The sequence below is a fragment of the Phyllobates terribilis genome, unplaced genomic scaffold (genome assembly GCF_046119375.1).
Source record: "Phyllobates terribilis strain yellow unplaced genomic scaffold, ASM4611937v1 Scaffold_217__1_contigs__length_3308461, whole genome shotgun sequence".
Classification (NCBI taxonomy): domain Eukaryota; kingdom Metazoa; phylum Chordata; class Amphibia; order Anura; family Dendrobatidae; genus Phyllobates; species Phyllobates terribilis.
In genome coordinates, this window is record NW_027362977.1 from 1,737,600 (window position 1) to 2,025,957 (window position 288,358).

Below are 288,358 nucleotides of genomic sequence, written 5' to 3' on the forward strand. Positions count from 1 at the left end.
AGTGGGGGGACGATGAGCATCAGGCTGTATGAGAGGGGACTATGGGGAACAGGCTGTATGAGAGAGGAGTATGGGGAAAGTAGGGGGCTATTAGGAGCAGGCTGTATGAGAGGGGAGTATGGGGAAAGTGGGGGGCCATGAGGAGCTGGCTGTATGAGAGGGGAGTATGGGGAAAGTGGGGGGACTATGGGGAACAGGCTGTATGAGAGGGGAGTATGGGGAAAGTGGGGGACTATGGGGAACAGGCTGTATGAGAGGGAGATATGGGGAAAGTGGGGGGACTATGGGGAGCAGGCTGTATGAGAGGGGACTATGGAGAAAGTGGGGGGGACTATGAGGAGCTGGCTGTATGAGAGGGGACTATGGGGAAAGTGGGGGGACTATGGGGAGCAGGCTGTATGAGAGGGGACTATGGAGAAAGTGGGGAACTCTGGAGCAGACTGTATGAGAGGGCACTATGGGGAAAGTGGGAGGGCTATTGGGAACAGGCTGTATGAGAGGGAGCTATGGGGAAAGTGGGGAGATATGAGGAGCTGGCAGTATGAGAGGAACATCAGGCTGTATGAGAGGGGACTATGGGGAAAGTAGGGAGATTATGAAGGAAAGGCTATATGAGAAGGGACTCTGGGGAAAGTGGGGGGACTATGGGGAGCAGGCTGTATGAGAGGGGACTATGGGGAAAGTGGGAGGACTATAAGGAGCAGACTGTATGAGAGGGGACTCTGGGGAAAGTAGGGGGACTGAGGAGCAGGCTGTATGAGTGGAAATTGAGGCAAGTAGGGGGGACTATGAGGAGCAGGTTGTATGAGGTGACTATGGGGAAAGTGGGGGGACTACAAGGAGCAGGCTGAATGAGAGAGGACTACGAGGAAAGTGGTAGGACTATGTAGAGCAGGCTGTATGAGAGGAGACTATGGGGAAAGTGGGGGGACTATAAGGAGGAGGTTGTATGAGGGGACTATGGGGAAAGTGGGGGGACTATGAGGAGCAGGCTGTATGAGAGGGGACTATGAGGAAAGTGGGAGGACTATGAGGAGCAGGCTGTATGAGAGGGGACTATGGGGAAAGTGGGGGGACTATGAAAAGCAGGCTGTATGAGGGAATTATGGAGAAAGTTGGGGACTATGAGGAACAGGCTGTATGAGAGGGGACTATGGGGAAAGTGGGGGGACTATGAGGAGCAGGCTGTATGAGGGAACTGTGGGGGGACTATGGGGAGCATGCTGTATGAGAGGGGACTATGGGGAAAGTGGGAGGACTATGAGGAGCAGGATGTATGAGATGGGACTATGGGGAAAGTGGGGGGACTGAGGAGCAGGCTGTATAAGAGGGGACTAAGGGGAAGGTGAGGGGACTATGAGGAGCAGGATATATGAGAGGGATGTGTGAGGCTCCATTGGGAGTTCTCTGAGAGGAAAGACAAAATGAAAAATGGAGGGTATATGGGGAAGAGGGACTATGGAGCATGTGGGGAACATTAAGGAGTGGTCTGTGAGTAAAAAGCTTTGGGTAAATTGAGGGACCATAGCTGGTGTTCTGTGAGAGACGGGATTATGGAGAAAGTGGGGGGAACTATGAGGAGTGGTCTGATAGAGCGAACTATGGGGAAAGTAGAGGGACCATGTGGAGGGGTTTGTGAGAGACGGTACTATGGGGAAACCATAGGACATGGTCTATGAGACGAGGCCTATAGAGAAGTGGAAGATGAGGGTCTGTAAGAGATCAAAGACTTGGGGGACACTCTGTAAAAGTAGGGGTACCACAAGGAGCCGTCAGTTAATTTGGCCAGTGCGGAATGAGGGAAACCATGGTGAGCGGTCTCTGATGGGGACCGTTGGAAGCAGTTTGTGTTAAATGATAGACAATCGGGATCACAAGATAAGAGGAGTGACTGAGAAGAGCGGTCAGGTGCCCATCATATAGATTAATGGCGGAGTGTACGGCATGTGCTGTGATGAATATAAAGTCTGCACTGTTGCATCATGATGTTGTTTATGGGGGTCTGTCTGATAAGTGACAGTGAGCCCTGGACCCAGAAGTACAAACCCACTGTTCTCCGCCCCTGCCCCCCAGCTCTAAATTATCCTAGGTACAAGCCCCCTGCACACAGCTCCTGCCCCCAGTTCTGCATTACCCAAAGTACAAGCCCCCTACACACAGACCCTGCCCCTCATTTCTGCATTACCCAAGGTGCAAGACCCCTGCACACAGCTTCTGCCCCCATTTCTCCATTACCCAAGTTACAAGCAAGCCCCCTACACACAGTCCCTGCTTGCCAGTTCTCTATTACCGAAGGTACAAGCCCCCTGCACACAGCCCCTGCCCCTCAGTTCTGCATTATCCACTAGTGTAAGTCTCCTGCACACAGCCAATGCCCCCCCCCCCAGTTCTGCATTACCCAAAGTACAAGCCCCCTGCACACAGCCACTGCCCCCAGTTCTGCATTACCCACAGGTACAACCCACTGCACACAGCCCCTGCCCCCAGGTCTGCATTACCTAAGATACAAGGCCCCTGAACACATTCCCTGCCCCCCAGTTCTGCATTACCCAAGATACAAGACCTCTGCACACAGCTCCTGCCCCCCAGATCTGCATTACCTAAGATACAAACCCCCTGCACACAGCCCCTGCCTCCCCCCAGTTCTGCATTACCCACAGGTACAAGGCCCCTGCACACAGCCCCTGCCCCTAGGTCTGAATTACCTAAGATACAAGCCCCCTGCACACAGCCCCTGCCCCCCAATTCTGCATTACCCACGGGTACAAGCTCCGTGCGAAAAGCCCCTTCCCCCCCTTAGGACTGCATTACCTAAGATACAAGTCCCCTGCACACATTCCCTGCCCCCTAGTTCTGCATTACCCAAGGTACAGCACCCTTGCACACAGCTCCTGCACCCCAGTTCTGCATTACCCTAGGTACACACCCCTGCCTCCAGGTCTGCATTATCCACTGGTATAAGCCCCCTTCACACAGCTCCTGCCCCTCAGTTCTGCATTACCCAAGGTACAAGCCCCTGCACAGCCTCTGTTTTTCAGGGCACGGAAAACCCACCAGGAGGCAGTAAACCTCATATGCTATCAAGGGGTGTACATAGAAATCATGGGGCCCCATTACAGAAGTTCTAATTGGGCTCCCCCCCTCCCCCAAAAAAATAATTGTTGGGGTCACAGGGGAGCATATCTCATAACTTTCCAGCCTTTACATAGTAATTTCCTCATGCTAAAGTCCTAGATTCCTTTTGCATTACCCCCATAAAGTATGATGCCAACAAAACAAAAGTACCCCCCCCAAACACAGAATGATACCCCCATGGTGAATTCCTCTACATTAACCTCCACATGCACAGTATAATTACTCTATTGTACCCCACCTCAACTCCCAAGGCAATGTATGGTGACCCCAACACAGTATGATCCCCCAGCTGTGACCCCCCATACAGCCCTTCATGCAGTATAATGGACCTCCATACAGTATGATGGCCCCACACCTCTCCACACTGTATAATGGCCCGCACTAGCCCTCCACACAGCATGATGGTACCCACACAGGGCTGCCACTAGGAATTACAGGGCCCCATACTGGCTAAATTTTTGGGCCCCCTTGAGACTCTGCCCAGTCTCCACATCAGCTCCGCCTCAACCCCTCGAATGTTCCACAGTCCCACCGCCCACTCTTGGAAAAACTCTACTTTCTGCACCACGTCTTCACCAATCACACATTAACAGTACCCATTGAACACCGGCTCACATATACAGTACAGACCAAAAGTTTGGACACACCTCATTTAAAGATTTTTCTGTATTTTCATACCTATGAAAATTGTACATTCACACTGAAGGCATCAAAACTATGAATTAACACATCTGGAATTATATACTTAACAAAAAAGTGTGAAGCAACTGGAAATATGTCTTATATTCTAGGTTCTTCCAAGTAGCCACCTTTTGCTTTGATGACTGCTTTGCACACTCTTGGCATTCTCTTGATGAGCTTCAAGAGGTAGTCACCGGAAATGGTCTTCCAACAATCTTGAAGGAGTTCCCAGAGATGCTTAGCACTTGTTGGCCCTTTTGCCTTCACTTTGCGTTCCAGCTCACCCCAAACCATCTCGATTGGGTTCAGGTCTGGTGACTGTGGAGGCCAGGTCATCTGGCGTAGCACCCCATCACTCTCCTCCTTGGTCAAATAGCCCTTACACAGCCTGGAGGTGTGTTTGGGGTCATTGTCCTGTTGAAAAATAAATGATGGTCCAACTAAAAGCAAACCGGATGGAATAGCATGCCGCTGCAAGATGCTGTGGTAGCCATGCTGGTTCAGTATGCCTTCAATTTTGAATAAATCCCCAACAGTGTCACCAGCAAAGCACCCCCACACCATCACACCTCCTCCTTCATGCTTCACGGTGGGAACCAGACATGTAGAGTCCATCCGTTCACCTTTTCTGCGTCGCACAAAGACACGGTGGTTGGAACCAAAGTTCTCAAATTTGGACTCATCAGACCAAAGCACAGATTTCCACTGGTCTAATGTCCATTCCTTGTGTTCTTTAGCCCAAACAAGTCTCTTCTGCTTGTTGCCTGTCCTTAGCAGTGTTTTCCTAGCAGCTATTTTACCATGAAGGCCTGCTGCACAAAGTCTCCTCTTAACAGTTGTTGTAGAGATGTGTCTGCTGCTAGAACTCTGTGTGGCATTGACCTGGTCCCTAATCTGAGCTGCTGTTAACCTGCGATTTCTGAGGCTGGTGACTCGGATAAACTTATCCTCAGAAGCAGAGGTGACTCTTGGTCTTCCTTTCCTGGGGAGGTCCTCATGTGAGCCAGTTTCTTTGTAGCGCTTGATGGTTTTTGCAACCGCACTTAGGGACATTTTCAAAGTTTTCCCAATTTTTCGCACTGACTGACTTTCATTTCTTAAAGTAATGATGGCCACTCTTTTTTCTTTACTTAGCTGCTTTTTTCTTGCCATAATACAAATTCTAACAGTCTATTCAGTAGGACTATCAGCTGTGTATCCACCTGACTTCTGCACAACACAACTAATGGTCCCAACCCCATTTATAAGGCAAGAAATCCCACTTACTAAACCTGACAGGGCACACCTGTGAAGTGAAAACCATTTCCGGTGACTACCTCTTGAAGCTCATCAAGAGGATGCTAAGAGTGTGCAAAGCAGTCATCAAAGCAAAAGATGGCTACTTTGAAGAACCTAGAATATAAGACATATTTTCAGTTGTTTCACACTTTTTTGTTAACTATATAATTCCACATGTGTTAATTCATAGTTTTGATGCCTTCAGTGTGAATGTACAATTTTCATAGTCATGAAAATACAGAAAAATCTTTAAATGAGAAGGTGTGTCCAAACTTTTGGTCTGTACTGTATAGCCAGCAGCCTTTGTTTTGGCCAGAAGATTTTTTAAGCCACCACCACGACAAGGAAACTCTTCTCTAACATATTAAACATTTCTTATAATACTCAATACTCTTTTAGGTATATTTTATTCATGGGAATGTGTCACACACATTTTTTAAAATGACCAATAATACCACATACAAGGGATAAATACCACCACACTATGACTATATCACATATTACCACTACATAGTGACCGAATAATACCACATACAAGGGACAAATATCGCCACACCATGACCAGACCACATATTACCACCACATAGTGACCGAATAATACCACATACAGTACAGACCAAAAGTTTGGACATACCTTCTCATTTAAAGATTTTTCTGTATTTTCTTGAAGCTCATCAAGAGAATGCCAAGAGTGTGCAAAGCAGTCATCAAAGCAAAAGGTGGCTACTTTGAAGAACCTAGAATATAAGACATATTTTCAGTTGCTTCACACTTTTTGTAAAGTATATAATTCCACATGTGTTAATTCATAGTTTTGATGCCTTCAGTGTGAATGTACAATTTTCATAGTCATGAAAATACAGAAAAATCTTTAAATGAGAAGGTGTGTCCAAACTTTTGGTCTATACTGTATACAGGGTGGTCCAAAAGTAGGTGGACAGAAAGTGTAATAAGGTTATGAAGGGACAGATTTAACAAACATGGTGTAAAGTGAAACTGGCTCATTTGCCCTTAGCAACCAGTCAGATTCCACTTTTCATTCCTCACAGACTCTTTGGAAAATGAAAGGTGGAATCTGATTGGTTGCTAAGGGCAACTGAGCCAGTTTCACAGATCTAGTTTTCAAAGATAGATCTCCCCCCAAATCTGTTTTCTTTTCAGATAACACATAATGGCAAATAATTTAAATACAGATCAAAGAAAATGGATTTTAACAGAGTATTGGAAATCTCAAAATGCTGAAACCGTTACAGCAAATTGGGTTGAAACATTTGGTACTCAAGCCCCAAAGAGACAAACCATTTACCGCATTCGTGACAAATTCAATGCCACTGGCTCAATCCTTAATGCTCCAAAAACTGGTCGACCCAAAACAGTCTGTACAGAAGATAATAAACAACTTGTTGCTGAAACATTTGTTCAGAGTCCAAAAAAGTCCACCAGAAGAGCCTCTTTGGAATTGGGAATTTCACAAGCTTCTATCATGCGAATCCTGAAATCTATTGGGTGGAAAGCTTATCGTCCACGTCTAATTCATGGTTTATTGGAGGATGATCCAGACAGGCGGCTGCAATTTAGTGTTTGATAAATCTCCCCCTTCATAAACTTATTACACTTTCTGTCCACCTACTTTTGGACCACCCTGTGTATATACATACACACATATATATATATATATATATATATATATATATATATATATTTATATATATATATATACACTGCTCAAAAAAATAAAGGGAACACTCAAATAACACATCCTAGATCTGAATGAATGAAATATTCTCATTGAATACTTTGTTCTGTAGAAAGTTGAACGTGCTGACAACAAAAACACAAAAAAATCATCAATGGAAATCAAATTTATTAACCAATGGAGGCCTGGATTTGGAGTCACCCCCAAAATTAAAGTGGAAAAACACACTACAGGCTGATCCAACTTTGATGTAATGTCCTTAAAACAAGTCAAAATGAGGCTCAGTGTTGTGTGTGGCCTCCACATGCCTGTATGACCTCCCTACACCGCCTGGGCATGCTCCTGATGAGGTTGCGGATGGTCTCCTGTGGGATCTCCTCCCAGACCTGGACTAAAGCATCTGCCAACTCCTGGACAGTCTGTGGTGCAACGTGACGTTGGTGGATGGTGCGAGACATGATGTCCCAGATGTGCTCAATCGGATTCAGGTCTGGGGAACGGGCGGGCCAGTCCACAGCTTCAATGCCTTTATCTTGCAAGAACTGCTGACACACTCCAGCCACATGAGCTCTGGCATTGTCCTGCATTAGGAGGAACCCAGGGCCAACCGCCCCAGCATATGGTCTCACAAGGGGTCTGAGGATCTCATCTCGGTACCTAATGGCAGTCAGGCTACCTCTGGCGAGCACATGGAGGGCTGTGCGGCCCTCCAAAGAAATGCCACCCCACACCATTACTGACCCAGTGCCAAACCGATCTTGCTGAAGGATGTTGCAGGCTGCAGATCGCTCTCCACGTCGTCTCCAGACTCTGTCACGTCTGTCACATGTGCTCAGTGTGAACCTGCTTTCAACTGTGAAGAGCACAGGGCGCCAGTGGCGACTTTGCCAATCCTGGTGTTCTGTAGCAAATGCCAAGCATCCTGCACGGTCTTGGGCTGTGAGCACAACCCCTATCTGTGGACGTCGGGCCCTCATACCACCCTCATGGAGTCGGTTTCTAACCGTTTGTGCAGACACATGCACATTTGTGGCCTGCTGGAGGTCATTTTGCAGGGCTCTGGCAGTGCTTCTCCTGTTCCTCCTTGCACAAAAGCGGAGGTAGCGGTCTTGCTGCTGGGTTGTTGCCCTCCTACGGCCCCCTCCACGTCTCCTGGTGTACTGGCCTGTCTCCTGGTAGTGCCTCCAGCCTCTGGACACTACGCTGACAGACAAATCAAACCTTCTTGCCACAGCTCGCATTGATGTGCCATCCTGGATGAGCTGCACTACCTGAGCAACTTCTGTGGGTTGTAGAGTCCGTCTCATGCTGCCATGAGTGTGAAAGCACAACCAACATTCAAAAGTGACCAAAACATCAGTCAGAAAGCATTGCTACTGAGATGTGGTCTGTGGTCCTCACCTGCAGAACCACTCCTTTATTGAGAGTGTCTTGATAATTGCCAATAATTTCCATCTATTGTCTATTCCATTTGCACAACAGCATGTGAAATTGATTGTCAATCCGTGTTTCTTCCTAAGTGGACAGTTTGATTTCACAGAAGTTTGATTTACTTGGAGTTATATTCTGTTGTTTAAGTGTTCCCTTTATTTTTTTGAGCAGTGTGTATGTATATATATACTCGTGTGTATATATATATATATATATATATATATATATATATATATATATATATATATATATATAACCATATAATATAGGATGAGAGATCCTGTAGCCAGGAGCCAATTCAGTCAGTGCATATAACTTTATATATCTGTGGACAGTATAACACATCCAGTGTACATATTGTTATATACCATCTGGTGTCTGTAGCCATGGTATATTATATATTGGTGATCCCGGACCCTGAGGAGGGGAACACATGGCATTACCAGGAATGCTATGTGTTCTGCTTAGTTAAGGGTTAAATGGCGGGAGAATGGCTTTTCCGCCGCTTTCAGATGGTCATGTAGCTAGGAGAAGTTAGGGAATTGATTGGATCTAAGGCCCGGCCATTCAGGGCACCGTAACAGGGGAGATATGTTTTCTGCCCTGGAGATGGACCGTGATTGGAGCGGGTATCAGCTGGGGGATATAAGGGAGCAGTGCCGGAGGTTCATGTCTGTCCTCCGGCACTGTCGTACCTGAAGTGCTGCCCTGCCCTCCCTCCCTGAATTTTTGGCACGGCCTAGCGTTAGTCGTCCAGGTATCTGGATGGACAGGTAGTTGATTAACGGGCTTAAGCCTCATGGCAGAGCTGCGGTGTTGGAAAAATGGTTTGAACCTTTTAAGAAATTATGTTAATATGGTTATATTTATATAATATGTTTTAATATTTTAATAAAGGCTGTGGCCAATCTTTTATCCACCAAGTCAATGTGTCAAGCAGTATTTGTTATGCGCTGTTTAGGTAGAGAGTTAGATTAATGTGTAATGCCTTTGCAATGTATCTGTAAAAATCGAAAGCTATGCTATGGCTCTGTATGGCATCTGATTTTTTTTACGCACCCAGACTTGAATGTGCGAGTCTCATCTGATTTATAGAAGAAACCAGAGCAGGCTGCACTATTTTTCTCACACAAATTCAGTGAAAAAAAAAGTCTCATCTGCACTGTGCCACTGAATAACAATGGTCCGAGTGTGGTCCGTTATTTCAACAGACAGCACCCGGACCAAAAATACGATCATGTGAATGAGCCCCAATCCTGGCTAGAAATCAGACATGAATTGCAGCAGCTGCTTACTGATGGTCTCCTGGCCAATCTCCTGCCAGCTTCCAGGATTTAAACCACAGAGAGGAAGCAGTCAGCAGATTGTGTGCTGTGATGAGGGCCTTTATGAGAGGGTGTAAAGATGGCAGCTGTGATGACCAGGGTAAGTGGAAGGGCTCTGGCGGGTGCAAGGGTTAAGTTACTTGCATGTTGTCTGGTTATAGGTAAATTCCACTTTTACATTGTGCTGCTGTTTTATGAGATTTGCATTGCTGGGTTCTTCATGGTTTATGTGGAGGCATGTCATTGTATGATTTTCCAATTTTCTTTTTTTTGTCTTATTGCTGAAACTAGAACTTGGCTTCTTCACTCTTTTTAGGCCATTTTAAAAAAAAAACAACCTTGTTGCTTACTGAAATTCCTGCTGTGACTTTGCTGCTTACCTACATCACTGAGTACTGGGCTAGCTGAGGCCTAACCCTGACAGCACATGTAACTCCTTTAGTGATATGGGTTAGGATTAGTGATGAGCGAGCACAAAAATGCTCGGGTCGAGCAAATTGGAATACTCAGGTGCTCGACCCGAGCAACGAGCCCAATGTAAGTCTATGGGAAACTCGAGCATTTTTCAGGCGGCTCCCCCCGGCGGTCTGCAGAGGGCCTAAAAATTGCCCAAATCGATGGGAGCAGTGCTCAAATGACATGGGGAAGACCCCTGGAAGCATTTCTGACTCCCAGGTCACTGCTGTCAACAACGTTGTCAGCGTATTACACCACTTTTACGGACTCACAATAAAACATACAAAAACAACACCAAAATGGATTTTCCTGGGAAATATATTAAGAAACATCCTTTTCAAGGTAATGACTTGTATATAAGGCAAAATAAATAACCAAAACCAAAAATACTCCTCCACACCTTGGGCTATGTTCACACGTAGCGTTTTTGCACTTTTGCATTGCTTTCAACAAAGACAAATGCATTCACTGGGAAATGTAATTTTAACATTTTACAACCTTATCTGGCCATGTGGTGTGTGACACATCATCAGACACATGCATACAATGCTGAAAAGACATGGGAACAGCATGGGGAAGACCTCTGGAAGCATTTCTGACTCCCAGGTCACTGCCTAAAAGTGTGCCCATCATAAGTGATCCTTGGCGCATGCGAAGATGCCTCCCGCCATGCACCTGTCGTTGCAGACTTGCAACAATCACTGTCCACGTCTTTGTCCCAGTGCAGCGTTCAGTTGTCCCTACCCCATTCCTTGGAATGCAAGCGCAAGTATGCAGCCAGCCACCCACCCACCCACAGGCTGCAATACTACACTGCCAAATTTTTGACAGCTGCTTGCACTTGAAAATGTGGCCTTTTAGGCTCGTGGAGGCGGAAGCTTTTGATAACCTCATGCAGGAGGCGGCCGGGTGTCCATACTCCTGTCCCCAGCCGCCACTGTTTCTCCCGGTGTCGTCTCCTCCTTCCACAAGCACGGTTCCCACAACATTACCTGTGCCCTCCCCAGTGCACTTACTGGGAAGGACCGCCTAACCACAAACACGTGGACAGGTGAATGTGGCCAGGGAAGGTACGAAGCCAGTCCACAGCTTTTTTATGCTGAGAGTTGTATTTAGATAGGTGAAAGGACTGGCATAGAGGGAAACCATATCTACTCTGAGTGTCATTTCTCCGTCACCAGGTTCCGCCCATTGTCACACACGACCATGCCTGGCTGTATGTTCAGCGGTGAGAGCCACAGATCAGGCTGCTGTGTTACAGCTTTCAGCAACTCTGCAGTGCTGAAGCATGTTATCTTCAGCACAGCCTGTTGCCGCTTGGCCAAAACAGTGCTGCAGTGCTGTCAGCTTGTGACTGGTGTAGTCATTTTGGAGATGGAGGAGGAGGGGCATGAGCTGAACAATGTGATTATATTGAGGTTAAATTGGTGACGCTGTTTTTTTATACTAAAGAAAGATCCTATTGTTTTGTTTTTTTACGTTATTTTTTAAGACAAATGCATTCACCGGGAAATGTCATTTTAACATTTTACAACCTTATCTGGCAATGTGGTGTGTGACACATCATCAGACACATCCTTTTTTATTTATGATGGAGGGACTCTGAAAGTCATGAAGCCTATTTTTATAGGGACATCAGATGGCCCTTACTATTCTTAAAAGGCCAGCAGTCGGCCCTAGCTATTGTTAGAGAGCTATCAGCCAGATATGCTTTGTTGTTCCCATTATTAACAAGTGGGTCTCCTATACTGTTATTGCGTATCCAGTGACTGCAAGGGCTGCCAAAAATTTGGACGCAACCCAATACCCCTTTGAAGAGACATAGAGGAGGGTCTCAGTAAAAAAAATGTTCCCATTAGAAAGGAGCGGGTCTTCTATAGTGGTAATGCCCATGCTGTGACTGCAAGGGCTGCCAAAATTTGGGAAAAACCCAACTAAGAATTTAAAGACACACGGAGCAGGGCCACAGTAACAAGGTACGACATGTTCCCATTAGAAAGGAGAGGGTCTGCTATACAGTTATAGGGTATACAGTGAGTCCAACGGCTAACCAATTTTAGGAAAAACACCACTAAGAATTTAAAGACACACAGAGCAGGGCCACAGTAACAAGGTACGACATGTTCCCATTAGAAAGGAGAGGGTCTGCTATACAGTTATAGGGTATACAGTGAGTCCCAACGGCTGACCAATTTTAGGAAAAACCCCACTAAGAATTTAAAGACACACAGAGCAGGGCCACAGTAACGACAAATTCCCATTAGAAAAGAGAGAGTCTCCCATAGTGTTGGCCTATGCAGTGAATGCAAGGGCTGCCAAAAATTTGGAGGCACTTCAATGCCCCTTGGAAGAGATGTGGAGGAGGGCCTCATAAAAAAAAAAAAAATGTTCCCATTAGAAAGGAGAGGGTCTGCTATACAGTTATAGGGTATAGAGTGAGTCCAACGGCTAACCAATTTTAGGAAAAACACCACTAAGAATTTAAAGACACACAGAGCAGGGCCACAGTAACAAGGTACGACATGTTCCCATTAGAAAGGAGAGGGTCTGCTATACAGTTATAGGGTATACAGTGAGTCCAACGGCTGACCAATTTTAGGAAAAACCCCACTAAGAATTTAAAGACACACAGAGCAGGGCCACAGTAACGACAAATTCCCATTAGAAAGGAGAGAGTCTCCCATAGTGTTGGCCTATGCAGTGAATGCAAGGGCTGCCAAAAATTTGGAGGCACTTCAATGCCCCTTGGAAGAGATGTGGAGGAGGGCCTCATAAAAAAAAAAAAAATGTTCCCATTAGAAAGGAGCGGGCCTCCTATACTTGTAATGCGCATGCACTAAGAGTATGGGCTGACAAACATTTACCCCTGGGGGGTATACATGAACATACTGTATAAAAAAAATTTTTTAACGGGCATCATAAACACCCTTTAAAAAAATTATGTGGGTGTTGCATCACGGACCACGGTCATCATGGTGATATGGTGGTGGAGGATGAGGAGAAGGAGGAGGACAAGAGCAAATAGCCAAAATCAGGAAGCGTATACCCATGTGTGGGTGTGAAAAGGTGCATGGGAATACACCTCCCAAGAAAAGAAACTGGATTTGAGTTTCTCACGCTGCTATCATTCGGTGTTGTTGAGAAGCCTGGCCCAATCCAGCCCTTGTTCATTTTTATAAGAGTCAGCCTGTCAGCATTTTCAGTTGACAGGCAGATAATTGATTTTTGGGCCTTCTGTGTAACTGCCAGGTACCACTGACCTAGATGCTGTACCGAAATCTCGCACATCAATCTCCTCATCTCTAGTGTCTAGCAGTGGCTGTCCCTATTGACTACAAGTAAACCCTCAGTCATACTGATCATTCTATTATAATGGGAAGTCGGAAAAGATTAGTGTTGGTAGGTGTAACATACCTGGCGGCGTCCTTGCATAGTGGTCCATCTCCCACTGTGCAAGAGCGCGCACTTGATTTCCAGTCCAGACTATCACTTTGGCTTCTTTCCATATGGTCTGCTTTGCTCTGCTCTGTCTGCTTAGGGCGACGGCCGCTGAACTTCCTGCTTCTTGTAGCTGCTGCAGACACACCCCTAATGCGTCCTCAGCCTATTGCTGTCTGTCACCTGGTATTTAACCCAGCTCCTCCCTGGAATCCTTGCCTGAGCATCTTGTTCTGTCAGTTGGCTTCTAGACACTGATGTGCCAGGTCCTGTCTATGTTTCCTGCCTTGCGGTATCAGTTCCCGTGTCTGAACTGTGTCCTGTCTGTGCACTCTAGCCAGCTGTCTTTCTGCCTTTCCTGGAGGCTGTATTTCCAGGCCCGTGTGAACACGCTCTTAGCCTGTTCGTCCCGCCCTCTAGGGGCCGCATACCCAGACTCGCTCCTGTATCTCGCTTCAGTAACAGTTCCTGTCTGAACTGTCTCCTAACCTGCATCCTGTTTTTCTCTGTCTGTACCTTCCCTTTCTCCTGCATTGTCTGAACCAGCACTTGGCTTTACCTTGGCTCGTTCCTGTATTTGTTGCAGTAACAGTTCCTGTCTGAACTGTCTCCTAACCTGTCTCCTGTTTTTCTCTACGCCCATATCTTCCCTTTTTCTGCAGAGTCTGAACTCGTACCTAACTCCTGCTCGTTGTCACTGTACTTCCGTTTGTGAGTTTGTGGTCCACTCGCTACTTCACTGCAAGTACCCTGTGGGTATGTGGTTCTGCCTTTCCCTTCCTGTCTGTTCCGTGTGAACAGAGCCCTGTTCCCTCTGCCCTGCCTTGCTCGCCGCTCCGGCGGTTTCTGCCTGCTCTGCCTTGTTCACCGCTCCGGCGGTTCTTGCCTGCTCTGCCTTGCTCACCGCTCCGGCTGTTCTTGCCTGCTCTGACCCTTTGCTCACTGCTGCGGCAGTCTCGCTCTGCTCTGACCCTTTTCTCACTGCTCCGGCAGTCTTGCTCTGCTCTGACCCTTTGCTCGCTGCTCCGGCAGTCTCGCTCTGCTCTGACCATTTGCTCGCTGCTCCGGCAGTCTCGCTCTGCTCTGACCATTTGCTCACCGCTCCAGGCGGTCTCGTCTTGCTCTGCTCTTGCTCGCCGCTCCGGGCGGCCTCACTCTGCTGTGTTTGTCCACCGCATCTGCGGTTCTGTTCCTGAGTCCCAGTCTGTACTGGGTCCTATCCACTCTGTGCGCCAACCTGTCGTACCTGCCAGTACCTCCCTGCCTGCATACCAGTCGTGCTTACCAACATCCACCTGACTGCATACCGGCCGTACCTGCCAGTAACTCCGTTTGCATACCAGTTGTGCTTGCCAGCATCCACCCGTCTGCATACCTGCCGTGTCTGCCTGTACCCACCAGTCTGTGTGCCAGCCTAACCTGCCTGTTCCTGTATTCCCCGGTGTGGGTCAACAGCCGTGTCCAGGGTCTGACCTGGAGTAGCACCTGGTCCCTCTGCTCGGTCCCTCCTTGGTGCACTGGCGTCGTATGCCGTCGTGCGACCTTGGTCGGATCGGGTGGATACTTAGTTACGCCCCTCCAGGCATTCACTCTCCGGTACGGTCCAGTGGAATCACTACATATACACGCACACGCCAGTCAGTTCGGGCGCGTGCATTACAGCAGGACAAGTGTCTTGTCAATAGCCAACTCATGTCTATGGCCACCTTAGCATCCGGAAAGCCATTCTCCAACCTACCATAAAAATGGAGGATAGGTAAAGGCTGTTAGAGCCTCAGCTAAACCTCACGGAAAAGAAGTCATGTAACAGTTATTTTAAAATAATAATGTAAATAAAACACAAGTCCGGATAAATGTAATTTTCCAAAACTTTATTTAGCATTGACTTTTTAATTTAAATCATTAAAGTATAAACTCTATTTTAAATGTAAAAAAAGCTGCAGGGGTAACAGTTTTTCTTCCGGAACTCCTTTGTGGTCAAGTTGTTCTGCTGTCAAAGGCCCTGCTTGTTCTTGGTCTTCCCCATCGTGCAAATTCTGAAGACCAGGATTGCTCCTCGGGGTCAGGCTTTTGTTGACCAGTCATGAGGTCAGAATGCCATGGAGATATATAGCCTTCAGTTTAGGAAAGCAAGAGAGGAATAAGATGAATGTGATGTACTGACAAGACAGAGCTAAAAAAACAATATGTATGAAATAATATGTGACGTTGCAAGTTGCACAAAAACTGGGCCACAATGACCAAAGTGCAGTAGCATTTAAGAGCTTACAAAATGCATGTTTTAAAGAGAAACTGTCATTTGCCATTAATATGATTTTTTTTTTCCAAAACAACTTCAGGGAAACAAAATCATTTAGACCAGGTAAAATATTTCCATATTTATGGCAAGTGACAGATCCTCTTTAAAGAAGAACTCCCGACAAACATATTATCTTGTAAACCCTTCTAGATACAGGGAAGGAAATAATTATTTGATCAATTGCTGTTTTTGTAAGTTTGCCCACTGACAAAGACATGAACAGTCTATAATTTTAAGGGTAGGTTAATTTTAACATTGAGAGATAGAATATCCCCCCAAAAAATCAAGAAAATCACATTGTATAAATTAGATACATTTATTTGCATTTTGCAGTGAGAAATAAGTATTTGATCCCGTACAAACCATTATGAGTTCTGGCTCCTACAGACTAGTTAGACGCTCCTAATCAACTCGTTACCTGCATTAAAGACAGCTGTCTTACATAGTCACATGTATAAAAGACTCCTGTCCACAGACTCAATTAATCCGTCAGAGTCTAACCTCTACAACATGGGCAAGACCAAAGAGCTTTCTAAGGATGTCAGGGACAAGATCATAGACCTGCACAAAGCTGGAATGGGCTAAAAAAACATAAGTAAGATGCTGGGTAAGAAGAAGACAGCTGTTGGTGCAATAGTAAGAAAATGGAAGAAGTACAAAATGACTTCGATCTGGGGCACCATGCAAAATCTCACCTCGTGGGGTAGCCTTGATCACGAGGAAGGTGAGAGATCAGCATAAAACTACAGAGGGGGAACTTGTTAATGATCTCAAGGAAGCTGGGACCACAGTCACCAAGAAAACCATTGGTCGGGCGAATACAGAGTATCTTTAGCGTGCTCGGTGATATGTTTGAATGACTCCCATGTGCATGATTTGCGACTGCTTGACAGCTTTAATACATGTGAAGAATGCTTGTTTCTTAAGCATACCTCACATGTATTAAAACTGTCAAACAAGCACGCTGAAGATTCTTGGTACTCGCCCGAGCATACTCATCGAAAGGGTTAACTGAACATACTCGCTCATCACAAGAGCAGGCCCATCTGAAGTTTGCCAATGAACACCTGGATGATTCTGTGAGTTATTGGGAGAAGGTGCTGTGGTCAGATGAGACAAAAATTGAGCTCTTTGGCATTAACTCAACTCGCTGTGTTTGGAGGAAGAGAAATGCTGCCTATGACCCAAAGAACACCATCCCCACTGTCAAGCATGGAGGTGGAAACATTATGTTTTGGGGGTGTTTCTTTGCTAAGGGCACAGGACTACTTCACCGCATCAGTGGGAGAATGGATGGAGCCATGTACCGTAAAATCCTGAGTGACAACCTCCTTCCCTCCACCAGGACATTAAAAATGGGTCGGGGCAGGGTCTTCCAGCAAGGCAATGACCCAAAACATACAGCCAAGGCAACAAAGGAGTGGAGGGAGTTGAAGCTCCGAGTTGCCAATCGACAGCCTCAAAATCTGAATGATTTAGAGATGATCTGCAAAGAGGAGTGGACCAAAATTCCTCCTGACATGTGCGCAACCCTCATCATCAACTACAAAAAAAGTCTGACTGCTGTGCTTGCCAACAAAGGTTTTGCCACCAAGTATTAAGTGTTGTTTTCCAGAGGAATCAAATACTTATTTCTCACTGCAAAATGCAAATAAATTTATCTAACATATACAATGTGATTTTTTGGGGGGATATTCTATCTCTCAATGTTAAAATTAACCTACCCTTAAAATTATAGACTGTTCATGTCTTTGTCAGTGGGCAAACGTACAAAAACAGCAAGGGATCAAATAATTACTTCCTTCACTGTATGTATGCTATGTAGTATTATCGTGTTACAATACTTACTGATCACCTTCTACCCCAGTTTTCAGTGCCGCCTAGGTTCATTAAAAGCTGTTAGAATTTTTTTGCACACCGCCAAATCTTTGTTCAATTAGTCCATAACCCCGATCTTATGAAACCTTTTCTTCATCCCAATTGAGCTTAATAGCATATGGCTGAAAGAGATCTTCCCCATCAGAATCACCCTACATATAAACTTCAGGGAATCCAAGAATGGCTAAAAATTTCTGACCATCACATCACACCGCATTCACCTTTCCATCTTCCGGTAATCAACTTGACAGCCGGCAGCCTACACTGCCCTTTTAGCGAGTCCACTTGTATTCCTATATAGGACAGTCTTGAAAATGGAAAATATTTTTTTCGTGAATTCCATTAATAATTTCTCCTCTGCTTCCTCACTACCTGTCTAAGTCTGTCTTCGCTGCCAAGACTTAGGTTAAAAAAAACAAAAAACATCCACGTACTCTCCTTCCCTGATGCTCTTACTACAAATGTATAAGTGGATGACAATGAACATACCCTGCGCTGTGACTAGTATCTCACTGTTCTGAGCTTTCAGCCATGTAGTGATCACCTCTTTCTTATAACACTTCACAGCTTTCAAACACTTTATTAACATGTTAAACATATTTCCTTCCTTACTGCATGCATCTTCATCTGACAATACAGCCCCATCCAATGAATTAGAATAAGACTTACTTGGCTACTGCGGTGCTGCTTGGATTGTGTCCTTGCTGTGACTTGCTCTTGTTTGGCCACTGTTTGCTGCGTGAGACCTCCATGTCCCGGCCACCTCTTATCGTCTAGTGTCCACATCTTGTTGCACCTTGTCGCTGCTTTGATCTCTGCAACAACAGACACTGTGCGAGTATGCGTTCACATGTGATTTCACTGAGGACGCAACAAATTCCTGCCCACGCCAATTACTCCCTGTACGTGGCCTGTGCTGTGACTACTCACCTAATCCTGGATGCTGTCCATGCTTCCCAACCTAAATTTGTCCTGGCCTCTGTTCCTCACATCTCCTAGTTCTGAGTCCATGATCTGCTCCTGCTATATACTGGTTATGTCCAAGGCCTATTTCTAGTTATAGCTTGTGGTCATGAACCTGATCCCGGCTGTGTCCCTGGTGCCATGATCCTGGATGCAGCTCTTTGCAGTGTCCTAGTTATCCGTCACTCTGCTTACAGCTCCACATCTGGTACTTAAAGGGGTTTTCCAATGAACAAAAGTTCATTTTAATCAATACATCTTGGAATAATAATAATTTCCACAATTGGATGTGTTTAAATAAAATGTTCCTGTGCTAAGATAATCTTATAATGTGCCCCTGCTGTATATGGTGTAATGACCCGACTTCTGTGTGCCACTGAAGCACATGGCCCGAACAGATGCCACAGAAGCACATGGTCTGATGTCCACATGCTGCTGAAGCATGCGGCCTGGCATCTCTTTGCCACCAAAACACACAGCCTGGCATCTGCGTGCCACCAGAGCACACAGCTCAACTTCCACGTGCCAACAAAGCACGTAGCCCGGTTTCCGCTTGTCATCGAAGCATATGACCCAGCATCCGTATGCCACTGAAGCATATGGCCACGTAATCGAATGTCACTGAAACACACGGCCCCGTCTCCATGTGCCACCAAAGTACACGGACCAACATCCACGTGCCACCCTAACACATTGACCGACATCTGCCTGACACCGAAGCACATGGCTAAATGTTTGCAGCACAGTTAAATCCACTGGTAGAGAATATAATGCCATGCTATGGGTCATCTATGTACGCATATAAGAATATGACAAGCTATCAAAATATGAAATTACAACCAAACTATAGATAATAATACAACCACTAACATACAGCATGTTATCTGAAAATGTATTACTGGAGAGTTTACCCTCCAGGTCACACTCATTGGCAATTTGTCTGCCTCTGTTTTTTTTTTCCACCAAAGCACAAGGCCTGACATCCGGGTACAAACGAAGCACACTGCCCAAAGTCCATGTGCTATTGAAGCACAAAGTCCGACGTCCGCGGGCCACCGAAGCACAAAGAACAGCGTCTACGTGTCACAGAAGCACAAGGTCCTCGAGTTTGAGTCCCACTGAAGCACAGGGCTCGGCATCCGGGTGCCACCGACGCACACGGCCCCACGTCCAGGTGCCACCAAAGCACACAATCCCGTGTACGGGTGCCACCGAAGAACACGGGCCCGGCATCCGGTTGCCACCAAGGCGCACGGCCCTGCGTACATATGCCATTGAAGCACAAGGCACCGCGTACGGGTGCCCCAACACACACGGTCCCGCTTACAGGTGCCATTGAAGCACATATCCCGGCATCTGGGTGTCACTGAAGCACACGGCCCTGCGTATGGGTGCCATTGAAGCACATGGCCTTGCGTCGGGGTGCCACCGAAGCACACGGCCCCTCCTCACGGTGCCAAGAAAGCACACGGCCTCGCGTTTGGGTGCCACTTAAGCACACGGCCTCCCTGTACGGGTGCTACCGAAGCACACAGACCCGTGTCTGTGTACCACCGAAGCATAGAGACCCATGTCTGTGTGCCACCGAAGCACATGGCCCCGCTTCTCAGTGCTATGGAAGCACAAAGACCAGCGTCCGGGTATCACCAAAGAACACGGCTCCACGTACGAGTGCCCCTGAAGCACACGGCCCCGCGTCTAGGTGCCACCTAAGCACACAGACCGAAGTCCGGATGCCACCGAAGCACATGGCCCCTTGTCTAGGTGCCACAGAAGCACACAGATCTGCATTCGGGTGCAACTGAAGCACACGGCCCCACATACGAGTGCCACCGAAACACATGCCCCATGTCTGAGTGCCACCGAAACACACGCCCCATGTCCGTATGCCACCGAAGCACATGGCCCCGCCTCCCGGTGCCACTGAAGCACATGACCCTGCGTCTGGGTGCCACAGAAGCACACAAACCCGTGTCCGGGTGCCACCAAAGCACATGGTCTCCCTGTATGGGTTTCACCGAAGCACACAGCCCGTGTCTGGGTGCCACCGAAGCATACACACCCGCATCAGGATGCCACCGACGCATATGGCCTACCTGTATGGGTGCAACCGAAGCACATGGCCCCACATGCGAAAGCCACCGAAGCACACATACGTGTATCTGGTTGCCACCGAAGCACACAGACCCGCGTCCGGGTGCCACTGAATCACATGGCCCCGCTTTTCAGTGCTACTGAAGCACAAAGCTTGGCGTCCAGGTACCACTGAAGAACACGGCTCCACGTACGAGTGTCCCTGAAGCACACGGCCCCACGTCTAAATGCCATCTAAGCACACAGACCCGCGTCCGTGTGCCCCTGAAGCATACAGACCCGCGTCCGTGTGCCACCGAAGAATACAGACCCGCGTCCGTTTGCCACCGAAGCACTCTGCCCCGCGTCTGGGTGCCACCAAAGCACATGGCCCATGTCTAGGTGCCACCGAAGCCTACAGACAAGCATCTTGGTGCCACCGAAGCACACAGAGCCGCGGTCCATATGCCACCGAAGCACATGGCCCCGCATCCGGGTGCCACCGAAGCACATGGTCCTGCGTCTGGGTGCCACAGAAGCACACAAACCCGTGTCCAGGTGCCACCGAAGCACATGACCTCCCTATATGGTTGTCACCAAAGCACAAAACCCGTGTCTGGGTGCCACCGAAGCATACACACCCACATCAGGGTGCCACCGACGCATACGGCCAACCTGTACGGATACAACAGAAGCACATGGCCCCACATGCGAGTGCCACCGAAGCACACATACCCGTGTCTGGTTGCCACCGAAGCACACAGACCCGCGTCCGGGTGCCACCGAATCACATGGCCCCACTTCTAGGTACTACCGAAGCACAAAGCTTGGCATCCAGGTACCACCGAAGAACACGGCTCCACGTACGAGTGTCCCTGAAGCACACGGCCCCACGTCTAAATGCCATCTAAGCACACAGACCCGCGTCCGTGTGTCACCGAAGCATACAGACCGGCGTCTGTGTACCACAGAAGCACACAGACCCATGTCTGGGTGCCACCGAAGCACACAGACCAGCGTCCGGGTGCCACCGAAGCACATAGCCCCGCTTCTCAGTGCTACCGAAGCACAAAGACCAGTGTCCAGGTACCACCAAAGCACACGGCTCCGTGTACGAGTGCCCCTGAAGCACAAGGCCTTGAGTCTGGGTGCAAACAAAGCACACAGTCCTGCATCCGTGTGCCACCGAAGCACTCTGCCCCGCGTCCGGGTGCCACTGAAGCGCTTGGCCCCATGTCTAGGTACCAGCGAAACACACTTCTCGGTGCTACCGAAGCACAAAGACCGGCGTCCAGGTACCTCCTAAGCTCACGGCTGCACGTACGAGTGCCCCTGAAGCACACGGCCTTGGGTCTGGGTGCCACCGAAGCACACAGACCCGCATTCGTGTGCCACCGTAGCTTTCTGCCCCACGTCTGTGTGCCACCAAAGCACATGACCCCTTGAACGGGTGCCACTGAAGAACACAGCCCTGCATAAGAGTGTGACCGAAGCACATGACCCCATGTCTAGGCGACACCAAAGCACAAACCCGTGTCCAGGTGCCACCGAAGCACATGGCCTCCCTATATGGGTGTCACCGAAGCACAAAACCCGTGTCTGGGTGCCACCGAAGCATACACACCCACATCAGGGTGCCACCGACGCATACGGCCAACCTGTATGGATGCAACAGAAGCACATGGCCCCACATGCGAGCGCCACCGAAGCACACATACCCGTGTCTGGTTGCCACCGAAGCACACAGACCCGCGTCCGGGTGCCACCGAATCACATGGCCCCACTTCTAGCTGCTACCGAAGCACAAAGCTTGGCGTCCAGGTACCACCGAAGAACACGGCTCCATGTACGAGTGTCCCTGAAGCACACGGCCCCACGTCTAAATGCCATCTAAGCACACAGACCCGCGTCCGTGTGCCACCGAAGCATACAGACCGGCGTCTGTGTACCACAGAAGCACACAGACCCGTGTCTGGGTGCCACCGAAGCACACAGACCAGCGTCAGGGTGCCACCGAAGCACATAGCCCCGCTTCTCAGTGCTACCGAAGCACAAAGACCAGTGTCCAGGTACCACCAAAGCACACGGCTCCGTGTACGAGTGCCCCTGAAGCACAAGGCCTTGAGTCTGGGTGCAAACAAAGCACACAGTCCTGCATCCGTGTGCCACCGAAGCACTCTGCCCCGCGTCCGGGTGCCACTGAAGCACTTGGCCCCATGTCTAGGTACCAGCGAAACACACTTCTCGGTGCTACCGAAGCACAAAGACCGGCGTCCAGGTACCTCCTAAGCTCACGGCTGCACGTACGAGTGCCCCTGAAGCACACGGCCTTGGGTCTGGGTGCCACCGAAGCACACAGACCCGCATTCGTGTGCCACCGTAGCTTTCTGCCCCGCGTCTGTGTGCCACCAAAGCACATGACCCCTTGAACGGGTGCCACTGAAGAACACAGCCCTGCATAAGAGTGTGACCGAAGCACATGACCCCATGTCTAGGCGACACCGAAGCACACGGCCCCGCAACCGGGTGCCACCGAAGAACACGGCCCTGTGTCTGGGTGCCACCTAAGCACACAGACCTGCGTCCATGTGCCACTGAAGCACATGGCCCCTCGTCCGGGTGTCACCGAAGCACATGGACCCGTGTCTAGGTGCCACTGAAGCACACAGACTAGCGTCCGGGTGCCACCGGAGCACATGGCCTTGCCTCTCGGTGCTACCGAAGCACAAAGACCAGCGTCCGGGTACCACCAAAGCACACGGCTCCACTTATGAGTGCCCCTGAAGCATGCAGTCTCGTGTCTGGGTGCCACTGAAGCACACAGATCCGTGTCCGTGTGCCACAATAGCACTCTGCCCCGCGTCCGCGTGCCACCGAAGCACACGACCCCCTGAACAGGTGCCACCGATACACAAAGCTCCACATACGAGTGTCACCTAAGCACACGGCCCCGTGTCTGGGTGCCACCAAAGCACACAGACCCGCATCTGGGTGCCACCAAAGCACACGACCCTGCTTCTCGGTGTTACCGAAGCACAAAGACCGGCGTCTCTGTACAATTGAAGAACACGGCTCCACGTACGAGAACCACCGAAGCACATGGCCCCTCGTCCGGGTGCCACCGAACCACATGGACCCGTGTCTAGGTGCCACCGAAGCACACAGACCCGCGTCCGGGTGCCACCGGAGCACATGGCCCTGTCTCTCGGTGCTACCGAAGCACAAAGACCGGCGTCCGGGTACCACCGAAGCACACGGCTCCACGTATGAGTGCCCCTGAAGCACACGGCCTCGTGTCTGGGTGCCACCGAAGCACACAGACCCGTGACCATGTGGCATCGAAGCACTCTGCCATGCGTCCAGGTGCCACCGAAGCACATGGCCCCATCTCTAGGTGCCATCATAGCACACATACCCGTGTCTGGGTGCCACTGAAGCACACAGACTAACGTCCATGTGCTACCGAAGCACATGGCCCCACGTCCGGTTTCCACCGAAGCACATGGCCCTGCTTCTCGGAGCTACCGAAGCACAAAGACCGGCGCCCGGGTACCTCCAAAGTACACGGCTCCACGTACAAGCGCCCCTGAAGCACACGGCCTCGTGTCTGGGTGCCACCGAAGCACACAGACCCGCGTCCATGTGCCACCAAAGCACTCTGCCCCGCGTCCGGGTTCCACCGAAGCACACGGCCCCACATACGAGTGCCACTGAAGCACACGGCCCCGTCTCTGGGTGCCACCGAAGCACACAGACCCGCATCCATGTACCACCGAAGCACATGGCCCTGCGTCCGGGTGGCACCGAAGCACACAGCCCCACTTCTCGGTGTTACCGAAGCACAAAGACCGGTGTCCAGGTAACATTGAAGAACACGGCTCCACGTACGAGTGCACCTGAAGCACACGGACTCGTGTCTGGTTGCCACAGAAGCACACAGACCCATGTCCGTGTGCCACCGAAGCACTCTGCGGCGTGTCAGGGTGCCACCGAAGTACATGGCCAATGTCTAGGTGCCACCGAAGCACACAGACCCGCGTCCGGGTGCCACCGAAGCACACAGCCCCACGTCCGGGTGCCACCAAAGCACACAGCCCACATACGGGTGCAACCGAAGCACACAGACCCGCGTCCGGGTGCCACTGAAGCACAAGGCCCCATGTCCGGGTGCCGCCAAAGCACACGGCCCCGCGTCTAGTTGCCACCGAAGCACTCTGCCCCGCGTCCATGTGGCACCAAAGCACATGGCCCCTTGTCTAGGTGCCACTAAAGCACACAGACCTGCATTTGGGTGCCTCTGAAGCACACGGCCCCGCTTCCGGGTGCCATCGAAGCACACAGCTCACATACGGGTGCCACCGAAGCACACAGACAGGCTTCCAGGTGCCCCCGAAGCACACGGCTCCACGTCCGGGTGCCGACAAAGCACACAGACCCACGTCTAGGTGCAAACGAAGCACACAGACCCGCGTCCATGTGCCACCGAAGCACTATGCCCCACGTCCGGGTGCCACCGAAGCACATGGCCCCTTGTCTAGGTGCCACAAAAGCACACAGACCCGCATTCGGATGCCTCTGAAGCACATGGCCCAGCTTCCTGAACGGGTGCCACTGAAGCACATAGCCCCACATACGAGTATCATTGAAGCACACACCCCTGTGTCTGGGTGCCACCGAAGCACACAGACCCACGTCCATGTGCCAAATAAGCACAGGGCCCTGCGCACGGGTGCCACCGAAGCACATGGCTCCCTCTTTTCGGTGCTACTGAAGCACAAAGACCGGCATCCGGGTACCTCCGAAGCTCACGGCTCCACGTACGAGTGCTCATGAAGAACACGGCTTCGTGTCTGGGTGCCACTGAAGCACACTGCCCCGTTGAATGGGTGCCTCCGAAGCACACAAAGCTGAGTCCAGGTGCCACTGAAGCACACAACCTCCCTGTACAGGTGCCACCGAAGCACATGGCCCCAAGTGTCTGGGTGCCACTGAAGCACACAGACCAGCGTCCATGTGCTACAGAAGCACACGGCCCTGCATCCGGGTGCCACCAAAGCACGCGGCCCCGCTTCTCGGTGATACCGAAGCACAAAGATCAGTGTCCGAGTACCACCGAAGCACACGGCTCCACGTACGAGTGCCCCTGAAGCACACAGCCTAGTGTCTGGGTGCCACCGAAGCACACAGACCCATGTCCGTGTGCCATTGAAGAACTCTGCCCCGCGTCCGGGTGCCACCGAAGCACATGGCCTGGTGTCTAGGTGCCACCGTAGCACACAGACCCGTGTCTAGGTGCCACCGAAGCACACAGACCAACGTTCATGTGCCACCGAAGCACATGGCTCCTCGCCCGCTTTCCACCGAAGCACTTGGCCCCGCTTCTCGGTGCTACCGAAGCACAAAGACCGGCGTCTCTGTACAATTGAAGAACACGGCTCCACGTACAAGAACCACCGAAGCACATGGCCCCTCGTCCGGGTGCCACCGAACCACATGGACCCGTGTCTAGGTGCCACCGAAGCACACAGACCCGCGTCCGGGTGCCACCGGAGCACATGGCCCTGTCTCTCGGTGCTACCGAAGCACAAAGACCGGCGTCCGGGTACCACCGAAGCACACGGCTCCACGTATGAGTGCCCCTGAAGCACACGGCCTCGTGTCTGGGTGCCACCGAAGCACACAGACCCATGACCATGTGCCATCGAAGCACTCTGCCATGCGTCCAGGTGCCACCGAAGCACATGGCCCCATCTCTAGGTGCCATCATAGCACACATACCCGTGTCTGGGTGCCACTGAAGCACACAGACTAACGTCCATGTGCTACCGAAGCACATGGCCCCACGTCCGGTTTCCACCGAAGCACATGGCCCTGCTTCTCGGAGCTACCGAAGCACAAAGACCGGCGCCCGGGTACCTCCAAAGTACACGGCTCCACGTACAAGCGCCCCTGAAGCACACGGCCTCGTGTCTGGGTGCCACCGAAGCACACAGACCCGCGTCCATGTGCCACCAAAGCACTCTGCCCCGCGTCCGGGTTCCACCGAAGCACACGGCCCCACATACTAGTGCCACTGAAGCACACGGCCCCGTCTCTGGGTGCCACCGAAGCACACAGACCCGCATCCATGTACCACCGAAGCACATGGCCCTGCGTCCGGGTGGCACCGAAGCACACAGCCCCACTTCTCGGTGTTACCGAAGCACAAAGACCGGTGTCCAGGTAACATTGAAGAACACGGCTCCACGTACGAGTGCACCTGAAGCACACGGACTCGTGTCTGGTTGCCACAGAAGCACACAGACCCATGTCCGTGTGCCACCGAAGCACTCTGCGGCGTGTCAGGGTGCCACCGAAGTACATGGCCAATGTCTAGGTGCCACCGAAGCACACAGACCCGCGTCCGGGTGCCACCGAAGCACACAGCCCCACGTCCGGGTGCCACCAAAGCACACAGCCCACATACGGGTGCAACCGAAGCACACAGACCCGCGTCCGGGTGCCACTGAAGCACAAGGCCCCATGTCCGGGTGCCGCCAAAGCACACGGCCCCGCGTCTAGTTGCCACCGAAGCACTCTGCCCCGCGTCCATGTGGCACCAAAGCACATGGCCCCTTGTCTAGGTGCCACTAAAGCACACAGACCTGCATTTGGGTGCCTCTGAAGCACACGGCCCCGCTTCCGGGTGCCATCGAAGCACACAGCTCACATACGGGTGCCACCGAAGCACACAGACAGGCTTCCAGGTGCCCCCGAAGCACACGGCTCCACGTCCGGGTGCCGACAAAGCACACAGACCCGCGTCTAGGTGCAAACGAAGCACACAGACCCGCGTCCATGTGCCACCGAAGCACTATGCCCCACGTCCGGGTGCCACCGAAGCACATGGCCCCTTGTCTAGGTGCCACAAAAGCACACAGACCCGCATTCGGATGCCTCTGAAGCACATGGCCCAGCTTCCTGAACGGGTGCCACTGAAGCACATAGCCCCACATACGAGTATCATTGAAGCACACACCCCTGTGTCTGGGTGCCACCGAAGCACACAGACCCACGTCCATGTGCCAAATAAGCACAGGGCCCTGCGCACGGGTGCCACCGAAGCACATGGCTCCCTCTTTTCGGTGCTACTGAAGCACAAAGACCGGCATCCGGGTACCTCCGAAGCTCACGGCTCCACGTACGAGTGCTCATGAAGAACACGGCTTCGTGTCTGGGTGCCACTGAAGCACACTGCCCCGTTGAATGGGTGCCTCCGAAGCACACAAAGCTGAGTCCAGGTGCCACTGAAGCACACAACCTCCCTGTACAGGTGCCACCGAAGCACATGGCCCCAAGTGTCTGGGTGCCACCGAAGCACACAGACCAGCGTCCATGTGCTACAGAAGCACACGGCCCTGCATCCGGGTGCCACCAAAGCACGCGGCCCCGCTTCTCGGTGATACCGAAGCACAAAGATCAGTGTCCGAGTACCACCGAAGCACACGGCTCCACGTACGAGTGCCCCTGAAGCACACAGCCTAGTGTCTGGGTGCCACCGAAGCACACAGACCCATGTCCGTGTGCCATTGAAGAACTCTGCCCCGCGTCCGGGTGCCACCGAAGCACATGGCCTGGTGTCTAGGTGCCACCGTAGCACACAGACCCGTGTCTAGGTGCCACCGAAGCACACAGACCAACGTTCATGTGCCACCGAAGCACATGGCTCCTCGCCCGCTTTCCACCGAAGCACTTGGCCCCGCTTCTCGGTGCTACCGAAGCACAAAGACCGGCGTCTCTGTACAATTGAAGAACACGGCTCCACGTACGAGAACCACCGAAGCACATGGCCCCTCGTCCGGGTGCCACCGAACCACATGGACCCGTGTCTAGGTGCCACCGAAGCACACAGACCCGCGTCCGGGTGCCACCGGAGCACATGGCCCTGTCTCTCGGTGCTACCGAAGCACAAAGACCGGCGTCCGGGTACCACCGAAGCACACGGCTCCACGTATGAGTGCCCCTGAAGCACACGGCCTCGTGTCTGGGTGCCACCGAAGCACACAGACCCATGACCATGTGCCATCGAAGCACTCTGCCATGCGTCCAGGTGCCACCGAAGCACATGGCCCCATCTCTAGGTGCCATCGTAGCACACATACCCGTGTCTGGGTGCCACTGAAGCACACAGACTAACGTCCATGTGCTACCGAAGCACATGGCCCCACGTCCGGTTTCCACCGAAGCACATGGCCCTGCTTCTCGGAGCTACCGAAGCACAAAGACCGGCGCCCGGGTACCTCCAAAGTACACGGCTCCACGTACAAGCGCCCCTGAAGCACACGGCCTCGTGTCTGGGTGCCACCGAAGCACACAGACCCGCGTCCATGTGCCACCAAAGCACTCTGCCCCGCGTCCGGGTTCCACCGAAGCACACGGCCCCACATACGAGTGCCACTGAAGCACACGGCCCCGTCTCTGGGTGCCACCGAAGCACACAGACCCGCATCCGTGTACCACCGAAGCACATGGCCCTGCGTCCGGGTGGCACCGAAGCACACAGCCCCACTTCTCGGTGTTACCGAAGCACAAAGACCGGTGTCCAGGTAACATTGAAGAACACGGCTCCACGTACGAGTGCACCTGAAGCACACGGACTCGTGTCTGGTTGCCACAGAAGCACACAGACCCATGTCCGTGTGCCACCGAAGCACTCTGCGCCGTGTCAGGGTGCCACCGAAGTACATGGCCAATGTCTAGGTGCCACCGAAGCACACAGACCCGCGTCCGGGTGCCACCGAAGCACACAGCCCCACGTCCGGGTGCCACCAAAGCACACAGCCCACATACGGGTGCAACCGAAGCACACAGACCCGCGTCCGGGTGCCACTGAAGCACAAGGCCCCATGTCCGGGTGCCGCCAAAGCACACGGCCTCGCGTCTAGTTGCCACCGAAGCACTCTGCCCCGCGTCCATGTGGCACCAAAGCACATGGCCCCTTGTCTAGGTGCCACTAAAGCACACAGACCTGCATTTGGGTGCCTCTGAAGCACACGGCCCCGCTTCCGGGTGCCATCGAAGCACACAGCTCACATACGGGTGCCACCGAAGCACACAGACAGGCTTCCAGGTGCCCCCGAAGCACACGGCCCCACGTCCGGGTGCCGACAAAGCACACAGACCCGCGTCTAGGTGCAAACGAAGCACACAGACCCGCGTCCATGTGCCACCGAAGCACTATGCCCCACGTCCGGGTGCCACTGAAGCACATGACCCCTTGTCTAGGTGCCACAAAAGCACACAGACCCGCATTCGGATGCCTCTGAAGCACATGGCCCAGCTTCCTGAACGGGTGCCACTGAAGCACATAGCCCCACATACGAGTATCATTGAAGCACACACCCCTGTGTCTGGGTGCCACCGAAGCACACAGACCCACGTCCATGTGCCAAATAAGCACAGGGCCCTGCGCACGGGTGCCACCGAAGCACATGGCTCCCTCTTTTCGGTGCTACTGAAGCACAAAGACCGGCATCCGGGTACCTCCGAAGCTCACGGCTCCACGTACGAGTGCTCATGAAGAACACGGCTTCGTGTCTGGGTGCCACTGAAGCACACTGCCCCGTTGAATGGGTGCCTCCGAAGCACACAAAGCTGAGTCCAGGTGCCACTGAAGCACACAACCTCCCTGTACAGGTGCCACCGAAGCACATGGCCCCAAGTGTCTGGGTGCCACCGAAGCACACAGACCAGCGTCCATGTGCTACAGAAGCACACGGCCCTGCATCCGGGTGCCACCAAAGCACGCGGCCCCGCTTCTCGGTGATACCGAAGCACAAAGATCAGTGTCCGAGTACCACCGAAGCACACGGCTCCACGTACGAGTGCCCCTGAAGCACACAGCCTAGTGTCTGGGTGCCACCGAAGCACACAGACCCATGTCCGTGTGCCATTGAAGAACTCTGCCCCGCGTCCGGGTGCCACCGAAGCACATGGCCTGGTGTCTAGGTGCCACCGTAGCACACAGACCCGTGTCTAGGTGCCACCGAAGCACACAGACCAACGTTCATGTGCCACCGAAGCACATGGCTCCTCGCCCGCTTTCCACCGAAGCACTTGGCCCCGCTTCTCGGTGCTACCGAAGCACAAAGACCGGCGTCTGGGTACCTCCAGAGCACAAGACTCCACGTACGAGTGCCCATGAAGAACACGGCCTCGTGTCTGGGTGCCACCAAAGTACAGGGCCCCGTTGAATGGGTGCCACCGAAGCACACAAACCTGCATCCGGGTGCCCCCGAAGCACACAACCTCCCTGTACAGGTGCCACCGAAGCACACAGATCAGCGTCCAGGTGACACTGTAGCACAAGGCCCTAGTTCTCGGTGCTACTGAAGTACACAGACCGGCGTCTGGGTACAACCGAAGCACACAGCTCCACATACGAGTGCCCCTGAAGCACAAGGCCTTGTGTTTGCATGCCACCGAAACACACAGACAAGCGTTCGTGTGCCACCAACGCACTCTGACCCGCATCTGGGTGCCACCGAAGCACATGGCCCATGTCTAGGTGCGACCGAAGCACATGGCCCCACGTCCGGATGCCGCCAAAGCACACAGCCCACATACGGGTGCCACCGAAGCACACAGACCCGAGTCCGGGTGCAACCAAAGCAGACGGCCCGAAGTCCGGGTGCCGCCAAAGCACACAGCCCCGCATCTAGGTGCCACCGAAGCACACAGACCTTCGTCCATGTGCCACCGAAGCACTCTGCCCCGCGTCCGGGTGCCACCGAAGCACATAGCCCCTTGTCTAGGTGCCACCAAAGCACACAGACCCGCATTCGGGTGCCACTGAAGCACACGGCCCCGCTTCCGGGTGCCATCGAAGCACACAGCCCCACATACGAGTGCCACCGAAACACATGCCCCGTGTCTGGGTGCGACCGATGCACATGGCCCGGCATCTGGGTGCCAACAAATCACACAGACCCGCGTCCATGTGCCACCGATGCACTCTGCACCGCGTCCGGGTGCCACCGAAGCACATGGCACCATCTCTAGGTGCCACCATAGCACACATACCCATGTCTGGGTGCCACCGAAGCACACAGTCCATGTGCCACCGAAGCACATGGCCCCACGTCCGGGTGCCACCGAAGCACATGACCCCGCTTCTCAGTGCTACCGAAGCACAAAGAACGGCGTCCGGGTACCTCCGAAGTACACGGCTCCACGTATGAGGATCCCTGAAACACACGGCCTCGTGTCTGGGTGCCACCGAAGCACACAGACCCGCGTCCATGTGCCACCAAAGCACACGGCCCCACATACGAGTGCCACCGAAGCACACGGCCTCGTGTCTGGGTGCCACCGAAGCACACAGACCCATGTCCGTGTGCCAACGACGCACTCTGCCCCGCGTCCGGTTGCCACCGAAGCACATAGCCTGGTGTCTAGGTGCCACCGTAGCACACAGACCCGTGTCTGGGTTCCACCGAAGCACACAGTCCAACGTCCATGTGCCACCGAAGCACATGGCCCCTCGTCCGGTTTCCACCGAAGCACATGGCCATGCTTCTCGGTGCTACCCGAGCACAAAGGCCGGCATCCGGGTACCTTCGCAACACATGGCTCCACGTACGAGTGCCCTTGATGCACACGGCTTCGTGTGTGGGTGCCACCGAAGCACTCAGACCCATGTCCGTGTGCCACCGAAGCACTCTGCCCCACGTCCGGGTGCCACCGAAGTACATGGTCCGGTGTCTAGGTGCCACTGTAGCACAAATACCTGTGTCTGGGTGCCACCGAAGCACACAGACCAACGTCCATGTGCCACCGAAGCACATGGCTTCACGTCCGGTTTCCACCGAAGCACATCCTCCGCTTCTCGGTGCTACCGACGCACAAAAACGGCGTCCGGGTACCTGCAAGTCACACAGTTCCACGTACGAGTGCCCCTGAAGCACACGGCCTCGTGTCTGGGTGCCACCAAAGCACACAGACCCGCGTCCAGGTGGCATCGAAGCACACGACCCACTGTACGGGTGCCATCGAAGCACACAGCCCAGCATACGAGTGCCACCGAAGCACATGCCCCCATGTCTGGGTGCCATCGAAGCACACAGACTCCCTTCCATGTGCCACCGAAGCACGTGACCCCATGTCCGGGTGCCTCCGAAGCACATGGTCCCGTGTCTAGGTGCCACCGAAGCACACAAACCCGCGTTAGAGTGCCATCAAAGCACACAGCCTACCTGTACGGGTGCCACCGAAGCACATGGCCCCACATGCGAGTGCCATCGAAGTACATGGCCCTGCGTTCGTGTGCCACCATAGCACATGGCCCCGCTTATTGGTGCTACCGAAGCACAAAGACCAGCTTCCAGGTACCACCAAAGTACACGGCTTCACGTATGAGTGCCCCTGAAGCACACGGCCTCGTGTCTTGGTGCCACCGAAGCACACAGACCCACAACCGTGTGCCACCGAAGCAAATGGCCCTATGTCTAGGTGCCACCGAAGCACACAGACCCGTGTCCGGGTGCCACCGAAGCACACAGCCCCGCATCCGGGTGCCACTGAAGCACACGGCTTCACATACGAGTATCACCCAAGCACACGGCCCCGTGTCTGGGTGTCACCGAAGCACACAGACTTGCGTCCGTGTGCCACCGTCGCACTCTGCCCCGCCTCTGGGTGCCACCGAAGCACACGGCGCACATATGAGTGCCACCGAAGCACTCGGCCCCGTGTCTGGGTGCCGGCAAAGCACACAAACCCGCATCCATTTGCCACCGAAGCACATGGCCTTGCATCCGGGTGCCACCGAAGCACATGGCCCTGTGTCTAGGTGCCACCGAAGCACACAGACCCGAATCCGGGTGCCACCAAAGAATACAGCTCCATGTACGAGTGCCCCTGAAGCACACTGCCTCATGTCTGGGTGCCACCGAAGAACACAGACCCACGTCCGTGTATACCACCGAAGCACACAGACCCCAGTCTGGGTGCCACTGAAGCACATGGCCCCGTGTCTAGGTGCCACCGTAGCGCACTGACCTGTGTCTGAGTGCCAGCGAAGCGCACAGACCAACGTCTATGTGCCACCGAAGCATATGGCCCCGCTTCTTGGTGCTACCGAAGCACAAAGACCGGCGTCCCGGTACTTGCGAAGCACACGGCCCTACATACAAGTGCCACAAAAGCACACGGCCCCGAGTCTGGGTGCCACCGAAGCTCACAGACCCGCATCCGTGTGCCACCGAACCACATGGCCTTGTGTCCGAGTGCCACCGAAGCACATGCCCCATGTCTAGGTGCAACCGAAGCACACAGACCCGCATCCGGGTGTCACTGTACGAGTGACCATGAAGCATACGGCCTAATGTCTAGGTGCCACCGAAGCACACAGACCCGTGTCCATGTGCCACTGAAGCACTCTGCCCCGCGTCCGGGTGCCAACGAAGCACATAGCCCCATCTCTAAGTGCCACCATAGCACACAGACCTGTGTCTGGGTGCCACCGAAGCACACAGACTAACGTCCATGTGCCACCAAAGTACATGGCCCCACGTCTGGTTTCCACCGAAGCAGATGGACCCGCTTCTTGGTGCTACCGAAGCACAAAGACCGGCGTCCGGGTACTTCCGAAGTAGACGGCTCTACATACGAGTGCCCCTGAAGCACACGGCCTTGTGTCTGGGTGCCACCGAAGCACACAGACCCACGTCCGTGTGCCACCGTAGCAGTGTGCCACCGTAGCACTCTGCCCCGCATCCGGGTGCCAATGAAGCACACGGCCCCACATACGAGTGCCACGAAAGCACACGGCCCCGTGCCTGGGTGCCACCGAAGCACACAGACCCGCATCCGTTTGCCAACGAAGCCTATGGCCTTCAGTCCGGGTTGCACCGAAGCACATGCCCCCTGTCTAAGTCCCACTGAAGTACAGACCCACATCCGGGTGCCACCAAAGAATACTTCTCCATGTACGAGTGACCAAGAAGCACACGGCCTCATGTCTGGGTGCCACGAAAGCAGACAGACCCGCGCCCATATACCACCAAAGCACACAGACCCCAGTCCGGGTGCAACCGAAGCACATGGCCCCGTGTCTAGGTGCCACCGAATCAAACACACCCGTGTCTGGTTGCCACCGAAGCACAGAGACCAATGTCCATGTGCCATCGAAGCACATGACCCCTGCGTCCGGTTTCCACCGAAGCACATGGCCCAGCTTCTCGGTGCTACCGAAGCACAAAGACCGGCGTCCGGGTACCTCCGAAGTACACGGCTCCATGTACGAGTGCCCCTAAAGCACACGGCCTCGTGTCTGGGTGCTACTGAAGCACACAGACCCGCGTCCGTGTGCCACCGAAGCACTCTGCCCCGCCTCCGGGTGCCATCGTAGCACATGGCCCCGTGACTAGGTGCTACCGAACACAAAGACCCGCGTCCGGGTGCCACCGAATCACACGGCCCCGCTTGTCGGTGCTACCGAAGCACAAAGCTTGGCGTCCAGGTACCACCGAAGAACACGGCTCCATGTACGAGTGCCCCTGAAGCACATGGCCCTGCGTCTAGGTGCCACCTAAGAACACAGACCCGCGTCCGTGTGCCACCGAAGCACATGGCTCCTCGTCCGGGTGCCACCGAAGCACATGGCCCGTGTCTAGGTGCCACCAAGGCACAGAGACCCATGTCCGTGTGCCACCAAAGCACATGGCCCCGCTTCTCGGCGCCACCGAAGCACAAAGACCGGCGTCCGGGTACCTCCCAAGCACACTACTCAATGTACGACTGCCACTTTAGCTCTCTGCCCCGCGTCTGAGTGCCATCGAAGCATACAACCCCCTGAACGGGTGCCACTGAAGCACACAGCCCCACATAAGAGTGCCATTGAAGCACATGCCCCTGTGTCTGGGTACCACCGAAGCACACAGACCCACGTCCATGTGCCAAATAAGCACAGGGCCCTGCGTACTGGTGCCACGGAAGCACATGGCTCCTGCTTCTTGGTGCTACTGAAGCACAAAGACCAGCGTCCGGGTACATCCGAAGAACACAGCTCCACGTACGATTGCTCATGAAGAACACGGTTTCGTGTCTGGGTACCACCGAAGCACACGGCCCCGTTGAATGGGTGCCACCGAAGCACACAAACCTGCGACCGGGTGCCACCGAAGCACACGACCTCCCTGTACAGGTGCCACCGAAGCACACGGCCCCACATGCGAGTGCCACCGAAGCACACAGACCCGTGTCTGGGTGCCACCGAATCACACAGACCAGCATCCGGGTGCCACCGAAGCACATGGCCCTGATTCTCTGTGCTATCGCAGCACAAAGACTGGCGTCCGTGTACCACAGAAGCACACAACTCCACATACGAGTGCCCCTGAAGCACATGGCCTGGTGTCTGGGTGCCACCATAGCACACAGACCCACGTCCGGGTGCCACCGAAGCACATGGCCCGGTGTCTAGGTGCCACCGTAGCACACAGACCCGTGTCTAGGTGCCACTGAAGCACACAGACCAACGTTCATGTGCCACCGAAGCACATGGCTCCTCGCCCGGTTTCCAGCGAAGCACATGGCCCCGTTTCTCGGTGCTACCGAAGCACAAAGACCGGCATCCGGGTACCTCCAAAGCACAAGACTCCACGTACCAGTGCCCATGAAGAACATGGCCTCGTGTCTCGGTGCCACCGAAGTACAGGGCCCCGTTGAATGGGTGCCACCTAAGCACACAAACCTGCATCCGGGTGCCCCCGAAGCAAACAACCTCCCTGTACAGGTGCCACCGAAGCACACAGATCAGCATCCAGGTGCCACCGTAGCACAAGGCCCCGCTTCTCGGTGCTACCGAAGCACACAGACCGGCGTCTGGATACAACCGAAGCACAGGGCTCCGCATACGAGTGCCCCTGAAGCACAAGGCTTTGTGTCTGCTTGCCACCGAAACACACAGACCCACATCCATGTGCCACCGAAGCACATGGCCCATGTCTAGGTGCCAACAAAGCACACAGACCCGCGTCCGGGTGCCACCAAAGCACACGGCCCCACGTCCGGATGCCGCCAAAGCACACAGCCCACATACGGGTGCCACCGAAGCACACAGACCTGAGTCCGGGTGCAACCGAAGCACACGGCCCCACGTCCGGGTGCTGCCAAAGCACATGGCCCCGCATCTAGGTGCCACCGAAGCACACAGACCCGTGTCCATGTGCCAACGAAGCACTCTGCCCATGCGTCCGGGTGCCACCGAAGCACACAGACCTGCAATCGGGTGCCACCGAAGCACACAGACCCGTGTCCATGTGCCACCGAAGCACTCTGCCCCTTGTCTAGGTGCTACCAAAGCACACAGACCTGCAATCGGGTGCCACTGAAGCACACGGCCCCGCTTACGAGTGCCAACGAAACACAAGCCCCGTGTCTGGGTGCCACCGAAGCACATGGCCCCGCATCTGGGTGCCACCAAATCACACAAACCCGCGTCAATGTGCCACCGATGCACTCTGCCCCGCGTCTGGGTGCCACCGAACTACATGGCACCATCTCTAGGTGCCACCAAAGCACACATAGCCATGTCTGGGTGCCACCAAAGCACACAGACTAACGTCCATGTGCCACTGAAGCACATGGCCCCATGTCCGGGTGGCACCAAAGCACATGACCCCGCTTCTCAGTGCTAACGAAGCACAAAGAACTGCGTCCGGGTACCTCTGAAGTACACGGCTACATGTATGAGGGCCCCTGAAGCACACGGGCTCGTGTCTGGGTGCCACTGAAGCACACAGACCCAAGTCCGTGTGCCACCATAGCACTCTGCCCCGCGTCCGGGTGCCACCGAAGCACATGGCCCTGTGTCTAGGTGCCACCGAAGCACACAGATCCGCGTCCGTGCATACCACCGAAGCACACAGACCCCAGTCTGGGTGCCACCGAAGCACATGGCCCCGTGTCTAGGTGCCACCGTAGCGCACACACCCATGTCTGGGTGCCAGCGAAGCACACAGACCAACGTCTACATGCCACCAAAGCATATGGCCCCGCGTCCGGTTTCCACCGAACCACACGGCACTGCTTCTCGGTGTTACGAAGCACAAAGACCGGCGTCCGGGTACCTCCGAAGTACACGGCTCCACATACGAGTGCCCCTGAAGCACACGGTGTCTGGGTGCCACCAAAGCACTCAGCCCCGCGTCCGGGTTCCAACAAAGCACATGGCCCCGTCTCTAGGTGCCTCCATAGCAGACAGACCCGTGTCTGGGTGCCACCGAAGCACACAGACTAACGTACATGTGCCACCGAAGCACATGGCCCGAAGCACAAAGACCGGCGTCCGGGTACTTCCATAGCACAAGGCCCCACATACGAGTGCCACAAAAGCACATGGCCCCACGTCTGGGTGCCACCGAAGCACATGACACCGCTTCTCAGTGCTACCGAAGCACAAACAACGGCGTCCGCGTACCTCCGAAGTACACGGCTCCACGTACGAGGGCCCCTGAAGCACATGGCCTCGTGTCTGGGTGCCACCGAAGCACACAGACCCGCGTCCGTGTGCCACCATAGCACTCTGCCCCGCGTCCGGGTGCCACCGAAGCACACGGCGCCACATATGAGTGCCACCGAAGCACACGGCCTCGTGTCTCGGTGCCACCAAAGCACATGGCCTGGTGTCTAGGTGCCACCGTAACACACAGACCCGTGTCTGGGTGCCACCGCAGCACACAGACCAACGTCCATGTGCCACCGAAGCACATGGCCCCTCGTCCTGTTTCCACCAAAGCACATGGCCACGCTTCTCGGTGCTACCGGAGCACAAAGGCCGGCGTCCGGGTACCTCCGCAACACATGGCTCCACGTACGAGTGCCCCTGAAGCACACGGCTTCGTGTGTGGGTGCCACTGAAGCACTCAGACCCATGTCCGTGTGCCACCGAAGCACATGGCCCCTAGTCCGGCTTCCACCGAAGCACATTGCCCCACTTCTCAGTGCTACCGAAGCACAAAGACCCACTGAACAGGTGCCATCGAAGGACACAGCCCAGCATACGAGTGCCACCGAAGCAGATGCCCTCGTGTCTGGGTGCCACCGAAGCACACAGACTCGCTTCCGTGTGCCACCTAAGCACGTGACCCAGCGTCCGGGTGCCCCCGAAGCACATGGTCACGTGTCTAGGTGCCACCGAAGCACACACACCCGCGTTAGAGTGCCATCACTCGCGTTAGAAGCCTACCTGTACGGGTGCCACCGAAGCACATGGCCCCACATGCGAGTGCCATCGAAGCACACAGACCCGTGTGTGGTTGCCACCGAAGCACACAAACCCACGTCCATGTGCCACAGAAGCACATGGCCCTGCATCCGTGTGCCACCGAAGCACATGGCCCCGCTTATCGGTGCTACCGAAGCACAAAGACCGCCTTCCGGGTACCACCGAAGTACTCGGCTCCACGTATGAGTGCCCCTGAAGCACATGGCCTCGTGTCTTGGTGCCACCGAAGCACACAGACCCACATCCGTGTGCCACCGAAGCAAATGGCCCCATGTCTAGGTGCCACTGAAGCACACAGACCCGCGTCCGGGTGCCACCTAAGCACACGGCCCCGCATCCGGGTGCCACTGAAGCACACGGCTTCACATACGAGTATCACCGAAGCACACGGCCCCGTGTTTGGGTGCCACCGAAGCACACAGACTTGCGTCCGTGTGCCACCGTAGCACTCTGCCCCGCCTCCGGGTGCCACCGAAGCACACGGCGCCACATAGGAGTGACACCGAAGCACACGGCCCCGTGTCTGGGTGCCGACGAAGCACACAGACACGCATCCATTTGCCACCGAAGCACATGGCCTTGCATCCGGGTGCCACCGAAGCACATGGCCCTGTGTCTAGGTGCCACCGAAGCACACAGACTCGCATCTGGGTGCCACCAAAGAATACAGCTCTATGTACGAGTACCCCTGAAGCACACAGCCTCATGTCTGGGTGCCACCGAAGCACACAGACCTGCGTCCGTGTATACCACCGAAGCACACAGACCCCAGTCTGGGTGCCACCGAAGCACATGGCCCCGTGTCTAGGTGTCACCGCAGCGCAAAGACCCGTGTCTGGGTGCCACCGAAGCACACAGACCCAAGTTCCTGTGCCACCGTAGCATTCTGCCCCGTGTCCGTATGCCACCGAAGCACATGACCCCCTGAACAGGTACCACAGAAGCACACAGCCCTGCATAAGAGTGCGACCGTAGCACATGACCCCATGTCTAGGTGACACCGAAGCACACAGACCCGCATTGGGGTGCCACCGAAGCACATAACCCCGTGTCTAGGTGCCACCGAAGCACACGGCTTCACATACGAGTACCACCGAAGCACATGGCCCTCGTCCGGGTGCCACCGAAGCACATGGTCCTGTGTCTAGGTGCCACCGAAGCACACGGACCAGCATCTGGGTGCCACCGAAGCACACGGCTGCACGTACGAGTGCCCCTGAAGCACACGGCCTTGTGTCTAGGTGCCACCGAAGCACACAGACCCACGTTTATGTGCTACTGTAGCTTTCTGCCCCGCGTCCGTGTGCCCCTGAAGCACATGACCCCCTGAACAGGTGCCACCGAAGCACACAGCCCTGCATAAGAGTGAGACTGAAGCACATGACCCCATGTCTAGGTGACACCGAAGCACACAGACCCGCGTCCGGGTGCTACCGAAGCACACGGGCCCGCAACCGGGTGCCACCGAAGCACACGGCTTCACATACGAGTACCACCGAAGCACTCGGCCCCGTGTCTGGATGCCACCGAAGTACACACACCTGCGTCTGTGAGCGACCAAAGCACGTGGCCCCTCGTCTGGGTGCTACCGAAGCACATGACCCCGTGTCTAGGTGCCACCGAAGCACACAGACCCGCGTCCGGGTGCCACCGAAGCACATGGCCCTGCTTCTCGGTGCTACCGAAGTACAAATACCGGCGTCCGGGTACCACCGAAGCACTCGGCTCCACATATGAGTGCCCCTGAAGCACACAGCTTCGAGTCTGGGTGCCACTGAAGCACACAGATCCGCGTCCGTGTACCACCATAGGACTCTGCCACGCATCTGGGTGCCACCAAAGCACACAATCCCCTGAATGGGTGCCACCGAAGCACAAAGCTCCACATACGATTGTCACCGAAGCACACAGCCCCGTGTCTGGGTGCCACCGAAGCACACAGACCCGCGTCCGTGTATACCACCGAAGCACACAGACCCCAGTCTGGGTGCCACCGAAGCACATGGCCCCGTGTCTAGGTGTCACCGCAGCGCAAAGACCCGTGTCTGGGTGCCACCGAAGCACACAGACCCACGTTCCTGTGCCACCGTAGCATTCTGCCCCGTGTCCGTATGCCACCGAAGCACATGACCCCCTGAACAGGTGCCACAGAAGCACACAGTCCTGCATAAGAGTGCGACCGTAGCACATGACCCCATGTCTAGGTGACACCGAAGCACACAGACCCGCGTCGGGGTGCCACCGAAGCACATAACCCCGTGTCTAGGGGCCACCGATGCACACGGCTTCACATACGAGTACCACCGAAGCACATGGCCCTCGTCCGGGTGACACCGAAGCACATGGTCCCGTGTCTAGGTGCCACCGAAGCACACGGACCAGCATCTGGGTGCCACCGAAGCACACGGCTGCACGTACGAGTGCCCCTGAAGCACACGGCCTTGTGTCTAGGTGCCACCGAAGCACCCAGACCCACATTCATGTGCTACCGTAGCTTTTTGCCCCGCGTCCGTGTGCCACCGAAGCACATGACCCCCTGAAAAGGTGCCACTGAAGCACACAGCCCTGCATAAGAGTGCGACTGAAGCACATGACCCCATGTCTAGGTGCCACCGAAGCACACAGACCCGCGTCCGGGTGCTACCGAAGCACACGGGCCCGCATCTGGGTGCCACCGAAGCACATAGCCCATGTCTAGGTGCCACTGAAGCACACAGACCCGCGTCCGGGTGCCACCGAAGCACACGGCCCCACGTCCGGAAGCCGCCAAAGCACACAGCCCACATATGGGTGCCACAGAAGCACACAGACACGACTCCGGGTGCCACCGAAGCACACGGCCCCACGTCCGGGTGCCACCGAAGCACACGGTCCCTCATCCGGGTGCCGCCAAAGCACACGGCCCCGCATCTAGATGCCACCGAAGCACACAGACCCGCGTCCATGTGCCACCGAAGCACACGGCCCGGCTTCCGGGTGCCATCGAAGCACACAGCCCCACATACGAGTGCCACCGAAACCCACGCCCTGTGTCTGAGTGTCATCGAAGCACATGGCCCCAAATCTGGGTGCCACCAAATCACACAGACCCGCGTCCTTGTGCCACCGATGCACTCTGCCCCGCGTCCGGGTGCCACCGAACCACATGGCACCATCTCTAGGTGCCACCATAGCACACATACCCGTGTCTGGGTGCCACCGAAGCACACAGACTAATGTCCATGTGCCACTGAAGCACATGGCCCCACGTCTGGGTGCCATCGAAGCACATGACCCCGCTTCTCAGTGCTACCGAAGCACAAAGAACAGCGTCCGCAAACCTCCGAAGTACACGGCTCCACGTACGAGGGCCCCTGTAGCACACGGCCTCGTGTCTGGGTGCCATCGAAGCACACGGCCCCACATATGAGTGCCACCGAAGCACACGGCCTTGTGTCTGGGTGCCACCGAAGCACACAGCCCAGCATACGAGTGCCACCGAAGCACACGCCCCCGCGTCTGGGTGCCACTGCAGCACAAAGACTCGCTTCCGTGTGCCACTGAAGCAAGTGACCCCGCGTCCGGGTGACCCCGAAGCACATGGTCCCGTGTCTAGGTGCCACCGAAGCACACTAACCCGCGTTAGGGTGCCATCAAAGCACACGGCCTACCTGTACGGGTGCCACAGAAGCACATGGCCCTGCGTCCGTGTGCCACCGAAGCACATGGCCCCGCTATTCGGCGCTACCGAAGCACAAACACCGGTGTCCGGGTACCACCGAAGCACACGGCTCCAAGTATCAATGCCCCTGAAGCACACGGCCTCGTGTCTGGGTGACACCGAAGCACACAGTCCCACATCCATGTGCCATCGAAGCACATGGCCCCATGTCTAGGTGCCACCAAAGCACACAGACTCGCGTCCGGGTGCCACCGAAGCACAAGGCCCCGTGTCTGGATGCCAACGAAGCACACGGCTTCACATGCGAGTTCCACCGAAGCACAAGGCCCCGTGTCTGGGTGCCACCGAAGCACAGACCCACGTCCGTGTGCCACTGTAGCACTCTGCCCCGCCGCCGGGTGCCACCGAATCACACGGCCCCGTGTCTGGGTGCCACCGAAGCACACAGATCCGCATCCTTGTGCCATCGAAGCACATGACCTTGCGTCCGGGTGCCACCGAAGCACATGGCCTCATGTCTAGGTGCCACCGAAGCACACAGACCTGAATCCGGGTGCCGCCAAAGAATACAGTTCCATGCACGAGTGCCCCTGAAGCACACGGCCTCATGTCTGGGTGCCACCAAAGCACACAGACCCAAGTCCGTGTACCACCGAAGCACACAGTCCCTAGTCCAGGTGCCACCGAAGCACAGGGCCCCGTGTCTAGGTGCCACCGTAGTGCTTAGACCCGTGTCTGGGTGCCACCGAAGCACAGAGACTAATGTCCATGTGCCACCGAAGAACATGGCCCCGTGTCCGGTTTCCACTGAAGCACATGGCCCTGCTTCTCGGTGCTACCGAAGCAGAAAGCCGGCGTCCGGGTACCTCCGCAGTACACGGCTCCACGTACGAGTGCCCCTGAAGCACACGGCCTCGTGTCTAGCTGCCACCGAAGCATACAGACCCGTGTCCGTGTGCCACCGAAGCACATGGCCCAACTTCTCGGTGCTACCGAAGCACAAAGATCGGCATCCGGATACCACTGAAGTACACGGCTTCACGTACGAGTGCCCCTGAAGCACACGGCCTTGTGTCTGGGTGCAACCGGAACACACAGACCCGTGTCAGTGTGCCATTGAAGCACTCTGCCCCGCGTCCGGGTGCCACCGAAGCACATGGCCCCGTGTCTAGGTGCTACCGAAGCACACAAACCCGCATCCGGGTGCCACCGAATCACATCGCCCCGCTTCTCGGTGCTACCGAAGCACAAAGCTTGGCGTCCAGGTACCACCAAAGAACACGGCTCCACGTACGAGTGCCCCTGAAGCACAAGGCCGCGCATCTAGGTGCCACCTAAGCACACAGACCCGCGTCCTTGTGCCACCGAAGCACATAGCCCCTCGTCCGGGTGCCACCGAAGCACACGACCCCCTGAATGGGTGTCACCTAAGCACACAGTGCCACATGAGTGCCATTGAAGCACACGCCCCCGTGTTTGGGTGCCACCGAAGCATACAGACCCCCGTTAATGTGCCAATGAAGCACTCTGCCCCGAGTCCAGGTGCCACCGAAGCACATGGCTCCGTGTCTAGGTGCCACTGAAGCACACAGACCCACGTCTGTGTGCCAAATAAGCACAGGGCCCTGTGTATGGGTTCCACCGAAGCACATGGCTACCGCTTCTCGGTGCTACCGAAGCACAAAGACAGGCATCCGGGTACCTCCGAAGCACACGGCTCTACGTACGAGTGCCCATGAAGCACACGGCCCCTTTGAATGGGTGCCACCGAAGCACACAAACCTGCGTCCGGGTGCCACCGAAGCACACGACCTCCCTGTACAGGAGCCACTGAAGCACGCGGCCCCACATACAAGTGCCAACGAAGCACACAGACCCGTGTCTGGGTGGCACCGAAGCACACAGACTCACGTCCGGGTGCCACCGAAGCACAAGGCCCCGCTTCTCAGTGCTACCTAAGCACAAAGACCGGCGTCTGGGTACCACCGAAGCACATGGCTCCGCATACGAGTGCCCCTGAAGCACAAGGCCTTGTATCTGCGTGCCACCGAAACACACAGACCCGCGTCCGTGTGCCACCGAAGCACTCTGACCCGCGTCTGGGCGCCACTGAAGCACATGGCCCGTGTCTAGGTGCCACCGAAGCACACAGACCCGTGTCCGTGTGCCACCGAAGCACATGGCCCAACTTCTCGGTGCTACCGAAGCACAAAGATCGGCATCCGGATACCACCGAAGTACACGGCTTCACGTACGAGTGCCCCTGAAGCACACGGCCTTGTGTCTGGGTGCAACCGAAACACACAGACCCGTGTCCGTGTGCCATCGAAGCACTCTGCCCCGCGTCCGGGTGCCACCGAAGCACATGGCCCCGTGTCTAGGTGCTACCGAAGCACACAGACCCGCGTCCGGGTGCCACCGAATCACATCGCCCCGCTTCTCGTTGCTACCGAAGCGCAAAGCATGGCGTCCAGGTACCACCAAAGAACACGGCTCCACGTACGAGTGCCCCTGAAGCACAAGGCCGCGCATCTAGGTGCCAAATAAGCACACAGACCCGCGTCCTTGTGCCACCGAAGCACATAGCCCCTCGTCCGGGTGCCACCGAAGCACACGACCCCCTGAATGGGTGTCACCGAAGCACACAGTGCCACATGAGTGCCATTGAAGCACACGTCCCCGTGTTTGGGTGCCACCGAAGCATACAGACCCCCGTTAATGTGCCAACGAAGCACTCTGCCCCGTGTCCAGGTGCCACCGAAGCACATGGCTCCGTGTCTAGGTGCCACTGAAGCACACAGACCCACGTCTGTGTGCCAAATAAGCACAGGTCCCTGCGTATGGGTTCCACCGAAGCACATGGCTACCGCTTCTCGGTGCTACCGAAGCACAAAGACAGGCATCCGGGTACCTCCGAAGCACACTGCTCTACGTACGAGTGCCCATGAAGCACACGGCCCCGTTGAATGGGTGCCACCGAAGCACACAAACCTGCGTCCGGGTGCCACCGAAGCACACGACCTCCCTGTACAGGAGCCACTGAAGCACACGGCCCCACATACGAGTGCCAACGAAGCACACAGACCCGTGTCTGGGTGGCACCGAAGCACACAGACTCGCGTCCGGGTGCCACCGAAGCACAAGGGCCCACTTCTCAGTGCTACCGAAGCACAAAGACCGGCGTCTGGGTACCACTGAAGCACATGGCTCCGCGTACGAGTGCCCCTGAAGCACAAGGCCTTGTATCTGCGTGCCACCGAAACACACAGACCCGCGTCCGTGTGCCACCGAAGCACTCTGACCCGCATCTGGGCGCCACTGAAGCACATGGCCCATGTCTAGGTGCCTCAAAAGCACACAGACCTGCATCCGGGTGCCACCGAAGCAAACGGCCCCATGTCCGGGTGCCGCCAAAGCACACGGCCCACATACGACTGCCATCTGGGTGCCACCGAAGCACATGGCCTCCCTGTACAGGTGCCATTGAAGCACACAGACCCGTGTCTGGGTGCCACCGAAGCACACAGACCCGTGCCCATGTGCTACAGAAGCACACAACCCTGCGTCTGGGTGCCACCGAATCACGTGGCTCCGCTTCTCGGTGCTACCGAAGCACAAACATCAGCGTCCGGGAACCACCAAAGAACACAACTCCACGTACGACTGCCCCTGAAGCACACAGCCTCGTGTCTGGGTGCCACCGAAGCACACAGACCTGCGTCCGTGTGCCACCGAAGCACATGGCCCCTCGTTGGGGTGCCACCGAAGCACATGACCCCATGTCTGGGTGCCACCAAAGCACCCAAACCCGCATCCGAGTGCCACCGAAGCACATGGCCCTGCTTCTCGGTGCAACCGAAGCACAAAGACCGGCGTCCGGGTACCAGCGAAGCACACGGGTCCGCGTACAAGTGCCCCTGAAACACACGGCCTCGTGTGTGGGTGCCACCGTAGCATACAGACCCCTGTTCATGTGCCACCGAAGCACTCTGCCCCGTGTCCAGGTGCCACCGAAGCACATGGCTCCGTCTCTAGGTGCCACCGAAGCACACTGCTTCGCGTCCAGGTGCCAACGAAGCACACGACCCCATGTCTGGATGCAACTGAAGCACACAGACCCGTGTTCGGGTGCCACCGAAGCACACGGCCCTGCGTATAGGTACCACCGAAGCACACGGTCCGACGTCCGGTATCCACTGAAGCACATGGCCCTCCTTCTCGGTGCTCCCAAAGCACAAAGCCGGCGTCCGGGTACCTCTGCAGTACACGGCTGCACGTACGAGTGCCCCTGAAGCACACGGCCTCGTGTCTAGGTGCCACCGAAGCACACAGACCCGTGTCCGTGTGCCACCGAAGCACATGGCCCCGCTTCTCGGTGCTACCGAAGCACAAAGATCGGCGTCGGGGTACCTCTGAAGTACACGGCTTCACGTACGAGTGCCTCTGAAGCAAACGGCCTTGTGTCTGGGTGGAACCGAAATACAGACCCGCGTCCGGGTGCCACCGAAGCACATGGCCCCGTGCCTAGGTGCTACCGAAGCACACAGACCCGCGTCCGGGTGCCACCGAATCACATGGCCCCGCTTCTCGGTACTACCGAAGCACAAAGCTTGGCATCCAGGTACCACCGAAGAACACGGCTCCACGTACGAGTGCCCCTGAATCACAAGGCCGCGCATCTAGGTGCCACCTAAGCACACAAACCCGCGTCCTTGTGCCACCGAAGGACACGACCCCCTGAATGGGTGTCACTGAAGCACACAGCCACACATGAATGCCAATGAAGCACACGCTCCCGTGTCTGGGTGCCACCGAAGCACACAGACCCACGTCTGTGTGCCAAATAAGCACAGGGCCCTGCGTACGGGTTCCACCGAAGCACATGGCTACCGATTCTCAGTGCTACCAAAGCACAAAGACCGTCGTCCGGGAACCTCCGAAGCACACGGCTCTAAAGACGAGTGCCCATGAAGAACACGGCCTCGTGTCTGGGTGCCACCGAAGCACACAGCCCCGTTGAATGGGTGCCACCGAAGCACACAAACCTGCCTCCGGGTGCCACCGAAGCACACGACCTCCCTGTACAGGTGCCACCGAAGCACACGGCCCCACGTACGAGTGCCACCGAAGCACACAGATCAGCGTCCGGGTGCCACCGAAGCACAAGGCCCCGCATCTCGGTGCTACCGAAGCACAAAGACTGGCGTCTGGGTACCACTGAACCACACGGCTCAGCGTACGAGTGCCCCTGAAGCACAAGGCCTTGTATCTGCATGCCACCGAAACACACAGACCCGTGTCCGTGTGCCATCGAAGCACACAAACCCGTGTCTGGGTGCCACCGAAGCACACAAACTCGCGTCCGAGTGCCACCGAAGCACATGGCCCCGCTTCTCAGTGCTACCGAAGCACAAAGACCGACGTCCGGGTACCAACGAAGCACACAGGTCCGCGTACAAGTGCCCCTGAAACACACAGCCTCGTGTGTGGGTGCCACCGAAGCATACAGACCCCCGTTAATGTGCCAACGAAGCACTCTGCCCCGCGTCCAGGTGCCACCGAAGCACATGGCTCCGTGTCTAGGTGCCACCGAAGGACACAGCCTCGCGTCCAGGTGCCACAGAAGCACACGGCCCACATACGAGGGCCACAGAAGCACATGGCCCCGTGTCTGGATGCAACTGAATCACACAGACCCGTGTTCCGGTGCCACCGAAGCACATGGCCCTGCATATAGGTACCACCGAAGCACACGGTCCGGAGTCTGGGTGCCACCGAAGCACATGAACCCACGTCTGGGAACCATAGAAGCACAAGGCCCCGCATATGGGTGCCACTGAAGCACGCGTCCGGGTGCCACCGAAGCACACGGCCCCGTGTTTGGGTGCCACTTAAGCACACGGCCCCGGTTACTGATGCCACCGAAGCACACGGTCCTGTATACGGATGCCACCGAAGCATTTGCCCCCAAGTACGGGTGCCACCGAAGCACACAGACCAGCATAAGAGTGCCATCGAAGCACGTGACCCCGCGTCCGGGTGACCCCGAAGCACATGGTCCCGTGTCTAGGTGCCACCGAAGCACACAAACCCGCGTTTGGGTGCCATCAAAGCAGACGGCCTACCTGTACGGGTGCCACCGAAGCACATGGCCCCACATGCGAGTGCCACCGAAGCACAAGGACCCGTGTCTGGTTGACACCGAAGCACACTGACCCACATCCATGTGCCACAGAAGCACATGGCCCTGCGCCCGTGTGCCACCGAAGCACATGGCCCCGCTTATTGGTGCTACCGAAGCACAAACACCGGCGTCCGGGTACCACCGAAGCACACGGCTCCAAGTATGAATGTCCCTCATGTCTGGGTGACACCGAAGCACAGACCCACATCCATGTGCCATCGAAGGACATGGCCCCATGTCTAGGTGCCAACAAAGCACACAGACCCGCATCCGGGTGCCACCGAAGCACACGGCCCCGTGTCTGGGTGCCACCGAAGAACACGGCTTCACATGCTAGTACCACCAAAGCACACGGCCCCGTGTCTGGGTGCCACCGAAGCACACAGACCCGCATCCGTGTGCCACTGTAGCACTCTGCCCCACCTCCGGGTGCCACCGAAGCTCACGACCCCACATACAAGTGCCACCAAAGCACATGGCCCAGTGTCTGGGTGCCACCGAAGCACATGGCCCCATGTCTAGGTGCCACCGAAGCAAACAGACCCGCATCCGGGTGCCACCAAAGAATACAGTTCCATGTACGAGTGCCCTTGAAGCACATGGCCTCACGTCTGTATGCCACCGAAACACACAGACCCATGTCTGTGTACCACCCAAGCACACAGACCACAGTCCGGGTGCCACCAAAGCACATGGCCCCGTGTCTAGGTGCCAACGTAGCGCTTAGACCCGTGTCTGGGTGCCACCGAAGCACACAGACCAATGTCCATGTGCCACCGAAGCACATGGCCCCGCATCCGCTTTCCACTGAAGCACATGGTCTTGCTTCTCAGTGCTACTGAAGCACAAAGCCGGCGTCCGGGTACATCCGCAGTACACGGCTCCACGTACGAGTGCCCCTGAAGCACACGGCCTCGTGTCTAGGTGCCACCGAAGCACACAGACCCGTGTCCGTGTGCTATCGAAGCACATGGCCCCGCTTCTCGGTGCTACCGAAGCACAAAGATCGGCGTCTGGGTACCTCTGAAGTACACGGCTTCACCTATGAGTGCCCCTGAAGCACACGGCCTTGTGTCTGGGTGCAACCGAAACACACAGACCAGTGTCCATGTGCCACCGAATCACACCGCCCCGCTTCTCGGTGCTACCGAAGCACAAAGCTTGGCGTCCAGGTACCACCGAAGAACACGGCTCCATGTACGAGTGCACCTGAAGCACAAGGCCACACATCTAGGTGCCACGTAAGCACGCAGACCCGCGTCCTTGTGCCACCGAAGCACATAGCCGCTCGTCCGGGTGCCACCGAAGTACACGACCCCCTGAATGGGTGTCACCGAAGCACACAGCCCCACATGAGTGCCATTGAAGCACAGAGCCCTGCGTACGGGTTCCACTGAAGCACATGGCTACCGCTTCTCGGTGCTACCGAAGCACAAAGACCGGCGTCCGGGTACCTCCGAAGCACACGGCTCTACGTACGAGTGCCCATGAAGCACACGGCCCCGTTGAATGGGTGTCATCGAAGCACACAAACCTGCGTCCGTGTGCCACCGAAGCACACGACCTCCCTGTACAGCTGCCACCGAAGCACACGGCCCCATGTACGAGTGCCACCGAAGCATACAGACCCGTGTCTGGGTGCCACCGAAGCACACAGACTCGCGTCCGGGTGCCACCGAAGCACAAGGCCCCGCTTCTCGGTGCTACCGAAGCACAAAGACCGGCGTCCGGGTGCCACCGAAGCACACGGCCCCGTGTTTGGGTGCCACTTAAGCGCACGGCCCCGGTTACTGATGCCACTGAAGCACACGGTCCTGCGTACAGATGCCACCGAAGCATTTGCCACCAAGTACAGGTGCCACCGAAGCACATGGCCCTGCGTCTGGGTGCCACCGAAGCACACGGTCCCGCATACGGATGCCACCAAAGCACATAGCCCCGCGTACGGGTGTCACCGAAGCACACAGTCCAGCTTCTCAGCGCCACCGAAACACACGGCCTGGCATCCGGGTGCCACCTAAGCACATGGCCCCACATATGGGTGCCACGAAGCACATGGCCGTGCATCCAGGTGCCACCGAAGCACACGGCCCTGTGTCCGGGTGCCTACAAAGAACAAGCCCCGTGTACCGGTGCCACCGAAGCACAGGGCTCCATATCTGAGTGCCCCAAAGCATACGGTCCTGTGTCCAGGTGCCACTGAAGCACAAGACCCGACGTCCACGTGCCACTGAAGCACAAGGCCCGATGTCTGGATGTCGCTGAAGCACACGGCGCGGCATTTATTTGCCATCAAAGCACATGCATCAGCTTCCGCATTCCAGTGAAGCACCAGGCCCGACATCCACATGCCACCGACGCACATGGACCGATGTCCGTGTGACACGAAAGCATCTACTGGTACAGAATATAATATCATGATATAGGTCATCTACGTATATAAGAATATATATATTCCTCCTATACCCTGTTTACAATGCTTTTGTTGGACAGAAAAAATGCATCAACAATTTGATTAGTAATGTAATAATGGCAATGGAGAACAGATGGGCATGTTAGCATTTATACTGGATTCCTGACAGATGCCACACAGACTAACGATTAGATTTGTTAATCCAAGGGAAATACACTATTGTGTTTCTGTTGACTTGTTATGTATGAGCATTTCTGTTACTGGTCAAGGGCAGACCAGTATTTGTATAACCCTGATTGTTGTCTTCTATTAGTCTGTGGAACAATTAATGTTGATTACGCTTTGTGTGGACACTGTGGCTTGTTGACTCCCAAGACAGGAGGACAAACTATGCAAATTCATTAAATGCTCAAACATTGAGACCTGAGCGCTGCCCTTTCCCCCAAACCTGTGAATGTGTACTTGCATGGAGAACTGTGACTATTTTAAAGGACATGTGCTTCTGTAGGAGAGACATGGGACAGAGATTGAAAGAGACTTGGAACATCAGCTTGGTAGTATGGCTTTACCTAAAGAGACACAGATTTGGATTCTACATGATTCTAGCCTAAGGGTACATAGCCCTGACTGGAAAGATACGGATCTGCTCCACTAACCATCAGAGAGCCCATGGATACATTTGTGGAGACCAGGTTGGGACGATGAAGTCACCTGGCTCCATGGATATGTTGTTTGGGGTTGCCAGGAGGGACCCATTGGTCGCCTGGAACTCATGGAGACATTCATAAAAGCCAGATTGGGACTCACCAGTTATCTGGCCCCATGGAAACTCTCGGAGAGGCCAGGGTGGGACCCTCAGGTCTCTTGACATTGTACCTTGAAGTGCCCATGAAGAACACGGCCTCGTGTCTGGGTGCCACCGAAGCACACGGCCCCGTTGAATGGGTGCCACCGAAGCACACAAACCTGCGTCCGGGTGCCACCGAAGCACACGACCTCCCTGTACAGGTGCCACCGAAGCACACGGCCCCATGTACGAGTGCCACCGAAGCACACAGATCAGCGTCCGGGTGCCACCGAAGCACAAGGCCCCGCATCTCGGTGCTACCGAAGCACAAAGACTGGCGTCTGGGTACCACCGAAGCACACGGCTCCGCGTACAAGTGCCCCTGAAGCACAAGGCCTTGTATCTGCGTGCCACCGAAACACACAGACCCGTGTCCGTGTGCCACCGAAGCACACAGACCCGTGTCTGGGTGCCACCGAAGCACACAAACTCGCGTCCGAGTGCCACCGAAGCACATGGCCCCGCTTCTCAGTGCTACCGAAGCACAAAGACCGACGTCCGGGTACCAACGAAGCACACGGGTCCGCGTACAAGTGCCCCTGAAACACACGGCCTCGTGTGTGGGTGCCACCGAAGCATACAGACCCCCGTTAATGTGCCAACGAAGCACTCTGCCCCGCGTCCAGGTGCCACCGAAGCACATGGCTCCGTGTCTAGGTGCCACCGAAGGACACAGCCTCGCGTCCAGGTGCCACTGAAGCACACGGCCCACATACGAGGGCCACGGAAGCACATGGCCCCGTGTCTGGATGCAACTGAATCACACAGACCCGTGTTCCGGTGCCACCGAAGCACATGGCCCTGCGTATAGGTACCACCGAAGCACACGGTCCGGAGTCTGGGTGCCACCGAAGCACATGAACCCACGTCTGGGAACCATAGAAGCACAAGGCCCCGCATACGGGTGCCACTGAAGCACGCGTCCGGGTGCCACCGAAGCACACGGCCCCGTGTTTGGGTGCCACTTAAGCACACAGACCAGCATAAGAGTGCCACCGAAGCATGTGACCCTGCGTCCGGGTGACCCCAAAGCACATGGTCCCGTGTCTAGGTGCCACCGAAGCACACAAACCCGCGTTAGGGTGCCATCAAAGCAGACGGCCTACCTGTACGGGTGCCACCGAAGCACATGGCCCCACATGCGAGTGCCACCGAAGCACAAGGACCCGTGTCTGGTTGACACCGAAGCACACTGACCCACATCCATGTGCCACAGAAGCACATGGCCCTGCGCCCGTGTGCCACCGAAGCACATGGCCCTGCTTATTGGTGCTACCGAAGCACAAACACCGGCGTCCGGGTACCACCGAAGCACACGGCTCCAAGTATGAATGTCCCTCATGTCTGGGTGACACCGAAGCACAGACCCACATCCATGTGCCATCGAAGCACATGGCCCCATGTCTAGGTGCCACCAAAGCACACAGACCCGCATCCGGGTGCCACCGAAGCACACGGCCCCGTGTCCGGGTGCCACCGAAGAACACGGCTTCACATGCTAGTACCACCAAAGCACACGGCCCCGTGTCTGGGTGCCACCGAAGCACACAGACCCGCATCCGTGTGCCACTGTAGCACTCTGCCCCACCTCCGGGTGCCACCGAAGCTCACGACCCCACATAAAAGTGCCACCGAAGCACACGGCCCAGTGTCTGGGTGCCACCGAAGCACATGGCCCCATGTCTAGGTGCCACCGAAGCAAACAGACCCGCATCCGGGTGCCACCAAAGAATACAGTTCCATGTACGAGTGCCCTTGAAGCACACAACCTCACGTCTGTATGCCACCGAAGCACACAGACCCATGTCTGTGTACCACCCAAGCACACAGACCACAGTCCGGATGCCACCAAAGCACATGGCCCCGTGTCTAGGTGCCACCGTAGCGCTTAGACCCGTGTCTGGGTGCCACCGAAGCACACAGACCAATGTCCATGTGCCACCGAAGCACATGGCCCCGCGTCCGCTTTCCACTGAAGCACATGGTCTTGCTTCTCAGTGCTACTGAAGCACAAAGCCGGACTACTAACTTCCTAAGCTTGCCGCTACCTTCTCTATGTGGGGGTCCGCCAGTAGCCGGGGCCAAATGATTGAGGTAGTTGACCCTGGAAGTCTCAAAGTCGCAGCTGTTCTATCCCAGGAGCGGAAGGGTGAGACTGTGTAATGTTGTACCATCTTGGGTATTTGCTGGGACTGTTTTATGTGTTTATTGTCCTATTTTGTGGTTCAATAAAGTATTGCCACGCTATTTTACCCTCACCCCTGTGTCGTCTGAGTAGCATTACGCCCACTGAAGACCCCGGAACTTCACACCATACATTAAATGTTGGATAACAGTTGCTTAACTCCTTAAATGCCGTGATGAAAAACAAGCATGGTATCTAAGTTGATAGACATAGGGAGGAGCTCCTTTTCTCTCAGTATCTCTAAAATGCGCAATAATGGAGTATTCAGAAGTAGAAAAAAAATAAAGTGAAAACCACAAAAATAACTTTTTTTACATTAAAACGTGTTTTGACAAAAAAATCACAAACAAAAAAATATAAACCTACGGTAATTTATATTGCAGCATCTGTAACTACCCAAACTATAAAGCCATCACATCATTTATCCTGACTGAAAAATGGCATAATAATAATAACACCACAATTGCTATTATTGATCATTTTGGCCTCACCCTAAAAAAAAATCCACCAGAATATATTACCTATACTGCATTATAAACTCTGTACAGTTATATAAATAACCAAATGGAAAAGTTCATACCAGTCATCACCCCCCATGGATGAAGCGGACAATGCTCCGGTGGTCTGCATCAGATCCGGAAGTGATGATTTCGCCATCCGGATGTTACTTGATCTCTGATTCACTGCACAGGTCAGGAAAGATCTAATGACACACTGGTTCAGACGCCTGTCCGGCCAATCTCAGGCTTCAGCATCGGTCACATCTGGGCGGCTTAGTCATCGTTTCTATCTAGAGTGAGTATAGCAGGGGGACGCACATTTGTTTGTTATTTTTAAAAGATCAACGCCAAAGAAAAAATATTGGATAACTCATTTAAAAGTAAAATAATGGTAGCTCTCAGAAAATGTAGACAGAAAAAATATTTTTATTTTTACAAAGTGATTTTATTGAGCAAAGCTTGAAAGCTTCAAAACCTTCTAAATTAGGTAAAGTGCTAAAAATAAAATAAATAACATTTTTTTTTTTACAAAATGCAGCTTTTTTTTGTTCATCTTTCCTACAAATAAATGGAATTAAAAAGTGATCAAAATGTTGTCTGTACCCTAAAATAGTACCACTGAGAGCTATAGATTGTCCTGGAAAATTTAAGCCCTCGTATAGCTTTGTCAACAGAAAAATTAACAAGTTATTGCTCTTAAAATATGGCAATATAAAATCAAATATATTCTTTTTCCCTTTCCAGATTTCTGACGCACTTGTACGACGTACATGGGGTGATTGTGTAAGTGGCCCACTTGTTACAGGGTGGGTGCTGGCTGTGTTATACAGATGGCACCGGCCTCTAAACAGCAGCTGCTGAAAATAGCACCGATTGTTACTGTCAATTTATGATAGCGGCATTTAAATAGTTTTTCACCATGTGGTGAAAAACTATGGGCGACTATTGCTACCAGCCCCCACCACGCACAATAGAATAGTGGGGGCTACTGGATTTGACATTGTTCAATATCTCCAAACAAATTACAAAACATTTGCATGCTGAAATCCCCTAAAGGAAAAATATATAAGTTAAAAAAATAAAGAGATATTGAAAGAATAAAAAAATTAAAAACTCAAATCATAACCTCGTCTCCTCGTTTTCAGCAAAGAAATGTAAAATAAATAAATAAATATATGTATATATACGGTATATATAGGAAACATATACTGGAACAGCACCATTTCACATTCACTCACGGTGGGTGCCAGGCCTCCAAGCAACCTGTCCAAATTGCATCTGAATAGAAACATGTAAGAAGGCAGCACTTCAGATATATTACATTTTTAGAAAAAATGGACTTTATTGAGCCCAAATGGCGACGTTTCGGTTCATAGAACCTTTCTCAAGCCTTGAATTTATCTGTAGTGCTGCCTTATTATATTTTATATATATATATATATATATATATATATATATATATATATATATACATGTATATACATAACAGCACATTTGGTAATGTTGCATTTGTAACACATATGATGAACGCTGTAAATAAAAAAAAAATGTTAAAAGCCCAAAATTTGGAATAGAAAGCAATCAACAAGCCGTAAGCAGCCCCCTTTGGTATTACTAAAACCAATAGCTTACGCTGGAAAAAAACAAGTCCTCATACAGCTCAAAAAAATGCATTGGTCTCTGAAAATGGCGACACAAGGCAATTTATTTTTACAAGATTCCGGCTTTCTTAACCCCCATCTCCCTGTCTTTGATGCAGGCAAGCTGAGCCTATATTTTTGACAGCAGATGATGGCTGTGTTATTCAGCCATCACTTGCCTCTAACAGCTGCGAATGGAGCAGAGCACCGCCCATAGCTATTAACCATCTAAATGCTGCTGTCAATCTGTGACAGCGCCATTAACAGCACGGTCTGGGGAAGAGCTCTTCTTACTGCCCACTGGCGTCACCACGACGTGATCGTGAGGCGCCAGGTTGCCATGACAGCTGGGGGTCTGCTGAAGACCCCAGTTGCTCGCCAGTACTGACAGTACTCCGGTGAACGCCAGATTCTAGTTGGAGTTCATGGGAGATCGGAGACAGTGATTTTTTTCTATATACAGCAATATAGCGGCATTGCTGTATAAAGTACAAGCGATCAGAAGATCAGACTAACAATTACAATGAAAAGAAAAAAATATTAAAAAAAAAATAAAATAAAAAAATAAAAGTTCCAATCACCCTCCTTTTCCCTCATTAAAAATAAATAAAAAAATCAAAATTTACACATAGTGTGGTATCGTGATTTCTGTATTAAAATATAAAATTAATTAATCTGATCAGTAACGGCGTAATGAGAAAAAAATGCAACATGAGGCGATGGAAACATCATATGTACCCCAAAATTGTATCAATAAAAACATCAGCTCAGGGCGCAAAAAGCGAATCCCTCGCACAGCCCCATCCACCAACACTTGGAAACCTATCGCGTCTCAAAAAATGACAACACAAGGGATTTTTTTTATTTTACAAATTTCTGATTTGTTTTCTACACTTAAAGTAAAAACGATGTATGTTTGGTATTGGTGAAATGGTACTGCCCCGGGAATCATATTGTCAGGACATTGTGACCAGATAATGAACGCTGTATATAATAAATACTGAGTTGGGGGATTGCGCTTTTTTCACTGCAGTTGGAATTTATCAGAAGATAAAATGGTGACATTCAATAGCAGAACTCGTCCCCAATAAACAAGTCGTCATACGGCGATATCAGCGGAAACATCAGAAAGTGACGGGAAGAAGGGAGGAGAACAGCGAAAACGCAAGAACTGATAATCGCCGGGAAGTGAAGGGGAAGCAGGAAATTCTACTAATCAGTTTGGTAACAGCCGCCATCATGCCACCGGAGAACCAGCACCGGACATTATTACCGGCCAATAAACCCCCAAACACAACGATCTGTTATTATTCCTTTATTCCTCGGCCCCTGGATGCAGATTATATGGACAAGTGACTGGAGCCATTAATAAGAGGAGATCACTCAGCAGATAACGAGCCGCCGTACGGATCCGCCGACAGAAGAAGGAAAAGTGATGGAGGAGACATAACAGGGCGGAAATCAGAGCTGTCAGGAAGGGGTTAAAGGGCATTTATTCCATTAGTAGGAATATGGTATCTATAGATTTGGTGTCAGCTGAATCCCCCAGAATAACCCAGCAGTGCAGAGACCCCCATCCTCCATGTATGTATGTACACTGCTATCTATAGACACACATACATCCACAATGCCCACAGCTCGTACATCGCACAGCCTCAGCCGGGGGCTCCACCACCCGGCAGCACAGACCCCGCTCACCACCTCAGACCCCCGGGGTGAGCGGTCATATCGCTGCTGGCTCTGCTCCTCCGTCCTCAGCAATTTGGTGACATCCGCGGTGATGGGAACACTGCGCGCAGGGCGTGGCTTCTCACTGTAACAGACACTGACGTGTTGTCATGGAGAACTCAGGGGGCGTGGTCTCTATAATGGGCGGAGTCTCCTGGGAATGGGCGGGGCCTCCGGTTTATAGTGTTCCGCACATAATAGGAAGTAGCAGCAGTGCATGCTGGTCTATACAGTGTAAGATCCGTCCTGCTGCTGCTGCTCGGGGAAGGTGGAGAGGGACAGAGAGCAAAAGGACAGATCTGTGAGAGGAGAGAGAGATGAGAATCTGTGTGAGAGGGGAGATCATGGGGGCAGTCTGTAATAGTGGGGGACTATGAGGAGCATGCTGTATGAGAGGGGACTATGGGGAACAGGCTGTATGAGAGGGGACTATGGGGAAAGTGGGGGGCTATGAGGAGCAGGCTGTATGAGAGGGGACTATGGGGAAAGTGGGGGGCTATGAGGAGCCGGCTGTATGAGAGGGGAGTATGGAGAAAGTGGGGGGCTATGAGGAGCAGGCTGTACGAGAGGGGACTATGGGGAACAGGCTGTATGAGAGGGAGCTATGGGGAAAGTGGGGGGCTATGAGGAGCAGGCTGTATGAGAGGGGAGTATGGGGAAAGTGGGGGGACTATGAGGAACAGGCTGTATGAGAGGGAGCTATGGGGAAAGTGGAGGGACTATGAGGAGCCGGCTGTATGAGAGGGGAGTATGGAGAAAGTGGGGGGCTATGAGGAGCAGGCTGTACGAGAGGGGACTATGGGGAACAGGCTGTATGAGAGGGAGCTATGGGGAAAGTGGGGGGCTATGAGGAGCTGGCTATATGAGAGGGGAGTATGGAGAAAGTGGGGGGCTATGAGGAGCAGGCTGTACGAGAGGGGACTATGGGGAGCAGGCTGTATGAGAGGGAGCTATGGGGAAAGTGGGGGGCTATAAGGAGCTGGCTGTATGAGAGGGGAGTATGGGGAAAGTGGGGGGACTATGAGGAACAGGCTGTATGAGAGGGAGCTATGGGGAACAGGCTGTGTGAGAGGGAGCTATGGGGAAAGTGGGGGGCTATGAGGAGCTGGCTATATGAGAGGGGAGTATGGAGAAAGTGGGGGGCTATGAGGAGCAGGCTGTACGAGAGGGGACTATGCGGAGCAGGCTGTATGAGAGGGAGCTATGGGGAAAGTGGGGGGCTATAAGGAGCTGGCTGTATGAGAGGGGAGTATGGGGAAAGTGGGGGGACTATGAGGAACAGGCTGTATGAGAGGGAGCTATGGGGAACAGGCTGTGTGAGAGGGAGCTATGGGGAAAGTGGGGGGCTATGAGGAGCTGGCTATATGAGAGGGGAGTATGGAGAAAGTGGGGGGCTATGAGGAGCAGGCTATATGAGAGGGGAGTATGGGGAAAGTGGGGGGCTATGAGGAGCAGGCTATATGAGAGGGGAGTATGGGGAAAGTGGGGGGCTGTGAGGAGCAGGCTATATGAGAGGGGAGTATGGGGAAAGTGGGGGCCTATGAGGAGCTGGCTGTATGAGAGGGGACTATGGGGAAAGTGGGGGCCTATGAGGAGCAGGCTGTATGAGAGGGGAGTATGGGGAAAGTGGGGGGCTATGAGTAGCTGGCTGTATGAGAGGGGATTATGGGGAAAGTGGGGGGACTATGAGGAGCAGGCTGTATGAGAGGGGAAAGTGGGGGGACTATTGCGAGTAGGCTGTATGAGAGGGAGCTATGGGGAAAGTGGGGGGCTATGAGGAGCTGGCTGTATGAGAGGGGACTGTGGGGAGACTACGAGGAGCAGGCTGTATAAGGGGACTATGGGGAGCAGGCTGTATGAGAGGGGACTATGGAGAAAGTGGGGGGACTATGAGGAGCAGGCTGTACGAGAGGAAAGTGGGGGGACGATGAGCATCAGGCTGTATGAGAGGGGACTATGGGGAACAGGCTGTATGAGGGGACTATGGGGAACAGGCTGTATGAGAGAGGAGTATGGGGAAAGTAGGGGGCTATGAGGAGCAGGCTGTATGAGAGGGAGCTATGGGGAAAGTGGGGGGCCATGAGGAGCTGGCTGTATGAGAGGGGAGTATGGGGAACGTGGGGGGACAATGGGGAACAGGCTGTATGAGAGGGGAGTATGGGGGGACTATGGGGAACAGGCTGTATTAGAGGGAGATATGGGGAAAGTGGGGGGACTATGGGGAGCAGGCTGTATGAGAGGGGACTATGGAGAAAGTGGGGGGTACTATGAGGAGCTGGCTGTATGAGAGAGGACTATGGGGAAAGTGGGGGGACTATGGGGAGCAGGCTGTATGAGAGGGGACTATGGAGAAAGTGGGGAACTCTGGAGCAGACTGTATGAGAGGGCACTATGGGGAAAGTGGGAGGGCTATTGGGAACAGGCTGTATGAGAGGGAGCTATGGGGAAAGTGGGGGGATATGAGGAGCTGGCAGTATGAGAGGAACATCAGGCTGTATGAGAGGGGACTATGGGGAAAGTAGGGAGATTATGAAGGAAAGGCTATATGAGAAGGGACTCTGGGGAAAGTGGGGGGACTATGGGGAGCAGGCTGTATGAGAGGGGACTATGGGGAAAGTGGGAGGACTATAAGGAGCAGACTGTATGAGAGGGGACTCTGGGGAAAGTAGGGGGACTGAGGAGCAGGCTGTATGAGTGGAAATTGAGGCAAGTAGGGGGGACTATGAGGAGCAGGTTGTATGAGGTGACTATGGGGAAAGTGGGGGGACTACAAGGAGCAGGCTGTATGAGAGAGGACTACGAGGAAAGTGGTAGGACTATGTAGAGCAGGCTGTATGAGAGGAGACTATGGGGAAAGTGGGGGGACTATAAGGAGCAGGTTGTATGAGGGGACTATGGGGAAAGTGGGGGGACTATGAGGAGCAGGCTGTATGAGAGGGGACTATGAGGAAAGTGGGAGGACTATGAGGAGCAGGCTGTATGAGAGGGGACTATGGGGAAAGTGGGGGGACTATGAAAAGCAGGCTGTATGAGGGAATTATGGAGAAAGTTGGGGACTATGAGGAACAGGCTGTATGAGAGGGGACAATGGGGAAAGTGGGGGGACTATGAGGAGCAGGCTGTATGAGGGAACTGTGGGGGGACTATGGGGAGCATGCTGTATGAGAGGGGACTATGGGGAAAGTGGGAGGACTATGAGGAGCAGGATGTATGAGATGGGACTATGGGGAAAGTGGGGGGACTGAGGAGCAGGCTGTATAAGAGGGGACTAAGGGGAAGGTGAGGGGACTATGAGGAGCAGGATATATGAGAGGGATGTGTGAGGCTCCATTGGGAGTTCTCTGAGAGGAAAGACAAAATGAAAAATGGAGGGTATATGGGGAAGAGGGACTATGGAGCATGTGGGGAACATTAGGGAGTGGTCTGTGAGTAAAAAGCTTTGGGTAAATTGAGGGACCATAGCTGGTGTTCTGTGAGAGACGGGATTATGGAGAAAGTGGGGGGAACTATGAGGAGTGGTCTGATAGAGCGAACTATGGGGAAAGTAGAGGGACCATGTGGAGGGGTTTGTGAGAGACGATACTATGGGGAAACCATAGGACATGGTCTATGAGACGAGGCCTATAGAGAAGTGGAAGATGAGGGTTTGTAAGAGATCAAAGACTTGGGGGACACTCTGTAAAAGTAGGGGTACCACAGGGAGCCGTCAGTTAATTTGGCCAGTGCGGAATGAGGGAAACCATGGTGAGCGGTCACTGATGGGGACCGTTGGAAGCAGTTTGTGTTAAATGATAGACAATCGGGATCACAAGATAAGAGGAGTGACTGAGAAGAGCGGTCAGGTGCCCATCATATAGATTAATGGCGGAGTGTACGGCATGTGCTGTGATGAATATAAAGTCTGCACTGTTGCATCATGATGTTGTTTATGGGGGTCTGTCTGATAAGTAACAGTGAGCCCTGGACCCAGAAGTACAAACCCACTGTTCGCCGCCCCTGCCCCCCAGCTCTAAATTATCCTAGGTACAAGCCCCCTGCACACAGCTCCTGCCCCCAGTTCTGCATTACCCAAGGTGCAAGACCCCTGCACACAGCTTCTGCCCTCATTTCTCCATTACCCAAGGTACAAGCAAGCCCCCTACACACAGTCCCTGCTTGCCAGTTCTGTATTACCGAAGGTACAAGCCCCCTGCACACAGCCCCTGCCCCTCAGTTCTGCATTATCTACTAGTGTAAGTCTCCTGCACACAGCCAATGCCCCCCCCCCGCCCAGTTCTGCATTACCCAAAGTACAAGCCCCCTGCACACAGCCACTGCCCCCAGTTCTGCATTACCCACAGGTACAACCCACTGCACACAGCCCCTGCCCCCAGGTCTGCATTACCTAAGATACAAGGCCCCTGAACACATTCCCTGCCCCCCAGTTCTGCATTACCCAAGATACAAGACCTCTGCACACAGCTCCTGCCCCCCAGATCTGCATTACCTAAGATACAAGCCCCCTGCACACAGCCCCTGCCTCCCCCCAGTTCTGCATTACCCACAGGTACAAGGCCCCTGCACACAGCCCCTGCCCCTAGGTCTGAATTACCTAAGATACAAGCCCCCTGCACACAGCCCCTGCCCCCCAATTCTGCATTACCCACGGGTACAAGCTCCGTGCGAAAAGCCCCTTCCCCCCCCTTAGGACTGCATTACCTAAGATACAAGTCCCCTGCACACATTCCCTGCCCCCTAGTTCTGCATTACCCAAGGTACAGCACCCTTGCACACAGCTCCTGCACCCCAGTTCTGCATTACCCTAGGTACACACCCCTGCCTCCAGGTCTGCATTATCCACTGGTATAAGCCCCCTTCACACAGCTCCTGCCCCTCAGTTCTGCATTACCCAAGGTACAAGCCCCTGCACAGCCTCTGTTTGTCAGGGCACGGAAAACCCACCAGGAGGCAGTAAACCTCATATGCTATCAAGGGGTGTACATAGAAATCATGGGGCCCCATTACAGAAGTTCTAATTGGGCTCCCCCCCTCCCCCAAAAAAATAATTGTTGGGGTCACAGGGGAGCATATCTCATAACTTTCCAGCCTTTACATAGTAATTTCCTCATGCTAAAGTCCTAGATTCCTTTTGCATTACCCCCATAAAGTATGATGCCAACAAAACAAAAGTACCCCCCCCCAAACACAGAATGATACCCCCATGGTGAATTCCTCTACATTAACCTCCACATGCACAGTATAATTACTCTATTGTACCCCACCTCAACTCCCAAGGCAATGTATGGTGACCCCAACACAGTATGATCCCCCAGCTGTGACCCCCCATACAGCCCTTCATGCAGTATAATGGACCTACATACAGTATGATGGCCCCACACCTCTCCACACTGTATAATGGCCCGCATTAGCCCTCCACACAGCATGATGGTACCCACACAGGGCTGCCACTAGGAATTACAGGGCCCCATACTGGCTAAATTTTTGGGCCCCCTTGAGACTCTGCCCAGTCTCCACCCCAGCTCCGCCTCAACCCCTCGAATGTTCCACAGTCCCACCGCCCACTCTTGGAAAAACTCTACTTTCTGCACCACGTCTTCACCAATCACACATTAACAGTACCCATTGAACACCGGCTCACATATACAGTACAGACCAAAAGTTTGGACACACCTCATTTAAAGATTTTTCTGTATTTTCATAACTATGAAAATTGTACATTCACACTGAAGGCATCAAAACTATGAATTAACACATCTGGAATGATATACTTAACAAAAAAGTGTGAAGCAACTGGAAATATGTCTTATATTATAGGTTCTTCCAAGTAGCCACCTTTTGCTTTGATGACTGCTTTGCACACTCTTGGCATTCTCTTGATGAGCTTCAAGAGGTAGTCACCGGAAATAGTCTTCCAACAATCTTGAAGGAGTTCCCAGAGATGCTTAGCACTTGTTGGCCCTTTTGCCTTCACTTTGCGTTCCAGCTCACCCCAAACCATCTCGATTGGGTTCAGGTCTGGTGACTGTGGAGGCCAGGTCATCTGGCGTAGCACCCCATCACTCTCCTCCTTGGTCAAATAGCCCTAACACAGCCTGGAGGTGTGTTTGGGGTCATTGTCCTGTTGAAAAATAAATGATGGTCCAACTAAAAGCAAACCGGATGGAATAGCATGCCGCTGCAAGATGCTGTGGTAGCCATGCTGGTTCAGTATGCCTTCAATTTTGAATAAATCCCCAACAGTGTCACCAGCAAAGCACCCCCACACCATCACACCTCCTCCTTCATGCTTCACGGTGGGAACCAGACATGTAGAGTCCATCTGTTCACCTTTTCTGCGTCGCACAAAGACACGGTGGTTGGAACCAAAGATCTCAAATTTGGACTCATCAGACCAAAGCACAGATTTCCACTGGTCTAATGTCCATTCCTTGTGTTCTTTACCCCAAACAAGTCTCTTCTGCTTGTTGCCTGTCCTTAGCAGTGTTTTCCTAGCAGCTATTTTACCATGAAGGCCTGCTGCACAAAGTCTCCTCTTAACAGTTGTTGTAGAGATGTGTCTGCTGCTAGAACTCTGTGTGGCATTGACCTGGTCTCTAATCTGAGCTGCTGTTAACCTGCGATTTCTGAGGCTGGTGACTCGGATAAACTTATCCTCAGAAGCAGAGGTGACTCTTGGTCTTCCTTTCCTGGGGCGGTCCTCATGTGAGCCAATTTCTTTGTAGCGCTTGATGGTTTTTGCAACTGCACTTAGGGACATTTTCAAAGTTTTCCCAATTTTTCGCACTGACTGACTTTCATTTCTTAAAGTAATGATGGCCACTCTTTTTTCTTTACTTAGCTGCTTTTTTCTTGCCATAATACAAATTCTAACAGTCTATTCAGTAGGACTATCAGCTGTGTATCCACCTGACTTCTGCACAACACAACTAATGGTCCCAACCCCATTTATAAGGCAAGAAATCCCACTTACTAAACCTGACAGGGCACACCTGTGAAGTGAAAACCATTTCCGGTGACTACCTCTTGAAGCTCATCAAGAGGATGCTAAGAGTGTGCAAAGCAGTCATCAAAGCAAAAGATGGCTACTTTGAAGAACCTAGAATATAAGACATATTTTCAGTTGTTTCACACTTTTTTGTTAACTATATAATTCCACATGTGTTAATTCATAGTTTTGATGCCTTCAGTGTGAATGTACAATTTTCATAGTCATGAAAATACAGAAAAATCTTTAAATGAGAAGGTGTGTCCAAACTTTTGGTCTGTACTGTATAGCCAGCAGCCTTTGTTTTGGCCAGAAGATTTTTTAAGCCACCACCACGACAAGGAAACTCTTCTCTAACATATTAAACATTTCTTATAATACTCAATACTCTTTTAGGTATATTTTATTCATGGGAATGTGTCACACACATTTTTTAAAATGACCAATAATACCACATACAAGGGATAAATACCACCACACTATGACTATATCACATATTACCACTACATAGTGACCGAATAATACCACATACAAGGGACAAATATCGCCACACCATGACCAGACCACATATTACCACCACATAGTGACCGAATAATACCACATACAGTACAGACCAAAAGTTTGGACATACCTTCTCATTTAAAGATTTTTCTATATTTTCTTGAAGCTCATCAAGAGAATGCCAAGAGTGTGCAAAGCAGTCATCAAAGCAAAAGGTGGCTACTTTGAAGAACCTAGAATATAAGACATATTTTCAGTTGCTTCACACTTTTTGTAAAGTATATAATTCCACATGTGTTAATTCATAGTTTTGATGCCTTCAGTGTGAATGTACAATTTTCATAGTCATGAAAATACAGAAAAATCTTTAAATGAGAAGGTGTGTCCAAACTTTTGGTCTATACTGTATACAGGGTGGTCCAAAAGTAGGTGGACAGAAAGTGTAATAAGGTTATGAAGGGACAGATTTAACAAACATGGTGTAAAGTGAAACTGGCTCATTTGCCCTTAGCAACCAGTCAGATTCCACTTTTCATTCCTCACAGACTCTTTGGAAAATGAAAGGTGGAATCTGATTGGTTGCTAAGGGCAACTGAGCCAGTTTCACAGATCTAGTTTTCAAAGATAGATCTCCCCCCAAATCTGTTTTCTTTTCAGATAACACATAATGGCAAATAATTTAAATACAGATCAAAGAAAATGGATTTTAACAGAGTATTGGAAATCTCAAAATGCTGAAACCGTTACAGCAAATTGGGTTGAAACATTTGGTACTCAAGCCCCAAAGAGACAAACCATTTACCACATTCGTGACAAATTCAATGCCACTGGCTCAATCCTTAATGCTCCAAAAACTGGTCGACCCAAAACAGTCTGTACAGAAGATAATAAACAACTTGTTGCTGAAACATTTGTTCAGAGTCCAAAAAAGTCCACCAGAAGAGCCTCTTTGGAATTGGGAATTTCACAAGCTTCTATCATGCGAATCCTGAAATCTATTGGGTGGAAAGCTTATCGTCCACGTCTAATTCATGGTTTATTGGAGGATGATCCAGACAGGCGGCTGCAATTTAGTGTTTGATAAATCTCCCCCTTCATAACCTTATTACACTTTCTGTCCACCTACTTTTGGACCACCCTGTGTATATACTTACATATATATATATATATATATATATATATATATATATATATATACACTGCTCAAAAAAATAAAGGGAACACTCAAATAACACATCCTAGATCTGAATGAATGAAATATTCTCATTGAATACTTTGTTCTGTAGAAAGTTGAATGTGCTGACAACAAAAACACAAAAAAATCATCAATGGAAATCAAATTTATTAACCAATGGAGGCCTGGATTTGGAGTCACCCCCAAAATTAAAGTGGAAAAACACACTACAGGCTGATCCAACTTTGATGTAATGTCCTTAAAACAAGTCAAAATGAGGCTCAGTGTTGTGTGTGGCCTCCACGTGCCTGTATGACCTCCCTACACCGCCTGGGCATGCTCCTGATGAGGTTGCGGATGGTCTCCTGTGGGATCTCCTCCCAGACCTGGACTAAAGCATCTGCCAACTCCTGGACAGTCTGTGGTGCAACGTGACGTTGGTGGATGGTGCGAGACATGATGTCCCAGATGTGCTCAATCGGATTCAGGTCTCGGGAACGGGCGGGCCAGTCCACAGCTTCAATGCCTTTATCTTGCAAGAACTGCTGACACACTCCAGCCACATGAGGTCTGGCATTGTCCTGCATTAGGAGGAACCCAGGGCCAACCGCCCCAGCATATGGTCTCACAAGGGGTCTGAGGATCTCATCTCGGTACCTAATGGCAGTCAGGCTACCTCTGGCGACCACATGGAGGGCTGTGCGGCCCTCCAAAGAAATGCCACCCCACACCATTACTGACCCAGTGCCAAACCGATCTTGCTGAAGGATGTTGCAGGCTGCAGATCGCTCTCCACGTCGTCTCCAGACTCTGTCACGTCTGTCACATGTGCTCAGTGTGAACCTGCTTTCAACTGTGAAGAGCACAGGGCGCCAGTGGCGACTTTGCCAATCCTGGTGTTCTGTAGCAAATGCCAAGCGTCCTGCACGGTCTTGGGTTGTGAGCACAACCCCTATCTGTGGACGTCGGGCCCTCATACCACCCTCATGGAGTCGGTTTCTAACCGTTTGTGCAGACACATGCACATTTGTGGCCTGCTGGAGGTCATTTTGCAGGGCTCTGGCAGTGCTTCTCCTGTTCCTCCTTGCACAAAAGCGGAGGTAGCGGTCTTGCTGCTGGGTTGTTGCCCTCCTACGGCCCCCTCCACGTCTCCTGGTGTACTGGCCTGTCTCCTGGTAGTGCCTCCAGCCTCTGGACACTACGCTGACAGACAAATCAAACCTTCTTGCCACAGCTCGCATTGATGTGCCATCCTGGATTAGCTGCACTACCTGAGCAACTTCTGTGGGTTGTAGAGTCCGTCTCATGCTACCATGAGTGTGAAAGCACAACCAACATTCAAAAGTGACCAAAACATCAGTCAGAAAGCATTGCTACTGAGATGTGGTCTGTGGTCCTCACCTGCAGAACCACTCCTTTATTGGGGGTGTCTTGATAATTGCCAATACTTTCCATCTATTGTCTATTCCATTTGCACAACAGCATGTGAAATTGATTGTCAATCCGTGTTTCTTCCTAAGTGGACAGTTTGATTTCACAGAAGTTTGATTTACTTGGAGTTATATTCTGTTGTTTAAGTGTTCCCTTTATTTTTTTGAGCAGTGTGTATGTGTATATATATATATATATATATATATATATATATATATATATATAAAACCATATAATATAGGATGAGAGATCCTGTAGCCAGGAGCCAATTCAGTCAGTGCATATAACTTTATATATCTGTGGACAGTATAACACATCCAGTGTACATATTGTTATATACCATCTGGTGTCTGTAGCCATGGTATATTATATATTGGTGATCCCGGACCCTGTGGAGGGGAACACATGGCATTACCAGGAATGCTATGTGTTCTGCTTAGTTAAGGGTTAAATGGCGGGAGAATGGCTTTCCAGCCGCTTTCAGATGGTCATGTAGCTAGGAGAAGTTAGGGAATTGATTGGATCTAAGGCCCGGCCATTCAGGGCACCGTAACAGGGGAGATATGATTTTTGCCCTGGAGATGGACCGTGATTGGAGCGGGTATCAGCTGGGGGATATAAGGGAGCAGTGCCGGAGGTTCATGTCTGTCCTCCGGCACTGTCGTACCTGAAGTGCTGCCCTGCCCTCCCTCCCTGAATTTTTGGCACGGCCTAGCGTTAGTCGTCCAGGTATCTGGATGGACAGGTAGTTGATTAACGGGCTTAAGCCTCATGGCCGAGCTGCGGTGTTGGAAAAATGGTTTGAACCTTTTAAGAAATTATGTTAATATGGTTATATTTATATGATATGTTTTAATATTTTAATAAAGGCTGTGGCCAATCTTTTATCCACCATGTCAATGTGTCAAGCAGTATTTGTTATTCGCTGTTTGGGTAGAGAGTTAGATTAATGTGTAATGCCTTTGCAATGTATCTGTAAAAATCGAAAGCTATACTATGGCTCTGTATGGCATCTGATTTTTTTTACGCACCCAGACTTGAATGTGCGAGTCTCATCTGATTTATAGAAGAAACCAGAACACGCTGCACTATTTTTCTCACACAAATTCAGTGAAAAAAAAATGTCTCATCTGCACTGTGTCACTGAATAACAATGGTCCGAGTGTGGTCCGTTATTTCAACAGACAGCACCCGGACCAAAAATACAATCCTGTGAATGAGCCCCAATCCTGGCTAGAAATCAGACATGAATTGCAGCAGCTGCTTACTGATGGTCTCCTGGCCAATCTCCTGCCAGCTTCCAGGATTTAAACCACAGAGAGGAAGCAGTCAGCAGATTGTGTGCTGTGATGAGGGCCTTTATGAGAGGGTGTAAAGATGGCAGCTGTGATGACCAGGGTAAGTGGAAGGGCTCTGGCGGGTGCAAGGGTTAAGTTACTTGCATGTTGTCTGGTTATAGGTAAATTCCACTTTTACATTGTGCTGCTGTTTTATGAGATTTGCATTGCTGGGTTCTTCATGGTTTATGTGGAGGCATGTCATTGTATGATTTTCCAATTTTCTTTTTTTTGTCTTATTGCTGAAACTAGAACTTGGCTTCTTCACTCTTTTTAGGCCATTTTAAAAAAACAACAACCTTGTTGCTTACTGAAATTCCTGCTGTGACTTTGCTGCTTGCCTACATCACTGAGTACTGGGCTAGCTGAGGCCTAACCCTGACAGCACATGTAACTCCTTTAGTGATATGGGTTAGGATTAGTGATGAGCGAGCACAAAAATGCTCGGGTACTCGTTGCTCGGGTCGAGCAAATTGGAATACTCAGGTGCTCGACCCGAGCAACGAGCCCAATGTAAGTCTATGGGAAACTCGAGCATTTTTCAGGCGGCTCCCCCCGGCGGTCTGCAGAGGGCCTAAAAATTGCCCAAATCGATGGGAACAGTGCTCAAATGACATGGGAAAAGCATGGGGAAGACCCCTGGAAGCATTTCTGACTCCCAGGTCACTGCTGTCAACAACGTTGTCAGCGTATTACACCACTTTTACGGACTCACAATAAAACATACAAAAACAACACCAAAATGGATTTTCCTGGGAAATATATTAAGAAACATCCTTTTCAAGGTAATGACTTGTATATAAGGCAAAATAAATAACCAAAACCAAAAATACTCCTCCACACCTTGGGCTATGTTCACACGTAGCGTTTTTGCACTTTTGCATTGCTTTCAACAAAGACAAATGCATTCACTGGGAAATGTAATTTTAACATTTTACAACCTTATCTGGCCATGTGGTGTGTGACACATCATCAGACACATGCATACAATGCTGAAAAGACATGGGAACAGCATGGGGAAGACCTCTGGAAGCATTTCTGACTCCCAGGTCACTGCCTAAAAGTGTGCCCATCATAAGTGATCCTTGGCGCATGCGAAGATGCCTCCCGCCATGCACCTGTCGTTGCAGACTTGCAACAATCACTGTCCACGTCTTTGTCCCAGTGCAGCGTTCAGTTGTCCCTACCCCATTCCTTGGAATGCAAGCGCAAGTATGCAGCCAGCCACCCACCCACCCACAGGCTGCAATACTACACTGCCAAATTTTTGACAGCTGCTTGCACTTGAAAATGTGGCCTTTTAGGCTCGTGGAGGCGGAAGCTTTTGATAACCTCATGCAGGAGGCGGCCGGGTGTCCATACTCCTGTCCCCAGCCGCCACTGTTTCTCCCGGTGTCGTCTCCTCCTTCCACAAGCACGGTTCCCACAACATTACCTGTGCCCTCCCCAGTGCACTTACTGGGAAGGACCGCCTAACCACAAACACGTGGACAGGTGAATGTGGCCAGGGAAGGTACGAAGCCAGTCCACAGCTTTTTTATGCTGAGAGTTGTATTTAGATAGGTGAAAGGACTGGCATAGAGGGAAACCATATCTACTCTGAGTGTCATTTCTCCGTCACCAGGTTCCGCCCATTGTCACACACGACCATGCCTGGCTGTATGTTCAGCGGTGAGAGCCACAGATCAGGCTGCTGTGTTACAGCTTTCAGCAACTCTGCAGTGCTGAAGCATGTTATCTTCAGCACAGCCTGTTGCCGCTTGGCCAAAACAGTGCTGCAGTGCTGTCAGCTTGTGACTGGTGTGGTCATTTTGGAGATGGAGGAGGAGGGGCATGAGCTGAACAATGTGATTATATTGAGGTTAAATTGGTGACGCTGTTTTTTTATACTAAAGAAAGATCCTATTGTTTTGTTTTTTTACGTTATTTTTTAAGACAAATGCATTCACCGGGAAATGTCATTTTAACATTTTACAACCTTATCTGGCAATGTGGTGTGTGACACATCATCAGACACATCCTTTTTTATTTATGATGGAGGGACTCTGAAAGTCATGAAGCCTATTTTTATAGGGACATCAGATGGCCCTTACTATTCTTAAAAGGCCAGCAGTCGGCCCTAGCTATTGTTAGAGAGCTATCAGCCAGATATGCTTTGTTGTTCCCATTATTAACAAGTGGGTCTCCTATACTGTTATTGCGTATCCAGTGACTGCAAGGGCTGCCAAAAATTTGGACGCAACCCAATACCCCTTTGAAGAGACATAGAGGAGGGTCTCAGTAAAAAAAATGTTCCCATTAGAAAGGAGCGGGTCTCCTATAGTGGTAATGCCCATGCTGTGACTGCAAGGGCTGCCAAAATTTGGGAAAAACCCAACTAAGAATTTAAAGACACACGGAGCAGGGCCACAGTAACAAGGTACGACATGTTCCCATTAGAAAGGAGAGGGTCTGCTATACAGTTATAGGGTATACAGTGAGTCCAACGGCTAACCAATTTTAGGAAAAACCCCACTAAGAATTTAAAGACACACAGAGCAGGGCCACAGTAACAAGGTACGACATGTTCCCATTAGAAAGGAGAGGGTCTGCTATACAGTTATAGGGTATACAGTGAGTCCAACGGCTGACCAATTTTAGGAAAAACCCCACTAAGAATTTAAAGACACACAGAGCAGGGCCACAGTAATGACAAATTCCCATTAGAAAAGAGAGAGTCTCCCATAGTGTTGGCCTATGCAGTGAATGCAAGGGCTGCCAAAAATTTGGAGGCACTTCAATGCCCCTTGGAAGAGATGTGGAGGAGGGCCTCATAAAAAAAAAAAAAATGTTCCCATTAGAAAGGAGCGGGCCTCCTATACTTGTAATGCGCATGCACTAAGAGTATGGGCTGACAAACATTTACCCCTGGGGGGTATACATGAACATACTGTATAAAAAAATTTTTTTAACGGGCATCATAAACACCCTTTAAAAAAATTATGTGGGTGTTGCATCACGGACCACGGTCATCATGGTGATATGGTGGTGGAGGATGAGGAGAAGGAGGAGGACAAGAGCAAATAGCCAAAATCAGGAAGCGTATACCCATGTGTGGGTGTGAAAAGGTGCATGGGAATACACCTCCCAAGAAAAGACACTGGATTTGAGTTTCTCACGCTGCTATCATTCGGTGTTGTTGAGAAGCCTGGCCCAATCCAGCCCTTGTTTATTTTTATAAGAGTCAGCCTGTCAGCATTTTCAGTTGACAGGCAGATAATTGATTTTTGGGCCTTCTGTGTAACTGCCAGGTACCACTGACCTAGATGCTGTACCGAAATCTCGCACATCAATCTCCTCATCTCTAGTGTCTAGCAGTGGCTGTCCCTATTGACTACAAGTAAACCCTCAGTCATACTGATCATTCTATTATAATGGGAAGTCGGAAAAGATTAGTGTTGGCAGGTGTAACATACCTGGCGGCGTCCTTGCATAGTGGTCCATCTCCCACTGTGCAAGAGCGTGCACTTGATTTCCAGTCCAGACTATCACTTTGGCTTCTTTCCATATGGTCTGCTTTGCTCTGCTCTGTCTGCTTAGGGCGACGGCCGCTGAACTTCCTGCTTCTTGTAGCTGCTGCAGACACACCCCTAATGCGTCCTCAGCCTATTGCTGTCTGTCACCTGGTATTTAACCCAGCTCCTCCCTGGAATCCTTGCCTGAGCATCTTGTTCTGTCAGTTGGCTTCTAGTCACTGATGTGCCAGGTCCTGTCTATGTTTCCTGCCTTGCGGTATCAGTTCCCGTGTCTGAACTGTGTCCTGTCTGTGCACTCTAGCCAGCTGTCTTTCTGCCTTTCCTGGAGGCTGTATTTCCAGGCCCGTGTGAACACGCTCTTAGCCTGTTCGTCCCACCCTCTAGGGGCCGCATACCCAGACTCGCTCCTGTATCTCGCTTCAGTAACAGTTCCTGTCTGAACTGTCTCCTAACCTGCTTCCTGTTTTTCTCTGTCCGTACCTTCCCTTTCTCCTGCATTGTCTGAACCAGCACTTGGCTTTACCTTGGCTCGTTCCTGTATTTGTTGCAGTAACAGTTCCTGTCTGAACTGTCTCCTAACCTGTCTCCTGTTTTTCTCTACGCCCATATCTTCCCTTTTTCTGCAGAGTCTGAACTCGTACCTAACTCCTGCTCGTTGTCACTGTACTTCCGTTTGTGAGTTTGTGGTCCACTCGCTACTTCACTGCAAGTACCCTGTGGGTATGTGGCTCTGCCTTTCCCTTCCTGTCTGTTCCGTGTGAACAGAGCCCTGTTCCCTCTGCCCTGCCTTGCTCGCCGCTCCGGCGGTTTCTGCCTGCTCTGCCTTGTTCACCGCTCCGGCGGTTCTTGCCTGCTCTGCCTTGCTCACCGCTCCGGCGGTTCTTGCCTGCTCTGACCCTTTGCTCACTGCTCCGGCAGTCTCGCTCTGCTCTGACCCTTTTCTCACTGCTCCGGCAGTCTTGCTCTGCTCTGACCCTTTGCTCGCTGCTCCGGCAGTCTCGCTCTGCTCTGACCATTTGCTCGCTGCTCCGGCAGTCTCGCTCTGCTCTGACCATTTGCTCACCGCTCCAGGCGGTCTCGTCTTGCTCTGCTCTTGCTCGCCGCTCCGGGCGGCCTCACTCTGCTGTGTTTGTCCACCGCATCTGCGGTTCTGTTCCTGAGTCCCAGTCTGTACTGGGTCCTATCCACTCTGTGCGCCAACCTGTCGTACCTGCCAGTACCTCCCTGCCTGCATACCAGTCGTGCTTACCAACATCCACCTGCCTACATACCGGCCGTACCTGCCAGTAACTCCCTGTTTGCATACCAGTTGTGCTTGCCAGCATCCACCCGTCTGCATACCTGCCGTGTCTGCCTGTACCCACCAGTCTGTGTGCCAGCCTAACCTGCCTGTTCCTGTATTCCCCGGTGTGGGTCAACAGCCGTGTCCAGGGTCTGACCTGGAGTAGCACCTGGTCCCTCTGCTCGGTCCCTCCTTGGTGCACTGGCGTCGTATGCCGTCGTGCGACATTGGTCGGATCGGGTGGATACTTAGTTACGCCCCTCCAGGCATTCACTCTCCGGTACGGTCCAGTGGAATCACTACATATACACGCACACGCCAGTCAGTTCGGGCGCGTGCATTACAGCAGGACAAGTGTCTTGTCAATAGCCAACTCATGTCTATGGCCACCTTAGCATCCGGAAAGCCATTCTCCAACCTACCATAAAAATGGAGGATAGGTAAAGGCTGTTAGAGCCTCAGCTAAACCTCACGTAAAAGAAGTCATGTAACAGTTATTTTAAAATAATAATGTAAATAAAACACAAGTCCGGATAAATGTCATTTTCCAAAACTTTATTTAGCATTGACTTTTTAATTTAAATCATTAAAGTATAAACTCTATTTTAAATGTAAAAATAGCTGCAGGGGCAACAGTTTTTCTTCTGAAACTCCTTTGTGGTCAAGATGTTCTGCTGTCAAAGGCCCTGCTTGTTCTTGGTCTTCCCCATCGTGCAAATTCTGAAGACCAGGATTGCTCCTCGGGGTCAGGCTTTTGTTGACCAGTCATGAGGTCAGAATGCCATGGAGATATATAGCCTTCAGTTTAGGAAAGCAAGAGAGGAATAAGATGAATGTGATGTACTGACAAGACAGAGCTAAAAAAACAATATGTATGAAATAATATGTGACGTTGCAAGTTGCACAAAAACTGGGCCACAATGACCAAAGTGCAGTAGCATTAAAGAGCTTACAAAATGCATGTTTTAAAGAGAAACTGTCATTTGCCATTAATATGATTTTTTTTTTCCAAAACAACTTCAGGGAAACAAAATCATTTAGACCAGGTAAAATATTTCCATATTTATGGCAAGTGACAGATCCTCTTTAAAGAAGAACTCCCAACAAACATATTATCTTGTAAACCCTTCTAGATACAGGGAAGGAAATAATTATTTGATCAATTGCTGTTTTTGTAAGTTTGCCCACTGACAAAGACATGAACAGTCTATAATTTTAAGGGTAGGTTAATTTTAACATTGAGAGATAGAATATCCCCCCAAAAAATCAAGAAAATCACATTGTATAAATTAGATACATGTATTTGCATTTTGCAGTGAGAAATAAGTATTTGATCCCCTACAAACCATTATGAGTTCTGGCTCCTACAGACTAGTTAGACGCTCCTAATCAACTCGTTACCTGCATTAAAGACAGCTGTCTTACATAGTCACCTGTATAAAAGACTCCTGTCCACAGACTCAATTAATCCATCAGAGTCTAACCTCTACAACATGGGCAAGACCAAAGAGCTTTCTAAGGATGTCAGGGACAAGATCATAGACCTGCACAAAGCTGGAATGGGCTAAAAAAACATAAGTAAGATGCTGGGTAAGAAGAAGACAGCTGTTGGTGCAATAGTAAGAAAATGGAAGAAGTACAAAATGACTTCGATCTGGGGCACCATGCAAAATCTCACCTCGTGGGGTAGCCTTGATCACGAGGAAGGTGAGAGATCAGCATAAAACTACAGAGGGGGAACTTGTTAATGATCTCAAGGAAGCTGGGACCACAGTCACCAAGAAAACCATTGGTCGGGTGAATACAGAGTATCTTTAGCGTGCTCGGTGATATGTTTGAATGACTCCCATGTGCATGATTTGCGATTGTTTGACAGCTTTAATACATGTGAAGAATGCTTGTTTCTTAAGCATTCCTTACATGTATTAAAACTGTCAAACAAGCACGCTGAAGATTCTTGGTACTCGCCCGAGCATACTCGTCGAAAGGGTTAACTGAACATACTTGCTCATCACAAGTGCAGGCCCATCTGAAGTTTGCCAATGAACACCTGGATGATCCTGTGAGTTATTGGGAGAAGGTGCTGTGGTCAGATGAGACAAAAATTGAGCTCTTTGGCATTAACTCAACTCGCTGTGTTTGGAGGAAGAGAAATGCTGCCTATGACCCAAAGAACACCATCCCCACTGTCAAGCATGGAGGTGGAAACATTATGTTTTGGGGGTGTTTCTTTGCTAAGGGCACAGGACTACTTCACCGCATCAGTGGGAGAATGGATGGAGCCATGTACCGTAAAATCCTGAGTGACAACCTCCTTCCCTCCACCAGGACATTAAAAATGGGTCGGGGCAGGGTCTTCCAGCAAGACAATGACCCAAAACATACAGCCAAGGCAACAAAGGAGTGGAGGGAGTTGAAGCTCCGAGTTGCCAATCGACAGCCTCAAAATCTGAATGATTTAGAGATGATCTGCAAAGAGGAGTGGACCAAAATTCCTCCTGACATGTGCGCAACCCTCATCATCAACTACAAAAAAAGTCTGACTGCTGTGCTTGCCAACAAAGGTTTTGCCACCAAGTATTAAGTGTTGTTTTCCAGAGGAATCAAATACTTATTTCTCACTGCAAAATGCAAATAAATTTATCTAACATATACAATGTGATTTTTTGGGGGGATATTCTATCTCTCAATGTTAAAATTAACCTACCCTTAAAATTATAGACTGTTCATGTCTTTGTCAGTGGGCAAACGTACAAAAACAGCAAGGGATCAAATAATTACTTCCTTCACTGTATGTATGCTATGTAGTATTATCGTGTTACAATACTTACTGATCACCTTCTACCCCAGTTTTCAGTGCCGCCTAGGTTCATTAAAAGCTGTTAGAATTTTTTTGCACACCGCCAAATCTTTGTTCAATTAGTCCATAACCCCAATCTTATGAAACCTTTTCTTCATCCCAATTGAGCTTAATGGCATATGGCTGAAAGAGATCTTCCCATCAGAATCACCCTACATATAAACTTCAGGGAATCCAACAATGGCTAAAAATTTCTGACCATCACATCACACCGCATTCACCTTTCCATCTTCCGGTAATCAACTTGACAGCCGGCAGCCTACACTGCCCTTTTAGCGAGTCCACTTGTATTCCTATATAGGACAGTCTTGAAAATGGAAAATATTTTTTTCGTGAATTCCATTAATAATTTCTCCTCTGCTTCCTCACTACCTGTCTAAGTCTGTCTTCGCTGCCAAGACTTAGGTTAAAAAAAACAAAAAACATCCACGTACTCTCCTTCCCTGATGCTCTTACTACAAATCTATAAGTGGATGACAATGAACATACCCTGCGCTGTGACTAGTATCTCACTGTTCTGAGCTTTCAGCCATGTAGTGATCACCTCTTTCTTATAACACTTCACAGCTTTCAAACACTTTATTAACATGTTAAACATATTTCCTTCCTTACTGCATGCATCTTCATCTGACAATACAGCCCCATCCAATGAATTAGAATAAGACTTACTTGGCTACCGCGGTGCTGCTTGGATTGTGTCCTTGCTGTGACTTGCTCTTGTTTGGCCACTGTTTGCTGCGTGAGACCTCCATGTCCCGGCCACCTCTTATCGTCTAGTGTCCACATCTTGTTGCACCTTGTCGCTGCTTCGATCTCTGCAACAACAGACACTGTGCGAGTATGCGTTCACATGTGATTTCACTGAGGACGCAACAAATTCCTGCCCACGCCAATTACTCCCTGTACGTGGCCTGTGCTGTGACTACTCACCTAATCCTGGATGCTGTCCATGCTTCCCAACCTAAATTTGTCCTGGCCTCTGTTCCTCACATCTCCTAGTTCTGAGTCCATGATCTGCTCCTGCTATATACTGGTTATGTCCAAGGCCTATTTCTAGTTATAGCTTGTGGTCATGAACCTGATCCCGGCTGTGTCCCTGGTGCCATGATCCTGGATGCAGCTCTTTGCTGTGTCCTAGTTATCCGTCACTCTGCTTACAGCTCCACATCTGGTACTTAAAGGGGTTTTCCAATGAACAAAAGTTCATTTTAATCAATACATCTTGGAATAATAATAATTTCCACAATTGGATGTGTTTAAATAAAATGTTCCTGTGCTAAGATAATCTTATAATGTGCCCCTGCTGTATATGGTGTAATGACCCGACTTCTGTGTGCCACTGAAGCACATGGCCCGAACAGATGCCACAGAAGCACATGGTCTGATGTCCACATGCTGCTGAAGCATGCGGCCTGGCATCTCTTTGCCACCAAAACACACAGCCTGGCATCTGCGTGCCACCAGAGCACACAGCTCAACTTCCACGTGCCAACAAAGCACGTAGCCCGGTTTCCGCTTGTCATCGAAGCATATGACCCAGCATCTGTATGCCACTGAAGCATATGGCCACGTAATCGAATGTCACTGAAACACACGGCCCCGTCTCCATGTGCCACCAAAGTACACGGACCAACATCCACGTGCCACCCTAACACATTGACCGACATCTGCCTGACACCGAAGCACATGGCTAAATGTTTGCAGCACAGTTAAATCCACTGGTAGAGAATATAATGCCATGCTATGGGTCATCTATGTACGCATATAAGAATATGACAAGCTATCAAAATATGAAATTACAACCAAACTATAGATAATAATACAACCACTAACATACAGCATGTTATCTGAAAATGTATTACTGTAGAGTTTACCCTCCAGGTCACACTCATTGGCAATTTGTCTGCCTCTGTTTTTTTTTTCCACCAAAGCACAAGGCCTGACATCCGGGTACAAACGAAGCACACTGCCCAAAGTCCATGTGCTATTGAAGCACAAAGTCCGACGTCCGCGGGCCACCGAAGCACAAAGAACAGCGTCCACGTGCCACAGAAGCACAAGGTCCTCGAGTTTGAGTCCCACTGAAGCACAGGGCTCGGCATCTGGGTGCCACCGACGCACACGGCCCCACGTCCAGGTGCCACCAAAGCACACAATCCCGTGTACGGGTGCCACCGAAGAACACGGGCCCGGCATCCGGTTGCCACCAAGGCGCACGGCCCTGCGTACATATGCCATTGAAGCACAAGGCACCGCGTACGGGTGCCCCGACACACACGGTCCCGCTTACAGGTGCCATTGAAGCACATATCCCGGCATCTGGGTGTCACCGAAGCACACGGCCCTGCGTATGGGTGCCATTGAAGCACATGGCCTTGCGTCGGGGTGCCACCGAAGCACACGGCCCCACCTCACGGTGCCAAGAAAGCACACGGCCTCGCGTCTGGGTGCCACTTAAGCACACGGCCTCCCTGTACGGGTGCTACCGAAGCACACAGACCCGTGTCTGTGTACCACCGAAGCACAGAGACCCATGTCTGTGTGCCACCGAAGCACATGGCCCCGCTTCTCAGTGCTATGGAAGCACAAAGACCAGCGTCCGGGTATCACCAAAGAACACGGCTCCACGTACGAGTGCCCCTGAAGCACACGGCCCCGCGTCTAGGTGCCACCTAAGCACACAGACCGAAGTCCGGATGCCACCGAAGCACATGGCCCCTTGTCTAGGTGCCACAGAAGCACACAGATCTGCATTCGGGTGCAACTGAAGCACACGGCCCCACATACGAGTGCCACCGAAACACATGCCCCATGTCTGAGTGCCACCGAAACACACGCCCCATGTCCGTATGCCACCGAAGCACATGGCTCCGCCTCCGGGTGCCACTGAAGCACATGACCCTGCGTCTGGGTGCCACAGAAGCACACAAACCCGTGTCCGGGTGCCAGCAAAGCACATGGTCTCCCTGTATGGGTTTCACCGAAGCACACAGCCCGTGTCTGGGTGCCACCGAAGCATACACACCCGCATCAGGATGCCACCGACGCATACGGCCTACCTGTATGGGTGCAACCGAAGCACATGGCCCCACATGCGAAAGCCACCGAAGCACACATACGTGTATCTGGTTGCCACCGAAGCACACAGACCCGCGTCCGGGTGCCACTGAATCACATGGCCCCGCTTTTCAGTGCTACTGAAGCACAAAGCTTGGCGTCCAGGTACCACTGAAGAACACGGCTCCACGTACGAGTGTCCCTGAAGCACACGGCCCCACGTCTAAATGCCATCTAAGCACACAGACCCGCGTCCGTGTGCCCCTGAAGCATACAGACCCGCGTCCGTGTGCCCCTGAAGCATACAGACCCGCGTCCGTGTGCCACCGAAGAATACAGACCCGCGTCCGTGTGCCACCGAAGCACTCTGCCCCGCGTCTGGGTGCCACCGAAGCACATGGCCCATGTCTAGGTGCCACCGAAGCCTACAGACAAGCATCTCGGTGCCACCGAAGCACACAGAGCCGCGGTCCATATGCCACCGAAGCACATGGCCCCGCATCCGGGTGCCACCGAAGCACATGGTCCTGCGTCTGGGTGCCACAGAAGCACACAAACCCATGTCCAGGTGCCACCGAAGCACATGGCCTCCCTATATGGTTGTCACCGAAGCACAAAACCCGTGTCTGGGTGCCACCGAAGCATACACACCCACATCAGGGTGCCACCGACGCATACGGCCAACCTGTACGGATACAACAGAAGCACATGGCCCCACATGCGAGTGCCACCGAAGCACACATACCCGTGTCTGGTTGCCACCGAAGCACACAGACCCGCGTCCGGGTGCCACCGAATCACATGGCCCCACTTCTAGGTACTACCGAAGCACAAAGCTTGGCATCCAGGTACCACCGAAGAACACGGCTCCACGTACGAGTGTCCCTGAAGCACACGGCCCCACGTCTAAATGCCATCTAAGCACACAGACCCGCGTCCGTGTGTCACCGAAGCATACAGACCAGCGTTTGTGTACCACAGAAGCACACAGACCCATGTCTGGGTGCCACCGAAGCACACAGACCAGCGTCCGGGTGCCACCGAAGCACATAGCCCCGCTTCTCAGTGCTACCGAAGCACAAAGACCAGTGTCCAGGTACCACCAAAGCACACGGCTCCGTGTACGAGTGCCCCTGAAGCACAAGGCCTTGAGTCTGGGTGCAAACAAAGCACACAGTCCTGCATCCGTGTGCCACCGAAGCACTCTGCCCCGCGTCCGGGTGCCACTGAAGCGCTTGGCCCCATGTCTAGGTACCAGCGAAACACACTTCTCGGTGCTACCGAAGCACAAAGACCGGCGTCCAGGTACCTCCTAAGCTCACGGCTGCACGTACGAGTGCCCCTGAAGCACACGGCCTTGGGTCTGGGTGCCACCGAAGCACACAGACCCGCATTCGTGTGCCACCGTAGCTTTCTGCCCCGCGTCTGTGTGCCACCAAAGCACATGACCCCTTGAACGGGTGCCACTGAAGAACACAGCCCTGCATAAGAGTGTGACCGAAGCACATGACCCCATGTCTAGGCGACACCGAAGCACAAACCCGTGTCCAGGTGCCACCGAAGCACATGGCCTCCCTATATGGGTGTCACCGAAGCACAAAACCCGTGTCTGGGTGCCACCGAAGCATACACACCCACATCAGGGTGCCACCGACGCATACGGCCAACCTGTATGGATGCAACAGAAGCACATGGCCCCACATGCGAGCGCCACCGAAGCACACATACCCGTGTCTGGTTGCCACCGAAGCACACAGACCCGCGTCCGGGTGCCACCGAATCACATGGCCCCACTTCTAGGTGCTACCGAAGCACAAAGCTTGGCGTCCAGGTACCACCGAAGAACACGGCTCCATGTACGAGTGTCCCTGAAGCACACGGCCCCACGTCTAAATGCCATCTAAGCACACAGACCCGCGTCCGTGTGCCACCGAAGCATACAGACCGGCGTCTGTGTACCACAGAAGCACACAGACCCGTGTCTGGGTGCCACCGAAGCACACAGACCAGCGTCCGGGTGCCACCGAAGCACATAGCCCCGCTTCTCAGTGCTACCGAAGCACAAAGACCAGTGTCCAGGTACCACCAAAGCACACGGCTCCGTGTACGAGTGCCCCTGAAGCACAAGGCCTTGAGTCTGGGTGCAAACAAAGCACACAGTCCTGCATCCGTGTGCCACCGAAGCACTCTGCCCCGCGTCCGGGTGCCACTGAAGCACTTGGCCCCATGTTTAGGTACCAGCGAAACACACTTCTCGGTGCTACCGAAGCACAAAGACCGGCGTCCAGGTACCTCCTAAGCTCACGGCTGCACGTACGAGTGCCCCTGAAGCACACGGCCTTGGGTCTGGGTGCCACCGAAGCACACAGACCCGCATTCGTGTGCCACCGTAGCTTTCTGCCCCGCGTCTGTGTGCCACCAAAGCACATGACCCCTTGAACGGGTGCCACTGAAGAACACAGCCCTGCATAAGAGTGTGACCGAAGCACATGACCCCATGTCTAGGCGACACCGAAGCACAGACCCGTGTCTGGGTGCCAACGAAGCACACGGCCCCGCAACCGGGTGCCGCCGAAGAACACGGCCCCGTGTCTGGGTGCCACCTAAGCACACAGACCTGCGTCCATGTGCCACTGAAGCACATGGCCCCTCGTCCGGGTGCCACCGAAGCACATGGACCCGTGTCTAGGTGCCACCGAAGCACACAGACTAGCGTCCGGGTGCCACCGGAGTACATGGCCTTGCCTCTCGGTGCTACCGAAGCACAAAGACCAGAGTCCGGGTACCACCGAAGCACACGGCTCCACTTATGAGTGCCCTTGAAGCATGCAGCCTCGTGTCTGGGTGCCACTGAAGCACACAGATCCGTGTCCGTGTGCCACAATAGCACTCTGCCCCGCGTCCGCGTGCCACCGAAGCACACGACCCCCTGAACAGGTGCCACCGATACACAAAGCTCCACATACGAGTGTCACCTAAGCACACGGCCCCATGTCTGGGTGCCACCAAAGCACACAGACCCGCATCTGGGTGCCACCAAAGCACACGGCCCTGCTTCTCGGTGTTACCGAAGCACAAAGACCGGCGTCTCTGTACCATTGAAGAACACGGCTCCACGTACGAGAACCACCGAAGCACATGGCCCCTCGTCAGGGTGCCACCGAACCACATGGACCCGTGTCTAGGTGCCACCGAAGCACACAGACCCGCATCCGGGTGCCACCGGATCACATGGCCCTGTCTCTCGGTGCTACCGAAGCACAAAGACGGGCGTCCGGGTACCACCGAAGCACACGGCTCCACGTATGAGTGCCCCTGAAGCACACGGCCTCGTGTCTGGGTGCCACCGAAGCACACAGACCCGTGACCATGTGCCATCGAAGCACTCTGCCATGCGTCCAGGTGCCACCGAAGCACATGGCCCCATCTCTAGGTGCCATCATAGCACACATACCCGTGTCTGGGTGCCACTAAAGCACACAGACTAACATCCATGTGCTACCGAAGCACATGGCCCCACGTCCGGTTTCCACCGAAGCACATGGCCCTGCTTCTCGGAGCTACCGAAGCACAAAGACCGGCGTCCGGGTACCTCCAAAGTACACGGCTCCACGTACAAGCGCCCCTGAAGCACACGGCCTCGTGTCTGGGTGCCACCGAAGCACACAGACCCGCGTCCATGTGCCACCAAAGCACTCTGCCCCGCGTACGGGTTCCACCGAAGCACACGGCCCCACATACGAGTGCCACTGAAGCACACGGCCCCGTCTCTGGGTGCCTCCGAAGCACACAGACCCGCATCCGTGTACCACCGAAGCACATGACCCTGCGTCCGGGTGGCACCGAAGCACACAGCCCCACTTCTCGGTGTTACCGAAGCACAAAGACCGGTGTCCAGGTAACATTGAAGAACACGGCTCCACGTACGAGTGCACCTGAAGCACACGGACTCGTGTCTGGTAGCCACAGAAGCACACAGACCCATGTCCGTGTGCCACCGAAGAACTCTGCCCCGTGTCAGGGTGCCACCGAAGTACATGGCCAATGTCTAGGTGCCACCGAAGCACACAGACCTGCGTCCGGGTGCCACCGAAGCACACAGCCCCACGTCCGGGTGCCACCAAAGCACACAGCCCACATACGGGTGCAACCGAAGCACACAGACCCGCGTCCGGGTGCCACTGAAGCACAAGGCCCCACGTCCGGGTGCCGCCAAAGCACACGGCCCCGCGTCTAGTTGCCACCGAAGCACTCTGCCCCGCGTCCATGTGGCACCAAAGCACATGGCCCCTTGTCTAGGTGCCACTAAAGCACACAGACCCGCATTTGGGTGCCTCTGAAGCACACGGCCCCGCTTCCGGGTGCCATCGAAGCACACAGCTCACATATGGGTGCCACCGAAGCACACAGACAGGCTTCCAGGTGCCCCCGAAGCACACGGCCCCACGTCCAGGTGCCGACAAAGCACACAGACTCGCGTCTAGGTGCAAACGAAGCACACAGACCCGCGTCCATGTGCCACCGAAGCACTCTGCCCCACGTCCGGGTGCCACCGAAGCACATGGCCCCTTGTCTAGGTGCCACAAAAGCACACAGACCCGCATTCGGATGCCTCTGAAGCACATGGCCCAGCTTCCTGAACGGGTGCCACTGAAGCACATAGCCCCACATACGAGTATCATTGAAGCACACACCCCTGTGTCTGGGTGCCACCGAAGCACACAGACCCACGTCCATGTGCCAAATAAGCACAGGGCCCTGCGCACGGGTGCCACCGAAGCACATGGCTCCCTCTTTTCGGTGCTACTGAAGCACAAAGACCGGCATCCGGGTACCTCCGAAGCTCACGGCTCCACGTACGAGTGCTCATGAAGAACACGGCTTCGTGTCTGGGTGCCACCGAAGCACACTGCCCCGTTGAATGGGTGCCTCCGAAGCACACAAAGCTGAGTCCAGGTGCCACTGAAGCACACAACCTCCCTGTACAGGTGCCACCGAAGCACACGGCCCCAAGTGTCTGGGTGCCACCGAAGCACACAGACCAGCGTCCATGTGCTACAGAAGCACACGGCCCTGCATCCGGGTGCCACCAAAGCACGCGGCCCCGCTTCTCGGTGATACCAAAGCACAAAGATCAGTGTCCGAGTACCACCGAAGCACACGGCTCCACGTACGAGTGCCCCTGAAGCACACAGCCTAGTGTCTGGGTGCCACCGAAGCACACAGACCCATGTCCGTGTGCCATTGAAGAACTCTGCCCCGCGTCCGGGTGCCACCGAAGCACATGGCCTGGTGTCTAGGTGCCACCGTAGCACACAGACCCGTGTCTAGGTGCCACCGAAGCACACAGACCAACGTTCATGTGCCACCGAAGCACATGGCTCCTCGCCCGCTTTCCACCAAAGCACTTGGCCCCGCTTCTCGGTGCTACCGAAGCACAAAGACCGGCGTCCGGGTACCTCCAGAGCACAAGACTCCACGTACGAGTGCCCATGAAGAACACGGCCTCGTGTCTGGGTGCCACCAAAGTACAGGGCCCCGTTGAATGGGTGCCACCGAAGCACACAAACCTGCATCCGGGTGCCCCCGAAGCACACAACCTCCCTGTACAGGTGCCACCGAAGCACACAGATCAGCGTCCAGGTGACACTGTAGCACAAGGCCCTAGTTCTCGGTGCTACTGAAGCACACAGACCGGTGTCTGGGTACAACCGAAGCACACGGCTCCACATACGAGTGCCCCTGAAGCACAAGGCCTTGTGTTTGCATGCCACCGAAACACACAGACAAGCGTTCGTGTGCCACCAACGCACTCTGCCCCGCATCTGGGTGCCACCGAAGCACATGGCCCATGTCTAGGTGCGACCGAAGCACATGGCCCCACGTCCGGATGCCGCCAAAGCACACAGCCCACATACGGGTGCCACCGAAGCACACAGACCCAAGTCCGGGTGCAACCAAAGCAGACGGCCCGAAGTCCGGGTGCCGCCAAAGCACACAGCCCCGCATCTAGGTGCCACCGAAGCACACAGACCTGCGTCCATGTGCCACCGAAGCACTCTGCCCCGCGTCCGGGTGCCACCGAAGCACATAGCCCATTGTCTATGTGCCACCAAAGCACACAGACCCGCATTCGGGTGCCACTGAAGCACACGGCCCCGCTTCCGGGTGCCATCGAAGCACACAGCCCCACATACGAGTGCCACCGAAACACATGCCCCGTGTCTGGGTGCGACCAATGCACATGGCCCGGTATCTGGGTGCCACCAAATCACACAGACCCGCGTCCATGTGCCACCGATGCACTCTGCACCGCGTCCGGGTGCCACCGAAGCACATGGCACCATCTCTAGGTGCCACCATAGCACACATACCCGTATCTGGGTGCCACCGAAGCACACAGTCCATGTGCCACCGAAGCACATGGCCCCACGTCCGGGTGCCACCGAAGCACATGACCCCGCTTCTCAGTGCTACCGAAGCACAAAGAACGGCGTCCGGGTACCTCCGAAGTACACGGCTCCACGTATGAGGATCCCTGAAACACACGGCCTCGTGTCTGGGTGCCACCGAAGCACACAGACCCGCGTCCATGTGCCACCAAAGCACACGGCCCCACATACGAGTGCCACCGAAGCACACGGCCTCGTGTCTGGGTGCCACCGAAGCACACAGACCCATGTCCGTGTGCCAACGACGCACTCTGCCCCGCGTCCGGTTGCCACCGAAGCACATAGCCTGGTGTCTAGGTGCCACCGTAGCACACAGACCCGTGTCTGGGTTCCACCGAAGCACACAGTCCAACGTCCATGTGCCACCGAAGCACATGGCCCCTCGTCCGGTTTCCACCGAAGCACATGGCCATGCTTCTCGGTGCTACCCGAGCACAAAGGCCGGCATCCGGGTACCTTCGCAACACATGGCTCCACGTACGAGTGCCCTTGATGCACACGGCTTCGTGTGTGGGTGCCACCGAAGCACTCAGACCCATGTCCGTGTGCCACCGAAGCACTCTGCCCCACGTCCGGGTGCCACCGAAGTACATGGTCCGGTGTCTAGGTGCCACTGTAGCACAAATACCTGTGTCTGGGTGCCACCGAAGCACACAGACCAACGTCCATGTGCCACCGAAGCACATGGCTTCACGTCCGGTTTCCACCGAAGCACATCCTCCGCTTCTCGGTGCTACCGACGCACAAAGAACGGCGTCCGGGTACCTGCAAGTCACACAGTTCCACGTACGAGTGCCCCTGAAGCACACGGCCTCGTGTCTGGGTGCCACCAAAGCACACAGACCCGCGTCCAGGTGGCATCGAAGCACACGACCCACTGTACGGGTGCCATTGAAGCACACAGCCCAGCATACGAGTGCCACCGAAGCACATGCCCCCGTGTCTGGGTGCCATCGAAGCACACAGACTCCCTTCCGTGTGCCACCGAAGCACGTGACCCCATGTCCGGGTGCCTCCGAAGTACATGGTCCCGTGTCTAGGTGCCACCGAAGCACACAAACCCGCATTAGAGTGCCATCAAAGCACACAGCCTACCTGTACGGGTGCCACCGAAGCACATGGCCCCACATGCGAGTGCCATCGAAGCACACAGACCCACGTTCATGTGCCACAGAAGCACATGGCCCTGCGTCCGTGTGCCACCGTAGCACATGGCCCCGCTTATTGGTGCTACCGAAGCACAAAGACCAGCTTCCGGGTACCACCAAAGTACACGGCTTCACGTATGAGTGCCCCTGAAGCACACGGCCTTGTGTCTTGGTGCCACCGAAGCACACAGACCCACAACCGTGTGCCACCGAAGCAAATGGCCCTATGTCTAGGTGCCACCGAAGCACACAAACCCGCGTCCGGGTGCCACCGAAGCACACGGCCCCGCATCCGGGTGCCACTGAAGCACACGGCTTCACATACGAGTATCACCCAAGCACACGGCCCCGTGTCTGGGTGTCACCGAAGCACACAGACTTGCGTCCGTGTGCCACCGTAGCACTCTGCCCCGCCTCTGGGTGCCACCGAAGCACACGGCGCACATATGAGTGCCACCGAAGCACTCGGCCCCGTGTCTGGGTGCCGGCAAAGCACACAGACCCGCATCCATTTGCCACCGAAGCACATGGCCTTGCATCCGGGTGCCACCGAAGCACATGGCCCTGTGTCTAGGTGCCACCGAAGCACACAGACCCGAATCCGGGTGCCACCAAAGAATACAGCTCCATGTACGAGTGCCCCTGAAGCACCCTGCCTCATGTCTGGGTGCCACCGAAGAACACAGACCCACGTCCGTGTATACCACCGAAGCACACAGACCCCAGTCTGGGTGCCACTGAAGCACATGGCCCCGTGTCTAGGTGCCACCATAGCGCACTGACCTGTGTCTGAGTGCCAGCGAAGCACACAGACCAACGTCTATGTGCCACCGAAGCATATGGCCCCGCTTCTTGGTGCTACCGAAGCACAAAGACCGGCGTCCCGGTACTTGCGAAGCACACGGCCCTACATACAAGTGCCACAAAAGCACACGGCCCCGAGTCTGGGTGCCACCGAAGCTCACAGACCCGCATCCGTGTGCCACCGAACCACATGGCCTTGTGTCCGGGTGCCACCGAAGCACATGCCCCATGTCTAGGTGCAACCGAAGCACACAGACCCGCATCCGGGTGTCACTGTACGAGTGACCATGAAGCATACGGCCTCATGTCTAGGTGCCACCGAAGCACACAGACCCGTGTCCATGTGCCACTGAAGCACTCTGCCCCGCGTCCGGGTGCCAACGAAGCACATGGCCCCATCTCTAGGTGCCACCATAGCACACAGACCCGTGTCTGGGTGCCACCGAAGCACACAGACTAACGTCCATGTGCCACCAAAGTACATGGCCCCACGTCTGGTTTCCACCGAAGCAGATGGCCCCGCTTCTTGGTGCTACCGAAGCACAAAGACCGGCATCCGGGTACTTCCGAAGTAGACGGCTCTACATACGAGTGCCCCTGAAGCACACGGCCTTGTGTCTGGGTGCCACCGAAGCACACAGACCCACGTCCGTGTGCCACCGTAGCAGTGTGCCACCGTAGCACTCTGCCCCGCATCCGGGTGCCAATGAAGCACACGGCCCCACATACGAGTGCCACGAAAGCACACGGCCCCGTGCCTGGGTGCCACCGAAGCACACAGACCCGCATCCGTTTGCCAACGAAGCCTATGGCCTTCAGTCCGGGTTGCACCGAAGCACATGCCCCCTGTCTAAGTCCCTGTACAGACCCACATCCGGGTGCCACCAAAGAATACTTCTCCATGTACGAGTGACCAAGAAGCACATGGCCTCATGTCTGGGTGCCACGAAAGCAGACAGACCCGTGCCCATATACCACCAAAGCACACAGACCCCAGTCCGGGTGCAACCGAAGCACATGGCCCCGTGTCTAGGTGCCACCGAATCAAACACACCCGTGTCTGGGTGCCACCGAAGCACAGAGACCAATGTCCATGTGCCATCGAAGCACATGACCCCTGCGTCCGGTTTCCACCGAAGCACATGGCCCAGCTTCTCGGTGCTACCGAAGCACAAAGACCGGCGTCCGGGTACCTCCGAAGTACACGGCTCCATGTACGAGTGCCCCTAAAGCACACGGCCTCGTGTCTGGGTGCTACTGAAGCACACAGACCCGCGTCCGTGTGCCACCGAAGCACTCTGCCCCGCCTCCGGGTGCCATCGTAGCACATGGCCCCGTGTCTAGGTGCTACCGAACACAAAGACCCGCGTCCGGGTGCCACCGAATCACACGGCCCCGCTTCTCGGTGCTACCGAAGCACAAAGCTTGGCGTCCAGGTACCACCAAAGAACACGGCTCCATGTACGAGTGCCCCTGAAGTACATGGCCCTGCGTCTAGGTGCCACCTAAGAACACAGACCCGCGTCCGTGTGCCATCGAAGCACATGGCTCCTCGTCCGGGTGCCACCGAAGCACATGGCCCGTGTCTAGGTGCCACCAAGGCACAGAGACCCATGTCCGTGTGCCACCAAAGCACATGGCCCCGCTTCTCGGCGCCACCGAAGCACAAAGACCGGCGTCCGGGTACCTCCCAAGCACGCTGCTCAATGTACGACTGCCACTTTAGCTCTCTGCCCCGCGTCTGAGTGCCATCGAAGCATACAACCCCCTGAACGGGTGCCACTGAAGCACACAGCCCCACATAAGAGTGCCATTGAAGCACATGCCCCTGTGTCTGGGTACCACCGAAGCACACAGACCCACGTCCATGTGCCAAATAAACACAGGGCCCTGCGTACTGGTGCCACGGAAGCACATGGCTCCTGCTTCTTGGTGCTACTGAAGCACAAAGACCAGCGTCCGGGTACCTCCGAAGAACACAGCTCCACGTACGATTGCTCATGAAGAACACGGTTTCGTGTCTGGGTACCACCGAAGCACAAGGCCCCGTTGAATGGGTGCCACCGAAGAACACAAACCTGCGACCGGGTGCCACCGAAGCACATGACCTCCCTGTACAGGTGCCACCGAAGCACACGGCCCCACATGCGAGTGCCACCGAAGCACACAGACCCGTGTCTGGGTGCCACCGAATCACACAGACCAGCATCCGGGTGCCACCGAAGAACATGGCCCTGATTCTCTGTGCTATCGCAGCACAAAGACTGGCGTCCGTATACCACAGAAGCACACAACTCCACATACGAGTGCTCCTGAAGCACATGGCCTGGTGTCTGGGTGCCACCGTAGCACACAGACCCGCGTCCGGGTGCCACCGAAGCACATGGCCCGGTGTCTAGGTGCCACCGTAGCACACAGACCCGTGTCTAGGTGCCACTGAAGCACACAGACCAACGTTCATGTGCCACCGAAGCACATGGCTCCTCGCCCGGTTTCCAGCGAAGCACATGGCCCCGTTTCTCGGTGCTACCGAAGCACAAAGACCGGCGTCCGGGTACCTCCAAAGCACAAGACTCCACGTACCAGTGCCCATGAAGAACATGACCTCGTGTCTCGGTGCCACCGAAGTACAGGGCCCCGTTGAATGGGTGCCACCGAAGCACACAAACCTGCATCCGGGTGCCCCCGAAGCACACAACCTCCATGTACAGGTGCCACCGAAGCACACAGATCAGCATCCAGGTGCCACCGTAGCACAAGGCCCCGCTTCTCGGTGCTACCGAAGCACACAGACCGGCGTCTGGATACAACCGAAGCACAGGGCTCCGCATACGAGTGCCCCTGAAGCACAAGGCTTTGTGTCTGCTTGCCACTGAAACACACAGACCCACATCCATGTGCCACCGAAGCACATGGCCCATGTCTAGGTGCCAACGAAGCACACAGACCCGCGTCCGGGTGCCACCAAAGCACACGGCCCCACGTCCGGATGCCGCCAAAGCACACAGCCGACATACGGGTGCCACCGAAGCACACAGACCTGAGTCCGGGTGCAACCGAAGCACACGGCCCCACGTCTGGGTGCTGCTAAAGCACACGGCCCCGCATCTAGGTGCCACCGAAGCACACAGACCCGTGTCCATGTGCCAACGAAGCACTCTGCCCATGCGTCCGGGTGCCACCGAAGCACACAGACCTGCAATCGGGTGCCACCGAAGCACACAGACCCGTGTCCATGTGCCACCGAAGCACTCTACCCCTTGTCTAGGTGCTACCAAAGCACACAGACCTGCAATCGGGTGCCACCGAAGCACACGGCCCCGCTTGCGAGTGCCAACGAAACACAAGCCCCGTGTCTGGGTGCCACCGAAGCACATGGCCCCGCATCTGGGTGCCACCAAATCACACAAACCCGCGTCCATGTGCCACCGATGCACTCTGCCCCGCGTCTGGGTGCCACCGAACCACATGGCACCATCTCTAGGTGCCACCAAAGCACACATAGCCATGTCTGGGTGCCACCAAAGCACACAGACTAACGTCCATGTGCCACTGAAGCACATGGCCCCATGTCCGGGTGGCACCAAAGCACATGACCCCGCTTCTCAGTGCTACCGAAGCACAAAGAACTGCGTCCGGGTACCTCTGAAGTACACGGCTACATGTATGAGGGCCCCTGAACCACACGGGCTCGTGTCTGGGTGCCACTGAAGCACACAGACCCAAGTCCGTGTGCCACCATAGCACTCTGCCCCGCGTCCGGGTGCCACCGAAGCACATGGCCCTGTGTCTAGGTGCCACCGAGGCACACAGACCCGCGTCCGTGCATACCACCGAAGCACACAGACCCCAGTCTGGGTGCCACCAAAGCACATGGCCCCGTGTCTAGGTGCCACCGTAGCGCACACACCCATGTCTGGGTGCCAGCGAAGCACACAGACCAACGTCTATGTGCCACCAAAGCATATGGCCCCGCGTCCGGTTTCCACCGAACCACACGGCACTGCTTCTCGGTGTTACGAAGCACAAAGACCGGCGTCCGGGTACCTCCGAAGTACACGGCTCCACATACGAGTGCCCCTGAAGCACACGGTGTCTGGGTGCCACCAAAGCACTCAGCCCCGCGTCCGGGTGCCAACAAAGCACATGGCCCCGTCTCTAGGTGCCTCCATAGCAGACAGACCCGTGTCTGGGTGCCACCGAAGCACACAGACTAACGTACATGTGCCACCGAAGCACATGGCCCGAAGCACAAAGACCGGCGTCCGGGTACTTCCATAGCACAAGGCCCCACATACGAGTGCCACAAAAGCACATGGCCCCACGTCTGGGTGCCACCGAAGCACATGACACCGCTTCTCAGTGCTACCGAAGCACAAACAACGGCGTCCGCGTACCTCCGAAGTACACGGCTCCACGTACGAGGGCCCCTGAAGCACATGGCCTCGTGTCTGGGTGCCACCGAAGCACACAGACCCGCGTCCGTGTGCCACCATAGCACTCTGCCCCGCGTCCGGGTGCCACCGAAGCACACGGCGCCACATATGAGTGCCACCGAAGCACACGGCCTCGTGTCTGGGTGCCACCAAAGCACATGGCCTGGTGTCTAGGTGCCACCGTAACACACAGACCCGTGTCTGGGTGCCACCGCAGCACACAGACCAACGTCCATGTGCCACCGAAGCACATGGCCCCTCGTCCTGTTTCCACCAAAGCACATGGCCACACTTCTCGGTGCTACCGGAGCACAAAGGCCGGCATCCGGGTACCTCCGCAACACATGGCTCCACGTACGAGTGCCCCTGAAGCACACGGCTTCGTGTGTGGGTGCCACTGAAGCACTCAGACCCATGTCCGTGTGCCACCGAAGCACATGGCCCCTAGTCCGGCTTCCACCGAAGCACATGGCCCCACTTCTCAGTGCTACCGAAGCACAAAGACCCACTGAACAGGTGCCATCGAAGGACACAGCCCAGCATACGAGTGCCACCGAAGCAGATGCCCTCGTGTCTGGGTGCCACCGAAGCACACAGACTCGCTTCCGTGTGCCACCTAAGCACGTGACCCAGCGTCCGGGTGCCCCCGAAGCACATGGTCACGTGTCTAGGTGCCACCGAAGCACACACACCCGCGTTAGAGTGCCATCACTCGCGTTAGAAGCCTACCTGTACGGGTGCCACCGAAGCACATGGCCCCACATGCGAGTGCCATCGAAGCACACAGACCCGTGTGTGGTTGCCACCGAAGCACACAGACCCACGTCCATGTGCCACAGAAGCACATGGCCCTGCGTCCGTGTGCCACCGAAGCACATGGCCCCGCTTATCGGTGCTACCGAAGCACAAAGACTGCCTTCCGGGTACCACCGAAGTACTCGGCTCCACGTATGAGTGCCCCTGAAGCACATGGCCTCGTGTCTTGGTGCCACCGAAGCACACAGACCCACATCCGTGTGCCACCGAAGCAAATGGCCCCATGTCTAGGTGCCACTGAAGCACACAGACCCGCGTCCGGGTGCCACCTAAGCACACGGCCCCGCATCTGGGTGCCACTGAAGCACACGGCTTCACATACGAGTATCACCGAAGCACACGGCCCCGTGTTTGGGTGCCACCGAAGCACACAGACTTGCGTCCGTGTGCCACCGTAGCACTCTGCCCCGCCTCCGGGTGCCACCGAAGCACACGGTGCCACATAGGAGTGACACCGAAGCACACGGCCCCGTGTCTGGGTGCCGACGAAGCACACAGACACGCATCCATTTGCCACCGAAGCACATGGCCTTGCATCCGGGTGCCACCGAAGCACATGGCCCTGTGTCTAGGTGCCACCGAAGCACACAGACTCGCATCTGGGTGCCACCAAAGAATACAGCTCCATGTACGAGTACCCCTGAAGCACACAGCCTCATGTCTGGGTGCCACCGAAGCACACAGACCCGCGTCCGTGTATACCACCGAAGCACACAGACCCCAGTCTGGGTGCCACCGAAGCACATGGCCCCGTGTCTAGGTGTCACCGCAGCGCAAAGACCCGTGTCTGGGTGCCACCGAAGCACACAGACCCACGTTCCTGTGCCACCGTAGCATTCTGCCCCGTGTCCGTATGCCACCGAAGCACATGACCCCCTGAACAGGTACCACAGAAGCACACAGCCCTGCATAAGAGTGCGACCGTAGCACATGACCCCATGTCTAGGTGACACCGAAGCACACAGACCCGCGTTGGGGTGCCACCGAAGCACATAACCCCGTGTCTAGGTGCCACCGAAGCACACGGCTTCACATACGAGTACCACCGAAGCACATGGCCCTCGTCCGGGTGCCACCGAAGCACATGGTCCCGTGTCTAGGTGCCACCGAAGCACACGGACCAGCATCTGGGTGCCACCGAAGCACACGGCTGCACGTACGAGTGCCCCTGAAGCACACGGCCTTGTGTCTAGGTGCCACCGAAGCACACAGACCCACGTTCATGTGCTACCGTAGCTTTCTGCCCCGCGTCCGTGTGCCCCTGAAGCACATGACCCCCTGAACAGGTGCCACCGAAGCACACAGCCCTGCATAAGAGTGAGACTGAAGCACATGACCCCATGTCTAGGTGACACCGAAGCACACAGACCCGCGTCCGGGTGCTACCGAAGCACACGGGCCCGCAACCGGGTGCCACCGAAGCACACGGCTTCACATACGAGTACCACCGAAGCACTCGGCCCCGTGTCTGGATGCCACTGAAGTACACACACCTGCGTCTGTGAGCGACCAAAGCACGTGGCCCCTCGTCTGGGTGCTACCGAAGCACATGACCCCGTGTCTAGGTGCCACCGAAGCACACAGACCCGTGTCCGGGTGCCACCGAAGCACATGGCCCTGCTTCTCGGTGCTACCGAAGTACAAATACCGGCGTCCGAGTACCACCGAAGCACTCGGCTCCACATATGAGTGCCCCTGAAGCACACAGCTTCGAGTCTGGGTGCCACCGAAGCACACAGATCCGCATCCGTGTACCACCATAGGACTCTGCCACGCATCTGGGTGCCACCAAAGCACACAATCCCCTGAATGGGTGCCACCGAAGCACAAAGCTCCACATACGATTGTCACCGAAGCACACAGCCCCGTGTCTGGGTGCCACCGAAGCACACAGACCCGCGTCCGTGTATACCACCGAAGCACACAGACCCCAGTCTGGGTGCCACCGAAGCACATGGCCCCGTGTCTAGGTGTCACCGCAGCGCAAAGACCCGTGTCTGGGTGCCACCGAAGCACACAGACCCACGTTCCTGTGCCACCGTAGTATTCTGCCCCGTGTCCGTATGCCACCGAAGCACATGACCCCCTGAACAGGTGCCACCGAAGCACACAGTCCTGCATAAGAGTGCGACCGTAGCACATGACCCCATGTCTAGGTGACACCGAAGCACACAGACCCGCGTCGGGGTGCCACCGAAGCACATAACCCCGTGTCTAGGGGCCACCGATGCACACGGCTTCACATACGAGTACCACCGAAGCACATGGCCCTCGTCCGGGTGACACCGAAGCACATGGTCCCGTGTCTAGGTGCCACCGAAGCACACGGACCAGCATCTGGGTGCCACCGAAGCACACGGCTGCACGTACGAGTGCCCCTGAAGCACACGGCCTTGTGTCTAGGTGCCACCGAAGCACCCAGACCCACATTCATGTGCTACCGTAGCTTTCTGCCCCGCGTCCGTGTGCCACCGAAGCACATGACCCCCTGAAAAGGTGCCACTGAAGCACACAGCCCTGCATAAGAGTGCGACTGAAGCACATGACCCCATGTCTAGGTGCCACCGAAGCACACAGACCCGCGTCCGGGTGCTACCGAAGCACACGGGCCCGCGTCTGGGTGCCACCGAAGCACATAGCCCATGTCTAGGTGCCACTGAAGCACACAGACCCGCGTCCGGGTGCCACCGAAGCACACGGCCCCACGTCCGGAAGCCGCCAAAGCACACAGCCCACATACGGGTGCCACAGAAGCACACAGACACGAGTCCGGGTGCCACCGAAGCACACGGCCCCACGTCCGGGTGCCACCGAAGCACACGGTCCCTCATCCGGGTGCCGCCAAAGCACACGGCCCCGCATCTAGATGCCACCGAAGCACACAGACCCGCGTCCATGTGCCACCGAAGCACACGGCCCGGCTTCCGGGTGCCATCGAAGCACACAGCCCCACATACGAGTGCCACCGAAACCCACGCCCTGTGTCTGGGTGTCATCGAAGCACATGGCCCCAAATCTGGGTGCCACCAAATCACACAGACCCGCGTCCTTGTGCCACCGATGCACTCTGCCCCGCGTCCGGGTGCCACCGAAGCACATGGCACCATCTCTAGGTGCTACCATAGCACACATACCCGTGTCTGGGTGCCACCGAAGCACACAGACTAATGTCCATGTGCCACTGAAGCACATGGCCCCATGTCTGGGTGCCATCGATGCACATGACCCCGCTTCTCAGTGCTACCGAAGCACAAAGAACAGCGTCCGCAAACCTCCGAAGTACACGGCTCCACGTACGAGGGCCCCTGTAGCACACGGCCTCGTGTCTGGGTGCCATCGAAGCACACGGCCCCACATATGAGTGCCACCGAAGCACACGGCCTTGTGTCTGGGTGCCACCGAAGCACACAAACTCGCGTCCGAGTGCCACTGAAGCACATGGCCCCGCTTCTCAGTGCTACCGAAGCACAAAGACCGACGTCCGGGTACCAACGAAGCACACGGGTCCGCGTACAAGTGCCCCTGAAACACACGGCCTCGTGTGTGGGTGCCACCGATGCATACAGACCCCCGTTAATGTGCCAACGAAGCACTCTGCCCCGCGTCCAGGTGCCACCGAAGCACATGGCTCCGTGTCTAGGTGCCACCGAAGGACACAACCTCGCGTCCAGGTGCCACTGAAGCACACGGCCCACATACGAGGGCCACGGAAGCACATAGCCCCGTGTCTGGATGCAACTGAATCACACAGACCCGTGTTCCGGTGCCACAAAAGCACATGGCCCTGCGTATAGGTACCACCGAAGCACACGGTCCGGAGTCTGGGTGCCACCGAAGCACATGAACCCACGTCTGGGAACCATAGAAGCACAAGGCCCCGCATACGGGTGCCACTGAAGCACGCGTCCGGGTGCCACCAAAGCACACGGCCCCGTGTTTGGGTGCCACTTAAGCACACGGCCCCGGTTACTGATGCCACCGAAGCACACGGTCCTGTATACGGATGCCACCGAAGCATTTGCCCCCAAGTACGGGTGCCACCGAAGCACACAGACCAGCATAAGAGTGCCACCGAAGCACGTGACCCCGCGTCCGGGTGACCCCAAAGCACATGGTCCCGTGTCTAGGTGCCACCGAAGCACACAAACCCGCGTTAGGGTGCCATCAAAGCAGACGGCCTACCTGTACGGGTGCCACCGAAGCACATGGCCCCACATGCGAGTGCCACCGAAGCACAAGGACCCGTGTCTGGTTGACACCGAAGCACACTGACCCACATCCATGTGCCACAGAAGCACATGGCCCTGCGCCCGTGTGCCACCGAAGCACATGGCCCCGCTTATTGGTGCTACCGAAGCACAAACACCGGCGTCCGGGTACCACCGAAGCACACGGCTCCAAGTATGAATGTCCCTCATGTCTGGGTGACACCGAAGCACAGACCCACATCCATGTGCCATCGAAGCACATGGCCCCATGTCTAGGTGCCACCAAAGCACACAGACCCGCATCCGGGTGCCACCGAAGCACACGGCCCCGTGTCCGGGTGCCACCGAAGAACACGGCTTCACATGCTAGTACCACCAAAGCACACGGCCCCGTGTCTGGGTGCCACCGAAGCACACAGACCCGCATCCGTGTGCCACTGTAGCACTCTGCCCCACCTCCGGGTGCCACCGAAGCTCACGACCCCACATAAAAGTGCCACCGAAGCACACGGCCCAGTGTCTGGGTGCCACCGAAGCACATGGCCCCATGTCTAGGTGCCACCGAAGCAAACAGACCCGCATCCGGGTGCCACCAAAGAATACAGTTCCATGTACGAGTGCCCTTGAAGCACACAACCTCACGTCTGTATGCCACCGAAGCACACAGACCCATGTCTGTGTACCACCCAAGCACACAGACCACAGTCAGGATGCCACCAAAGCACATGGCCCCGTGTCTAGGTGCCACCGTAGCGCTTAGACCCGTGTCTGGGTGCCACCGAAGCACACAGACCAATGTCCATGTGCCACCGAAGCACATGGCCCCGCGTCCGCTTTCCACTGAAGCACATGGTCTTGCTTCTCAGTGCTACTGAAGCACAAAGCCGGACTACTAACTTCCTAACCTTGCCGCTACCTTCTCTATGTGGGGGTCCGCCAGTAGCCGGGGCCAACTGATTGAGGTAGTTGACCCTGGAAGTCTCAAAGTCGCAGCTGTTCTATCCCAGGAGCGGAAGGGTGAGACTGTGTAATGTTGTACCATCTTGGGTATTTGCTGGGACTGTTTTATGTGTTTATTGTCCTATTTTGTGGTTCAATAAAGTATTGCCACGCTATTTTACCCTCACCCCTGTGTTGTCTGAGTAGCATTACGCCCACTGAAGACCCCGGAACTTCACACCATACATTAAATGTTGGATAACAGTTGCTTAACTCCTTAAATGCCGTGATGAAAAACAAGCATGGTATCTAAGTTGATAGACATAGGGAGGAGCTCCTTTTCTCTCAGTATCTCTAAAATGCGCAATAATGGAGTATTCAGAAGTAGAAAAAAAATAAAGTGAAAACCACAAAAATAACTTTTTTTACATTAAAACGTGTTTTGACAAAAAAATCACAAACAAAAAAATATAAACCTACGGTAATTTATATTGCAGCATCTGTAACTACCCAAACTATAAAGCCATCACATTATTTATCCTGACTGAAAAATGGCATAATAATAATAACACCACAATTGCTATTATTGATCATTTTGGCCTCACCCTAAAAAAAAATCCACCAGAATATATTACCTATACTGAATTATAAACTCTGTACAGTTATATAAATAACCAAATGGAAAAGTTCATACCAGTCATCACCCCCCATAGATGAAGCGGAGAACGCTCCGGTGGTCTGCATCAGATCCGGAAGTGATGATTTCGCCATCCGGATGTTACTTGATCTCTGATTCACTGCACAGGTCAGGAAAGATCTAATGACACACTGGTTCAGACGCCTGTCCGGCCAATCTCAGGCTTCAGCATCGGTCACATCTGGGCGGCTTAGTCATCGTTTCTATCTAGAGTGAGTATAGCAGGGGGACGCACATTTGTTTGTTATTTTTAAAAGATCAATGCCAAAGAAAAAATATTGGATAACTCATTTAAAAGTAAAATAATGGTAGCTCTCAGAAAATGTAGACAGAAAAAATATTTTTATTTTTACAAAGTGATTTTATTGAGCAAAGCTTGAAAGCTTCAAAACCTTCTAAATTAGGTAAAGTGCTAAAAATAAAATAAATAACATTTTTTTTTTTACAAAATGCAGCTTTTTTTTGTTCATCTTTCCTACAAATAAATGGAATTAAAAAGTGATCAAAATGTTGTCTGTACCCTAAAATAGTACCACTGAGAGCTATAGATTGTCCTGGAAAATTTAAGCCCTCGTATAGCTTTGTCAACAGAAAAATTAACAAGTTATTGCTCTTAAACTATGGCAATATAAAATCAAATATATTCTTTTTCCCTTTCCAGATTTCTGACGCACTTGTATGACGTACGTGGGGTGATTGTGTACGAGGCCCACTCGTTACAGGGTGGGTGCTGGCTGTGTTATACAGATGGCACCGGCCTCTAAACAGCAGCTGCTGAAAATAGCACCGATTGTTACTGTCAATTTATGATAGCGGCATTTAAATAGTTTTTCACCATGTGGAGAAAAACTATGGACGACTATTGCTACCAGCCCCCACCACGCACAATAGAATAGTGGGGGCTACTGGATTTGACATTGTTCAATATCTCCAAACAAATTACAAAACATTTGTATGCTGAAATCCCCTAAAGGAAAAATATATAAGTTAAAAAAATAAAGAGATATTGAAAGAATAAAAAAATTAAAAACTCAAATCATACCCTCGTCTCCTCGTTTTCAGCAAAGAAATGTAAAATAAATAAATAAATATATGTATATATATATAGGAAACATATACTGGAACAGCACCATTTCACATTCACTCACGGTGGGTGCCAGGCCTCCAAGCAACCTGTCCAAATTGCATCTGAATAGAAACATGTAAGAAGGCAGCACTCCAGATAAATTACATTTTTAGAAAAAATGGACTTTATTGAGCCCAAATGGCGACGTTTCGGTTCATAGAACCTTTCTCAAGCCTTGAATTTATCTGTAGTGCTGCCTTATTATATTTTATATATATATATATATATATATATATATATATATATATATATATATATATATATACATAACAGCACATTTGGTAATGTTGCATTTGTAACACATATGATAAACGCTGTAAATAAAAAAAAATGTTAAAAGCCCAAAATTTGGAATAGAAAGCAATCAACAAGCCGTAAGCAGCCCCCCTTGGTATTACTAAAATCAATAGCTTACGCTGGAAAAAAACAAGTCCTCATACAGCTCAAAAAAATGAATTGGTCTCTGAAAATGGCGACACAAGGCAATTTATTTTTACAAGATTCCGGCTTTCTTAACCCCCATCTCCCTGTCTTTGACGCGGGCAAGCTGAGCCTATATTTTTGACAGCAGATGATGGCTGTGTTATTCAGCCATCACTTGCCTCTAACAGCTGCGAATGGAGCAGAGCTCCGCCCATAGCTATTAACCATCTAAATGCTGCTGTCAATCTGTGACAGCGCCATTAACAGCACGGTCTGGGGAAGAGCTCTTCTTACTGCGCACTGGCATCACCACGACGTGATCGTGAGGCGCCAGGTTGCCATGACAGCTGGGGGTCTGCTGAAGACCCCAGTTGCTCGCCAGTACTGACAGTACTCCGGTGAACGCCAGATTCTAGTTGGCGTTCATAGGAGATCGGAGACAGTGATTTTTTTCTATATACAGCAATATAGCGGCATTGCTGTATAAAGTACAAGCGATCAGAAGATCAGACTAACAATTACAATGAAAAGAAAAAAATATTAAAAAAAAAATAAAATAAAAAAATAAAAGTTCCAATCACCCTCCTTTTCCCTCATTAAAAATAAATAAAAAAATCAAAATTTACACATAGTGTGGTATCGTGATTTCTGTATCAAAATATAAAATTAATTAATCTGATCAGTAACGGCGTAATGAGAAAAAAATGCAACATGAGGCGATGGAAACATCATATGTACCCCAAAATTGTATCAATAAAAACATCAGCTCAGGGCGCAAAAAGCGAATCCCTCGCACAGCCCCATCCACCAACACTTGGAAACCTATCGCGTCTCAAAAAATGACAACACAAGGGATTTTTTTTTTTTTACAAATTTCTGATTTGTTTTCTACACTTAAAGTAAAAACGATGTATGTTTGGTATTGGTGAAATGGTACTGCCCCGGGAATCATATTGTCAGGACATTGTGACCATATAATGAACGCTGTATATAATAAATACTGAGTTGGGGGATTGCGCTTTTTTCACTGCAGTTGGAATTTATCAGAAGATAAAATGGTGACATTCAATAGCAGAACTCGTCCCCAATAAACAAGTCGTCATACGGCGATATCAGCGGAAACATCAGAAAGTGACGGGAAGAAGGGAGGAGAACAGCGAAAACGCAAGAACTGATAATCGCCGGGAAGTGAAGGGGAAGCAGGAAATTCTACTAATCAGTTTGGTAACAGCCGCCATCATGCCACCGGAGAACCAGCACCGGACATTATTACCGGCCAATAAACCCCCAAACACAACGATCTGTTATTATTCCTTTATTCCTCGGCCCCTGGATGCAGATTATATGGACAAGTGACTGGAGCCATTAATAAGAGGAGATCACTCAGCAGATAACGAGCCGCCGTACGGATCCGCCGACAGAAGAAGGAAAAGTGATGGAGGAGACATAACAGGGCGGAAATCAGAGCTGTCAGGAAGGGGTTAAAGGGCATTTATTCCATTAGTAGGAATATGGTATCTATAGATTTGGTGTCAGCTGAATCCCCCAGAATAACCCAGCAGTGCAGAGACCCCCATCCTCCATGTATGTATGTACACTGCTATCTATAGACACACATACATCCACAATGCCCACAGCTCGTACATCGCACAGCCTCAGCCGGGGGCTCCACCACCCGGCAGCACAGACCCCGCTCACCACCTCAGACCCCCGGGGTGAGCGCTCATATCGCTGCTGGCTCTGCTCCTCCGTCCTCAGCAATTTGGTGACATCCGCGGTGATGGGAACACTGCGCGCAGGGCGTGGCTTCTCACTGTAACAGACACTGACGTGTTGTCATGGAGAACTCAGGGGGCGTGGTCTCTATAATGGGCGGAGTCTCCTGGGAATGGGCGGGGCCTCCGGTTTATAGTGTTCTGCACATAATAGGAAGTAGCAGCAGTGCATGCTGGTCTATACAGTGTAAGATCCGTCCTGCTTCTGCTGCTCGGGGAAGGTGGAGAGGGACAGAGAGCAAAAGGACAGATCTGTGAGAGGAGAGAGAGATGAGAATCTGTGTGAGAGGGGGGATCATGGGGGCAGTCTGTAATAGTGGGGGGGCTATGAGGAGCAGGCTGTATGAGAGGGGACTATGTGGAGCAGGCTGTATGAGAGGGAGCTATGGGGAAAGTGGGGGGACTATGAGGAGCTGGCTGTATGAGAGGGGACTATGGGGAAAGTGGGGGGCTATGAGGAGCTGGCTGTATGAGAGGGGAGTATGGGGAAAGTGGGGGGCTATGAGGAGCTGGCTGTATGAGAGGGGACTATGGGGAGCAGGCTGTATGAGAGGGGACTATGGGGAAAGTGGGGGGCTATGAGGAGCTGGCTGTATGAGAGGGGAGTATGGGGAAAGTGGGGGGCTATGAGGAGCTGGCTGTATGAGAGGGGACTATGGGGAGCTGGCTGTATGAGAGGGGACTATGGGGAACAGGCTGTATGAGAGGGGACTATGGGGAGCAGGCTGTATGAGAGGGAGCTATGGGGAAAGTGGGGGGACTATGAGGAGCTGGCTGTATGAGAGGGAGCTATGGGGAAAGTGGGGGACTATGAGGAGCAGGCTGTATGAGAGGGGAGTATGGGGAAAGTGGGGGGCTATGAGGAGCTGGCTGTATGAGAGGGGACTATGGGGAGCAGGCTGTATGAGAGGGGACTATGGGGAAAGTGGGGGGCTATGAGGAGCTGGCTGTATGAGAGGGGAGTATGGGGAAAGTGGGGGGCTATGAGGAGCAGGCTGTATGAGAGGGAGCTATGGGGAAAGTGGGGGCTATGAGGAGCAGGCTGTATGAGAGGGGAGTATGGGGAAAGTGGGGGGCTATGAGGAGCAGGCTATATGAGAGGGGAGTATGGGGAAAGTGGGGGGACTATGAGGAGCAAGCTGTATGAGAGGGGACTATGGGGAGCAGGCTGTATGAGAGGGGACTATGGGGAAAGTGGGGGGACTATGAGGAGCAGGCTGTATGAGAGGGGACTATGGGGAACAGGCTGTGTGAGGGGACTATGGGGAAAGTGGGGGGCTATGAGGAGCTGGCTGTATGAGAGGGGAGTATGGGGAAAGTGGGGGGCTATGAGGAGCAGGCTGTATGAGAGGGAGCTATGGGGAAAGTGGGGGCTATGAGGAGCAGGCTGTATGAGAGGGGAGTATGGGGAACAGGCTGAATGAGAGGGAGCTATGGGGAAAGTGGGGGGCTATGAGGAGCTGACTGTATGAGAGGGGAGTATGGGGAAAGTGGGGGGCTATGAGGAGCAGGCTATATGAGAGGGGAGTATGGGGAAAGTGGGGGGACTATGAGGAGCAAGCTGTATGAGAGGGGACTATGGGGAGCAGGCTGTATGAGAGGGGACTATGGGGAAAGTGGGGGGACTATGAGGAGCAGGCTATATGAGAGGGCACTATGGGGAAAGTGGGGGGACTATGAGGAGCAGGCTGTATGAGAGGGGACTATGGGGAGCAGGCTGTATGAGAGGGGACTATGGGGAAAGTGGGGGGACTATGAGGAGCAGGCTGTATGAGAGGGGACTAAGGGGAAAGTGGGGGGACTATGAGGAGCAGGCTGTATGAGAGGGAGCTATGGGGAAAGTGGGGGCTATGAGGAGCAGGCTGTATGAGAGGGAGCTATGGGGAAAGTGGGGGCTATGAGGAGCAGGCTGTATGAGAGGGAGCTATGGGGAAAGTGGGGGCTATGAGGAGCAGGCTGTATGAGAGGGGAGTATGGGGAAAGTGGGGGGCTATGAGGAGCAGGCTATATGAGAGGGGAGTATGGGGAAAGTGGGGGGACTATGAGGAGCAAGCTGTATGAGAGGGGACTATGGGGAGCAGGCTGTATGAGAGGGGACTATGGGGAAAGTGGGGGGACTATGAGGAGCAGGCTGTATGAGAGGGGACTATGGGGAACAGGCTGTGTGAGGGGACTATGGGGAAAGTGGGGGGCTATGAGGAGCTGGCTGTATGAGAGGGGAGTATGGGGAAAGTGGGGGGCTATGAGGAGCAGGCTGTATGAGAGGGAGCTATGGGGAAAGTGGGGGCTATGAGGAGCAGGCTGTATGAGAGGGGAGTATGGGGAACAGGCTGAATGAGAGGGAGCTATGGGGAAAGTGGGGGGCTATGAGGAGCTGACTGTATGAGAGGGGAGTATGGGGAAAGTGGGGGGCTATGAGGAGCAGGCTATATGAGAGGGGAGTATGGGGAAAGTGGGGGGACTATGAGGAGCAAGCTGTATGAGAGGGGACTATGGGGAGCAGGCTGTATGAGAGGGGACTATGGGGAAAGTGGGGGGACTATGAGGAGCAGGCTATATGAGAGGGCACTATGGGGAAAGTGGGGGGACTATGAGGAGCAGGCTGTATGAGAGGGGACTATGGGGAGCAGGCTGTATGAGAGGGGACTATGGGGAAAGTGGGGGGACTATGAGGAGCAGGCTGTATGAGAGGGGACTAAGGGAAAGTGGGGGGACTATGAGGAGCAGGCTGTATGAGAGGGGACTATGGGGAAAGTGGGGGAACTATTGCGAGTAGGCTGTATGAGAGGGAGCTATGGGGAAAGTGGGGGGCTATGAGGAGCTGGCTGTATGAGAGGGGACTGTGGGGAGACTACGAGGAGCAGGCTGTATGAGGGGACTATGGGGAGCAGGCTGTATGAGAGGGGACTATGGAGAAAGTGGGGGGACTATGAGGAGCAGGCTGTACGAGAGGAAAGTGGTGGGACGATGAGCATCAGGCTGTATGAGAGGGGACTATGGGTAACAGGCTGTATGAGAGGGGACTATGGGGAACAGGCTGTATGAGAGGGGACTATGGGGAACAGGCTGTATGAGAGAGGAGTATGGGGAAAGTAGGGGGCTATGAGGAGCAGGCTGTATGAGAGGGAGCTATGGGGAAAGTGGGGGGCCATGAGGAGCTGGCTGTATGAGAGGGGAGTATGGGGAAAGTGGGGGGACTATGGGGAACAGGCTGTATGAGAGGGGAGTATGGGGAAAGTGGGGGGACTATGGGGAACAGGCTGTATGAGAGGGAGATATGGGGAAAGTGGGGGGACTATGGGGAGCAGGCTGTATGAGAGGGGACTATGGAGAAAGTGGGGGGGACTATGAGGAGCTGGCTGTATGAGAGGGGACTATGGGGAAAGTGGGGGGACTATCAGGAGCAGGCTGTATGAGAGGGGACTATGGGGAGCAGGCTGTATGAGAGGGGACTATGGAGAAAGTGGGGAACTCTGGAGCAGACTGTATGAGAGGGCACTATGGGGAAAGTGGGAGGGCTATTGGGAACAGACTGTATGAGAGGGAGCTATGGGGAAAGTGGGGGGATATGAGGAGCTGGTAGTATGAGAGGAACATCAGGCTGTATGAGAGGGGACTATGGGGAAAGTAGGGAGATTATGAAGGAAATGCTATATGAGAAGGGACTCTGGGGAAAGTGGGGGGACTATGGGGAGCAGGCTGTATGAGAGGGGACTATGGGGAAAGTGGGAGGACTATAAGGAGCAGACTGTATGAGAGGGGACTCTGGGGAAAGTAGGGGGACTGAGGAGCAGGCTGTATGAGTGGAAATTGAGGCAAGTAGGGGGGACTATGAGGAGCAGGTTGTATGAGGTGACTATGGGGAAAGTGGGGGGACTACAAGGAGCAGGCTGTATGAGAGAGGACTACGAGGAAAGTGGTAGGACTATGTAGAGCAGGCTGTATGAGAGGAGACTATGGGGAAAGTGGGGGGACTATAAGGAGCAGGTTGTATGAGGGGACTATGGGGAAAGTGGGGGGACTACAAGGAGCAGGCTGTATGAGAGAGGACTACGAGGAAAGTGGTAGGACTATGTAGAGCAGGCTGTATGAGAGGAGACTATGGGGAAAGTGGGGGGACTATAAGGAGCAGGTTGTATGAGGGGACTAAGGGGAAAGTGGGGGGACTATGAGGAGCAGGCTGTATGAGAGGGGACTATGGGGAAAGTGGGGGGACTATGAGGAGCAGGCTATATGAGAGGGCACTATGGGGAAAGTGGGGGGACTATGAGGAGCAGGCTGTATGAGAGGGGACTATGGGGAGCAGGCTGTATGAGAGGGGACTATGGGGAAAGTGGGGGGACTATGAGGAGCAGGCTGTATGAGAGGGGACTAAGGGGAAAGTGGGGGGACTATGAGGAGCAGGCTGTATGAGAGGGGACTATGGGGAAAGTGGGGGGACTATTGCGAGTAGGCTGTATGAGAGGGAGCTATGGGGAAAGTGGGGGGCTATGAGGAGCTGGCTGTATGAGAGGGGACTGTGGGGAGACTACGAGGAGCAGGCTGTATGAGGGGACTATGGGGAGCAGGCTGTATGAGAGGGGACTATGGAGAAAGTGGGGGGACTATGAGGAGCAGGCTGTACGAGAGGAAAGTGGGGGGACGATGAGCATCAGGCTGTATGAGAGGGGACTTTGGGTAACAGGCTGTATGAGAGGGGACTATGGGGAACAGGCTGTATGAGAGGGGACTATGGGGAACAGGCTGTATGAGAGAGGAGTATGGGGAAAGTAGGGGGCTATGAGGAGCAGGCTGTATGAGAGGGAGCTATGGGGAAAGTGGGCGGCCATGAGGAGCTGGCTGTATGAGAGGGGAGTATGGGGAAAGTGGGGGGACTATGGGGAACAGGCTGTATGAGAGGGGAGTATGGGGAAAGTGGGGGGACTATGGGGAACAGGCTGTATGAGAGGGAGATATGGGGAAAGTGGGGGGACTATGGGGAGCAGGCTGTATGAGAGGGGACTATGGAGAAAGTGGGGGGGACTATGAGGAGCTGGCTGTATGAGAGGGGACTATGGGGAAAGTGGGGGGACTATCAGGAGCAGGCTGTATGAGAGGGGACTATGGGGAGCAGGCTGTATGAGAGGGGACTATGGAGAAAGTGGGGAACTCTGGAGCAGACTGTATGAGAGGGCACTATCGGGAAAGTGGGAGGGCTATTGGGAACAGACTGTATGAGAGGGAGCTATGGGGAAAGTGGGGGGATATGAGGAGCTGGTAGTATGAGAGGAACATCAGGCTGTATGAGAGGGGACTATGGGGAAAGTAGGGAGATTATGAAGGAAAGGCTATATGAGAAGGGACTCTGGGGAAAGTGGGGGGACTATGGGGAGCAGGCTGTATGAGAGGGGACTATGGGGAAAGTGGGAGGACTATAAGGAGCAGACTGTATGAGAGGGGACTCTGGGGAAAGTAGGGGGACTGAGGAGCAGGCTGTATGAGTGGAAATTGAGGCAAGTAGGGGGGACTATGAGGAGCAGGTTGTATGAGGTGACTATGGGGAAAGTGGGGGGACTACAAGGAGCAGGCTGTATGAGAGAGGACTACGAGGAAAGTGGTAGGACTATGTAGAGCAGGCTGTATGAGAGGAGACTATGGGGAAAGTGGGGGGACTATAAGGAGCAGGTTGTATGAGGGGACTATGGGGAAAGTGGGGGGACTATGAGGAGCAGGCTGTATGAGAGGAGACTATGAGGAAAGTGGGAGGACTATGAGGAGCAGGCTGTATGAGAGGGGACTATGGGGAAAGTGGGGGGACTATGAAAAGCAGGCTGTATGAGGGAATTATGGAGAAAGTTGGGGACTATGAGGAACAGGCTGTATGAGAGGGGATTATGGGGAAAGTGGGGGGACTATGAGGAGCAGGCTGTATGAGGGAACTGTGGGGGGACTATGGGGAGCATGCTGTATGAGAGGGGACTATGGGGAAAGTGGGAGGACTATGAGGAGCAGGATGTATGAGATGGTACTGTGGGGGGACTGTGGAGCAGGCTGTATAAGAGGGGACTAAGGGGAAGGTGAGGGGACTATGAGGAGCAGGATCTATGAGAGGGATGTGTGAGGCTCCATTGGGAGTTCTCTGAGAGGAAAGACAAAATGAAAAATGGAGGGTATATGGGGAAGAGGGACTATGGAGCATGTGGGGAACATTAGGGAGTGGTCTGTGAGTAAAAAGCTTTGGGTAAATTGAGGGACCATAGCTGGTGTTCTGTGAGAGACGGGATTATGGAGAAAGTGGGGGGAACTATGAGGAGTGGTCTGATAGAGCGAACTATGGGGAAAGTAGAGGGACCATGTGGAGGGGTTTGTGAGAGACGGTACTATGGGGAAACCATAGGACATGGTCTATGAGACGAGGCCTATAGAGAAGTGGAAGATGAGGGTCTGTAAGAGATCAAAGACTTGGGGGACACTCTGTAAAAGTAGGGGTACCACAGGGAGCCGTCAGTTAATTTGGCCAGTGCGGAATGAGGGAAACCATGGTGAGCGGTCTCTGATGGGGACCGTTGGAAGCAGTTTGTGTTAAATGATAGACAATCGGGATCACAAGATAAGAGGAGTGACTGAGAAGAGCGGTCAGGTGCCCATCATATAGATTAATGGCGGAGTGTACGGCATGTGCTGTGATGAATATAAAGTCTGCACTGTTGCATCATGATGTTGTTTATGGGGGTCTGTCTGATAAGTGACAGTGAGCCCTGGACCCAGAAGTACAAACCCACTGTTCGCCGCCCCTGCCCCCCAGCTCTAAATTATCCTAGGTACAAGCCCCCTGCACACAGCTCCTGCACCCAGTTCTGCATTACCCAAAGTACAAGCCCCCTGCACACAGACCCTGCCCCTCATTTCTGCATTACCCAAGGTGCAAGACCCCTGCACACAGCTTCTGCCCCCATTTCTCCATTACCCAAGGTACAAGCAAGCCCCCTACACACAGTCCCTGCTTGCCAGTTCTGTATTACCGAAGGTACAAGCCCCCTGCACACAGCCCCTGCCCCTCAGTTCTGCATTATCCACTAGTGTAAGTCTCCTGCACACAGCCAATGCCCCCCCCCCAGTTCTGCATTACCCAAAGTACAAGCCCCCTGCACACAGCCACTGCCCCCAGTTCTGCATTACCCACAGGTACAACCCACTGCACACAGCCCCTGCCCCCAGGTCTGCATTACCTAAGATACAAGGCCCCTGAACACATTCCCTGCCCCCCAGTTCTGCATTACCCAAGATACAAGACCTCTGCACACAGCTCCTGCCCCCCAGATCTGCATTACCTAAGATACAAGCCCCCTGCACACAGCCCCTGCCTCCCCCTAGTTCTGCATTACCCACAGGTACAAGGCCCCTGCACACAGCCCCTGCCCCTAGGTCTGAATTACCTAAGATACAAGCCCCCTGCACACAGCCCCTGCCCCCCAATTCTGCATTACCCACGGGTACAAGCTTCGTGCGAAAAGCCCCTTCCCCCCCTTAGGACTGCATTACCTAAGATACAAGTCCCCTGCACACATTCCCTGCCCCCTAGTTCTGCATTACCCAAGGTACAGCACCCTTGCACACAGCTCCTGCACCCCAGTTCTGCATTACCCTAGGTACACACCCCTGCCTCCAGGTCTGCATTATCCACTGGTATAAGCCCCCTTCACACAGCTCCTGCCCCTCAGTTCTGCATTACCCAAGGTACAAGCCCCTGCACAGCCTCTGTTTGTCAGGGCACGGAAAACCCACCAGGAGGCAGTAAACCTCATATGCTATCAAGGGGTGTACATAGAAATCATGGGGCCCCATTACAGAAGTTCTAATTGGGCTCCCCCCTCCCCAAAAAAAATAATTGTTGGGGTCACAGGGGAGCATATCTCATAACTTTCCAGCCTTTACATAGTAATTTCCTCAAGCTAAAGTCCTAGATTCCTTTTGCATTACCCCCATAAAGTATGATGCCAACAAAACAAAAGTACCCCCCCCCAAACACAGAATGATACCCCCATGGTGAATTCCTCTACATTAACCTCCACATGCACAGTATAATTACTCTATTGTACCCCACCTCAACTCCCAAGGCAATGTATGGTGACCCCAACACAGTATGATCCCCCAGCTGTGACCCCCCATACAGCCCTTCATGCAGTATAATGGACCTACATACAGTATGATGGCCCCACACCTCTCCACACTGTATAATGGCCCGCACTAGCCCTCCACACAGCATGATGGTACCCACACAGGGCTGCCACTAGGAATTACAGGGCCCCATACTGGCTAAATTTTTGGGCCCCCTTGAGACTCTGCCCAGTCTCCACCCGAGCTCCGCCTCAACCCCTCGAATGTTCCACAGTCCCACCGCCCACTCTTGGAAAAACTCTACTTTCTGCACCACGTCTTCACCAATCACACATTAACAGTACCCATTGAACACCGGCTCACATATACAGTACAGACCAAAAGTTTGGACACACCTCATTTAAAGATTTTTCTGTATTTTCATAACTATGAAAATTGTACATTCACACTGAAGGCATCACAACTATGAATTAACACATCTGGAATTATATACTTAACAAAAAAGTGTGAAGCAACTGGAAATATGTCTTATATTCTAGGTTCTTCCAAGTAGCCACCTTTTGCTTTGATGACTGCTTTGCACACTCTTGGCATTCTCTTGATGAGCTTCAAGAGGTAGTCACCGGAAATGGTCTTCCAACAATCTTGAAGGAGTTCCCAGAGATGCTTAGCACTTGTTGGCCCTTTTGCCTTCACTTTGCGTTCCAGCTCACCCCAAACCATCTCGATTGGGTTCAGGTCTGGTGACTGTGGAGGCCAGGTCATCTGGCGTAGCACCCCATCACTCTCCTCCTTGGTCAAATATCCCTTACACAGCCTGGAGGTGTGTTTGGGGTCATTGTCCTGTTGAAAAATAAATGATGGTCCAACTAAAAGCAAACCGGATGGAATAGCATGCCGCTGCAAGATGCTGTGGTAGCCATGCTGGTTCAGTATGCCTTCAATTTTGAATAAATCCCCAACAGTGTCACCAGCAAAGCACCCCCACACCATCACACCTCCTCCTTCATGCTTCACGGTGGGAACCAGACATGTAGAGTCCATCCGTTCACCTTTTCTGCGTCGCACAAAGACAAGGTGGTTGGAACCAAAGATCTCAAATTTGGACTCATCAGACCAAAGCACAGATTTCCACTGGTCTAATGTCCATTCCTTGTGTTCTTTAGCCCAAACAAGTCTCTTCTGCTTGTTGCCTGTCCTTAGCAGTGTTTTCCTAGCAGCTATTTTACCATGAAGGCCTGCTGCACAAAGTCTCCTCTTAACAGTTGTTGTAGAGATGTGTCTGCTGCTAGAACTCTGTGTGGCATTGACCTGGTCTCTAATCTGAGCTGCTGTTAACCTGCGATTTCTGAGGCTGGTGACTCGGATAAACTTATCCTCAGAAGCAGAGGTGACTCTTGGTCTTCCTTTCCTGGGGCGGTCCTCATGTGAGCCAGTTTCTTTGTAGCGCTTGATGGTTTTTGCAACTGCACGTAGGGACATTTTCAAAGTTTTCCCAATTTTTCGCACTGACTGACTTTCATTTCTTAAAGTAATGATGGCCACTCTTTTTTCTTTACTTAGCTGCTTTTTTCTTGCCATAATACAAATTCTAACAGTCTATTCAGTAGGACTGTCAGCTGTGTATCCACCTGACTTCTGCACAACACAACTAATGGTCCCAACCCCATTTATAAGGCAAGAAATCCCACTTACTAAACCTGACAGGGCACACCTGTGAAGTGAAAACCATTTCCGGTGACTACCTCTTGAAGCTCATCAAGAGGATGCTAAGAGTGTGCAAAGCAGTCATCAAAGCAAAAGATGGCTACTTTGAAGAACCTAGAATATAAGACATATTTTCAGTTGTTTCACACTTTTTTGTTAAGTATATAATTCCACATGTGTTAATTCATAGTTTTGATGCCTTCAGTGTGAATGTACAATTTTCATAGTCATGAAAATACAGAAAAATCTTTAAATGAGAAGGTGTGTCCAAACTTTTGGTCTGTACTGTATAGCCAGCAGCCTTTGTTTTGGCCAGAAGATTTTTTAAGCCACCACCACGACAAGGAAACTCTTCTCTAACATATTAAACATTTCTTATAATACTCAATACTCTTTTAGGTATATTTTATTCATGGGAATGTGTCACACACATTTTTTAAAATGACCAATAATACCACATACAAGGGATAAATACCACCACACTATGACTATATCACATATTACCACTACATAGTGACCGAATAATACCACATACAAGGGACAAATATCGCCACACCATGACCAGACCACATATTACCACCACATAGTGACCGAATAATACCACATACAGTACAGACCAAAAGTTTGGACACACCTTCTCATTTAAAGATTTTTCTGTATTTTCTTGAAGCTCATCAAGAGAATGCCAAGAGTGTGCAAAGCAGTCATCAAAGCAAAAGGTGGCTACTTTGAAGAACCTAGAATATAAGACATATTTTCAGTTGCTTCACACTTTTTGTAAAGTATATAATTCCACATGTGTTAACCACTTCGCGCCAGAGCCTGTTTTTGCCTTCGTGACCGGGCCAATTTTTTCAATTCTGACCACTGTCACTTTATGAGGTAATTACTCTGGAACGCTTCAACGGATCCCCCTGATTCTGAGATTGTTTTTTTGTGACATATTGTACTTCATGATAGTGGTAAAATTTCTTCGATATCACTTGCGTTTATTTGTGAAAAAATCGGAAATTTGGCGAAAATTTTGAAAATTTTGCAATTTTCAAACTTTGAATTTTCATGCCCTTTAATCAGAGAGATATGTCACACAAAATAGTTAATGAATAACATTTCCCACATGTCTACTTCACATCAGCACAATTTTGGAACCAAAATTTTTTTCTGTTAGGAAGCTATAAGGGTTAAAAGTTGACCAGCGATTTCTCATTTTTACAACAAAATTTACAAAAACATTTTTTTAGGGACCACATCTTATTTGAAGTGACTTTGAGGAGCCTTTATGACAGAAAATACCCAAAAGTGATACCATTCTAAAAACTGCACCCCTCAAGGTGCTCAAAACCACATTCAAGAAGTTTATTAACCCTTCAGGTGCTTCACAGGAATTTTTGGAATGTGGAAGAAAACAATGAACATTTAACTTTTTTTCACAAAACTGCTACTTTAGCCTCAAATTTTTAATTTTCACAAGGGCAGCCAGAAAAAATGGACCCCAAAATGTGTTGTGCAATTTCTCCTGAGCACGCTGATACCCCATATGTGGTGCAAAGCCACTGTTTGGGCGCACGGCATGGCTCGGAAAGTAAGGAGCGCCATTTGACTTTTGGAATGGAAATTTGACTGGAATCGATAGCGGACGCCATGTTGCATTTGGAGAGCCCCTGAGGTGCCTAAACAGAGGAAACCCCCAACAAGTCACCCCATTTTGGAAACTAGACCCCTCAAGGAACTTATCTAGATGTGTGGTGAGCACCTTGAACCCCCAGGGGCTTCACACAATTTTATAAGGTTGAAGGGTGAAAATAAAAAAACACATTTTTATCACAAAACTGCTACTTTAGCCTCAAATTTTTAATTTTCACAAGGGCAGCCAGAAAAAATGGACCCCAAAATGTGTTGTGCAATTTCTCCTGAGCACGCTGATACCCCATATGTGGTGCAAAGCCACTGTTTGGGCGCACGGCATGGCTCGGAAGGTAAGGAGCGCCATTTGACTTTTGGAATGGAAATTTGACTGGAATCGATAGCGGACGCCATGTTGCATTTGGAGAGCCCCTGAGGTGCCTAAACAGAGGAAACCCCCAACAAGTCACCCCATTTTGGAAACTAGACCCCTCAAGGAACTTATCTAGATGTGTGGTGAGCACCTTGAACCCCCAGGGGCTTCACACAATTTTATAATGTTGAAGGGTGAAAATAAAAAAACACATTTTTATCACAAAACTGCTACTTTAGCCTCAAATTTTAAATTTTCACAAGGGCAGCCAGAAAAAATGGACCCCAAAATGTGTTGTGCAATTTCTCCTGAGCACGCTGATACCCCATATGTGGTGCAAAGCCACTGTTTGGGCGCACGGCATGGCTCGGAAGGTAAGGAGCGCCATTTGACTTTTGGAATGGAAATTTGACTGGAATCGATAGCGGACGCCATGTTGCATTTGGAGAGCCCCTGAGGTGCCTAAACAGAGGAAACCCCCAACAAGTCACCCCATTTTGGAAACTAGACCCCTCAAGGAACTTATCTAGATGTGTGGTGAGCACCTTGAACCCCCAGGGGCTTCACATAATTTTATAATGTTGAAGGGTGAAAATAAAAAAACACATTTTTATCACAAAACTGCTACTTTAGCCTCAAATTTTAAATTTTCACAAGGGCAGCCAGAAAAAATGGACCCCAAAATGTGTTGTGCAATTTCTCCTGAGCACGCTGATACCCCATATGTGGTGCAAAGCCACTGTTTGGGCGCACGGCATGGCTCGGAAGGTAAGGAGCGCCATTTGACTTTTGGAATGGAAATTTGACTGGAATGGATAGCGGACGCCATGTTGCATTTGGAGAGCCCCTGACGTGCCTAAACAGAGGAAACCCACAACAAGTGACCAAATTTTACAATCTACTCCTCTGTATAAATTAATCTAGTGGTGGGAAAATAAGTAGGTAAATGGTCACTAAACCCATAGATGAATTCCCACAGAGGTGTCATTTCCATAATGGGGTCACTTCAGGGGGGATTATGCTGTTCTGGCACTTTTCAGAGTACCAGAGCTAAAGAATCCCCCCTGAAGTGACCCCATTTTGGAAATGACACCCCTCTGGGAATTCATCTATGGGTTTAGTGACCATTTTAACTCGATGGATGATTTCCAGAAACAAGCACGCAATGGAAGGTTTAGATTCTGGAGAACCCCCCCTGGAAATTAAGTGAGCTCTACTCGAATATGTCATTCACTAAATGAACCAAATGTTTGAATGACAAATTGGGATACATTTTTACAGTTTAAAAACGTGGTTCTGTGTGGTAGATTTTAAAGCAGTCAGTCACGCATAAGGCTGGCATTGATGGGCATTGTGGGCAATAGTAGCGGGTATCACGCCTCATTCCTCTCTTAGTACATACACGACATCTTTTCTGGGGGTTCCTTCTTGTTTCCGTTGCTGGAATAAGTGCAATAAAATGTCGCTCAGTGAGTCTTTTCACATCCTCAGATTCTAATGGATGAGCGGGGCTAACACTTTGAAAGACAAGATTTTCAATGACCTTTTCTTGATAATCAAGAAAAGGATCTGAATTTCCTGCTTTTTTGTACAACACAAAAGAATTGTATGTGGCCACCTGAAACAAATAGATAACCAACTTTTTATACCAGGTATAGGACTTTCTTGATACCTGGTATGGCTGTAGAACCTGGTCTGCAAGGTCCACACCCCCCATGTGTTTGTTGTAGTCAATGACTGACACAGGTTTTTGCTTCGGAGTGGTGGATCCTAGTTCTACAGTGGCCCTTGTGGCATCTGTGTGGATCGAGCTGAGGACAAAAATATCCCTCTTATCCCTATATTTCAGGGCAAGCAGCTCTCCGTTGCGTACAGCCCCTGACTGCCCCTTTTGGAACTTTTGGTTGACCAATGGTTGTGGAAACCCCTGACGGTTTTTACGGATGGTCCCACAAGCCCCGATGTTGTGTTCAACCAGACTTTTAAATAGGGGTATGCTGGTGTAATAATTGTCCACATATAGATTGTAGCCTTTTTGAAAAAATGGACTTATCAGCTTCCAAACAATTTTTGCAGATGTCCCCAGATAAGTAGGGCATCCTGGTGGGTTTAGTTGGCTGTCTTTCCCCTCATATATGCGGAAAGCGGATGTGTATCCGGTTGAACTTTCGCACATTTTATAGATCTTTATTCCAAACCTTGCCCTTTTAGATGGGATAAATTGCTTGAGGTGCAGTCTTCCTTTGAATTTTACAAGGGACTCATCTATAGAAATATTTTGTGTTGGGGTGTAGAGGCTTAAGAATTTTTCTGACAAATTTTCAATGATGGGTCTAATTTTATATAACCTGTCATGTTCTGGGGCATTTCTGGGCAGGCATTGACTATTGTTGTTAAAATGCCAAAACCGCATGAGCATTTCATAACGAGTCCTAGGCAGAATGACTGAAAACATAGGGGTGGCTTGAACAGGGTGGTTGGACCAGTAGGATCGAATGCTCGTTTTTTTAAGAAGCCCCATGGCAAATGTAAGTCCTAAAAATTTTTTTATTTCCGGGACATTAGTTGGTGTCCATAAATTTGCCCTAGCATAGTAAGATCGGGGATTCTGGCTTATGAATTGGGATGCGTATAAATTTGTTTGCACGACAATATGCTCTAGCAAGCTGTCTGTAAAAAAACAAATTAAAAAAATGAATTGGTCCAAAATCTTCCACCTCCACATTTATACCAGGAGTGGCGTTGAAATCAGGGCTGAATGGAGCAGCCGAATCCGAAGCCTCCCATCTGGGAAATGCTAGATCATGTGGCAAAGCCCCTTGTACACTGGCGTGCGCCAATTCACTAGTAGCAGGGACAGCGCTTGTACTGGGCAGTGTTCCCTGATTTGGAGACGTTTCTCCAGTAGCGCTATTTGCCCCTATTGTTGTACTGGTCCTTGGGCTTGAGGATGGACCAGAATCACTGCTCATTTCTGAGCTCTCAGTGTCGCCGCTACTAAAGCCCTCAAAATCCACATCGCCATCTGAGATTGCGCTGTCATCAGTGTCAGAACACAGCAGGGCATACACCTCCTCTGCGGTATAAGTCTGACGGGCCATTTTATTTTTAGATTTTTTGACTGGACTGAACGGACCGGACTGAACGGACGGGACTGATCTGACAGGACTGACTGACCTGACAGGACTGACTGATCTGACAGGACTGACTGACTGATCTGACAGGACTGACTGACTGACAGATCTGACAGGACTGACTGACTGACAGATCTGACAGGACTGACTGACTGGACTGATCTGACAGGACTGACTGACAGGACTGACTGACTGACAGATCTGACAGGACTGACTGACTGACAGATCTGACAGGACTGACTGATCTGACAGGACTGACTGATCTGACAGGACTGACTGACTGATAGATCTGACAGGACTGACTGACTGATCTGACAGGACTGACTGACTGATCTGACAGGACTGACTGATAGATCTGACTGACTGATCTGACAGGACTGACTGACTGATCTGACAGGACTGACTGATAGATCTGACAGGACTGACTGATAGATCTGACAGGACTGACTGACTGACTGATCTGACAGGACTGACTGATCTGACAGACTCACTAACCCTAACTCTTACTTTCTTTTTTATTTTATTTTTTTTACTTTCACAGTGGCAAGGCTGACACAGCTCTTGTCACACTGTTTCTCCTCTGCTCTCTCACTGAGATCGGAGGAGAAACAGTGTATTTATCAGGCAGATCGCCCGGGAAAGTTTGTTGCTAAAACAAACTTCCCTGGTGATCTCTCTGATTGGCTGGTGTGACGCTGACATCATCGAGACCTGAGCCAATCAGGTCTCAATGATGTCAGAGGTCACAGCACCGGGATCCCCGCCGCTCCTGAGGTATGTGGGGGGTCCCGATCGCCGACCACCAGCTGTTGCTATCTTTTAAATGCCGCGATCGCTATGGATCGCGGCATCTAGAAGATAGGAACAGGTTAACATCATGGGGACCTGATCCATTCAGGTCCCCATGATGCCACATGTCAGAGCTATCGCTCTGAACCGGTACCGCAGCGCTAGCAGGACCCTGGGGGTCCTGAGCGCTGCGGGACCACCCACCGTTTTTAAACGTCGGCGCTGCACAGAGCCCGGGCAGCGCTGACGTTTATGTACAGTGGGCGGTCCTGAACCGGTTAATTCATAGTTTTGATGCCTTCAGTGTGAATGTACAATTTTCATAGTCATGAAAATACAGAAAAATCTTTAAATGAGAAGGTGTGTCCAAACTTTTGGTCTATACTGTATACAGGGTGGTCCAAAAGTAGGTGGACAGAAAGTGTAATAAGGTTATGAAGGGACAGATTTAACAAACATGGTGTAAAGTGAAACTGGCTCATTTGCCCTTAGCAACCAGTCAGATTCCACTTTTCATTCCTCACAGACTCTTTGGAAAATGAAAGGTGGAATCTGATTGGTTGCTAAGGGCAACTGAGCCAGTTTCACAGATCTAGTTTTCAAAGATAGATCTCCCCCCAAATCTGTTTTCTTTTCAGATAACACATAATGGCAAATAATTTAAATACAGATCAAAGAAAATGGATTTTAACAGAGTATTGGAAATCTCAAAATGCTGAAACCGTTACAGCAAATTGGGTTGAAACATTTGGTACTCAAGCCCCAAAGAGACAAACCATTTACCGCATTCGTGACAAATTCAATGCCACTGGCTCAATCCTTAATGCTCCAAAAACTGGTCGACCCAAAACAGTCTGTACAGAAGATAATAAACAACTTGTTGCTGAAACATTTGTTCAGAGTCCAAAAAAGTCCACCAGAAGAGCCTCTTTGGAATTGGGAATTTCACAAGCTTCTATCATGCGAATCCTGAAATCTATTGGGTGGAAAGCTTATCGTCCACGTCTAATTCATGGTTTATTGGAGGATGATCCAGACAGGCGGCTGCAATTTAGTGTTTGATAAATCTCCCCCTTCATAACCTTATTACACTTTCTGTCCACCTACTTTTGGACCACCCTGTGTATATACATAAATATATATATATATATATATATATATATATATATATATATATATATATATATATATATATATATACACTGCTCAAAAAAATAAAGGGAACACTCAAATAACACATCCTAGATCTGAATGAATGAAATATTCTCATTGAATACTTTGTTCTGTAGAAAGTTGAATGTGCTGACAACAAAAACACAAAAAAATCATCAATGGAAATCAAATTTATTAACCAATGGAGGCCTGGATTTGGAGTCACCCCCAAAATTAAAGTGGAAAAACACACTACAGGCTGATCCAACTTTGATGTAATGTCCTTAAAACAAGTCAAAATGAGGCTCAGTGTTGTGTGTGGCCTCCACGTGCCTGTATGACCTCCCTACACCGCCTGGGCATGCTCCTGATGAGGTTGCGGATGGTCTCCTGTGGGATCTCCTCCCAGACCTGGACTAAAGCATCTGCCAACTCCTGGACAGTCTGTGGTGCAACGTGACGTTGGTGGATGGTGCGAGACATGATGTTCCAGATGTGCTCATTCGGATTCAGGTCTGGGGAACGGGCGGGCCAGTCCACAGCTTCAATGCCTTTATCTTGCAAGAACTGCTGACACACTCCAGCCACATGAGGTCTGGCATTGTCCTGCATTAGGAGGAACCCAGGGCCAACCGCACCAGCATATGGTCTCATAAGGGGTCTGAGGATCTCATCTCGGTACCTAATGGCAGTCAGGCTACCTCTGGCGAGCACATGGAGGGCTGTGCGGCCCTCCAAAGAAATGCCACCCCACACCATTACTGACCCAGTGCCAAACCGATCTTGCTGAAGGATGTTGCAGGCTGCAGATCGCTCTCCACGTCGTCTCCAGACTCTGTCACGTCTGTCACATGTGCTCAGTGTGAACCTGCTTTCAACTGTGAAGAGCACAGGGCGCCAGTGGCGACTTTGCCAATCCTGGTGTTCTGTAGCAAATGCCAAGCGTCCTGCACGGTCTTGGGCTGTGAGCACAACCCCTATCTGTGGACGTCGGGCCCTCATACCACCCTCATGGAGTCGGTTTCTAACCGTTTGTGCAGACACATGCACATTTGTGGCCTGCTGGAGGTCATTTTGCAGGGCTCTGGCAGTGCTTCTCCTGTTCCTCCTTGCACAAAAGCGGAGGTAGCGGTCTTGCTGCTGGGTTGTTGCCCTCCTATGGCCCCCTCCACGTCTCCTGGTGTACTGGCCTGTCTCCTGGTAGTGCCTCCAGCCTCTGGACACTACGCTGACAGACAAATCAAACCTTCTTGCCACAGCTCGCATTGATGTGCCATCCTGGATGAGCTGCACTACCTGAGCAACTTCTGTGGGTTGTAGAGTCCGTCTCATGCTACCATGAGTGTGAAAGCACAACCAACATTCAAAAGTGACCAAAACATCAGCCAGAAAGCACTGGTACTGAGATGTGGTCTGTGGTCCCCACCTTCAGAACCACTCCTTTATTGAGGGTGTCTTGATAATTGCCAATAATTTCCATCTATTGTCTATTCCATTTGCACAACAGCATGTGACATTGATTGTCAATCCGTGTTTCTTCCTAAGTGGACAGTTTGATTTCACAGAAGTTTGATTCACTTGGAGTTATATTCTGTTGTTTAAGTGTTCCCTTTATTTTTTTGAGCAGTGTATATATATATATATATATATATATATATATATATATATATATATATATATAAAACCATATAATATAGGATGAGAGATCCTGTAGCCAGGAGCCAATTCAGTCAGTGCATATAACTTTATATATCTGTGGACAGTATAACACATCCAGTGTACATATTGTTATATACCAGCTGGTGTCTGTAGCCATGGTATATTATATATTGGTGATCCCGGACCCTGAGGAGGGGAACACATGGCATTACCAGGAATGCTATGTGTTCTGCTTAGTTAAGGGTTAAATGGCGGGAGAATGGCTTTCCCGCCGCTTTCAGATGGTCATGTAGCTAGGAGAAGTTAGGGAATTGATTGGATCTAAGGCCTGGCCATTCAGGGCACCGTAACAGGGGAGATATGTTTTCTGCCCTGGAGATGGACCGTGATTGGAGCGGGTATCAGCTGGGGGATATAAGGGAGCAGTGCCGGAGGTTCATGTCTGTCCTCCGGCACTGTCGTACCTGAAGTGCTGCCCTGCCCTCCCTCCCTGAATTTTTGGCACGGCCTAGCGTTAGTCGTCCAGGTATCTGGATGGACAGATAGTTGATTAACGGGCTTAAGCCTCATGGCCGAGCTGCGGTGTTGGAAAAATGGTTTGAACCTTTTAAGAAGTCATTATGTTAATATGGTTATATTTATATGATATGTTTTAATATTTTAATAAAGGCTGTGGCCAATCTTTTATCCACCAAGTCAATGTGTCAAGCAGTATTTGTTATGCGCTGTTTGGGTAGAGAGTTAGATTAATGTGTAATGCCTTTGCAATGTATCTGTAAAAATCGAAAGCTATACTATGGCTCTGTATGGCATCTGATTTTTTTTACGCACCCAGACTTGAATGTGCGAGTCTCATCTGATTTATAGAAGAAACCAGAACACGCTGCACTATTTTTCTCACACAAATTCAGTGAAAAAAAAAGTCTCATCTGCACTGTGCCACTGAATAACAATGGTCCGAGTGTGGTCCGTTATTTCAACAGACAGAACCCGGACCAAAAATACAATCCTGTGAATGAGCCCCAATCCTGGCTAGAAATCAGACATGAATTGCAGCAGCTGCTTACTGATGGTCTCCTGGCCAATCTCCTGCCAGCTTCCAGGATTTAAACCACAGAGAGGAAGCAGTCAGCAGATTGTGTGCTGTGATGAGGGCCTTTATGAGAGGGTGTAAAGATGGCAGCTGTGATGACCAGGGTAAGTGGAAGGGCTCTGGCGGGTGCAAGGGTTAAGTTACTTGCATGTTGTCTGGTTATAGGTAAATTCCACTTTTACATTGTGCTGCTGTTTTATGAGATTTGCATTGCTGGGTTCTTCATGGTTGAGGCATGTCATTGTATGATTTTCCAATTTTCTTTTTTTTGTCTTATTGCTGAAACTAGAACTTGGCTTCTTCACTCTTTTTAGGCCATTTTAAAAAAAAAACAACCCTGTTGCTTACTGAAATTCCTGCTGTGACTTTGCTGCTTGCCTACAGGACTGAGTACTGGGCTAGCTGAGGCCTAACCCTGACAGCACATGTAACTCCTTTAGTGATATGGGTTAGGATTAGTGATGAGCGAGCACAAAAATGCTCGGGTCGAGCAAATTGGAATACTCAGGTGCTCGACCCGAGCAACGAGCCCAATGTAAGTCTATGGGAAACTCGAGCATTTTTCAGGCGGCTCCCCCCGGCGGTCTGCAGAGGGCCTAAAAATTGCCCAAATCGATGGGAACAGTGCTCAAATGACATGGGAAAAGCATGGGGAAGACCCCTGGAAGCATTTCTGACTCCCAGGTCACTGCTGTCAACAACGTTGTCAGCGTATTACACCACTTTTACGGACTCACAATAAAACATACAAAAACAACACCAAAATGGATTTTCCTGGGAAATATATTAAGAAACATCCTTTTCAAGGTAATGACTTGTATATAAGGCAAAATAAATAACCAAAACCAAAAATACTCCTCCACACCTTGGGCTATGTTCACACGTAGCGTTTTTGCACTTTTGCATTGCTTTCAACAAAGACAAATGCATTCACTGGGAAATGTAATTTTAACATTTTACAACCTTATCTGGCCATGTGGTGTGTGACACATCATCAGACACATGCATACAATGCTGAAAAGACATGGGAACAGCATGGGGAAGACCTCTGGAAGCATTTCTGACTCCCAGGTCACTGCCTAAAAGTGTGCCCATCATAAGTGATCCTTGGCGCATGCGAAGATGCCTCCCGCCATGCACCTGTCGTTGCAGACTTGCAACAATCACTGTCCACGTCTTTGTCCCAGTGCAGCGTTCAGTTGTCCCTACCCCATTCCTTGGAATGCAAGCGCAAGTATGCAGCCAGCCACCCACCCACCCACAGGCTGCAATACTACACTGCCAAATTTTTGACAGCTGCTTGCACTTGAAAATGTGGCCTTTTAGGCTCGTGGAGGCGCAAGCTTTTGATAACCTCATGCAGGAGGCGGCCGGGTGTCCATACTCCTGTCCCCAGCCGCCACTGTTTCTCCCGGTGTCGTCTCCTCCTTCCACAAGCACGGTTCCCACAACATTACCTGTGCCCTCCCCAGTGCACTTACTGGGAAGGACCGCCTAACCACAAACACGTGGACAGGTGAATGTGGCCAGGGAAGGTACGAAGCCAGTCCACAGCTTTTTTATGCTGAGATTTGTATTTAGATAGGTGAAAGGACTGGCATAGAGGGAAACCATATCTACTCTGAGTGTCATTTCTCCGTCACCAGGTTCCGCCCATTGTCACACACGACCATGCCTGGCTGTATGTTCAGCGGTGAGAGCCACAGATCAGGCTGCTGTGTTACAGCTTTCAGCAACTCTGCAGTGCTGAAGCATGTTATCTTCAGCACAGCCTGTTGCCGCTTGGCCAAAACAGTGCTGCAGTGCTGTCAGCTTGTGACTGGTGTGGTCATTTTGGAGATGGAGGAGGAGGGGCATGAGCTGAACAATGTGATTATATTGAGGTTAAATTGGTGACGCTATTTTTTTATACTAAAGAAAGATCCTATTGTTTTGTTTTTTTACGTTATTTTTTAAGACAAATGCATTCACCGGGAAATGTCATTTTAACATTTTACAACCTTATCTGGCAATGTGGTGTGTGACACATCATCAGACACATCCTTTTTTATTTATGATGGAGGGACTCTGAAAGTCATGAAGCCTATTTTTATAGGGACATCAGATGGCCCTTACTATTCTTAAAAGGCCAGCAGTCGGCCCTAGCTATTGTTAGAGAGCTATCAGCCAGATATGCTTTGTTGTTCCCATTATTAACAAGTGGGTCTCCTATACTGTTATTGCGTATCCAGTGACTGCAAGGGCTGCCAAAAATTTGGACGCAACCCAATACCCCTTTGAAGAGACATAGAGGAGGGTCTCAGTAAAAAAAATGTTCCCATTAGAAAGGAGCGGGTCTCCTATAGTGGTAATGCCCATGCTGTGACTGCAAGGGCTGCCAAAATTTGGGAAAAACCCAACTAAGAATTTAAAGACACACGGAGCAGGGCCACAGTAACAAGGTACGACATGTTCCCATTAGAAAGGAGAGGGTCTGCTATACAGTTATAGGGTATACAGTGAGTCCAACGGCTGACCAATTTTAGGAAAAACCCCACTAAGAATTTAAAGACACACAGAGCAGGGCCACAGTAACGACAAATTCCCATTAGAAAAGAGAGAGTCTCCCATAGTGTTGGCCTATGCAGTGAATGCAAGGGCTGCCAAAAATTTGGAGGCACTTCAATGCCCCTTGAAAGAGATGTGGAGGAGGGCCTCATAAAAAAAAAAAAAAATGTTCCCATTAGAAAGGAGCGGGCCTCTTATACTTGTAATGCGCATGCACTAAGAGTATGGGCTGACAAACATTTACCCCTGGGGGGTATACATGAACATACTGTATAAAAAAATTTTTTTAACGGGCATCATAAACACCCTTTAAAAAAATTATGTGGGTGTTGCATCACGGACCACGGTCATCATGGTGATATGGTGGTGGAGGATGAGGAGAAGGACGAGGACAAGAGCAAATAGCCAAAATCAGGAAGCGTATACCCATGTGTGGGTGTGAAAAGGTGCATGGGAATACACCTCCCAAGAAAAGACACTGGATTTGAGTTTCTTACGCTGCTATCATTCGGTGGTGTTGAGAAGCCTGGCCCAATCCAGCCCTTGTTCATTTTTATAAGAGTCAGCCTGTCAGCATTTTCAGTTGACAGGCAGATCATTGATTTTTGGGCCTTCTGTGTAACTGCCAGGTACCACAGACCTAGATGCTGTACCGAAATCTCGCACATCAATCTCCTCATCTCTAGTGTCTAGCAGTGGCTGTCCCTATTGACTACAAGTAAACCCTCAGTCATACTGATCATTCTATTATAATGGGAAGTCGGAAAAGATTAGTGTTGACAGGTGTAACATACCTGGCGGCGTCCTTGCATAGTGGTCCATCTCCCACTGTGCAAGAGCGCGCACTTGATTTCCAGTCCAGACTATCACTTTGGCTTCTTTCCATATGGTCTGCTTTGCTCTGCTCTGTCTGCTTAGGGCGACGGCCGCTGAACTTCCTGCTTCTTGTAGCTGCTGCAGACACACCCCTAATGCGCCCTCAGCCTATTGCTGTCTGTCACCTGGTATTTAACCCAGCTCCTCCCTGGAATCCTTGCCTGAGCATCTTGTTCTGTCAGTTGGCTTCTAGTCACTGATGTGCCAGGTCCTGTCTATCTTTCCTGCCTTGCGGTATCAGTTCCCGTGTCTGAACTGTGTCCTGTCTGTGCACTCTAGCCAGCTGTCTTTCTGCCTTTCCTGGAGGCTGTATTTCCAGGCCCGTGTGAACACGCTCTTAGCCTGTTCGTCCCGCCCTCTAGGGGCCGCATACCCAGACTCGCTCCTGTATCTCGCTTCAGTAACAGTTCCTGTCTGAACTGTCTCCTAACCTGCTTCCTGTTTTTCTCTGTCCGTACCTTCCCTTTCTCCTGCATTGTCTGAACCAGCACTTGGCTTTACCTTGGCTCGTTCCTGTATTTGTTGCAGTAACAGTTCCTGTCTGAACTGTCTCCTAACCTGTCTCCTGTTTTTCTCTACGCCCATATCTTCCCTTTTTCTGCAGAGTCTGAACTCGTACCTAACTCCTGCTCGTTGTCACTGTACTTCCGTTTGTGAGTTTGTGGTCCACTCGCTACTTCACTGCAAGTACCCTGTGGGTATGTGGTTCTGCCTTTCCCTTCCTGTCTGTTCCGTGTGAACAGAGCCCTGTTCCCTCTGCCCTGCCTTGCTCGCCGCTCCGGCGGTTTCTGCCTGCTCTGCCTTGTTCACCGCTCCGGCGGTTCTTGCCTGCTCTGCCTTGCTCACCGCTCCGGCGGTTCTTGCCTGCTCTGACCCTTTGCTCACTGCTCCGGCAGTCTCGCTCTGCTCTGACCCTTTTCTCACTGCTCCGGCAGTCTTGCTCTGCTCTGACCCTTTGCTCGCTGCTCCGGCAGTCTCGCTCTGCTCTGACCATTTGCTCGCTGCTCCGGCAGTCTCGCTCTGCTCTGACCATTTGCTCACCGCTCCAGGCGGTCTCGTCTTGCTCTGCTCTTGCTCGCCGCTCCGGGCGGCCTCACTCTGCTGTGTTTGTCCACCGCATCTGCGGTTCTGTTCCTGAGTCCCAGTCTGTACTGGGTCCTATCCACTCTGTGCGCCAACCTGTCGTACCTGCCAGTACCTCCCTGCCTGCATACCAGTCGTGCTTACCAACATCCACCTGCCTGCATACCGGCCGTACCTGCCAGTAACTCCCTGTTTGCATACCAGTTGTGCTTGCCAGCATCCACCCGTCTGCATACCTGCCGTGTCTGCCTGTACCCACCAGTCTGTGTGCCAGCCTAACCTGCCTGTTCCTGTATTCCCCGGTGTGGGTCAACAGCCGTGTCCAGGGTCTGACCTGGAGTAGCACCTGGTCCCTCTGCTCGGTCCCTCCTTGGTGCACTGGCGTCGTATGCCGTCGTGCGACCTTGGTCGGATCGGGTGGATACTTAGTTACGCCCCTCCAGGCATTCACTCTCCGGTACGGTCCAGTGGAATCACTACATATACACGCACACGCCAGTCAGTTCGGGCACGTGCATTACAGCAGGACAAGTGTCTTGTCAATAGCCAACTCATGTCTATGGCCACCTTAGCATCCGGAAAGCCATTCTCCAACCTACCAGAAAAATGGAGGATAGGTAAAGGCTGTTAGAGCCTCAGCTAAACCTCACGTAAAAGAAGTCATGTAACAGTTATTTTAAAATAATAATGTAAATAAAATACAAGTCCGGATAAATGTCATTTTCCAAAACTTTATTTAGCATTGACTTTTTAATTTAAATCATTAAAGTATAAACTCTATTTTAAAAGGAAAAAAAGCTGCAGGGGTAACAGTTTTTCTTCCGGAACTCCTTTGTGGTCAAGTTGTTCTGCTGTCAAAGGCCCTGCTTGTTCTTGGTCTTCCCCATCGTGCAAATTCTGAAGACCAGGATTGCTCCTCGGGGTCAGGCTTTTGTTGACCAGTCATGAGGTCAGAATGCCATGGAGATATATAGCCTTCAGTTTAGGAAAGCAAGAGAGGAATAAGATGAATGTGATGTACTGACAAGACAGAGCTAAAAAAACAATATGTATGAAATAATATGTGACGTTGCAAGTTGCACAAAAACTGGGCCACAATGACCAAAGTGCAGTAGCATTTAAGAGCTTACAAAATGCATGTTTTAAAGAGAAACTGTCATTTGCCATTAATATGATTTTTTTTTTCCAAAACAACTTCAGGGAAACAAAATCATTTAGACCAGGTAAAATATTTCCATATTTATGGCAAGTGACAGATCCTCTTTAAAGAAGAACTCCCGACAAACATATTATCTTGTAAACCCTTCTAGATACAGGGAAGGAAATAATTATTTGATCAATTGCTGTTTTTGTAAGTTTGCCCACTGACAAAGACATGAACAGTCTATAGTTTTAAGGGTAGGTTAATTTTAACATTGAGAGATAGAATATCCCCCCAAAAAATCAAGAAAATCACATTGTATAAATTAGATACATTTATTTGCATTTTGCAGTGAGAAATAAGTATTTGATCCCCTACAAACCATTATGAGTTCTGGCTCCTACAGACTAGTTAGACGCTCCTAATCAACTCGTTACCTGCATTAAAGACAGCTGTCTTACATAGTCACATGTATAAAAGACTCCTGTCCACAGACTCAATTAATCCGTCAGAGTCTAACCTCTACAACATGGGCAAGACCAAAGAGCTTTCTAAGGATGTCAGGGACAAGATCATAGACCTGCACAAAGCTGGAATGGGCAAAAAAAACATAAGTAAGATGCTGGGTAAGAAGAAGACAGCTGTTGGTGCAATAGTAAGAAAATGGAAGAAGTACAAAATGACTTCGATCTGGGGCACCATGCAAAATCTCACCTCGTGGGGTAGCCTTGATCACGAGGAAGGTGAGAGATCAGCATAAAACTACAGAGGGGGAACTTGTTAATGATCTCAAGGAAGCTGGGACCACAGTCACCAAGAAAACCATTGGTCGGGCGAATACAGAGTATCTTTAGCGTGCTCGGTGATATGTTTGAATGACTCCCATGTGCATGATTTGCGACTGTTTGACAGCTTTAATACATGTGAAGAATGCTTGTTTCTTAAGCATTCCTCACATGTATTAAAACTGTCAAACAAGCACGCTGAAGATTCTTGGTACTCGCCCGAGCATACTCGTCGAAAGGGTTAACTGAACATACTCGCTCATCACAAGTGCAGGCCCATCTGAAGTTTGCCAATGAACACCTGGATGATTCTGTGAGTTATTGGGAGAAGGTGCTGTGGTCAGATGAGACAAAAATTGAGCTCTTTGGCATTAACTCAACTCGCTGTGTTTGGAGGAAGAGAAATGCTGCCTATGACCCAAAGAACACCATCCCCACTGTCAAGCATGGAGGTGGAAACATTATGTTTTGGGGGTGTTTCTTTGCTAAGGGCACAGGACTACTTCACCGCATCAGTAGGAGAATGGATGGAGCCATGTACCGTAAAATCCTGAGTGACAACCTCCTTCCCTCCACCAGGACATTAAAAATGGGTCGGGGCAGGGTCTTCCAGCAAGACAATGACCCAAAACATACAGCCAAGGCAACAAAGGAGTGGAGGGAGTTGAAGCTCCGAGTTGCCAATCGACAGCCTCAAAATCTGAATGATTTAGAGATGATCTGCAAAGAGGAGTGGACCAAAATTCCTCCTGACATGTGCGCAACCCTCTGTTATGTTCTCCTACCAGAGCTAAGGAAAGAGAGGAGATCTGTCCCTACGATAGAACTCAGCTTTATCCCTACGATGTAACAGGGGACCTGATCCTGTGATCAGACCTGCTAAAGTCCTAAGCTAGTCTGTACGGAGACCTATAGATGTGGGGAAGGAATCCCTACAAGTACTAAGGACTGGGAGGAAAATGGGACACCTCCTAACAGAAATAGTAGCAGACAGACAAACAAACAAAATATATAGAACACTGTCCGTAGACCAAGCAAACTAACAGAGTTAGATACAGAGCACAGGCTAGCTAGAAAGTAGTTATACAATGAAGTCCAGCAAAGCCAGAAGGGCGGAGCAGGATTAAATAGGCCAACAAGGTCATGTGACCAGCAAAGGAAAAAACCTAAGAGCAAGGTTCTAACAGTACCCCCCCTTCTAAGAGGATCTTCCGGATCCCCTAGGACCAGGCTTATCAGGAAATCTCCTGTGAAACGCTCTGCTAAGTCTGGACGCGGAAACATCATCTGACCTCACCCAAGAGTTATCCTCGGGTCCGAAACCTTTCCAGGCCACAAGATACTGCAAACTACCTCTATACCGTCTAGAGTTAAGGATGCGAGAAATTTCATATTCCCCGTCCTCCACCACCGGAGGAACAGAGGCAGAGGCGTCACCATCCGACACAACAGCTTTTTTTAACAGAGAGACATGAAATACCGGATTAATTCTCCAGGAGGTAGGAACCTCCAACCTAACAGCAGATTGGTTGACAACCTGAAGCACCTTAAAGGGCCCTACAAACTTGGGACCCAATTTCTTAGAAGGAATCCTCAACCGCAGATTCCTAGAGGACAACCAAACCATGTCACCAACAGCGAACAAAACCTCCTGTCGTTTCCTATCAAAGTAGTCTTTAGATTTTCTGTTGGCCTCCTGAAGATTACCATGCACATCCGTCCAAACTCTCTCCAAATCACCGGAAAAATTCTCCTCCTCAGGCACGGCAGATCCCAACTTGGAGAACGACCCAAACGACGGATGTCTCCCAGAACAACAAAAAAAGGCGAACAACCAGCAGAAGAAGATGTATGATTGTTCAGAGCAAATTCAGCAAGTGGCAGAAACTCAGACCACCCCTCTTGATTGTCTGCCACAAAACAACGCAAGAACTGCTCAACATCCTGGTTTTTCCTTTCTGTCTGGCCATTAGATTCAGGATGATATCCGGACGAGAACGATAAATGAACTCCCAACCTGTCACAAAAGGCACGCCAAAAACGAGCCACGAACTGAGGACCCCTATCAGAAACAATGTCAGTAGGAACGCCATGAAGTCTGACAATTTCCTTGACAAAGGCCTTAGCGAGAGTTTTAGCGCAGGGCAGTTTGACGAAGGGAACCAAGTGACACATCTTGCTAAAACGGTCCACGACCACCCAGATGACAGTAAAACCCTCAGAGGGGGGAAGGTCAGTTATAAAGTCCATAGCCAAATGTGTCCAAGGAGCACTGGGAACCTCCAAAGGACAAAGCAACCCCGCAGCAGGAGTATGTGAGGACTTAGATCTAGCACATATAGTACATTGACGCACCCACTTAATGACTTCCTTCTGCCATCCAGGCCACCAAAAACTGCGACCCACCAGTCTCTTGGTCTCAGAGATTCCGGGATGACCTGCCAACCGAGATTCGTGACACTCAACAAACAAATCTCTCCTAAAGGTCCCAGGCACAAACAACCTCCCATGAGGAGTGTTAGATGGGGCATTCTCCTGTGCTTTAAGAATCTCATCTTCCAAAACGGAGTCCAAAGCAGCTATCACAACACCTTCTTGTAAAATGTTCTCCTCTTTCTCAGCACCGACTATGGGAGAAAAACTGCGAGACAAGGCATCCGCCTTAACATTCTTAGTACCAGGGATGTAAGTAACGGAGAAATTAAACCGCGAGAAAAACAGTGCCCACCTAGCCTGACGGGCATTCAGGCGCTTGGCAGCATCAAGATATATCAGATTTTTATGATCCGTAAGAACCTGAACGGGAAATTCCGCACCTTCCAAGAAGTGGCGCTAGTGTTCAAATGCGAGTTTAATAGCCAATAATTCCCGATTACCAATATCGTAATTCAGTTCAGTCTCCGAAAATTTTTTTGAAAAAAAGGCACAGGGATGTAATCCATCCCCGTTATCCTGAGACAATACTGCGCCAACCCCCACAGAGGAAGCATCAACCTCAACCAAAAACGGCTTAGTCACATCAGGCTGCATAAGGATGGGAGCAGAGGTGAACCTCTCCTTGAGATACACAAAAGCTTCAATAGCCTCAGAAGACCACTGAACCGCATCAGCACCTTTCCTGGTGAGATCGGTCAGAGGTTTGACAATACTAGAAAAATTTTTTATGAATTTTCTGTAATAATTGGCGAAACCTAAAAACCTCTGTATCGATTTCAAACCAATAGGCCTAGGCCATTCCTGTACAGCTTGAACTTTAACCGGGTCCATCTCAAAACCTTCGCTGGAGATAATGTAACCCAAAAAACTAATTCTCTGTACAGCGAACTCACATTTCTCCAGCTTAGCAAAAAGCGAATTGTCCATTAACAACTGTAATACCTCACGTACGCTCCGCCAATGAGACTCCAGATCCGGCGAATAAATCAAAATGTCATCCAAATACACAACCACATTTTTGCCGATCAAAGGTCTAAGGATGTCATTAATAAGATTCTGAAAAAATGCAGGAGCATTAGTAAGACCAAAAGGCATAACCAGATTCTCAAAATGACCCACAGGAGTGTTAAAAGCAGTCTTCCATTCGTCACCCTCCTTCATGCGCAACAGATTGTATGCCCCCTTAAGGTCAATTTTAGAGAACCACTTGGCCCCCATTAACTGGTTAAATAAATCAGGAATCAATGGCAGTGGGTAAGGATTGCGTACAGTAATTTTGTTAATCTCACGAAAATCCAGACAAGGACGTAAACCGCCGTCCTTTTTTTTTACAAAAAAAAATCCAACCGCCACAGGAGACTTAGAAGGCCTAATGTGACCGGCGGCCAAACTTGTCTGTATGTATTCCTCCAAAGCCTTCCTCTCAGGAATAGTAAGGTTAAATAAACGACTTTTAGGAAGAGTCGCTCCAGGGACAAATTCAATAGAACAATCATAGTCTCTATGGGGAGGCAAAACCTGCGATTCCTTCTCAGAAAAAACTCTCCAAAAATCCTGAATAGGAACAGGCAATTCTCCCCTATCCAAAGCTGCAATACGCCCGTTACAACACTTGTCATAACATTTATGGCTCCAGGATTTAATTTCACTGGTAGACCAATCCAGTACAGGATTGTGAAATTTTAACCAGGGCAAGCCCAATATTACTGGAGAAGGCAAGTTATTCAAAACTACCAAATCCAATTTCTCATGGTGAACACCATTAATAGTGAGAGGAAATTCACAGACCTTGAGAGTAATATTCTTCAAAGGGGAACCATCCACAGAAACCACAGCAATGGGGGATGATAAAGGTTCGGGTTTTAAATTGAGTCTTTCCAAGAATCCCCCATCAATTACATTCAGAGTAGACCCACAATCGACAAACACCCGAAATTCCATTAATTTTTCCTGAGCAATCGTGGAAGCAGCTAAAAATACACCCTTGGAATTTAAACAGGCAATACGGGCATGACTGACCATTTTTTTTTCTTTCTTGATACGAAGCTCACAGCCTTTAATCAAATGACCAGATTTTCCGCAATAGAAACACAAGCCTTCAAAAAATCTACGGTCTTTTTCTTGAGAGCGAGGTGCCACCGATCCAATCTCCATCGGTTCACCACTGTTAGTACACACATTCTCATAACCAGAAACTGACATAGCAGAGGATTTGCTCTCATTAACCCTTGCACGCAGTCTCCTATCCACCCGTATAGCTAATTGCATAGCCTGTTGCAAATCTTCAGGTGTAGGATAAGCAATTAGCAGGTCTTTAACCCTTTCATTGAGCCCAGCAAGAAATAGACTTTTCAGAGCAGAATCGTTCCACCCTGTTTGAGTAGACCATCGACGGAAATGAGTACAATATTTTTCCACATTACCTGATCCCTGTCTCAAACGTCTTAACTCAGTCTCAGCTGATGCAACACGGTCAGGATCATCATATAATAGCCCCAAAGCAGAAAAAAAACTATCCACTGATCTGAAGCATGTATCACTAGGTTGCAAAGAAAAGACCCACTCCTGAGGCTCTTTGCGCAAAAGTGACATTATGAACCCTATGCGCTGGGATTCATCCCCAGAGGACTTGGGTCTCAAACGAAAATACAATAAGCAAGCATTTTTAAATGAAAAAAATTCTCGGTGTTCACCAAAAAATAAATCCGGCAAACATACCTTAGGCTCCAAGAAATGTGCTCCAGGACAGTTACTCACGTGCTGACGGAGCTCGGCCACCTCCAGAGAGAGTCCCTGCAGGCGATGAGCCAAATCCTGAACCGACACCATGATGGAACAGAAAAATCTTTCCTTAGAGAATTTGCAGGCTGGACTTACTGTTATGTTCTGCTACCAGAGCTAAGGAAAGAGAGGAGATCTGTCCCTACGATAGAACTCAGCTGAATCCCTACGATGTAACAGGGGACCTGATCCTGCGATCAGACCTGCTAAAGTCCTAAGCTAGTCTGTACGGAGACCTATAGATGTGGGGAAGGAATCCCTACAAGTACTAAGGACTGGGAGGAAAATGGGACACCTCCTAACAGAAATAGTAGCAGACAGACAAACAAACAAAATATATAGAACACTGAGGTCCGTAGACCAAGCAAACTAACAGAGTTAGATACAGAGCACAGGCTAGCTAGAAAGTAGTTATACAATGAAGTCCAGCAAAGCCAGAAGGGCGGAGCAGGATTAAATAGGCCAACAAGGTCATGTGACCAGCAAAGGAAAAAACCTAAGAGCAAGGTTCTAACACCCTCATTATCAACTACAAAAAAAGTCTGACTGCTGTGCTTGCCAACAAAGGTTTTGCCACCAAGTATTAAGTGTTGTTTTCCAGAGGAATCAAATACTTATTTCTCACTGCAAATGCAAATAAATTTATCTAACATATACAATGTGATTTTTTGGGGGGATATTCTATCTCTCAATGTTAAAATTAACCTACCCTTAAAATTATAGACTGTCCATGTCTTTGTCAGTGGGCAAACGTACAAAAATAGCAAGGGATCAAATAATTACTTCCTTCACTGTATGTATGCTATGTAGTATTATCGTGTTACAATACTTACTGATCACCTTCTACCCCAGTTTCAGTGCCGCCTAGGTTCATTAAAAGCTGTTAGAATTTTTTTGCACACCGCCAAATCTTTGTTCAATTAGTCCATAACCCCAATTTTATGAAACCTTTTCTTCATCCCAATTGAGCTTAATGGCATATGGCTGAAAGAGATCTTCCCCATCAGAATCACCCTACATGTAAACTTCAGGGAATCCAAGAATGGCTAAAAATTTCTGACCATCACATCACACCGCATTCACCTTTCCATCTTCCGGTGATCAACTTGACAGCCGGCAGCCTACACTGCCCTTTTAGCGAGTCCACTTCTATTCCTATATAGGACACTCTTAAAACTGGAATTCCATTAATAATTTCTCCTCTGCTTCCTCACTACCTGTCTAAGTCTGTCTTCGCTGCCAAGACTTAGGTTAAAAAAAACAAAAAACATCCACGTACTCTCCTTCCCTGATGCTCTTACTACAAATGTATAAGTGGATGACAATGAACACACCCTGCGCTGTGACTAGTATCTCACTGTTCTGAGCTTTCAGCCATGTAGTGATCACCTCTTTCTTATAACACTTCTCAGCTTTCAAACACTTTATTAACGTGTTAAACATATTTCCTTCCTTACTGCATGCATCTTCATCTGACAATACAGCCCCATCCAATGAATTAGAATAAGACTTACTTGGCTACTGCGGTGCTGCTTGGATTGTGTCCTTGCTGTGACTTGCTCTTGTTTGGCCACTGTTTGCTGCGTGAGACCTCCATGTCCCGGCCACCTCTTATCGTCTAGTGTCCACATCTTGTTGCACCTTGTCGCTGCTTTGATCTCTGCAACAACAGACACTGTGCGAGTATGCGTTCACATGTGATTTCACTGAGGACGCAACAAATTCCTGCCCACGCCAATTACTCCCTGTACGTGGCCTGTGCTGTGACTACTCACCTAATCCTGGATGCTGTCCATGCTTCCCAACCTAAATTTGTCCTGGCCTCTGTTCCTCACATCTCCTAGTTCTGAGTCCATGATCTGCTCCTGCTATATACTGGTTATGTCCAAGGCCTATTTCTAGTTATAGCTTGTGGTCATGAACCTGATCCCGGCTGTGTCCCTGGTGCCATGATCCTGGATGCAGCTCTTTGCTGTGTCCTAGTTATCCGTCACTCTGCTTACAGCTCCACATCTGGTACTTAAAGGGGTTTTCCAATGAACAAAAGTTCATTTTAATCAATACATCTTGGAATAATAATAATTTCCACAATTGGATGTGTTTAAATAAAATGTTCCTGTGCTAAGATAATCTTATAATGTGCCCCTGCTGTATATGGTATAATGACCCGACTTCTGTGTGCCACTGAAGCACATGGCCCGAACAGATGCCACAGAAGCACATGGTCTGATGTCCACATGCTGCTGAAGCATGCGGCCTGGCATCTCTTTGCCACCAAAACACACAGCCTGGCATCTGCGTGCCACCAGAGCACACGGCTCAACTTCCACGTGCCAACAAAGCACGTAGCCCGGTTTCCGCTTGTCATCGAAGCATATGACCCAGCATCCGTATGCCACTGAAGCATATGGCCATGTAATCGAATGTCACTGAAACACACGGCCCTTTCTCCATGTGCCACCAAAGTACATGGACCAACATCCACGTGCCACCCTAACACATTGACCGACATCTGCCTGACACCGAAGCACATGGCTAAATGTTTGCAGCACAGTTAAATCCACTGGTAGAGAATATAATGCCATGCTATGGGTCATCTATGTACGCATATAAGAATATGACAAGCTATCAAAGTATGAAACTACAACCAAACTGTAGATAATAATACAACCACTAACATACAGCATGTTATCTGAAAATGAATTACTGGAGAGTTTACCCTCCAGGTCACGCTCATTGGCAATTGGTCTGCCTCTGTTTTTTTTTCCCACCAAAGCACAAGGCCTGACATCCGGGTACAAACGAAGCACACTGCCCAAAGTCCATGTGCTATCGAAGCACAAAGTCCGACGTCCGCGGGCCACCGAAGCACAAAGAACAGCGTCCACGTGTCACAGAAGCACAAGGTCCTCGAGTTTGAGTCCCACTGAAGCACAGGGCTCGGCATCCGGGTGCCACCGAAGCACACGGCCCCACGTTCGGGTGCCACCGAAGCTCACAATCCCGTGTACGGGTGCCACCGAAGAACACGGCCCGGCATCCGGTTGCCACCAAGGCGCACGGCCCGGTGTACATGTGCCATTGAAGCACAAGATACCGCGTTCGGCTGCCACCGAAACACACGGTCCCGCTTACAGGTGCCATTGAAGCACATATCCCGGCACCTGGGTGTCACCGAAGCACACGGCCTGCGTATGGGTGCCATTGAAGCACATGGCCTGCCTGTATGGGTGTCACCGAAGCACACAGACCCGTGTCTGGGTGCCACCGAAGCATACACACCCGCATCAGGGTGCCACCGACGCATACGGCCTACCTGTACGGGTGCAACCGAAGCACATGGCCCCACATGCGAGTGCCACCGAATCACACAGACCTGTGTCTGGTTGCCACCGAAGCACACAGACCCGCATCCGTGTACCACTGAAGCACATGGCCCCGCTTCTCGGTGCTACTGAAGCACTAAGATCGGCGTCTGGGTACCATCGAAGCACACGGCTCCATGTACGAGTGACCCTGAAGCACAAGGTCTCGTGTCTGGGTGGCACCGAAGCACTCTGCCCCGCGTCCGGATTCCACCGAAGCACATGGCCCTTTGTCTAGGTGCCACATAAGCACACAGATCTGCATTCAGGTGCAACTGAAGCACACGAGCTCTGCACTGATGTTGAACCAATTCCATAGCTGAATCCTATGTAGGAAGTGATACAGGGACTTGCTGGACTTTCTTCGGAGTCCTGAAGTCTTCACAACAAATTAACCTCCCCCTAAGAAGTTATTATTTGTTATAGTGCCTTTTATTACATGGAGCGTTACATGTGAAAAGGGATATACATAGCAAAAAACAAGTACAATAATCTTGAACAAAAACGAATCACCGACTGGTACAGGAGGAGCGAGGACCTTGCCCGCGAGGGCTTACAGTCTACAATGAATGGGTGAGGATACAGTAGGTGAGGGTAGAGCTGGTCGTGCAGTGGTATGATGGAGCGGTGGTTACTGCAGATTGTAGGCTTGTCAGAAGAGGTGGATCTTCAGCTTCCTTTTGAAGGTTTCCACGGTTGGCAACAGTCTGATATATTGGGGTAGAGAGTTCTAGAGTAGGGGGATGCATGGGAGAAATCTTGCGTGCGATTGTGGGAAGAGGAGATAAGAGGGGAGTAGAGAAGGAGATCTTGTGAGGATTGGAGGTTGCGTGCAGGTAAGTACCGGGACACTAAGTCACAGTTATATGGAGGAGACAGGTTGTGGATGGCTTGGTATGTCATGGTTAGGGTTTTCAACTGGAGTCTCTAGATAATGGGGAGCCAGTGAAGGGATTGACAGAGGGGAGAGGCCAGGGAATAGCGGGGGGGGACAGGTGGATTAGTCGGGCAGCAGAGTACAGTTATCTGACAGGAGAAAACAAACTCCTTTGCCATGCTTGCCGTTGAGGCGAGGGGTGTGGGAAAGGTGGAATCCAACATATGAAAGTGCAGCTGGAGAGGCAGCGTCAGAGGGGGTGAGTCAGGTACCATTGATGCCAAGGAAGGAAAGTTTGTTAATAATGAAAAGGTCATGGATGTAGGAAAGTTTGTTGCAGACGGAGAGAGCGTTCCATAGAGCTCCTGTTAGTGGGATTGGGGAAGCGGGGGACCCCATAGGTCATGTTTTCAGAATCTCCTTAGTATTGCACAGGTGAGAAAATTCCTGATGCCTTGATGATACTTCAATCACCTGTGTAATACTAAGGAGATCCTGAAAATATGACCTGTGGGGTCTGTGAGGATGGGGTTTGGGAAACACTGCGTTATACCTTTTGTGTATCTGTTGTATGGTGGCAGAAGGTGCCAAGCCTCCCCTGCTTTGGGCAGAGGGGGGTGTATGTAAGGTTGCTGCCGGACAGGTCGTGGACGGGAGGTATGTGTCCCCGAAGTGCCAAGCTTTGGTGATGTAGGACATGGAGAAGCAGGCTCCAGCACACATAGTGTAGGGAGTTAGTGGGCCCGGATTAAAAGGCCGAGTTTTACGAGCAGCTGAAAGAGCTGTTATGTTTTGTTTTCCTGGTTGGTTTATGGACATTTAATAAACCACCAGTTTGTTTTGGAACCTGCGGACTGCATTCCTGTGTGAACCTGCACCTACCCAAGAGCTGATCCGTCACAACACGTATATGATGCACCGCAGACTAAATTCTTAATGATCCCATAAATGGTTGATCTAGGGGCAATCTTACAAGCAGCAATGGCCTTGCCTGCAAAGCAATGATGACTGCACATGTTTCCTTGAAGGTAGTCAGAAGACAATGATTTGAAGCACCAGCCTGCTCTTGTAATTCAGTAAGTATGACTGTGGAAATGGGGGTTTTGTGGTTAAGTAATTTCCTTGGGAAAAAATTAATATGCATTTTTTTTTTTTTAACAATTCATCTGATCATTCTTCATAACAATCTGCAGTTAATGCAAATTGACACTATAAAAACTGAAGCAGCAAACTTTATGAAAGCCAGAATGTGTTTCAGTCTCCAAACTTGCCGACTGTGTATTATTGTGTTACCTCTTTTGTATATTATTGTGTCACCTCTTATCTTGTGTATCGCTTCTCTCTTCAGTTTGTTAGCCTCATGCGGCTGGTGATTCTTGATGACTATGCCCGGGCTGCGAATGGGCAGCAAAATACATAAGTAATCGCATCGCCCAGTTCAATCCTGGACCTGACCATTACTTCACTCTTGGGCTACCCACAGGTAATGTGCCTTTTATCTATCTTTATCCAGTTTTCCACGAGTTGGTTCAAGCATTTTAGTTGTGGATTGAACTATTTTTGCACATGTGAATTATGAGAAGTCCTCACGAGTAAGTCAGATGTGTACGGCAAAGCTTCATAGAGGAGGGAGACTCCAAGTTCACTGCTGAACATCTGCTCTATCCATGTTTCGTTGCGATCTACCAGTGTCTCCGTAAGATTTGGCCATTCTCTACTGTTATATGCAAGAGTGTGCCAATTTTCCAAAGGAACAAGGAGATTGAGTAGCTCAACAGCCTCTTGCCACTGATCGGCAAACAAATTTGGAGAAAATAATTGGACAAAGCCTGAAGGACGCTGTAATGCAGGGCTGTGTTCTGGGGGATCGATGAAGACATAAGAAGCATGATCTGTGCTGAACAGTATGGATGGTAATCCAAAGCCTCCATAACCAAGCTTGGCGTGGAAGGCACTCGGGAAATAGGAGTGTGAGTTGGGGGTCTCCCAGTGGTAATACAGTTGGAATCACTGCCTTATTAATACAACGGGGAACTGTTTTTATTTCAATTAACAATTTAAAGGGCTTGTCCGAAACCAACACTGATTTAATCCTAAATCTCTATTTAATTTAATAATCTACCGTATTTTTCGGACTATAAGACGCACTTTTTTCTTCCAAAATTTTGGAGGAAAATGGGGGGTGCGTCTTATAGTCCGAATGTTGGGGGGGTGGGTATATATATATGTGTGTGTGTGTGTGGGTAGCGGGGCACAGGAGGCAGCGGCCGCCCGCTGCAGCCTACACTGTCCCCGCTGCTAAATAAAATGAATATTCACTGCGCTGCGACTCCTGCTGCTGCCGGAATCGCCTGTGCCCGCTGTTTAAGGGCATGAATATTCAACCTCTCTCCACGCCCATGGGTGTGGGGAGGGGGTGAATATTCATGCCCTTTAATAAGCGGGCACACGCTATAGCCCGGCAGCAGCAGGAGCCGCAGCGCGGCTAAGCTGTGTGCCGGCTATGAAGGAGAGTGAAGTCACTGCTCCCCGCGCACACAGACCCGGCATGGGAAGCAGTGACTTCCAGCAGCTGATCTCTCCATGTGAGTCGCGCATGGCAGTGACGTCATGCGCGGCTCACATGGAGAGATCAGTGCGGGCAGACAGGATGCAGCGCTGGAGGAGAGAGAAGAAAGGTGAGTATGAGTGTTTATTTTTTTTTATGTGCAGCCTGATGGGGATTAGGGGGACCATGCATACCAGGGTAAGGATGAGGGGGCCATACATACCAGGGTAAGGATGAGGGGACCATACATACCAGGGTAAGGCTGAGGGGGGGCCTTACATAACAGGATAAAGATAAGGGGGCCATACTTAACAGGATAGGGATTAGGGGTGCCATGCATACTAGGATAGGGATTAGGGGTGCCATGCATACTAGGATGGGGATTAGGGGTGCCATGCATACTAGGATAGGGATTAGGGGTGCCATGCATACTAGGATAGGGATTAGGGGTGCCATGCATTCCAGGATGGAGATTAGGGGTGCCATGCATACCAGGACTGGGATGAGGGGTGCCATGCATACCGGGACGGGGATGAGGGGTGCCATGCATACCGGGACGGGGATGAGGGGGGGTGCCATGCATACCGGGACGGGGATGAGGAGTGCCATGCATACTAGGATGGGGGATGAGGGGTGCCGTGCGTACCGGGATGGGGGATGAGGGGTGCCGTGCGTACCGGGGATGGGGGATGAGGGGTGCCGTGCGTACCGTGGATGGGGGATGAGGGGTGCCGTGCGTATCGGGGATGGGGGATGAGGGGTGCCGTGCGTACCGGGGATGGGGGATGAGGGGTGCCGTGCGTACGGGGATGGGGGATGAGGGGTGCCGTGCTTACCGGGATGGGGGATGAGGGGTGCCGTACTTACCGGGATGGGGGATGAGGGGTGCCGTGCGTACCGGAATGGGGGATTTTGTCAGAATTGGGTATTACTCCTTTACCAGTGTCAGCAGAAGACCCCCCTCCCCCTTAAAAGTGCATCATGAACAATTTTTTGCTTAATTTTTTTTTTATTTTCCTCCTCTAAAACCTAGGTGCGTCTTATGGTCCGGTGCGTCTTATAGTCCGAAAAATATGGTAATTGCTTTTCTAATATACTTTAATTAGAAGTTAATCTAAATTTATCTAACTGGGGTGTGTTTGTATGTGTGTATACATTTGTTTTTTTTTACCAACTTCCTGTTTGATAACATTTAGTTTGAAAATCCCCAGTGCATCCTGGGATATGAAGACGGACGTGATCAGGAGCAGAGGCTGCGGTCCCTGCTGCTGCCTCTTTCCCCACCCTGAATGAAGCGTCATCAGTGATGCCTGTTTCAGGGGCTGGGCTAGTCCCTGCTACTCTGCGCATGTGTCGGTTGTCAATTCTAACTCTCAGTGGCTCAGCAGGATCTTGTCACTGTGCAATATTCTTTTTAATGCACAGCGTCAGGGATTCCTCAGAGACGGCACCGTGGAGATCACGCAATATCTCACCCTGCCGTCACTGTGTCACGGATTTCGTCCGGAATCGCGAGCACACGATCCAGATTACTCGACAGTTCAGCAGTTTTTGGGGATTGCGAATCTCAAGAATGCTACCTCCCGGAAGCTAAAATACGATAAATGAGGGGCCCGGTGAAGAAAGCCATAGCAAATTCGGTCATGTCCCTTGGAGGTGCAATGTACCTGTTGGGTACCCTGATATCGTGGGTTCTGTGAGCACAATACCATTCCAGGGTTTTACAGTGGGATCTGCTACATAATGTAGTTTCTCTTAAGGGGCGCTTGGAAGGGAAGATGTCCTTATTAGTGTTGAGCCAACCCCGTAGTGTTTGGGTTCGGTTCGTCGAACACCGGGATGTTCGTGGAACTGTTCGTCGAACACCGTTAAAACCAATGGCAGGCAAACAAAAACACATAGAAACACATAGAAAACACCTTCAAAGGTGTCCAAAAGCTGACAAACTGCTCAGAAGACACTCTCTTTTAAAAAAAAAAAGCCGACCGGCTATTCAGCAGCGGCATACACCGGTACCCAACAATTTAGACAAGAAGGAATAGAGCATCACACATAGATTAGATAGATAGAAACATGTCAGTCACATATATAAGAAGTACAGTGACAGTGTTGGTTACTGTACTTGTCATTTAATGTTAAAGGATTTATAAAAAAAAATATTAGTGTTTTCATGCACCGTCTCTTTAAAAAAGCCGGCCGACAATTCAACAGCGGTACCCGACAATTTATAACAGAAAGAATAGAGCATCACACATAGATTAGATAGATAGAAACATGTCAGTCACATATATAAGTACAGTGATAGTGTTGGTTACTGTACTTCAGAGACACTGCAGAGCGCAAGCATGCCTGCGCTCTGCAGTGTCTATGAAGGATGGCATGCTGGATGGCAGCACTCACCTATGATCCAGCCTGTCACCTCAATGCCATCCCAGCGTGGGAGAATTCTCCTGCTCAAGCGCTGAGCGCTGAGAATTTTCCCACGCTGTCAGTGACGTGCATGAGGTGAGCTGAGTTTTTTGGACATGAGCTCACCTCATGCACGTCACTGACAGCGTGGGAAAATACTCCTGCACTCACCGCATGCGCAGGAGAATTTTCCCACGCTGTCAGTGACGTGCATGAGGTGAGCTGAGTTCATTGGACATGAACTGGGCTCATCTGGATGCCGTCACAGCCAGACACTGAGGAGCGCAAGCATGCCTGCGCTTCTTAGTGTCTGCCGCATGGCAAGCTGGATGGCAGCGTTCTGCTGCGGTCCAGCCTATCATGTGAATGTAGCAGAGCTGAAGCTGTCGTGGGAACCATGGAAAGGTAAGGATGATGTTGCTTTATTATTTTACTTTTATTGCAGGAGATCGTTGGCTTCAGCTGGAATGGGCATGATGGTAAGTATGGTTTCATTTAGAACAATAAAGAATTGTGTGTTTATTTCAATTAAAGGACTTTATTCTGGGTGTTTGTGTCTTTTTGTAACTTTGACTATGGGGTTAGTAATGGGGGTGTCCTATAGACGCCTCTCCATTACTAACCTGGGCTTGATGTCAGCTGGCATTATAAGCTGACATCAACCCCAACCCTATTACCCCACTGCTACCGCTACAGGGCAGTGGGAAGAGCGAGGCTAAGTGCCAGGATTGGCGCATCCTATGGATGCGCCATTTCTGGGGCGGCTGACGGCTGTTGTCTCTAGCCTGGGAGGGGGCCAATATTCATGGCACCCTTCCTGGGCTATTAATATCAGCCCCCAGCTGTCTGCCTAGCCTTTGCTAGCTATTAAAATAGGGGGGACCCCACGTCATTTTTTAGGGGGTCCCCCATTTTAATAGCTAGTAAAGGCTAGGTATTCAGCTGGGGGCTGATATTAGTAGCCTGGGAAGCTCCATGGGTATTACCCCCTTCCCAGGCTTCAAACATCTGCCCCAGCCGTCTGCTTAACCACCGCTAGTGACTAAAATTATGGGGAACTCCACGCCAATTTTTTTTTAATAAATCCTTTATTTTGACACTAAATGACAAGTACAGTAATCAACACTGTCACTGTTCTTCATATATATGTGACTGACATGTTTCTATCTATCTAATCTATGTGTGATGCTTTATTCTTTTTGTTATAAATTGTCGGGTACCGCTGCTGAATTGCCGGCCGGCTTTTTTAAAGAGACGGTGCATGAAAACACCAATATTTTTTTTAATAAATCCTTTAACACTAAATGACAAGTACAGTAACCAACACTGTCACTGTACTTCTTATATATGTGACTGACATGTTTCTATCTAATCTATGTGTGATGCTTTATTCTTTCGGTTCTAAATTGTCGGGTACCGGTGTATGCCGCTGCTGAATTGCCGGCTTTTCATGTTTCACTGTGAGCACTGTTCCCATCAATTTGGGCAACCACTGTAATGCCACAACCACCATGGCTGTGGCATTACAGTGAGTGGCAGACAATCCCTGCATGATTGGTGCTCTAAATAGCACCAGACATGCAGGACACGCTTTTGGTGCACGAACAGTTATCGAACATGACCTCGAACAGCCGAATTTTTTGCAAATCGTTCGCGTTCTTTGAACGACTCGAACACCGCCCAAAACAGCTCGAATTTGAGATTGGCGAACAGTTCTAGTCGAACACCGCTCATCTCTAGTCCTTATCACCCCGGTCAGTAAAATCTTTATAGAGGTTAGGCTCATCCTGCCACCAATCTCGAGGGGTTCCCTGGGTACTTGGGGTCACTAGCACAATTACCACAGATGCGAGTCCCAGAGGGTGGGGAGCCCAGGGGACCTGGTCAGATATCGAAAAGGGTCTCTCCTCCAATGCAAAAGAACTTCTGGCGGTAGACAAGGCGGTGAATAATTTCTTACCTTTCCTTCAGGGCCAGAATGTAAAGATCCTCTTGGATAATCTAGTTGCGATAGCATATGTGAACCACCAGGGGGACACATGGTCAAGATTGCTGATGAGTGACAGATCATCTCTTCCAGATTACAGAAAGTCACCTCCTTTCCCTGATGGCCCTCCATATAAGGGAAAAAGAAAACACCAGAACAGATTTCCTAAGCTGCTATCCTCTGATGCAAGGGGAATGGGAACTAAATCAAGGAATTTTTACCCAAATAGCCGAAGATGGGGGGGTGGGGGGCCCTCCGGTCAGGTAGATCTGTTTGCCACAAAACTAAATCGGAAGACAAAGATCTTGTGTTCCCTAAATCCCCTAGCTGTGGATGCTCTCCTGATACGTTGGGATTTCAGCCTGGCGTATGCCTCCCCCTGGTTGGCTCTTCTTCTCATAGTCATAAGAAAGATCAGGGAGGACAAGGCCAGGGTTCTGCTGATCGCAGCCTTTTGGCCCAGGAGGCCCTGGTTCTCATGCCTGAGGAGCATGTCCATCTCCGATCCTTGGGTTCTTCCAGAGATTCCGTATTTCCTCAAGCAACTGGCCTCCACTTGACGGTGTGGAACTTGAAAAGACACTGCTAAATCGGAAACGTTTTTCCCAAGGTCTAGTAACCATCCTGATGCACAGCTGAAAACCTGGGGTTGATGGGGGAGGGGAAGGCGCCAATAGGAAAAATCTTGGCGTTTTTACAAAAAGGTCTTGAACTAGGGTTATCCACCAGCACCCTTAAAGTTCAGGTTTCTGCCTTGGGTTCCCTATATAGCTGTGATCTAGCGGGTAACTACTGGGTTTCTCGGTTCATTAAGGCAGCTTTTAGATCTAGACCTATTATTAAAAGCAGCTTGGTTCCCTGGGATTTAAATTTGGTTCTAAAGGCCTTGACTAGCTCGCCGCTTGAGCTAATAGTCAGCAACCCTTAACTCCCTCTCCCTTAAGACCGCTTTGTTAATAGCTTTAACCTCAGCCAGGAGCATTAGTGACAACCAGGCCCTGTCTATGGCCTCGCCGTTTACTCAAATTCTGGATGATAGGCAGGATCTAGTCTAAAAATCACTCTCTCTCTCCCTAAGGTAGCCACTCGTTTCCACAGACTTCAGGAAGTCCTCCTACCCTCCTTTTGTCCAAATCCTAGTAACCAGAAAGAGGCGGAGTTACATACGTTAGACGTGAGGAGATGTGTGGTTAGGTACCATTCAGTTACCAAAAGCTATTAAAGATAACTCTTTATTTATATCCTACCAAGGGGCTAGAAAACGGTCTAATGTCACAAAGTCCACCATAGCTAGATGGAATAGGGAGGCCATTTCTCTAGCATATACATCTAGCGGCAAGGAAGTGCCAGGAGGGTTGAAGGCTCAGTCCACCCGGGCTGTGGTGACCTCCTGGGCTGAGAAGACAGGTGTCTTGATTAGAAGACATATGTAAGGCTGCTACCTGGTCCTGTCCCTCTACATTCCATAGACACCCCCATATCTAACCTATATAGTATCGGCTGACCTCACCTTTGGTAGAAGAGTGTTCCAGGCTGTGGTCCTTCAATAGATTACTTCATCCCTGTAATTCTCTCGTGGTGCTGTCATGGTAGACCGATAAAATCTTAAGTTACTTACCGGTACTGGGATTTTTCGGAGACCATGACAGCACCCTTACATTCCCTCCCTTCACGTTTGTGGGAGCACTCCCCTTTTATAAATTATAATCTCACACTCAATAGGTGTCATGTGGTATGGCAACTTTGTGATTGTTTGCTGTGTTCATTAACCTGGCGGTCCTCTCAGTGCTCTGTAATCCAAACTGAGGCGGGAGAGAGACGGCGCCCTTTTAAGCCTGTAGGTTTCCTCTCCTTGGTGGGCGGATCCCCTCTCTCGTGGTGCTGTCATGGTCTCTGAAAAATCCCATTACCGGTAAGTAACTTATGACTATTCATTTGATGGAGCAATCAAAAAGTTGTACCCCAAAATGGTAAGTATTAAAAACGGTCTTAGAAAATTGAAACATGAGCCAAACAATTTGTTTGCAAAGTTTAGAATTTTTTAAAAGCAGTGAAATGTTTTTGTTTTTTTCTCTTCTGCACCATTTCACTTTATTTGGAGTTCATTACCCTTTTTTCTATATCTTGCACAGTAAAGTGAATGGTGTCATTCAAAAATACTGCAATTTTGTACCACAAAATACACCTCAACCCTGCTGTATTGAATAGTGTCTGTGTTATTCACTATATAATATGTTGTTTTTTATGGTATACTCATGTATAGTGACTGGTGATGATCGAGCGTGTTCTATGAACCCCTTCGGCGAGCACGCTGTCTAACAGCCGTGACACTTGCAGGCACGGAGACATTAAAAGAAATGCCGAGCATGCCAAAATACTCAGCGAGCACCCGAGCGTGCTCGCCGGAGGGGTTGATAGAACACACTCGATCATCACTAATAGTGACCAGATACCTCTAAGGAATCTTTTTTACTGGTGCTTGAAGTGCAAATTTTTGTAGCGCTAAAGATTAAGTAGTATGCAACTATGTGAACTGCAATTGCCATTTAATAATTTAAGGGAATCCATCAGATATACCCCTCCCTCCAATTCCCATTCATGACCATGCAGGATTTGGAAAGCTAAATCCATAGACACCTCTATATCTTTTATCTGTTGCTGCATTTCTGAGTGCTCTGGGTGTAACGGAGCACTTACCGAGCCTCAGCCTTCCAAGGTTGCTTCCCTGCCCAGCACCAGCCTCTTTATCTTGAGTTATAGCTTACTTTCTGATTTTCCTTGCTTGGTGCCTGACATCCCAAAAAACTGTGAGCTATCATTGACACTGAGGCTAAGTTCCCACCACGAGCTTTCAGTGAGCTTTTGATGTTACAGATTTAAAGAAAAAAAAACAAGTAACCTATTTTACTTAATAGGTGCAGGAATGCTGTAGAAAATCTGCAACATCGAAAACTCATCAAAAGTGAAGGGAACGTAGCCTAAAGAGAACGGATGCTTGCTGTGGGAGATAATCTCAGGAGACAGAGACTTAACTCCTCATTTGCATGTGAACCAAAATTCTAATTACTTAGGAGTGCAGCAACAGGTAGAAGATATAAAAGTGTCCATTGGTTTAGATTTACATGTCAAAGGCCTGCATGCCCACATCTGAGGTCAAACAGATTTCCTTTTAAAATTAGTGTATTGCTTTGAACTGGAGCTATTGCTCAATCAGTAGCGCCACACACAGTCACAAGGTAGCCCTAGCCTAATGGAGCACCATAGACACTAGCACTGGGAACTTTCCCTCCGTACACGCAAAACATACACAAAAAAAAGCAATTTGGCACGTTACTTAATTATTTATGTAGATTTCTAGAATGAAATGTTGGATCTCGTACGAGCTCGATCCTTGTTTTTCACAGAACTCATATCTATTATAGTCTAGGGCTGTTCACATATTTCTGCGAATCGCGTATTTTTCACCGAAACACGTTCACCTGTCGGATTTTGATCCAAATCAAAGTTTAGAACTTCTCGGATGCAAAACAAAGCTGATGAAAATCGGTCTTTTTTTTTTTTTACCTACAAGAGAAATCACTGTGGTCTGAATGAGGCCTTACTCTATTATTTATTTTTTAAGCAGCGTTCATTCCAGGCTGCTGTACACATGAAGAGGGTTTACACACATAAAATACATATATAAAACACAGAAACAAGCTAACCTTGACAGACTAGTATGGAGGGGGACACTGCCACCACGAGCTAACAGTGTGGATTCTGGGGTCTCGCTCCTTCCCTCAGGGTGTATTCCAAAAGCCGCCTCCAATAAGCAAGTTCTGGACAAGCTGCAGGTGGAGAGGGAGCCCGGATTACGGTGAAGGCCCAGACTGCGTCTCTGGTTTACACTTACGAGGGAAAGAAGTATCTCCTGAACCTGATCCACACTCCGGTGAGTGTGACGTTTCTTCTTGATTTGTTTCTCTGTGCTCTTGTTGCAGATGTTCAGATACTGAATGAGTTATACAAAATGCAGCAGCTGCAATAATAATAATAATAATTTATTATTTTACAGGGTGGGCCATTTATATGGATACACCTAAATTAAATGGGAATGGTTGGTGATATCATCTTCCTGTTTGTGGCACATTGGTATATGGGAGGGGGAAAACTTTTCCAGATGGGTGGTGACCATGGTGGCCATTTTGGATCCAACTTTATTTTTTCAATTGGAAGAGGGTCATGTGACACATCAAACTTATTGAGAATTTCATAAGAAAAACAATGGTGTGCTTGGTTTTAACGTAACTTTATTCTTTCGTGAGTTTTGTACAAGTTTATGACCACTTATAAAATGTGTTCAAAGTGCTGCCCATTGTGTTGGATTGTCAATGCAACCCTCTTCTCCCACTCTTGACACACTGATAGCAACACCGCAGAAGAAATGCTAGCACAGGCTTCCAGTATCCGTTGTTTCAGGTTGATATCACCAACCATTCCCATTTAATTTAGGTGTATCCATATAAATGGCCGACCCTGTAGATCTAACACTGTTTTTTTTTTTTTATAGACGCCCATAAGAGCTATCCAATATTTTAAAATTGAAAGAGTTTGCTCTCAGATTACAACTTATCACTTTTCTACAGAACAGATTGCTTGCTAATAGCTGGGGGACCCATCTCTGGGACCCCAATCACAGGAAATCAGGTGCACGAGCCATATTACGCCAATGGATTGGCCGATGAGCGTGTGCACTGCTGCTCCACTCAAAGTGTAATGGGCTGCCGGAGATGGCCGAATTCAGAGCTCAGCTATCTCCATCAGTCCCGTAGACAATGGCACCACTCCATTAAAAAAGGGGATGTGATACATCTGTTCTTCTGATCACTGGAGGTCCCGCTTGTCAATCCCCCCACAGAATAGCCAAAAAGTTGCGATCTTGGCACAGCCTATTTAAGAATGCTATAGAAAAAAAACGACCAGCTCACCCACAGCGGCTCTCGGCGTGCTGAAGCCTGGAGATCGTGTGGCCACACGTGTGTAAATCACAGGAAAAAGAAAAGGAACTCCAGCTCCATAAAATCCATCTTTATTATTTCATCTTTAAAAGTCCATTAATCCACAAGGTTCAAGTGAAAAATTTATGCAACATAGCAACATGTTTCCAACGCTCAGCATTCTTTGTCCATCTACATACGAAATGACTCCCCTCACATTTATACATGGTTATTTAAGAATGCGCCTTGTATCCATCAATCCATATTTGTCCAACATGTTTTCCCTTTTAACGTTTTTGTACTTTTGTAGGGTCATGTTGATTTTAGCTACGAAGTTTCAAGGTCCCTTTCTGCTTGCCAAGGTGTATTATTGGTGGTCGACGCAAATGAGGTACTTTTCCTTAGTGATGTTGTATGTAATTATAATGCATATGCTACCTGTAGGGTAGATATAATTTATGATATACTGATTACTTCTTTATTCTTCCAGTTTTATTGTACACTTGCATCTATACTCTTATTAGATTCTGATTATATAAAGACAGAGACTCTGATTCCAGCCATGTGTCAATAACTGGCTGCTTGTTTTAGTTTTATCACTCAAGGACTAGTAAACCTGCTACCATGTAGTCCTCCACATTCATGAGCTCTATATATAGCCCCACCCGCACCACTGATTGACAGCTTTCTGTGTACCCTGTGCATAGGCAGAACATCTGCAGCTAATAAAGGGAATTTATCAACACTGCATCAAGCAGCTCGGTAAGTGACACATCGCTGGAATCCAGGAACCACGGGTTTACCGTAACTAGAGGGACCAGAAGACTGCGACATCTGAGCTCCTGCACTGATTAGAAGCACTTCACTATCATATTAAACCGTGAAGGTTTCTGCTAGCAGTGCAAAGGTTAATCTGTTCAGTTGAGAGCTGCTAGAGCTTTCCAGCATTGATGGTCTCAGCTGTTCAGTGTTGGCCTCTCGCCTCTCCTATATATACTCGCCTCTGGCAATCTTGGATTGCCAGTGTTGGATTTATGCTGCCTAGTTCTGGAGTCAGAGGTGTTGGTTGTTTTGAAGAGGCGTTTGTGTGTTAACCGCTGTCATTGCCAGAGACATAAGGAGACACTCCAATTTGCAGGGGGCCTGGGGTCAAGGGCCCCTAGGTTTGAGTTAACTGAGGAACCCATGCTGTTGGGTGTGGCGACTTGTTCTGTTGGTCCAACTGTAGTTTGGCGGAAAGGGGGAGTGTGTGTGTGTGTGTGTGTGTGTCTTTCCTAAATTCCTAAACACCCACCAGAAAACTAAGGCGCCCGAGTTGCGGGGTGAATTGGCAACTCGGGGGTGTACTTATTTCCTCTGTGGGTAGGTCACAATTTTTTTTTTTTACCGTCCAAGATCCATCTTGGCAAAAGTATGGTGGTAATTTCTGCCTTTCTGGACAGTGGGGCGGGGTTTATTTTGATCGACGCTAGGTTCGATCAGGACCTCAAACCTCATAAATTTTCTGGCTCAACACCCATAATCGCCATTGACTCTGCACCCTTGAGCTAGGGGTATTTTACTCTTATCGCTCGTGTGCTACATCTGCAGGTAGGGGCCTTGCACTCAAAATTTATTGACTGTTATGTGCTAGAGGGCTTGCCCTCTCCTGTGGTCCTTAGACTACCTTGGTTTACGCTGCACAATCCTGTGGTAGGTTGTGTGCCCACTTTATCTTTTAAGCGTTTCCGCAGCGGCACGCTTGGTAGAAGGTCTGCAATGTTCCCCAATGATAATCCGCATGTGCTGTGCACATGCTGCGGAAATTTCCGCTGCGCATTATCAGTGCGGAAAAATCCGCAGCACTACCAGTTATTTTGCGTAATCGCGACGTTTTACCTCCATTGACTTGCATTGAATCGCTTAATATCCGCATGACTACATATGCACATGCGGATATTAAGCGATTCAACGTGCGGATGGTACCCGGGTCTGGAGAAGAGGAGACTCTCCTCCAGACCCGGGTACCATGGTACCTGTAAAAAAAAAAAAAAAAAGACAAGAAAAAAATACATTATACTTACCTTCTGATGGCCCCCGGTCTTTTCTCCGCTGAGTCCAGTCTCTTGTACGGCTCGTCGGCGGTCGCGTGACCTGTCACATGACTAAATGACGTCATGGAAGGTCCTTTCACACCACCGTGAGCCATACAAGAGACCAGGGGCCATCAGAAGGTAAGTAAAATGTTTTTGTTTTTTGTTTTTTTTTTACCATTTTTAATCTTTTTTCTTCAACTATTAACTTGGTCACACTATATAAATCCATGCCGGTTGCATGGATTTATATAGTGTGACCAAGTTGTCAAGCACTTTCCAAGTGATGCTAAAATCGCTTGGAAACCGCTTGACAACCCGCATGCGGAAATGCAAGTGAAAAAACGCTTCACTTACGCTTGTCCCTGGCAGGAAAAACGCATGTACAATCCGCATGTACAATCCGCATGTACAATCCGCATGTACAATCCGCATGTACAATCCGCATGTAAAATCCGCATGCATTTTTTCTGCCAGGGAGATGCAGAAACGCTCAGGAAAAATCCAGAGCATTTCTGCATCGTGGGCACTTAGCCGTAGACTGGCAGACTCGGGAGGTGGTAAAATGGAGCGAGTATTGCCAAGAACACTGCTTGGTCACTCGGATAGCCATGGTGGGTCTGATTTCAGGAATGTGTTTTCTGAACAGGGGTGTCAAGAACTTCCACCCCATCATCCTTATGATTGCGTCGGTAATATTATTCCTGGGGCGAAGCTGCCAAAAAAGCAGGTTATATAATATCTCTGGTTCAGAGAGGCAGGCCATGAAAAACTAGATCACTGAAAGTCTACCAAAGGGCCATATAAGACGTTCTTCATCTCCCGTTGCAGTGGGGTTTTTCTTTGTCAAAAAAAAAAAAAAGACTAGGGGTTGCGCCCCTGCCTTGATTTTTGTGAGTTTAATCAGATCACAGTCTGGGATGCATATCCTCTCCCTCTCATCCCAGACCTCTTTAGAAAACCATTTGGCTCCTACAATTTGATTAAACTAGACCTCAGGGGGGCTTATAATCTCATTCACATTGAGGAGATGAGTGGAAGACGGCCTTCAATACTCCTGAGGGGCACTATGAAAACCTTGTGATGGCATTTGGGTTGACTAATGCTCCCATTTTTACTCATCTGGCATGTAGATCACAACAAACCCATCTTGATGACATAATGGTAGACTCCATACTAAATAAGGAGGGAGTCACTGACTGTGGTGGCCCCTCCCCGGGCCATGGCGATTGGTGACCCCCCCCTTCGCTGCCCCTTACTGACCAGTGATCCTGAAGCCCCCAGAAGGATCCAATGAAGCGAAAGGGACGGCTGCTACAAGCCGTCCCATGGATACATAAACACCGGGACATCCCACGTTACTTCCTTTCTTTGCTGGTCCCGGAGTCGAACGTCATGGAGATTTCAGGATCAGGTCAGATTGCTGAGGCCCTCCAGGCTGGGTTTGCACAGGGGGCGAGCGCTGGTTACAGGCTCTCATGTCGGGGCTCAGCGCTCATCCCCCTGGCTCCAGCTCTAAATCCCCAGATCACCCTGCCCCTGGCCCTCAACCCCTTATGGGAACATCATATTCCCCAGTCCCAGTCCCCTCACCACTTGGGCCTACTCACCCACTCCAATTGCCCACGGTACAACGGTCCCCTCCACGGCGGTCGGGTCATCTGGAACGGGGGGCTGCATTACTTCCGCGGCTTGGTCCCGATCCCCTTCCTCACCCGATCGCCGCATCCGCACAACTTTACAGTGTTCATCGGGCCACTCAACCCGGGGCGGTAGGCGGCTGCGGTAGTGCTGCGGGCGCTCGCTGACTCGGGGAAGCGGGCAGCCGTGGCGGTCCGGTGGCCGCACGCCAGTGGGGAAGGGCGCGCGCCGGCGTGGGGTTGGGGGGTTCCTCTCTGCGGTCGCGCGCCGGAGCAGGCAAGTGACTCCACTAGGCTGGAGAGGCATGTTGGGGGAGGCGGAGCTGGAGGGCAGGAAGCGCTCGATGCGCATGTACAGGGCGCGTGTCCGCCCCACGTGACCCCACAGGTCACGCCCCCCAGTTCAGAATGCTGCGGGGCGGAGCAGGAAGCTGAAGCTAGTGCGGCGGTGGACCCTGCGCCTCACTTACTGCGGGCGCAGGGCTCCTCTGCACTAATAAATGAGTGCGGGCTGTCTTCCATGTCGGCGGCGGGCACAGAGGGGATTCAGGTCTCCTGCCTGCCACCGGCGCTGGAGACAGCACACAGCCTGTTGTTCCCCACCCCCGTTAACACTCCTGTCCCGCATCCTGCCGAGGAGCGCCCTGGAGGGCGGAGGTCCAGCAGGCACTCCCGTCCTCCAGAGCGCTTTAGGCACAGCACCCCGAAGCCTCACAGAAGAAGCTGCGGGCCACTTAGTAACCATTCCCCGCCCCCTCAACACACAGCAGGGGCTGTGGCAGAGCAGAGCTCCGGACAGGAATCCTCTGCCGGGGGCTGTGCTCTGCTTCCCCCCCAAACAATCCCCCACAGAAAAACTCCTATTAAAAATAAAAGAAAAAGTTCCCAAAACAGAACACGTGACACTACACATCCTGGGGACATTGCGGCCCCTGTAATCACCGCAGCCCATCCAGCGCCCAGTCACAGTATCAATACCCCCCTGATGGACACGATGCGGAGCCTAAACACTTCAGCGACCATCCTCGCCTCCCCCATATACCCCTATAATAGCGCAGCGACGCACGTGCTTGACTCCGTTATAGCATCGCCCTGGCCACAGATAGCACCGACATGTCCCGGCGGGACACATGTAAACTGCGCAGAACCCCCCATACACCCTTAGGGACACAGAGACTCCAGGCGTACTCGCTCCAGGCGAACTCGCTGTAGTTCCTCCGACGACAGATCTACGCCATCGCACACAAGTCACCGGCGAAGGAAGCGGTCGTCACAAGCAAAGTGGAGATCGGCATCCCACAGGAGGGGTCACAGGTCGCGGTCCTCAAGGTGGCGCTCACCATCCTCTGCATCAGAGATGTCGAGCCCCAACGATCCCGTCCTCCGGGGGACAGAAACGATACAATGGCACCCTCCAGAGCTTACAGTCTGCACGATACAACGATTTCACGCAGGTCTAAGAGCAGAGGCACGCTGCTCACCCCGAGCGAGACTGGTGTCAGAGTCCCTCCACACATCGGAGTCCCTCCTCCAGCCGCAGGAATGGGTGCGTGCAATATAAGTATAACTGAAATGGGAAATAGTAACACCAACTTAATAGCGGCCCTTAAGGCCATAGTCGAACAACTATCCGTGCCACCAGGCGCTATACATAATTCTACTAAGACAACTCCACCATTAGCCAGCGTACACAAGGATGCATTCTTTTGCAGGATAAGCCCATTGGGCTCACACATAGACAAGGAAACCAGAATTAAAATATGGAATAATGACTACATCGACATTTGGGCACTTGTAACCGCTGACCAACATACTATAGACAAAGAGAAAAGGATAGTCGACAGACCATTCAACAGAAATAGACAAAAGGTCGCGAAGACAATGAGTAACTGGTTACAGGCGTTTTCAGTGCTGGGTTGCATCATGGGCCAAAAGCATCCGAAACGCTGCTCAGAACTATTCATATACCAGGATACGGTGTATAACTCGTACAAAGCCCACGGCAGTTCAGCATGGTGGCGCTACGATGAAGAGTTCCGGAGGCGGTTGGCCCTGCAACCACAGCTAGGCTGGGGGGTAAAAGCTACAGACATATGGTTGCGATTAATGCTGTTACAGAAACACCATCCCTTTCCAACAACGGCTACTGGACAACAGGCAACAGCAGGCCAAAATTCAGTGGTAGTACGTAGACCAGGGGCCTGCTGGCAGTACAATGAGGGACGCTGTCGTTTCTACGCCTTATGCAGATACAAACATGAATGCTCAGCCTGGGGTGCAGCCCACCCCGCGGCAAGATGTTCTCATCCCGCAAGCAAATTATCAATTAAACTCCCACAGTCAGAATCCAAGGACCCCGGTGAGCGTAAACGCGATGGGCCCCTGGCTAGACCAATATCCTAAGAAAGACGCAGCGGGGCAGTTACGTTTTGGTTTCACATACAGTTTTTTCCTCCCTTTCAAACTTAATAAATCACCCACCTTTGCAAATAACCTTAAATCTGAAAAAGAGCACCCTGAAATACTTAGGCAAAAATTACAAAAAGAAGTAGCTCTAGGCAGAGTGGCGGGCCCTTTCCCAACCCCACCATTCAGTAACATAAGAGTTTCCCCTCTGGGAATAATCCCCAAAAAAGAGCCAGGTTCATTCCGGCTTATCCATCATTTATCTTACCCAAAAGGAGAGTCTGTAAATGACGGTATTTCGTCTGAAGACGCCTCGGTCTCCTACGCGTCTTTCGACAGAGCAGTAATGTTAGTACGCGATGCGGGGCCCGGAGTGCTGCTCGCTAAATCCGACATAGAATCCGCCTTTCGCCTACTACCGGTGCACCCAAATTGCTACCACCTGCTGGGATGCCAAGTGGACAATGAATACTTCTACGACACTTGCCTCCCAATGGGTTGTTCAATATCTGTTATTACTTCGAACTATTCAGTTCCTTCCTAGAATGGGTGTTGAGGTACAAAACCGGCAATAGGTCCGTCACACATTACCTAGATGACTTCCTATTCGTCGGACCCAAAGACTCAAATCAATGCCAATCATTACTTAACGAATTCACAAACATCTTTCAACGGTTTGGAGTCCCATTGTGCCCTACAAAAAACATAGGCCCCACAACAAAGCTATCGTTCTTAGGCATCGAAATCGACACCACAGCAAGGTTATTCCACCTCCCAACAGAAAAAATACAAAAAACACTGCACCTCATCGAGGGATTTTGCACAGTACGGAAAGTAACACTACAACAGATGCAAGTGTTACTAGGCCTCCTCGTGTTCGCGAGCCGGGTGATGCCAGTCGGAAGGGTTTTCTCTCGTCGTTTATCCCTTGCAACAAAACGTGCATTAAAACCGAGTCATAGAATCAGAATCAGCAGGCAGCTTCGGGCGGACTTAGAGGTGTGGAAAACCTTCTTACAATCATTCAATGGTCACACGTTATTTATGTCAGCAGAACAGTCCAACATTGAACTAAAATTATTCACCGGGGCAGCAGAGGCGGGCGGATATGCAGCGATACTAGATAACTAGTGGTGCACAGGCTTATGGCCTCCGTATTGGTCTGAACAAGGGTTAACAAAAAAACAGACACTCCTGGAACTCTTCCCAATAGTGGTAGCCATAGAAATATGGGGCACGTACCTAGCGAACAAAAATATACGCTTCATAACAAATAACACCAGCCTAGCGCACTGCATTAATAAGATGGCATCATCGTTTCTCCCAGTGCTAGGCCTACTACGCCGGCTAGCATTCCTGTGCCTAAAACACAATGTATGGGTCCGCGCTAGCCACAATGTGGAGGGGGGATCTAACGCTGCTGCTAACGCTTTATCACAATTCAATTGGCAGGTTTTCAGAGAGCTCCTCCCCAACGCCCACCCGTCGGGCACCAGTTGCCCACCCTCCCTATGGGATCTAGTGGCGAACAGCTGATGCCATTAATCAGAGCGTCAGTCGCCCCGTCAACATGGAAAGCATACGGTAAGGCATGGGAAGACTGGATACGACTAGTAGCAGGCAGACGGGTTAACCAATGTGAACAAGCCAGACTAGATGTAACCATAGAATTTCTCCACCAGCTAATGATGAGGGGCATATCAGGGGCGTCAGCGCAGCGGTGGCTGACCGGAGTAGCATTTCATTTTCAACTACTGAATTGGGGAGATGTGACAAAAAGATTCATCATCAGTCAAGCCTTAAAAGGGTGGAAAAGAGGTCAGCCAAGTCAGGAGTGCAGACGTCCTGTGTCACTAAATCTGCTCTCAAAAATCATATCCCTAACACCATTAACATGCCACTCACAATTTGAAGCAACACTACTGTCTACTGCATTTGTGATCGCCTTTTTCAGGGCGCTACGCATAAGCGAATTAGTCCCTCGATCCAAAATCACCACCAGTGGAGGCTTATTACACCAGGACGTAGTCATAGCCAATAATGCAATACGCCTACGCATACGCAAATCCAAAACAGACCCAGCGGGCAAGGGCACTTGGGTGCTTCTAAAACCCACAAACAGTACACTGTGTCCGGTAACAATAGAAAAAACATATGCAGCCATCAGGCCACAAAGTAATTTCTTCCTATCACACATTGATGGAACTCCATTATCAAGATACCAGTTCCAATTTATATTTAATAAATGCCTAACATCAGCAGGGAACCACCCCAAAGATTACGGGACACACTCATTCCGCATAGGCGCGGCCACGGAAGCAGCTAGAGCAGGACTGTCAGAAACAGAAGTGCAGAGGATAGAGAGATGGCGATCCGCGTGTTTTGCGAGATACATAAGACAGGACTTGTTATCCTAACGTGGTTTGTTTCTTTTATAGGTGACGATAAGCCAACAGTGTGGGTGATAGGCCACTCGTACATATACTGGGCAGAAAAAAGGGCGACAGTCCGCCCAGGCGGGAGGAATATGGGGTTTCATGACACATATTTCAACTGGAGAGGTATTAGAGGCCTGCGATGGCCACAGGTACTAATGGAAGTAATCAACATAGGGAGAGAAGCAACAGGTCCGGTTATCTTAGTTATACACGCTGGGGGAAACGACTTCGGTCATTACAAGAGCGCAGAACTAATGGCAATAATGAAGCTAGACACTGAGTGCTTCAGAGCATTTTTTAGTAAACTAACTATAATATGGTCAGAGATTGTGCCGAGAACGGTATGGCGAGGTGCGCGAGACAGTGCAGCCATCGAACGGACAAGGCGGCTAATAAATATTCGGATGGCAAGATTTTTAAAGGAAAGAGGTGGTGTAGTGATAAGACACCGAGAACTGGAAGGAGATAAAGCTGGCCTCATATGGCCCGACGGTGTTCATTTAACGGATATTGGACTGGACATATTCCTGTCAGGACTCCAGGACGGAGTGGAGCAAGCGTTAATGATGATGGGTGGGGGTCTGAGTCCTGCATACGAGTACGCAGGATCCTCCTTGGCCTGAAATAGAAAGGACATGTTGGAAAGTTACTCTTGTTGGCCAACTTGCCGGTGTGGAGACACAGGGCATGCTGCAACAAGCGGAATTATTTTTGGAAATAAAATGCCTTTCTAATGGAATGAGTTAAAGAGTTAATAAAGCTGTGACCGATCCTCACCCATCCAGTTGTAAGAGTTACATTATTGTATTGTTAAGGAAGGGGTGGCGGTAGGGGGGCTGAGCGTCGGGGTTTCGTTGGGGGTCCCCACAGTCTAATTTATTCACCTCGTATCACATCAGGTACATGTCAGGCAGGTCTTACAGATACTCAAAGATAATACATTTCTCTGGTTTGACAAATAATTTATGTTCTCCATTCAGGAGGTCCCTTTTTTGGGTTATTTCTTATCATTCACTGTTTTTGCATGGATCTGGCAAAAGTCCGGACGGTACTGGATTGGTATTATATTCAGGACTTAAAGGCGTTACAAAGTTTTTTGGGTTTCGCCAGCTGCTACTGTAAGTTCATCAAAAACTTTTTGGTAGTGGCCAAACCTCTGATGGACGATTTTGCCAAATAATAAAATCTTAATTTTTTTTTTCTATTTTTCTTTCCAGTCTTGTAGCTAAACACAATCCAGCTAAGTTTTAAAATTGAAATGAAGCCCCTGTACCCCCCTCTCTAGGTGCTTCTGTACCAACTCCTCCCTGGTCCAGGACAGTCTCTGTATCACGGCCTCCATCAATAACCTATTGACACATGATTGAGGCAGCCCTCACGTGCTGGTATATCACGCTGCCAATAGAAATGGGAAGCGGCACAGAAATCACAAAATAAAGGCAGTGTTTGTGGTAATGCAAGAATCCAACAAGCAGAGTAGTCCACACGTCGTACAACTGCCCAACATGGATGATGAAAAGCAGTGACCAGCCCAGGGGATGGGGATGACTCGATACCCGGGCCTTTGCCTGGCCTTGGGAATGTCGCGGTGGTCGGCTCCCGGGCCCATACCCTGGGGTCACTCTTTAAAAGGGTGGTTGTTTGTTCATTTTATGAAAGTTCGTGACGCCACCTGTGGTTTCTGATGATAATCACCAGCGCTGCGGCAGTCCACTGAGGCCGGTGATAAGGCAGCTCGATGGTATAGCTCCCCACAGGTGGATCTAGGCCTCAGGGCAGCGTATGCAAGGGGAATGCAGGACAGGCGAGACCCAGCCGGGTCAGAGCAAGAACGGGGACGGACACGGTAGTCACTTCAGTACCTTTTACTGATGGAAAGTCAGGCACATCCCGGAGCAGTGTAGGGTGAAAGGTGCATATCAGGATCCTCCCCAATGAGCGGGTGTAGGGCCTCCTGTTTCTTGCCTCTGCGTAGTAAGTTTCTGACCTGCCTGGAGCTAGGCCTAACTTTGTCTCTGTCCTGCGCTGGCTGACCTTGTGGTAGGGCCTTTTCTTGGAGTACACGCTCCTCAGCTTGCGAGGCCTATGTGTCTCCTGGCTCTGTTACGTATCAGCACTCTAGCGATCCTGGGACCTGTAGTTCTCCAGGGATTCCGGTTATGCTTTACTGGGTCGTAGAGATCCCGGTAAGCTTCGGACCCAGTGTCCGGTAAATGCTTCAGGGTGAGCTAATTAAGCTCCTCTGCCCCCTATGTACTCACTCTCCACTCGCCTTCAGCCCCTCTCGGGGCCCTCACTAGGCTACACACACTGCAGCCGGGACACTGCTCTTCTTCGCCGCTCTCAGAGCATCGGCACACTCCTAGCTCTCTATCCTGAGCTCTGTGAGTTCTAGTCTGGAATCACTCTACAGACTGTACTGAACTCTTTCTGCAGGAACTGCTAGGCTCTGGCTCGACTGAACTGAGTCCTTCTGTGTCTGAGCAGGAAACTTCTGAATCACTTTCTGGGCTGCCTGGCTCCACCTTCCCTTTATATATCCCTAACGGTCTCCCTCTGGTGGTCTGAGGTGGAAGGTGGAGGTGTGTGAATGCTTATGAGGGCCTCTTGTGGAGGAATCCATCAATGCACACTTCTAGGATCTGTGATACCAAGCGCAGCTGGGTGTCACCGCAGCGAACGTCGCGTCTTCAGGCGTCTGTGTAAGAACATCACATTTTTGTTTTCCTCCCTGAATAAGCACCAAATGGAATAGCTGAATGCCAGGATACAGAGACCGGCGGGGGCAGGGAGGCGCTGTCCGCTGGATTTTGTGCTGGTTTCACAAGCGGTCACCCTGCAGTTTTCTCTGAATTTGCTGTGGAGACTTTTCACAACACATCTAATAATTGTGAACCTTCCACCTCACATGTTTATTACCTTGTCAGCTGGGCGGGATGAAAGCCGGACAAGAATGATCCTTATTATATATAATGGCTGCACTGAGCGATGGGGAAAAGCCGCAGAGGACTGAGAGCAGAAGGGCAGAGGGGTTCCTCTTCCTCATAGGAGAAAGTCTACAGGGACCAGTACAGAAGCCGGTGAGAAGGGGAGACAAGGGCTGAGCCACTTACACAGACAGAAAGCTGAGGAGAGGAGGACATGTTATTACTCCAGGATCTGCTCTATTCCTTCCCTATGTGGCATTCAAGCCCTGAGCTCGGCTTTTCTGGAGCCCCATAGAGAATGAATGGAGCTGCAGTTGAATCCTGACTTTCCACTCCTTCCCGATCAGACGATGGTTCGCAGCGGTCAGACCCCCACGATCAGTAAGTGATCACCGAGCCTGTGGATAAGTGATAACTTGTTTTCTTCAGACATCCCCTTTAAGCAATGGAGCATGCCAGCAGAGAAGGTGGGAGAAGGCGCTGGTTACAGGGGAGACTTTACCTCTGGAGGCCGCATATAGGATATGTGAGGGGCGGACACTTCCCGTATTCATCATTACTGAGCCCCCGCTCTGTACGGCTCTTATCTGAGCTGCAGGAGACGCAGCAGTTACTAATCAGCCGTTCTCCGTTCACTTGCAGCCGTCCGAGCTCTGCTGTGCCTGTTAGGGGTGAAGTGTAGCGCCCCGAGGGTTCGGCCGCTACAGGGGTATTGCACCTCTGCCAGAGGTGTGATATTCCACTCCCGGGTAAGGATGGAGTGTGGACCAGGGCTCAGTTAGCTGCATGCAGCACACACACCCCATTTCCGAGGGACAGCTCAACGGTGCTCCCACTAGACAGTAGTGCAGGCACGACCGATTATGTCCCTGCCTGGAGTGGGGAGGGCGGTGGAACACCCAGTGCTGTAGGGACAGATAGGGGTTGGTTCCTGAGTGTAGGTAGGAGCCCATTGGTTGCTGGTCACCTGGGCTCATGGTCAGAGGGAGGTATAAAAGGTGGGCACCATCTTAGATCTAGGTTCTGTCCAGAGAGGAGAAGACAGGGAGTATAGGCTCTGTAGGAGCTCTACTCCAGGAGGGCCTAGTGAGAGGCCGAGGAGGAAGTGAAGGGGAGCTGTGGTGCCACCTGAGCCCAGCTCCATGAGAAGGGAGGAGAAGAAGGAACAGGAAAGACGGAGGAGAGACAGAGAAACAGAAGGGCTCAGGAACAAGAAGGTGGAAGGGACCCTAAGAACCCATGAGAATCCAGGGTGAAGGTGTGAGGGTCGTGATGACATTCCACTCGTCCTCCAGTCACTCCAAATTCAAACTATGAGCATGGGTCAACCATTCAAAGAATGAGTCAGACAACAAGCTGGTTCAAGCTCTGAGCATGCTCAGAAGGCTACTACAGACAACGTTCTCAGCAATGTTCTGAATTTATTTTTTACATGCACAAATCTAAATACACTACATAATGGGAGGGGAAAGAGGTTGTCCGGAGCGGGGTAAGCCATGAAAGTCCAGTGTCTGGCCACTCCTGATTGGTCCACATCTCCTTATCTCAGTCTCTGGGCAGATATTGCAGCCGTCAGCTTATAATCTTGTTTCGTTTCTCTGAAATAAGTCTTGGCAACACTGGAACTGTCTTAGTTTAAGTTTCGATTTGAGTAATATGTAGCAAGGAAAGCTTATTGTTATATGACACAAAATGGTGGTTAGTACATTAGCAAAAAAGCGTATAAAAGTTACAAGAATATAAAAGTGGAAATAAATATATTCTCTTTTACCCTGACATTCCCCCCTAAACACTAAGCTTTCCCTTGCTTCGGGGCCTTTGAGACTGTCCATGTGTGGGGAGAGGGGAGGTGGATTTCTTCACCCAATCATCTTAGAAGCTGCCCCCTTATGGGACGCCCCCAGACAATCGAGCCCTATCCTGGGTGACACATGGAGTTCTCCCAACTGATCCTAAACTGAATCTTTCAATTGGACTTTGTCATGGGGGGGCTGGTCAGGCTTGTTCAAAGGAGTGTATTTCTCTATATAAGAGGACTATGCAGCACAGGACCACCAGGCCCAATACTAGTAGACCTCCCATTACTAGACAAACTTGTTGGAAAAATCCCTTGAGCCCTCCCAACCAACTTGAGAAGAAGGAGGTATCTACCCCTGTGTGGTAGCTGTCCACCCTGGGACAGACAGTAAGCATATGGAAAGGATATAGAAGAAGGTAGTCATCTTTTATAGACTCGTTCTGTCTCTCTTGCAGTGGGAGGCGTGAATCCAGGTGCTCTTGCCCTCAAGCTTCAGAGCCGTCGGGGTGGTGAGAAGCACAGTGTACGGTCCCTCGAACTGCGGCTGGAGGCAGTCTTTCCGAACAAACTTCCTCACATACACTAGATCGCCTGGGATGAAATCATGTACTGCATCACCTGTAGATTCTGGGAGAGAAGCAGATACTGGAGAGCGGGTGTTAGTCAATTCTCTAGACAAGGCAATCACAAATTTTACCACTCTATCATGTGTTTCAGACAACTCTTGGGGCCTAATCTCTCCTATCTTGGGTGGGGTCCTAAACAAAATTTTATAGGGAGTCAGCCCATGTTTGGCCTGAGGAGTGTGTGTGATATGATACAATACTATGGGGAGTAGGTCGGGCCAGGGGAGGGGATGATCTTAGGTCATTTTCAAGAGCTGGGTCTTGAGTGTGGAATTCATTCTCTCCACTTTGTCTGAACTGGCAGGATGGTATGGAGTGTGGAGGCCCAAATCTGTTCCCAACATGTTCCAGAATTCTTCATAGATATTTGCTGTGAAAGCTGGTCCTTGATCCGATTCTATGACTTGGGGAAACTCCAAATCTGCAGGCAATTTTGGTGATCAGTTTCTTGGCTGTGACTTTAGCAGTCATGTTGACAGCCGGGTAGGCCTCGGGCCAGGCTGAGAACATATCCACGGCTACCAAAACGTACTCCTATTTTCTTGCTTTAGGCATTTGGATATGGTCGACTTGTATTCTCTGCCAAGGGTAGTCTGGTTTAGCCAGGTGTTGGAGAGGGACCCGTGCCGTACACGTTGGGTTGCAGGTAGCGCAGACAGAGCAGGATTTTGAGTACGCAGTCACAGTGGAAGAGATTCCGGGTGCAAAGTACAGTTTCTTGATACATGCCAAGGCTTGATTCTTTCCTCTGTGTGTAGGCCCGTGAGCCCATGCTGCCACAGCTGAGTACATGCGTCTAGGCAAGCAAGGCTTCCCATCCACTTGGTAAAGAGTCGAGTTGACCTTTGAATCTTTGCGACCTGCCAGCACGGCTCCTGCCGCTTTCCATTGCTTGACTTCTTCAGTGGGGGGTATTCCTTTGTTCCTCACACAATTTTTCTTCAGGCATCCTGACCCCCCTGGATTCCACCCGTGTCTCCGCTGGACTTGTGTGGTCTTCCGCCGGCTGTTCCTTGGCTCTTGCTCTAGTGAGCGCCACAGCTACGGTTTGCAGAGTCTCTCCCATCTCTTCTTCCTTTTCCTGCCACTTTGATGACACATTCTCCACTGCTGCAGTCTTGGCTGCTTGGTCAGCTAGGTGGTTGCCCCTGGCTTCTCTGGATTCTAGTCTTCCATGAGCCTTGACCTTGATAACAGCAACCTGAATGGGTAGTTCCAGGGCCTCCATTAGGGCCTTAATCCATGAGGCATGTTTCACTGGTGTACCTGCGGCTGTGATGAATCCTCTAGACTTCCACAAGAGTCCAGAATCATTACAAATTCCATGTCCATACCTGGAATCGGTATATATATATTCGCCTTTGTTCCTGCTGCCAGGTGGCAGGCCTCTGTGAGAGCCACAAGTTCAGCTTCTTGTGCAGACATGTATGGTGGTAGAGCTTCAGCCTTGAGGACTGTTAGGTCCGTTGTGACAGCATATCCCGTGTGGAACTTCCCTTGAGGGTCTGCGAAACGGGATCCATCAGTCCATAGGTGCATGGCAGGGTGTGCGAGCGGATGTGCCACCATATTCTCTGGAGCAGAAGTCTCTTCCTGCAAAATTTTTATACAATCATGAGGTTCCACCAATGGACCTTTACCCTCTTCACCTTCCCCCCTAGAAGGTGGAAGCAAAGTGGCAGGATTGATAGTCAGACATCTGGTAAATGTTATATTGGAAGGCAACAATAGGGAACACTGCAGCCGCAGGTGTCTTTGGTTGGTTAGATGTTTCGGAGATGTTTGTTGCAGAACAGCTGAGAGATCATGACCGGCCTATATAACTAGATCATGTCCAAGGACGATATCAGCTGACTTTTCAAGGAGGATGTGAGCAGCGTGGACCGCCTTAAGGCATGTGGGGGCAGTTCGGGCGACAGGGTCCAGGCGGGCTGAGTAGTAGCCCAAAAGCCGATACTTATGATCATAGCGTTGTGCTAGAACTCCAGAGGCATGACCTTCCGATTCCGAGACAAAAAGGTGAAATGGCTGAGTATAGTCTGGTAAGCCCAAGGCCGGGGCAGAGACAACAGCCTGTTTAAGGCGGTCAAAACATAGTCTGTGTTGATGAGAAACACGTGGATCTTCAGCATGAAGCCAAACTGAGCCTTCATCCATTCTAAGAGATTGGCTCCCAACAGATTGACAGGGCAAGTTTCAGAGACCAAGAATCTTGTGAGTACTCCGGTGAACGGTCCTGCAGACACAGGGACTGTGAGTGGAGAAGAAATATGTTGGCCTTCTACCCCAACACAGGTGAGGGTATCCGATGATAGGGATACAGAAGGAGGGAGCTGTGCAGAGGAAATGACAGATGTGGCCGCCCCAGTGTCCACCAGGAACTCCAGTGGTTGATGGTCCACCTGTAAAGTGACAGTCTCTGAGGATGTGGTCAAGGCTACCACACTCCCAACATAACATTCATCCTTCAGAATCACGAGGTTGTCTTCTGTTTCTAGATGATCCCTTGTCATCTCTTCTGTCTTGTTTTCTATATGTGGGAGGAGTATCATCACCTGTGCCTTTAACCATTACCCACTTGATTCCATGTTGGTTGCCAGGGGGTGGGTAGCTTTCTTGAGCTTGATATACCATGGCAGGAGCGGTTTTCTTCTTTGGCTTAGTATCCTTTTACATTTTTAGCATGGCTTTTTGGAAAGCTTTGACAATATTTACTACGTCGTTAAAAGAAAAAGAACGAATCTCGGGGCGTACCCTCAGAACGTCATCTCTGAGAGCGTCTTGTAGGCCATCTACTAGGACCTGAACCAACAGGGCGGCCTGCGTCTTGTCGTGAGGACTGTATCCGAGATCCTCAAAATGCATGCTGAGTCTTGCAGCATATCTTTCCACAGATTCATCAGGGTCTTGTTGAACATCTTGTACAGACCCAGCTTGATCTGACAAGCGATCCTGAGCCCAGGCCTTTAACTGTTTCATGTATTCTAGGCCGGATTCATACGTACTAAGGGATCCTGCTTTTGTGGAATCCATGGCCTTTTGAAAGCTCTCCATTTTCGGCTAAGTGAGCCTGGCATTCTGCAGCCAGAGTAGAACCAGCAGCAAGGGAAATTTTACGAGCCAATCCTCCAACATGGCTCATACAGGTGTTTGCAGGGTTGACTATGGCCCCCACCCGATGTGTAAGGATGTCACCATAGCCTATTGACAGAGTGACAGGGCGTCCTGATGGGTCTACTAGATTCCGGGAGCGGCAGGGGTCCCAGACTTCTGAGGGGCTGAGGGGTGGTGCTCTTTCAGCAGTTGCTTGGAGCAAGGGCCGGAGTACGGGTAATGGATATGGGGTGGAGGATGCCATAGGAGACGTATGGGGTAAAGGAGGGGGGGGGGCTGGAGTATCTTGAGCCCATCCCTCATCTGGCTCCGTATCGTCTTGAGTAACAGTATGTTGGCGGAGGGAGAGCAGTCTGGCCTGAAATTCTGGGGGGGTTGAGGAGGATATCCCCAGGGTTGTGGGTGACTCCCATAGGAAACAGGGGAAGCGTCTCAGCATCGTGGACTGGAGCAGAGGGTGTCACATTAGTTTCAGATGGGTGCTCTGGGACTGCGGGCTTTTCCACCTGTGCTGGTGGCTGGTAATATGCACCAGACGGATCTAGTAGTGGATATAGGCCGGATTGGGGCTTTCCGGGCCTCCCACAACAAGTAAGAGGTGTAGCAAGATGGTCGTGGGAGGGAGGAGTTAGAGTGGAAGTGGGATTGTTCTTGGAGGCAGGAAAAGGTGTAGTAAGATGGCCGTTGGAGGGAAGAGTTGGAGTGGGAGTGGGATAGTTCTTGGGGGCAGGGAAAGGTGTAGTAACAGGCATCAACGGGGTTACGGCCAATTTAGGGTCACATAACAAATCACATTCTGTAGCTTTCATGTATCCGAACAAAGGCTCGGCATTCTCTGTTCCCCCCTGCACCATCTACTCTAAAATGTGCCTGAGCCTGGTGCAGAAGTCCTCACCCAACTTTCCCAACTTCTGTGTAACACATTCTTTCTACACTGAAAACTAAAGCCTGCCTGTACTGGATAAGCTTATCATGTTCTACAAATTCCTAACATTCTTCTTGCCTTCTTGCCTTCCCGTAACTCCACTAATTGGCTTAACTCCCACAGCAGCATTCCGCAACTTACGAGATCTTTCAAATTTAAATATACGCAACATTTTCTTATAGAATGCAATGATCTGTCGCGACTCAGATCACTGGTGCAGCCGACAGGTCGCCACCCGTCAGTGTAGAGTACTCCTCAATACACTGATAAGACAGAGAGTACACCTCAATCCGTCCCTTCCCTAACCTTGAATGGCGACTTTACAGTACGACTCACCACGGCACCCTGACTGACAGCAGAACCCCTCCTTATGAGGTTTCTCTGTATAAGACGAAGAGTACACCTCAATTCGTCACAGACCCTTACAGCAGAACCCCTCCTTATGAGGTTTCTCTGTATAAGACGAAGAGTACACCTCAATTCGTCTTCCTTCCTACTACGGCACCACCCGTCAGTGTAGAGTACTCCTCAATACACTGATGAGATAGAGAGTACCCCTCGATCTATCTCCTTTCCTACCACGGCACCACCCGTCAGTGTAGAGTACTCCTCAATACACTGTTTCCTAACCTTGACTTTACAGCAGTCTCTGTGTTAGACGAAGAGTACTCCTCAATTCGTCACAGATTCTGACAGCACAACACCTCCTTTACACTACAATTCAGGAATGCTTTGAAACTTCGACTATCAGTTACGGGAGGCAGCTATCTAAGAAAAGTACAGTGACCGGGGGAGGAGGAGGTGGTGTGCACACGAGCACGCGCAGGCATGCGACGTCACTCGTTTTAACACTTGCTGGTTCAGGACGTGGTGCGGGACGCCTGAGGTCTCACCACTCGACCGATCACCCACCCAGATCCAACCTGACAACCCCACAGAAACCGCTGCGGCTGACACACAGGCAAGTGAGACATATAAAATACATCTCAACTTACCGTGTTCGATGGAGGTTGATCAGGCCTCAAATTCAGCCACCGCGGTCACCACCAGGGAAGTCAGCAATATGGGTCCGGGAGGGCGGCGTACCGCTAGCCACGCCGCACGTTGAGCGCCATTTGTGAGGGTCGTGATGACATTCCACTCGTCCTCCAGTCACTCCAAATTCAAACTATGAGCATGGGTCAACCATTCAAAGAATGAGTCAGACAACAAGCTGGTTCAAGCTCAGAGCATGCTCAGAAGGCTACTACAGACAACATTCTCAGCAATGTTCTGAATTTATTTTTTACATGCACAAATCTAAATACACTACATAATGGGAGGGGAAAGAGGTTGTCCGGAGCGGGGTAAGCCATGAAAGTCCAGTGTCTGGCCACTCCTGATTGGTCCACATCTCCTTATCTCAGTCTCTGGGCAGATATTGCAGCCGTCAGCTTATAATCTTGTTTCGTCTCTCTGAAATAAGTCTTGGCAACACTGGAACTGTCTTAGTTTAAGTTTCGATTTGAGTAATATGTAGCAAGGAAAGCTTATTGTTATATGACACAAAATGGTGGTTAGTACATTAGCAAAAAAGCGTATAAAAGTTACAAGAATATAAAAGTGGAAATAAATATATTCTCTTTTACCCTGACAAAGGGTCAGGCAGATTAAGGGTACCGGATCCCAAGTTGGTGGAGGAGAAACAACCCTCAGCCAAAGACCGGTCGTCATGATCATTTATTGGTGCGACACCTCATCAAACCTGCTAGGAAGGCACCATATAGGACAGCGGAGGACGGGGCCCACGTTTAACCGCACAAGTCCGCGGCAGCTGGACAGAAGTGGGTCACTGGTGAGGCAGGCCAGAGAAAGGAAAGAAGGGGGTCCTGTGCCATATTCCTGAGCTGCCTGGGAGTTGACTGAGCCCCTCACCTGGTGGACGCAGCACGGCTCGGGCGGTCACTACGTGCACAGAAGTGACCCGGAGTACCTGAACTGTGAGTAAAAGACATTGGACGTTGTTTGTGTGCTCTTTCGCTCCTCCAGCACTACCGGTACTGGGACTCTCACTACCATTACTCCCACCATCCACTACACTGCCCTGGGGCCGCACTCTTCCCGTGGGGAGTAACATCAGCCCCAGCGGACTGCCTTGCAGCGGCGGTTCCTAATAACCGCAATCCACGGGTGGCGTAGTCGGACATTATCTAAAGTACAGCAGCAGACTACCATTGGTCTGACCACCCTGAGCCGCGGGACCGGGCCGCCACTACTACTCCCAGAGTCTCCCTATTGCCCGGTTCCGCGTGCCCCACGGCCCAGGGGGCGAGTCAGAAGTTCGGGTCCTAGGAGGCATCGACTATGCAGCCTGCACAGCAGATCACAGCCCGGGCACCACGTCTCCGGGTAAATCTCCACCTTTTGAGTTACTTCTTGTGCAGCTGCCCCATGCAAGTTGCTCCACTCTCCTCGGCCAGCTCCTGCTGAAGACTGAGCTCCTCTGCCCAATCTAGGAGCTCAATAGCCCTGATCACGTCAGTGGTAGCCCAGCGCTGCTGGATCAGATTTACAAATGGAAAACTAATCAGCCCTAGGCATTTCTAATATGTGCAGAGCAGGCGACATAAGTCTCACCGGCATCCTCATAGACCTTTGCTCAGCCGGGGTCTAATAGGAGCAGTAAGATGGCCGTCATGGGGTCTATTGTTAGATCTCGGCTGCCATAGAAACTCATCGGCACCATGACCGCGCCTCCCTCTCCTGTCTAAAGTGCCTAAATGCTGTGGAAGCCCCCTACTGTGTCATACAGTGGATTAAACTGCCAGGGTCAGGGTTGGCTCCACTGTCGGTGGCTGAGGCAGGAGCAGGACTGTGTTATACAGCCACATTTCTGCCGCAGATCTTGTAAGAGCCCTGAGAGGACCTGCCTGATGATAATGTGTCCTATAGAGCGGGTCCTGGTACCGGACTGCCCTGTACATATTCACCACTAGCTGGGAACCAGTTAATTACAAGGTCTAGTTTCGGATGTGTTTCCAGGTTCTGTAGTTGTCAGCATTTTATCCTTAAGGCCGAGTTATAATATCACTGTAACACTCTCGCCCTGTACCTGTATACCTGCCCTGTGTGCTGCACAAAAGTATATAACAAAGTGCGTGTGTACACAGATATCTATCTCCTGAATGGAATTACTGCTAGATCTCCTGTACATAGAAATATGAGGTTCTTAGCACACATTTTGAGCAAATTGTGCGAGCCCATCTGCCAACGTCAAGGCGACCTCTTCAGATGGGTCCCTACACTAACACTACACTAACTTAGTAACTGGGACTAGTTTTTTTTATTGTTATTACCACCATTTTTACTATTTATTATTATTGCATTAATCCAATTAATTGTAACTGTTATAAAACTAATTAAAAAATTTAATTCGAATTTTTTTATTATTCTTGTGATTCTAATAATGGTATTACTAAAATCCCTATGCCTAAAGCTGTTGATCCAGAAGAAGGCAAAAACCCCAGGACACCTACCGCCAATTTGTGTCACGGGAAAAATTCCTTCTTGACCCCGGGAAAAGGCGATCAGTCCTAGGACCCTGGATCAAACCTAATACTGTTATTACAAGTTATATATTACACTAATTATTGTACTACTGGAGTTATTTTAATTTGTTTTTATAAATCTAACTATTTGATATGGTTATTATTAACATTGTGCTATCTTATTACAGTATTATTCTTCTTTCCTATCACTACTAATACTGCCCTATACCTACAGTGTTGATCCAGAAGAAGGCAGAAACCCCAGGACACCTTCAGCCAATTTGTGTCACAGGGAAAAATTTCCTTCTTGACCCTGAGAAAAGACGATCAGTCCTAGGACCCCGGATCAAACCTAATTATGTTACTAGTTATGTAATTACTATTACTGTACTAAATGTACTACTACAGTTGTTTTTAATATAGTTTTTTATATATTTTGTCTTATGTCCTGCTTTCTTATTAAAGTACTACTCTAACTTTTCTATAACTATTTAATATTACAGTATTGATTGAACTACGTCTATAATTATTTTTATTTACTCTTTGTTCTTTCTATAGATATAACTAGTTTATATTTATTAATAATAATAACCTGATGTCTTATTACGGTATTATTCTTCTTTCCTATTGCTACTAATACTACCCTATACCTAGAGTGTTGATCCAAAAGAAGGCAAAAACCTCAGGACACCTTCAGCCAATTTGTGTCACAGCGGAAAAATTCCTTCTTGACCCCGAGAAAAGGCGATCAGTCCTAGAACCCTGGATCACACTGCTATTCTACCTACTACTATTACTATTGTTATTTTATTACTTTCTTACTATTATCACTAGTATTATTACTCAAATTACACTAATACTCATATACTACCACTATATAACTACTATCCTGCTATTATTACTTTGGTGGATTTATACTTACCAGCCGGTATTGCCGTATGATGTTATCGGCAGAGAGGTCCCAGCAGGATGGTCCACATGATGTTCCTCTTTCCTCTCAAATACCGGTTGATGTAATGGCGGACGTTGTTCTGGTTCTGCTTCTTCCTTTTTGCTGTAGGATCGATTGTTGTCTTTTCTGGCCTTTGGCCATCCCTTTCCCCCTAGGGATCTTAAGGTGCAGTTCTGTCCTCTTCGGTCTCCTCTTCGGTGGGACTCCTCTTCGGTGGGACTCCTCTTCGGTGGGTCTCCTCTTCGGTGGGACTCCTCTTCGGTGGGTCTCCTCTTCGGTGGGACTCCTCTTCGGTGGGACTCCTCTTCGGTGGGACTCCTCTTCGGTCTCCTCTTCAGTGGGACTCCTCTTCGGTCTCCTCTTCGGTCTCCTCTTCGGTGGGACTCCTCTTCGGTGGGACTCCTCTTCGGTGGGACTCCTCTTCGGTGGGTCTCCTCTTCGGTGGGTCTCCTCTTCGGTCTCCTCTTCGGTGGGTCTCCTCTTCGGTGGGACTCCTCTTCGGTGGGACTCCTCTTCGGTGGGACTCCTCTTCGGTGGGTCTCCTCTTCGGTGGGACTCCTCTTCGGTGGGACTCCTCTTCGGTGGGCCTCCTCTTCGGTCTCCTCTTCGGTGGGTCTCCTCTTCGGTGGGACTCCTCTTCGGTCTCCTCTTCGGTGGGTCTCCTCTTCGGTGGGTCTCCTCTTCGGTGGGACTCCTCTTCGGTGGGACTCCTCTTCGGTGGGACTCCTCTTTGGTGGGTCTCCTCTTCAGTCTCCTCTTCGGTGGGTCTCCTCTTCGGTGGGACTCCTCTTCGGTGGGACTCCTCTTCGGTGGGTCTCCTCTTCGGTGGGTCTCCTCTTCGGTGGGTCTCCTCTTCGGTGGGTTCTTCGGTGGGACTCCTCTTCAGTGGGTCTCCTCTTCGGTTGGGCTCCTCTTTGGTGGGTCTCCTCTTCGGTGGGTCTCCTCTTCGGTGGGACTCCTCTTCAGTGGGACTCCTCTTCGGTCTCCTCTTTGGTGGGACTCCTCTTCGGTGGGACTCCTCTTCGGTCTCCTCTTCGGTGGGACTCCTCTTCGGTGGGACTCCTCTTCGGTGGGTCTCCTCTTCGGTGAGACTCCTCTTCGGTGGGTCTCCTCTTCGGTGGGACTCCTCTTCGGTGGGACTCCTCTTCGGTCTCCTCTTCGGTGGGACTCCTCTTCAGTGGGACTCCTCTTCGGTGGGTCTCCTCTTCGGTGGGACTCCTCTTCGGTGGGACTCCTCTTCGGTGGGTCTCCTCTTCGGTGGGTCTCCTCTTCGGTGGGACTCCTCTTCGGTGGGACTCCTCTTCGGTGGGTCTCCTCTTCGGTGGGACTTCTCTTCGGTCTCCTCTTCGGTGGGTCTCCTCTTCGGTGGGTCTCCTCTTCGGTGGGACTCCTCTTCGGTGGGACTCTTCTTCGGTGGGTCTCCTCTTCGGTGGGACTCCTCTTCGGTGGGACTCCTCTTCGGTGGGACTCCTCTTTGGTGGGTCTCCTCTTCGGTGGGACTCCTCTTCGGTGGGACTCCTCTTCGGTGGGTCTCCTCTTCGGTGGGTCTCCTCTTCGGTGGGTCTCCTCTTCGGTGGGACTCCTCTTCGGTGGGACTCCTCTTCGGTGGGTCTCCTCTTCGGTGGGTTTCCTCTTCGGTGGGACTCCTCTTCGGTGGGTCTCCTCTTCGGTGGGACTCCTCTTCGGTGGGACTCCTCTTCGGTGGGTATCCTCTTCGGTGGGTCTCCTCTTCGGTGGGACTCCTCTTCGGTGGGTCTCCTCTTCGGTGGGTCTCCTCTTCGGTGGGACTCCTCTTCGTCTCTCTTCGGTGGGTCTCCTCTTCGGTGGGTCTCCTCTTCGGTGGGACTCCTCTTCGGTTGGTCTCCTCTTCGGTGGGTCTCCTCTTCGGTGGGACTCCTCTTCGGTGGGACTCCTCTTCGGTCTCCTCTTCGGTGGGACTCCTCTTCGGTGGGTCTCCTCTTCGGTGGGACTCCTCTTCGGTGGGACTTCTCTTCTGTGGGACTCCTCTTCGGTGGGTCTCCTCTTCAGTGGGACTTCTCTTCGGTCTCCTCTTCGGTGGGTCTCCTCTTCGGTGGGACTCCTCTTCGGTGGGACTCCTCTTCGGTGGGTCTCCTCTTCGGTGGGACTTCTCTTCGGTCTCCTCTTCGGTGGGTCTCCTCTTCGGTGGGACTCCTCTTCGGTGGGACTCCTCTTCGGTGGGACTCCTCTTCGGTGGGTCTCCTCTTCGGTGGGACTCCTCTTCGGTGGGACTCCTCTTCGGTGGGTCTCCTCTTCGGTGGGACTCCTCTTCGGTGGGTCTCCTCTTCGGTGGGACTCCTCTTCGTCTCTCTTCGGTGGGTCTCCTCTTCGGTGGGTCTCCTCTTCGGTGGGACTCCTCTTCGGTGGGTCTCCTCTTCGGTGGGTCTCCTCTTCGGTGGGACTCCTCTTCGGTGGGACTCCTCTTCGGTCTCCTCTTCGGTGGGACTCCTCTTCGGTGGGTCTCCTCTTCGGTGGGACTCCTCTTCGGTGGGACTCCTCTTCGGTGGGTCTCCTCTTCGGTGGGACTTCTCTTCAGTCTCCTCTTCGGTGGGTCTCCTCTTCGGTGGGTCTCCTCTTCGGTGGGACTCCTCTTCGGTGGGACTCCTCTTCGGTGGGTCTCCTCTTCGGTGGGTCTCCTCTTCGGTCTCCTCTTCGGTGGGTCTCCTCTTCGGTGGGTCTCCTCTTCGGTGGGACTCCTCTTCGGTGGGTCTCCTCTTCGGTGGGACTCCTCTTCGGTGGGACTCCTCTTCGGTGGGTCTCCTCTTTGGTGGGTCTCCTCTTCGGTGGGTCTCCTCTTCGGTGGGACTCCTCTTCGGTGGGACTCCTCTTTGGTGGGTCTCCTCTTCGGTGGGTCTCCTCTTCGGTGGGACTCCTCTTCGGTGGGACTCGTCTTCGGTGGGTCTCCTCTTCGGTGGGTCTCCTCTTCGGTGGGACTCCTCTTCTTCTCTCTTCGGTGGGTCTCCTCTTCGGTGGGTCTCCTCTTCGGTGGGTCTCCTCTTCGGTGGGTCTCCTCTTCGGTGGGACTCCTCTTCGGTGGGACTCCTCTTCGGTGGGACTCCTCTTCAGTGGGACTCCTCTTTGGTGGGTCTCCTCTTTGGTGGGTCCCCTCTTCTCAGGAAACACAACCAGATATTAGGAGCAATGCTCAACTGACAGAGTGCCACTACTGACCACCGTGCTGCCCTCATCCCACTAAGTAAAAGTGTTTTTTCCTGTTTTACGCAGAATGCGGACTACTGTGCAGCAACCTATACTCCCGAGGGGCCGCAGGAAACTGGAGTGAATAATGTCCTCCTCTTCCTTTAAATTACGCTTATGCCATGTTCTTACTGGTGAGACGTAATAAATAGCATTAAAGCTGCAGTAATTTTTTTTTTTATATACACTGCTCAAAAAAATAAAGGGAACACTTAAACAACAGAATATAACTCCAAGTAAATCAAACTTCTCTGAAATCAAACTGTCCACTTAGGAAGCAACACTGATGGACAATCAATTTCACATGCTGTTGTGCAAATGGAATAGACAATAGATGGAAATTATTGGCAATTATCAAGACATCCTCAATAAAGGAGTGGTTCTGCAGGTGGGGATCACAGACCACATCTCAGTACCAGTGCTTTCTGGCTGATGTTTTGGTCACTTTTCAATGTTGGTTGTGCTTTCACACTCGTGGTAGCATGAGACGGACTCTACAACCCACAGAAGATGCTCAGGTAGTGCAGGTCATCCAGGATGGCACATCTGTGAGAGCTGTGGCAAGGAGGTTTGCTGTGTCTGTCAGCGTAGTGTCCAGAGGCTGGAGACGCTACCAGGAGACAGGCCAGTACACCAGGAGACGTGGAGGGGGCCGTAGGAGGGCAACAACCCAGCAGCAGGACCGCTATCTCCGCTTTTGTGCAAGAAGCAACAGGAGGAGCACTGCCAGAGCCCTGCATAATGACCTCCAGCAGGCCACAACTGTGCATGTGTCTGCACAAACGGTTAGAATTGACTCCATGAGGGTGGTATGAGGGCCCGACATCCACAGATGGGGGTTGTGCTCACAGCCCAACACTGTGCAGGACGCTTGGCATTTGCCACAGAACACCAGAATTGGCAAACTCACCACTGGCTCCCTGTGCTCTTCACAGATGAAAGCAGGTTCACACTGAGCACATGTGACAGACGTGACGGAGTCTGGAGACACCGTGGAGAGTGATCTGCTGCCTGCAACATCCTTCAGCACGACCGGTTTGGCAGTGGGTCAGTAATGGTGTGGAGTGGCATTTCTTTGGAGGGCTGCACAGCCCTCCATGTCCTCGCCAGAGGTAGCCTGACTGCCATTAAGTACCGAGATGAGATCCTCAGGCCCCTTGTGAGACAATATGCTGGTGCAGTGGGCCCTGGGTTCCTCCTAATGCAGGACAATGCCAGACCTCATGTGGCTGGAGTGTGTCAGCAGTTCCTGCAAGATGAAGGCTTTGAAGCTATGGACTGGCCCACCTGTTCCCCAGAGCTGAATCCGATTGAGCACATCTGGGACATCATGTCTCGCTCCATCCACCAACATCACATTGCACCACAGACTGTCCAGGAGTTGGCGGATGCTTTAGTCCAGGTCTGGGAGGAGATCCCACAGGAGACCATCCGCAACCTCAGCAGGAGCATGCCCAGGCGTTGTAGGGAGATCATACAGGCATGTGGAGGCCACACACAATACTGAGCCTCATTTTGACTTGTTTTAAGGACATTACATCAATGTTGGATCAGCCTGTAGTGTGCTTTTCCACTTTAATTTTGGGGGTGACTCCAAATCCAGGCCTCCATTGGTTAATAAATTTGATTTCCATTGATGATTTTTGTGTGATTTTGTTGTCAGCACATTCAACTTTGTACAGAACAAAGTATTCAATGAGAATATTTCATTCATTCAGATCTAGGATGTGTTATTTGAGTGTTCCCTTTATTTTTTTGAGCAGTGTATTTTAACCCAGCTAAAAAGTGAACTGGCCCCCTCCTGAGGGGAAACTTGAAAAAATGTCTGAAGACAGATCAAGTCCATTCTCTTCCTTCAGCTTGACTCCGCTGGGCGCAGTTCTTCTTTAGCAAATGTTCATACAAAATCATCAATGGAAATCAAATTTATTAACCAATGGAGGCCTGGATTTGGAGTCACCCCCAAAATTAAAGTGGAAAACACACTACAGGCTCATCCAACTTTGATGTAATGTCCTTAAAACAAGTCAAAATGAGGCTGACACACTCCAGCCACATGAGGTCTGGCATTGTTCTGCATTAGGATGAACCCAGTGCCAACCGCACCAGCATATGGTCTCACAAGGGGCCTGAGGATCTCATCTCTGTACCTAATGGCAGTCAGGCTACCTCCGGCGAGCAGATGGAGGGCTGTGCGGCCCTCCAAAGAAATGCCACCTCACACTATTACTAACCCACTGCCAAACCGGTCATGCTGAAGGATGTTGCAGGCAGGAGATCGCTCTCCACGGCGTCTCCAGACTCTGTCACGTCTGTCACATGTGCTCAGTGTGACCCTGCTTTCATCTGTAAAGAGCACAGGGAGCCAGTGGCGACTTTGCCAATCCTGGTGTTCTGTGGCAAATGCCAAGCGTCCTGCACGGTGTTGGGTTGTGAGCACAACCCCCATCTGTGGACGTTGGGCCCTCATACCACCCTCATGGAGTCAGTTTCTAACCGTTTGTGCAGACACATGCACATTTGTGGTCTGTTGGAGGTCATTTTGCAGGGCTCTGGCAGTGCTCCTCCTGTTCCTTCTTGCACAAAGGCGGAGGTAGAGGTCCTGCTGCTGGGTTGTTGCCATCCTACGGCCCCCTCCACGTCTCCTGGTGTACTGGCCTGTCTCCTGGTAACGCCTCCAGCCTCTGGACGCTACGCTGACAGACACAGCAAACCTTCTTCCCACAGCTCTCACTGATGTGCCATCCTGGATGAGCTGCACTACCTGAGCAACTTCTGTGGGTTGTAGAGTCCGTCTCATGCTACCACGAGTGTGAAAGCACAACCAACATTCAAAATTGACCAAAACATCAGCCAGAAAGCACTGGTACTGAGATGTGGTCTGTGGTCCCCACCTGCAGAACCACTCCTTTATTGAGTGTGTCTTGATAATTGCCAATAATTTCCATCTATTGTCTATTCCATTTGCACAACAGCATGTGAAATTGATTGTCAATCAGTGTTGTTTCCTAAGTGGACAGTTTGATTTCACAGAAGTTTGATTTACTTGGAGTTATATTCTGTTGTTTAGGTGTTCCCTTTATTTTTTTGAGCAGTGTGTATTTTCTTATGTCCATGTATTTACTACTAAAAGTAATTTTTTACATTTAGGTTTCATTTTTCACTGGTTACTACAGACTTATTGCTTCCCTGCACATTCAAGTTTCATGTTTTCTTTGGGCATAGATCAGCTAAAAGGCACTCAGGAAAAAAAACAGATGAAAGATCTACAACCTCTCCCTTAAGACTGTCAGAAGGAGCTCACTGATAGATTCTCAGTTAGCTAATTTTGCAGCCAGGAATAGACAGTGCAGCACAGATGCTACAGAAGGCAACATTTTTCATGAAACTCAATTACAGAAATCAATTTTAGCCCCAAATACTTGCATTAAAGTAAAAAAAACAAATGGCCGCAAAGCAGGACAACCGCTTTAACTCCTTACCAACATCTGCCGTACATGTCTGGTATAAGTCAGTAGCGGGTGTATGGAGCAGAGTCAGCTCGCCCCGTACATGGCAGATAATGGCTGTGACAAACAACCAGGACCTGCCGCTAAGAGCTGCGAGTGGAGCGAAGATCTGCCCACCACTGTTAACCTGTTCAGTGCTGCTGTCAATCACTAACAGCAGCATTAACAGCGCGCCGGCATTGGGACGCATCGTTCCATGCGCCCACCGGCGCTCCTGTGACGCGATGACAGGGCGCAGATGGACTGCTATGACATCCGGGGGTCTGCTGAAGCCACCGTGCCTGTCATCATAAAGCTTCATTTGGGCTGTAAAGAAGACCGTGATTTTGCTATATGGAGCATTACTGTGGTATCGCTGTATATAGCACAAGCAATCAGATAATGTATACAAATGCAGTGAAAATTAAAAAAAAAAAAAAGCTTAAAATATTAAAACTCCACACGTTCAACTCACCTCCCACTAAAAATAAAGATAATAAAAATATACACATTTGTGGTATGGTCTCTTTCAGAGAAATATAATCTATCCAAATATAAAAAAAAACAAACGATCAGTGAACACAGAAAAAAATTCAAAAAGCCAAAATTGCATTTTTTTCGTTCGCCACAATACTACAGAAAACCCTGTAAGAAGCGATGACCGTGTCATATGTGTCCCAAAATGTTATCAATAAAGTCCTCTTGCCCTTCAAAAAATAAGCCCCCACACAGCTCCATCAACCCGAAAAATGAAAATGTTACGGGTCTCAGAAAAAATGGTGACACCATCAAAAAAAGTTTTTTCTTTTGTCAAAACTATTGGAGAAGTTTGGTCCTGCTGTAATCACACTGAGGAGTAGGATCCTATTACCAGGTCATTTTCACCACACTATGTACGCCGTTAAAACCCTTCCCAGATAAACAGGGTCAGGCTTTTTTTTTCCTCGCACTTTTACTGCACTTGGACTTTTTTTCCCGTTTTCTAGTACTATGTGGTAAATGAATGGTGGGATTTATAAGTACCGCTCATCCTACAAAATAACAAGACCTCACACTATGTGGACAGACATGAAAAAGTTATAGCCCTTGGAAAAAGCGAAGGAAAAAACAGAAAAAAAACATCAATTGGTTCTGTTGGGAAGGGGTAAAGCTGAAGAAACGCATGTAACAGCAGAATATGGAGGAAGGTGAGATATCACAGGCTGGTGGATACTACCTGCTCCATCGCTGGCAGAGTAACCCATCCCCATGGTGGCCGCTGAGATCTTCTCTTGTAGAAACGGATCCAAAATCTATAAAACATGGGGAACAGTCAGCAGAGGGTTTGGTGATTGGCTCATAGTGGCGATATACCCAGGGGCATTACTGGGCACAGGGAAGATTGGGAATGAATAGGATTGGCTGTTAGATATGTGATCTCTTCCATTAAAGGGGATGTCTAGTTGGAACAAGTTCTCACTGATCTCTGGATAGGTGATGACTCTTAGATCGGTGGGTTTGGCCGCTATGACCCAATCAGCAGAACAGCACTTATAGATAGAAGTGAGCGAAGTGCAAATGTTCAGCCGCCGGTCCGTTCATTCTCTATGGGGGGCGCTGTACTCAGCTTTCTCCTGCATAGAGAATGAATGGAGCGGTGGTCCGGGGAGGGTCTAGCAGGGATTAGTTGGGTTCCCAGCAGATCTAGAAGTTGTCACTTATCATGTGTTGGGGAATAATGACTTCTCCTCTGATAAATGTGCTGATTCCTGTCAGTTGTGGTCGCTGAGTGCGTGTGATGGGATGCGGCTCCGTCCGTTATATTATATCACGTCTTATACCTATAATCTCGCTGATCGCAGGTGTCTGTCTTCACACTCAGATGAGATGGAACAAACTGACCATATAGAATTTTTTTTTTTTTTCTTCAAATTCAAACCGAGCAATCCTATTGGCTGAGTATGAATGCAGTTACCATGGTAACAGAAGTAGCTGCAGATTTAAAGGGACAAGATACTAATATTGTACTAAAGTGTATTTTATTATATACTTCACATAACTGACTGGGTACACCTTGGTGCTGGTGGGATGGCTTTTTTTTTTTTAATCAAAAACCATGTTTACTAAGTACCCTATATTATATATATTTCCTATTGCTTTTTACTTACTTATAGCAGGGTATATGTTCATATTGTTTCTATCCTAAGTTTGTCTATTTTCTAATAGATGGTGGCAAACTTCTTCCTCGCCTTTGAAGCACAGCTTTCAATTATTCCTGTCGTAAACGAGGTAAAAAGCTTCGAGCCGAGCACGATCAGACTCCTTCAGTCCCGCAGCAGGTAAATCTGTGAACATCGCCGGCACTCCTGCTGTTCCTAGTACCGATCCCTCTGAGCGGCTGTGCAGTAATGAAGGCTGGATTCACCCCAAACTTGCTCTTCTTTTTTTTCGATTTCCAGTTCTGGTAATTAGTGATACACATGTGTATATCCAGTGGTCAACTCAAAACCTATGTATGGAAAATCAATTGTTTGCTGTATGCATCTCATTTGTAGGATGCACACTATTCATTTCAATATGGAGCGGAGTAGGAGGAGACTTTCATTGCTGTCGCCCTTTACTTCCTCCCTGCTGATAGGAAATGCCATGCTGTTTGCTTGTGTCCTGTGATTACAGCAGCCTGCAACAGTTTTCAGCGTGCACTCCCCGGCTCAGGCATCAAGCAGTAAATGATAACATTAAAACGCTGCTACCCCTTTGTTAGTCACTTTTTTATCTTCTTCCCCTTCTACGAATGCTGTAGTCCGTTATTCTAGAACTGCTCTGAAAATGGTTCTCTCTGGAGTGTTGGGATTTGGGTTTAGGGTGGGTTATGGGAATTGAAGTTCAGATACTTTGTTCATATTTTTACTATGGAATTACTATGTCATGTATGTTACTTGAAAGATGGAATATTTGTAGTTGGAGTTTTTCAATAAAAATGATTTGATTAAAAAAAATATGAAATTAAAATTCCTCTGTTCTTGAGAAAGCATAGGATTTTACTAAGAGGTAAATTGCACGTTCCTTGTTTTCCGGGCACTTTACATTTTTGCTAGTTTTGTACGATTACACAATCCCTTTTATAGGCCAGGGCCAGTTGTACATCTCTCCCTAAACTCTTGTTCACACTATATTTTAAGCCAGTTTTCTTATATGGTTTCTAGATGTTGTCCAGCTTTGATAAATAATTAGTATTTATACTTTTGCTTTTAGATAGACTTGAAGAATGCAGATCCGGAAAGGGTGGAGAAACAAATTGAGAAGATGTTTGACGTTCCCGCTAGTGACTGTATCCGGGTACGATGCGCTCCAGATCAAAATCATTCCTGTAGGCAAATTTAACTCCGCTGTCAGTACCTTGTCTTTTTATTTTTTTCTACAAAATGTGGCTGGAAAAGGGGCAATGTAGCGAGGAATTCACATCAATTTTTGGTGTTAAAAAAAAACCCAAAAAAAAACAACTTTTGTGATGCATCATTTTTGCGCAAAAATGTGCAGCTTCCTATTTTACAGCACTCCTGCAACTTTTAGAAATTGGGCTTGGTAAGCCACATAGGTCTAAGAACGACCCATTGGGGTTTTAGGTGTTAAAAAAATGATCATATGAAAGATTTTGTGATCTGCGGTTACATGATTGTAATAACAACATTAAAGCCCCATTCAGATGTGCAGGTTTTATCCATGAGAAACTGAGCAGAACGATATATAGGTTTGTGGGAGAAGATTCAGTATAAATTGTAATTTATTCATTAGATTTGAGAGTCCTCAGTGGTTGATACCTTTAATGGCTAACGGAAAAGATGGTAACAAATTGCAAGCTTTCCAGACGACTCGGGCTTCTTCATCAGGCAGACCTGAGACCTGAGTAGTCTGGAAAGCCTGAAATGTGTTACCATCTTTTCCGTTAGCCATTAAAAGGTATCAACCACTGAGGACTCTCAAATCTAAATACTCTTCTATCTACTGGCTAATACGGTACAAAGATAGATGTTTTTCCTGTATCAATTTATTCAGTGGAATCCTGCTGTTTGTACAGATGAGTCCAGTGGGCGGTCCTACTAGTGATTGACAGCTATCTTTGCCTGCATGGTCATACAGGGAACTGTCAATCACTTAGTAGGACCGCCCACTGGACTAGTGTACATACGGCAGGACTTTTCACTGCATAAAATGCCAGTTTTGCTGACTCTCTTCCCACAGATATGTCTATCAGTCTGATCAACTTCTCTGCTCTACAACACCCCCCTACAGATCTTATACCATTTCAGCATGACAGGTTCCTTTAATCACCTGCAGATGACATAAGTAGCCATGTTCTGTGTGGCTTGCGGAGGGGCTTGATTGCTTGTCAGCTTCAAACAGGTTTCATTTCTTCTGATTCGTTGTAGCCGAGTTCTAAACTGTATTAAGAAATTCATTTCTCTGTTTATTTCTATTAGATGTCGGGGAAGCTTGGAACAAATGTGGAAAGTGTTCTTCAAGAAGTTGTCAGGAGGCTTCCACCGTGAGTACGGACTAATGCGGCTCTATCCATCTTCTCTTTATTAAAGGGAGCCTGTCACCTTGGAAAATGCTATGTACCTGCCGGTATAGGGTTAATCTGCAGATAAATATTGTTACAATGCTGCCCGACCGCCTTATTGATAGTGTAGGTATCGGGAGAAAATTAACTTCTTTCCTCCCTGCAGCCGCCGGCCTTCACTCATTGTTGTGCACGGAGCGGCTACAGTCTTGGATCACAGCACCGCTCGCTATATCAGGGCCTGGATTTTGATTGACAGCTTGCTCTGCACAGATGCGCTGCAGAACCACTTAGAATCTGAGTGAAGGAGTAGTATGTTCACAGATAGAGAATATGGCTCATCCACGTGCGGATCTGCTCCACGTCCGATTACATATTTGTGGGAGAAACCCTAGTGGCAGCCTCATATTTCTGACATGGATCCTCTAGCACTATTTGTGAAACTGCGGCTCCCAGCATAACTTGATGAGAGACCGTCAGTCTGCTGGGACCTGTAGTTTCACTACAGCAGGAGTGTCACAAGCTGCGGACCTCCGCTCACTCCAGCACTGGTCGGCATTTTCAGCACGTGAACGTGCGCTATGCTTTCTGGAGACACAAGGGTGTAGATAATTTTATCAAACCCTTGACTGTAAGTTTGCTGAACCCTAAGTGGATTATATTGTTCCCACAGTTTCAGTTTTGGATCATTTAAGGGGAATTTAAAGGGTTCTGGCCACTGATTTTCCTTAAAGGGGATCAGTATCCCTGTATGTCTTTGTATATACTTGATAAAGACCTATAACAGGTCGAAACGTTATGTGATGGCGGAATAAACTTTGTCTTTTGGAATTCATCACCCCGGACTGAACGCGGTTTACTTACCTTTATCCCCCTTAACAGGATGTCTTATTTTTGTGTTTTAGTCCCAAGATTGAAAAGGGCAGCCCTCTTAAAGCCCTGCTGTTTGACTCCACGTTTGATCACTACAGAGGCGTCGTAGCAGCATCGCCCTGTGTGGAGGTGACGTGTGTAAAGGCAATAAATCGTGTCTGCCCACTCTGGCAAGTGCTATGAAGTCAATGAGGTTGGCATACTGACTCCAGAGGAAGTGCCAGCCGAAAAACTAAGTTTTTTTTTAATAATTTTATTAGCCTTTCCCTCTGTCTTCACCAATCAGCCCTATGTATTGATGATCAGATCAAAGATGTAGACAGGGATTGTCTCACGCTGCATCTCCTTCCTGATTGTATCACTGAGAAGACAGAAGCTGCCCCATCCCATTCTCCAAGAAATGCAGAACCCAATGCATCTGCTGTCCGTGATCCGCTTATTGTCAGAGGACATCATTAGGGACTGCATTTTCTCATTGCTTAAGAAATTGTTGGGGGATCCTGCTAATTGCTGAATAATAAAACTGCAGCACCGCTCCATTTAAAGCAGTGTTTCCCAAACTCCAGTCCTCATGGCCCCCAACAGGTCAGGTTTTCAGGATTTCCTCAGTATTACACATGTGATGAAAGTATCATCAAGGAATCAGGAATTCTCTCACCTGTGCAATACTATGGAAATCCTGAAGACATGACCTGTGGGGGGCCGTGAGGACTGGAGTTTGGGAAGCACTGATTTTAAAGGGACTGTCAGCACAGAATGACTGTTGAAACCAAGTACAAGCGCTCCGTGGATCACGGCGTGGGCCAATCCTTTATATACACCTTCCCACCTGCTTGTTTTACCTCTGTCTCCTTCCTTCTCTGGTTCTATGAAGCCAGAGCTGTCAATCAAAGAAGAGGAGGGTGTGGATAGAGGGAAAACAAGCAGGTGGGAAGGTGTATATAAATGATTGGCCCCGTCATGAAGCACCGAGAGTTGGGACTTAGTTTGAACAGTCATTCTGTGCTGACAGTCCCTTTAGGTGGACGAGATCCAGATGCAGCTTATTTCACCGCATAAGGCTGTGTGCCCACTATGCGTTTTTTAAGCGTTTCCGCAGCGGCAATTCTGTCGCAGGAACGCTTAAACGCATGGTAAAAGGTCAGCCATGTTCCCCAATCATAATCCGCATGTGCTGTGCACATGCTGCGGGAATTTCCGCTGCGGATTATCATTGCGGAAAAATCCGCAGCACTACCAATTATTTTGCGTAAGCGCGGCGTTTTTGCCGCCATTGACTTGCATTGAATCGCTTAATATCCGCATGACTACATGTACACATGCGGATATTAAGCGATTCTATGTGCGGATGGTACCTGGGTCTGGAGAAGAGGAGACTCTCCTCCAGACCCGGGTACCATAGTTCCTGTTAAAAAACAAAGAATTTAAAATAAAAAATAAACCTTATACTCACCTTCTGATGGCCCCCGGTCTCCTTAGTGATGCGTCCTGGCTCCCCGGTGGCTCGCGATGGTCTAAAAGGACCTTTCATGACGTCATTTAGTCATGTGACGGGTCGCATCGGATAAGGAGACCGGGGGCCATTGGAAGGTGAGTATAATGTTTTTTATTTTTTACCTTTTTTATTCTTTTTTTTAACTAACTTGGTCACACTATATAAAATCCATGCCGGTTGCATGGATTTATATAGTGTGACCAAGTTGTCAAGCACTTTTCCATGTGATGCTAAAATCGCTTGCAAAGCGCTTGACAACCCGCATGCGAAATCGTATGTGCAAAACGCGTGACAAACGCTTGTCCCTGGCTGAAAAAAACGCATGTAAAATCCGCATGCCAGGGAGATACAGAAACGTTCAGGAAAAAACCGGAGCATTTCTGCATCGTGGGCACACAGCCTTAGAGTGCCGCTGTGCAGGCAAAGACAACATCCCCCTCTTTCTGAGAATCAGTGGGGCTTGAAGGGGTACGGCTCCCCATCAGTTATAAAGCCATGTCATGTCATCAGTCATATGAGTGTTATGTGGCAATGGCATTGTCTTGACAGCCAAGGATCCTACTGAAGGCCTCCATGTCTTCCATGATTGTACAACTATGAAGCCCGTCCCATAACTGGGATTAATATCAGATTGGTCATATTACTCTACACTGTAGCGGTAAAGCCATTGGATGTTTTCGGTGACCTGAGCCTGCAAAGTTAAATTCTCCCGTTACATCATTTTTGGCTTCACCACATCTGTTCGTGTTAAAACTAAAAAAAATATCTTCTAGAAATCCTATCGAGAGGATGATGGAATGAAAAAGAAGAAAAAAGATGAAGCGGCAGAATCTCTGGAGTTTATTTTGTTCACTTTGCCTCACCAAGAAAAGTAATAAAGAGATCAGAAAATATTTATAAAAACTACAGCTCTAACTGCAAAAAAAGCCCAGATACAACGAATCTACTGGAAAAAAGCCCAGATACAACGAATCTACTGGAAAAAAAGCCCAGATACAACGAATCTACTGGAAAAAAAGCCCAGATACAACGAATCTACTGGAAAAAAAGCCCAGATACAACGAATCTACTGGAAAAAAAGCCCAGATACAACGAATCTACTGGGAAAAAGCCCAGATACAACGAATCTACTGGAAAAAAAGCCCAGATACAACGAATCTACTGGAAAAAAAGCCCAGATACAACGAATCTACTGGAAAAAAGCCCAGATACAACGAATCTACTGGGAAAAAAGCCCAGATACAACGAATCTACTGGAAAAAAAAGCCCAGATACAACGAATCTACTGGAAAAAAAGCCCAGATACAACGAATCTACTGGAAAAAAAGCCCAGATACAACGAATCTACTGGAAAAAAGCCCAGATACAACGAATCTACTGGAAAAAAAAGCCCAGATACAACGAATCTACTGGAAAAAAGCCCAGATACAACGAATCTACTGGAAAAAAAGCCCAGATACAACGAATCTACTGGAAAAAAAGCCCAGATACAACGAATCTACTGGGAAAAAAGCCCAGATACAACGAATCTACTGGAAAAAAAAGCCCAGATACAACGAATCTACTGGAAAAAAGCCCAGATACAACGAATCTACTGGAAAAAAAGCCCAGATACAACGAATCTACTGGAAAAAAGCCCAGATACAACGAATCTACTGGGAAAAAAGCCCAGATACAACGAATCTACTGGGAAAAAAGCCCAGATACAACGAATCTACTGGAAAAAAAGCCCAGATACAACGAATCTACTGGAAAAAAAGCCCAGATACAACGAATCTACTGGGAAAAAGCCCAGATACAACGAATCTACTGGAAAAAAAAGCCCAGATACAACGAATCTACTGGAAAAAAGCCCAGATACAACGAATCTACTGGGAAAAAGCCCAGATACAACGAATCTACTGGAAAAAAAAGCCCAGATACAACGAATCTGCTGGAAAAAAAAGCCCAGATACAACGAATCTACTGGAAAAAAAAGCCCAGATACAACGAATCTGCTGGAAAAAAAAGCCCAGATACAACGAATCTACTGGAAAAAAGCCCAGATACAACGAATCTACTGGGAAAAAAAGCCCAGATACAACGAATCTACTGGAAAAAAAGCCCAGATACAACGAATCTACTGAAAAAAAGCCCAGATACAACGAATCTACTGGAAAAAAAAGCCCAGATACAACGAATCTACTGGAAAAAAAGCCCAGATACAACGAATCTACTGGAAAAAAGCCCAGATACAACGAATCTACTGGAAAAAAAGCCCAGATACAACGAATCTACTGGGAAAAAGCCCAGATACAACGAATCTACTGGAAAAAAAGCCCAGATACAACGAATCTACTGGGAAAAAGCCCAGATACAACGAATCTACTGGGAAAAAAGCCCAGATACAACGAATCTACTGGGAAAAAAGCCCAGATACAACGAATCTACTGTGAAAAAAGTTTTATAGCTTTTAGAAGGCAAGGATAAAAACAAAATGTAAAAGTGAAGATTATCCCACATGCACTTTGTCACCCAAGGATCTGCATAAACTGCAGCCGGCCCATCTCAGCACCACTTCTTTTGTTTGTGCTTTTTCCTTATTGCTTTCTGTGTCTTTTTAAAAGGGTTTTTCCATCATTTTTTTAAAGTAATTTTTTTCCGATATCCAAAGCATTTAAAATAGTGTACGACCCTGTGCAGGATATAATAGAGCGACATTTTAGCACACTAGGAATATTCTTATAGTGCCACTAGATGGCGCTCTAATCCTGCATGCAGTACTGATGCTCCTGTCTGCTGCTTTCTATGAATATACATGGATGTTTGGTGCCCAGGAGAGAGCAGAGCTGAAAGGGGAATCTGTTAATAAAGCAAATAAAATGTCAATATTGTGTTATGGAAAGTTCTGCAAATTAAAATACAATTTTGTGTTTTTATTGCCATTCAATACAAATCTGTTGTGGCCGCATGATGGTTCTCAGCTTGTTACAGTGCGATTAGCAGAGCTCTCTTATGTGGTGTTTAGGCTCTGGGAAGTTATAACATATATGTTGATAGATCCAAAATAGTTTTACATCCAAAATTCAGTGCTGATTAATGTCACAGCATTTCTGACTTAAATGAATGTAACTAGATGAAATACTATTTTTGCTGCATGCAGCCACCACCAGGGGGAGCTGTTGACATGTGATTATGTACAGCTAGTATTGTACCCAACCGCAGCAGTAGAAGTCTGTCTCCAGTGAGCGCCCTCTAGTGTCAGCTGTATATAGCTGTAGTGAACTCATGCAGTGCTGGGTCTCAGAGCCGTTGCTGCCTTCTTTTATGGCTGATTTGTAGCCGATATTCAATGTAGAATTTGATGAATCTGCACTAATTGTGAATATATATTACTCTCATTGCTTCTAAGATATGCTGGGCAAGTAGGTTATCTAATGGCTGGGATGAAGGACGCACAGGAAGCACAAATAGGAGACACTCTGCATTTACTGAAGCAGCCAGTGGCTCTGCCCGGCTTTAAGCCTGCGAAACCCATGGTGTTTGCAGGTGAGTTGAACCCTAATACAAATTAAATGGTTCCTGTACTTGATCTCATTCGATAGATAATGTGCAAAATCCCTTTATAAAGTTCAATTAAGTTGGAGTTACTTTTCAGGGGTTAGATAACCTAAAAGTGTCGGCCGGTAGGGTCTCCCTTCTGTCTAAGTGTAATTTGTCTCTAGCAGCAGAAACCCCCCTATATGGATTACCGGAAGTGGGGCTTGGCCTTCGTCTCTCTGCTCCTGCCTGTCAAACTGTATATGCAGGCTTAACAGAGATTCAGTCTTTCAGTTAATTGCAGGCATTTCATTAAGCAATGGCGGAAGCAATACGTGATGAGTAATGAGAGAAGGGATGTCCCAGGACCTATAGTGCTGACAGAATGCTGATAAAGAGCAATCGTCCACTTCAAAAGAGTGGATGGCAAGTTACAGAGCATGTGTATTGGTTCTGTTCCAGGACATACTGTTTTATCTACAGTCCATTTAGAATCAAAACTCTGTTCTACATAATATTGTACATGGAACAGAGTATTATGCCAATGTAACTGCAACACGCATCGAAGTCAAAATCTCAGCAGAATTACACCTATAGCCCCCTCAGACTATGCAAAACACCAATTGAGCTTTAACAACTTCAGCTCAAGTGCTCAAAAACTGTGTAACGGGGTCAGAAAGCTATTGTACAGTATACAGTATATATTTTATTAGCGTAATATTAAAACCTGTATTACAAGAGCACTTAGTTCAAGATTCAGCCTCCAGATGGCGTGACATCAGAGATTAGACACATCTGCAAGAGCGTCCTCAGCAATGAATGTATAGTCAATCACAGGGACTAGACGTGTAATGGATCAGTACAACAGTATAACGAGTGTTGTGTAGAGATGAGCAAACCCGAACTGTAAAGTTTGGGGTTCATACCGGACACCTAATGTCCAATGCTGAACTCCGAACACTGACAAGTCCGTTTTAAGAAAGAGAGAGAGACCTCCTAGCCCTTACTACGACCATTTTACAGCATCAAAGTTTGTGTCTCCATTGTCTTCTATGGGGTTTGGGTTCAAGTTCTGGTACCCGAACCAAACTTTGGACTAAAGTTTGGTCGAAACCGAACATCCACGGGGTTCGCTCATCCCTAGTGTAGTGTAAATTCTACATATTTTGCGCCTGAGTACCAGTAATGAGGAGATCCTTACCCATTATGTGCCTGCCACTCTCCTAAACACACGTTTCACTTTTTTAGCTTCTTCAGAGGGTCACAGAGTATACCAAACACTGCCCCCCGGGCACCAGATGTAACCCACTGTATCAATTCCTTTAAGGCTAAAGTTACAGCTATAGAATAGATTGACCTTGACAATTCAAGTGCTTTCTTGTGGGAAGTATGTGCACCCCCCGATCATTTCAGTGGAGAGCGACCATTCCCAGCCACCTCTATTGAGAATCCATGACAGACACAGGCGCTGTACCCTCGCCTGTCACACTTTAGTAATCCTACTAATTCCTTGTAACAGCCAGGAACGCCTCCACGATTGGATTAGGAACGGTGATCACAGAGTAGATAAATGCCAGAGAACCTTTATTCTGCAGCCGCATTTTTCGTCCCATTAGACTCGGCCTATTTTACAGAAGCCGAGATAATTGAGGAGAGATGTAAGGAAGGAACCTCACGATCCTCCAGGACTAGTCAGCTCAGAGCCGTGACGTGTGGACAAGGTTTTTCTACATTGTGGGGAATTTAGGGAGCGCTGCAGCAAGGGGGTTGGTAATGACACGCCACCGTGACACATAATGCATGGACTGTCTCCTCTCATTTGTTCTTTGAAGCTTGTTTTTCTCGTGAGTGATGCTCGGCGCATGAGAAAAGCCCAAACAATTAACATCAAATGGGTTTTCTGCGATTTGTAAAAAATATATAGCAGAGAGATGGGAATCTAGGAATGATTACATATGGAATAAAAAAATAAAAGAAAAGACCTTCTCAAACTCTGCCCTTTCAGAATCGCGGCTCTCACGGTCCCTGCTCACTTTTGGCAGTGACCAAATCCAGTATATCATTCATGTGGACACTTAAAGTGAATCCGTCATTTTAATTTTTATTTCATAAATCAATAGTTTACGTGAAAATAGGAAACTTTGGAATATATCTTATCAAAGAAATTTGCTTCTTTATTTACTAAAATTGATCAGTCATCATCAAGTCTCAATTCTGAGGTAAAAATTTGTATTCAGTGAAGACAGACTTTCCCATTACTGAGATAGGAGATGGCAGCTGCTACTGATAAGGGGGAGGAGCTGTCTCTAGCTCCTCCCTCTTCCTGTCCACATAGAATTGTATCCGTAGCAGCTGCCATCTCCTATCTCAGTAATGGGAAAGTGTCTTCACTGAATACAGATTTTACCTCAGAATTTCATAGTGAATGATACATTTTGGCAGAGAATGAAGAAAATGTCTTTCATAAGATATATTACAAAGTTGTTTAATTTCATGTGTACTCTTGATTTATGAAATAACAATTAAAAGAGGGTTACTCTTTAAGATAATCGGAAGCCTTAAAGGTCATGTGCTGGAGATGTCGGCTTCACTGCTGAGGTCAATACTAGTGTTGAGCGAGTATGTTCTATTAACCCTTTCACCGAGTATGCTCGGGCGGAGCTCCGAGTATTTCCAGCTGCTCGGTGATATGGTTGAATCGCTCCCTTGTGCATGATTTGCAACTGTTTGACGGTTTTATTACATGAGAGGAATGTCTATTTCTTACACTTTCCTCACATGTAATAAAACTGTCAAACGATTCAACCATATCACCGAGCAGCTATAAATACTCGGAGCTCGGCCCGAGCATACTCGGACAGAACATACTCGCTCAACACTAGTCAGTACCTTAGTCACATGAATGATGTACGGAAAGCCTGCAGGAAGTAAGCGGAGACCAGTGCGGACTACCGGAGCAATAGTGATGGAGCCATGGGGGGAACAAAGAGGTGAGAATAGGGATTTTGAATTGAACCCATTCCCTGCTGCTTCCTGAGTTTTTGGAAAACCATTTTAAGATATGTGCACACGGCGTCTCTTAGATTTCGGTACCGCCACTGAGATTTCCCAGACAAGGCCGCTTGAGGAAGACCGCAACGGTCGTTTTCCTGAGGTGTCTTCTCCGGCGGCTTTGCAGCGGCTTTCACTTTACACTGGTAACTATAGAGAGCAGGCGGCTTCCTAGCGGAAGACACTCAAAGAATGAACCTGTTCCTTATTTTAACCACTTCAGTTTCCGAATCCTAAAGTGGTTAAAAGACATAAGACAGAAGATGTGCACAGCAATGTCGCTTTGACATTGCTGTGCATTATGTTCATATTATGGGGCGCTTTATCTGGCAGATTCCAGGCTGAAAAAGCAGCCTGGAAGGAATCCACTTGAAAAAGATGCCATGTGCGCACACCCTTGGGGTAAGTTCACACACAGTATTTTAATGTGGATTGTTTTATGCACATTTATTGAGTGGCCATACCCACTCCCAGTTGAGTTCTGACCACCGTTCAAAAACTTGGCAAAGTGTTCCCAGACGGGCAAAAAAAAAAAACACAAAATTTTAAGCAATTTTACACTAGAAAACGGACGTAAACTGCTGGATGAATCGGCCCCTTCGTTTTCTGAAGCAGTCAAAAAACTCAGTGTGAACATACCCTAAATGTGGTTTTTGGAGCAGAATCCACTTCAGAATATTGTGTGAACATACCCTAATGGTTTCTTTTAACTTTCTGTTCCAGGAATGTTTCCAGTTGACCAATCCGAATACAGCAATATGAAGAGTGCGCTGGAAAAGCTGACCTTGAACGATTCAAGTGTCTGTTAGTTGGGACAGCAGTGCAGCTCTGGGTGCTGGCTGGAGGTGCGTCTTCTACTGCCATTATCTGAATTATTTTATATCACTATATATTTTATTTCAGTCATTTCCTATACTGATGATGAAAATATACCGTGCGGGCATTAATGTGTCCTACAGTGATCATAAGGGCACAGTTATCACCTACGGACCGATTAATTGAGCATTAGATAGACATTTCAATAACTTTAATTTCTGAAAAGGGGTCATTTGTGCAAGTTTAATTATTGATATAGTGTGTAAGGCTGAAAAAAAACGTCTTCAGCTCAGAAAATTCTTTTGTAACAATGATCAGGAGGAAAGCAAAAACACATTGCAAGGTAAAGTCCAATTTTTGGCAGAGCAAACCACTGGGTCAACAATTCATCTTGGTAATGTGTTAACCACTTGTATATTACACTCACGAATGGTATCTAGTCCCCTAGTGAATTCAGCAGAGAGTTGCACAGTCTCACGCTCTTACAGTAAAGAATCCTGGTCTTGGTCCTTTTGTTATAGATACGGTACTGAATATATTACAGTATGTCACTCCTTAGCATTTTTTTTTAACTAATAATTTAATCATAATAACTAATAATTTTAACTAATTAATTGTATTACTCTTTCCTTGTATTGCAGTCCACCTATTCCATCTTTGCTTTAATCTCCCACCTTGAACTTGCTAGACCTCGGCTTTGCCTTTCTTGCACACTGGTGGCCAAATCTGTGCACCATGTTCCATATGGAGTCTGACTAGTGAAAATGTATTTTTCATTGTTAATTCACATTTGTCCCTTCTCGGCCCAAACCTCCAGCTTATCCAGATATGTTTGTGACATATTATCCTGCATTTCCATAGCCAGGATTGTCACCGGTACAGTATTGTGTAGATCTGAATCCTCATATCCTCATCAATACACATGTACATGTACACGTGAGCCTGCTGGACTTCCCATAAAGAAGTCAGAAATGGTTTATTACCACCTCTGCCTTCCTGATTGTTTCCTAAACGAGTGCTGTGCATATAGTTTAGGAAGCAATGGCGGTGATCATGTGAGTACCGGTTGCTGGCAGCATGCGGTGCTAGGTTAGCCCCAGATTGACTCAGCAGTTTGCAGGAAGTTGAATTTTGTCATGTTTTGTTATTACCAAATTTCCCTGTAACTGGGCCTGGCATATAAGCCCCAGTTACAGGGGAATTCAGTACTGACAAAATGGAGGCAAACGTTATTTGGATGATTGAACCAGAGACCTTTTTAGAGATCTTAAAATCCCATGTACGGAAAAAAAAATATGCCTGGTGATGATCAGAAATGATCTGGTCTTGAACTGGTTTGTAGTTCAGTCTACGACCTGCCTTGTGTATAGTAGGCAGTGCAAATAGCGTGGTGTTTCTCTATTATGATGGACACCGCGTTACTGGTATTTTCCAGACCAATTTCTATTAGAGTGGTGGATACCTATCGAGCACTAAGTAGTTGCCCATTTTATTGACACCTTCGGTATACTTGCCTCTCTATATAAATTATAACTAATGTTCATGTCCTGCACAGGTTGGGCTTCCTGGGGCTTTTACACATGGAGGTGTTTAACCAGAGACTGGAGCAGGAATACAATGCATCTGTCATAATGACATCCTCTACAGTCCCATAGAAGGCTGTGTTGTCCTCTCCAAAGCTGATTAAGGTACTTTCTGTCTATGGCTTCCATGAAGCAGTAATGCCTTATACGTAACCACTCTGCGCTGTATTGTGGGCCTCTCTGATTTGTTGTGCCATACCCCAAAACTAACTATCAGGGTGTTTCATTATTTCTGGGGGAAACAAAATCAGTAAAATTGGACTTTGATGTTGAGATGTTGACATTTTTTGTTCAGTATTTGCAGTTGAAGTGGTTTTCTGCTACTGTAACATTAATGACCTAATTCCAGCACTGGTCATCAATGTCAGATCGGTGGAAGTCCCAACAACTGGCATCACCAACAATCTTCTGTGTGCAGCGGTGGCCAGATGGTGTTCGGCGCGGATCCACACCACTCTAGCACGCTGGTCACTGGTCACTGCCGGGTTCTGCAGATCAGCTCCAATTGTATGATCCCATCTAATTTTCCACATTATTTCTTTAGGAATATGGAGAATCGGAGATTACTATTGTAAATCCATCTGAATTTCCTGACAAATCTGTAGTAAAGGAATATCTTGAACCTATGATTTTGGGCACAATTATCTCATCAGATGACTATCTTGGAAAGATCATGTCGCTGTGTCAGGTCAGTGACCATTGGATCACAAAATTTGAGGTGATGACATTGGGAAATTATATCATAAACATTAATTTTGCAAACACATTATATATGTTATCTTAAATTCTCCATATGTTAAAGGGGTTGTCAAAGACTTAGATATTGATGACTTATCTTTTGGATGGGTGGAGGTCCGCAGCCGCTCCCCCGGCAGCTGGGTGTACACAGTATACGGAGGTGGAAGACCTGAGCTCTGTACACTGTGTAGAGACTGTTATCAGGTTCTGCAGCTCTGCTCTTATTTACTTCAATGGGAGCTGAGCTGTAGTACCTGAGAATGGCCACTATGTGGTATCCTGACTCCATACACTGTTCACTTTTGGGTGCCATGTGAGCTGCAAACAGTGGATCACCGAGTGTAAGAAGCCCCCTGATCTATCAAAGTCCTAGATAACCCCGTATAATACAAGGACGGCAGATTATAGGAAATGTCACCCTATTTTGGGGTAGATGTAGCAAAACTAATGTAAGAGCCAAGTGGAGCAGAGACACGTAGCAGGCAATTTGGTTTCAACCACGGCAAGGTGACCTCCGCATGATGGGTAACTATTTTCCTAAACATGCCTCTCTTTGGCTATAAGCCTACAATTTTAAGTGGACAGTTAGAAAGCAACACTAATTAAAAGCACCCTTGGGTTGATGGGTGGAGTGCAGAGTCAGAAAAGGAGGCAGTCAAAACCTCCATGGTAAACTGCAAGAAAACAAAAAACCTGACCACCACCTCTTGGCCCTTACAGAGTGCTGCTGTTCTTTCTTATTTTATGTTATGCAGTCATTGCAGCGTGCACCTGTTCACACTATATGGAGGTTGTTAGGGATCCGGGTGGTGGAACCTCTGTGCTGCGGTGCAAGGAGGGACCAGAGGGACGTAACTAGGTATCAACTCGGACTGACCAAGGTCGCATGGCGGCTCAATCGACTCCGTGAACCAGGATAGGACCGAGCAGAGGGACCAGGTGCTACTCTGGGCCAGTCCTTGTATGAGAGCAGGTGACTCCCACGGGTCAGAAGGCAGGGACTGACCGGTACAGCAGATGGGCACGGCAGGCAAACTGACTGGTGATACGGGTAGACGGACTGGCGGACACCACAGGTAACTGGCAGGAGCATCCAGATAGGCTGGCTGGTAGGCACGGCAGGTAACTGGTACGTTCTCCGGGTAGGCAGGCAAGCCTGGCCCATAGACAGACTGGCGGGTTTGGACCGTAGGCAGACCGTCGGGCTGGAGAGTGTACTTGGCTGGCGGACTGGACTGGTAGTCAGGCTAGCGGACTGGACTGGTAGTCAGGCTGGCGGACTGGACTGGTAGTCAGGCTGGCGGACTGGACTGGTAGTCAGGCTGGCGGACTGGACTGGTAGTCAGGCTACCAGCGGGACCTGAGGGCTGAAGCAGAGTTTAGAACACAGAGCTACAACCTTGCACAGGCACCTCCATTTTGGAGGAGGTTCCTTTTATATGATAAGACCTCCGGCCATTGGCCGGGGACTCCTTAGGACGGCGCGTGCGGCCCCTTTAAGAGGGAGCGCGCGCGCGCCTTAAGCACAGTGCCCGGGAAGCTGCACGCGCCGGCAGCAGCAGCTGGAGAGCCGGAAGACGCCTGGCCGGGAGCGCGGCGGTAAGGGGGACGGCGTCTCTGCCTATCAGGGGGCAGAGACGCCAATGCTACAGAGGTTCTGGACAGGTTTCTGTTTTCTTGCCTCTCCCACATAGATCTTGCCCTGGTGCCGGACTCTGCCTTGGCTGCAGTCATTTTCTATTATTACCTCTGTCACTCCATCCCAGATCTTACTCCTCTCCCTGTTCCCCTCTTGGGAGGGTCCATTTCCAAGGCCACTGTGACATATAAATCCATCTTGTGTCTCTCTCCTTCTCCTTTTTTTTATTTTAAAATAACAATGAGGACCGTATAATACAACAGGTATGGGATACTTTTGAAGCATTTGCTCATGATATCCTGGCTCCTGCTGTGAGGGATGTGGAGATGACTGAGGTATCACACAGGAGCTCCAGTACCTGTGGAGCATAAGTCCCAGTGGCCGGCAGCCTTACTTGTTACACTCCCTCTGCTTAGAGATGATGAGCAACATGGTCCTTTTATGTATGACAGGAATACTAAATGGGGACAAATGTGGTAAACTACTTACCTATATGGCAAATCATTACTGTGACCCCATGGTAATCAGGGCACTTAGGGGCGAGGAGAGGAGAACTAGAGGGGACCCTAAACATGTTCTGTCGGAGTTTGATCATTTTTACCAATCTTTATTCCTCATACAGGCCTGTTTATTACTTCAGTTTGATGTAAAAATTCTAGATAAAGTATTGGAAATTCCTCTGCGTTCATATATTTGGCAAATTATTCATTGTGACCAAACTGATATTGTGCCAGGAAAGTCGACAACCTTCAACCTCCAGTGTTTTTATTTATTTTTCTCTAAGGAGGACACGTTATGGTCTCACTTGATGCCAATAAAGCCTTCAGCTCTATTGAATGGTCTGTTCTTTGGGCGACCAAGCGTTGGATGGGCTTTCGGCCAGTGATTACTAAATGGGAGAAGCTCCTATACGCGGACACTGTGGTGCGTATATGCTTCCCCCTGATCCAGGGCGCGCAGCAGGGATGTCCGCTGTCCCCAATGCTGTATGTGACTGTAGTGAAACCACTGGCCGCCCTTATCCGCTCCACCCCAGAGATTCAGGGGTTTATCCAGGCCCCAACACACAGCAAACTTAGTCTCTACGCAGACAGCACTTTCCTGTACCTGCAAGGTGCTAACGTGTCAGTACCAGCAGCGCTGAATGTGATTGATGAGTGCGGCCTCTTCTCAGGTCTAAAAATCAACTGGGATAAGTCTTTTGTCTTCCTGTAGACCTGAAAGTCACCTCCAGACAAGCCTCCCTCCTATCTTTAATATGGGTTTCAAAGTTCTCTTATCTAGGAGTCCAAGTATCTACATATTTAGGTGAATTCGCTACACAGCTTCGCTCTTTTGTTGATTATAAAAGCTAAGGTAAGGAGATAAGAGAAGTTACTCCTGTCGGTCGCGGCTCACATCAGGTTATATCCCCAATATATGTGAACTTCAATACCTTCAATAAGCGTAACTCCATCTGTGACACCCCAGGGGTCTGGTTGCCACAGTGATAGAGATATTACGTCTGAGAGCAGGTGGGAGGTCCTTTGGTCAGGGATCCTGTGCATGCCACACCTCCTGCCCAGTCTTGGGAGGGGAAGGACTTCCCCTATATAAACCCGGGGCTGAGGCAGGGTTAGTGAGAAAGAAGACAGAACAAGAGTAGAGAAGAGAAGCAGCATAGCAAGAAACATCAGGAGCTCTGTGGGGAGCAGTGTTACAACGAGTCAGGGGCTGGCAGCTGCAGAGCTCGCCCTGACTGAGAAGATTTCTTACCGGACCCGGAGTCCGAGGCTGTGGGGACTAACTCCTACCCAGCAGCAGAAACCGTCCGGCAGAGGATTTCAGGTCCTCTGGCCCAGAAGCCCGAAGGCACGGTCACACGCGTGGGACCAGCACCGCCATCGTGGAGCGGAAGCCATTAGAAGGCCCCGAGTCACCGGCCATACGGGTGAGCACCACACGGTACACTCAGGGACGTGGGCTACTTATTCCCGCCTCTAGCAAGGTAGCCAGAAGAGTACAGTTAGTTGGGAAGGCCTACAACTCCGCCTGGCCAGGGGAGATCCCATCTGCTCAAGGACTGACCAGGCCCCTATCACTAGCAAGTACTCCGGGAGGGTCTATCTTTGTCTCCAGTAAAGACCCTGAACTACACCGCACCGTCTCTGAGTGGTTCCTGCTACCCCCATCATCCACGTCGGCTGCCCTGAGGCCATACCCCTCCCGTTGGGGGTTATACCATCCACGCTGCACCATCCTTCCACCGGCCTCAGCGGTCTGCCCTGCAGCGGCAGCTCCATAGCTGCATTCAACGGGTGGCGTAGTCACCAACCATCTACTGCTAGTACATCGCCGCTCAGTTTGACTCCCTGGGCACGGACCGGGTCGCCGCCACGAGACTACAACCCTCAAGAGATCCGGCTCCGGGTAAGCTCCCGCGTGCGCAACGCAGCGCGACACAGGCCCAGGGGCGCGTCAACTTTGGCGTAGTCGGCAGGATTTCGTGCCCGCAACCACCGGGTACTGCGTGCCTGAAAAGCAAAGACTGTTCAAACTTACCAGTGGTGAAGATTCCCGCTATCCGTGGAGGTTTCCCGCCATCCGGCGCCATCTTCTACCTTCTTCCCGCCATCCGCGAAGTTTTCCCGCCATCCGGCGCCATCTTCGACCTTCTTCCCGCCATCCGTGGAGTTTTCCCGCCATTGGACGCCATCTTGAGGACGCCGCGCGGGAAGAAGAGGGGCGTGGACTCCGAAAGCGCGCGAGAACTGAAGCCCCGCCTCACGTCCGGACGTTGCGTAAGGTCCTGGAAGGAGCCCAGCAGACGCCGACGTCACCGGAGCGCGACGGAAGGTCCTCAACCCTGACGATCCACTGCGGAGCCGCGGCCTACGGAACAGGATCATCGCAAGGTAGGCCACGGTCCACTAGGGGGGAGGAAGATGTCGGATACGGAGGAGAGCTTCACTGCCTCAACCCCCGCCAGCGCCACCGCTGCTGCAGTTATGCCCTTCACCATGCCCTATATCCCGGGAGCAGCTTGGCTACCCCAGTACTCAGGGGAGTCACATACCCTGCATGACTTTAGAGAAAAGCTGGATAGCCTCTTCCAGGTGTACCCCCTCACAGAAGAGCAAAAAGTGAGCATCCTGGTGGCCCAACTAACTGGGGCAGCCAAAAGGGAAGTAAAATCCTGGCCACCTGGGAGGAGGACTGTCGCAGGGATACTAACCCGGCTGAAGGACACCTTTGATACCCGCACCTCAGCCGAGATTAAGCTTAGATTCTACGGGTGCAAGCAGTGAGCGCATGAGAGTATAAGGGACTATGCACTAAACCTACAAGAGGCCCTGAGGGCCATAAAGCAGACCGACCCTGATGGGGTGGGAAACGAGGACAGGCTGTTGACTGAACAATTTATAGAAGGTTTATATTGCAATGCCCACCGAACCCAGTTGCGGGCAATGGCCTTACAGGATCCCCATCTGGACTTTGCACAGTTCAAGGACAGAGCCATCCGGGTGCTCCGAGAACCGGCACCGGGTGGCGTTGTGACCCACAGGCGCCCAGCTATCACTTACCACCAGGAGGCGGCGCCCTTGTCGGCAGGGCCTGTGGGAGCTGATGCGCAGGCTTTGGACAATGACCCGGCTCCAGACCTACGCCATCAGGTCCAAGAGCTAGCTAAAAGCGTTGCTGCGCTAACCCGAACTGTGCAGTCTTTACAGGTTTCCACTCCAGGGAAGATCCAGCGACCGATACAACGAGGACGGACGACCGGAGGACATCCCGTGGCGTCGACCAAGGAGGACCCCACCGGCCAGAGGAAGACCCAGCGACCGATACAACGAGGACGGACGACCCATCTGCCGCCGCTGTAATCAACCCGGACATATGGCAAGGTACTGTCCTTTAAACTGGCACAACCTAGGGTAGAGGGCCAACCCCTAGGAAAAAGATCATCAGGCCCATCAAACTGGCGCGACAAATATGTGGGAGGACGTCCAGTCTTGCCTGTGGTACTGGATGGCATTCCTATGAGTGCCCTACTGGACACCGGGTCACAGGTCACCACCATCCCGTACGTGCTCTTCAAGCAGTACTGGAATGACTCGGATATTACCCGCTACCCTGACGACGACTTGAGTATCATCGCCAGCAATGGCCAGCCCGTGCCACAGATCGGATTTAAAGAGGTGACCATCAAAATCGGTAGAGTCGAACTGGCAGCACAGGGACTGATCATTGTAGACATTGACAAACATGAGAGCCACCCAAAAATAACTCTAGGAACTAATGTAATTGAAAATTGTCTTGCAGAGGTGATTTTCCTTCTACAGCAGGTTGCCAAGAACGCCAGCTCCGGCGAGCAGCGAGTGCTCCAGAAAGAGATCCGGGCACTGATGCGACGGCAACAGGTGGAACTCTCCGGCGTTCTTTTTAGGAGTCCTTGGTGGATTTACCGGGAATCCTTGTACATAGTTGGAGCGTAACCCAGGATGGACTAAAGACTGTTAAGGACTCGGGGCAGGACAGGCCCCTACCTGGTTACGTCTCCCTGTTTTGGTGAAATGGACACCTTGCTTTTCAAAACTGCACCCGGTTGCGGACACGCCGTAACCATCTTATGTGTTTTTCTTATTGTATTGTTATTGTTATACCTTGTTATGTTTTTCTAAAAAAAAAAAAAATATGTTTAGTCCCGGAGTACTAAATTTCACTAGGGGGGAATGTGACACCCCAGGGGTCTGGTTGCCACAGTGATAGAGATATTACGTCTGAGAGCAGGTGGGAGGTCCTTTGGTCAGGGATCCTGTGCATGCCACACCTCCTGCCCAGTCTTGGGAGGGGAAGGACTTCCCCTATATAAACCCGGGGCTGAGGCAGGGTTAGTGAGAAAGAAGACAGAACAAGAGTAGAGAAGAGAAGCAGCATAGCAAGAAACATCAGGAGCTCTGTGGGGAGCAGTGTTACAATGAGTCAGGGGCTGGCAGCTGCAGAGCTCGCCCTGACTGAGAAGATTTCTTACCGGACCCGGAGTCCGAGGCTGTGGGGACTAACTCCTACCCAGCAGCAGAAACCGTCCGGCAGAGGATTTCAGGTCCTCTGGCCCAGAAGCCCGAAGGCACGGTCACACGCGTGGGACCAGCACCGCCATCGTGGAGCGGAAGCCATTAGAAGGCCCCGAGTCACCGGCCATACGGGTGAGCACCACACGGTACACTCAGGGACGTGGGCTACTTATTCCCGCCTCTAGCAAGGTAGCCAGAAGAGTACAGTTAGTTGGGAAGGCCTACAACTCCGCCTGGCCAGGGGAGATCCCATCTGCTCAAGGACTGACCAGGCCCCTATCACTAGCAAGTACTCCGGGAGGGTCTATCTTTGTCTCCAGTAAAGACCCTGAACTACACCGCACCGTCTCTGAGTGGTTCCTGCTACCCCCATCATCCACGTCGGCTGCCCTGAGGCCATACCCCTCCCGTTGGGGGTTATACCATCCACGCTGCACCATCCTTCCACCGGCCTCAGCGGTCTGCCCTGCAGCGGCAGCTCCATAGCTGCATTCAACGGGTGGCGTAGTCACCAACCATCTACTGCTAGTACATCGCCGCTCAGTTTGACTCCCTGGGCACGGACCGGGTCGCCGCCACGAGACTACAACCCTCAAGAGATCCGGCTCCGGGTAAGCTCCCGCGTGCGCAACGCAGCGCGACACAGGCCCAGGGGCGCGTCACATCTTTTCCTCATTCATTTTGCAGGGTCACAGAACTGGGATCCATCGCCCGCTCCTGTAATATGCTCGGGTGAGGGGGTGGCTTTATCGGACCCTAGACTGTATTATTGGGCATATTATTATCCTTTTGCGCATTATTGGTTTGTTCAGCTTTCCTGTATATGTAGGTGGAACAGGGATGACTTCCTGAGAGCCCTTGTGGCCATTGTTTGACCCTATGACTCAGAGATTAAACACCCTTTGCACATACTTTTTTGCTCCTCCAAGAGAATACATGGAAAGCTCTGGCCCGCAGGGTGATTTATATTTGGCTTGCGGCACCAGAACAGCCACCCCTATGTGGGGCCCATTACCCTGTATGGAGGACTATGTGGGGCACATTATACTGTATACTGATTGGCTCACGACTTTGTCCAAGTTTTTCATTTTGGCCCTCTGTGTGTTTGACATCCCTGTTCTAGAGGGCCCCTTCAATACATAACTGATTTTCATGCAGGCTATATCAATCTAGACCATGGTATGGAAACTTTTCTGTGCTCCTTTTTCTCACAATCATACCCCTCTCTGGCATAGCAGTGTAGCACCCTGAGGACTCGGCTGCTACAGGGGTATTGCACCTCGACCCAGAGGTGTGGTATTCCACTCCCGGGTAAGGATGGAGTGTGGGACTGAGCTCAGTAGGCTGCATGCACTACATACATCCCATTTCCGGGGGACAGAACTACGGTACTCCAACCAAGTAAATGTGCAGGTACGACAGCGTCTGTCCCTGGCTGGAGTGGGAGGGGGGTGGAACATCCCAGTAGTGTAGGGGCAGATAGGGGGAGTACTCTGGGTAAAGCTAGGAGCTCATTGGGTGCTAGTCACCTGGGCTCATACATAGAGGGAGTATATATGGTGGGCACCATCTTAGGACAGGGAGAGCTGAGGGAGTCTTTAGGAAGAGTTCAGCCAGGAGGGCTGACAGGGAGCTGTGGCTCCGGCTGGGCCCAGCTCCAGAGCCAAGCCTGCAGAGGAGAGAGGAGAAAGAAAGGCCCAGAGTGGAAGACCAGAGGGAACCCTAAGAACCCAGAATCAGACCAAAAAGGGTGAAGGGTTGGCGGACACGGGTACCGGAACCCGAACTGGTGGAGGCCACTTATCCTCAGCCAGGAACCGGAGGTCGTGGTCAAGATTTGCCACGACCCTCACCAAATCCACCAGAAAGGCACACCAAGTATAGGGTCAGGGAACCCAGAGGAGGTTTGACCACCAAGAGACCCGAGGGAGCCGGCCAAAGGTGGATCCCTGGTGGGAACGGCCAGAGACAGAGAGAGAGAAGGGAGCTCAGGACCACGCTCCGGAACTGCCTGGGGGTTAGCCGAGTCCAGGACCTGGTGGACGCAGCACGGCTCGGGTGGTCACTCAAGGCCAGAGTGACTGAGATAACACCCGTGAGTAAAAACCCTGAAACTGCATCTCCTGACTCTGACTCTTCTTACTGCACCGTCACAACCCCCATCATCTTCACCTGCTGCCCTGAGGCCATACCCCTCCCGTTGGGGGTTATAACATCATCGCTGCACCCATACCACCGGCCTCAGCGGACTGTTCTGCAGCGGCGGCTGCAAAGCCGCACTCAACGGGTGGCGTAGTCGACATCCAAGTTAACATCTACTGCCATAGACTGCCACTTAGTTTGACTCCCTGGGCACGGACCGGGTCACCGCCACGAGACTACTACCCCCATCTGATCCGGCTCCGGGTAAGCCCCCGTGCACGCGATGCCGCACGACACAGAAGGCCCAGGGGCGCTTCAACTTTTGGCGTAGTCGGCAGGATAACGTGCCCGCAACCACCGGGTACTGCGTGCCTGAAGAAAAGTTCATATTTACCGTAAAAAGAAGTCTCCCGCCAATTCCGGAGGGTCCCCGCCATCGGACGCCATCTCGGATCGTTTCCCGCCGTTTGCCCGCCATCTGCAGTCTTTTCCCGCCATCCACAGAGTTTCCCGCCATTGGGAAGCGGTTCCCGCCATCTGAGAAGATTTCCCGCCCTGGCAGAGCGGACGCCATTATGGGCGTGCCAGAGGGTGGCAAGAGGCCACCTCCCATCGTGGGCCAGGACCAAGAATGGCGCCAAAAACGAAGACCGCCCCCACCAGCAGAGACTGCAATGATTGAGATGTCCATCAGCGTGGGGGGTCTGCCCCTGGAACTGACAATCACCAAGTTGCCCCAGGACCGCCCTCAATGGGGGCGGATACAGAACAAAACAGAGAAGATGGGTGCAGCCTGGAGGAGTCTAGAGAAGCCGTACCCGGAGATGGAGGGAGAGTCAGGCAGCACCGACCCTGTGGTTAGGAGCCTGTTGCAAGCTACCACTCCACAAGACCTGGTGGAGATCCTGGCACAGCTCCCCCGAGACCGGGAGCGTGCACAGACCGCGCTGGAGGGCCTCGCACGGAGGATGGCCCAGGTGCAGCGAGAAACGCTGACGGAGTGGAGCAGGGAGATGGCCCAGCAGGCTGGAACCCGCCAGTGAAGCACACCACCCGCAACGAGGAGCACGCCTGCCCCTGAAGAGGATGCAGAAGGGACGGAGGCCGGAGACGACGCCGCAGAGGGAGCTGAAGAGACGGAGGCAAGTAAAGGGGACGTCACTACCCCAAGCCCAGCCACCGTAAGCCTACCCCCGCTCCCCGTCGCAGAGCCCGAAATCCCACCGATTGTGCCCGTTGCCGCACCGCTACCGTTCCAGACTAGGCCTCAAGCAGGAGCCGCGGCCACGCCTCTTGTGACGTCACGCGCCTCAGCCCTGAGCGCGGCCAAGCAGGAGATGCCACCGGCCTGGTCGCAGGGCCGAGTACCCCTGGGCGCCGCAGTACCAACAGCGCCCTCTACCGAGCCACCGGCCTGGTCGCAAAGTCAAGTACACCCGGTCGCCGCCGTCTTCACGGTGCCCTTCACCTTCAGGGTGCCCCAGGCCTGGTCGCAAGGCCTGGTGAACCCGGGCGCCGCTACCACCACCGCGCCCTCAACCTCCACAGTGCCGCACCTGGGTGAAGACTTGTTAGCCCAGCATATTTGCCCGGATGGGCAGCCCTTTGAGTGGTCACCGGAGTACTACCATCCCCGACTCCGGAAAGAAAGACCCCTGGATGAGCCCCTGATCCCGGCTCCGGCGCCCGCCAAGATCACCCCACTCTCGCTGGAGGAAGCGCAGTTTGCGTGGGACCCCACTGGAGGAGACCTCATCGGGTTCACTCAAGAGACCCGGGCGGCCGCAGCCCAGCGAGCAGAGTGCTGCCGGCAGCAATTAGAGGTTTTCGACCGGGAACGACAAGAGAGGCGGGTCCGCGAGGAGCGGCTGCAAGTGAGGAGTGCAGAACAGAAGAGCCGGACCCGACGGAACCCCCGTGCAGCCCACGGTCCCCGTGCCACCGGGACTGTAATTAAATTCCAACTGCAGCACGGTTGGGGCTTCATCCGGGATCACCGCACCCCTGGCGACGTCTTCGTGACCCGCAGGGATGTTGAGTCCCACCTGCCGGAGGGACACAGAGGTCGTGACCTATACCTGGGTGATGAGGTCACCTTTACCCGGCACCAATGTGCCAAAGGACCCTATGCCCTTCATGTACACCGGTTGACGGAGGAAGAGCTGAGGTGTCAGGAGGAGCAAGAGGACCCGGACGGGTCTGAAGAATACAGGGAGGAAGCATCAGGAGGACTCCGTTATTAGAGTACGGTAAAAAAGAACTGTACATAGTTATCCGTAAGGGTATAAGAACTGCTGCTAATTTAAATATGTTCCCCGTTGGGACAAGTGTGAACTTAAACCCGTGTGTCCCCTATCCCTTAACAGGCTGAGGACTGTGAACAGCCATTCCTTTTCCCCACTGGCCGAGGACTGAGAGCGGCCACCTCCCCTTGTATATAGTTGCGCTTTCTAAGGCGCCCCCTACTGGTTTTATAGGAAACTGATGTTCTTGAACTGACTGTTGCACTTCTACCTGGTCACAAGCGCACAGTGGCCAGTAACTCAAAGAACATTATTATGAAAGAAAAAGTTTATATTGTTTAAATCTAATAATGTTTAATGTTTGATATGTTCTTGTATGTTTTGAAAAAATTGTATGTTTTTGGATATTTTATTCTTTTACAGCCCGAGGACGTGCTGTGATTTACCAGGGGGGAATGTAGCACCCTGAGGACTCGGCTGCTACAGGGGTATTGCACCTCGACCCAGAGGTGTGGTATTCCACTCCCGGGTAAGGATGGAGTGTGGGACTGAGCTCAGTAGGCTGCATGCACTACATACATCCCATTTCCGGGGGACAGAACTACGGTACTCCCACCAAGTAAATGTGCAGGTACGACAGCGTCTGTCCCTGGCTGGAGTGGGAGGGGGGTGGAACATCCCAGTAGTGTAGGGGCAGATAGGGGGAGTACTCTGGGTAAAGCTAGGAGCTCATTGGGTGCTAGTCACCTGGGCTCATACATAGAGGGAGTATATATGGTGGGCACCATCTTATGACAGGGAGAGCTGAGGGAGTCTTTAGGAAGAGTTCAGCCAGGAGGGCTGACAGGGAGCTGTGGCTCCGGCTGGGCCCAGCTCCAGAGTCAAGCCTGCAGAGGAGAGAGGAGAAAGAAAGGCCCAGAGTGGAAGACCAGAGGGAACCCTAAGAACCCAGAATCAGACCAAAAAGGGTGAAGGGTTGGCGGACACGGGTACCGGAACCCGAACTGGTGGAGGCCACTTATCCTCAGCCAGGAACCGGAGGTCGTGGTCAAGATTTGCCACGACCCTCACCAAATCCACCAGAAAGGCACACCAAGTATAGGGTCAGGGAACCCAGAGGAGGTTTGACCACCAAGAGACCCGAGGGAGCCGGCCAAAGGTGGATCCCTGGTGGGAACGGCCAGAGACAGAGAGAGAGAAGGGAGCTCAGGACCACGCTCCGGAACTGCCTGGGGGTTAGCCGAGTCCAGGACCTGGTGGACGCAGCACGGCTCGGGTGGTCACTCAAGGCCAGAGTGACTGAGAGAACACCCGTGAGTAAAAATCCTGAAACTGCATCTCCTGACTCTGACTCTTCTTACTGCACCGTCACAACCCCCATCATCTTCACCTGCTGCCCTGAGGCCATACCCCTCCCGTTGGGGGTTATAACATCATCGCTGCACCCATACCACCGGCCTCAGCGGACTGTTCTGCAGCGGCGGCTGCAAAGCCGCACTCAACGGGTGGCGTAGTCGACATCCAAGTTAACATCTACTGCCATAGACTGCCACTTAGTTTGACTCCCTGGGCACGGACCGGGTCACCGCCACGAGACTACTACCCCCATCTGATCCGGCTCCGGGTAAGCCCCCGTGCACGCGATGCCTCACAACACAGAAGGCCCAGGGGCGCGTCAGCAGCACTCTTATTGAATTATTAGATTTGGAGTGAGGGCCTTTATGGGAAGAGGCAGGCTCGGTTTACCTGGGTCAGGTCTATGTGGCTGGTGACCCATTTCATGTTCTGAAGTGAAATCTTCTTTACCCTTCCATTTTCTACTGCTTATACAAACTAATTCCTAGCTATTCCGAGAGAGCGGCTCAACTCTGTATCCTACATTGCACATATTACACCACAGCCAGGATGAGTAGGGTCCAGCGCCAGTTCCTGGATGTATGCCTCATGTGCTGCAAGGGCCGGGGGACGTTCCTCCACCTTCTGTGACACTGTCCAGAGTTTTGGGCTTACTGGCCAAGTTGGTTCAATTCCTACATGACAGTATGGAGAAGCCTGTCGCAGAGGACCCTGTAACCTGCCTTTTGGTTCTTGACCTTGAGGAGTGCCTGGGTCACTCCTAACTGCCTGCACTCTTTTGGGGCTGGTGGAAGGGTGAGAGCGTCGATCCTCATATCTGGTGGCAGAGTTTGTGGTATGGTGGAGTGTTCGGCATTTTTTCCCTTCTTACTGTTCCTGGGTCTCACCCCCGGCCCATTCTCTGTTTCCGGGCCCCCAGTGGGAGCAGTTTATTTTTATTTTTTTATTATTAAAATTGTTTGATCCCAGGCCTTCATAATGTACAATCTCATGGCAGTGCACTTGGTATACGTGATATTTTCTTTGCACATCGGTCCCTCCTAGTTGTACACTGCATGTTCGGTTGACTTGTTCTTTTGCTGTACTGTAGTATGTACTTCATTCTGTATTTTCTTAATGACATTGCCTGTATCGTTGTTGTCCGGCTGCAGAATGATTTTGGCACCAGTCAGACACCTCCGTAATGGTACTGAATGGTGGATAAGAATCTGCCTGTATTTCTCAACATCGAGGACACCAAGAAATGGGCAACGTTAAGTGCTGTAGATGCAATGGTCAAGCAAGGAAACGTAGTGCAGCAGATGAAAGATATATCAGGATTACTTCCCTTCAGTGTTGGAATATGTCCAGCAGTGTCATCAGCTCTAAGCTCAGTTTGTTTGTTTAGTTTAATCTCCATTTATTATGCCATACCTCTGTCTTTTTTTGTGCATATATTTGTGTTTCTTCAGATATTTTGTTATACCATGCCTGAGGAAGAGACCTAAGAAGCTTGCTTTGTAACATCGATTATTTTATTATTTTTGTTAGCCATTAAAAGATATCATAACTACAAGATTATCTTGTTTTTTCCTACTGAGAGCAATCTTTTTTTTTTTTTTTAATTAGCTAACAAGTAGAGATGAGCGAACATTTCAATGTTCGATTCGGAAATGTTCATAGAATATATAGACATTCGCCAAACATTTCCGAATACCATACTGTTCAATGGGGGGAATGGGACAAAAAAAAAAAAAAAAAGAATATGCAACGCCTTCACTCTGGCCCAAAAGCTGTCAAAACACATCAAATTAAGGGTGTAGACACCAGGAAAGTGGGTCAATTGATGCCAGAGTACAAATACTATATTTATTATTACTATTGCAGTGACATTTATTCCGTGGTGCTTTGCATGTGAAAAGGGGTCACCGACTGGTACAAGAGGAGAGAGGACCCTGCCTGCGAGGGCGCACAAACAATCTGCAAGGGATGGTTGAGGATACAGTAGGTCAGGGTACAGCTGGTTGTGCAAAAGTACGCTGGAGTGAGGGTTACCACATATTGTACGCTTGTCAGAAGAAGTGGATCTTCAGCTTCCTTTTCAAGGTTTCCATGGTAGGCGACAGTCTGATGTGTTGGAGTACAGCTTTATCACAGTAGGGGAGATGCATGGAGCAAATCTGCTGAGAGCCTAAATCACGGCAAGCTTCCAAGAGCTCACAACTGAGCAGATAAACCCCTGCACCGATTAATATGAAGGCGAAAGGCTTCTAATGACTGCAGGAGTGGGAGGAATCAGACGCTTCTGGCTCCTCTCTGTGACGGTAAACCCATAACACCTTGCAAGCTTCAACACAATGGTCAAAAGGTAGACAGCAGTGGTGGTCGGTCTCCTACACAACGAGCTAACTCCATGATGATAGAGGACAACATCTGCAAGTAGTTTGTATGTTCTCCCCGTGTTTGTGGGGGTTTCCTTCAGGTTCTCCGGTTACCTCCTCAGTAAAAAATCAGCCATACAGCAGTGTTCACAGTTCAAAAAATTAGGGACTGACACGACCATTTGCGTGGCCAACAGTTTGGAGATGGTGGAGTTCGACCTCTTAGCTTTGTCATGTGTGGGAGGAAACAATCTTTTACGTGACCACAAATGCAGCACTGAGGGCTGGCTGTGGTGCTGATAGAGGGCCGAGTATGGTGAAACGGACAAACTGCTGGACCGTGAGTGAGGTGCAAGTACAGATGTAACGGTGGATTGAGAAATGTGGTGTGCTCAGTGAAACAAACACAGCAGGCATGTCTGCTTGTGATACAGCTGACAGGCTCTCTTTCAGCCTGACTGGAGCGGGTACAGAACTAGAAGTTCTGCGGTGGGAGACCTGCGTGACAATACTTGGCACGGTAACAGAGGAGGAGGAGGAAGAAGCAGCTGATGCGGTTGATGGGGCAGCTGATGGTTGTTGAGGTCCGCATTTTAGCGCGGTAAGATTACCAGCGTAACACATGTGTGCATATGTGAAGGTTCATGCATGTAGTAGTCAAATTATTAGCACTTTTTCCCTCTACCGAGTTTTTTATCGCAAACTTTGCAGATAACGCGATCTGGCTCATCCTTTGCGGTCTCAAAAAAAAAAAAAGCCCAGACTAGGCAACCTTTGCCGCCCCTGCGAGCTGCAGACCAGCGACTGCTGCCGGTCACTGCCACAGTTGTTGCAAAGGATGCAGTGCTCCTCGTGTTTGCATTACTTTGTGTCTGCGCCATAGGACGCAACGTAACCTTCTCGTCTTCCTCCTCCATCTCCTCGGATGAGCTACTCAGCTGCGTGCCTCTGGGTTCACACCAAGTTGGATGGACAACCTCATCATCCCATGTGCTATCCTATTCCTCACCTTCAGAGTCACCCTCCTCCTCTTCTTGCCCCGACCGCACAGTACAGTCGAGGGTCACGGAACTACTCTTACTCAACTCCCCCCCCCCCCCCCTGTATGGAGAACAATATCTGTCCCAAACAATTTTAAGCGGAGATGTAGCCTGCTTTATATACCAATTTTGAGTTTATCAGGTCTGTGTACCCCTTTTGTGGAGAAAAATATCTGCACCAAAAAATTAATTTCACTAGAGTTGAACTATTGTAAAGAAGACCAAAACCTCTTCGAATACAGCCAACCCAGCACATCGGGTTCCAATCAGGAGTGTTCACATTTGACAAATGTCTCACCGGTGTGCAGCGCTGACAGGCTGCATGACAAAGAGAGCTGCTGCTCTCTATGCCATGCAGCCGATCAGGCTGTAAAAAGTGAAACTCCCATAGTGGGACAATGTGTAAAAGTTAAAAAAAAAGTAGAAAAGTGAAAAAAAAACATTTTTTTTAATTGTAAAAATATAAAAAAAGAAAAAAATAATCCCCAAAAAATAAAAATATATTGAACCCATAATATTTATTTATTATGAAAAAAAAAATAAACCAATAAAAGTACACATATTTGGCATCGCCGCGACCGGACCTATAAAACTGTCCCACTAGTTAACCCCTTTAGTGAACACAGTAAAAAAAAAAAAAAAAAATGCTTTATCATCATACCACCAAACAAAAATGGAATAAGACGCGATCAAAAAGACAAATGTAAATAAAAATAGTACAGCTAAAAAAGTCATCTTGTCCCGCAAAAAAACAAGCCACCACACAGCAACATTGTCCAAAAAAAAAAAAAGTTATAGCTCTCAGAATAAAGCGACACAAAAAAATATTTTTTCTAGAAAATCGTTTTTATTGTGTAAAAGCGGCAAAACATAAAAAAAACTATATAAAAATTGCACTGACCTGAAGAATAACGCTGCATTATCAATTTTACCACACGTGGAATGGCATAAAAAAAAACGCAAAAAAACAATTCCTGAATTGTTGCTTTTTGTTTATTCTGCCTCCCAAAAATCAGTCTTTGCAAAATAAGCGTCTTTTAGTGTGTGACCGCTGTCAGTCATAAAAACCCAATATGAATCTGGTATTGCTGTAATCACACCGACCCGAAGAATAAAGTAGTCTAATCACTTATACCGCACGAGGAATGGTGTAAAAAAATAAACTCTAGGGTTACGGATGTGCTAGGGTTAGGGTTGGGGTTGTATTAGGGTTGGGGCTATGGTTTTTTTTTTTTCAAAAGTAAAGAAAAAAAAAAAGATAATATGGCGACCAGTGTTGAGCGCAAGTGCTCGCTACTTGAGTTTGCATCGGGTACTCGGGTATGCACTGAGTATCGCGGGTGCTCGAGTGACATGCTTGAATCTCCGCCCCATATGCTTCGTGGCCAAAAAAAAACATTGCTGGGATCGCCTGCCATGCACGAGCGATCCCCGCATGTTTTTTTTGGGTGTCTAACAACCGTGAAACATGCGGGGCGGGGACTCGAGCATGTCATTCGAGCACCCGCGATACTTGGTGCATACCCGAGTACTCGATGCAAACTCAAGTAGCGAGCACTTGCGCTCAAGACTAATGACAACTTATTTAATATGTTGACCTAATGTTATCAAATTCTGTCGTACCTTTGGGTTCAAAATGTACACCATACCCCTTGATAAAACTCTTGAGGGGTCTAGTTTCCGAAATGGTGTCACTTGTGGGGGGTTTCCACTGTTTAGGCGTATCAGGGGCTCTCCAAACGCAACATGGCGTCCGTTAATTATTCAAGCAAATTTTACATTCAAAAAGTCAAATGGCGCTCCTTCCCTTCTGAGCCATGCTGTGCGCCCAGCATTTTTTCCCCACGTATGGGGTATCTGCGTACTCAGGGGAAATTGCACAACAAATTTTGGGGTCCATTTTTTCCTGTTACCCCTGCAAAAATAAAAAAATTGGGGTCTAAAATAACATTTTTGTGAAAAAAGTTAAATGTTCATTTTTTTCTTCCCCATTCCAAAAATTCCTGTGAAGCACGTGAAGGGTTAATAAACTTTTTGAATGTGGTTTTGAGCACCTTGAGGGGTGCAGCTTTTAGAATGGTGTCATTTTTGGGTATTTTCTGTCATAAAGGCCCCTCAAAGTCACTTCAAATGTGATGTGGTCCCTAAAAAAAAAGGTTTTGTAAATTTTGTTGGAAAAATTAGAAATCGCTGATCAACTTTTAACCCTTATAGCGCACTAATAAAAAAAATTTTGGTTCCAAAATTGTGCTGATGTAAATTAGACATATGGGAAATGTTATTTATTAACTATTTTGTGTGACATATCTCTCTGATTTAACGGAATAAAAATTAAAATTTTGAAAATTGTGAAATTTTCAAACTTTTCGGCAAATTTCCAATTTTTTCACAAATAAACGCAAGTGATATTGAAGAAATTTTACCACTATCATGAAGTACAATATGTCACGAAAAAACAATCTCATAATCAGCGTTTCAGAGTAATTACCTCCTAAAGTGACAGTGGTCAGAATTGTAAACATTGGCCTGGTCATTAACGTGCAAACCACCCTGGGGGGTAAAGGGGTTAATAATAGCCATTTCAAAACTGTGCAGAAGGGTGCAGAGGTCCTTAATCTGTTCCCACTCCGTAAACGTGATATGCCCCACGTCCGTACTGCGTTGGCACAGGCTATACGACATGACATACTGCGTCAGGGCTCGTTGCTGCTGCCACAGTCGCTGCAACATGTGCAGAGTGGAATTCCACCGCGTTGGCACATCACTATCAACCTGTTAACTGTCATGGAGAAAGACCTCTGTATCAATGCAAGTCGATGACATGAGGGGTGCGAACGGTGGAAGTGAGCACACAGCCTCCGGACTTTCTGAAGCAGCTCATCCAGGCCGGGATAGTGGCGGAGAAATCGCTGTACCACCAGGTTGAGGACGTGAGCCATGCAAAGCACGTGTGTGGGTTCGCCTTGGCGTAGAGCCGCAAACAGGTTGGCACCATTATCGTACATGGCCTTCCCTGGCTCCAGGTTCAGCGGAGACAGCTATTGCTGAAACTGAGCCTGGAGAGCTGTCCACCACTCTTCAGCTGTATGACTGCGATCTTCAAGGCATATTAATTTGAAGACTGCCTGGTTGCTGTGCTGCGCAGTATGGAGGTGGTGTGAATTTGCTCTGCACTGTTGGAACGCGCGTCTCGTTAAGGCAGAGGTTGATTGCCAAGTGAAGCACAGTGGATGGTCCATGCAATTTAGCAAATGGAGTTAGGGATTTAGTCAGGATTGATGGCTAATTATCTGCCTGTATTTTTCAGCATTAAGGACTCCATCATACAATTCCATCAGGGAGGCGTCTGATTGCCTCCAACATTATTCTGCAGCAGCAAAACGACCACAAATATACAGCCAATGTCATTAAGAACTGTAAAGGGCATAAAGAAGAAAAAGGAGTCCTGGAAGTGATGATCTGTCCCCACAGAGCCCTGATCTCAACATCAAGTTTGTCTGGGATTACATGAAGAGACAGAAGATTTTGTGAAAGCCTACATAGGATCTGAGGTTAGATCTCCAAGATGTTCGGAACAATCTCCCTGTCGAGTTCCTTCAAAACTGTGTAAGTGCATCCAGAAGAATTGATGCTTTGATGATGTATTGTGTTCATTCACTTTGTATTTTGTTAATTGATAAAAATAGACACTTCTACTTTTTAAACCATTTTCACTATGCAGCATTTTTCCACACCTGCCTGTCTAGTTGATTGGAGGGGTTTCGGTCCTGAGGAAAGGTCTTGGGAGCCTGCCGACAACATCGTTCTCCCCCCTGCGATTTTTGAGCAGTTTCTCCGTCGGGTTGGCCTAAAGAACAGTGGGGCGTAAGGGGGGTGCTGCCACAGCAGTAACTCACGTGCCTCCTCAGCGTCGTCCTACTCTCCATCGTCAGCGTTCGGCGTCTCCTCCCATCAGGGCGGCTCGCTGAGGTTTGCCTCTTGCCGCTCTCCTCTGCACAGCTGCAACAGCATGGTGTTTTCCATTTGGCCTTAGGGGGCGTGGCCGGTCTCTGCAGGAATTTAACCCTGCTTTGTCCTGCAGAGATCAGGAGTGGTACCTGGTGACTACCTGCGGCCGAGACTATCCTCGCCACCAGAGGCTCTAGTGAAAACCAGTTAGTTGCTTAGTCACGCCACTCCAGGGTAAGCCCGGCCCCAGGAGCAGTGGGTCCACACCCAGCCGTGTTACAGGAAGTTTCAGCAGTTTTTATTTTAAGGACATTAAGACTTTTTCTGTTGCACAACTTCCTTTGTAGAGAAGCTGTCACTTGACATAAATGTGTAATTTTTTCCGTTCTCATGAATCTGCGTCATTTTGTTTTCCTTTCCTGTGCCCCTTCGTTTCTAAAATATGGCACTTTACGCCTTGTGTAAAGTAGTCTTTTTAGCCCCAGGCCATCACCCCTGGTTCAGCACTGGCTCCGGCGCTGAGCCCGCACTGAACCAGGCACATGTCAGCTGATTCTTACAGCTGACATGTGGCTGCAACAGCCGTTGGTGGAATTGCCAACCCGCAGCTGTTAACCACTTAAATGCCGCTGTCAATCTCTGACAGCGGCATTAGCCCAGCCCATCAGTGACCTGTCACGTGATCGCGGGTTACCGATGCGTGGGCATGGCAACCCGGGGTCTGCAGCAGACCCCTGTGGTTGTCATGTCTTGCTTGCTATGAGCGCCACCTAGTGGTTGGCGCTCATAGCACATGAGCATTTCTGCTACATAGAGGCAATCTGCTCATCGCCTTTCTGAAGCCGAGCCGATCAGGTAACTGCAGCTTCTGGTCTCCTGTGGAGACTATTGAAGCATGCAGAAAGTGGGAAAACATGTTTTTAAAATTATTAAAAAGGTAAAACAATATATAACAGTTTAAATCGCCCCCTTTCGCCCCATTCAAAATAAAATAATAATAAAGAAAAAACACATACACATATTTGGTATTGCTGCGTTCAGAATCGCCCATTCTATCAATATAAAAAAAAGAATTAATCCGATCGGTAAACGGCGTAACGAGAAAATTCTAAACGCCAGAATTATGTTTTTTGGTCGTCACAACATTGAAATAAAATGAAATAACGGGCGATCAGCTCGACACGCAAAAAATAAGCCCTCACTTGGCCCCAGATCCCGAAAAATGGAGACTCTACGGGTCTCGGAAAATGGCGCCATTTTTAGCAAACTTTGGATTTTTTTTCACCACTTAAATAGAAAAGAACCTATACATGTTTGGTGTCTACAAACTCGTAATGACCTGGAGAATCATAATTGCAGGTCAGTTATAGCATTCAGTGAACGTGGGAAAAAAAAAACAACCGTGGAATTGCATTTCTTTTGCAATTTCACCGCGCTTGGAATTTTTTCCCCGTTCTCCAGTACATGATATGGTAAAACCAGTGATGGCGTTTAAAAGTACAACTTGTCCCGCAAAAAATAAGCCCTCACATGGCAATATTGACCTAAAAATAAAAAGGCTATGGGTCTGGGAAGAAGGGGAGCAAAAAATGAAAATGCAAAACTGGAAAATGCTCCGGTCATTAAGGGGTTAAAAAGCCTCCCATGTAGAGGAGTTTTGTATCACTACCACTTAGCTAAAGGGACAAGATCTAATATATAAGTAAGAGGAGTGGAGTGGCCGATGGAAAAGGGAATAAAACCAATCCCAGATCCAGAAGAACAGCGGCATTTACACCAAATAAATGTTCTAGATTTATGACAAGTGACAGATCCTATTTAATGTGATTGTTTCTGTGACAAAACAGCCATTTTCTGCTATTCTAGAACTCCTTTCCATATAAATGTATTGTGGCTCTAGATGGTACCGTGTGTGCCGTCATTGTAATCTCCATTACTGGATAGAATTAGAGAAGAAAGACTAAGGCTCGAAGCTGTGACCAAAAATGATCAAAAGTGACTGCAGATTTTATTTGTATTTTTTTTAGGCAAAAGGAGTTAATAACAGCGATCACCTGACCGGGGTCTTACATCTTCAAGCAACTATTCCCAATCATCTGGGGAATCTACAAGAAGAAATGTCTTGTTTGCAGCCACTGATTTCTCTGCCTCCATTCAGTCCACAGTTGTGGATTTGTCCGGCTGAATCTTCCATGAGGCTTTTCCTCCATCACTGACTGCGAGGATCCATCACAGAACTGCCATAGATTCAGCTTATGTGCTCAGACATCACTGGGAGCCCCCCAGCAATGTATACATGACATTGCCAGAGCAGACCACCCCACTGTATCCAGAGCTGATCACTCCGTACTAGGACCCTGGAATAGAAGTGGACGGCCCCCACACACAGGGGGCAGCTGTGGACGTGGTCCTGTGCCGGCTTCATTAGGGCAAGGTATATAGAGGATCTCATCTGTACCGAGAAGCCGGACAAGCAGTCCTGCAGCAGAAGTGACCGAACACTGCGAGGGTCAGGACCTAGGACCACCTCTTGGGAGGAGGAGGATGTTTTAATGAAGTATAAAAACTTAGGACACTATAGTCCTGATTGATCAATGCAATTATGCCAGAATTCTGGTGTAAATCACTTTGAAAAGTCACAATTTTTTGTGCATTGTTGAGTTGATTAAAAATGTTGTGACGTTTGGTGTTTTCACGTCAGTTTTGCCCAGCTTCACCAAAATGGGCAGAGTTGGGGCAGGATGGAAGTGTGACACCACAGCTTGTCTAATTCATAGCGAACTGTGGCTTCCCTTACACCAGAAATCTTACTCCAGTCCGTGACTGGAGTAAGATTTGTGGCAAGGTGCACACACCACTTGTCAGAAGTGCATAATTCATGCGCCACTTAATGAATCTGGACCGTCTGACTCCAGCACGCTCCCTCATCAAGAGCAGCTTGAATATGGCCAGTCTTAATGAATCCGTGTCCTAAGTGCTTTATTAGTTAAAGAATAACCGTTGTTCTAATTTTTATTTTGTAAATTAATATTACACATGAAAATAAGTAATTTTATCATCTTATCAGAGAAGTCTTCTTTTTCCTGCTGGATTGATCTTTCAGTCTCAATTCGCGGTAACATCTGTAAAATCTGTATTCAGTGAAGACAAACTTTCCTATTAGTGAGATAGATGACAGTTAGTGCTATTAATACTCTTTAAAGAAGGAAGGGGGAGGAGCTAGCAGAAGGGGGAGGAGCTAGCGGAAGGCACAGACCTTCTGCTGCAAGTTCTCCTGAAACCACAGTTACTTCTCCATGGAAGATTGCAGCTGGTGTTTATACATAGAATCCTAGAACATTAGAATTGGAGGAACCTCCAGGGTCCTAGTGTCCAACCCCTGCTCAATGCAGGATTCACTAAACCACCTCAGACAAATGTCTGTCCAGCCTCTTTTGAAGACTTCCATTGAAGGAGAATTCACCACCTCTCGTGGCAGCCTGTTCCATTGAAAAACGCACCAAATCTGCAGCGTGTGCACACAGCCTTGTTGTTCTTTTGGTCACAGGCAGGTCTTTGCACAGTCCTGAATGATAAGTACAGCACATACACGCTAAGGCTATGTGCACACGTAGCAGATTTGATGCAGAGCGTTTTTGCTTCTCTCTGGCAGAAAAAAACGCATTCAGATTTACATGCAGATTTACATGCATTTTTTCTGCCAAAGAGAAGTGTTTTTTCAGCATTTTTTCAGCGTTTTTTCAAGCACTTTTCCAAGTGATTTTGAGCATCACTTGGAAAAGTGCTTGACAAGTTGGTCACACAATATAAATCCATGCAACCGGCATAGACTTATATTGTGTGACCAACTTAGATGCTTTAAATGCTGCATCTATAGTAAAAAAAAAAAATAATTAAAAAGTTAAAAATAAAAAACCCTGTATACTCACCTCTCCGGTCTCCTCCCAGCAGCGTTCTCTCTCTTCAGCGTCCAGCGGTATACTGGCAGGACCTGCGGTGACGTCATCTAGTCAGCTGATGGTCACGCGACCATCACCTGACCGCTGAAGTCAGCGGTCGCGTGACCATCAGCTGACTAGATGACGTCACCGCAGGTCCTGCAAGTACACCGCTGGACGCCGAGGAGAGAGGATCGCCGCCGGGAGCAGACCGGAGAGGGGAGTATACAGGGTTTTTTTATTTTTAACTTATTTATTTCTTTTTTTCACCGCTTGGTAGCCGGGATGAAGAGGAGTTGTAGTCTCTTCTTCATCCTGGGTACCACACGCACCCCGATTACGCTGCAAATTCTCGGCCATTGAATTTAATTGAAACGCAGTAAATCCTCATATACCTGCGGGTTTGCTGCTTTTCAATGGCCGCGTAATCGCGGTAGAAATGGTCATGCTGCGTTTTGCAACGCAATGCGAATTTGGCGCGCTAATTAGCGCATCATGTGCACAGCACATCCCAATTCACATTGCTTTGCATGGCAGACGGTTTTACATGGGCACATAGCCTAAGAGCGGGGAGCGGCTCTAGTGTCACCGGCTGGGATGGCACAATCACTGTCAGCAGGATACAGGGGACATTATCAGAAAGGAGGAGATGACGTCTCTTCCCTCTCGCCTATCAGAGAATAGATGGCTGTATACGGGGGGCCTTATCCTCCTCTATTACACAGCACTCAGCTCCTAAAGGGAATGATTTGACCATAATACAATATATTTGAGTGGGGCCAGTGCTCCAGTTTTACGTTCATAATGTTGAATGGAGATTGATCAGTTCCAGTGTGTCTGAACAGGGTCCGAGCCCACATCTCCTGAGCTCAGGCTTTACACTGAGCATCACTGTCACGGAGGTCAGATTAGAAGGGCATGGAGCACGATGTGGATGGTTGCCTCTGTATCCGCCATTACCTGGACTGCTAGCTTTCCCTGGACACTCTGGATCAGCTCCTCCGTCTTGTCGAGACCTCTAAGGGCCTGTTCACACAAGCAGATAAAATATCATTCAGAGTTTCATCCAGAAAAGTGGGAGAATTCTTTTCTCACTTGTCATCCATGTGCAGTCCAGATCTAATCTGGCTTTTTAACCATTTACAGTTTCCAGGGCTACAGGATTGCAATGTATCTGTAAAAAGCAGAGTTTTTTCTGTACCCATAGACTTGAATGGGTGTGTAGCACCCCGAGGACTCGGCTGCTACAGGGGTATTGCACCTCGAACCAGAGGTGTGATATTCCACTCCCGGGTAAGGATGGAGTGTGGACCGGGGCTCAGTAGGCTGCATGCACCACACACACCCCATTTCCGAGGAACAGACCAACGGTGCTCCCACTAGATAGAGTGCAGGCACGACAGCTTCTGTTCCTGGCTGGAGTGGGGAGGGGGAGGAAAACCCAGTGGTGTAGGAGCAGATAGGGGTGGGTTTCTGGGCATAGGTAGGAGCCCATTGGTTGCTAGTCACCTGGGCTCATACACAGAGAGGGAGGTATATAAGGTGGGCACCATCTTAGGACAGAGTCCAGTCCGGGTCAGTTCAGAGAGGAGCTCAGCCAGAGAGAGCTGACAGGGAGCTGTGGCTCAGTCTGGGCCCAGCTCCAGAGGCAAGCCTGGAGTGGAGGCCTGAGACAGCAGAGAGAGAAAGGAGAAGGAACAGGAAGGAAAGTAAGAAAGGAACTGAAACGGAGGAGAAAGGAGGCAAGGAACACAAAGAAAGGCCCAGAGACACGAAGGCAGAAGGAACCCCATATTCCCAGAGGAGATACTGGGTGAAGGGTTGGCAGAGCAGGGTACCGGAACCCGAATTGGTGGAGGCGACTAATCCTCAGCCAAAACCGGAGGTTGTGACCACATCTTGGTGCGACCCCTCACTACATCCACCAGAAAGGCATACCGCATAGGGTCAGGGAGACCGGAGAGAGGTTTCACCAACAGAAGGCCCGAGGAAGCTGGACAAAGGTGGGTCACTGGTGGGGACGGCCAGTAGAAAGGAAGAGAGGGGAGCTTTCAGCCACACTCTGGAATTGCTTGGGAGTTGACCGAGTCCCTCACCTGGTGGACGCAGCACGGCTCGGGCGGTCACTGCTGGCCGAAGTGACCGGAGCAACAACTGTGAGTAAAGCTTTGGAAACTGCACCACACGTCTCTGTGATTCCTTGCCGCTCCAGCACCACTAGCACTGGGACCCTCACACCATCACTACCACCATCATCTACATTAGCTGCCCTGAGGCAATACTTCTCCCGTGGGGAGTCATCCCATACTCAGCTGCGCAAACAACATCAGCCTCAGCGGTCTGCAGTGCAGCGGCGGTCCCCACTGACCGCAATCCACGGGTGGCGTAGTCGGACACTTATTACAATACAAATAGACTGCCACTGGTTTGACCACCCTGGGCACGGACCTGGTCACCGCCACACGGAGACTACAACCCCCAGCATCTCATCGATCCGGCTCCGGGTATTCCCCTGCACAGCACAGGCCCAGGGGGCGCGTCAGGTGAATCTTGTCTGACGGATGAAACGAGGACATGCTGCCATTTTCTTTCTTTATTTTTTGCTCACACACAGATTCGATCAGTGACAAAAAAGAAAAATGACTCCTCTGCACTTTCCCATTGAATAGCATTGGTCTGAGTGCCGTCCATTTGTTCCACAGACAACTTTCCTACTGAAAATACATTCGTGTGAACGAGTCCTAAGAAAGACCTTGTAATTGGTTATTAGATGTTGACTGAAGTTTGGCTCTGAAAATGCAGGGCTCTTAAAGACGTTCTCTAATACTTTAATGCAGATGATTTATGCATAAAATAGGTGGTCTATATCAGATCGTTGTAGGTAGGACTCTTGGCTCCCCACCAATAAGCTGTTTATAGCTCTGGCAACGGCCGGATGTAACTTGTGAACAGAGCGCACCCCAGTGGCCACTGCCTGGTACTGCAGATCACCTCCGGTACTCCTCAATAGCTGGTCTGCACCCGGCAGCGGCCGCAGTGTACGGAGCGGTTTTGTTCCACTTTGAACATTGCCTGCATCTTGCCAGAGGTGATGACAGCTGATCATCGGGGGGCCGATGGTTGGACCCCCACCTATCTTATATTAATGACCTATCCAGTGGAGTATAAAAGTGTTTGATAACTCCTTTTAAAATCTTGTTTCCATCCCATTGTCTTATACAGCGTGTATCTGTGTTCTTTCTGTAACCAGATGGGCCTGACCTCTGATGGTTCTTCTAGGCCTCTATTACAGCTCTTACAGCCCCAGCATACATCATTTGTGCTGGAGAGGAATATGAAGACGCAGGAGCAAATAGAAGAACAATTAGGAAAGCTTGGATTATTAGAAGAGCAAAAAATGCTCATAGTGGAGGTGAGCCTATTATTTTTTTTTATTTTTATTTTTTAACTTTTTTTTATATTTTTTTATTTTTAGGACATTTGTTTCCTCTCTTCAGAAAATAACAGTAGATAAGATTGATTAAAGCTTCTGGAAAGGTGTTCAATAACGTCTGATCAGGTGGCTGGTTTGTAATGGTTGTCCCATCTTACCAATCCCTCTCTTCTACCATGAATGGGACATTGTGGGATGAATATATATATATGTATATGTGTATGTGTGAAAAGTTGTTTGCCCCTTCCTGATTTCTCATTCTTTTGCATGTTTGTCATACTTAAATATTTCAGATCTCAAAACAAATTTTAATATTAGACAAAGATAACACAAGTAAACACAAAATGCAGTTTTTAAATGAAGATCCTAATTATTAAGGGAAAAAGAAATCCAAACCTACAGGGCCCTGTGTGAAAAAGTGATTGCCCTCTAAACCTAATAACTGGTTGAAGCACCCTCAGCAACAACAACTACAATCAAGTGTTTGGGATAATTGGCAATGAGTCTTTTACAACACTCTGGAGGAATGTTTGCACACTCATCTTTGCAAAATTGTTGTAATTTAGCCACATTGGAGGGTTTCCAAGCATGAACCGCTTTCTTAAGGTCAGGACTTTGACTAAGCCACTGCAAAGTCTTAATTTTGTTTTCCTTAAGCCATTCAGAGGTGGACTTAATAGTGTGTTTTGGATCATTGTCCTGCAGCATAACCCAAGTGCACTTCAGCTTGAGGTCATGAACAGATGGCCGGACATTCTCTTTCAGGATTTTTTGGTTAACCAGCAGAATTCATGGTTCCATTTACCACAGCAAGTCTTCCAGGTCCTGAAGCAGCATAACAGTCCCAGACCATCAAGCTACCGCCACCATATTTTACTGTTGGTATGATGTTCCTTTTTTGAAATGCAGTGTTACTTCTACGCCAGATGTAATGGGACATACGCCTTCCAAAAAGTTCAACTTTTGTCTTGTCAGTCCACAGAGTATTCTCCCAAAAGTCTTGGCGATCATCAAGATGTTTTCTGCCAAAACTGAGATGAGCCTTTGTTCTTATTGCTCAGCAGTGGTTTTCGTCTTGGAACTCTGCTATGCGTGTCATTTTTGCCCAGTCTCTTTCTTATGGTGTAGTCATGAACACTGTCCTTAACTGAGGCAAGTGAGACCTGCAGTTCTCTGGATGTTGTTGTGGGGTCTTTTGTGACCTCTTGGATGAGTCGTTGCTGCGCTCTTGGGGTAATTTTGATCAGCCGGCCACACCTAGGAAAGTTCACCATTGTTCCATATTTTTGCCTATTGTGGATAATGACTCCCACTGTGGTTCGCTGGAGTCCCAAATCTTTAGAAATGGCTTTAGAACTTTTTCCAGACTGATAGATCTCAATTACTTTGTTTCTCATTTGGTCCTGAATTTCTTTGGATCGCAGCATGATGTCTAGCTTTAGAGGATCTTTTGTTCTACTTCACTTTGTCAGGCATGTCCTATTTAAGTGATTTCTTGATTGAGAACACGTGTGGGAGTAAACAGGGCTGTGTGGGGCTACGGAAATTGAACTCAGCTTCCCAAAGATGTGACAAATTACAGTTAATTTATGTTTTAAGGAGGGAGGTGCATCACTTTTTCACACAGGGCCCTGTAGGTTTGGATTTCCTTTTCCCTTAATCATAAAAACCTTCCTTTTAAAAACTGCATTTTCTGTATACTTGTGCTATCTTTGTCTAATAGGAGTCTGCTGCTGACATTGGTATTGGGGTAATGTCCCCCAATTCTGTTAATATCCTCCATCCTGGTATGTATGGTCCCTCCTTCCTGGTTATATGTGGCTCCCATCCCATCTTGGTATACGTGGCCCTCATCCCCATCCTGGAATGCATGGCACCCCTTGATCCCCCATCCTGGTATTCATGGCACCCCTTTGATCTACCATCCTGGTATGCATGGCACCCCCTGATCCCCATCCTAGTTTTCATGGCACCCCTTGATCCCCCATCCTGCTATGCATGGCACCCCTTGATTCCCCATCCTGTTATGCATGGCATCCCTTGATCACCCATCCTGGTATGCATGACACCCCTTGATCCCCCATTCTGGTATGTATGGCACCCCTTGATCACACATCCTGGATATATACAGTAACAGACCAAAAGTTTGGACACACCTTCTCATTTAAAGATTTTTCTGTATTTTCAATGACTATGAAAATTGTACATTCACACTGAAGGCATCAAAACTATGAATTAACCCATGTGGAATTATATACTTAACAAAAAAGTGTGAAACAACTGAAAATATGTCTTATATTCTAGGTTCTTCAAAGTAGCCACTTTTTGCTTTGATGACTGCTTTGCACACTCTTGGCATTCTCTTGATGAGCTTCAAGAGGTAGTCACCGGAAATGGTTTTCACTTCAGGTTTAATAAGTGAGATTTCTTGCCTTATTAATGGGGTTGGGACCATCAGTTTTGTTGTGCAGAAGTCTGGTGGATACACAGCTGATAGTGCTACTGAATAGAATTTGTACTATGGCAAGAAAAAAAGCAGAAAAACACGTCCCCAATATGAGACACCCATTCAGGGCTGATGTAAGGGCAGGCAGACTAGGCATCTGCCTGGGGCCTCCAGCCCGTGGCGTGCCGCTATAGGGCCCGTGAGTTCGTTCCCCCGCATTGGGCATTGAACTGTATCGGTAGTGGGGGAATGACTGTGCCTGCAGAGTGGAGCTGCTGAGACGCTCTGCAGAGCATGGAGCAGCTGGAGAACGAGGAGAGGTGAGTATTGTATGTATTTGTCTTTTATACGTGGTGACCATAATACTGCAGAACTGGGGGGCTGCATTATACTGTATGGAGTGGCTGAATTATACTCTATGGTTGGGGCCGAATTATACATTACGAGGACTATGGGTTTCATTATATTATATGTACTATATGTTTGGCTGCATTATACTATAGGGAGGCTGCATTATACTCTATTAAGGACTGAGGAGAATGCATTATACTATATGAAGGACTATGGGGAGTGCATTATACACTATGAAGGACTATGGAGAGTGCATTATACTATAGGGAGGGCTATGGGGAGTGCATTATACTATAGGGAGGGCTATGGGGAGTGCATTATACTATAGGGAGGGCTATAGGGAGTGCATTATACTATATGGAGGGCTATAGGGATTGCATTATACTATATGGAGGACTATGAGGTGCATTCCATTATATGGAGGACTATGGGGAGTATATTATACTATATGGAGGGCTATGGGGAGTGTATTATACTATATGGAGGACTATGAGGTGCATTATACTATATGGAGGGCTATGGGGAGTGTATTATACTATATGGAGGACTATGAGGTGCATTATACTATATGGAGGGCTATGGGGAGTGTATTATACTATATGGAGGGCTATGGGGAGTGTATTATACTATATGGAGGGCTATGGGGAGTGTATTATACTATATGGAGGACTATGAGGTGCATTATACTATATGGGGGGCTATGGGGAGTGTATTATACTATATGGAGGGCTATGGGGAGTGTATTATACTATATGGAGGGCTATGGGGAGTGCATTATACTATATGGAGGACTATGAGGTGCATTCCATTATATGGAGGACTATGGGGAGTAAATTATACTATATGGAGGACAATGAGGTGCATTATACTATATGGAGGGCTATGGGGAGTGTATTATACTATATGGAGGGCTATGGGGAGTGTATTATACTATATGGAGGGCTATGGGAAGTGTATTATACTATATGGAGAACTATGGGGAATGTATTATACTATATTGAGGAATATGGGCCACATTATACAATATGGAGGGCTGTGGGGCACATTATACTATATTGAGGACTATTGGGAGTGCATTATACTATATGGAGGACTATGGGGAGTATATTATACTATATGGAGGACTATGGGGAGTATATTATACTATATGGAGGACTTTGGGGAGTGCATTATACTATTTAGAGGGCTATAGGGAGTGTATTATACTATATGGAGGACTATGAAGTGCATTATACTATATGGAGGGCTATGAGGAGTGCATTATACTATATGGAGGGCTATGGGGAGTGTATTATACTATATGGCGGACTATGAGGTTCATTATACTATATGGAGGACTATGAGGTGCATTATACTATATGGAGGGCTATGGGGCAGTGTATTATACTATATGGAGGGCTATGGGGCAGTGTATTATACTATATGTAGGGCTATGGGGCAGTGTATTATGCTATATGGAGGGCTATGGGGCAATGTATTATACTATATGGAGGGCTATGGGGAGTGTACTATACTATATGGAGGACTATGAGGTGCATTATACTATATAGAGAGCTATGGGGAATGTATTTACTATATTGAGGAATATGGGCCACATTATACAATATGGAGGGCTGTGGGGCACATTATACAATATGAAAGACTATGGGGAGTGCATTATACTATATGAAGGACTATGGGGATTATATTATACTATATGGAGGGCTATGAGGTGCATTATACTATATGGAGGACTATGAGGTGCATTATACTATATGGAGAACTATGAGGTGCATTATACTATATAGAGAGCTATGGGGAGTGTATTATACTATTTGGAGGAATATGGGCCACATTATACAATATGGAGGGCTGTGGGGCACATTATACAATATGGAGGACTATGGGGAGTATATTATACTATATAGAGGGTTATGGGGAATGCATTATACTATATGGAGGGCTATCGGGAGTGTATTATACTATATGGAGGACTATGGGCCTCATTATACAATATGGGGGGCTGTGGGGCACATTATAAAATATGGAGGACTATGGCATGTATTATACTAAACAAGCAAAATGCTGCCTATTCATCGAGTAATTGGATTGTTTATGCCAGAACAAAAATCCTTGTTCTCAGCAGCACATCGGCCGGTGTAACCTGCAGATGTGCTGCTGATAACATGATGCTGTATGGGGACAGATTGATCTATTAGTGATTGTTCTGTATCCATCATTCTTCCTCAGCTGGTGTAAAGAGGTCGGGAAACAAGCGTCGAACGGCTTCAGTATTGTGGATTGCGCTCGTTTAGCGGCCTGATCTCAGCACATGTACATACAAGCTAAATGTTTGTGTGGTGCTGTATGTCAGCATTTGGGACCCCACTTTAAACTTTTCCCCAGGGCCCCACTTTATCTAAAATCGGCCCTGCACCCATTTAAATGGTTCCGTCCGCTGCACAGACTGGGAGAGAGAGGGGAGACTATTTGGGGCTTATGTAGTGGCGCTCAGTTTTGTGGACATCGGAGGGAAAGTTTTCTTTTAGTTTATGAAATTCAATTCATGTCCTAAATTTACAAAAATATTAGTAACAATTCAACTTTATTTTAATCCTTAGGTTATGGGTGAGGATCTTTTGGCAGAAAAAACAGAGGAAGGACAAACGGACACAAAAACCACTCAGACATTGGCCTCTTACATAATGCCGTCTGACGCCGAGTTCAGAGTCAAATGGTTTCAGAAAGCGACCACTTTCCTAATGAGCAGCGAGTAAAGATGATCAGCTCTCCGCCATCACTGACTGTCTGCAGACTGGAGCTTGTCCATCTCTAATCATTCCTGCTCAATGGGGGCCACAATATTTTGACTTCACAGTAATCACTGACATCTTTTCGGAGTATATTGTATACATAGTGATCTTTATACGGCTGGAGCACTTACAGTAGCCAATCAGATGGCATGCAGGTAGCGTTGTGCGAGATCCAGTATGCCGTCCTGCTTCTATCATTAGAGGGTCCTGCTAGAGAACAGCGGCCACACTATTATACTGTGTCCAGAGTTACAGGACTCTGTCAGATGGGGACTGCTACTTTCCAAAAAATGCTTAATGAGTTATTTTTTTTCAAACTGGATTGATATGCAAAATATTTTTAATAAAATCATTTTCTTATACTTGCAGGGTTTCTGTTCATTCAGTAATGTTGTAGCTGTTTGCTCTCACGCTGTGGATGATTGTAAATGAATACAGTTTCCTACATAATCAATGCAGCGGATCAGTTAAAAACGGGTGTCGTATGTGTTGTACCCAGGGCCGGCATCACCACCCGGGCAAGTGCCTGGGCCCTCAGCGAGCAGGGGGCCCACTCACCCTCTGGGACACCAGCGTGCTATGGGGCCCATGAGTCAGCGGGGCCTGATGCCAGCGAATGGGCACTTGCACTGGGCCTTCCCCAGTGCTTTAAACTGTTTGCAATACTTACCTCTCCCTGTTCCTCTGCTGCTCCTCTGTCTTCTGCGTCTTCTTACTCTGTGACATCTCAGGGCAGAGGGCGCGATGACGTCACTACAGAGCGCCCTCTGCTGAGCAGTCCCAGTGCAGAGAGTCGGAAGACGCTGATGAGACAGGCCTGCTTCCAGCAAGGAGCGGTGAGTATTTGATTATTTTTTTTATGTAAGGAGTATTATTTGGGGCTCATTATGTATGGAGTATTATATGGGGCTCATTATCTATTGAACAATATATGGGGCTCATTATGTATGGAGTATTATTTGGGGCTCATTATCTATTGAACAATATATGGGGCTCATTATGTAAGGAGTATTATATGGGGCTCATTATCTATTGAACAATATATGGGGCTCATTATGTATGGAGTATTATTTGGGGCTCATTATCTATTGAACAATATATGGGGCTCATTATGTATGGAGTATTATATGGGGCTCATTATCTATTGAACAATATATGGGGCTCATTATGTATGGAGTATTATATAGGGCCCATTATCTATGGAGCATTATATGGGGCCTATTCTTTATGGAGCAATATATTGGGCCCACTATTTATGGAGCAATATATAGGGCCCATACTGTATGGAGCAATATATGGGGCCCATACTGTATGGAGCAATATTTGGGCTCCATTATTCTGTATGGAGCATTATATGGTACCCATTATGCATGGAGCAATATATGGGGCTCATTTTACTTTACAGAGCAATATATGGGGTCCATTATACTGAATGGAGCAATATATGTTGATCATACTGTATGGAGCATTATATGCGGTCCATTATTCTGTATGGAGTAATATATGGTGCCCATAGTACTGGATGCAGGACCATGTGCTGCCCATAATACTGTATGGAGGACCATGTGGTGTCCATAATACTGTATGGAGGACCATGTGCTGCCCATAATACTGTTTGGAGGACCATGTGGTGTCCATAATACTGTATGGAGGACCATGTGGTGTCCATAATACTGTATGGAGGACCATGTGGTGTCCATAATACTGTGTGGAGGACCATGTGGTGCTCATAATACTGTACATGGAGGACCATGTGGTGTCCATAATACTGTATGGAGGACCATGTGGTGTCCATAATACTGTATGGAGGACCATGTGGTGTCCATAATACTGTATGGAGGACCACGTGGTGCCCATAATACTGTATATGGAGGACCACGTGGTGCCCATAATACTGTATATGGAGGACTACGTGGGGCCCATAATACTGTATAGAGGACTATATTGTCTGGTCTGAACTGTGCGCTGGGAGGATTTGCCGGTTTCTGAGCTGTTGTAGACTTTACAATAGATATCACTCATGTAATGTGAGAAGTCAGTGAAATCTTTAGCATTGTACTATACCTATATTTCTGTGCATCATGAATCGTGGTAGGTGTGAAAGGGGCCCACTGAGACTTTTGCCCGGGGCCCATGAAATCCTGGAGCCGGCCCTGGTTGTGGCATCTATGTCTTTTTGTACTGTATGCATGTGACGCGCCCCTGGGCCTGCTGTGTCGTGCGGCATCGCGCGCACGGGGGCTTACCCGGAGCCGGATCAGATGGGGGTAGTAGTCTCGTGGCGGTGACCCGGTCCGTGCCCAGGGAGTCAAACTGAGCGGCAGTCTTTAGCAGTAGATGTTAGAGTGTTCGACTACGCCACCCGTTGAATGCGGCTAGGAAGCCGCCGCTGCAGGACAGTTCGCTGAGGCCGGTGGTACAGATGTGCAGCGTGGATGGTATAACCCCCAACGGGAGGGGTATGGCCTCAGGGCAGCAGATGTGGATGATAGTGGTAGTGATGGTGCAGCAAGGAAGCTCAGAGACGTGTGGTGCAGTTTCAAGGCTTTTACTCACAGGTGTTGCTCCGGTCACTTCGGCCAAGAGTGACCACCCGAGCCGTGCTGCGTCCACCAGGTGCGGGACTCGGCCAACTCCCAGGCAGTTCCAGAGCGTGGTCCTGAGCTCCCCTCTCTTCCTTCCTACTGGCCGTCCTCACCAGGGACCCACCTATGTCCGGCTTCCTCGGGCCTTATGGGGCAAAACCTCTCTCCGGTTTTCCTGACCCTATGTGGCGTGCCTTCCTGGCGGATGTGGCGAGGGGTCGTGCCAAAGCTTGACCACGACCTCCGGTTCCTGGCTAAGGATGATTTGCCTCCACCAGCTTGGGATCCGGTACCCTTCTCTGCCAACCCTTCACCCGTTTTAGTTCACTCATGGGATCTCAGGGTTCCCTCTGCTTGCGTCTCTGGGCCTTTCTTAGTGTTCCTTTTCCTTCCTCTCTCTCTGCTTCAGGCCTGGCTCTGGAGCTGGGCCCAGACGGAGCCACAGCTCCCCCTCAGCCCTCTCTGGCTGAGCTCCTCTCTCCACTCCTCCAGGCTGAACAGACCCTGTCTTAAGATGGTGCCCACCTTATATACTCCCTCTGACACCCGAGCCCAGGTCACAATGCAACCAATGGGCTCCTCCTATGCCCAGAGTCCCTCCCCTAACTGCTCCTACACTACTGGGATGTTCCTCCCCCCCCTCCCACTCCAGCCAGGGACAGACGCTGTCGTACCTGCACATCTATCTGGTGGGAGTACCGTTGTTCTGTCCCCCGGAAATGGGATGAGTGTAGTGCATGCAACAAGCTGAGCTCAGTCCCACCCTCCATCCTTACCCGGGAGTGGAATACCACACCTCTGGTTTGAGGTGCAATACTCCTGTAGCAGCCGAGTCCTCGGGGTGCTACACATGAGTTTTAATGGCGAATTTCTTTAAAAAAACAGTGGGATAAACAGTGATCTGAACTTGTCCCTTAACTTACATTGGTCTGTGAGGTGATCTGAAAGCAGAAAATCCAATGCTGACTTCTAGAACATTTGGGTTAACTTTCCCGCATTGGTCTCTACATAATCTGTGAATTCAGGGAACTGCTAGATCTGCAGCAGATAAAAGAGGGATTATATCAAAACTAGCTTTTACCCGCGGCTTCGCTCGCGTGGAATTTGGTCTGCCACATTAAGTTTCGTGACAGATCATTTTAATAGTAAAAAAAAATAATCTTAATAGTAAAAAAAAAATAATCTTAATAGTAAAAAAAAAATAATCTTATTTAGTTACTCGTACATCCAAAATTTCAGATGTCTAACTTCAAAACTGACGGATTCCATACAATCTTTGAACCCCTATAATATGAAGAGGGAAACTCTTGAGGGTGAAATTATCAAAATTCCTTTCTTAGTGCTCATTTAAGCTATAATAGAACCTATCTGCAAATTTCAAGATGCTAAGTTCAGTGGTTTCGGCTGTGCGTTGACCGCTAGGTGTGTCAGTCAATCAGGTTTACAGTTTTATATAATCTTCGCCTGTATGGTGTGTTTATAAAAAGTAGCCCTATGTCCTTCCCCAGGCTTGAAATTATCCATATCAAATTTCATCACAAACGGATTACTAAACACTGATTAATAAACAGGACGGACTGAAGTTACTTGCGTTTAATATTGTTCGTGTTAGTAAAGAATTAGTATGTAATTGGAATAATGGACATCTGCAGGTAATTTATCTATGTGTTTTTACTGCAATATACTCCTGTAAACTATGTTATTTGATTTCGTTCGTTCAGCGAAAATATGTAGATTTTGCGATTTAGAAACACGTGAGCAAGCTACGTATAGCTGACCGTGGGAAAAACAGGGCGTGCCTAAATGTATCCCCGCTACCTTCAAAGTTTGCCCTTGCGATTTATTGATGGTCATTGAAAATGCAACTTTAAGTGGGAACTGCAAACGTTTGAAATTAAAGGGTAAGTTATTGGGTATTATTGGGATGCGTGGTATAAGAATATTTTCACCCTTAGCTTCTCCAGTTAAAATTGTGGCCTTTACAATGTGCCTGCCTAGTTCAGTGACTCGCAATCTAGTGCCATTACATAATCTCGGGGCGTCCAAGTTGCGCATTAACAAAACGGGTATACCGACCTTTAATTCGAGCTTATGAGATGGGACCCTGGATAGCTCCAAAGAGTTAAGAAACTCCACGGGGTAGCTCGTACAGTCTTCAGATGACATGACTGTGTCGATGGAGTTGTAGGTTGTTGCATCGATTGTTACTTGGTCCAAGATAATTTTATTGATTTTCGCAACTGTTTCATTTCTTGGTGCTAGTATAGTTCTTTCACATAGCCAATTTTCATCGTGGATGTTTTGTTGCAAATTTGGAAAAACTTGAGCAATAAGTGCGTCTTCCGAATCCACAACATGACAAAATTGGTTAGTGAATAGAACCATACCTTCTTCGTCAGTTTCGATTCGACCTTCACCGATCTCGAGCAGTTTCTCAGCGTACGCGCCCGACTCTAGATCACTGAATAACTGGACACGCATGTTGGTGGTGAGGTGCAGCTTTTCAACTTTGGTCCATAAATATGAGGATTTCAGACATGCGTTAATTTCGTCTGCTGCAGTGCCTCGCTCGATGACAGGCAAAGTTTGCCTAAAGTCCCCAGTCAATAAAACAACCACACAACCCATTATTGTTTGTTTACTGTGTAAGTCTTGTAGACAACGATCAAGAGCTTCGATGGCGCGTTTGTGTGACATTGTGCACTCGTCCTACACGATTAGTTTGCACTGTTGCAACAGGAGGCCACGGGCGCTGCTCTTGCTGATATTGCACGATGGGGTTTCTTCGTTCACCAGATTAAGAGGTAATTTAAAGACTGAATGTGCCATCTGTCCACCGCTTAGCAATATTGCAGAAATTCCAGAGGAAGCCACAGCTAATGCAACGTTATGACCGCTACGAATTTTTGCTAAAAGTAAATTAAGCAAGAACGTTTTTCCTGTACCACCCGGGGCATCAAGGAAAAAAAGTCCGCCTTCACCATTCTTAACTCGTCCTACTATTTTGTGATAAATCTCTCTTTGATCAGGTAGCAAACGTGGCTCAGTTTCGCAAACGTGAGCGTCTAACTGGTTGGTATCATAGCTTAGCTTTTTTATCAACTCGTTCGACAGCTCTCCTCTACGCCGCGGTGAGGGTACACCAAAATCGGACAATTTCTTTCCAGAAATTATTAATATTTTGTCCTCGATAAGCCCCAAAGCCTGATTGAAACAGAGATCATCGTTAACGTGATCCATTCTTTCAAATCTGTGCATGATATCCTCTGATAACGCAGTTTTATACTTGTGCCAGAGTTGTAGAGGATTGGATAAACCGCAAGTGCATATCAATATGGCAAACAGCTCTCTTATTTGCGCCGGGGAGCGACATAGCACGGCCTCTTCTAAGGTGGTATCCCAGTGGTTATCATCTTCCAACAACCCCATCTTCTCACACACCTGCCGAAAAGTTGCAAGTTCTTGACCTTCAAATGTTTTTAAATCCGAGAAGTTGGTTGGACCCCTTATTACATTCAGCAGCATACGCAAGCAATAACATTCAAAATTGCTAACGTGCACCGTGTAAATGCGACCTAGAGCGTCTCCTGCCTTCACACCTGGCCAGCCATCGACAGGTATTCCTTGTAAACGACGTTTCCATTGCTTCCGTGCCACATTCCAAGTATAGTAGCGAGTCACGTCAATGTAAAGTAATGTTTTTGCAAACGTATCACTTTGGCACAACAGGAAAAATGCAGTTAGTGTAGTTTTAGGTGGTGCTTCTAATCTCTCTCTAAAATTATTTTCCGTAAAGTAAACCCTCTCGCCATTGGGTAAATGAATCGAGAGATGAGTGGCGGTTGGGTGTCTCTCGTGCAGAGGCAGACCTAAGATCCGCCACGCTGCTTCATGACTACTAACATATCGGCCGGTTCTAAAGGTCTGCACCTCATCTCTTGGGTCAATGTTAACATTCCCTTGCTGGCGGATGTTAAAAATAGCCTGGTCGCTACCCTTATTAATATATTTACAAATATATTTTATCGCCTGTACAGTATTACAGAACTCTACATTTAAATGAGAATTAAAAATTTTTGATAAGAGTGGAGAAAATGGGACCACCCAGCTATTGTCCACCAATATTTCCCGTGTTCCTCTACGGGTTTTTATAATCGTCGTGCGTCCACCATTCTCTGGTGCTCTGCGCCTGTACAAAGGATAACCTTTGTCATTGGTTTGAGTATCTTTTAAAAGCTTCCTCGGATATTTTTTGGTACATTTTCCTTCCTTCATGCATGGCGATGAAGAATTGAATGTACCATATGGCCCGTGAATCATATTCTTTGTCACTGAATCATAGAGCTTTTGATCGGTTTCTGGGTTTGGTATCTCAGCACATATGATTTCGTCAATTTGGTTCGGATGCAATTTTTCCTTTAACCACAGCAGTAAGTGCACATGAGGCAAACTTCGCTTTTGCCACTCGATCGAGTACATGAAGCATTGCATATCACCAAATATGTTACCTTTTGTAAGTAGAGCTACCAACTTCTGTACTTTTATTCTAAATACTCGAGCTGTTAAGTCTTGTCTGTCCGTTGAATTTTGACCAGCCATAAGCTCTTTGGTGATTTCTGGCCAAGCGGGGTTGCAAGTCATTGTAATAAATAAATCAGGCCTCCCATAATGACGTACGTATGTGAACGCATCTTGTGTGTATTCGTGTAGGTATCTCGGGCTATTTACAAATGATGACGGGAGAATCACCATCTGACCTAAGTTATTTGGATCCAAATCCGCATCATTTCTTATTGCATCTTGCAAGTGAATATAATTTTCTGCGCGCAGTTTTTTTTTATTTAAAGAAATGAACCTTAAGCGCTCACTTTCCATCTTTACATACATGTCGACCAGAAACTGATGAAGTAGGAGCCTACACTTAAGCATCAAATTAAAATCGCTGCGACGGACCATCAAGTGAAAGGCATAAAAATCTTTGCAGGACACCTTTTTGCTTGGCATTGCTTGTTTGGTAATTGGATTTATCTGAGGAATATCAATGCTGTACCCCTCTTGTCCTTTCCAAAAAATTATTGGGTACTCGAGAGCGTCATAGAATCTATGTGTATCGGGAACCCTAGTGAGCATGCCATCGCACGGCTGCACAACGATGTCCCGAGACATAGTTTGTTCGCTACTAACTATTACAGCAGCTATTTCATTTGTAGTAGGGGTATTGAATCGTCTCTCATGTTGACCACGTGGTACACGGTCTGGGTGAATCACTACTTTGAAATGATCGTCATTGATCATTCTGTCTCTAGCCGTTTTAAATTCATGCACCAAAATGTTGTGGTCGTGAAGTACTCGTTGTAATTTTTTAACTATGTTTCTATCTACGCTTTGCACGCACTCAGTACGCCTGTTGATTTGTTCTTCTTCGTCACCTATGAAATAAACTTGTAAAAATTGTGGTTGCGAAATGGACGTAGGAATTAAAGAACCGATACGGTGGTATACTTGTCCTTGTATTGTAAAGGTCGGGCAAAACCCTGGCATTGAGACAATTTGATCTGCTCCAAAAGACGTCATATGAAAGCACATGTTGTATTTTCTTATATTATTTAGAAAAAGGCGAGATTCATCAGTTTCATTAGAGAAAAGCTCTTTTAAAGGTTGAACTGGCTCGTCTATATAAGGAAGAGCTACTTTCCTGCCCAAACAACACATACCTGCTGCTTCCTCTTTCCACTTAAGAGCTCCGCAATATTTGCAATCTATGGTCATTGCTTCTATTTTTATAAGCTTGTGAGTTTCATAATCAAGAGTCTCGTCATACTCAAATGCAGCTTTATTAAACAATATCCATGTATTTCTTGTAAATGTTTGACGTCGCTGTGCTGCCCTTTCAGCAACAGTGCGTCTGCGAGATTCGGCCATTTCATAAGTTTCAGTGGCTCTTTGGGACGCCATGTAAGTCGCTTGCTGCTGACGTCGAGCTTGGGACTGTTCTGGAGTTTCAGCAGCCCGTTGAGACGCCAGATACTCCGCATGCTGTTCACGTCGGGCTTGGGACTGTTCTTGAGTTTCAGCAGCCCGTTGAGATGCCAAAAACTCCTCATTCCGTTCACGTCGGGCTTGGGATTGTTCTGGAGTCTCTGCAGCTCTATGTGCCGCACAACGCACCGCCTGCTCAAGCCTTCGTTGCTCGGCTTGTTGAGACGTCTCATCACGTCTAATTATTTTCATAGCTCGGGCTTTATTAGAGCTTTGCGAAATGTTAGACTTGCGCTTTCGCGGCATTTTTATAAGTACTAATTACAAAATAGGTACTTAGTAAAGTTCAAACAAAATACTAAAACAATCTAATTAGTTATATTACGATCGCTGTACAGACGATATCAGTTGTATATGACTGGTCTATGAGGAGCAGCTGTGGCGCGGTTACCCATAGCAACCATTCCCAGTGCTCTGTGGGAGCTGAGAGCAGCCTGCTGGTGCTGTGGGTGACATGGTCTATGAGGAGCAGCTGTGGCGCAGTTACCCATAGCAACCATTCCCAGTGCACTGTGGGAGCTGAGAGCAGCCTGCTGGTGCTGTGGGTGACATGCTGCGCTGCACACACACAGGGCTGTGCTGCACACAGGAGGGGAGGACGCCATTTGTGTAGCGCTGCTGCCGGTGCTGTCAGGCTGCAGTGTGTGCATCCTCCATGGAGCCGCGCTCAGGTTACTGCCCCTCCCGTGTGTGAGTCACTTCCCCTCCGCCCAGGTGAGGCGCTCGGAACTTTCCCGGCTGCAGCAGCTGGCGCAGGTGAGCGCATGTTTTATTATACGGTGTTATGTGGAGGGACAATGGCGGCGGGGACCCCCTGTGTGACGACAATGACGGCCCGGTGCCCCCGGGCAACCTGCAGGAGGAAGCCTCACACTCCCCCCAGGCTGTGGGCGCGGGCAGGCCGTGCTGGGACGTGTAGTTCCCTAGTAACCTGTTCCTGACATATGGGCTGTTTTCTGGGCTATTTATTTATTTATTTTTTTAAGTCTGAGAAAATGTCATAAATTATCCTTCTCCCTTCAGCTGTTTCCAGAGTGTAATGTATCAGGGTGAGCTCATGACTGACAGCTGCCAAAGTTTCTAGGAAATGTCAGTCCCTGGGGGTCGTGTGTGAACCCCCTGTGCCACACTTGTACCTGGCCACGGTATATGATCACCCCTGTATTCTGACTGTGGACAGGCGGCAACTGTGACCTCACTATACAATGATCCACTATGGGCAAATTATTGTATTATCAATCTCTTCTGACTGCTGTAAATCAGCCATTTAAATATCACCTGTGTATGTGTGTATATAAGAGTTTGATAAATATACTAAAAAGTTTGATAAATATACTAAAATGTGCATTGTAAAATAGTATCTAATTTAATTAAATTTATGGTTCACAATTTTGGTCATAGTGGCTTCCACATAAAAGGTAGATATATGCTGTCGCGGACTTTTATTTAGAACTATTCAAGACAAACAATTCTACGGTTCATCATCTTTGTGTAACTCCAACGGTTTAGGCAGCGTACGCCAAGATAACTCTCAGAGGCCAGATTTTTTTCCGACTTAATTGACATGTATCGTTATATTACGACCAAAATTACATAAAATCATTACAAATTGTAGCCTATATGTTATTCCGATGTATAATCTATATTACTGTAAAGTTTCATGCAAATCCGTCCAGTAGTTTTTTCGTGAAAGAGTAACAAATATACATACTCACAAACTTTCGCATTTATAATATTAGTAGGATATCATATAAATATAACCATATTAACATAATTTCTTAAAAGGTTCAAACCATTTTTCCAACACCGCAGCTCGGCCATGAGGCTTAAGCCCGTTAATCAACTACCTGTCCATCCAGATACCTGGACGACTAACGCTAGGCCGTGCCAAAAATTCAGGGAGGGAGGGCAGGGCAGCACTTCAGGTATGACAGTGCCGGAGGACAGACATGAACCTCCGGCACTGCTCCCTTATATCCCCCAGCTGATACCCGCTCCAATCACGGTCCATCTCCAGGGCAGAAAAACATATCTCCCCTGTTATGGTGCCCTGAATGGCCGGGCCTTAGATCCAATCAATTCCCTAACTTCTCCTAGCTACATGACCATCTGAAAGCGGCGGGAAAGCCATTCTCCCGCCATTTAACCCTTAATTAAGCAGAACACATAGCATTCCTGGTAATGCCATGTGTTCCCCTCCTCAGGGTCCGGGATCACCAATATATATATAAAGTTATATGCACTGACTGAATTAGCTCCTGGCTACAGGATCTCTCATGCTATATTATATGGTTTTATATATATATATATATATATATATATATATATATATATATATATATATATACACTGCTCAAAAAAATAAAGGGAACACTTAAACAACAGAATATAACTCCAAGTAAATCAAACTTCTGTGAAATCAAACTGTCCACTTAGGAAGCAACACTGATTGACAATCAATTTCACATGCTGTTGTGCAAATGGAATAGACAATAGATGGAAATTATTGGCAATTATCAAGAGACACTCAATAAAAGGAGTGGCTCTGTAAGTGGGGACCACAGACCACTTCTCAGTAGCAATGCTTCCTGGCTGATGTTTTGGTCACTTTTGAATGTTGGTTGTGCTTTCACACTCATGGTAGCATGAGACGGACTCTACAACCCACAGAAGTTGCTCAGGTAGTGCAGCTCATCCAGGATGGCACATCAATGCGAGCTGTGGCAAGAAGGTTTGCTTTGTCTGTCAGCGTAGCGTCCAGAGGCTGGAGGCACTACCAGGAGACAGGCCAGTACACCAGGAGATGTAGAGGGGGCCGTAGGAGGGCAATAACCCAGCAGCAAGACCGCTACCTCCGCTTTTGTGCAAGGAGGAACAGGAGAAGCACTGCCAGAGCCCTGCAAAATGACCTCCAGCAGGCCACAAATGTGCATGTGTCTGCACAAACGGTTAGAAACCGACTCCATGAGGGTGGTATGAGGGCCCGACGTCCACAGATAGGGGTTGTGCTCACAGTTCAAGACCGTGCAGGACGCTTGGCATTTGCTACAGAACACCAGGATTGGCAAAGTCGCCACTGGCGCCCTGTGCTCTTCACAGATGAAAGCAGGTTCACACTGAGCACATGTGACAGACGTGACAGAGTCTTGAGATGACGTGGAGAGCGATCTGCAGCCTGCAACATCCTTCAGCATGATCGGTTTGGCACTGGGTCAGTAATGGTGTGGGGTGGCATTTCTTTGGAGGGCCGCACAGCCCTCCATGTGCTCGCCAGAGGTAGCCTGACTGCCATTAGGTACCGAGATGAGATCCTCAGACCCCTTGTGAGACCATATGCTGGTGGGGTTGGCCCTGGGTTCCTCCTAATGCAGGACAATGCCAGACCTCATGTGGCTGGAGTGTGTCAGCAGTTCCTGCAAGATGAAGGCATTGAAGCTGTGGACTGGCCCGCCCGTTCCCCAGACCTGAATCCAATTGAGCACATCTGGGACATCATGTCTCACACCATCCACCAACGTCACGTTGCACAACAGGCTGTTCAGGAGTTGGCAGATGCTTTAGTCCAGGTCTCGGCGGAGATCTCACAGGAGACCATCCGCAACCTCATCAGGAGCATGCCCAGGCGTTGTAGGGAGGTCATACAGGCACGTGGAGGCCACACACAATACTGAGCTTCATTTTGACTTGTTTTAAGGACATTACATCTAAGTTGGATCAGCCTGTAGTGTGTTTTTCCACTTTAATTTTGGGGGTGACTCCAAATCCAGGCCTCCATTGGTTAATAAATTTGATTTCCATTGATGATTTTTGTGTGATTTTGTTGTCAGCACATTCAACATTCTACAGAACAAAGTATTCAATGAGAATATTTCATTCATTCAGATCTAGGATGTGTTATTTGAGTGTTCCCTTTATTTTTTTGAGCAGTGTGTGTGTGTATATATATATATATATATATATATATATATATATATATATATATATATATATGTATATACACAGGGTGGTCCAAAAGTAGGTGGACAGAAAGTGTAATAAGGTTATGAAGGGGGAGATTTATCAAACACTAAATTGCAGCCGCCTGTCTGGATCATCCTCCAATAAACCATGAATTAGACGTGGACGATAAGCTTTCCACCCAATAGATTTCAGGATTCGCATGATAGAAGCTCATGAAATTCCCAATTCCAAAGAGGCTCTTCTGGTGGACTTTTTTGGACTCTGAACAAATGTTTCAGCAACAAGTTGTTTATTATCTTCTGTACAGAGTGTTTTGGGTCGACCAGTTTTTGGAGCATTAAGGATTGAGCCAGTGGCATTGAATTTGTCACGAATGCGGTAAATGGTTTGTCTCTTTGGGGCTTGAGTACCAAATGTTTCAACCCATTTGCTGTAACGGTTGCAGCATTTTGAGATTTCCAATACTGTGTTAAAATCCATTTTCTTTGATCTGTATTTAAATTATTTGCCATTATGTGTTATCTGAAAAGAAAACAGATTTGGGGGGAGATCTATCTTTGAAAACTAGATCTGTGAAACTGGCTCAGTTGCCCTTAGCAACCAATCAGATTCCACCTTTCATTTTCCAAAGAGTCTGTGAGGAACGAAAAGTGGAATCTGACTGGTTGCTAAGGGCAAATGAGCCAGTTTCACTTTACACCATGTTTGTTAAACCTCCCCCTTCATAACCTTATTACACTTTCTGTCCACCTACTTTTGGACCACCCTGTATACAGTACAGACCAAAAGTTTGGACACACCTTCTCATTTAAAGATTTTTCTGTATTTTCATGACTATGAAAATTGTACATTCACACTAAAGGCATCAAAACTATGAATTAACACATGTGGAATTATATACTTTACAAAAAGTGTGAAACAACTGAAAATATGTCTTATATTCTAGGTTCTTCAAAGTAGCCACCTTTTGCTTTGATGACTGCTTTGCACACTCTTGGCATTCTCTTGATGAGCTTCAAGAAAATACAGAAAAATCTTTAAATGAGAAGGTGTGTCCAAACTTTTGGTCTGTACTGTATGTGGTATTCGGTCACTATGTGGTGGTAATATGTGGTCTGGTCATGGTGTGGCGATATTTGTCCCTTGTATGTGGTATTATTCGGTCACTATGTGGTGGTAATATGTGATATAGTCATAGTGTGGTGGTATTTATCCCTTGTATGTGGTATTATTGGTCATTTTAAAAAATGTGTGTGACACATTCCCATGAATAAAATATACCTAAAAGAGTATTGAGTATTATAAGAAATGTTTAATATGTTAGAGAAGAGTTTCCTTGTCGTGGTGGCGGCTTAAAAAATCTTCTGGCCAAAACAAAGGCTGCTGGCTATACAGTATATGTGAGCTGGTGTTCAATGGGTACTGTTAATGTGTGATTGGTGAAGACGTGGTGCAGAAAGTAGAGTTTTTCCAAGAGTGGGCGGTGGGACTGTGGAACGTTCGAGGGGTTGAGGCGGAGCTGGGGTGGAGGCTGGGCAGAGTCTCAAGGGGGCCCAAAAATTTAGCCAGTATGGGGCCCTGTAATTCCTAGTAGCAGCCCTGTGTGGGTACCATCATGCTGTGTGGAGGGCTAGTGCGGGCCATTATACATTGTGGAGAGGTATGGGGCCATCATACTGTATGTAGGTCCATTATACTGCATGAAGGGCTGTATGGGGGTCACAGCTGGGGGATCATACTGTGTTGGGGTCACCATACATTGCCTTGGGAGTTGAGGTGGGGTACAATAGAGTAATTATACTGTGCATGTGGAGGCTAATGTAGAGGAATTTACCATGGGGGTATCATTCCGTGTTTGGGGGGGGGGGTACTTTTGTTTTGTTGGCATCATACTTGGGGGTAACACAAAAGGAATCTAGGACTTCAGCAGGAGGAAATTACTATGTAAAGGCTGGAAAGTTATGAGATATGCTCCCCTGTGACCCCAACAATTTTTTTTTTTTAGAACTTCTGCTATGGGGCCCCATGATTTCTATGTACACCCCTGGATAGCATATGAGGTTTACTGCCTCCTGGTGGGTTTTCCGTGCACTGACAAACAGAGGCTGTGTGCAGGGGCTTGTACCTTGGGTAATGCAGAACTGAGGGGCAGGAGCTGTGTGCAGGGGGCTTGTACCTTCGGTAATACAGAACTGGCAAGCAGGGACTGTGTGTAGGGGGCTTGCTTGTACCTTGGGTAATGGAGAAATAGGGGCAGACGCTGTGTGCAGGGGTCTTGCACCTTGGGTAATGCAGAAATGAGGGGCAGGGTCTGTGTGCAGGGGACTTGTACTTTGGGTAATGCAGAACTCGGGGGCAGGAGCTGTGTGCAGCGGGCTTGTACCTAGGATAATTTAGAACTGGGGGGCAGGGGCGGTGGGCAGTGGGTTTGTACCTCTGGGTCCAGGGCTCACTGTCACTTATCAGACAGACCCCCATAAACAACATCATGATGCAACAGTGCAGACTTTATATTCATCACAGCACATGCCGTACACTCCGCCATTAATCTATATGATGGGCACCTGACCGCTCTTCTCAGTCACTCCTCTTATCTTGTGATCCCGATTGTCTCTCATTTAACACAAACTGCTTCCAACGGTCCCCATCAGAGACCGCTCACCATGGTTTCCCTCATTCCGCACTAGCCAAATTAACTGACTGCTCCCTGTGGTACCCCTACTTTTACAGAGTGTCCCCCAAGTCTTTGTTCTCTCACAGATCCTCATCTTCCACTTCTCTATAGGCCTCGTCTCATAGACCATGTCCTATGGTTTCCCCATAGTGCCGTCTCTCACAAACCCCTCCACATGGTCCCTTCACTTTCCCCATAGTTCGCTCTATCAGACCACTCCTCATAGTTCCCCCAACTTTCTCCATAATCCCGTCTCTCACAGAACACCAGCTATGGTCCCTCAATTTACCCAAAGCTTTTTACTCTCAGACCACTCCCTAATGTTCCCCACATGCTCCATAGTCCCTCTTCTCTCAGAAAACTCCCCATATACCCTCCATTTTTCCTTTAGTCCCTCCTCTCAGAGAACTCCCAATGGAGCCTCACACTTCCCTCTCATATATCCTGTTCCTCATAGTCCCCACACCTTCCCCTTAGTCCCCTCTTATACAGCCTGCTCCTCAGTCCCCCCACTTTCCCCATAGTCCCATCTCATACATCCTGCTCCTCATAGTCCTCCCACTTTCCCCATAGTCCCCTCTCATACAGCATGCTCCCCATAGTCCCCCCACAGTTCCCTCAGCCTGCTCCTCATAGTCCCCCCACTTTCCCCATAGTCCCCTCTCATACAGCCTGTTCCTCATAGTCCCCAACTTTCTCCATAGTTCCCTCATACAGCCTGCTTTTCATAGCCCCCCCACTTTCCCCATAGTCCCCTCTCATACAGCCTGCTCCTGATAGTCCTCCCACTTTCCTCATAGCCCCCTCTCATTCAGCCTGCTCCTCATAGTCCCCCCACTTTCCCCATAGTCTCCTCTCATACAGCCTGCTCTACATAGTCCTACCACTTTCCTCGTAGTCCTCTCTCATACAGCCTGCTCCTTGTAGTCCCCCCACTTTCCCCAAAGTCACCTCATACAACCTGCTCCTCATAGTCCCCCCTACTTGCCTCAATTTCCTCTCATACAGCCTGCTCCTCAGTCCCCCTACTTTCCCCAGAGTCCCCTCTCATACAGTCTGCTCCTCATAGTCCTCCCATTTTCCCCAGAGTCCCCTCTCATACAGCCTGCTCCCCATAGTCCCCCCACTTTCCCCATAGTTCCCTCTCATACAGCCTGCTCCTCATAGCCCCCCACTTTCCCCATAGCTCCCTCTCATACAGCCTGCTCCTCATAGCCCCCCACTTTCCCCATAGCTCCCTCTCATACAGCCTGTTCCCCATAGTCCCCTCTCATATAGCCTGCTCCTCATAGCCCCCACTTTCCCCATACTCCCCTCTCGTACAGCCTGCTCCTCATAGCCCCCCACTTTCCCCATACTCCCCTCTCATACAGCCTGCTCCTCATAGCCCCCCACTTTCCCCATAGTTCCCTCTCATACAGCCTGTTCCCCATAGTCCCCCCACTTTCCCCATAGTCCCCTCTCATACAGCCTGCTCCCCATAGTCCCCTCTCATACAGTCAGCTCCTCATAGCTCCCCACTTTCCCCATAGCTCCCTCTCATACAGCCTGCTCCCCATAGTCCCCTCTCATACAGCAGGCTCCTCATAGTCCCCCCACTATTACAGACTGCCCCCATGATCTCCCCTCTCACACAGATTCTCATCTCTCTCTCCTCTCACAGATCTGTCCTTTTGCTCTCTGTCCCTCTCCATCTTCCCCGAGCAGCAGCAGCAGGACGGATCTTACACTGTATAGACCAGCATGCACTGCTGCTACTTCCTATTATGTGCAGAACACTATAAACCGGAGGCCCCGCCCATTCCCAGTAGACTCCGCCCATTATAGAGACCACGCCCCTGAGTTCTCCATGACAACACGTCAGTGTCTGTTACAGTGAGAAGCCACGCCCTGCGCGCAGTGTTCCCATCACCGCGGATGTCACCAAATTGCTGAGGACGGAGGAGCAGAGCCAGCAGCGATATGAGCGCTCACCCCGGGGGTCTGAGGTGGTGAGCGGGGTCTGTGCTGCCGGGTGGTGGAGCCCCCGGCTGAGGCTGTGCGATGTACGAGCTGTGGGCATTGTGGATGTATGTGTGTCTATAGATAGCAGTGTACATACATACATGGAGGATGGGGGTCTCTGCACTGCTGGGTTATTCTGGGGGATTCAGCTGACACCAAATCTATAGATACCATATTCCTACTAATGGAATAAATGCCCTTTAACACTAGGACTACTGGACTCGTGACCCCGCCTAGAACTACTGAAAGGAGTCATTTTGACTCCTTGCTTGTTTTCGTTTATTTTTAGAGTTTCATTTGTGGTTATTTATTAATAATTATATTTTTTGTAATGTATTATTATTGTGAGATCCAACAGTAATGCTTTTGATTGTTTTTTTTCTGCTTTTCTTATTTTTCTACAGAAAATAACAATAATTATAATAGACGTTTTTCAAACATTTTTTTTTATTCAAGTGCACACATATAAACAACAACTGAAGAACAAAAAGCAGAGAAAATGTAGGTGGAGGAGCATAAAAATGAAAATATGGCGCAGAATTCACCTTCTAAACATTTGGTGTTTCGCATTTTAGGCATTGCCTTTGATTTATGGCAGTACATTGCCCACACAAAGACTTACCACAAGTCTTACAATTTCCGACAGATCTATTTTTCTTGCACTTTTCTTTGATCTGGCAAAATTTTGTTTGAACCATCACTTCTGAGCATGTAGAAACTTGGGACGTGGAACCCTTTTCCCTATCTGTGACATAAGGACCACTCAACTCTCTCACAAGCGTTTGCAAAAATGCCTTGCGTGACATTTTTTGGTGGGTAATCTCCTTGAATATTATCCATGCATTTATACCCGCAAAGTCTAAGGCATTTTCAAATGCATGAACAGGCCATCTCCTTGTGCATGTTCGTGTGGTATATTTTCGTGCCATCTGATCCACTACATCTACTCCATATTTTGTTTCATTGTAAAACTTTACCGTTTCTGGAGTTTTTTTAGCGGAATCAGACGCAACAACAACATCTGGATGGACGGAACTCAAAATGACAACATTTTTGTTGGGCTTTCCTTGATATACTGTAAGTGTAAAATTGTCTTCATTTCTAAACACTTTAGTGTTGTACAATTCCTCTTTCATGGATTTTATTTCTTTAGGCACTTCTCGCCTTATCTTGTTCAGTGTTCCCACGATGGTTGTTCCTTTGCTTTTTAGCTGTTTAGCTAATTTTACTGAAGTAAAATAATTATCGGTTGTAACATTGCGACCTTTTTTCAAAAACGGGTCCAATAACTTCATTACCACATGGTCAGCTAAACGGTCCTCAGCACGGCGTGTGTCATCTTTGCCTAGATAAGGGAAGCCATTTGCCAGATATTTGCTCCTCTTATCAACAGCTAGCCAATATTTGTGGCCATATTTATCTGGTTTGGAAGGCATGTACTGCGTGAATGGACACCTAGTTTTGCTTGGGAAAAGTTGCTCTTCCACCGTTATGTATGGGCCAGGTTTGTAACACGCAATACAATTTTCAATAAACCTGTCCCACACAGTAGAAAATAGAGCAAACTTGTCCGTTTGCAGTCTCTCCGATCGAGTAGATTTCTCATCAAATCTGAGAAACCTCATAATTTCAACAAAGCGGTCCCTAGACATTGTCGCTTTGCAAAACGGTATTCCCCAGTCATTACACCAAATACTGCTAATCGAGTGACGGTTCGTGCCAGATATTCCACGAGCATAGAATATCGCAATGAATGCATCTAGCTCCTCATCAGATAGAGTAAACTGTAAATTATTGCTCCTGCATGTTTTTGCAAGCGTACAGTTCTTTATATGTGTCAATATATATGAATCAAAAAATAAACGCCATGCGCTCAAAGGACTATCGATAATGATATTTCTTCTGGCGTATCCTGTAGGGCCAGGTGCTTCTCGAAGAATATTTTGGCTGTCACGCCTACCAGGCAAGTGTTCTCCAATTTCAACAGGTTTCCATTGAATACCATCCGCTGAAACTAGTATTCCTTCAGATTCGCCTTCTCTGGTGTTTGTTGTTGCATTACCTTCGCCGCCATCGTTATCTGTTGTTCTTTCATTTCTGGGACGTTTTGCTGATTTTTTCTGTCCACGACCAGGAGGATGGTCACGAGGCAACATAACTGCATGAGCCCGATCCCCAGTTGATGTGCTTGGAATATCTGTAAAAAAGTTGATGAATATTTATCCGACCGGATATTCTCACCACAATCCGGCCCGTACCTGCCCGCTCAGGTACAGAGCGGCGTTTCATACCTGAAGCTCCGCTCCGAACCCCGGGCTGGAGCCGCTGTCTGGGACGGAGCCGTGCTCGCGCGTAAGCAAGCGCTGCTCTGTCCCTGACAGCGGCTCCAGCCCGGGGTTCGGAGCGGAGCTTCAGGCATGAGCGGGCAGGTACGGCCTGTATTGCGGCAAGAATATCCAGATGGCTATTCAGCCAGAATTCTGCTAGTGTGCACAGGCCCTAACTCAGTGTGTGGAAGAACAAATAAATACACATAACTACTTACCTTCTGGATTTGTTCCTTCTGAGTCTTCAGATTCACTTGATATGTTCTGAGGAATGAAATCTTCATCACTGTCAGAATCAAATACATGTTCCTGCAATTCGGATTCCGATTCATCCTCCGGTATGGATTGCAAAGTAGCCAGAATATCCTGAGGCTTTATCAAACGTCTTCTCTCCATATTCCTCACAAATTCCATAATTCTATATAGTTCCCTGCTGAAAAATAGAAATGAAATGAAAACTAAAAGAAATAATAACTGTTCTGCCACCTTCAAAAGTAGGTGGGCTGAATCAGTTGACAGACAGCTAAACTATTTCATAACAATTCATACCTGTATGAGTCTTCAGAGCTCGTATGTCTGCGTCTGTTCTCTTTTTCTCTTCAGCTGAACTGAAAGTAAAGTTACTATCCAGAATACTGTCTCCTGCTAGGACCTTAGAAAAACACCACCCTTCATTAGCATAAGATAAGAGCCTAGAGTAAACAAGCTATTTTGTTCAGCATTACACAGTAATACAAGCAGGTAAAACACAAGGAAAATGTGAAAAGTTGACATGTAAATTGAACTACATCTATATGAACATCAGGGTAAATAAGACAGAGTGAAAAAAATTATGCACAAAACTTTATAGCAACATTTAGTGACAAAAGGACCTCAAAATATAGTAGGGAGTCAAAATGACTCCCTTCAGTAGTTCTTGGTAAATTTTGAAAAAAACGCGCAAATTTTTCACCAAAATTATTTATTCTCACAAAATCTTTTTTCACATCATATTTGAGGAAAAGTCACCGAGTTTCAAGCCGGAATTCTGAAAAATGTAGTCACAGAAGAGAAATAAAAAACGAAAGGAGTCAAAATGACTCCATCAGTAGTTCTAGTGTTAACCCCTTCCTGACAGCTCTGATTTCCGCCCTGTTATGTCTCCTCCATAACTTTTCCTTCTTCTGTCGGCGGATCCGTACGGCGGCTCGTTATCTGCTGAGTGATTTCCTCTTATTAATGGCTCCAGTCACTTGTCCATATAATGTGCATCCAGGGGCCGAGGAATAAAGGAATAATAACAGATCGTTGTGTTTGGGGGTTTATTGGCCGGTAATAATGTCCGGTGCTGGTTCTCCGGTGGCATGATGGCGGCTGTTACCAAACTGATTAGTAGAATTTCCTGCTTCCCCTTCACTTCCCGGCGATTATCAGTTCTTGCGTTTTCGCTGTTCTCCTCCCTTCTTCCCGTCACTTTCTGATGTTTCCGCTGATATCGCCGTATGACGACTTGTTTATTGGGGACGAGTTCTGCTATTGAATGTCACCATTTTATCTTCTGATAAATTCCAACTGCAGTGAAAAAAGCGCAATCCCACAACTCTGCATTTATTATATACAGCGTTCATTATATGGTCACAATGTCCTGACAATATGATTCCCGGGGCAGTACCATTTCACCAATACCAAACATACATCGTTTTTTCCTTTAAGTGTAGAAAACAAATCAGAAATTTGTAAAATAAAAAAAATCCCTTGTGTTGTCATTTTTTGAGACGCGATAGGTTTCCAAGTGTTGGTGGATGGGGCTGTGCGAGGGATTCGCTTTTTGCGCCCTGAGATGATGTTTTTATTGATACAATTTTGGGGTACATATGATGTTTCCATCGCCTCATGTTGCATTTTTTTCTCATTACGCTGTTACTGATCAGATTAATTCATTTTATATTTTGATACAGAAATCACGATACCACACTATGTGTAAATTTAGGTTTTTTTAATTTATTTTTAATGGGGGAAAAGGAGGGTGATTGGAACTTTTATTTTTTTATTTTATTTTTTTTTAAATATTTTTTTCTTCTCATTGTAATTGTTAGTCTGATCTTCTGATCGCTTGTACTTGCGAGCAACTGGGGTCTTCAGTACACCCCCAGCTGTCATGGCAACCCAGCGCCTCACGATCACGTCACGGTGATGCCAGTGGGCAGTAAGAAGAGCTCTTCCCCAGACCGTGCTGTTAATGGCGCTGTCACAGAATGACAGCAGCATTTAGATGGTTAATAGCTATGGGCGGAGCTCTGCTCCATTCGCAGTTGTTAGAGGCAAGTGATGGCTGAATAACACAGCCATCATCTGCTGTCAAAAATATAGGCTCAGCTTGCCCGCGTCAAAGACAGGGAGATGGGGGTTAAGAAAGTCAGAATCTTGTAAAAATAAATTGCCTTGTGTCGCCATTTTCAGAGACCAATGCATTTTTTTGAGCTGTATGAGGACTTGTTTTTTTCCAGCGTAAGCTATTGGTTTTAGTAATACCAAGGGGGGCTGCTTACGGCTTGTTGATTGCTTTTTATTCCAATTTTTGGGGCTTTTAACATTTTTTTTTCTTTACAGCGTTTATCATATGTGTTACAAATGCAACATTACCAAATGTGCTGTTATGTATATACATGTGTATATATATATATATATATATATATATATATATATATATATATATAATAAGGCAGCAGTACAGATAAATTCAAGGCTTGAGAAAGGTTCTATGAACCGAAACGTCGCCATTTGCGCTCAATAAAGTCCATTTTTTCTAAAAATGTAATATATCTGGAGTGCTGCCTTCTTACATTTTTCTATTAAGATGCAATTTGGACAGGTTGCTTGGAGGCCTGGCACCCACCGTGAGTGAATGTGAAATGGTGCTGTTCCAGTATATGTTTCCTATATATATATACATATATTTATTTATTTATTTTACATTTCTTTGCTGAAAACGAGGAGACGAGGTTATGATTTGAGTTTTTAATTTTTTTATTCTTTCAATATCTCTTTATTTTTTTAACTTATATATTTTTCCTTTAGGGGATTTCAGCATGCAAATGTTTTGTAATTTGTTTGGTGATATTGAACAATGTCAAAGCCAGTAGCACCCACTATTCTATTGTGCGTGGTGGGGGCTGGTAGCAATAGTCGCCCATAGTTTTTCTCCACATGGTGAAAAACTATTTAAATGCCGCTATCATAAATTGACAGTAACAATCGGTGCTATTTTCAGCAGCTGCTGTTTAGAGGCCGGTGCCATCTGTATAACACAGCCAGCACCCACCCTGTAACGAGTGGGCCACGTACACAATCACCCCACGTACGTCGTACAAGTGCGTCAGAAATCTGGAAAGGGAAAAAGAATATATTTGATTTTATATTGCCATATTTTAAGAGCAATAACTTGTTAATTTTTCTGTTGACAAAGCTATACGAGGGCTTAAATTTTCCAGGACAATCTATAGCTCTCAGTGGTACTATTTTAGTGTACAGACAACATTTTGATCACTTTTTAATTCCATTTATTTGTAGGAAAGATGAACAAAAAAAAGCTGCATTTTGTAAAAAAAAAAATGTTATTTATTTTATTTTTAGCACTTTACCTAATTTAGAAGGTTTTGAAGCTTTCAAGCTTTGCTCAATAAAATCACTTTGTAAAAATAAAAATATTTTTTCTGTCTACATTTTCTGAGAGCTACCATTATTTTACTTTTAAATGAGTTATCCAATATTTTTTCTTTGGCATTGATCTTTTAAAAATAACAAACAAATGTGCGTCCCCCTGCTATACTCACTCTAGATAGAAACGATGACTAAGCCGCCCAGATGTGACCGATGCTGAAGCCTGAGATTGGCCGGACAGGCGTCTGAACCAGTGTGTCATTAGATCTTTCCTGACCTGTGCAGTGAATCAGAGATCAAGTAACATCCGGATGGCGAAATCATCACTTCCGGATCTGATGCAGACCACCGGAGCGTTCTCCGCTTCATCTATGGGGGGTGATGACTGGTATGAACTTTTCCATTTGGTTATTTATATAACTGTACAGAGTTTATAATGCAGTATAGGTAATATATTCTGGTGGATTTTTTTTTAGGGTGAGGCCAAAATGATCAATAATAGCAATTGTGGTGTTATTATTATTATGCCATTTTTCAGTCAGGATAAATAATGGTGATGGCTTTATAGTTTGGGTAGTTACAGATGCTGCAATATAAATTACCGTAGGTTTATATTTTTTTGTTTGATTTTTTTGTCAAAACACGTTTTAATGTAAAAAAAGTTATTTTTGTGGTTTTCACTTTATTTTTTTTCTACTTCTGAATACTCCATTATTGCGCATTTTAGAGATACTGAGAGAAAAGGAGCTCCTCCCTATGTCTATCAACTTAGATACCATGCTTGTTTTTCACCACGGCATTTAAGGAGTTAAGCAACTGTTATCCAACATTTAATGTATGGTGTGAAGTTCCGGGGTCTTCAGTGGGCGTAATGCTACTCAGACAACACAGGGGTGAGGGTAAAATAGCGTGGCAATACTTTATTGAACCACAAAATAGGACAATAAACACATAAAACAGTCCCAGCAAATACCCAAAATGGTACAACATTACACAGTCTCACCCTTCCGCTCCTGGGATAGAACAGCTGCGACTTTGAGACTTCCAGGGTCAACTACCTCAATCAGTTGGCCCCGGCTACTGGCGGACCCCCACATAGAGAAGGTAGCGGCAAGCTTAGGAAGTTAGTAGTCCGGCTTTGTGCTTCAGTAGCACTGAGAAGCAAGATCATGTGCTTCAGTGGAAAGCGGACGCGGGGCCATGTGCTTCGGTGGCATATGGACATTGGTCTGTGTGCTTCGGTGGCACCCAGACACGGGTCTAAGCGCTACGGTGGCACCTAGACACGGGGCCATGTGCTTTGGTGGCATCCGCACTGTGGTCTGTGTGCTTGGGTGGTACACAGACATGGGTCTGTGTGCTTCGGTGGCATACAGACGTGAGGTTGTGTGCTTCAAGGGCACTCGTACATGGAACTGTATTCTTTGGTGGCACCCGGATGCGGGTCTGTTTGCTTCTGTGGCACCTAGACATGGGGCCATGTGCTTCGGTGGCACCCAGACACTGGGCCGTGTGCTTCTGTGGCACTTTTATGTGGGGTCGTGAGCTTCGGTGGCACCCGGAGGTGGGGCAGAGTGCTACAGTGGCACACGGATGCGGGTCTGTGTGCTTCGGTGGCACCAAGACACGGGGCCGTGTGCTTTGGTGGTACTAGCATGTGAAGCCGTGTTCTTCGGTGGCACCCGGACACGGGGCCGTGTGCTTCGGTGGCACCCGGATGCGGGTCTGTGTGCTTTGGTGGTACCTAGACATGGGGCCATGTGCTTCGATGGCACATGGATGTGGGTCGGTGCTTCGGTGTCACCCAGACATGAGGGACATTCATACTTGGAGCCGTGTGCTTCGGTGGTACCCGGACGCCGGTGTTTGTGCTTCGGTAGCACCAATAAGCGGGGCCATGTGCTTCGGTGGCACACGGGCGCAGGGCCATGTGCTTCTGTGGCACATGGATGTGGGTCAGTGTGCTTCGGTGTCAACCAGACACGGGTCCTTGTGCTTCGGTGGCACTCGCATGTGGGGCCATGTGCTTCGGTGGCACCCGTACAGGTAGGCCGTCTGCTTTGATGGCACCCTAACGCGGGTTTGTGTGCTTCGGTGGCACCTAGACACGGGACCATGTGCTTCGGGGTCACCCGGACGCGGGGTCACGTGCTTCGATGGCACTCTTATGCTGGTCTGTGTGCTTCGGTGGCACCCGTACTTGGGGGCAAATGCTTCGGTGGCATCCGTATACAGGACCATGTGCTTCGGTGGCATCAGTAACCGGGGCCGTGTGCTTAAGTGGCACCCAAACACGGGGCCGTGTGCTTCGGTGGCACCCGGACGCGTGCTTCAGTGGCACCCATATGCGGGGCCTTGTGCTTCTATGGTTCCCAGACGTGGGTTCATGTGCTTCGGTGGCACCCAGACTCCGGACCGTGTGCTTCGGTGGTACCTATATGCAGGGCCATGTGCTTCGGTGGCACCGGAACACGGGTCTGTGTGATTCAGTTGCATCCAGACACGGGGCCATGTGCTTCTGTGGCCCTCGTATGTGGGCCGTGTGCTTCAGTGGCACCTGGACGCGAGGCTGTGTCCTTCGGTGGCACCTAGACACGGAGCCATGTGCTTCGGTGGCACCTGGACGCGGGGCAGAGTGCTTCGTTGGCACATTAACGGGGGTCTGTATGCTTCGGTGGCACCCACACACTAGGCTGTGTGTTTCAGGGGCACTTGTACGCGGACCCGTGTGCTTCGTTGGTACCCGGACATCGGTCTTTGTGCTTCGGTAGCACTGAGAAGCGGGGCCATGTGCTTCGGTGGCACTCGGACGCGTGTTTGTGTGCTTCGGTGGCACCCAGACACGGGAGCGTGTGCTTCATTGGCATTCATGTGTGGCTGTGTGCTTCGGTGACACCCATTCAGGGGGTCGTGTGCTTCGGTGGCACAAGGACGCGGGTTTGTGTGCTTAGGTGGCACCTAGATGCGCGGCCTTGTGATTCAGGGGCACTCGTACGTGGAGCCGTGTTCTTCGGTGGTACCTGGATGCCAAGCTTTGTGCTTCGGTAGTACCGAGAAGCGGGGCCATGTGATTCGGTGGCACCCGGACGCGGGTCTGTGTGCTTCGGTAGCACCTAGGCACGGGGCTATGTGCTTCGGTGGCACCCGGACGCGGGTCTGTATTTCGGTTCCACCCAGACACAAGGCTGTTTGCTTCAGAGGCACTCGTACGTGAAGCCGTGTACTTCAGAGGTACCCCGACGCCGATCTTTGTGCTTCGGTAGCACCGAGAAGCGGGGCCATGTGCTTCGGTGGCACACGGACACGGGTCTGTGTGCTTCGGTGGCACCTAGACACGAGGCTGTGTGCTTCAGGGGCACTCGTACGTGCAGCCGTGTACTGCAGAGGTACCCGGACGCCGGCTTTGTGCTTTGGGAGCACCGAGAAGGAGGGCCATGTGCTTCAGTGGATACCGGACGTCGGACCGTGTGCTTCGGTGGTACCTATACGCAGGGCCGTGTGCTTCGGTGACACCCGAACACGGGTCTGTGTGCTTCAGTTGCATCCAGACATGGGGTCGTGTGCTTCGTTGGCACCTGGACGCAAAGCAGTGTGCTTCGGTGGCACCTAGAGACGGAGCCATGTGCTTCGGTGGCACCTGGACGCGGGGCAGAGTGCTTCGGTGGCACATGAACAGGGGTCTGTATGCTACGGTGACACCCACGCACGAGGCCGTGTTCCAGGGGCACTTGTACGCGGACCCGTGTGCTTCGTTGGTACCCGGACGCCGGTCTTTGTGCTTCGGTTGCACCGAGAAGCGGGGCCATGTGCTTCGGTGGCACTCGGATGCGGGTTTGGGTGCTTTGGTGGCACCCAGACACGGGGTCTTGTGCTTCGGTGGCACCCCAACGAGGGGCCATGTGCTTCGGTGGCACACGGACGCAGGTCTGTGTGCTTCGGTGGCACCCAGACACGGGGCCGTGTGCTTCGGTGGTACTCGTACGTGCAGCCCTGTGCTTCGGAGTTACCCGGACACCGGTCTTTGTGCGTCGGTAGCACTGAGAAGTGGGACCATGTTCTTCGGTGGCACCCAGATGTGGGTCTGTGTGTTTCGGTGGCACCTAGACACGGGGACATGTGATTCGGTGGCACCCGGATGAGGGGCAGAGTGCTTTGGTGGCACACGGACTTGGGTCTGTGTGCTTCGTTGGCACCCTTACAGGGAGGCCGTGTGCTTCAGTGGCACCCGGACGCCGGTTTGTGTGCTAAGGTGGCACCTAGACACGGGGCCATGTGCTTTGGTGGCACCCAGACACATGGCCATGTGCTTCGGTGGTACTCGTATGTGAAGCCGTGTGCTTCGGTGGCACCCGGACGCGGGGCAGAGTGCTTCGGCGGCACACGGACACAGGTCTGTGTGCTTCGGTGGCACCCAGACACGAGGCTGTGTGCTTCAGGGGCCCTCGTACGACGGGTTGTGTTCTTTGGTGGTTCCCGGACGCCGATGTTTGTGCTTCGGTAGCACCGAGAAGCGGGGCCACGTGATTCGGTGGCACCCGGACGCAGGGTTGTGTGCTTCTGTAGCACATGGGCACGGGTCTGTGTGCTTCGGAGGCACCCAGACACGGGTTTGTGTGCTTCAATGACACCTGTACAGGGAGGCCATGTGCTTCGGTGGCACCCAGATGGCACTCGTATGTGGGCCGTGTGCTTTGGCGGCACCCGGACATGGGGCCGTTTGCTTCGGTGGCACCCGGATACGGGTCTGTGTGCTTTTGAGGCACCTAGACACGGGCCATGTGCTTCAGTGGCGCCCAGATGCGGGTCATAGTGCTTCGGTGGCACACGGACGCGGGTCTGTGTGTTTCAGTGGCACGCAGATACAAGGCCTTGTGCTTCAGGGGCACTCGTACGCAGAGCCATGTGCTTCGGTGGTACCCAGACGCCGGTCTTTGTGCTTCGGTAGCACTGAGAAGCGGGCCCTTGTGCTTCGGTGGCACCCGGACGCGAGTCTGTGTGCTTCGGTGCCACCCAGACACGGGTCTGTGTGCTTCGTTGGCACTCGTATGTGGGGCCGCGTGCTTCAGTGGCTCCTGTACAGGGAGATTGTGTGCTTCGGTGGCACCCGGACGCAGGTTTGTGTGCTTCGGTGGCACCCATTCAACGGGGCCGTGTGCTTCATGGGCACTCGTACGTAGAGCCGTGTGCTTCGGAGGTACCCGGATGCCTGTCTTTGTGCTTCGGTAGCACCGAGAAGTGGTAGCCATGTGCTTCGGTGGAACCCATACGCAGGGCCCTGTGCTTATTTGGCACACAGACGTGGGTCTGTGTGCTTCAGTGGCACCTAGACACGGAGCCATGTGCTTCGGTGGCACCTGGACGCGGGGCAGAGTGCTTCATTGGCACATTAACGGGGGTCTGTATGCTTCGGTGGCACCCAAACACGGGGGCGTGTGCTTCAATGGCACTCATGTGGCACTGTGTGCTTCGGTGACACCCATTCAGGGGGTCGTGTGCTTCGGTGGCACCCGGACGAGGGGCTATGCGCTTCGGTGGCACAAAGACGCGGGTCTGTGTGCTTAGGTGGCACCTAGATGCGCGGCCTTGTGCTTCAGGGTCACTCGTACGTGGAGCCGTGTTCTTTGGTGGTACCTGGACGCCATGCTTTGTGCTTCGGTAGCACCGAGAAGCGGGGCGATGTGATTCGGTGGCACCCGGACGCGGGTCTGTGTGCTTCGGTAGCACCTAGACACGGGTCTGTGTGCTTCGGTGGCACACGGACACGGGTCTGTGTGTTTCGGTGGCACGCAGATACAAGGCCTTGTGCTTCAGGGGCCCTCGTACGCGGAGCCGTGTGCTTCGGTGGTACCCAGACGCCAGTCTTTGTGCTTCGGTAGCACCAAGATGCGGGGCCTTGTGCTTCGGTGGCACCCGGACGCTGATCTGTGTGCTTCGGTGGCACTCGTACGTGGGGCCGTGTGCTTCGGTGGCACCTGTACAGGGAGGTCGTGTGCTTCGGTGGCACCCGGACGCAGGTTTGTGTGCTTCGGTGGCACCCATTCAACGGGGCCGTGTGCTTCGGTGGCACCCAGACACGAGGCCGTGTTCTTCATGGGCACTCGTCTTTAGAGCCGTGTGCTTCGGAGGTTCCCGGACGACGGTCTTTGTGCTTTGGTAGCACTGAGAAGCGGTAGCCATGTGCTTCGGTGGAACCCGTACGCAGGGCCCTGTGCTTATTTGGCACACAGACGTGGGTCTGTGTGCTTCGGTGGCACCCAGACACGGGGCGTGCGCTTCATTGGCATTCATGTGTGGCTGTGTGCTTCGGTGACACCCATTCAGGGGGTCGTGTGCTTCGGTGGCACCCGAACGAGGGGCTATGTGCTTCGGTGGCACAAGGACGCGGGTTTGTGTGCTTAGGTGGCACCTAGAAGCGCGGCCTTGTGATTCAGGGGCACTCGTACGTGGAGCCGTGTTCTTCGGTGGTACCGGGATGCCAAGCTTTGTGCTTCGGTAGCACCGAGAAGCGGGGCCATGTGATTCGGTGGCACCCGGACGCGGGTCTGTGTGCTTCGGTAGCACCTAGGCACGTGGCCATGTGCTTCGGTGGCACCTGGACGCGGGTCTGTATTTCGGTTCCACCCAGACACAAGGCCGTTTGCTTCAGAGGCACTCGTACGTGAAGCCGTGTACTTCAGAGGTACCCCGACGCCGATCTTTGTGCTTCGGTAGCACCGAGAAGCGGGGCCATGTGCTTCGGTGGCACACGGACACGGGTCTGTGTGCTTCGGTGGCACCTAGACACGAGGCCGTGTGCTTCAGGGGCACTCGTACGTGCAGCCGTGTACTGCAGAGGTACCCGGACGCCGGCTTTGTGCTTTGGGAGCACCGAGAAGGAGGGCCATGTGCTTCAGTGGATACCGGACGTCGGACCGTGTGCTTCGGTGGTACCTATACGCAGGGCCGTGTGCTTCGGTGGCACCCGAACACGGGTCTGTGTGCTTCAGTTGCATCCAGACATGGGGTCGTGTGCTTCGTTGGCACCTGGACGCGAAGCAGTGTGCTTCGGTGGCACCTAGAGACGGAGCCATGTGCTTCGGTGGCACCTGGACGCGGGGCAGAGTGCTTCGGTGGCACATGAACAGGGGTCTGTATGCTACGGTGGCACCCACACAAGAGGCCGTGTGTTTCAGGGGCACTTGTACGCGGACCCGTGTGCTTCGTTGGTACCCGGACGCCGGTCTTTGTGCTTCGGTTGCACCGAGAAGCGGCGCCATGTGCTTCGGTGGCACTCGGATGCGGGTTTGGGTGCTTTGGTGGCACCCAGACACGGGGTCATGTGCTTCGGTGGCACCCCAACGAGGTGTCATGTGCTTCGGTGGCACACGGACGCAGGTCTGTGTGCTTCGGTGGCACCCAGACACGAGGCTGTGTGCTTCAGGGGCAGTCGTACGTGGAGTTGTGTTCTTTGGTGGTTCCCGGACGCTGATGTTTGTGCTTCGGTAGCACCGAGAAGCGGGGCCACGTGATTCGGTGGCACCCAGACGCAGGGTTGTGTGCTTCTGTAGCTCATGGGCACGGGTCTGTGTGCTTCTGTGGCACCCAGACACGGGTCTGTGTGCTTCAATGGCACCTGTACAGGGAGGCCATGTGCTTCGGTGGCACCCAGATGGCAGTCGTATGTGGGCCGTGTGCTTTGGCGGCACCCGGACATGGGGCCGTTTGCTTCGGTGGCACCCGGATGCGGGTCTGTGTGCTTTTGAGGCACCTAGACATGGGCCATGTGCTTCAGTGGCGCCCAGATGCGGGTCAGAGTGCTTCGGTGGCACACGGACGCGGGTCTGTGTGTTTCGGTGGCACGCAGATACAAGGCCTTGTGCTTCAGGGGCACTCGTACGCGGAGCCATGTGCTTCGGTGGTACCCAGACGCCGGTCTTTGTGCTTCGGTAGCACTGAGAAGCGGGCCCTTGTGCTTCGGTGGCACCCGGACGCGAGTCTGTGTGCTTCGGTGCCACCCAGACACGGGTCTGTGTGCTTCGTTGGCACTCGTATGTGGGGCCGTGTGCTTCAGTGGCTCCTGTACAGGGAGGTCGTGTGCTTCGGTGGCACCCGGACGCAGGTTTGTGTGCTTCGGTGGCAACCATTCAACGGGGCCTTGTGCTTCATGGGCACTCGTACGTAGAGCCGTGTGCTTCGGAGATACCCGGATGCCTGTCTTTGTGCTTCGGTAGCACCGAGAAGCGGTAGCCATGTGCTTCGGTGGAACCCATACGCAGGGCCCTGTGCTTATTTGGCACACAGACGTGGGTCTGTGTGCTTCAGTGGCACCTAGACACGGAGCCATGTGCTTTGGTGGCACCTGGACTCGGGGCAGAGTGCTTCGTTGGCACATTAACGGGGGTCTGTATGCTTTGGTGGCACCCAAACACGGGGGCGTGTGCTTCAATGGCACTCATGTGGCACTGTGTGCTTAGGTGACACCCATTCAGGGGGTCGTGTGCTTCGGTGGCACCCGGACGAGGGGCTATGTGCTTTGGTGGCACAAGGACGCGGGTCTGTGTGCTTAGGTGGCACCTAGATGCGCGGCCTTGTGCTTCAGGGGCACTCGTACGTGGAGCCGTGTTCTTTGGTGGTACCTGGACGCCAAGCTTTGTGCTTCGGTAGCACCGAGAAGCGGGGCGATGTGATTCGGTGGCACCCGGATGCGGGTTTGTGTGCTTCGGTAGCACCTAGACACGGGGCCATGTGCTTCGGTGGCACCCGGACGCGGGTCTGTATTTCGGTTCCACCCAGACACAAGGCTGTTTGCTTCAGGGGCACTCGTACGTGAAGCCGTGTACTTCAGTGGTATCCGGATGCCGATCTTTGTGCTTCGGTAGCACCGAGAAGTTGGGCCATGTGCTTCGGTGGCACACGGACACGGGTCTGTGTGCTTCGGTGGCAGCTAGACACGAGGCCGTGTGCTTCAGGGGCACTCGTACGTGGAGCCGTGTACTGCGGAGGTACCCGGACGCCGGCTTTCTGCTTCGGTAGCACCGAGAAGCAGGGCCATGTGCTTCAGTGGAAACCGGACATGGGGCCATGTTCTTCGGTGGCACATGGACATTAGTCTGTGTGCTTCGGTGGCACCCAGACACGGGTCTAAGCGCTACGGTGGCACCTAGACACGGGGCCCTGTGCTTCGGTGGCACCCGGACTAGGGACTGTGTGCTTCGGTGGTACACGGACTTGGGTCTGTGTGCTTTGGTGGCACCCAGACATGAGGCCGTGTGCTTCAGGGGCACTCGTGCATGGAACTGTATTCTTTGGTGGCACCCGGATGCAGGTCTGTGTGCTTCGGTGGCACCTAGACATGGGGCCATGTGCTTCGGTGGCACCCGGACGCAAGGTCATGTGCTTCGATGGCACACGGATGCGGGTCTGTGTGCTTCGGTGGCACCCAGACACGGGGCCGTGTGATTCGGTGGCACCCGGAGGCGGGGCAGAGTGCTACAGTGGCACACGGACGTGGGTCTGTGCTTCGGTGGCACCCAGACACGGGGCCTTGTGCTTCGGTGGAACTCGCATGTGAAGCCGTGTGCTTCGTTGGCATCCAGACACGGGGCCTTGTGCTTCGGTGGCACCCGGACGCGAGTCTGTGTGCTTTGGTGGCACCTAGACATGGGGCCATGTGCTTCGATGGCACATGGATGTGGGACTGTGTGCTTCGGTGTCACCCAGACACGAGGCCGTGTGCTTCAGGGGCATTGATACTTGGAGCCGTGTGCTTCGGTGGTACCCGGACACCGGTGTTTGTGCTTCGGTAGCGCCGAATAGCGGGGCCATGTGCTTCGGTGGCACACGGACGCAGGGCCATGTGCTTCTGTGGCACCCGTACAGGTAGGCCGTGTGCTTTGATGGCACCCTAACGCGGGTTAGTGTGCTTCGGTGGCACCTAGACACGGGACCATGTGCTTCGGGGTCACCCGGACGCGGGGTCACTTGCTTCAGTGGCACACGGAAGCGAGTCTTTGTGCTGCAGTGGCACCCAGACGCGGGGGCGTGTGCTTCGGTGGCACTCGTATGCTGGGCTGTGTGCTTCGGTGGCACCCGTACTTGTGGGCAAATGCTTCGGTGGCATCCGTATACAGGACCGTGTGCTTCGGTGGCATCAGTAACCGGGGCCGTGTGCTTAAGTGGCACCCAAACACGGGGCCGTGTGCTTCGGTGGCTCCCAGACGTGGGATCATGTGCTTCTGTGGCACACGGATGCCGGACCGTGTGCTTCGGTGGTACCTAGACACCAGGCCATGTGCTTCGGTGGCACCCAGACACAAGGCCGTGTGCTTCAGTGGCACTCATATGTGGGGCCATGTGCTTCGATGGCACCCAGACACGAGGCCGTGTGCTACAGGGGCCCTCGTACGTGGAGCCGTGTACTTCGGAGGTTTGCGGACGCTGTTCTTTGTGCTTCGGTAGCACTGAGAAGCGGGGTCATGTGCTTCGATGGCACCCAGACGTGGGGCCATGTGCTTCAGTGGCACATGGACATTAGTCTGTGTGCTTCGGTGGCACCCAGACACGGGTATGTGTGCTATGGTGGCACCTAGAGATGGTGCCATGTGCTTCGGTGGCACCCGGACGCGGGGCAGAGTGCATCGGTGGCACAAGGACGCGGGTCTGTGTGATTTGGTGGCACCCAGATTTGGGGCCATGTGCTTCGATGACACCCAGACACAGGGCGTGGGTTTCGGTGGCACTCGTATGTGGGGCTGTGTGCTTCGATGGCACCCGGAAGCCGGGCCGTGTGCTTCGGTGGCACATGGACACGGGTCTGTGTGCTTCGGTGGCATCTAGATGCGGGGCCGTGTGCTTTGGCGGCACCCGGATGAGGGACCGTGTGCTTCGGTGGCACCTGGACGTGGGGCCGTGTGCTTCGGTGGCACCCGGACTCGTGTCTGTATGCTTCTGTGGCACCCGTATGTGGGCTGTGTGCTTTGGCGGCTTCCGGACGTGGGGCCGTGTGCTTCGGTGGCACCCGGACGCGGGTCTGTGTGCTTCAGTGGCACCTAGACATGGGCTATGTGCTTCGGTGGCACCCAGACGCGGGCCCGTGTGCTTCGGTAGCACCCGGACGCGGGTCTGTGTGCTTCGGTGGCACCTAGACATGGGGTCATGTGCTTCAGTCGCACTCTTATGCAGGGCTGTGTGCTTCAGTGGCACCTTTTCAGGGGGTCATGTGCTTCGGTGGCACACGGACGCGGGGCAGAAAGCTACGGTAGCACATGAATGTGGGTCTGGGTGCTTCGGTGGCACCTAGACACAAGGCCGTGTGCTTCAGGGGCACTCGTACGTGCAGCCGTGTGCTTCGGTGGCACCCAGATGCTGGTCCGTGTGCTTCGGTGGCACCTAGACACGGGACCATGTGCTTCGGTGTCACCCGGACGAGGGCCATGTGCTTCGGTGGTACTCGTATGTGAAGCCGTGTGCATCGGTGGCCCCTAGACACGGGGTTATGTGCTTCGGTGGCACCCCGACGTGGGTCTGTGTGCTTCGGTGTCACCTAGACATGGGGTCATGTGCTACGGTCGCACTCTTATGCAGGACTGTGTGCTTCTGTGGCACCTGTTCAGGGGGTCATGTGCTTCGGTGGCATACGGACACGGGGCAGAATGCTACGGTGGCACAGGAACGTGGGTCTGTGTGCTTCGGTGGCACCCAGACACGGGTCTTTGCGCTGCGGTGACACCTAGACACGGGGCCATGTGATTCGGTGGCACCCAGACTGGGGTCTGTGTGCTTCGGTGGTATACACGGATGCGGGTCTGTGTGCTTCGGTGGCACCCAGACATGGGGCTGTGTGCTTCGGTGACAATCGTATGTGGAGCTTTGTGCTTCGGTGGCACCCATTCAGGGGATTGTGTGCTTTGGTGGCACCCAGATGCGTGGCAGAGTCCTATGGTGGTACACGGACGCGGATCTGTGTGCTTCGGTGGCACCCAGACTCGAAGCTGTGTGCTTCAGGGGCACTCACATGTGGAGCCGAGTGCTTCGGTGGTACCCGGACGCCGGTATTTGTACTTCGGTAGCACCGAGAAGCAGGGCCATGTGCTTCGGTGGCACCCGGACGCGGGTCTGTGTGGTTCGGTGGCACCTAGACACGGGGTCATGTGCTTCGGTAGCACCCAGACGAGGGGCCACGTGCTTTGGTCGCTCACAGACGCAGGTGTGTGTACTTCGGTGGCATCCAGACACGGGGCCGAGTGCTTCGGTGGTACTCGTATGTGAAGCCGTGTGCTTCGGTGGCACCCGGTTGCGGGCCCGTGTGCTTCGGTAGCACCCGGACGCGGGTCTGTGTGCTTCGGTGTCACCTAGACATGGGGTCATGTGCTTCAGTCTCACTCTTATGCAGGGCTGTGTGCTTCGGTGGCACCTGTTCAGGGGGTCATGTGCTTCAGGGGCACACGGACGCGGGGCAGAAAGCTACGGTAGCACATGAACGTGGGTCTGTGTGCTTCGGTGGCACCTAGACACAAGGCCGTGTGCTTCAGGGGCACTCGTACGTGCAGCCGTGTGCTTCGGTGGCACCCAGATGCTGGTCCGTGTGCTTCGGTGGCACCTAGACACGGGACCATGTGCTTCGGTGGCACCCGGACGAGGGCCATGTGCTTCGGTGGTACTCGTATGTGAAGCCGTGTGCTTCGGTGGCACCTAGACACGGGGTTATGTGCTTCGGTGGCACCCCAACGCGGGTCTGTGTGCTTCGGTGTCACCTAGACATGGGGTCATGTGCTACGGTCGCACTCTTATGCAGGGCTGTGTGCTTCTGTGGTACCTGTTCAGGGGGTCATGTGCTTCGGTGGCATACGGACACGGGGCAGAATGCTACGGTGGCACAGGAACGTGGGTCTGTGTGCTTCGGTGGCACCCAGACACGGGTCTTTGCGCTGCGGTGACACCTAGACACGGGGCCATGTGCTTCGGTGGCACCCAGACTGGGGTCTGTGTGCTTCGGTGGTATACACGGACGCGGGTTTGTGTGCTTCGGTGGCACCCAGACATGAGGCTGTGTGCTTCAGGGGTACTCGTACATGGAGCTGTATTCTTTGGTGGCACCCAGATGCGAGTCTGTGTGCTTCGGTGGCACCTAGACACAGGGCCATGTGCTTCGGTGGCACCCGGATGCAAGGCCATGTGCTTCGGTGGCAAATGGATGCGTGTCTGTGTGCTTCGTCGGCACCCAGACACGGGGCCGTGTGCTTCGGTGTCACTCCTATGTGGCGCCGTGTGCTTCGGTGGCACCCGGAGGCGGGGCAGAGTGCTACGGTGGCACACGGACGCAAGTCTGTGTGCTTCGGTGGCACCCAAACACGGGGCCGTGTGCTTCGGTGATACTCGTATGTGAAGCCGTGTGCTTCAGTGGCACCCGGATGCGGGGCCGTGTGCTTAGGTGGCACCCGGACGCGGGTCTGTGTGCTTCAGTGGCACCTAGACATGGGGCCATTTGCTTCGGTGGCACACGGATGTGGGTCTGTGTGCTTCGGTGGCACCAAGACACGAGGCCATGTGCTTCAGGGGCACTCATACGTGGAGCCGAGTACTTCGGTGGTACCCGGAAGGCGGTCTTTGTGCTTCGGTAGCACCGATAAGCGGGGCCATGTGCTTCGGTGGCACACGGACGCAGGGCCATGTGCTTCTGTGGCACATGGACGTGGGTCTGTGTGCTTCGGTAGCAACCACACACGGGTCTGTGTGCTTCGATGGCACTCGCATGTGGGGCCATGTGCTTCGGTGGCACCCGTACAGGTAGGCCTCTAACGCGAGTGATGGCACTCTAACGCGGGTGTGTGTGCTTCGGTGGCACCTAGACACAGGGCCATGTGCTTCGGGGGCACCCGGACGCTGGGTCACGTGCTTAGGTGGCACACGGAAGCGAGTCTGTGTGCTTCGGTGGCACCCAGACACAAGGGCATCTGCTTCGGTGGCACTCGTATGCTGGGCTGTGTCCTTCGATGGCACCTGTTCAGTGGGTCTTTGTGCTTCGGTAGCACTGAGAAGTGGGGCCATGTGCTTCGGTGGAAGCCGGACTAGGGGCCATGTGCTTCGGTGGCACACGGACATGGGTCTGAGTGCTTCAGTGGCACCCACACACGAAGCCGTGTGCTTCAGGGGCACTCGTACGTGGAGCCATGTGTTGCGGAGGTACCCGGACGCCGGCCTTTGTGCTCCGGTAGCACCGAGAAGCGTGGCCATGTGCTTTGGTGGAAACAGGACGAGGGGCCATGTGCTTCGGTGGCACATGGACGTTGGTCTGTGTGCTGCGGTGGCACCCAGACACGGGTCTGTGTGTTACGGTGGCACCTAGACACCAGGCCATGTGCTTTGGTGGCACCCAGACACGAGGCAATGTGCTTCGGTGGCACTCATATGTGGCGCCGTGTGCTTCGGTGGCACCCGGACGCGGGGCAGAGTGCTATGGTGGCACACGGACGCGGGTCTGTGTGCTTCGGTGGCACCCAGACACGAGGCCATGTGCTTCAGGGGCCCTCGTATGTGGAGCCGTGTACTTCGGAGGTACGCGGACGCCGTTGTTTGTGCTTCGGTAGCACTGAGAAGCGGTGTCATGTGCTTCGGTGGCACCCAGACGTGGGGCCATGTGCTTTTGTGGCACTCGTATGTGGGGCCTTGTGCTATGGAAGTACCCGGACGCCGGTCTTTGTGCTTCGGGCCATGTGCTTCGGTGGCACATGTACGTTAGTCTGTGTGCTTCGGTGGCACCCAGACACGGGTCTGTCTGCTATGGAGGCACCTAGAGACGGGGCCATGTGCTTTGTTGGCACCCGGACGCGGGGCTGAGTGCTTTGGTGGCACCCAGACACCGTGTGCTTCAGGGGCACTCGTATGTGGAGCCGTGTACTTCGGAGGTACCCGGACGCCGGTCTTTGTGCTTCGTAACACCGAGAAGCAGTGCCGTGTGGTTCGGTGGAAACCGGACGCGGGGCCATATGCTTTGGTGGCACATAGACGTTGGTCTGTGTGCTTCGCTGGCACCCAGACATGGGTGTGTGCGCTACGGTGGCACCTAGACACGGGGCCATGTGCTTCGGTGGCACCCAGACTGGGGTCTGTGTGCTTCGGTGGTATGCACGGACGCGGGTCTGTGTGCTTCGGTGGCACCTAGACACAGGGCCATGTGCTTCGGTGGCACCCGGACACGGGGCAGAGTGCTATGGTGGCACACGGACTTGGGTCTGTGTGCTTCAGTGGCACCCAGACACGAGCCCGTGTGCTTCAGGTGCCCTCATACATGTAGCCGTGTACTTCAGAGGTACCCGGACGCAGTTCTTTGTGCTTCGGTAGCACTGAGAAGCGGGGTCATGTGCTTTGGTGCCACCCGGACATGGGGCCATGTGCTTCAGTGGCACATGGACGTTAGTCTGTGTGCTTTGGTGGCACCCAGACATGGCTATGTGTGCTTTGGTGGCACCTAGAGATGGTGCCATGTGGTTCAGTGGCACCCAGACGCGGGGCAGAGTGCATCGGTGGCACATGGATGCGGGTTTGTGTGATTTTGTGGCACCCAGATGCGGGGCCATGTGCTTCGGTGGCACCCAGACACGGGGCTTGTGTTTCGTTGGCACTCATAAGCGGGGCCGTGTGCTTCGGTGGCACCCGATTGCAGGTCTGTGTGCTTTGGTAGCACCTAGACAAGGGGCAGAGTGCTTCGGTGGCACATGGACACAGGTCTGTGTGCTTCGGTGGCACCCGATTGCAGGTCTGTGTGCTTCGGTGGCACCCGGACGCATGGGCAGAGTGCTTCGTTGGCACATGGACACGGGTCTGTGTGCTTCGGTGGCACCTAGATGCGGGGCCGTGTGCTTTGGCAGCACCCGGACGTGGGGCCGTGTGCTTCGGTTGCACCCGGACTCAGGTCTGTGTGCTTCGGTGGCACCCGTATGTGGGCTGTGTGCTTTGGCGGCATCCGGACGTGGGGCCGTGTGCTTTGGTGGCACCCGGACGCGGGTCTGTGTGCTTCGTTGGCACCTAGACATGGGTCATGTGCTTCGGTGGCACATGGATGTGGGTCTGTGTGTTTCGGTGGCAAGCAGACACAAAGCCTTGTGCTTCAGGGGCACTCGTATGCGGAGCCCTGTGCTTCGGTTGTATCCAGACGCCGGTCAGTGTGCTTCGGTAGCACCGAGAAGCGGGGCCTTGTGCTACGGTGGCACCTGGATGCTGATCTGTGTGCTTCGGTGGCACCTGTACAGGGAGGTTGTGTGCTTCGGGGGCACCCGGATGCAGGTTTGTGTGCTTCGGTGGCACTCATTCAACGGGGCCCTGTACTTCGGTGGCACCGAGACACGAGGCCATGTTCTTCATGGGCACTGGTACGTGGAGTCTTGTGCTTTGGAGGTACCCGGACGCCGGTCTTTGTGCTTCGGTAGCACCGAGAAACGGGGCCATGTGCTTCGCTGGAAACCGGGCGAGGAGCCATGTGCTTCGGTGGCACATGAACGTTGGTCTGTGTGCTTCAGTGGCACCTAGACACGGGTCTGTGCGCTATGGTGGCACCTAGTCACCGGGCCATGTGATTCGGTGGCACCCGGACGCGGGTCTGTGTGCTACGGTGGCACCCAGACACCAGGCCATGTGCTTCAGGGGCACTCGTATGTGGAGTTGTGTGCTTCTGTGGTACACGGACGCCAGTCTTTGTGCTGCGATAGCACAGAGAATCAGGGCCATGTGCTTCGGTGGCACCCGGATGCTGGTCTGTGTGATTCGGTGGCACCCAGACACGGGTCTGTGTGCTTCGGTGGCACTCGCATGTGGGGCCGTGTGCTTCGGTGGCACCTGTACAGGGAGGTCGTGTGCTTCGGTGACACCCGGTCGCAGGTTTGTGTGCTTCGGTGGCACCCATTCAACGGGGCCGTGTGCTTCGGTGGTACCCAGACACGAAACCGTGTTCTTCATGAGCAATCGTACGTGGAGCTGTGTTCTTCGGAGGTACCCGGACGCTGGTCTTTGTGCTTCAGTAGCACCAAGAAGCAGGAGCCATGTGCTTCCGTGGCACCAGTACGCAGGGCCCTGTGCTTATTTGGCACATGGTGCTTCGGTGGTACCCAGACACAGGGGCATGTGCTTCAATGGCACTCTTATGTGGGGCTGTGTGCTTCAGTGGCACCCGTTCAGGGGGTTGTATGCTTCGATGGCACTCAGACGCGGGGCAGAGAGCTAAAGTGGCAGTCGTACATTGAGCAGTGTGCTTGGGAGGTACCCGGACGCCGGTCTTTGTGCTTCGGTGGCGCCGAGAAGCGGGGCCATGTGCTTTGGTGGCACACGGACATGGGTCTCTGTGCCTTGGTGGCACCTAGACACGGGCCATGTGCTTCGGTGGCACCCGGACGAGGAGCCATGTGCTTCGGTGGCACACGGACGCGGGTCTGTGTTCTTAGGTGGCACCTAGACGCAGGGCCATGTGCTTCAGGGGCACTCGTACATGGAGCCGTGTTCTTCGGTGGTACCTTCACGCCAAGCTTTGTGCTTCGGTAGCACCGAGAAGCGGGGCCGTGTGATTCGGTGGCACCCGGACGCGAGTCTTTGTGTTCGGTAGCACCTAGACACGGGGCCATGTGCTACGATGGCACCCGGAGGCGGGGCAGAGTGCTTCGGTGGCACACGGACGCGGGTCTGTGTGCTTCAGTAGCACCCAGACACGAGGCCGTGTGCTTTAGGGGCACTCGTACATGGAGCCGTGTACTTCAGAGGTACCCGGACGCCCGTCTTTGTGCTTCGGTAGCACCGAGAAGCTGGGCCATGTGCTTCGGTGGAAACCGGACGCAGGGGTCATGTGCTTCGATGGCACATGGACATTGGTCTCTGTGCTTCGGTGGCACCCAGACACGGGTGTGTTTGATTCGGTGGCACCTAGACACGGGGCCATGTGCTTCGGTTGCACCCGGACTGGGGTCTGTGTGCTTTGGTGGTATATGGGCGCGGGTCTGTCTGCTTTCGTGGCACCCAGACATGAGGCCGTGTGCTTCTTGGTCACTCGTACATGGAGAAGTATTCTTTGGTGGCACCCGGATGTGGGTCTGTACTTCGGTGGGACTTAGACAGGGGGCATGTGCTTCGGTGCAACCCGGACTGAAGGCCATAGGCTTCGTTGGCAAACGGATGCGGGTCTGTGTGCTTCGGTGGCACCCAGGCACGGGGCCGTGTGCTTTCGTGGCACTCGTATGTGGGGCCGTGTGCTTCATTGGCACCCGGATGCGGGGCAGAGTGCTACGGTGGCAGACTGCTACGGTGGCACACGGACATGGGTCTGTGTGCTTCGGTGGCACCCAGACACAAGGCCGTGTGCTTCAGGGGCACTCGTATGTAGAGCCGTCTACTTCGGAAGTACCCGGACGCCGGTCTTTGTGCTTCGGTAGCACCAAGAAGCGGGGCCATCTGCTTCGGTGGAAACCAGATGTGGGGCCATGTACTTTGGTGGCACATGGACGTTAGTCTGTGTGCTTCGGTGGCACCCAGACACGGGTCTGTGTGCTATGGTGGCACCTAGAGATGGGGCCATGTGCTTCGTTGGCACCCGGACGTGGGGCAGAGTGCTTCAGTGGCACATGGACACGGGTCTGTGTGCTTCGGTGGCACCTAGACATGAGGCCGTATGCTTCATGGTCACTCGTACAGTGACACACGGATGTGGGTCTGTGTGCTTCGGTTGCACCTAGACATGGGGCATGTGCTTCGGTGGCACCCGGACACAAGGCCATGTGGTTCGGTGGCACACGGATGCGGGTCTGTGAGCTTCGGTGGCACCCAGACTCGGGGCCGTGTGCTTTTGTGGCACTTGTATGTAGGGCCGTGTGCTTCGCAAGTACCGGGACGCCGGTCTTTGTGCTTCGGTAGCACCAAGAAGCTGGGCCATATGCTTCGGTGGCACATAGATGTTGGTCTGTGTGCTTCGCTGGCACTCAGACACAGGTCAGTGCGCTACGGTGGCACCTAGACACGGGGCCATGTGCTTCAGTGGCACCCAGACTGGGGTCTGTGTGCTTCGGTGGTATACACGGACGTGGGTCTGTGTTCTTCGGTGGCACCCAGACATGAGGCAGTGTGCTTCAGGGGCACTCGTACATGGAGCTGTATTCTTTGGTGGCACCCGGATTCGGGTCTGTGTGCTTCGGTGGCACCTAGACACAGGGCCATGTGCTTCGGTGGCACCCGGATGCAAGGCCATGTGCTTCGGTGGCAAATGGATGCGGGTCTGTGTGCTTTACCGGCACCCAGACACGGGGCCGAGTGCTTCGGTGGCACTCATATGTGCGCCGTGTGCTTCGGTGGCACCCAGAGGCGGGGCAGAGTGCTACGGTGGCACACGGACGCAAGTCTGTGTGCTTCGGTGACACCCAGACACGGGGCCGTGTGCTTGGGTGATACTCGTATGTGAAGCCGTGTGCTTCAGTGGCACCCGGATGCGGGGCCGTGTGCTTCGGTGGCACCCGGACGCGGGTCTGTGTGCTTCGGTGGCACCTAGACATAGGGCCATTTGCTTCGGTGGCACACGGTTGTGGGTCTGTGTGCTTCGGTGGCACCAAGACACGAGGCCGTGTGCTTCAGGGGCACTCATACGTGAAGCCGTGTACTTTGGTGGTACCCGGAAGCTGGTCTTTGTGCTTCGGTAGCTCCAATAAGCGGGGCCATGTGCTACGGTGGCACACGGACGCAGGGCCATGTGCTTCTGTGGCACATGAACGTGGGTCTGTGTGCTTCGGTGGCAACCAGACACGGGTCTGTGTGCTTCGATGGCACTCGCATGTGGGGCCATGTGCTTCGGTGGCACCCGTACAGGTAGGCTGTGTGCTTTGATGGCACTCTAACGCGGGTTTGTGTGCTTCGGTGGCACCTAGACACGGGACCATGTGCTTCGGAGGCACCCGGACATGGGGTCACGTGCTTCGGTGGCACACGGAAGGGAGTCTGTGTGCTTCGATGGCACCCAGACACGGGGGCATGTGCTTCGGTGGCACTCGTATGCTAGGCTGTGTGCTTCGATGGCACCCGTACAGTGGGTTGTGTGCTTCGATGCCACCTGGACGCGGGTCTGTGTGCTTTGGTGGCACCCAGACACGAGGCCGTGTGCTTCAGGGGCACTCGTACGTGGAACTGTGTGACTTGCAGGTACCCGGACGCCGTTCTTTGTGCGTCGGTAGCACCGAGAAGCGGAGGATGTGCTTCGGTGGAAACCGGACGTGAAGCCATGTGCTTCGGTGGCACATGGACGTTGGTCTGTGTGCTTCGGTGGCACCCAGACACAGGTATTTGTGCTACAGTGGCACCTAGACACCGGACCATGTACTTCGGTGGCACCCGGACGTGGGGCAGAGTGCTTCGGTGGCACACGGACATGGGTCTGAGTGCTTCGGTGGCACCCACACACGAAGCCGTGTGCATCAAGGGCACTCGTACGTGGAGCCATGTGTTGCGAAGGTACCCGGATGCCGGCCTTTGTGCTCGGGTAGCACCGAGAAGCATGGCCATGTGCTTCGGTGGAAACCGGACGAGGGGCCATGTGCTTCGGTGGAAACCGGACGAGGGGCCATGTGCTTCGGTGGCACATGGACGTTGGACTGTGTGCTTCGGTGGAACCCAGACACGGGTCTGTGTGCTACGGTGGCACCTAGACACCAGGCTATGTGCTTCGGTGGCAAACGGACGCGGGGCAGAGTGCGTCGTTGGCACACGGACATGGGTCTGTGTGCTTCGGTGGCACCCAGACACGAGGCCGTGTGCTTCGGTGGCACTCGTATGTGGGGCCGTGTGCTTTGGTGGCACATGGACGCGGGTCTGTGTGCTTCGGTGGCACCCAGACACGAGGCCGTGTGTTTCAGGGATCCTCATACGTGGAGCCGTGTACTTCGGAGGTACCCGGACGCCGTTCTTTGTGCTTCGGTAGCACTGAGAAGCGGGGTCATGTGCTTCGGTGGCACCCGGACGTGGGGCCATGTGCTTCGGTGGCACATGGACTGTGTGCTTCGGTGGCACCCAGACACGGGTATGTGTGCTATGGTGGCACCTAGAGATGGTGCCATGTGCTTCGGTGGCACCCGGACGCGGGGCAGAGTGCATCGGTGGCACATGGATGCGGGTCTGTGTGATTTGGTGGCACCCAGATGCCGGGCCATGTGCATCGGTCGCACCCAGACACGGGGCATGTGTTTCGGTGGCACTCGTATGTGGGGCTGTGTGCTTCGATGGCACCCGGAAGCGGGGCCGTGCGCTTCAGTGGCACCCGAATGCGGGTCTGTGTGCTTTGGTGGCACCTAGACAAGGGGCTATGTGCTTCGGTGGCACCCGGACGCGGGGCAGAGTGCTTCGGTGGCACATGGACGCAGGTCTGTGTGCTTCGGTGGCACCTAGATGCGGGGCTGTGTGCTTTGGCGGCACCCGGACTTCGGGCCGTCTGCTTTGGTTGCACCCGGACTCGGGTCTGTGTGCTTCGGTGGCACCCGTATGTGGGCTGTGTGCTTTGGCGGCATCCGGACGTGGGGCCATGTGCTTCGGTCGCACCTAGACATGGGCCATGTGCTTCGGTGGCACCCAGATGCGGGGCAGAGTGCGTTGGTGGCACACGAACGCTTGTCTGTGTGTTTCGGTGGCATGCAAACACAAGGCCTTGTGCTTCAGGGGCACTCGTATGTGGAGCCGTGTGCTTCGGTTGTACCCAGACGCCGGTCTGTGTGCTTCAGTAGCACCGAGAACTAGGGCCTTGTGCTACAGTGTCACCTGGACGCTGATCTGTGTGCTTCGGTGGCACCTGTACAGGGAGGTTGTGTGCTTCGGGGGCACCCGGATGCAGGTTTATGTGCTTCGGTGGCACCCATTCAACGGGGCCCTGTACTTTGGTGGCACCCAGACACGAGGCCGTGTTCTTCATGGGCACTCGTACGTGGAGTCTTGTGCTCTGGAGGTACCCGGACGCCGGTCTTTGTGCTTCGGTAGCACCGAGAAGCGGGGCCAAGTGCTTCGGTGGAAAGCGGGCGAGGAGCCATGTGTTTCGGTGGCACATGAACGTTGGTCTGTGTGCTTCGGTGGCACCTAGACACGGGTCTGTGTGCTACGGTGGCACCTAGACACCAGGCCATGTGCTTCGGTGGCACTCGGACGCGGGGCAGAGTTCTTCAATGGCACACGGACATGGGTCTGTGTGCTTCAGGGGCACTCGTACGTGGAGCCGTGTGCTTCGGTGGTACTCGGACACTGATCTTTGTGCTTCGGTATCACCGAGAAGCGGGGCCGCGTGCTTTGGTGGCACCCGGATGCAGGGCCGTGTGCTTCTGTAGCACATGGACGCTGGTCTGTGTGCTTCGGTGGCACCCAGACACTTGGGGCCGTGTGCTTCGGTGGCACCTGTACAGGGAGGTTGTGTGCTTCAGTGGCACCTGGACTCAGCTTTGTGTGCTTCGGAGGCACCCATTCAACGGGGCAGTGTGCTTCGGTGGCACCCAGACACGAAGCCGTGTTCTTCATGAGCACTCGTACGTGGAGCCGTGAGCTTCGGAGGTACCCGGATGCCGGTCTTTGTGCTTCAGTAGCACCGAAAAGAGGGAGCCATGTGCTTCGGTGGCACCCGTGCGCAGGGCCCTGTGCTTATTTGGCACATGGACGTGGGTCTGTGTGCTTCGGTGGCACCCAGACACAGGGGTGTGTGCTTCAATGATACTCGTATGTGGGGCTATGTGCTGCAGTGGCACCCGTTCAGGAAGCTGGGCCATGTGCTTCAGAGGCATCCGAATGCGGGTCTGTGTGCTTTTGTGTCACCTAGACAAGGGGCCATGTGCTTCGGTGGCACCCGGACGTGGGGCAGAGTGCTTCGGTGGCACATGGACGCGGGTCTGTGTGCTTCGTTTGCACCTAGACGCGGGTCTGTGTGCTTTGTCGGCACCCGGACGTGGGGCCGTGTGCTTCGGGGGCACCTGGAAGCCTGTCTGTGTGCTTCGGTGGCACCCGTATGTGAGCTCTGTGCTTCGATGGCACCCGGAAGCGGGGCCGTGTGCTTCAGAGGCACCCAAATGCGGGTCTGTGTGCTTTAGTGGCACCTAGACAAGGGGCCATGTGCTTTGGTGCCACATGGACGTGGGGCAGAGTGCTTCGGTGGCAACTAGACGCGGGGCCGTGTGCTTTGGCGGCACCCGGACGTGGGGCCTTGTGCTTCAGTGGCACCCGGACGCGGGTCTGTGTGCTTCGGTTGCACCCGTATGTGGGCTGTGTGCTTTGGTGGCACCCGGACGTGGGGCTGTGTGCTTCGGTGGCACCCAGACGCGGGTCTGTGTGCTTCGGTGGCACCTAGACATTGGCCATGTACTTCGGTGGCACCCTGACACGGGGCAGAGTGCTTCGGTGGCACACGGACATGGGTCTGTGTGCTTCTGTGGCTACCAGACACGAGTCCGTGTGCTTCAGGTGCACTCGTACGTGGAGCCGTGTTCTTCAATGTTACCTGGACACCGGTCTTTGTGCTTCGGTAACACCGAGAAGTGGGGCTGTGTGCTTCGGTGCCACCCGGACGCAGGGCCATGTGCTTCGGTGGTACACGGATGCGGGTCTGTGTGCTTCGGTGGCACCCAGAGACGGGGCCGTGTGCTTCAGTGGCACTCATATGTGGGGCCGTGTGCTTCGGTGGAACCCGGACGCGGGGCAGAGTGCTTTGGTGGCACATGGACGCGGGTCTGTGTGCTTCGGTGGCACCCAGACACGAGGCCGTGTGCTTCAGGGGCGCTTGTACGTGGAGCCGTGTACTTTGGAGGTACCCGGACGCCGGTCTTTGTGCTTCGGTAGCTCCGAGAAGCAGGGCCATGTGCTTCGGTGGAAACCGGACGTGGGGCCATGTGCTTCGGTAGCACATGGACGTTAGTCTGTGTGCTTCAGTGGCACCCAGACACGGGTATGTGTGCTATGATGGCACCTAGAGATGGGGCCATGTGCTTCGGTGGCACCTGGACGCATGGCAGAGTGCTTCGATGGCACATGGTCACGGGTCTGTGTGCTTCGGTGGCACCCAGACACGAGGCCGTGTGCTTCAGGGGCACTCATACGTGGAGCCGTGTGCTTCGGTGGTACCCGGACGCCGGTCTTTGTGCTTCGGTAGCACCGAGAGACAGGGCCATGTGCTCCGGTGGCACCCGGACGCGGGTCTGTGTGCTTCGGTGGCACCTAGACACGGGTCCATGTGGTTCGGTGGCACCCGGACGAGGGGCCATGTGCTTCGGTGGTTCTCGTACGTGGAGCCGTGTTCTTCAATGGTACAGAGACGCCGGTCTTTGTGCTTCGGTAACACCGTGAAGCAGGGCCGTGTGCTTTGGTGGCACCCAGATGCGAGTCTGTGTGCTTTGGTGGCACCCAGACACGGGGCCGTGTGCTTAGGTGACACTCGTATGTGGAGCTTTGTGTATCGGTGGCACCTGTTCAGGGGGTCGTGTGCTTCGGTGGCACGCGGACGCGGGGCAGAGTGCTATTGTGTCACACGGACACGGATCTGTGTGCTTCAGTGGCACCCAGACACGAGCCTGCATGCTTCAGGGGCACTCATAAGTGGAGCCGTGTGCTTCGGTGGTACCCGGACGCTGGTCTGTGTGCTTCGGTGGCACCTAGACACGGGTCCATGTGCTTCGGTGGCACCCGGACGAGGGGCCATGTGCTTCAGTGGCACATGGACGCAGGTCTGTGTGCTTAGGTGGCACCCAGACACGGGGCCGTGTTCTTCGGTGGCACCCGGTTGCGGGGCCGTGTGCTTCGGTGGCACCCAGACACGGGTCTGTGCTTCGGTGTCGCCTAGACATGGGGTCATGTGCTTCGGTCACACTCTTATGCAGGGCTGTGTTCTTCAGTGGCACCCGTTCAAGGGGTCATGTGCTTTGGTGGCACACAGACGCGGGGCAGAAAGCTACGGTGGCACACGAATGCGGGTCTGTGTGCTTCGGTGGCACCCAGACCCAAGGCCGTGTGCTTCAGGGGCACTCGTACGTGCAGCCGTGAGCTTAGGAGGTACCTGGACGCCGGTCTTTGTGCTTCGGTAGCACCGAGAAGTGTGTTTCGCTGGTACCTAAACATGGGGCCAAGTGCTTCAGTGGCACCCGGACGCGGGGCAGAGTGCTTCGGTGGCACACGGATGCAGGACTGTGTGCTTTGTTTGCACCCAGACTCAAGGCCTTGTGCTTCAGGGGCACTCGTACACGGAGCCGTGTGCTTTGGTGGTACCTGGACACTGGTCTTTGTGCTTCGGTAGCACTGAGAAGCGGGGCTATGTGCTTCGGTGGCACCCGGACGCTGGTCTGTTTGCTTCGGTGGCACCCAGACACGGGTCTGTGTGCTTCTGTGGTACACAGACGCCGGTCTGTATGCTTCGGTGGCACACGGACGCGGGTCTGTGTGCTTAGATGGCATTTAGACGTGGGGCCGTGTGCTTCAGGGACACTCGTACATGGAGCCGTGTTCTTCGGTGGTACCTGGACGCCAAGCTTTGTGCTTCGGTAGCACCTAGAAGTGGGGCCATGTGATTCGGTGGCACCCGGACGCGGGTCTGTGTGCTTCGGTGGCAACCAGACACGGGTATGTGTGCTTCGGTGGCGCTCGCATGTGGGGTCATGTGCTTCTGTTGCATCCATACAGGTTGGCCGTATGCGTCGGTGGCACCCTGATGTGGGTGTGTATGCTTCGGTGGCACCCAGACACGGGTTTTGTGCTTCGGTGACACCCATATAGGGAGGCCATGTGCTTCGGTGGCATCTGGACACGGGTTTGTGCTTCGGTGTCGCCTAGACATGGGGTCATGTGCTTCGGTCACACTCTTATGCAGGGCTGTGTTCTTCAGTGGCACCCGTTCAAGGGGTCATGTGCTTTGGTGGCACACAGACGCGGGGCAGAAAGCTACGGTGGCACACGAATGCGGGTCTGTGTGCTTCGGTGGCACCCAGACCCAAGGCCGTGTGCTTCAGGGGCACTCGTACGTGCAGCCGTGAGCTTAGGAGGTACCTGGACGCCGGTCTTTGTGCTTCGGTAGCACCGAGAAGTGTGTTTCGCTGGTACCTAGACATGGGGCCAAGCGCTTCAGTGGCACCCGGACGCGAGGCAGAGTGCTTCGGTGGCACACGGATGCAGGACTGTGTGCTTTGTTTGCACCCAGACTCAAGGCCTTGTGCTTCAGGGGCACTCGTACACGGAGCCGTGTGCTTTGGTGGTACCTGGACACTGGTCTTTGTGCTTCGGTAGCACTGAGAAGCGGGGCTATGTGCTTCGGTGGCACCCGGACGCTGGTCTGTGTGCTTCGGTGGCACCCAGACATGGGTCTGTGTGCTTCTGTGGTACACAGACGCCGGTCTGTATGCTTCGGTGACACACGGACGCGGGTCTGTGTGCTTAGATGGCATTTAGACGTGGGGCCGTGTGCTTCAGGGACACTCGTACGTGGAGCCGTGTTCTTCGGTGGTACCTGGATGCCAAGCTTTGTGCTTGGGTAGTACCTAGAAGTGGGGCCATGTGATTCGGTGGCACCCGGACGCGGGTCTGTGTGCTTCGGTGGCAACCAGACACGGGTATGTGTGCTTCGGTGGCACTCGCAAGTGGGGCCATGTGCTTCTGTTGTATCCGTACAGGTTGGCCGTATGCGTCGGTGGCACCCTGATGTGGGTGAGTATGCTTCGGTGGCACCCAAACACGGGTTTTGTGCTTCGGTGACAACCATATAGGGAGGCCATGTGCTTCGGTGGCACCTGGACACGGGTTTGTGTGCTTCTGTGGCACCCAGACGCAGGACCATGTGCTTCGGTGGCACCCGGATGCGGGGCCATGTGCTTCGGTGGCATATGGACCGCGGCTCTGTGTGCTTCGGTGGCACCGAGATGCTTGTCTGTAGGCTTCGGTGGCACCTAGTCATGGGCCATGTGCTTCGGTGGCACCCAGACGCGGGGCAGAGTGCTTCGGTGGCACACGGATGCGGGTCTGTATTCTTCGGTGGCACACGGACGCGGGTCTGTATGCTTCAGGGGCACACGGACGCGGGTCTGTGTGCTTAGATGGCATTTAGACGTGGGGCCGTGTGCTTCAGGGACACTCGTACGTGGAGCCGTGTTCTTCAGTGGTACCTGGATGCCAAGCTTTGTGCTTCAGTAGCACTGAAAAGCGGGGCCATGTGATTCAGTGGCACCCGGACGCGGGTCTGTGTGCTTCGGTGGCAACCAGATACACGTATGTGTGCTTCAGTGGCTTTCGCATGTGGGGCCATGTGCTTCGGTTGCACCCATACAGGTAGGCCGTATGCGTCGGTGGCATCCTGATGCGGGTGTGTATGCTTCGGTGGCACCCAGACACGGGCTGTGTGCTTCGGTGAAACCCATACAGGGAGACCATGTGCTTTGGTGGCACCCGGACACGGGTTTGTGTGCTTCTGTGGCACCCAGACGCAGGGTCATGTGCTTCAGTGGCACCCGGAGGCGGGGCCATGTGCTTCGGTGGCATACGGACATGGGGCGTGTGTTTCGGTGGCACTCAGACATGGGGCATGTGTTTCGGTGGCACTCGTATGTGGGGCCGTGTGTTTCAGTTGCACCCGAATGCAGATCTGTGTGCTTCTGTGGCACCTAGACAAGGGGCCATGTGCTTCGGTGGCATCCGGACTTCGGTCTGTGTGCTTAGGTGGCACCTAGACGCGGGGCCGTGTGCTTCAGGGGCACTCGTACGTGGAGCCGTGTTCTTTGGTCATACCCGGACGCTGGTCTTTGTGCTTCCATAGCACTGAGAAGCGGGGCCATGTGCTTCGGTGGCACACAGACATGGGTCTCTGTGCTTCGGTGGTACACAGACACGGGTCTGTGTGCTTCGGTAGCACCCGTACAGGGAGGCCGTGTGCTTAAGTGGCACCCAGACGCGAGGCCGTGTGCTTTCTTGGCACCGTGAGGTGGGGCCGTGTGCTTCGGTGGCACCCCGACGCAAGGCCATGTGCTTCAATGGCACCCATACGCAGGGCCGTGTGCTTCGGTGACACCCAGATGCCGGGATATGTGCTTCAATGGCACCTGTAAGCGGGACCGTGTGTGTCGGGGCACCCGTACGCGGTGCCTTGTGCTTCAATGGCATATGTACGCAGGGCCGTGCGCCTTGGTGGCAACCGGATGCCGGGCCCATGTTCTTCGGTGGCACCCGTACACGGGATTGTGTGCTTTGGTGGCACCTGGACGTGGGGCCGTGTGCGTCGGTGGCACCCGGATGCCGAGCCCTGTGCTTCAGTGGGACTCAAACTCGAGGACCTTGTGCTTCTGTGGCACGTGGACGCTGTTCTTTGTGCTTCGGTGGCCCGCGGACGTCGGACTTTGTGCTTCAATAGCACATGGACTTTGGGCAGTGTGCTTCGTTTGTACCCGGATGTCAGGCCTTGTGCTTTGGTGGAAAAAAAAAACAGAGGCAGACAAATTGCCAATGAGTGTGACCTGGAGGGTAAACTCTCCAGTAATACATTTTCAGATAACATGCTGTATGTTAGTGGTTGTATTATTATCTATAGTTTGGTTGTAATTTCATATTTTGATAGCTTGTCATATTCTTATATGCGTACATAGATGACCCATAGCATGGCATTATATTCTCTACCAGTGGATTTAACTGTGCTGCAAACATTTAGCCATGTTCTTCGGTGTCAGGCAGATGTCGGTCAATGTGTTAGGGTGGCACGTGGATGTTGGTCCGTGTACTTTGGTGGCACATGGAGACGGGGCCGTGTGTTTCAGTGACATTCGATTACGTGGCCATATGCTTCAGTGGCATACGGATGCTGGGTCATATGCTTCGATGACAAGCGGAAACCGGGCTACGTGCTTTGTTGGCACGTGGAAGTTGAGCTGTGTGCTCTGGTGGCACGCAGATGCCAGGCTGTGTGTTTTGGTGGCAAAGAGATGCCAGGCTGCATGCTTCAGCAGCATGTGGACATCAGACCATGTGCTTCTGTGGCATCTGTTCGGGCCATGTGCTTCAGTGGCACACAGAAGTCGGGTCATTACACCATATACAGCAGGGGCACATTATAAGATTATCTTAGCACAGGAACATTTTATTTAAACACATCCAATTGTGGAAATTATTATTATTCCAAGATGTATTGATTAAAATGAACTTTTGTTCATTGGAAAACCCCTTTAAGTACCAGATGTGGAGCTGTAAGCAGAGTGACGGATAACTAGGACACAGCAAAGAGCTGCATCCAGGATCATGGCACCAGGGACACAGCCGGGATCAGGTTCATGACCACAAGCTATAACTAGAAATAGGCCTTGGACATAACCAGTATATAACGGGAGCAGATCATGGACTCAGAACTAGGAGATGTGAGGAACAGAGGCCAGGACAAATTTAGGTTGGGAAGCATGGACAGCATCCAGGATTAGGTAAGTACTCACAGCACAGGCCACGTACAGGGAGTAATTGGCGTGGGCAGGAATTTGTTGCGTCCTCAGTGAAATCACATGTGAACGCATACTCGCACAGTGTCTGTTGTTGCAGAGATCGAAGCAGCGACAAGGTGCAACAAGATGTGGACACTAGACGATAAGAGGTGGCCGGGACATGGAGGTCTCACGCAGCAAACAGTGGCCAAACAAGAGCAAGTCACAGCAAGGACACAATCCAAGCAGCACCGCAGTAGCCAAGTAAGTCTTATTCTAATTCACTGGATGGGGCTGTATTGTCAGATGAAGATGCATGCAGTAAGGAAGGAAATATGTTTAACATGTTAATAAAGTGTTTGAAAGCTGTGAAGTGTTATAAGAAAGAGGTGATCACTACATGGCTGAAAGCTCAGAACAGTGAGATACTAGTCACAGCGCAGGGTGTGTTCATTGTCATCCACTTATACATTTGTAGTAAGAGCATCAGGGAAGGAGAGTACGTGGATGTTTTTTGTTTTTTTTAACCTAAGTCTTGGCAGCGAAGACAGACTTAGACAGGTAGTGAGGAAGCAGAGGAGAAATTATTAATGGAATTCACGAAAAAAATATTTTCCATTTTCAAGACTGTCCTATATAGGAATACAAGTGGACTCGCTAAAAGGGCAGTGTAGGCTGCCGGCTGTCAAGTTGATTACCGGAAGATGGAAAGGTGAATGCGGTGTGATGTGATGGTCAGAAATTTTTAGCCATTGTTGGATTCCCTGAAGTTTACATGTAGGGTGATTCTGATGGGGAAGATCTCTTTCAGCCATATGCCATTAAGCTCAATTGGGATGAAGAAAAGGTTTCATAAGATCGGGGTTATGGACTAATTGAACAAAGATTTGGCGGTGTGCAAAAAAATTCTAACAGCTTTTAATGAACCTAGGCGGCACTGAAAACTGGGGTAGAAGGTGATCAGTAAGTATTGTAACACGATAATACTACATAGCATACATACAGTGAAGGAAGTAATTATTTGATCCCTTGCTGTTTTTGTACGTTTGCCCACTGACAAAGACATGAACAGTCTATAATTTTAAGGGTAGGTTAATTTTAACATTGAGAGATAGAATATCCCCCCAAAAAATCACATTGTATATGTTAGATAAATTTATTTGCATTTTGCAGTGAGAAATAAGTATTTGATTCCTCTGGAAAACAACACTTAATACTTGGTGGCAAAACCTTTGTTGGCAAGCACAGCAGTCAGACTTTTTTTGTAGTTGATGATGAGGGTTGCGCACATGTCAGGAGGAATTTTGGTCCACTCCTCTTTGCAGATCATCTCTAAATCATTCAGATTTTGAGGCTGTCGATTGGCAACTCAGAGCTTCAACTCCCTCCACTCCTTTGTTGCCTTGGCTGTATGTTTTGGGTCATTGTCTTGCTGGAAGACCCTGCCCCGACCCATTTTTAATGTCCTGGTGGAGGGAAGGAGGTTGTCACTCAGGATTTTACGGTACATGGCTCCATCCATTCTCCCACTGATGCGGTGAAGTAGTCCTGTGCCCTTAGCAAAGAAACACCCCCAAAACATAATGTTTCCACCTCCATGCTTGACAGTGGGGATGGTGTTCTTTGGGTCATAGGCAGCATTTCTCTTCCTCCAAACACAGCGAGTTGAGTTAATGCCAAAGAGCTCAATTTTTGTCTCATCTGACCACAGCACCTTCTCCCAATAACTCACAGAATCATCCAGGTGTTCATTGGCAAACTTCAGATGGGCCTGCACTTGTGATGAGCGAGTATGTTCAGTTAACCCTTTCGACGAGTATGCTCGGGCGAGTACCAAGAATCTTCAGCGTGCTTGTTTGACAGTTTTAATACATGTGAGGAATGCTTAAGAAACAAGCATTCTTCACATGTATTAAAGCTGTCAAACAGTCGCAAATCATGCACATGGGAGTCATTCAAACATATCACCGAGCACGCTAAAGATACTCTGTATTCGCCCGACCAATGGTTTTCTTGGTGACTGTGGTCCCAGCTTCCTTGAGATCATTAACAAGTTCCCCCTCTGTAGTTTTATGCTGATCTCTCACCTTCCTCGTGATCAAGGCTACCCCACGAGGTGAGATTTTGCATGGTGCCCCAGATCGAAGTCATTTTGTACTTCTTCCATTTTCTTACTATTGCACCAACAGCTGTCTTCTTCTTACCCAGCATCTTACTTATGTTTTTTTAGCCCATTCCAGCTTTGTGCAGGTCTATGATCTTGTCCCTGACATCCTTAGAAAGCTCTTTGGTCTTGCCCATGTTGTAGAGGTTAGACTCTGACGGATTAATTGAGTCTGTGGACAGGAGTCTTTTATACATGTGACTATGTAAGACAGCTGTCTTTAATGCAGGTAACGAGTTGATTAGGAGCGTCTAACTAGTCTGTAGGAGCCAGAACTCATAATGGTTTGTAGGGGATCAAATACTTATTTCTCACTGCAAAATGCAAATAAATGTATCTAATTTATACAATGTGATTTTCTTGATTTTTTGGGGGGATATTCTATCTCTCAATGTTAAAATTAACCTACCCTTAAAATTATAGACTGTTCATGTCTTTGTCAGTGGGCAAACTTACAAAAACAGCAATTGATCAAATAATTATTTCCTTCCCTGTATCTAGAAGGGTTTACAAGATAATATGTTTGTCGGGAGTTCTTCTTTAAAGAGGATCTGTCACTTGCCATAAATATGGAAATATTTTACCTGGTCTAAATGATTTTGTTTCCCTGAAGTTGTTTTGGAAAAAAAAAATCATATTAATGGCAAATGACAGTTTCTCTTTAAAACATGCATTTTGTAAGATCTTTAATGCTACTGCACTTTGGTCATTGTGGCCCAGTTTTTGTGCAACTTGCAACGTCACATATTATTTCATACATATTGTTTTTTTAGCTCTGTCTTGTCAGTACATCACATTCATCTTATTCCTCTCTTGCTTTCCTAAACTGAAGGCTATATATCTCCATGGCATTCTGACCTCATGACTGGTCAACAAAAGCCTGACCCCGAGGAGCAATCCTGGTCTTCAGAATTTGCACGATGGGGAAGACCAAGAACAAGCAGGGCCTTTGACAGCAGAACAACTTGACCACAAAGGAGTTCCGGAAGAAAAACTGTTGTCCCTGCAGCTTTTTTTACATTTAAAATAGAGTTTATACTTTAATGATTTAAATTAAAAAGTCAATGCTAAATAAAGTTTTGGAAAATGACATTTATCCGGACTTGTGTTTTATTTACATTATTATTTTAAAATAACTGTTACATGACTTCTTTTACGTGAGGTTTAGCTGAGGCTCTAACAGCCTTTACCTATCCTCCATTTTTATGGTAGGTTGGAGAATGGCTTTCCGGATGCTAAGGTGGCCATAGACATGAGTTGGCTATTGACAAGACACTTGTCCTGCTGTAATGCACGCGCCCGAACTGACTGGCGTGTGCGTGTATATGTAGTGATTCCACTGGACCGTACCGGAGAGTGAATGCCTGGAGGGGCGTAACTAAGGATCCACCCGATCCGACCAAGGTCGCACGACGGCATACGACGCCAGTGCACCAAGGAGGGACCGAGCAGAGGGACCAGCTGCTACTCCAGGTCAGACCCTGGACACGGCTGTTGACCCACACCGGGGAATACAGGAACAGGCAGGTTAGGCTGGCACACAGACTGGTGGGTACAGGCAGACACGGCAGGTATGCAGACGGGTGGATGCTGGCAAGCACAACTGGTATGCAAACAGGGAGTTACTGGCAGGTACGGCCGGTATGCAGGCAGGTGGATGTTGATAAGCACGACTGGTATGCAGGCAGGGAGGTACTGGCAGGTACGACAGGTTGGCGCACAGAGTGGATAGGACCCAGTACAGACTGGGACTCAGGAACAGAACCGCAGATGCGGTGGACAAACACAGCAGAGTGAGGCCGCCCGGAGCGGCGAGCAAGAGCAGAGCAAGACGAGACCGCCTGGAGCGGTGAGCAAATGGTCAGAGCAGAGCGAGACTGCCGGAGCAGCGAGCAAATGGTCAGAGCAGAGCGAGACTGCCGGAGCAGCGAGCAAAGGGTCAGAGCAGAGCAAGACTGCCGGAGCAGTGAAAAAAGGGTCAGAGCAGAGCGAGACTGCCGGAGCAGTGAGAAAAGGGTCAGAGCAGGCAAGAACCGCCGGAGCGGTGAGCAAGGCAGAGCAGGCAAGAACCGCCGGAGCGGTGAACAAGGCAGAGCAGGCAGAAACCGCCGGAGCGGCGAGCAAGGCAGGGCAGAGGGAACAGGGCTCTGTTCACACGGAACAGACAGGAAGGGAAAGGCAGAACCACATACCCACAGGGTACTTGCAGTGAAGTAGCGAGTGGACCACAAACTCACAAACGGAAGTACAGTGACAACGAGCAGGAGTTAGGTACGAGTTCAGACTCTGCAGAAAAAGGGAAGATATGGGCGTAGAGAAAAACAGGAGACAGGTTAGGAGACAGTTCAGACAGGAACTGTTACTGCAACAAATACAGGAACGAGCCAAGGTAAAGCCAAGTGCTGGTTCAGACAATGCAGGAGAAAGGGAAGGTACGGACAGAGAAAAACAGGAAGCAGGTTAGGAGACAGTTCAGACAGGAACTGTTACTGAAGCGAGATACAGGAGCGAGTCTGGGTATGCGGCCCCTAGAGGGCGGGACGAACAGGCTAAGAGCGTGTTCACACGGGCCTGGAAATACAGCCTCCAGGAAAGGCAGAAAGACAGCTGGCTAGAGTGCACAGACAGGACACAGTTCAGACACGGGAACTGATACCGCAAGGCAGGAAACATAGACAGGACCTCGCACATCAGTGACTAGAAGCCAACTGACAGAACAAGATGCTCAGGCAAGGATTCCAGGGAGGAGCTGGGTTAAATACCAGGTGACAGACAGCAATAGGCTGAGGACGCATTAGGGGTGTGTCTGCAGCAGCTACAAGAAGCAGGAAGTTCAGCGGCCGTCGCCCTAAGCAGACAGAGCAGAGCAAAGCAGACCATATGGAAAGAAGCCAAAGTGATAGTCTGGACTGGAAATCAAGTGCGCGCTCTTGCACAGTGGGAGATGGTCCACTATGCAAGGACGCCGCCAGGTATGTTACACCTGCCAACACTAATCTTTTCCGACTTCCCATTATAATAGAATGATCAGTATGACTGAGGGTTTACTTGTAGTCAATAGGGACAGCCACTGCTAGACACTAGAGATGAGGAGATTGATGTGCGAGATTTCGGTACAGCATCTTGGTCAGTGGTACCTGGCAGTTACACAGAAGGCCCAAAAATCTATTATCTGCCTGTCAACTGAAAATGCTGACAGGCTGACTCTTATAAAAATGAACAAGGGCTGGATTGGGCCAGGCTTCTCAACAACACCGAATGATAGCAGCGTGAGAAACTCAAATCCAGTGTCTTTTCTTGGGAGGTGTATTCCCATGCACCTTTTCACACCCACACATGGGTATACGCTTCCTGATTTTGGCTATTTGCTCTTGTCCTCCTCCTTCTCCTCATCCTCCACCACCATATCACCATGATGACCGTGGTCCGTGATGCAACACCCACATAATTTTTTTAAAGGGTGTTTATGATGCCCGTTAAAAAATTTTTTTTATACAGTATGTTCATGTATACCCCCCAGGGGTAAATGTTTGTCAGCCCATACTCTTAGTGCATGCGCATTACAAGTATAGGAGGCCCGCTCCTTTCTAATGGGAACATTTTTTTTTTTTTTATGAGGCCCTCCTCCACATCTCTTCCAAGGGGCATTGAAGTGCCTCCAAATTTTTGGCAGCCCTTGCATTCACTGCATAGGCCAACACTATGGGAGACTCTCTCTTTTCTAATGGGAATTTGTCGTTACTGTGGCCCTGCTCTGTGTGTCTTTAAATTCTTAGTGGGGTTTTTCCTAAAATTGGTCAGCTGTTGGACTCACTGTATACCCTATAACTGTATAGCAGACCCTCACCTTTCTAATGGGAACATGTCGTACCTTGTTACTGTGGCCCTGCTCTGTGTGTCTTTAAATTCTTAGTGGGGTTTTTCCTAAAATTGGTTAGCCGTTGGACTCACTGTATACCCTATAACTGTATAGCAGACCCTCTCCTTTCTAATGGGAACATGTCGTACCTTGTTACTGTGGCCCTGCTCCGTGTGTCTTTAAATTCTTAGTTGGGTTTTTCCCAAATTTTGGCAGCCCTTGCAGTCACAGCATGGGCATTACCACTATAGGAGACCCGCTCCTTTCTAATGGGAACATTTTTTTTACTGAGACCCTCCTCTATGTCTCTTCAAAGGGGTATTGGGTTGCGTCCAAATTTTTGGCAGCCCTTGCAGTCACTGGATACGCAATAACAGTATAGGAGACCCACTTGTTAATAATGGGAACAACAAAGCATATCTGGCTGATAGCTCTCTAACAATAGCTAGGGCCGACTGCTGGCCTTTTAAGAATAGTAAGGGCCATCTGATGTCCCTATAAAAATTGGCTTCATGACTTTCAGAGTCCCTCCATCATAAATAAAAAAGGATGTGTCTGATGATGTGTCACACACCACATTGCCAGATAAGGTTGTAAAATGTTAAAATGACATTTCCCGGTGAATGCATTTGTCTTAAAAAATAACGTAAAAAAACAAAACAATAGGATCTTTCTTTAGTATAAAAAAACAGCGTCACCAATTTAACCTCAATATAATCACATTGTTCAGCTCATGCCCCTCCTCCTC

General features: G+C 50.5%; 1 long non-coding RNA gene and 1 pseudogene across 1 annotated transcript; one reads left to right on the forward strand and one right to left on the reverse strand.

The window, feature by feature from the left end:
- Window positions 1-51,129: 51,129 nt before the first annotated feature.
- Window positions 51,130-209,848, forward strand: LOC141214192 (translation factor GUF1, mitochondrial-like; annotated as a pseudogene).
- Window positions 209,849-248,123: 38,275 nt separating this feature from the next.
- LOC141214195 (uncharacterized) lies at window positions 248,124-249,214 on the reverse strand. Its single transcript, XR_012283465.1, has 3 exons — window positions 249,111-249,214; window positions 248,780-248,994; window positions 248,124-248,431 (listed from the first exon to the last, which is right to left on the reverse strand). It is a non-coding gene; the product is annotated as an uncharacterized lncRNA (long non-coding RNA).
- Window positions 249,215-288,358: the final 39,144 nt, after the last annotated feature.